This window comes from Hemibagrus wyckioides, linkage group LG07 (genome assembly GCF_019097595.1).
Source record: "Hemibagrus wyckioides isolate EC202008001 linkage group LG07, SWU_Hwy_1.0, whole genome shotgun sequence".
Lineage (NCBI taxonomy): Eukaryota > Metazoa > Chordata > Actinopteri > Siluriformes > Bagridae > Hemibagrus > Hemibagrus wyckioides.
The window spans coordinates 26,030,213-26,318,570 of record NC_080716.1 but is presented as its reverse complement, the minus strand read 5'-3'; the positions used below and the strand labels follow the sequence as shown (position 1 = coordinate 26,318,570).

Sequence of the window (288,358 nt, the reverse complement as noted above, 5' to 3'; positions counted from 1 at the left end):
AAACTTCAAAAAGATGCAACGCATTGCAATACTTTTCTAAGTAGACATGTTTAGTTTTCAAACGATTTACGAGTCAGGTAAACAAATCAGTATCAATCACTGTGTTATGTGTCATTACTTTTGTTCAGTTTCTTCAAATTAGCTTTCAAACTGAACCAGAAGTATGGAGCATATTCCAGAGCTGGAGTTTTTCAGTGTTTCAGTGCACACATTAAGAGTCTGTATTCATCTCTAGCATCTTTAAAATGATGTACTGTTTCTCTGAAGGTGGTTGGATGTGTCAAAGTTTTTCTGCATGTCTTAAGGCTCAGGTTGTGTGGTTATGTTGTGTGCAAACAGATGTATATTAATATAAGAGCATGTCATGTAAAGGTGTGTGTTTTTAACCGTCTCACTACATTGCAGGTCCTGGAGCGACTACAACAGCGCGGCTTCGAGATCGTGGGCTCCTGCGGCGGTGGCGTCGACTCGTCTCAGTTCAGCGAGTACGTCCTGCGGCGAGAGCTGCGGCGATCTCAGCGAGGACTCCAGACTAACCGGATAAAACAAGAACAGCTGGACTAGAACCCAACCCTAGAAACTGCCTCACAGACTTCCAAATAAAAATGGGCCATGAAGAGAAAAGACATTTCAGCAGTTGCCAAGCTGGTATCACTTGCGACACTTGAAATTTTTTTTTTTTTTTAAGGGAACTTGAGGAGGAAAGGTTTTTTTTGTTTGTTTTTGAAGATTTGACACATGACCTGTGATGACCTTTGGAAAGATCAGGACTGAATGAGGACCTTGTTGAAAACAGTGTCTCTTTCCATGCATTAAATTTCAAAGCAAACCTTCAGACATCCTGTTCTGTTTGCAGTGCTATATACAGTATATATATAAAAATATGCATATATTTTGCTATTTCATATAATTGACCCATGGATGTTGTTTCTTAATAATGTCATGCATAGGTTTATTCCAGATCTCAACACATAGTGTTTTTTCTTTTCCTTTTTTTCATATTATAACATACAAGCAAAGATTGTGTACTTTTGTTCACCTAAACACATCCTGATCATTTTCTGAAGTTGTTCATTGAAGACTGTTGTGTGATACATTTTACGTATGTATTTACTTTTTACTCAGTATGATTATAAGATTAATATGAAATGTATCAAAAAATTGCCAATTTTAAATGAGATAAAAAACGCCACTTATTTACTCTTAATTTATGATCGGATATGATGTTTATCTGCTATTTTCATTTGTAAGTATTTTTTTTTTCTCTCCCTGTCTCTTTGCCCTCAAACGTTTTTTGACTGAATTTGTAATTACATTAAATACAGGTTCCTTCTGAAGGCTGTCAAAACTGAGCAAGTCATTTCGGCGTCACGCCACATCACGTCCTGAATCACGAAGAATGTAGCAAGCAATTTAAATTAAATCCTCCAAAATTGTACCGTGCACCAGTCTTGTACTTATTGTACTTTGTCCAGGGAGAAAAATCTTTAATATTTGGTCAATATTGAAGCTTGAAAACTGCACATGTAGTTAGAAGAGAGACTTTGACATGTTTTCTGATTCCTACCTTCTTAAAGATGTCCCCTGTATAATAGAGAAAGACTATGCTATAGTTTTCTCCAAATGGACACACACATAACTACCTAAGTGTTTCCTTGACTGAGCCTTTTTTTCGCAGAAAACAGTTTATTATACTTAGCACCAACATTTTCATTTGACTGACACATTTGTCCAAAGGTATTAGCTTGTCCACAACCTCTGTCTGTTCAATCATTCATTCATTGCTACAGGGTCTCTGATTTGAGTCTGATGTCCTCAAATCCCTATTGGGAAGTTCTGCAAGACTTGTTCTGCTGCTCTTCCTCCACTGGCTTCCATCAGATTTACAATGCTGATGTTTGCCTACAAAGCTAAAAACATACCAGCATCCTCTTACCTCAAAGCACTTCTCACACTCCGCATTGCACCACCCTCCATCAGATCCTCCAGCATCATCTGCTCGACTGGTCCCACCGTCTCTCAGGGTACGGGGAAGGTACAGTACGCATCAAGACTCTTCTCTGTTCTGGCTTCGAGGTGGTGGAACAAACTTCCCCTAGATGTCTGAACAGCTGAGTCTTCAAACAACATCTAAAAACCTACAAGCTTTTTGCTATATTATCTTCCCACACCAGAATCAGGATGGATTAACTGATAGAGACTTTAAGGCAGTCAGGATAATGATGTCTCCAAAACGCCATTTTTGGGGCTCAAATGTTTAAGGCTCTGGGTTACTGATCAGAATGTTGGAGGTTCAAGCCCCAGCACCACCAACCTGCCACTGCTGGACCCTTGAGCAAAGCCCTTAACCCTCACTGCTCCAGGGTGCTGTATCATACATGACTTCCTAAGCTGGGATTTCACTGTGCTGTAATGTATATGTGGCAAATGAAGGGTTCTTCTTCTAAATGTATGATGTTGGCCATATGAGGTCAAATCCCAATCCCAGCACTGCCAAGCTGCAACTGCTTTTACATTACATGTATGGCATTTAACAGACACCCTTATCCAGAGTGACTTACATCTCATTTTATACAACTGAGCAATTGAGGTTTAAGGGCCTTGCTCAGGGGCCCAGAAGCGCAGTTTGGTGGACTTGGGATTCTTGGGACTCACAACCTTCTGATCAGTAGTCCAACACCTTAACCAATCAACACTTTAAGTAATCAATGCTTCTGGGTTATTGATCAGAAGATTGCGGTTCAAGCCCCAGCATTGCCAAGCCGACCACCAGTAGGCCCTTGAGCAAGGCCCTCAACACCTCCTGCTCCTGCAGTAATTTATATATGACAAATACAGGCTAGTTAACCTAACCACCAAGCTACCACATCTCCTTTTTTTCAATTGCTCAGTTGTCTGAATGAGGTAAACGTAAGGCACGTTGGGTGAGGACATGTGCCAAATGCTGTAAAACTCAACACAATGTTTCCTCAACCCAAGAACACTCCAGGAAACTGACTGCTTATGTTAAATTGTTGAAAGGTGTAAATGTTTGTGCATGATGTACAATCATGTCAACGATGCCATAAGGCATCGATAGGCTCCAGATACAATAAGAATATTTTGAATTTGACAAAAGCACATTACTCTTGACACAACATAGTTATGAACTGTTCCTTTACCTTCAGACTTTTTTTTACCAGTGTCTCCTGGTGTGCCAGTGAGGTATTAAGCTCTATTTCAAAGTGCCCTTGCCCCAAGCACTGATCCCTCACAGCAGCCACCATTTCTGCCCAAGCTTCAGGCTCAGCCCACGGAGTCTCACCGGTCCATTAGCACAACTTTTATTTCTGGAGCTCGTCTGTAGACAGAGAGAGAGGTGAAACCACCGTGTCCCACCAGGATGTAGGACACGTGGGGTAAGAGATTATTCTGGTTCATTTCACATAAACAAGCCATGGACAGAGATCTTTATGTATATTATATTTATTAGGCGGTGATAAAAAAATGGTCGTGTTCCAAAAAAGGGACTTTGTAAAAACCTGGATAATGCTGCAGAACAGTGATGTGGTCTAATCGACTTCCCCTGCAACATTTTCCCTCAGGGGAATACCTGTCTTCATTTCAGGAGCCATTTCAATAGTTTATTAGCTCAAGTGAAATTTCTTATCCTTGGAAAGTCTGGGGGATCAAGTCGATATGACTGTAGACTGTTGCAGAACTTACCCGGAAGGCATAGAGATTTGATCCTGATCCTTTAAAATAAAAAAAAACCAAGGCTAGATATAACAGGAAATGTCAGGAGTCGCAGTACAATATGAAATCTACATTTCTGTACCATCCAGGCTTGATGTAGCTACATCTGACTGCTCCTGTAGTTTCATTATGTTACTATACTAGGTAACAAGCTAGTTATTGCTAGCATTGCTGTATAGTTTGGCAGAACTTACCCAGAAGCCATTGTGGTTTAAACCATTTCTAAAACATATACATGTACAAATTTTACCTTAAAATGATTAAGTGTAAAAATTTATTTCTGAGTAATGACTGATTAAATTTGACATGCAAATATCCGTTAAATATTCTATTTTTGATTTTTATTAATTTCTTTTTAGTTTGTTTATTTGCTTGCTTGTTTTGTTTTGTTTGTTTGTTAGATAAATATATTTACTTATTATTGTTTATTATTTCTTTAAATATTTATTTAAAAATATTATTAAATTTGTATTATTTATTTACTTATTTATCTATTTATCTATTCATTTGTTTATTTATTTATTTATTATATTGCAATTTCAGAATCACCAAAATTTATTTCTTTGCTGCATTTTGCAAGTGTCACCAGAATGGGTTGTTAATGTGTAGTCAATATTTTATTACATATATATATATATATATATATATATATATATATATATATATATATATATATATATATATATATATGTAATAATGTAATATATGTGTATATATATATATATATATATATATATATATATATATTTTTTTTTTTTTTTTTTTTTTTTTAATCAGTGAAATCAAGTGTCAAGCTGAAATTATGAGCAAATGGTGAGAAATTGTCTTGAGGAACAAATTTTGAAAATTTATTTTATATAGTCTATAGTCTTCCAATATAAATGACTTTTGTTTTTTTTGTAGTTATAAATAACTGAATTGCCGCAACAGCTGAGTTTTTATAAAACTTGTCCTTACTGGCCTACTGAATCTACTCGTCCACCATGCAATTACTAAAAGACAAATATCATGAACGTATTATAATCTTCTCTCCAGGGTCATTGTTATTATTTCTGAAAGATAATGTAGTCAGGTATAACCCTTTTTATCAGTACACTGGCTTTTAAAATAGACTTATGGGACATTTGTAACCAGTGTAAAGAAATGAATGATGTTCTGGCTGTGAGTCTGATATAAAATGAGTCTGTTGGCTTTCAGTGTGTTTTTCTCTCTGTTGGATAACCTTACAATGAATTTTACTGGTTGAAGATCAAATTTTAGACACTTATAAACAAGCACCTGGAGCATATTAGAGAGCAGAAATGGGATTGATATCAACATTTACTCTGAAGATACAAACATCTGTGTGAAGTAAAACGTACCGTTTTTGTTTTTTAGGAACTTTTCTATGAAAATATTGCCCCTAGTAGGCTAGATAAAATCAGAAATACTTCTGAAACACTACAAATTCTTAAGGCTCTGAGAGTCAACTTTCATATGAGCTTCATATGAACCTCCACTGTAGAGTGAGACATGACAAAGACATTCAATGCTGAACATGAAGACAACAAAAAAAAATGAAGAAACCTAATTTCATTAATCTAATAAATCTTTAATAATCTATCAAATAAAAGCATTATTTGGGTGTGGAATTTTACTGAACAAACTCTTTATGGCTCTTCTGCGATGGACACATTTATTTTATTTAGAGATTTTTAATGAACAGACTTTCTACACTAGTTCTTTTGTCATTTTTTTTTTTACTCCGTTCTTCTCGTACTTAATAAAACACTGAATGAAGAACACCATGTTCCTGTACACAGTGATGAGCGAGGAGGACTGATACACGCAAGCCCTGTCAGATGCTTTCAGATGTCTAACTCCAGCATGGCCATCCAATGCCCGGAGGCTCCACGTCTGGCAGAATCGCCTCCATCTCACACCTACTTGACATTAGTTCCAATTTGTCTCCATTTCAAATTTCAAGCTCGACACTTGACTTCGCTGAGAAGGAAATAGGAGCTGCTGCAGATGGATGGACCAAACTGGGACACACTTCAAACAAAGAAATTGTTTTTTAAATGACGATGTTTAGATTTAGCATTATGTGATGAGTTTTATTGCAGGACTTGATATTGGATAAAGGACAAGGGAAGAGCTTTCAACTTGAGCAACTTCAGCTGAAGAAGATGGATCATGTTTTCTGGACTTAAATGCTACAGTTTATTGACACTATATTTGATATGTTAATAACTAACATGCTTTTTATGTTAGCTAGTAGATGAAACTAGATGTCTGTACTTTTAAGAGTACCAAATTCCTTGTGTGTGTAAAAAACATATTTGGCTAAGGAACCTGATTCTGATTCCAATTACAATTTGAACATTTTTTTCCCTTTTTGTTGTTGTTGTTGTTGCAAGTATTTGTGTGTATTTTTTTTGTCCAAATTGCATCCCAGTTGAAAAATATTTTTGTTGTTGCTGTTGTTTTTTCCATTTTATTAATGACTGATTAAATTTGACATGAAAAAATCCAGTAAATATTCTATTTATTTATTTGTTTGTTTGTGTGTTGTTTGTTTGGCAGTGGTGGCTCAAGTGGTTAAGGCTCCGGGACATTGACTGGAAGATCTGTGTTCAAGCCCCAGCGCTGCCTCTGTTGGGCACTTGAGCAAGGCCCCCAACCCACACTGCATTATGGCTGACCCTGTGCTCTGAAATTTTTGCTTTTTCTTGCAACAATCAACCAGTTGGTGTTAACACTCACATACTCGCTCACTAATCTGCTTATTAAAACCAAGCCATAGCCAGTGAAATTTTTTTAAATAAGTGTGTGTGTGTGTGTGTGTGTGTGTGAACTTGTAGAAGATGGCTAATTGGACATTTTTGCTAAACGCTCTCATTTGGTAAAATGTGAAACCCCCAGGATGTGGTTTCTGCCAACAGATAATTAGCAAACAACTTTCCTTAATTTCTCTCTAATATCTGTTCCATTATGCTCCGATCATCATGCCATGATTTCAGGATAATTTTCCTCACACATCCTCAAACTGTATCTTTGCAATTATTTATCTATTTTTTTGCTCATGTTTTATTTGAAAATCCATTGACTAAATTCATTTGTTTTACGTTTGTCTTTTCTGTTGTTTCCTTCATAAAAGTTTAAACACAGCCTCATGTAGAGGAAGAGGAAGTAGGAAGTAGGAAGTAGGAAGTGAAGTTTCATAAATACTTTGTTTTTAAACACATTGCTGTTAAATTCTGAATTCTGATTGGTCAGGAGCTATGGATTTATTTTCCTTAACAGCTGTCAAGCAGTCAAGATGGCAAGGTAATAATAATAATAATAATAATAATAATAATAATAATAATAATAATAATAATAATAATTGTTAACATTTATGGAAGGAGTCTCCAGTCTCAGCTCTTGGGAACAGTCAAGAGGTAAAAGCTGTAAAAGGGAAGATTTTAGGATGGTTTGTAACATGACAAGTTGTTTTTCTTAAACTAAAAAACTAAAATTTCATTTTTGAACTAATAATAAATAGTAATTAGGAAATTACTGGGGTATAAAAGGAATAAAACACTCTGGAATCTGTCCTGATTACTTATCAATATAATTTTTTTATTCTTCACATTCTTCACTAAAAACGTCTGGTTCGCGTATCCTCTCATTAGTGTTGGGTCGTCAGGGACAAGGACGTCCCGTTCATTTGCTTGACGAATACATCACCGGATCATCGAATGCCCTGGAGTCAGACAATGATTTGTTAAACTATTTAACCAAATCCGGCTGTTATCTGGACAATAAGTCATTTTTAACCCTGCAAATTAGATTAACGGATCACGTCTCACACATTAATTGCGGTGATGATGAATATAGTGCTGGACAGCGTTGGAAAGTCCCAGCTGATGCATTAAGATCCTGCTGTTTTTCCTTTAGATGAGTACAAAGTCAGAATCAATCCTGCTGGAGTGGCAGTCGTGTGTCTATTTCTTGAGCTTCTCGAGGGGACACTAAAAGACAAGATGTCCTTCTGAATTCCAGATTCACTAAATACTCAGCACGTGGGGTGTGATGTAAGATCTACAAATATAGAGTTACGTTTTTGGGTAAAATTGGGAAGAGTATTGTAACATGACTGCACCATGATTTCAGGACAATCCTGATTAACGATTAATGTCTGGACCACCGATGATGTGAAATCTACAAACACAGCACACTGTTAAACAATTCAGCAGTTTCAAAAGATCATAAAGATAAATCATGACACTGGAATTATTATTCCATAATATTTTACAATCCAGCAATCCTGTGGGTTTCCTGCAGGATCTCTGGTTTCCTTCTGTGTCCCAAAATACAAGCTAAAACAGATTTGCTATGCTGAATTTTTCCTAAAGTGTGTGTGTGTGTGTGTGTTGGTGGTGGTTTTATCCATGTTGCAGATGTTCTATAAATTATAGAACATCTGCATCCATTAAGACCATGACCAGGATAAACCTGCCACTGAAGATCAAATAATTAATTAATTAAAAAAATTAAAAATGTACACAGATAACATACATGTATTGCACAAATAAATGTAATTATTTAAATTTAGCCAATATACTTAAAAATAGTCCCAAAATACTCGAAACTAGCACAGAACAACTTGAAAGTAGTTCGCAATTACCTGAATCTATCACAGAAAGATTTGAAACTAGCTGGAAATTACAGGAAGCTAAAATTACTTAAAGCCCCAAAAGAAATGAAACCATCCCCCAAAGACTTGAAATCTGAAACTAGCACAGAAACTAGTCCCAAAAGACTTGAAACTAGTCCAAGGTTTCTTGAATTTAGCTCCAGGAATACTTAGAACTAGTCCACAGTTACCTAAAACTAGCACAGAATAGCTTGAATCTAATCCAAAAAGCCTTGAAACTAGACCCAAGTTACTTGAGCGCCAATCCGAAACTAGTCCACAAGTTCTCGAAACACTTAGAACTACCCCAGAAAAATTGTAAATGCTCCAAAATTACTTGAAACTAGCCTGCAAAGACCTCGTAACTAGTCCAAAATGACTTGTCTCTGCCCCAAAAAGACTTTGAACTAGCCTCAAATTAGTTGAAAGTGTCCTACAAAGACTTAAAACTAGTCTAAAAACTTTAAACCTAAAACTTAAAACTAATCCACAGTGATTTGAAACTAGTTCTAAAAGTGTGGGTGTTGAAAAAGATGCACTGTTTGCTTAATCACATCTGATAGAAGATAGAAAGCTTGCCGGAAAGTTCTACAGGGTGTCTGGCTCAGGAATAAAATAAATCAGGTTCTGCAAATGACTTATGACACAATAACTTCTGTCCATTTTCTTCAGCGTTGTCCAACATTTTCAAGAGGCCACATTACCTCAGGTACAGTCCACACCTACACCTGTTTACAACCTGAACACGAGTACACAAATGCAGTCTGAACAAACACAGATACACATGTTGCCTTTGTGTAACATTATTTGACACCAGCGATGGTTGAATCATTAAGGTTTAATTTCTTAAAATTGGAGAAAAATATCTTTAATTTCTTAAAATCGGACATATGTGTGAATATTCGAAGGGTTGTTGAGGCAACCTTCGGTCACACAGAAAGCTAGACTAGGATCTTTTTCAACACATGCAGCTTCCAACGTTGGGGCCAATAGTTACCCAGGGGCACAAACAATACATGAAGGTTTGCGCCAATCAGCTGGTGAGGCTCAGAAACCCAGGACTTGCTGTACACCATTTGGTTGTGGCATGACAGGACCCGGGGCGAAGCCACCCCCGAGGTGACCCGTAACTCTAACATGCATGGCTGTGTTCCAAATGCAGGATGGGGGTAGAGATGGAGAAATGGCTGACTTTGCAGGGGTTTTGCATTGTTTATGTATCAGCGCTGCCTCGGGTTATGTTGCCATCTCACTGAGCCGTTTTTTTGCGGCTGGAGCGCGTTGGCTGCGGGCTCTTTGGCATGCACTTTTTTTTCCACAGAATCATTTATATTCCACTCTTGAGGTTAGAGAGGAACATGAGATTGTGGAGACAGCCGAAGCTGCACTTCGAGGCGGCCGCGGGCTCTGCAGAGTCGGTACGTTATGGAGAATTTTAAAATAGTTATTTATTACAGATTCCAAAGCCCGGCACATCCTCGTACCAGGAAGCGCAAGTCTTCATCGCAACCTGAAGATCAGAGCAGTCCTCATGCTCTGAAACAGTTACTCATTCACTTGGATGTTCGTTTTTATGGGATCTTACCTTGTTTGCATTGTAGCCTGCAGCAAAGACTTGCAAGAACACCAGAACACACCCATATGCACACATCTACACACGTCTAAATTCTCACACACACACACCCTTTGCACCGTAACCACACCTCCATCTTCATTCCTCCATGCTTTAAAAAGTGGAAGTGGGCTGGATCACCTGGTCAGATCCCACCTAAACCTACGTGTGGGTGATTTTTTTTTTTTTCAGATGTGCTTGGATGATTCTTTCGCTTGGACATGGGAGGGACGAGCCATCCATCACAGTACAGCTCTGCCCCTGAGGCTTTCCTCCAACACAGAGGACAGACATGGTCCGCGGCTATGTGGGACACAATGGAGGTCTTTCAACACACCTATAAATACATGATCTGTCAGCGCCGAGCAGCCACAGGCCGCGCTCAGCTCGCATTCACACCTCAGGCCACCCATCACTTATGTTAAGATATTCACGCGCTCGGGGGCACGGCTAAGGCTGAGTTCATTTCAAACTCTCATCGAACCGCATCTAGGTCTCTCTCTCTCTCTCTCTTTCATTTCTCTGTCATGTGAATAACTAAAAATTACAAGGAAAAAAGAACACACACAGAGAGACAGAGAGAGAGAGAGAGAGAGAGAGAGAGAGAGAAAGGAGAAGGTTATTCATTATGAGTGAAAGCAAAACCATAAGCAAGCAACCCAATTACAGGCGAACGCCGGTGACCGACAGAACACCCCGTGGGCATGCAGCAGCGCGGTGATGATGACACGATGAGGAGAATTTCATAAATAATCTCTGACAGCCATGAAACAATAAGTGCATTACATCAATCTGGATTATTACAGAATCAGCCAGAAAGCTGAAGTGGCTCAGAAATGTGAATAAATGAGAGTTAAATATGATCCATAATCACAATCTAGATTTGTTATTCGATATCAGCATCATGAAACTTTCCTTCGGTATTTTCAACTCCAGTCCTCTACTGAAGCTAGAAGCTAGTGAGTCTCCTTCGTTTTGTAAATGAATCCGTCTCTAAACAACACATGACAACGAAAATCCCTCCAACACGGAGTAAGATTACATTTTATTCATTAAACAACTGACAAATCATGAACACCAGGAGTTGGAGGTGATTTGCATATTAACAGTAACACAGTGATGCAGTAATGCAGTCACATGCCTCAAATCTCATCAGGATACAGTCCACATACAAGACATGTGAAATGACCGGACATATAACACGTAGAGAAAGTAAAAAAAGAAATCTAAAAATAAATCAATTTTTAATTGAAATAATTGGATATTATTGTGATGGCAACCAAATAATAATTAAAATAAAAAACAAATAACCTGCAGAAAATGGTGCTAAAATAAATAAATAAATAAATACATATAATAATAATAATAATAATAATAATAATAATAATAATAATAATAATAATTATTATTATTATTATTATTTTTATTTATTTATTTATTTATTTATTTATTTATTTATTTATTTATTTATTTATTATTACGTTTACTCAACTTGATGATAAGCTTTGTTTCACACCACACGTAGTCCAGACAGTGGATTAGTTTTCATTTTTGAAAAAACATAAACTTGAGTTCAGTATCCAAAACTTGTCATGACCATTAGAGTTAAAAAAAAGAAATTTCACAAAATTTTACAAAAAGTTCAACAGCATATCTTCTCTCTCTCTCTCTCTCTCTCTCTTAGAGAATATAAAAAACATCTTTTCCTGTCTGGATTATGCCGAAAGACTACGTTTCCCATCAACCACTGCACATAACTGGACCACGTCACATGACCAAGTGCACCTGTATCATGTTTTTGGTTAATGAGCACAAGTCATTTCTTACCTCAGATATTGTCTAGCTTTTGTTTCTGGTTGTTGGTTGTCCATGTCCATCTTTTTGCCTTAAAACCATACTTCATGTGTTTTTTTTTTATGCGTCTAAAGCTGCTTCTCAAAAAGCTTCCAAGTTCAGATGTATTTCAGGTTGCTGATCAGGAAGTCAGAAAATCCCACAATGCACTGCAAATAATTCAAAGACCATCAATGCTGACTATGTTCTCTTACCGGACCCAGGGGATTGCTGTTGGTAGAACCACTCAGAGATTAAAACACCATCTTTGAACTGCTGTAGCATCAGTCAAGGAATTAGTGCTAAGTCTATCATAAACTCAGAAACTACACTGACCTATTAGTTCCTCAAGAGCTCTTGTTTACACAATTCTTCGTGACTATAAACTATTAAACAAAGGACATTATTTAAATTTGCACTATTTACTGTCCAGTGTCATCCAAATGAGGATGAGGTTCCTTTCTGAGTCTGGTTCCTCTGTGTGTGTCCTGGAGCTCTCAGCCAACTTTATCTACTATTGAAGTCAGGAGCTTAACTTAATATATAATATTTGATATTTTTAGGTTTTTATATTAACAGAAATTGAGTCATCAGTGTCCTACCTCAAATACACCATAATCATGATTCATCACCTAGGAAGCTAGGGAACTTGGGAGCTGATTGAGACACACGCTAAGTTTGTGCTCTATGAATAATCATTAAAATTGAAATCTGCACTTGTGTCCACTTCCTCAACATATTCCAGACAATACCAAGAAAGCCAAAAGCCATTTGGATGATTTTTTTTAGCCATTCATTTCTAGAAAGAAGTCAATTATCTGACAAAATAATCAGTATAATATAATAATAAGATAATATAGGTATAATATAATAATAATATAATATATTGCGTTATAAGTATGATATAATAATAATATTTAAAGCCTAGAAATAGAAAAATATGCCTAGAAATAGTCATTTTAAAATACTAAAAATCTAATCTAATATAATATAATAATATCTTATACACATGTACAAATAATTTTTTACAAATATATTACAGATTTTTTTCAATGGATCTCGTTGTTTTAATTATTATTATTATTATTTTATTTATTTATTTATCTTTTAAATGAAGGAAAGCCTAAAGTTTCCCTTGTCGGAAAATGATACTGTGTCTCCTACTGGGACGTTCATATTTACGAGATGGGAAGTCGAAATTACGACATCAGGGGCATTTAAAGATACATTATATTCAGATTAAGATGGAGGTGTAGCTTCTGTTAACTAACCGCAAAAAATACAGCAATTTTAAAAAAATATATATATATTTTTTTTTTAAATTTTTAAAAAAAAAAAAAAAAAAGTAAAATTTTTTTACTTTTTTCCAGAAAATGAAAAACAAAGAATGTGTTTTGAATCAATGTATGAAGTAAACTTAAACTTATCCTTACGTATTATATCGTAATTGTACAAATCTATTGTATTATTATTGTTTTATTGTAAATATAAACATTAGCACAGACACCTTGATGCTCAATACACATAAATAGTGTAGACTTTTACTTTTTCATTCATTTCTTTGAATTGTTTATCCATGTGCTTGTATTTCAGTAACCTGCCTCTAAACGAAATATGTAATAACTGAAAATCAGCTTCTGAGACGAGGAAACGTTCAATTTCAATTAATTTACCGTCAAACAGAGACATTGCATCCACTGATTCCACCATGTTCTCTTACTAACATTAACAAGACGTTTGATCCAAGATGGCGGCTTGATCCAAAATGGCGGCATGCAATTTACGTAGTACTGTGCAGTGTACTTAATTCTGTCTCGTCTCTGTGGTTTATATAGCTCCACCATCCTGGAGGAACCTTGATTCATTTTGCTGTGTACTGCACAGCTGTATTTGGTAGAGATAACAATAAAAAGCTTCTTGATTGAACTTCTCTGTTAAATCTCTCCAAGTTTCTCGCTCGCAATCACGACCTTGTGGTGGTTTTCATGCGCGTTCTCCTATATATCCAACAGTTATGATGAACGCACCCTTACAAAGTGCTGATGCTGGAGATTCCTCTCGGAAGAGCTAAATAAGCATCTTCTCACACAAAAAAACGTCAACAACTACAGATTCTTTTTAAATTAGGTCACTGTACAAATCCCTGTGTTCGTTGTTATTCCAGAAAGGATAATGTATTAGAACCAGTAAATTAATGTGAACCTGTGATTTGCCCCGTAGCTGGATATCGTCTGAGTTGCATGTTATTGAAAAGGAATCAATCAGGATGAAGAATTCAAGAGCTGAGAGACGGATTTGATGACCCAGAGATGATGTTGGCGGTTCCTGGTTCCTGGCTTTTGGTGTTGGAAATGAAAAAGCTCTGACATATAAATCCTAACCTTAGACGTTTTCCCTGGAGAATCGTGGTGTACACACGGATACGCTCATTTTACATGAAATCAGTAAGATTTTCACGCCATGCGTATTAATATTTTCTTCATGAGAGTAAAGGTCTATATTCATTCCCTGGACCATGCGAAGTAGTTTATTAGGTATTAAAACACACTAAGGCATAAAAAGCATCTTTTCCTTGTTGGTATGAGCGATTAGCAAATCAAACGGAGCTCATGTTAAATATTCGCTATTGGTTTAATGTAATTCTTTTCTAATTCTTGGTTTATTCAATTTCAGCTCCTCAAGGCTGCTGAATATGGTAATAAGACCTTCATGCTGTTTTTTTTTCTTTCCCCTCTTCCTTGTGTAAATTGCAGCGATCACCTGGAGCCTTTTGAACAAGATTACCCAGATGGCCTAGCGTTATGTGCCTGAAGTTTTATTTTCCTGTCTTCTCTACTTCTCCCTCCTTCCTTTCGTTCTCTTCTTCTTTTCCTGAATGGCCGGAGGCGAGAGCGAGCAGGCACGAGGCCTCCTGAAGGTTCAGGGCGAGACTGCAAGGGGACAGCTGTGCTGAACGCCAGATCTGGACAGAAAAAAAAAGAAAGAGAGAGAGAGAGAGAGAGAGAGAGAGAGAGATGGAGAGTGTGGTATTTAGGTTTAAACCACACACACTCACACACACACACATACAAAAATTTTCCTTTAGCACCAAAGTGACTGTCTTGATCATCCAATAAGTGTCTATCACTTGTGGTGTGTTAAATAGAATTTATTTGTTTATTTGTTTGTTTGTTTGTTTGTTTGTTTGTTTGCATAAATTTATATCTGTGTCAAATTCTCGACTCTGATTGGTCAGTCATTGGTGTGTTGATTAACTGTTAGCGCTGAAAGTAGTTCCAGCTGTGATTCAAATCACAGGATCATATTTTAATGCCTTCACTCGAATATGATGTTGTTTCTATGGCAACAGGGGCTTTCTATAGTAGCAGGCACTTCACATCAGTGGATAAACAATAAACGTGTTATATTATCAGCGTTAATATTATCGTCGATGTTGACATTTCCTCTGAGGAGAGGTTCGTCTAACATTTTGGAAGGAGTCTCTACTGTAATGCTGTGTTCACACTTACATTCGAGTCGCAGCAACAAAGCGATCAGAAAGCGTTCATTTTCAGTAGTGATAGTAACTGTTGGCAACTAGATGTGGGCGTGTCCTAATCTGTGATACGATAACTTTACACAAATATTTAAGTGAAGAGAGTAGAGTGCATGTGAGCCTTGGTAAAGAGCTCACACCGGTTCTCCTTCATGATGATGCGGATAAACACTGGTGGATTTTATTACATATAAAATCCCAAATCTCAGTCTAAAATGTTTTTTTTAGCAACAAGAAAAAAACAAAACAAGTGAACTGATGTCCAGTGGAATGCTAGTTGAGTCACTTACTGACAAACATTATCACTATGGCAACCAGAAGTAAGAATGCCATACAAGAAAGTATGTTTACATAGCAGAGCGCCTGGAGACTTAGATATAAAATACCTGGACATGTGAACGCAGCTTTAGCACTTTGTGACAGTCTGAGGTAAAGCTAGAACCCGAGACATGAGCTTTGTTGTTTCTCGCTGTTTCACGGTATTTAATGTAACAGTAAACAGATAAAAGGAACAAAGTGCTGTTCTTTAATAACTAAAAAGCTGAAATTGTTGTTAAATTGCTGTGCTGTGTCTGGAATAAGCTAACACTGCTAACATGCAGGCTTCACCTGCACTAATTCATGTGCAATGATTTTTCTCTGCAGCAACATATCATTTTTTTTGTTCAAAAATACACTATAAGGCAAGGTAACGTATCACTTTATGCTATATTTTGTTTATTTTTAAGCTAAATATTTATTGGGACTGAAGCTTGGCATCACTAATGCATTATAAGATCATTTCTGACATGAAGCGAACATGGACACATAAACACTTAATGTTCCAATTATGCAGCAGCCTGAGGGGAGGAGTGAGCGCTTCCTGCTGAGCCCCTGCAGCCGTGTGTGTGTGTGTGTGTGTGAGAGAGAGAGAGAGAGAGAGAGAGTCCTACATCTTTTTTTCCACATGAGCACATGAGCATGTGTGCCATGTTTATAACATGTGAATATGTTGGAGCATTGGTGTGTAGGTGTGTATGTGTGTGTGTGTCCTAATTCATCTTTTCACAGAAGCATGTGTTGGATTTGTACTGTGAATATGTTGGGGCATCGCTGTGTGTGTGTGTGTGTGCGAAAGTCCTATATCTTTTTACTTATGAGCACTTGAGCATGTGTGCCCTGTTTGTAACGTTAATATATTGTGTGTGTGTGTGTGTACATCATGGGGAGGATGAGATACTGAATAAAAATAAAAATATATATAAATAAATAAATAGATCCCATCTGTCTGTTTGTAATTTTTGGCACCCCTCTTCTGCTTGTGAGGTGAATGTTAATTGCCAAGCCGCTTATATATATAGATGTAGATGTACATAAAGTAAGAAGGAAAAAGGGGTGGATACTAACTTCCAGGTAGTATATATATATGTGTATATATATAAAGATATATATATATATATATATATATATATATATATATATATATATATATATATATATTTATTTATTTATTTATTTATTTATTTATTTATTTATTTATTTATTTATTTATTTATTTTTACTTTTTTCCATCTTTTTTTTGGTCACAATTCATCAACATTTCCCTAGTAGCATTTGATTTAACCTTTTATATTCATGAATATTTTTTAAAGGGAAATAAAAATACACTTTAAACATGAATCCGTTCTGAACAAAAAGCAAAGGTTGAAAATTTCCTGTCTTGAGACGTGAGATGTTTGTGTGGGAGTGTCTTATCATGTTGCTGCTGTGTTTGAAGTGTGTGTGTGTGTGTGTGTGTGTTGGGGATGCTGTCACTAGGTTGTCTTACACGCCTCAGGACTTTCCTCCATCAGGGCACGTGAGCTCCAATGTGTCCTGACAGAACTGATGTGAAGGCGCTCACAGGTCAGACTCTGCTGCCTGCTGTCTTTTCTCCTGTGGTTAACACTCACACACACATATACACTCACACACACACACACACACACACACACACACACACTCACACACACACACACATATGCATATACACATCTGCAGTCATACACAGAAACATCGTCTATGTATCTCAAAATAAAAAAAAAAAACATATACAGAATCTAGCATCATTCCGATTCCAATAGACATAAATCTAGAGGCGTCGATTAAAAGCAGATGTCCGAACCCCTTTCACACACACGTAAAGCGTAGCCACCAATCAGAATGGAGAGCGATCGCTGGGGCCATTATGAATGTTAGCCACGAGTCATGTTTGATGTGTTCATTAAGATTTATCGATTTTAATTTCATATTTCAAACCACCTCAGGCGCAAGACACCTTAAGCAAACACCCATGTATGTGAGATTAATGGCTGCTTCACATAATCAACCGCAGCGAGTAGATCACTCCGTTACCGTACCTCAAGGCAACTAAAAATAAACCATTTAGAGACTATTTATAACAGGGGCCGAGCCAGGAAACGTGGCCTTCGTCATGAATAAATCATTCAGAAATGTTTACCCATGTTGATAATGCATGATGGAAGGGTGTTTATGGATGGAGCGATGATGAAATGCGAGGCAGATAATGGACCGCGGCTATTTTAAATATATGTTTAGTTGCAGCTTTTTATTTAACATTCTGGAAAATTCTTTAAAAGAAAGAAATATTATAATGCTGCAACTGCATCAGTGCATCCTTTTAAATCTGGAATTTTCATCATTTAAATGCTTTCTTTCTCTCTGTCTCTCTCTCTCACACACATACACACACACACTATATACCTCTGTGTGGTTTATATCTATTATGTTGGCTAAGGACAGAAAATTAGGTCAGACCTATAGGAAGTTCTGGCAAAAAAAGGAGCCCTAAATAAGAGTGTAAGCCTTCAGGGGGATTAGTCACTGATATCCATGGCAACCCACATTTTTCCCCTCAGCAAATAAGTCTCGGCTGGTCATTTGGGAGCAGGTCATTAGCATGTGTGGAAATGGATAAGTAATGACTAAACCTGAGCAGGGAGTAGAATTATGGCCTTTGGGACGGAGCAGGGATCAGTTAGGGATCAATACAGGAAGTTGTAATGTGAATTATTGCAGTGTGCATGTGGAGAAGAGTAATAACCGGGCAGTACTGAGAGTGTTGAAAGGATATGAAATGTCAGTATTTATGCGGAGGAGGTTATGCATATTCAGAGTTGGGTTACATGCAGGATCAAGCCGGTTTTCTGGGTGAATCGTTATTATTTTGTTCACAACTCTTATTTTTAACCTTGTCGATAGTCTCTGGAATATTATCATAATAAACACAAGCGCTTGCTAGCCAAGAAAAAAGTTGCGGGATAGAAAATACAGACTGAAGATTTTTTTTTCTTTCAATTGTCAAATGTGAAAGCATAATGAATAAATAAATAAATAAATAAATAAATAAATAAATAAATATTATTATTATCATTATTATTATTATTATAAATACATAAATATAATAAAAAACAGTAATAATATATTTGATATTTGATGGCAAGCATTAAAATAAACATCTTATAGGAGTCTAGAATATTGCCAATATATTGTTACATGAATAATCCAAGTTCTAATGTGTTAATGTTCAAAGCTTTTCAAATAGCACTTGATCCAGTACATCTTACTATTTAGGTGTTGTTGTTTTTTTTTATATTATGGGCTTACAAATCTATCTTGATTGTCCACTGAAGCAAGGGTGGGATTTGGGAATAAAGTGTTTTAGGGAATCTTTAGGGTATCCACGAAAAACCCTCCACAGCAGCAGTACCTGAGACACAACTGCACATATCTCCGAGCAGAAAACTTCAAATATGTTACGTTTTTAAAGTGTGCTGTTGATTTAAGTCCTTTTTGGTAGACCCTGGGATGTCACAGTATAGGGATAAGTGGAATGGCTGTTCCAATTCCTTTTTTCATATACACTGATCAGGCATAACATTATGACCACCTGCCTAATATTGTGTTGGTTCCCCTTTTGCTGCCAAAACAGCCCTGACCCATCATGCACTGTGTATTCTGTCACCTTTCTATTAGAACCAGCATTAACTTCTTCAGCAATTTGAGCAACAGTAGCTCACCTGTTGGATCGGATCACACGGGCCAGCCTTCGCTCCCCACGTACATCAGTGAGCCTTGGCCATCCATGACCACCCCACAAGAACTGCAGTTTTGGAGATGCTCTGATCCAGTGGTCTAGCCATCACAATTTGGTCCTTCATCAAATTTGCTCAAATCCTTACGCTTGTCCATTTTTCCTGCTTCTAACATCAACTTTGAGGACAAAATGTTCACTTGCTGCCTAATATATCCCACCCACTAACAGGTGCCATGATGAGGAGATCATCAGTCTTATTCACGGCACCTCTTAGTGGTCATAATGTTATGCCTGATCTATAATGTAAGATATTTGCAACACAATCAGGGTAACAATAGAAACCTTCAAAAACATCTGTCATTTGGGACTTCCTCTTGAGTTTTACTTTTAAAGCAAAGCAAGGTTTTGGCTCAGGCAGAGCTAATTTCAAGGCCAGAAAAAATGTAAAGAAAAGTCTGAAGTAAAAAAAAAATTTAGCAAGATTCATAACATCTTATTTTTCCTATAACATTTTAGGTAACTATTCCTTATATTGCATGAGTATTGCCTTTATATTTCTACCTATTACAAGCTACACCTTTAAATAGATAAACATCTACATAATAACATTTACATTTCAGTAGACACCCTTATCTTAATCGACAATCTCTGAGCAATTGAGAGGTTAAGGGCCTTGCTCAAGGGCCCAGCAGCTTTATCTTGGTGGACCTGGGATATGCGAACTCACAACCTTCTGATCAGTAGTCCAACACCTTCACTACCAATATCATACAACATCATGTTTATTTAAGGCGATAATCATACAGCATCAATCATATTGCGACCTGGAATAAATAAGCAAACTAACCAAGGTTTAAAACACAGAACAGGTGAACACAGTAGAGGAATCAACCAATGACAGGGACAGTGAAGGGCATGGAGAGACAAGACCGAATCCAAAAAAACTGAACATATCAGAACAGCACATGGAGACAAATACTGACAAATAGACTTTCCTTTTTATAATCAGTCATACATAGACTGTTTTATTCACATTTATTAAGACATGATCAGATTTTGTAGAGTACAATCTGCAGTATATTTTGGTCTTCATTTGGTTGTGATATTAGACATGAGTCAGAGGTCAAGCTTTAAGAGATGTGAGAGAAAACCAGGAAATATCACAAGACCTGCTGCCCTCTGTTATTATTTCTGAGATGCCAAAGTTAGATATTAACCTAAATTTAAAAAAAAAAAAGAAAAATCCATATAGTTTGTGTTCTTAAAGTAGAGGTCTTGAAGTATATTATAGACCAAAAAATAAATAAATAATCAGGATTATTTTCAAAATTCAATGATGGGTTTCCCAGACAGCCACACAATTTCTGATGCTTTAAAGGAAAAGACTGAATTCATAATGACTTAATGGCAGTAAGCATCATGTCCTGCAGGCCTGTGTCCTAAGCAGTGTGTGTGTGTGTGTGTGTGTACACATTGGAAATGTTTATCTATGTTTGCATTCTTAGTTAAAGTCTGGAATGCAGTATTCAGGTCTCTGGGTGGTCTTGTTGTTTATTGTATGAGAGACTGTTTCTGCTCTTAACTATAGTGTGTGTGTGTGTGTGTGTAATCTTTAGTCAGTATCTATGCTTCTATCTCCTTAGCCGACTCTGTACGATGAGACTTGTTGAGCAACACTGTTTATATGCTACTGGTTTCTATCAGATTTCTAATATCTAAAACGATCCATCATCCATCCTGTCATGAAGCGCAGGACAGAACAGCTACACGCCTGCACCTTGTTTAAACCTTTATTCAATCAGATTCAATAAAAAAGAGGAAAAAAAAAAAAAAACTAGTATAAAAGGCTGGGTTTTAAAAACAGAGACTGTGGATGGTTGGAAGTGGTAGATGAAGACAGATGGAGAGCTCATTGAGCGGATGAAATAAGCAGATAAAGATAAATGAAACAGGTACGCACGCCTTCCCCATCACCCCTGGAGAGAAAGCAATCTCAGAACCCGGCTCTTCTCTTCATTAAAGTGCAGAGAGATGCACTACCCCCTCAGTTTTTACGACCTTGGCTGCAGGGCCGATAACAGTCATCGGCGCTGAGGCCTGAGGCGAGCCGGTGCTGCCGCGTTCCCATGCCTTTGTTTGTTTCACAGCCGTTCGAACATTACCATCTGTTTGCCATTCGATTTTATTTCTCTTTCTCTCTCGTTCTCTTGTTTTTTTGTCCCTCGCTTTGCGATGCAAAAAGAAACATATCACATTTTGGAACCCATCTGTTTCTGACTTGCCTCTCGGCCTGTTAATGTTTTGCAGGTTGCGGTTTCTGTGTACTTGGGGCGATGCCTAGTGCCCGAGGCGAGAGATTAAGAGAAGTTTAGCAATGCAGCACTGAAAGAGGGGTTGCTGTGGTACTCAGTGTGATATTAACCACTCATAAACTTTACTTGCTTTATAGCAATCTAAGGAATGGAGTTGGTGAAATGTGAAGATCTGTGAACACGCCTGAGGACTGTTGGTCTACTTTCTGGGTTTTTTTTTTTTCTCCGGAGAACTGATCTGAATTGCTGCTGAGAGGCCATGAAGCTCTTGCACCAACCTGATCTCATAAACCACTTTATCCTGATCAGGGTCACACAGGAGCCCGGCATCTATCCCGGGAATGTTACGAGGCAGGTATACACTCTTTTAGAAAGATTACTTCTTTAGCAAGTTATTCAAAGTGTGTGATTAGCCCATTCACCGGCATGTCAGTGTACAACTGTTGTTATGGTTACATCATAGAGGGTGCTTTTATTTTTGCTCTGTTTATTTATTTATTCACCTTCAGTAACTGCTTTGTCCTGAGTTAGGGTTAGTTTTCTGTTACAAAAAATATTAACTTATTAACCTTCCTATGTACATGTATAGAGAGCAGATGTTCATTTTCCTCAGTAAACAAAAGAAAATGTCACTGGATGAAATTCTGAAGCACTGATGATCACATGTTGCTGCTTGATAGATTCTGGACCTTTTCCTTTTTCTCTCCTGTGTTAATGTATGTGAACGCTTCGAAGTTGGAGAAACATCTCTTCCTACATGAATGGGACACTGTGATGAAATATTTAATCCCTTTAGAAAACACAACACCATTCAATTTTATTTGTTTCACTCTTTCAACAATGGACCTTGTCACAAAGCAGCTTTACAGAAATCTGGATATAAATGATCATGTTTAATTAAAATTGATCCCTAATGAGCAAGCCAGATGCTACGATGTTGAGGAAAAACTCCCTGAGATGAGACTAGCTTGTTAGAACTAGCATAAAACTTTGATGAACAAGTATATATTTGTTGACTAAGACTAAAACTAAATCCAAAAATAGCTGCTAAGATGGAAACTTATTTTAAGTGAAGATTTCTACAAATGTGAGGGAACATTGCTCTTATAAGCGCTTACTAGCTAGAAAAACTAGCTATATGACATTAGCTGCATCTCAGGTGGCAAATTCTGTATATGTTTAATGTGAGTAGTGTGTTGTGGGAGACTTCGTGCACTATTAAAACCCTGATAATTTCTTAAAGACACGTAAAATACCAACATGAGACGTTGGAAGCTGTTGACATTTCCCTGAGTATGAACATCACTACATTGGAGAGTCCGGGTTTAAAAAAAACGTTCACTTTTTTTCATTGTTTCAGTTTAATGCTTGATTTGGATGTTACTACTTTACAAAAATTATATTCTCCTACCTAAAGAACATTTGAGCAAAGTTCTAAAACTTCAGTATTTACAGTTCATAAACTAATAACCTAATAACACAGTTTGGATGAACAGAACTCTACATTTTGAGCAAAAATGATATTTATTGTTATTGGAAAACTTCGTGTAGCTTAGAATGACGCTATTCATTTACTGCATATGTGTCTAAATGGAAAGAGAGAGAGAGAGAGAGAGAGAGAGAGAGAGAGAGAGAGAGAGAACTAAGCTCCCTCTTACATGCCAACTTTTTTGCAATACTTAAGTTTGCTTCTACTCAATCTCTCGCCTCGGGGCTTGACTCTGTCTCACTCCAGTATTAGACTCCAATTAGAACAGGCTCCAATTAGAGGTCTCTCATTCCCCTGGGCAAGGAGAGAGCGAGAAATAGAGAAGGGGAGAGAGAGAGAGAGAGAGAGAGAGAGATGGAGGGAGGGAGGGGAAGGAAGGGAAACCTACGGCTGTGAGACAGAGCAGTTGACGACATCGACATACAGGCACGGCCAACTCAAACAAACTTATTCTGTTGATCTCGCCGGTTGCTATGCAAGCGTCCCCCGGGAGTCCGCCGGCCGACTCGACTAAGCCATGAGATAAAACAAAATAACGCAGCACAGCTCGCCCGGGGCTGAAACATGAACTCTGAGAACACGAGGGCTCCGACAGCACCAAGTAAACGACGGGGCCCTGAAAATGAAAAGGCCCTCTGGCCCTTTCCATTTAGCCGAGCAAAAAGCCAGCCCACTCCTCAGGACCGGGGCGAGGATCAAGCTCGCAGATTCTGCCTCAGAGACAGAGAGAGAGAGAGAGAGAGAGAGAGAGAGTGAGTCCAGGAGTCTACAGCATGCCCTTAGGCAGATCTACACCATGGAACAATGCTAAATGCAGCGGGTTCATTCAAGGGTGGAAATGAAACATACCAAAAGCATTATATTTCATGCATCGATTTCAAATATTTCATAACCTGATGAGATTCTGAGAGATATGAAAATCTGGATGTTGTGTATTTCCAGTGTGTAGTTGTAGTGTGAAGCCTCCTGAAATAAAATTTCGACACAAATCATTTCTACCACATGCTGTCACTTGTCCATCCATTTCCTCAGCTGTAATGCGTCACAGGCTTGGAATAAATCACTGAAGGGTGTGGCGTTACAGCAAAATAATCAATAGCAGGGTGGTGTAATGCATCCCAACCCTAAATAGACTTATTCTTACTATGCCAGTGTTCATTATTTTCTTATTACAGCGCATGTGGAAGTGGGTTCTTCCTTTTCTGACATAGCAGTTTGCCAAGAGTTACAATCATTTGCTAATTAAAGGATGACACATTATACTTTTCAGCTCTGGGACTGGTGACTCCTTCCAAAAACATCTCCGTATTTTCCAAAACACAACCATATCAACTATTGTACTCTTCTGTTTATCTGCAACAACACCACATCTAAGTAACAATAATGTATTAGCACATATTCGGATTCCGGCCAATCAGAATCGAGCGCATGATTTTAGTAATGTAACCTTTAATCACAGACTCAAGCACCGAAATCCTGCCATACTGACTAATCTCCACATTTTAATCTTGCCTTCCTATCTGCTCATGTAGCAGGATAAGACAATGGCAGCCATTTTGTATAAGAGTGTGTGTGTGTGTGTGTGTGTGTGTTGTTTGGACTTGCCCTTGCCTCCAGCACTCATGGCACTCCCTTGGGCTCTGAGAGCTGGGATTGGTGTGTGAGTGCAGGCAAACCTTGACGCGTTCTGCCCGAGGGGTTTGCTCACTGATCAAAACATGCGCGCACACACACACACACACACACAGCAGAGATGTAGTGAGGACAGGAGGAGGTGTGGCTTCTTTGTTTGCTCCAATGCTTGAGTCAGCCAGAGTGTGGAGGAATGTTAAAGAAGCTGAAACTCCATCACCATCCTGTTATTCAGTGTGTTATTGAAGCAAAAACCTTTTTTCTCACTCAGTTCAGGTTTGAATAAAAACCTGCATCATAAACGTGTCATAAATGTGTTATAGAGCAAAAGCAGAAAACAGAAATTGTCGCCAACTAAAGCTGTTTTGTTCCTGATTTTGATCCAGATTTCTGATTAGTCATCTTCTTACAGATTTGATAGATAAAATGTCCATGAGCATAACCATGAGCATAACCATGAGCATAACCATGAGCATAACCATGAGCGTAACCATGAGCATAACCATGGTGACCAGTATAAACAAATAAAACAAAAACAAAAAAAATGGCATGATTTCATGCAGAAATAAATATTTTAATTAAACAATAAAATAAAGCCCTGTAGATGTAGCCATATGTTTTTTGGGGGGTCTTTATGAGATTGGTGGAAAATTAAGGGTTCTTAGCTTGGAACCCTTTCTATAAATGGAGGGTAAAGAGAGAAACACAAACGCAACAATTATGTAAGAAGGAATCGAAACGTGTAAAGTTTCTGTTATTTTTATGTTGCTAAGCAACATGGTACACTGTATAAGGTTCATCAAGGTTAGTCAAAAGGTTTATTGGACCATTTCAACCCTTAATAAAAGAGAAAACCTTTCATTTTAGGTTCTGAACAGAACAACTAATAGGGAGAGGTTTTCCTGGATTTTTCCTCCTTTATAAAAAAATAAAAACAATTTAAGTCTCACTATTCTGAAAAGAACATGGCACTTCCATGCCTCTGCTTAGTTTCTTTGTAATTTGCATCAGTTTTTTTCTAAGCATTATCTTTATCGAGTCGGTAATGTTTCTTCAGTTATCATACATGTAATGACACAGGTCATAACAAGCCCTTTATAATGCATCTATTACACTAGTAGTAGCAAAAAATGGCATGTTTAGTCATGTTGATAACAGGAAAAGCTTAAAAAGGTTAAAGTTCATAATGCCTGACAGTGTAGCTTGACAAACATTTATATATATATATAACAGGAGTTTTAAGGGTTTTAAGGTCAGGCTGACAAAATAGCTTCATACAACTTTATGAAGGTTTCATAGGGGAAATAATTTGTCAGCAATCACTTCATCCAACAAGAAAAATATTAAACTTGAAAAAAAAAAGGTTAGAGTTCATAAGGCCTACATAAGCACTTTAAGACAATGCACACATTGGTACTTTGACAAAAAAGTCTATACTTTTCCTTTAAACGGAGTTGGCTATTATAGGAACTGCTTTCATCAGTTTTAAGGGCAGGTTTACATAACAGCTTCATAAGCCTTTATGAAGGCTTCGTACAGTTTTCATTCATCAGCAATCACTTCATCCAACATGAAAACCATTAGAAAAGATTAGGGTTCATAATGCCTACATAAGCATTTTAAGACAGCTGACATATTGTAGCTTGACAAGCGTTTAAATATTTTTCCTGTGGCAGGAGTTAGCAGTCATAAGCACTGCTTTGTGAAGGCTACGAAAATTATCAATTGATTCATATGCGGAGGCATAATCAATATTTAGGTCATGTTGACATGGCATGAAAATATTTTTAAGTTGAGAATAGGTTGGAAATACTTTCTGCAAGAATTAGTGTCATGACAATCTTATGGACACAATCTGTCATACTTAGGCTATAAACCGAGCACAGAATTAGCATGTCATGACAGCAATTTCCAAATGCTAATAACATGCTTATGCTAGCAGGTATTAAAATGACAGGTCATCATGACAGTCATATACCCGGACATAAACTGGCATGATACTTTATGCTTTTGACTTTACGCACTAACATAATGACTTAATGATGCTGTTATGTCACTAGACATAAACTCGCATAACCACAACAATCCATGACACTTAATAAAGTAATAACATGACAAATTTTAACAGAACACATTTAGCAAGAGTAGATGTAATGCCATAGTGACACTCATATCCCTGGCTATAACACTGTCATGACACTGTATGATGTCTTAACATTTACAACATGGTTAAGTCAGACTTATGACACTGGGTTCAAGTAAATAGAGAAATGTATTTGTTTCTTACATGTTAAACTAAACTGAACGCATTTAGCAAGAATTAGTGCCATGTCATCATGCCACTGGTTATAAACTGTCATGACATTGTATGACACCTTGATATTTATAACATGGTTATGTCAGTCTTTTTACACTGGTCTCAAAAAAATGGAGATATTTACTTGTTTATGACATGTTTATACCAAAGCTAAACTGAACACATTCAGCAAGAACTAGTGCCATGGCATCATGACACTTTGCTGGTTATAAGCTGTCATAACAACATTCTATGGCACATTTATAACATAATTAAGCTAAACTGAACACATTTGCATGATTTATAGTGCCATAATGACACTCATATACCTGATTATAAACTGTCATGTCACTGTATGGCATTTTGATGTTTATAACATGGTTATGTCAGTTTTATGACCCTGAGTTCAAGTAAAAGGAGAATGTTATCCAGTCATCCATATATTCTTGGGGAAATGGCTCTAATTGGGCTTTCTTTGGTTGGATAGGAGTTCTGTGCTTCCTAAATCCAGGAATCGTTCTAGGGTTCTAGATTTAACCATTTCTTCTCAAAATCTTTAGAATTGTTCATTTCTGGTTAAACGGTATTACACGATTATTATTTAATAGATGCTAGGTTAAGTGTTTTCCACCTTGCCGTTGTGTGAGTGTGTTGTTTTGTTCAGAGGGGCAGCTGTTTGTACCATGTGCTGAAAGCTCCACAGCTGTGTCCTGATTCCCGCAGGCTCGTGGTCTTCTCACACTTCCACCCAACTGCACTGTTACACATACAGAGGTGCAGCTTCAGGCCACACACAGACTTTTCACTCAGACTTTAAAGGAATAATGTGAGCAAGATCTATCTATCTATAACACATTCCTAACTGCACTGTAACACACTTATAGCAATGTTATAACACAGTATAACACAGTAATGACAGTTATACAGTAATGACAGTAATGATTTCTTAAATTAGAACAAGTTTACTTTGGTTATAAATCACCATTATAACCATTCACAAAGGTTTCTGTAGCTGTTATGTCAGTAATGTAATGAATGAATGAACACAGTGTTCAAGACAGCCGATGCCTGTAGAAAGAAACCTTTTGCCAAACTATGTCAGTTGATGTGATGTGCTTATGTCGAGTTACACTCTCCAGTTTTTAAGTTATGACAACATGACCTAGCAAAAATGATTCAATCAATGCTTATGGATCAAATATGAATCTTCTGAAACCTTCATAACCTTCATAGCTTTAAATAAACAAGATATCAAAATAGATTTTAAGTTTAATTTTTTATTCATAATCGACGCCTTCACAAATGTTTCTGTAGCTGTTATGTCATCTTGACATTAGACCTAATGAATGCAGTGTTCATGATCGACAGTGACTGCCGAATGAAGCCTTTATAAATCTTCTATACAATATCCAGTATATTTCTATTGCAAACATATCAGTTGTAATGAAGTGCTCATGTAGAGGTTATAAGCTTTTTTAAAGTTTAAAAATCTTCCACCTGAATCGAACATTAATCTTATCAAGCTATGTTTAGCTGATAAAAAGTGATGAAAGCAGTGTTTATGACAGCCTACTCCTGTTCAAAAGGAGGCTTTATAAAGGAGGTCTCTTAGGTAGGTCATATGAACTACAGTCTTTTATAAATTCTAAACATATCAGTATATGATATAATATAAGTGCTTATGCTGTATTTTGTTCAACAATTGTTTACCAGACGTCCTTGGATTGCGGTTATAAATCTTAATGCATGTTCATGAGGTTACTAAGAACAATCAAGGGCATGGCAGTGCAAATGCTCAGAGTTTAATGTACGTCCTGAAATAAAAGATGGAGATCTGCGTTCGGTTCCGCTTACTTAGACGTCGAAAATGTGAACCATGACGTTCCTGCTTGCTCCATGATGCCTTTCTGACAAATTGTGCATGTCCTTTCCAGCAGATCTACCTCCCAAGTAAAAGCTTTTCAATGAACTTGTGTGTTCCACATTAAGATTTGGACTCGGATACACGTCGGAATTGCCGAGATGTTTCAACTTTTAATAGCCTCCCTGTTTTTAATCAGGATTTTTTGCCTATGACTGTGCTTCTTTTCTTTTGCCTAATTTGGATTAGGAAGCTCTCGGCCTAAAGTGCAGTCTTTTGTAGTTCTCTTTTTCCTTTCTGCTTTTCTTCACATCCCATCATCTTTGAGCGCAGAAACAGAATCGGGTGAAGGGGATGGATGGGGGGGGGGGTATTTGAGAAGGGGGGGGGGGGTTAGCTCTCGTCTGAGGCTGTAATGCCCTGCAGCTGCTTAGCATCTCTTTTATTTTGATCATCGCAGCACAATGGATTCATGCCATTCTGGCAGCACTTTTTCTTTTTCTTTTTCTTTCCTTTTTTTTTTCGACCCGAAACATAAAGATAACACGCTTACTTGCGCAGACTGTCGACGCAAGTGCATACACTGCCTTTTTCTCTGCTTATGAGTACAGAAAAGAGGAGTAATGGGAGTCTTCATGTGCCATCACTGGCTGTGGAAGTGTGTATGCGTGTCTGTGTCTGTGTGTGTGTGTGTGTGTTGATACGGTGATATGCAGCACAAGATGCCCAAAGGCCTTTAATAACCTTTAGGCGTTGAAAAAACTGTGATTCCTTGTTTACACCTGGTATTAAAAAAGGTGAAGCGAGGCTGCATTCAGGATTTCCATACCAAACAGTGCATAATACTGCTATCACACCTGGCTGAATTTTGTGTGTGTGTGTGTGTCTGTGTGTGTCTGTGTGTCTGTGTGTGTGTGTGTGTGTGTGTGTGTGTGGCAGAAGAGTGTTGATCAGATTTTCTCACTTTAAGCAGACACTCGACAGTCGTGTCAGGTTTTAGATAAGTAAAGCCGGTCAGCACACTTTATTTATTAAAGCTAAACTCTTAAGAAAAAAAAAAAAAGTTAAATCTTAAATATTCTTGATTTTTATTTATGTGCAGAATCGTCCAACACCTGACTGGTTCCCTTTGAGAGATCATTTCAAGTTTTAAAGAACCGCTAAATTTGCTGAAGAATTTTTCTTTTTAAATGGACACAGTGGGACAAATATTTATCTCTGATGTTCTTATGGCTTTGGAAATAACAACAACAAAAAAAAAAACACACAGTTTTTACCAGAGGCCAAAAAATTGGAATTTGCGTCTGTTTTGTTGCGTTCATGTTCAGCAGAATTTCTTTGTCATGTCACACTCCACAGTGATGTTTAATAGCTGCTATGAAAGTAGACACTTGAGGCTTTAAGAATCTGTAGTTTTTCATGAGTACTTCTGGTTAGTTTTTTCCACACAAATGTTTCTATCTTCAAAGTAAATGTTGATATCAAACCCATTCCCATTTCTACATAAGCAGCTCAAATTTATCTTCAACCACTAAAATTCAGTGTAAGGTTATCCGACAGACGGAAAAACACACTGAAAGCCAACAGACTCAATTTATATCAGACTCACAGCCAGAACATCATTCATTTCTTTACACTGATCAAAATAGTCCAATAAGATCATTTCCATTCCATTGGCTGAATGAAAAGCTAATATACTGGTAAAAAAAAAAAAGGTTAAGGTTCTTCAGTGGCCTAATTTTTGTGAACAAGTCAAGGGTCTAAGGAAACTTTTCATTCATTCATTTTAGCAAAGCTAAGCTTTGGTTACAAAACCCATGTCGTCCTTTAAAAATGAACTAGAACTTTGCTTAGATCCCATACAGTCTGATCCTGTTAAAATGTCATAGAACTTCGAGTAGATCCTCTACCGTGTTTTATGACAAGCAACTCCTGCTGAAAGAAGCCTTTATAAATCTTTAACTCATGTTATGTCAGTAGTCATGAAGAACTTGGGCAGGCGTTATTAAGTTTTCTCAATAGTTGTCGAGATAAAAACTCAATTAAAATTAAATCAACATTGTATGAAGACTTGTGTAGAAGTTAGATCAACAAAAATAACTTGTAAAACCAGCGTTTAGGATAGTCAGCACCAGCAGAAAAAGTGCTTATGTAAGGTTAATTAATGCCACATATTTAAGCTTAACATGTATTGTTATAATAAAAAGTCTAATAAAATTTTTATTGTTGTTATTATTATTATTATTATTATTATTATTATTATTATTATTATTATTATTATTATTATTTGACCTATTACCTCATCAAACTGGTATTGCTAAGATATATTTTGCAATAACAAATTAGTTAAATATATTAAATAATGAGATTCTGGGTCAAAATAATAGCTTTCTACATCACAAGATACAGAGTAAAAATGAGATAATATCTTCAAATAATGAAAAAGTCAAAATATTGACTCCATTACAACCCCAGTTGCTTTTTTAGCTTAAACATCCCTTACATAAAAAGTCTAAACAAAATCTATTTTAATGAATCAAACCATAATGTAATGACTGATGTGATGATGTGATCTCTATTCACTTTCTATGTAGATTTAATGTAGCCTCATGAGCATGACGTGAAGCATGAAAGAATCCAAAACTGTATGTTTTTTTTTTTTGTTTTTGGGTAGAAGTGCAGGTGCTCAGTTTAGTCCTTGGTTGGTTGGTTGAGGTGATAAGACTTGGTTGGTTGAGGTGATAAGACTTTTCTAAAATTCTTAGGAAGCACTTCTCTGAGATGAAAACAATAGCAGTTGGTTTATTCTATCCTAATAAAATTCTGTCTTTGAGATAGAATTTTCATTCACTTCTGTTTATTTATATACCTGATCAGAAGATATCAAATTATTTTCGGTAGGACCAATGACTAATAAACATTATTTTGATGTCGTAACTCATTATTTTGACTTTATATACATTATTTTGACTTATGTTGTTATGTAGTCTTACTAAGTCATTATATTGACTTGTTTTGTTATTATTTTGTCTTACTAAATCATTATTTTGACTTGTTTTGTTATTGTTTAGTCTTAATAAGTCATTATATTGACTTGTTTTGTTATTATTATGTCTTACCAAGTCATTATATTGACTTGTTTTGTTATTATTATGTCTTACCAAGTCATTATTATGACTTGTTTTGTTATTATTTTGTCTTACTAAGTCATTATTATGACTTGTTTTGTTATTATTTTGTCTTACTAAGTCATTATTTTGACTTGTTTTGTTGTTATTTTGTCTAAGTCATCATTTTGACATGTTTTGTTATTATTTTGTCTTACTTAATCATTAATTTGACTTGTTATTATTTACTTACTAAGTACTTTTGTTTACTAGTTAGTATTTATAGTTAGTATATTATTGATTTCTTATCCTTCCTGATTTAATTTTAAATAAATAATAATATTTTTTTAAAAGTCACACACAAAAAAACAATAGCAAATGCTGCTTTAAAAGTAAAAGAGCTCTGTTTAGGATTCAACATGCACTGACAGTTTAGGAAAAAAAATCTCCTAGTGAGAAAACAACTTTAACTGACTGAGCTTTCATCACAATTAATTTTAATGAGGCATAGTCTATCCAAATAAAATTCCATCCTTGAGATTTACTTTTCATGGCATCTCCAGGTACAACACTTCTCATTCGTTTATGTTTATTTATACTCCTGATGGATCAGAAGCTATTGATTCATTCTGTATAAAAGCAGCTTTTTTTGTTAGAAAATGACTCAAGTAAAAGTTAAAGTCAACCATTGCAATTCTACTTGAGTGAAAGTCTTAATGTATCTGAAAGAAACTGTACTTAAGTATTAAAGTAGTATTTTCATGAATGTATTCAAGTATGGAAAGTAAAAGTAGATGTAAATTAATAAAAAAAAAAGCAAGACTGTAATAATTTGGTGTATTGCTTTCTTTTTTAAACTTCTCAATAAGAGCACCACCAAAAAAATAAGACTTGCATGAAAGAAAGAAGAGGCCTTTAGAACTGTATTGTAATGAAGTGTACAGTATCAGTGTTTCCATACATGTGCGCTTGTAACTAAGGCCATGTCCACACGTAGCCAGGGATTTTTAAGAAGAGAGATTTTTCTCTGCGTTTTGACATTTCGTCCACATGCTAATGCAGTTTGAGGTCGTTGAAAACGGAGCTTTTGGAAAACTCCTGCCAAAGTGAAAATTTTCCAAAACTCCGCTTTGTTTATGAAGATATTTTGTGCAATAGCAGACTTACGTAAACTACTGACTGTGTTAACGTTGTTTACAGGACTTTTTACATGCGTGCACATACACGCGCAGTTACTCACACATTACATTCATGAGCAGAGGGCCGGAATGTAATAGGAAGCTCACTACTGCTGCATACAGAACTCCCACAACACACACAACGATGGCGGTTTTGGACAAGACCCGGTCGGTCTTCAACATTCTACAATAAAATTTTCGCATGTCAAGGGCATCGCTTTCACGCGACGCGCCATTGTTGTTAAACTACTGGAACCGGTAATAAAGTTTTGTCCAGGCTTCTGATTGGCTAGGCTCCTGACAGCACTTAACAGGGTGTTTTGCGTTTTCATGTGGACAAAGATATTTTCAACACGTAGGTGGTGTGGACAGAATTTTAAAAATACCCAGCTACGTGTGCCTAAAGTCATCACTAACCACAAACTTCCTTTACCGCAAATTTGGACGCAGGTTTTTGTTTTTTTTTTGTAGTAAGTAATGAAAATACCGAACAGAAAATGTATCGGAGTAAAAGTATAGAATTTGTTTAAAAAAAGTAGTGACGTAAAAGTAAAAGTTGACAAAAATATAAAAACTCAAGTAAAGTACATAAACTCTCAAAAAATACTTAAGTACTGCAATGAAGTAATTTTACTTCGTTACATTACACCACTGTGTTTTATTTGTTACATGACCTTTAACTTTAACATTGTTTTCAAATGCTATTTCATTGTGTTTTGAATGTAAACTGCAACTGGAGAACTTTCTTCCTATGCTATGTTTATTCAAGCTATTAGCTCAAGATATTATCTTGTTGTTTTGACTTAGTGACTTATTATTTCGAGATATCATCTCTCCTTCTTTTGTTGTAGTAAGTTGTTGTTTTGAATTACTATGGCACACTTTAACCTATTATCTCATTATTCTTACCCAGTATCACATTATTCTCACTTACTATACCCTTACTTTGACCTGCTATCTCATTATTGTAACCCATTATCTCATTATTTTAATTTACTATACATTATTTTGTCCTAGTATCTCATTGTTTTGATTATGTTGTTATTTTGACTCACTATCTTGTTATTTTGAAATATTATCTTGTTGTACCTAACTATTTTGACTATGTTGACAGAGTACCCTGTTAATTTGACTAAGTAAGTTGTTATTTTGACTTGATTATCTCATTATTTTTTAATTACTAAGTCATAATGTAACCTAGTATCTCATTATTTTGACTTACTATATCCTTACTTTAAACTAGTATCTCATCGTTTTGACTACTTTGTTATTTTGAATTACTATCTTGTTATTTTGATATATTATCTTGTTGTTTTGACTTAGTATCTAATTATTTTGACTGACATACAGACTACTTGTTAATTTGACTTACTAAGTTAATATTTTGACATTAGATAGATAGATAGATAGATAGATAGATAGATAGATAGATAGATAGATAGATAGATAGATAGATAGATAGATAGATAGATAGATAGATAGATAGATAGATACTTTGTTCATCCCAAAGGGAAATTTACAGTTATCTTGACATCTGGTAATTTTATATTAGTATCTCGTTATTTTAAGACACACTAAGTCGTTATTTTGACTTATTACTTAGTGACTAAGTAGTTTTATTGACTAAAATACTATTTAATACTTCATTACTACTATTTGTTTGACTTAGTAGGTAGTTATGTTGATTAATAACTCATTAAACCACCATTACTAGATAAATTTGAAATACCTAATTAGTATGCCAAAATAAAGAGATACTAATGGCAATAATAACGTAATAATAACGTAAGAAGTCAAAATAATGAGACTGTGAATCAAATGAATAACTTAGTAAGTCATAATAACAAGAAAAAAATGAGATAATGAGTTGTTAAGTTGAAATAATGACCGCACTTCACAGTTCAGGGTTTGACTGTCAGTCTTATAGCCCTTGCATCCCTGTCCGCTCTTTAAACAGCACACTGAGAGGCCTGCAACCTGCCTTACTAAATAAAAAAATGTAGCACCTTTACTAGGAAGTAATCGTGAATAGATTCAAGCCTCTTAATATGCACCTACTGTACATGTCTGAGCTGATACGTTTACTCTGAGAAGGAAACCGAGGCAAGGTCATATGATATGTTCCTGGAGGGGTTGAGGAGTAAGATATCTGAGATACGCCTCTGGATGAGGTAGGCCTGTGGGTTCCCTGCATTTTCCTGGTTCCTTGTCTACTTCTCCACATTACACAGGGTGGAGTTGCAGAGAATGGCAGACGTACGAGGAAGAAGCAGCGGCCCGTAGGATAATTCGCTCAGCCGGAGGCAGCACTTTCCCACGATTCCTCTCTTTCCACCCACTCTCTTCCATTGTGCTCGCTTGCTATTATTGAAGGGTTTCGATGGTGGGTGTGCTCTAAGGCACACACTTGGGCAGGAATGTAAGCTTTGGAATAAGATCACATCCTTTGTCATCATGCAGCTTGATGTATACCTTAAAGTTCGTGCCACTCATTAGCTTTAGAGATGTAAGACACAAACACACACACTGACCAGACTCGCCCAGAAATGAGAAGACACACGAGCGGACGTCTGACGGGTTGCAAAGGGACGCTGTCGTCCGAGTGTGCGGCCCTTGGTGACTCGACGCACCCTGACAGCTTGCTTTATGCTCCAGGGACAGTGTCACACTTTTTGCCCCTCCTTTTGGCCTCACACATTCTCTCTCTCTCTCTCTCTCTCTTGCTGTCTTTCTTTTCCATGACAATCAAAAACAATTCAGCTCATGAGGCGGATTCAGCGGTTCTAATGCAAGGTCCCGGAGGCAAAATGTTCAAACGGATCGAAAGAAAAACGCGTCAAGGCTCAGGGTTTACTGCTTTTTTTTTTTCTTTTTTTTTTTTACAATCTTTATCATTCTTTTAGGGCAGCTGGATGAAAGAAGAGAGAAGGAGAGAGCAAGAGATAGGAATGCACTGACAGTACCTGGGTCAATACTGCCATCTGCTAGTGGTTTCTGGTAACAACAAGTTCATAATCAATTTTTTTTTACATTTTTAAGACACTTTTCCCAATTTAACTGTATTTTACTGACACACTATGGAGAATACCTTGTATTATATTGCTATTCAATTCGCTCACCATCCACTTTATTATTATATCGAAGATAAAAAAGATAAAAGACGAAGGATGTCTGAGCTTCACCTGATCCTGTGTCCTACTCCAGTCTCAGATTTCTTCTTGTCTGACTGGAATATTTTCTTTTTCTGATCTACAGTGTTGTGAGTTCTGATATGCTTTTCTGCTCACCATGGTTGTACAGAGCGTTACCTTCAACTCCAACCAGTCCGGCCTTTCTTTTTAACATCTCCCATCCTCAAGGCACTGCTGCTCATGCACTCTTAGAAGAAATGGTTCTATCTAGAAACTTAAAGGGTTATATATTCGGAGAACCCTTTCATATTCGGAACTGCTAAAAGGTTCTATACAGAAACCTTTCTAAAGGTTAAATCAACCACTAAAAGCTTAAAAAAATCTGAAGAAACCTACAGGGTTCTTTGTAGTCTGTGATGAGGTTTATAGGTTATATGGAAGGTTCATTAAAATCTCTCAAGTTGTTTACTGTATTATGTCAAAGATTAAATTAAATGATAATTAATATAATAGAAAATTATTAAACACAGATTAAACAGAGAAATAAATTAGAATAACTTATTTAGTATTTTACCATATTAATTTAGGGTAAAATCATTGTCAATAAATGACAAAGGATTAAATGATATTATAATATTAAGAAGAGTTAGAAGCAGACACGGCTGTGATTTTACTCACCATGGCCTATACCTGGCTTCTTGCAGGTAAAGAACAGTAAGAGCCTGGAAGAAGTATAACCCATATGTTCCACTTGCTTAATCCCAGTCAGGTACAACTGGATAATCGCTTTGTTTGTAATAATTTGTCAAAAACTTTCTTTTATAATAATATTAATGATATTCATGCAAAAAAATATTAAATGCAATACATTTAATGCAAAATTATTATAAAAGTCAATTATAAAGTATAGCAGCGTAATGTAAATATATGCATAAAGCTTAGATTAGCCCAAAATAATATGTGACAAAGGAGTTTTTTGTTGTAACTATAGAATATTTTTGTCATAAAGGGTTATAAAGGCAGAGAACGCTAAGTGTCTAAATAGAACCCCAGTGAGAGCTCTGTGGCTTTTATTTTTCTAAAAGCGTAAACCCTAGAGTCTGTTTTGCATGAAAATGACCAGATTATCCACAGTTTCTGAAAAACTGAATAACCAGCTGGTCTGATGATTACCAACAATGATGCCAGGATCAAAGTCAGTGACAATACTGAAGCACTTGATGTGCATCTGCATGATATTATGAAATGCGATGTTGCCACTTAAATGTTTGATTGGATAATTGAATGTATGTTTTTTTGACCTAAAGCTTGAGGTTACTGTTTTTCACATTCTCTCAAGTCTCCGAAAATCTGTCACACTCTGGACGGAAGATGTCCCGATAACTTCTGGAACATTCTTCTTAATGTTTTCTCCTTCCATCAATAACCCAAGACTGGTATGGGGTTGTTTTTCAGGGATTGGGCTTGACCCACTAGTTCCAGTGAAAGGAACACTTAATGCTTCAGCATACCAAGACATTTTGGTCAATTTCATGCTCTTAACTTTGTGGGAACAGTTTGGGGATGACCCCTTCCTGTTCCAACATGACTGCACACCAGTGAACAAAACAAGGTCCATAAAGAGCAAGTTTGGTGTAGAGGAACTTGACTGGCCTGCACAGAGTCCTGACCTCAATCTGATAGAACACCTTTGAGATGAATTAGGGTGGAGTGGAGTAGAGTGGAGACTGTGAGCCAGGCCTTCTCGTCCAACATCAGCGCCTGACCTCACAAATGCGCTTCTAGAGGACTGCTCAAAAATTCCCATAAACACACTCCAAACCTTGTGGAAAGCCTTCCCAGAAGAGTTGAAGCTTCTATAGCTGCAAAGGGCGGGACAACTCCATATTAAACCCTACAGATTAAGAATGGGATGTCATTAAAGTTCATGTGCACGTAAAGGCAGATGTTCCAAAACTTTTGGCAATATAGTGTATGTCTTTTCTCCTATTCTGCATCTACGCTGATCACTCGTTTGCTTGACCACTGCATCTGTGCCGTCACTGACCCCATCCTCCACATTAACGATGACGCCTCACTGCAACAGGAGATGAGCTTTGTTTCTTGCGGCATATCAGTACCAATTATGAGCGATGTTGAAGTCTGCCCATCGGCACGTGAAAGAAAACCCAGCAGGCTTCTCAGATCATAAAACTCTCTCCATCTGTTGATGAGATCGAGGCTGAGCTCTGTTTTGAAAGGATTAGGTTACTCACCGTGAAATCAAAAGTTACCCCGATGCCTTGTTTTTGTTTATTTCAGGCTGAGTTTGGGATTAAACTGGTTAAAGGATGAAAATGTAGGCATTTTTCTAGCTAGGATGTTTATAATGGGATGAAAAACAACCTGCTTCGAGTTGGTTCAAAGCTAAAATGCTTAAATTTCTTTGGGATTCTTTTAAAATTAAACTAATGTAAAATCGCTATTGACCGAGATTTCATATTGTAAACAAAATGTACTACAGGTTTACCATATCTCCGAAATAAATTGATGAATAAATGAAGTGTCTGTCAGGTTAAATGCCTTATTTCAACGATCCATGGCGTTGTTTGAAAGCTTCTAAGAAGTCCTTTTTTTTTTTTTTTTTTACAAGGGAGTGTAACTGTATAATGTACTTAAGTGTGTTGCATGTTGCAAGTACACATGATCTCAGTGAAAGAACAGGATCATGTGACCTGCGCGCTGTTTATATATTGCAACGCTATTGGATGTGTTAATTATGACCTCTGGTGTTCATGCAGTGCAATTGCAACATGAATAATTAAACACATTCCTGTTGCGCACAATTGCACATTTTCACTTTGTGATGCATCGCGTCACGACGTATTGACACACCTCTTGTAAAGACGTGTAACAATACATTGTCTGCTAATATGTATATTTTTACAAAACATATACGTTATAAGGAAGTTTACAGTTCTAGTTTGCACATTTTTTCGGCGCTTTGTGTCTTGTGTTGTTTTTTGTATGTTGTCTTGCACACGTTGCACTTTATATAGCTAGAACAACTACTTTCTGTCCTTAGCTGTGTGTTGTTGTTTTTGGTTTTCATTCTGTAGCTCTATTGTTGTTATGTTGTTTTATGTAGCACCTGGGTCCTGGAGAAACGTTGTCTTAATTTCACTATGTACCGCGTCTGCTACATGTGGTTGAAATGGAAACAAAAGCTTCTTGACTTGACTTGAAGAGTGCTACTAGAGAAGTAACGTTTGCAGTATTTCGATTAAACAATAGAGCATGAGGAAGAATGCTGTTATAATGAACATCACTCTAACATATCTAATCAGAGTCATACAGACATCCAGTATATCCTCATGGATGCGAGAGTGATTATTGCTTTTTTATACAATAGTTCTATAAACACAAAATTAACATCAAGCAATGGACACAATAATTCGGACACGACAATGCCAAACGTTCAGAGCCACACTCACTTCATAGCACATCAGACTAGCTAGCTCACATCGTCTCACTTCAGTAAAACCGGCTTCCTTTATTCCTTCTCATCTCCTTCTGACCCGCTTTCATATTTCAAGCAAAAATCTACATTCCTGAAACGTATCATCTGCCACGTCTGCCGTTTACGTCTCTAACACGGGTGAAGTTTTACACACAATGAAAATGTCCCAGTGCGGTTATAGGAAATATAGAACAATGATCGACCCCGAAGAACCTCATAGCACCAAGTGCAAGTAGGCTAACAGGACCGAACAACACGTAAACACATTTCAAATGTTTTCTATGTTTAATGTATATTACATTTCACGTTTTCCTTAGACAAAATAACGTCTGAAAAGTGTAAGAAAACGTGTATTTGGAACAGCTCTGTGAGGAAAAGTTAAGAGCAATCGTGTTATTGTGGAAGAGTAATTCAATTCGATTTATTTCCTTGTTTCAAATAAATCACATAGATTAAACTTTATTAATGTATGACTTTATTTATTTAAAAAAAAAAAAAAAAAAAAAAGGCTGTTTAGTGGTGTGTGATGGAGGCTGGAGTCCCACACAGACTGCTGTGTTCTTAACTAGCAGCACTTTTCCACATTCAGACCACATGATTAAATTCCCGCCATCTTCAAAATGCCATTCACACCGAACACATCTAATCCAGCGGGGGCATGACTTCATAACGATTAGAGCAAAAAACCCAAGCTATACGGCGCTCACGGTCATCCCTCATCCCACCCCAGCCTTTCTGCGTTGCATTACACCTTCTAAACATATTCGTGAATGAGCTTTTAATCCATATTTTAGGGTTAAAATGCACAAAGCACGCTATATTTCTGTGTGTTTGTGTGCCACTGAACGTTCTGTGAAATTCCTTGCGGCCTGCCCGAGATTGCCTTAGAGGAATAAACCATTTGCTTACGGGGTGGAACTGACCTGGCAATACAGCAGCACGTGTACTTTAAACAAAAGATGTGCTTTCTTTGAAAGAAATATATTCATAAACGGTTTCTTACATCCATCTAAATCGTGTTACCGACCAAAAATGGACATGTTTAAGCAATTACAAACAAACCAACTCGTCGTACCCTCCCTAAAACAGCGCGCTTAGAGGAACAGTCCACCACCAGTCTGCGCTGTATGTGTGCAGATTTCCTTGAGCGCGAGCTGTATGTGATTGTATGCTGTGGCAAGTGTTTTATTTTTTTTTTTAAATCGACGCTTTATAAATTCCGTGGAAAACTTCAGTATGTCGGTGGCTTTCGCGCCTCACAGACAACGCGGGAAAGGTGATATTACACCCGCGGGGATACAGAAGGTAATTGTGTGTCGGAAAGCGCAGCAATAATACAACGATGCTAGTCTGTTAGCCAGCTTAGCTAACTAGCTTGTTATCGTTGCTGCATTTAAAAAAAAAAACCCAAAAAGCTCCATGTCTTAATTTTGATCATAAAACGAAGCTGTAAATTCCTAAAAAGCGTTTCTAATAACCATGCTCGTGTGTGTAACATTTGAACTGTTTTGAATAAACAGCATTCGTCTCTTTTTTTTTTTTTTTTCCTCCTCACCGCCATGTTTAACCACCTCCGTTGAAGGCCTAGGTTCAATTCCAAATGGCACACTAATGGCTTTCTAGTGCACTACGTAGGGCGTGGAAACCGCTATATTGTGCCCTAGGTAGTGCGGCCGTGTGGCAAATAGAACGCGGTTTGGGATACAGCCTGTCTTTTCCGTAGCTACATAACTGAGTGCAATTAACGTTAGCTGTTGCCTTTGTTAGCTAGCTGGTAAGGTTAACGGCTTAGAAATAGCTAGAAATGTGTTATTTATTTATTAAATTGATTTTCTTTCCGTTAAACGTTATATTTGTATTAAGAAATATTTTTTATATGTAAAAAGAAAGCCGCTATAGAGTAAGGATGTATTTATGGTCAGTCTACTTGTTGCCCTGTGTCTCTACATTAGTAGTGTTTTAATTAAATTTATTTAATTAGTAAATTAATTTAGTTTCTTTAAAATGTTGGTTTGTTATTTATTCTTCCCCAGCACCGTCAGATTGTGGTCTAATACTTTAAATCACAGTAGTATTAGGGTTAAGTCCATTTCAGTCCTGAATTTATTACATCTAAGCGCATCACATACGAGAGCAATTCAAATAACCAAAAATCAGAGCAACACTATATTGCTATAGTGTTTTGGGACACCCCTCCAAATCATTGAATTCAGGCGTAGTTTTTCAGGGGTTTGGGCTCGGCACCTTAGTTCCAGTGAAAGGAACTCTTAATGCTTCAGCATACCAAGACATTTTGAACAATTTCATGCTCCTAACTTTGTGGGAACAGTTTGGGGATGACCCCTTCCTGTTCCAATATGACTGTACACCAGTGCACAAAGCAAGGTCCATAAAGATACGGATGACTGAGTTTGGTGTGGACGAACTTCAGAGTCCTGACCTCAACCTGATGGAACACCTTTGGGATGAATTAGAGCAGAGACTGTGAGCCAGACCTTCTCGTCCAACATCAGTGCCTGACCTCACAAATGCGCTTCTAGAGGAATGGTCAAAAAAATCCCATAAACACACTCCTAAACCTAGAGCTGAAAGTGTTATCCCAAAGGTGTTCTATCAGGTTATAACACTTTCAGCTCTTCTGGGAAGGCTTTCCACAAGGTTTAGGAGTGTGTTTATGGGATTTGTTCTATCAGGTTATGAATTAGAGTGGAGACTGTGAGCCAGGCCAAAACTGAGACGTCTGCCTTTACATGCACATGAATGTAATATGGAGTTGACCCGCCCCTTTACAGCTATAACAGCTTCAACTCTTCTGGGAAGGCTTTCCACAAGGCTTATGAGAGTGTTTATGGGAATTTTTGACCATTCCTCTAGAAGTGCATTTGTGAGGTCAGGTGCTGATGTTGGATGAGAAGGTCTGGCTCGTAGTCTCCACTCTAATTCATCCCAAAGGTGTTCTATCAGGTTGAGGTCAGGACTCTGTGAAGTTCCTCCACACCAATCTCACTCATCCATGTCTTCATGGACCTTGCTTTGTGCACTGGTGTGCAGTCATGTTGGAACAGGAAGGGGTCATCCCCAAACTGTTCCCACAAAGTTGGGAGCATGAAATTGTCCAAAATGTCTAGGTATGCTGGAGCATTAAGTGTTCCTTTCACTGGAACTAAGGGGCCGAGCCCAACCCCTGAATTCAATTATTTGGAGGGGTGTCCCAGAACGTTTGGCAATATAGTGTACATCAACTAAGAAGTTCCACATCTTGCCAATAAGCATCAATCCGACATCAGGGGAGAACACAGAAACTTGCACAATGTTCACAGTGACACTGCCGCAAACTAAAATCTTGAGGAAGTGATTTTTCTCCACTTATTTTCTTTGTACATGCGCATTTCACTATAGATTTACTAAAACACCCTGTAGTTTAATACCACACTAATTTGTTATCCATTACACTTTTTTCATTCATTACACACCACCACATCAAGCTTTTTGACCCATGTAGAATTCTGGGAAATGTGCAACACAAGCCATTTCTGAATGTAGAGTTTGAAGCATTGGGTTAGGAAGGATTCAGACATGTTTGACACGAAAATGATCAACGCCAGGTTGGTGTCATGCACCTCAACACAATCGCTGAAGTTTTATTCCTCTCATCCCACTGAAGTTTGCCTTCTGTTTTCTTAATGAATGTCATCTCGTACTTTTTAACGATTTATTGTGAAATGTTGCAGCAAAACAAGCAAGTTCCTCCTGTTATCACTTGTGTTATAGCAGCTATTAGCAGTCATTCCCTCACCAGCTTCTCTCTTGCTCTCATGCTCACACACACACACACACACATCTCGAAAAATCTAAAGCTGCAGTTGTTACTGTGTGGATGCTAGAGATTACTTGCTCATTAACATTTTTTTTTGTATCATCTCAGAGAAATGAATTCGTACACCTTACAAGTCCCTGAAACAAATAATGTATTAGAATGAGAGCATTAATATAAGCCTATGATTTGCATTACATGTAGAGCAGCTTCTATAGAAATAAATTAACACCTTCTGACCAACCAGATCTGAGAACTGAGCAGCACTGTGCTATAAAATCTGGATTTAAAGCTGTGTTTAGTGTGGGAGAGACTAATGTGTGTGTGTGTGTGTGTGTCTCCTCTTTTACCAGTTACTGGATGAAAACAATCAGCTGATTCAGTGCATCATGGACTTCCAGAGCAAAGGGAAAACGGCAGAATGTTCACAGTAAGTTCCTTCCTTGTATGTGAACAGGTGTGTGTGTGTGTGTGTGTGTGTGTGTCTGTGTCCACATTAAATAACAGGACACCACATGTCTGTCAGGGTGTCGTGCTTTTAGGCGTCCGCTTTTAAAAATTTGATTCAGAGATTTTAGCTGTCGATTTAAGTCAAGGTGATGATTGCTTCAGAGGGAGGAAAGAAAATCCACACTCTTTGAGAGATTGTATTGGGTATAATGAGTAACACGCTCTGTGTTGTGCTGTTACAGGAAATGAATCAGTGAAGTTACTGCGGTAGTACTGATGGAAAATTAAAATTTTCCCCCAATAATGGCATGTTTTGAAATGTTTTATTTCTCTTATGTGACAACAATTAGCCAAATATTATTATATTACACGGATCAGGCATAACATTATGAGCACTGAGAGGTGAAGTGAATAAGACCGATGATCTCCTCATCATGGCACTTGTTAGTGGGTGGGATATATTAGACAGCAAGTGAACATTTTGTCCTCAAAGTTGATGTGTTAGAAGCAGGAAAAATGGACAAGCGTAAGGATTTGAGCGAGTTTGATGAAGGGCCAAATTGTGATGGCTAGACCACTGGATCAGAGCATCTCCAAAACTGCAGCTCTTGTGGGGTGTTCCTGGTCTGTAGTGGTCAGTATCTATCAAAAGTGGTCCAAGGAAGGAACAGTGGTGAACCGGTGACAGGGTCATGGACGGCCAAGGCTACTGTTGCTCAAATTGCTGAAGAAGTTAATGTTGGTTCTGATAGAAAGGTGCCAGAATACACAGTGCATGATGGTTCAGGGGAGTTTTGGCAGCAAAATGGGGATCAACACAATATTAAGCAGGTGGTTATAATGTTATGCCTGATCTGTGTGTGTAGACAGTAACAAACGATTTCCTCCCTAGCCTCTCTTTTTCTCTCGCCTCTCTACCTTATGTTACTGAGATACCAAGCAAGTGATGGAAAAGCATGGACACTCAACAAGGCAACAATTGTTATTCTTTTTTAAATAGCACATTATCAAGCCATTTGCTATTAGGATTAATCCAAACCCGTGAAATACCGTCAAAGCTGCCGTTTATAGAAAAAGAATCAACAGTGAACTAATCTGACTAGTCAGAATCAGGAACTGTGAGTGTGTGTCTCCATATCTGGAATTGTCCTGTGTTGTTGAATAACATCACACCCACCCTGTTCTGTTCTTCTCTAGTTACCAGCAGATGCTTCACAGAAATTTAGTCTACTTGGCCACAATAGCAGACTCCAATCAAAACATGCAGTCTCTTCTCCCGGCTGTGAGTATGGCTTGTCTTCCTTCTACAGAAATCACACCAGTTTGCATCTCCGACATCGCCTGCGTGACCTGAAGGAGTGTTATGATCTTATGATCTTCACAATGCTAGTCTTTACAGGCTGTGCTTATTTTTTTTGTTAGTTTGTTTTTCTCACAAGCTTCGTGTTCAAGTGCACAACTACACAGAGCCGATTTTAAATATTGCCCCTTTCTGTTGAGATCGATCACGCGATCCTCAGCCACAGTCACTAGCTGCGTACCAAATGATGTGCTACACACTTACACGATGCACTGCGGACACTAGTGTATGAAGTTTAGAAGTGTAGTATTGTCTCAACCTGAACACTATTTTAATTAAATAATTTATTTTTTAATTAAACTAACCAAAATTATACACAGTTTGCCGGTCGATGGCAAACACCACAAATCAAATGCGTGTGATTTGACACCGCTAACTTTAGCTGAATGCGGTAAATCTATATATCACACAATGGTGTCGTAGAACAGAGGTTTCTAACCACCGGGTCTCAGACTTTCTTTATCCAGGTTGTTTGTTACTGACCTAATGCAGTCTTCTCCCTCGCCTTCACCAGTCATAGATTTAGGCATGGAATTAGAGCACCATATAATATGACACAGTGTAGTATAACTGCAAGCTTTCTGCACAACTCTTCATATCTCCTCGCTCTTGCTCATGTCCTACACAGATTAACTGCTGATTGCTTCTCCCAGCATGTTTTTAGAGTGAGGTCATGCATGTTTGAGCTGAGAGCAGAGGCAAGGCAGGCAAACTCCAACAGTATTTTTAACACATAGTAAGGGCTGAAATAATGTGTGGTGATGAATGAGTAGCTAATGAATTTTACAAGCAAAATTTGTAACAGTTGCCAAGGTGTTTTTAAACATGCACTATTTGCCAAAAGTATTCGCTCACCCATCCAAATAATCAGAATCAGGTGTTCCAATCACTTCCATGGCCACAGGTGTATAAAATCAAGCACCTAGGCATGCAGACTGTTTTTACAAACATTTGTGAAAGAATGGGTCGCTCTCAGGAGCTCAGTGAATTCCAGCGTGGAACTGTGATAGGATGCCACCTGTGCAACAAATCCAGTCGTGAAATTTCCTCGCTCCTAAATATTCCACAGTCAACTGTCAGCTGTATTATAAGAACGTGGAAGTGTTTGGGAACGACAGCAACTCAGCCACGAAGTGGTAGGCCACGTAAACTGACGGAGCGGGGTCAGCGGATGCTGAGGCGCATAGTGTGAAGAGGTCACCAACTTTCTGCAGAGTCGATCGCTACAGACCTCCAAACTTCATGTGGCCTTCAGATTAGCTCAAGAACAGTGCGCAGAGAGCTTCATGGAATGGGTTTCCATGGCCGAGCAGCTGCATCCAAGCCATACATCACCAAGTGCAATGCAAATCGTCGGATGCAGTGGAGTAAAGCACGCCGCCACTGGACTCTAGAGCAGTGGAGACGCGTTCTCTGGAGTGACGAATCGCGCTTCTCCATCTGACAATCTGATGGACAAGTCTGGGTTTGGTGGTTGCCAGGAGAATGGTACTTGTCTGACTGCATTGTGCCAAGTGTAAAGTTTGGTGGAGGGGGGATTATGGTGTGGGGTTGTTTTTCAGGAGCTGGGCTTGGCCCCTTAGTTCCAGTGAAAGGAACTCTGAATGCTTCAGCATACCAAGACATTTTGGACAATTCCATGCTCCCAACTTTGTGGGAACAGTTTGGAGCTGGCCCCTTCCTCTTCCAACATGACTGTGCACCAGTGCACAAAGCAAGGTCCATAAAGACATGGATGACAGAGTCTGGTGTGGATGAACTTGACTGGCCTGCACAGAGTCCTGACCTCAACCCGATAGAACACCTTTGGGATGAATTAGAGCGGAGACTGAGAGCCAGGCCTTCTCGTCCAACATCAGTGTGTGACCTCACAAATGCGCTTCTGGAAGAATGGTCAAACATTCCCATAAACACACTCCTAAACCTTGTGGACAGCCTTCCCAGAAGAGTTGAAGCTGTTATAGCTGCAAAGGGTGGACTGACGTCATATTGAACCCTATGGATTAGGAATGGGATGTCACTTAAGTTCATATGCGAGTCAAGGCAGGTGAGCGAATACTTTTAGCAATATAGTGTATATTGTTGGGTGTCTGCATTTTTACTGTCTTCCAGTAGAAAAAGATGTCTGTTTTACATCAGGATCATTCTTGTTTTTAAGACATGCTGAAAATGTTATGCTGTGTGTGAGCAGAATGCTGCTGAGTAAAAGCCCAGTATGAGTTTATGTTTAACATGGCGCTGCTATATTTGCAGCCCCCTACACAGAACATGGGCATGTCAGGAGGCATGAATCAGAGTGGCGCACCCCCACAGCCCCCCCACGGCCACAGCATGCCCTCAGATGGCCCGCCCTCTGGCCCACACATGCAAACCCAGATGAACGGCCAGATGCCTGGTAAGAGAGCGAAAAAATCATGATCGTTTCGGTATATCACGCTGACAGTATGCAATGTGAAAGAGCAAGGCTTTTAATCAGTCCTTACTCAACAGTGACAAGTTGTTAACAAGGTGTTTTCTGTCCAGGACCAAATCACATGCCCATGCAGGGCCCAGGGCCCAACCAGCCTCCCAACATGCCAAGCGGCTCTATGAACATGCCTCCCAGCAGCCACGGCTCCATGGGTGCCTACAACCATGCCGTTCCCTCCTCCCAGGGCATGAGCAGCCAGGGCCAGATGAACATGAGCCAGGGCCAGCCAATGGGCAACTACGGTCCCAGACCCAGCATGAACATGCAGCCCAACCAAGGTACTGCTCTGCAGCATAACACAGACTGTGTGACTAATCATTTCATGATTATAGTAATGCATACCAGGGGTGGACATATCATCAATTCATTAGCTAGCACATCAGGCAGCAGTCTGCCTAGTCCAGTGTTTGCCCAGAAGTCCAGACTGACATGCTGCATGCAATTTAACACGCAAGAGTGATTATTAAAGAACTTTTTAAAGCGATTTCACATGGCTTTCACAAGTCTTGCTCCTCTCCTGATGATGTTTCCTGATATAAAAGGAATCTCTATTGTAAGCTCTCCCTCTCTTGGTTATGCTTTCTGTTTTCTTTGTAAACTGAGAGGAGAGAGAGAAAGAAAGAGGTGTGGATGAGGGAGGAATAATTGTTTATCTCTGCTTTAACATGGATGAGAACAAGAACTAACTTTTGTCTAAGATGCTACTCAGCTTGTCATTAATTAAATTGATCACTAATCTTTTTACACCACTGTGGTTTAAGAGGAATAAGACGCTCAGAGCATGTGTTATTTTCTCCTATTTAAACAATTTTAGCAGCAGTTTAAAAGTCAGTTTTTCTTAAAACTATTATAGTGGGGTTTTTTTCTTTTTTCTTTTCACTGATTAAGGAATAATAAAACGCCCTTCTGACTGTTAAGTTAGCGCATTCTGCTCCTGTTGATTAAAAACTGATAGTCCAGATAAGTAATATGGCTGTTCTGGGCTCCCTGACTCTTCTTCTTTTTAAGGAAGATGATCGATTAAGATAACGATCACCGGTGATGTATCTGAACGTTAAACAGTGTTCTAAAATATTTCTTTACTCATTTTAAGAGCCTGAATATTTGTTTGTATTTGTGTCTGATTTGGCTGTAACTGAGAAAAAGGGAATTGTATTTTTCATCTATTTTAATAACCTGGACATTGTTACTGATTTGATAATGGACCTCTGATGGGTTTTTTTCATTTGCTCAGTGATTTTGTTACACTGTGTGTGACTCCTAATGTGTTTCTTTTTACGTATGTGACCTCCGAATTGATTATGATGGAATTTTTATGGATGTATTGTTTTTCTTGGATCTTTTGTGTAGCTTGAACAATAGTGCCTGAATATTTCGTTTGTCTTTAGGTCCCATGATGCACCAGCAGCCTCCCTCGCAGCAGTACAACATGCCCCCTGGTGGTGGTGGGCAGCATTACCAGGGACAGCAGAACCCCATGGGCATGATGGGCCAGGGCAACCATGTGATGGGACAGAGGCCCATGCCTCCTTACAGACCACCTCAACAAGGTTCAGCTTCTTTACTCACTCGCTGTCTTGACTACTGTTGTTAATAATAATAATAATAATAATAATAATAATAATAATAATAATAATAATCTTTCTCTGGTTTCTGTTCATATTTTAACTAAACTATGAAGAAAAAAAATCAATTTTTACTAGCACTATTACGCATTATAGCCTGCACAGTTGCTACGGCTTTTATTTCTCTCTCCTTTAACTCTTGAGCTGCTATAAAAATCGTCTACTGCTTTCCAAAAAAAAAGTATAAATTATTTACTTGGTAACAGCCTTGGGCCCTGACTTTAAATTTCATTCAGCTGGTTAATAATAAAGACTGTGTTGAGGAAATTGCGTTACGCTAGGAAGAGTGCAGAAAGATAAAATATACATATATATATATATATATATATATATATATATATATATATATATATATATATATATATATATATATATATATATATATATATATATATACATATATATATATATATATATATATATACACTTTGTTTACTATGATGAGACATGGACATTTTTCCCATGTCTGCCTGTAGGCGCCTAAGGTAAAGAGGTGTGTTTGTGTGTGTGTGGTTTGTTTTTGTTGTTTTCAGGGCCTCCGCAGCAGTACCCAGGTCAGGAGGACTACTATGGAGAACAGTACAGCCACGGAGGCCAGGGGGCACCTGAGGGTAAGGACATCTTACTTTCTTTTCTATCTTACTGCAGCACTCCCTTCTTCCTAGAGCACCTCATAACTGCACAGTCTGAAATGTTTCTCATAAATACCTCCTGCACTTTCTTTTGCTTTTGTATATGTGATCTGCCATAGAACACGGTTCTCTTTACACTACACAGTGTCATTTTTTTTTTTGCTGCATTAGAGGCACACTACCAACCTGTAAACCTTAGCTAAGATATCACTTTTCCCCCTTTTTTAATGTGAAGCGCATTATAAACCAGACTCTCTAACCGCTCTAGTATTATAGCATGGCGCACATACCGCACACTGATGTTAATCAGTGTAGCACTGTACACCAAATGTGCTGCTTAACACAGTGGCTTGTGGAGCTGTAGGTGTGTTTATGCTGTTTTAGACTGAGAAATTAAATGTGTGATGTGAGAGTGCCATCTAGTGGCCATTCAGCTAACAGCAACGAGCAAGAGAGAGGGGGCAAAATAAACACTGAGTCTTGCTGTGTGCTAGGCTGTTAGAAAACTATTTACCCCTGTGATTTTTACATATGCATTTTTATTATTATTCAATTGAGAGTGGAGAGAAATTACATTGAAGGCAAGTAATGAATTAGAATGAAAGTAATCTGACTTTTTTTTTTTTTTTTGATAGTTTCCCTGAAATGAAATGGTTTCATTACCTATTTACTAGTGAGATTTTTATGGTATTGTGTAGAGCAGTCTGAGATGGATATTTTTTTACCTGAAGATGCATGGATTTTTGCAAACATTCCTCAATTTATTTTGTATTAAAGTTTATTTATTAAGATGAACATTTTGAATATGCTCTGTTGTAGTAATATATTCTCTCTCTCTCTCTCTCTCTCTCTCTCTCTCTCATGTTTGTGTAGGAAACTCACAGTATGGTCAGCAGCAGGAAGCCTATCAGCAAGGCCCCCCTCAGCCACAGGGCTACCCAGCACAGCAGCAGTATCCAGCACAGCAGGGCTACCCAGGCCAGCAGCAAGGCTACGGTGAGTTCCACACTAGCACTGCGCTTCTGCACAAAACTGAACGGCTTCGGGATTTGTTCACACCAAAAAATGTCAGGAGAACACAGAAAGGTGGAGGTGGTTAGCTGAATTGTTTTGCTGTTCGTCCTAAGAACTAGGCAGGGGCTTGAGCAGAAAGATGTACACAGAATAATCCTATATTTTCTTTTTCCTAAGCCACTTTAACATGAGATTTGATTATTTACATAATCAGCTTCAAAATCATGGATTAATGCACCAGCTCCACCTACAGTCTCAGATATGGCATGTTATGTGCAGTATAAATGGCCAGTTAAGTGAATTGGTTGTGGTCAAGATCCAAGAATAAATAAGCCTTGGCTTGTAGTGATTTACTGTACATCCCTATAAATACTCGTCGTCACGAGATACGTCTAGTCTAATTGACTAACTTTACATCCTACTATCATGATAGGTGTCACTTTTTATACTGTATGAATAAATGAATGAGTATTCGGGGTGAAATTGTTTTTCATAAGGGAACCTCCAGTTTCACACATTTCTAATCTGATCTGTCATATTTATAATGTTTGACCCCTTTCTACAGCAGTATAGGAGACACCTAAAAAACCCACTTAGCTTTCATGGCTTTTCATTTAGAGCAGCATTCATGTTCAACAGAGAAGGGGAACGGACAAAGAATGTGAAACGCTCACAGTTGATTCTGTTGGCAGTTAATTTGCTGGTTTTACATTGGTTAAATTAAACTTGTGAACCAATAGAAAAAACTGTGGGTGGGACTGTGGTCTCTCTTAAAACAAATGAAGGTGCTTTTGATTGAGCAGTGATCACAGCAGACTCTTCTGAAAATAGCTGTCTCATCTGCTGATATTTGCCAGGGGGGGGGGGTTGTGATAAATCTCTGTTTTGCTTTTTGTGCCTCTCCTGGCTAGGTTTATCTTTTTAGGAACATTGGCACCTCTGGATATAGCAGTATTAATAGTTTGTGTGCAACTTCATGTGTTTTACCGTGTGTAGACAAAAGAGAAAGGTGGCCAGGTTATGGCTTAAAGCAAGTGTGACTGGGAACACTTTTTCCTCCTCGCATCCTGTCAGCTCATCTCTCCTGCTCGCTCTGACTGGGCTGGAGGCTTCTTACATCTTAATAATGAGCTGGTGGAGAATCTCACACACACACACACACACACACACACACACACACACACACACACACACACACACACACACACACACACACACAGCAAAGCTGCGGGCACCATCTGGAAGACGCTCTTCCAAGCGCCCACAAGGTTAAGATGGGCCAGTGCACCTAATGATCCTGCGTGGGCTCGTTTCGAGCGAGCAGAATCAGAGCGAGCCCAGCACGCTGCATAATGGCCAAGCGCTCGGCCGGCCCACGTCACTCTTAATGAGCCTGGGCTTTTTTAAATCGAGCTTTATGGACTCCTTGATGTTGGGCCACATTAGCAGGGCAGCGCGCTTCTCGTGGGTCCGCCGCCATCATTATACGCAGTCGAGTCCTGAGCCGGCCTTCATCCTACTCCTACTCCTCTTCTTCTGAGCCTGTGTGCTGATTGATTTGCTCTGCTGCAGTGTTGCATTTGATTCACGCTCACCAGTACTCAAATCTCGGTTTTCATAGGAACTTTGGCAAACAATTATGAGGAGGCATAAAATGTATATGAAGAAGGTTGACTATTTGATACCCAAAAGCGGAGCTGATTTCTGTACTATTTAATTAGCAGATGCAGTCAGATGTGGGTTTGGGGTCTTGCATTACACTGACTTTGCTTGTCTTGTAGGACCTTCTCAAGGCGGTCCTGGACAGTACCCCAATTACCCGCAAGGCCAAGGGCAGCAGTATGGCGCATATAGACCACCTCAGCCTGGACCTCCACAAGGCCAACCACAGCGTCCATACGGTTATGACCAGGTACGTCAACAAGAGAGAGAAAGAAGTTAAAGTATTTAGAATAAGGGAACTGGGAAGTCTGCACTTGTGTTTGTGATTTGGAGCACTTTATCCTAGTCTTTAATGATGCCCAGGAAGTCCGCATTTTCCTTCAGTTCAGCTTGAGTGCACAATTATGAAGCAAAAATTATTATTATTATTGTTAGTTATTATTATGATGTTATCCTCAGTCCATTTTTTTTTTTTTTTTTAAAAAAAAGTCATTAAACCCAAAGCCTTCCTTTTTAAAAACCTTCTTTTTTTAACATGGGACAAAATAAGAGTGGACTTCTGACGGTGATCTAGACTGGGCTGAAGTGTGTAGTTCTGTTCTAGTAGCTCCTGCTTTACAAAAATGAACAAAAAAAAGGAATTAAATAAAAAAAAAAAGGGTGCATGTGCTTCACGAAGCCAGTGACGTGTTTTAAAGAAGTCACTGCTATCAGCTCATAAGCTGGTCCTCTTGTCGCCTCTGTTATTCCTGTGTTTCTCTGTGGCCCTTGGCGAGGGGGCCACTCTGTTCCTTTCACATCTCTATGTTTGAACATTCAGGGGCACATGAGGAAATAACGGACCGAGTATTTCAACCCCTGACTAGATGTTTAAGAAGCAAAGGTAATTGCTGCCGTGAAGCGTTGTCAGATCCAGACAGTTGGACTCCTAGCCTTTTTTCCCCCCCCCTCTCCCCATTTACCTTCGCTTTTTTCCGTTACTCTTATCTTCATTTTCTTTATTTTTGGTCTTGTATTTTACATTGCTTTGTAATCAGGGGTCGAAATAATCATCAGGTCCTTGAAAAGTCGCTGGGGGGGAAAACAAAAACAGTAAAGATATTTACAATTTATAACCACTAAGTGTAACACTTGCATCCAACTTGCTTTTGCGTAAACGAATTTGTATATCGTATTCAAAACCCAAGTAGTGTGACATTTCATGTTTTTCAAGATGTTAAACCCCTTTTTAGAAATATACATGTAAAATACTGAAAAATACAAAAAAAGAAATGGCCAAAAGGTAACCTTCATAACATGTCTGTCTTTCAGCCACTTTTATTCTTTTTCTCTCAAACTGTGAATGGAAATCTCTCTCTCTCTCTCTCTCTCTCTCTCTCACAATATATTTTCACTCATAATGCATCATCATTGTAACATCTTCTGCATTATTTGCTGTATAAGCTGTGACTATGAAAGCGGATATATCAGAACTGTGAGAAGTTGAAGCATCTCTTGCTTTTCGGTTAGCTGCAGTCTTAACGTTTCCTCATGCTGAAGCTCTTTTCATTACGCAAGCTGTAAAGGAATATATGGCTTGTCGAGCCTTCACAGTTTAACAGTTACTCAGGGTGTAGAATATGGCAGTTATTACACCGTTGACCTTTTCACAATACAGATTACACACATTTCTGTCTCTTACTGTCTTATGCTTTCTGCAATTTCTGGAAATTTGTTGCCTGCATTTTTCTCTCTCTCTCTCTCTTTAAAAAAAAAAAAAAAAAAAAAGTGAAGTAACCAATGGCTGCGACTAATTCTGCATTCGATGTTGAATAGATTAATTAATTACTATTCATCAGTTAATGAATGATTTAAAAAATAAATAAATAAAAAAGCCAGTGTGGCCAGTATGGTCGCTCAGTTTTTTTTCTGTCTGTGGAGTAAATTTCCCATTTAAAGCATGTAGTGTCTAAATGAATTGCTTCTCACACTGTGTGTCCTAACATGGCCCAGATAATCACCAGAGAAGTTTGTTTCCAACTGTTTTTATTATTGACTTATAAAGATTTTTGCCAATTAGTTGTTGCATGGAAATAAATGCACAGCGACTCAATTTTCTTAAGCTTTTTCCCCCCTTTATTATTGAATTGTTACATATCACTCTGGGACACATTATATCCTATAGTACAGGTAGCCGAAACCATATGCATGAGCTGTTTTGTCATGAATTAATACAGATAAAATGTTTTCGTTAATCCTGTGTTCATGTTAGTAAGTAACAATTCGCTCTTGTAGGTTGCTGTTGATGGCATCGTAGCAAGCACTTCTCTTAGACATTATTGGTACATGCTATAACACTTTCACACCACACTTAACACCAGGTTATTGTCCTTCTAAACTAAAGGTACTTGTTAACTTCAATATTATGGCAATGAACATATACCATGTGAAACGTTATTATGATTATGAAGAGCCAGGATTAATTTAGTCTGAGCAGTGTGAACCCTCACCTAAAGAGAACTATTACAAGTATGAAAAGCTTGAAAATGTGTTTTCTGAGGTCCCTGTCTGTGTAGCTGTGTACAAGATGTCAACAATCTCTGCTCTAGTCTTCAAGCTTTCTCTATACTTGTTTACTGAGAGGTCATATATGACAGGGTGAGGGGGAAAAACACCCTAAATATTAGACTTCACACACCACAGGTTTGGACTAAGGAATCATTCCAGCCAATCAGATGCGTCTCTGTGGTCTGTTGGTCCTAATTTACTTAGAGAACTTCTTGGTTCAGAAAACACTGTGCTCCGTCACACACACACACAGAAAATGACTGATTATTAGTCACTTGTTAGTGCAAGTTTGTTTGTTTGTTTGTTTGTGTAGAAGTAAGCATTTGAAAGCACAAATATGAAACGGTGTGGAGAAATGATTCAAATCTGTCGCTAAAGAATAACGCCACTTTCAGGAGTGTTTCATTATATATGTTCCTTTAGGTGTCACTGTGTACCATTTGTCATACTGTGAAACTGGCACCTATTTCGAAAAGATTGTCTTTCCATGACACAGCAGCATCTCTAGCCCTAAACTGGAGAATCACAAGACTTGCACCACGCAAGAGCAATCTGTCAGTCGTGTAATGTTGCATGTGTAATGAACGTAGCTAACAATGTAAACCTAAAGTGATGAACAGCCAGCATGAAGCCTCTTGGTGACATCGGTGAAGCAGTCAGAAACTTATGTTCTTGTTTGGTTTTTTTGTTTTTTTCTTCTTCCATCATCCTCAGGGTCAATATGGCAACTACCAGCAGTAAACGAGAGACGCTCTTCTTCCTGTTGGAGCGTCTGTGACGGCGCTTTACGTCTTTCTGGACCTGCAGAAGGGCTACGGCTCTCTGAGACTTCCACTCCCCTTTTCTATATCATGAAGAGATGGATCCCTTCTCTCTCTCTCTCTCTCTCTCTCTCTCTCTCTCTCTCTCTCTCTCTCTCTCTCCTTTTGTGCGTCATTTTTTTTCAAGCACACCCCGACACCGGATGAACCCTGGACAGTTTTCCATGATAAGTCTTTTGCGTCGACGAGAAGATAAGGCTGCGATCAGAACACGCTGTTTTCTTTCCGCCTCTTCCTGTTTCAGCAGATCACACGGCCTCACTACTACTTCCTGTAGCGCCACTTTTCTTCAGTCTTTTCACGACCCCTCCGTTTTATCCAAAGCCATCTTAAAAGCAGCAATGCCTTAAAAGAAAAAAAAGAGCAAATCGGAGCGGCCTTATTTAATTTCCACAAGAAAAGCAGAGAGGGGGGATTTCGACATCCTGCAGCACAGAGTTGTCTTCACCGCTGCAGCATGTTAGCAACCATCTCTTCACTCGATCGCGTGAAAGTTTATCTAGCCGAAGCAATAACAGTAGGGGAGGGGAGGGGAGTGGCCCAGAGAGATGATCTTGCACAGGGAATATTCTTCTTACACGTCAAGGTCAAACTTGTATAATGTACAAATGTATTTTATGCTTTCTAGATAGAGCTTACTTTGTACTGAGGATTTGGAAACGTTTAGCTCTAAATATTGTACTTCTCTTGTTTCGCTGAATGTCTTTTTATTAGCTTCTTTTCTTTCTTTCTTTCTTTCATTTATTTTTATTTTTTTTTTTTAAATAATTGTTGTTCCTTCCTTCTCTAGTGTAATGTCTTTGGTTTCCTCCCAGCCATGCTGAACCTTGATTAAACCCATCTGCTACTCTGGTGGTTCACGTGTTAATTGTCCACAAGGGAGCACTTGGTTTTTAAGTGCAGTGACTCGGCTGTACACCGAAAGGACTGTCGTGGACAGTCAGGAGTCGCATCCAAATTAAATTGGAATCGTACAAACACGACGACGAGTTAAAAGCAGCGTGGAATCCTTTCCTACAGGTCCAGAAGGATCAGATTGTTTTCTTCTCGATCACAAAAGGATCCAGACAGGTTTAAACTGAACTTTGCAGCCTTTTTTCTTTTCTCTTTTCCAAACTGCTCTTAACATCGATCCTGTGGTCAGTAGGAAGATTAGAGAATGCATGTTGCAGATTTTGTTCAGTAATCAAGGCGACGCAGATCGTTGTGCCCGCTTAATCTGGTCCTCTGTACGTTTTATTTTCCTGTGAATTTTTTTAATTATTTTTTTGCTTTAGCAGGCTGAAAATGTGAATTTGGCTCCTCCCTCCCCTAAAAGCTACAACCAGATCCTTCTTTCATTAAGCTATGAGAAAACCGTCTGTCACTTTTCATTAAAGATGTTTTATTTTTTTCATTTTTCTTGTGTATAAACCATGGTACTGGTTGTAGCGTTGTCATTTTCCTACTTAACTCCTCTAATTGTGTAATTCTGAGCATGTACTATGATGAAGTATGAAGCCAGCGCAGTTCACATGGGTGCTTGCACCTGTGTATGGGTTTTTTTTTTTATTTGTTTGTTTTTTTTTTTGTAATGATTTTGGGTGGGGTCGGGAGTCGGAGATCAGAATGTACGAGTCTATTTGTGCTGATGAGGAATAATCATTTGGTGCTTGGTATCATGATGCAACTCAAATGTGCCATGACTGTCTTTTTTTTTTTTTTTTTTTTTCTTTTTCTTTTTTTCCATGACAATGTAAAGTTGTACATCATTGTAACTGAACAAAAACGGCTGAAATAAATTATTGTAATACGGGTTTTATTTTCATAGTTCTCTCCTTTTTTTGGTCATGTTTGGTGGGATGGAATGTAGTAAGCAGTAAGTAAGTACAAACTTCAAGAACTGTTCTAGATCTCGTTCTAATAGTATTAATATATTCTCATGTAATGTATTTCGGAAATCTGGACTAGGGATACATTTGTATCAACACTGATGTTGGTCCAATACAATTTTTATTTACCTGTGCTCATAAATGTTCAGTATCAATATCTGATACCATGTAACCTAATGACCTCCCCTTGGTGACCAGGTGACTCAAAGTGTTGGTCATATTTTAATGATTTAATGCTGGAAATTGAAGCAAAGCAAACTGTGAGAAGATCAATTGACCAAACTCTGCCTTCTTCAAACTCTAACTCCTGGCTTTAACTTGAAGAAAAAGCATAATGGGGGCCCAGCCTCCTTCATTGAGAGTGGAATGCTCTGTAAAAAGCACAAGGTTTTGTAAATTGTACACACAATGGTATTTGTGAGCATACGGATAAATTAGCATGCGTGAGCACTTCGTTTAAGCGAGCACTGAGCAATCCAATGTACACGCTTCCTTTATGGCAGAGCTACACAAAGTGTAATTCACATCAACCCCAAGAGCTTAAACATCAAGCCTAGAACAAGGGGATCATTCCTTGTACATTTCTAGACACTAGACAAAAATTCCACATAATCGGGTGTTCTACCGGTGTACAAAATGAGATCGGCTTTTCTGTGGTCACTTCAGAGAAGTTTTCTTACAGATCTTGATGGAGGTGAAACCTCTTGAATCATCAGGCTTATCCAGATGACAAGAAGCCTCGTCTTTAATGGGATGAGTTTGAGACGGTGGTGTTATCCTCCAGGCTGATGTCTGTGAGTCATCCTGAAATCACTGCCAAGATGGCTCAAGGTGTCCTTTACGGTGAAGGGTAGGTACAATTCTGTCTCATCAGAAACTCATAAATGCTTTTGCATGTGTCTGGTGCAACAATTCTTTGAAAACTTCAAACCTGAACTATAATGTGGTTCTCTTGTATGTACCTCAACCAGAGTCCCACAATCATCAATCTGCAAATTTTAACAAGGTTCTGCTTTGACCCTGAGCTTGGGTTATGGTCTGTGGAGTTTTGCATGTTCTCTAGAGTTCTTCTACCTCCCAAAAACATGCATGTAGGCTCAAAATTACCCCTAGGGGTGGGTGTGGTGTTGCCCTGCTCTCCATCCACTATGTATTCCATCCTCAAATCCAGTGATCGTCTCCTTGAGAGTCAGTGTCTGATTACAAAACTGAATGAAGTAGGCTTTATGTTTATCTACAGAGGTTTGCTATCAAACAACTGACCACAGCCAAAGTTATGACAATGATCTATGAAAAAATCCTTTTTTTAATGGCTTGAAAATTCCTCACAGCGACATCTGACGGGTTTTCACAGATCACCACACATTCCTTCTATTACTTTTGAGACATAACCTTTCAGACAGCCGTTTCATTTTTAGCAAAGCTGTACAACGTAAAGATGTGTGTACACACGTGCGGCAGAGGGCAAGCTAGCTGGCCTGGCAGTTTAAATAGAGAAATCAGATGTTTGTGGTATTAGAGAGAGGGAGAGAGAGATGCTGGCTTGGTGCAGCTTCTGTAATGTGTCCAGCTGCATGGCGAGAGCACAGGGACGTGTTCACACCTCTCCGCCTCTCGGCAATGCGATGAAGGGGCTACCTGTCACGTCAGAAGGGGAAAGATACAGATGGCATGCCAGATGTGTGGTCAGTCAGGCTGTGAAAGTGTGTGTGGGTTTGGATTTGGAGAGGGTGGGGATGATTAGGACACTGTGCTGACTGAGTGTGCAAGAAGACAATTCTATTTATATCAGTGTTTAAATGAAAATGGTACCAATCCTTGCTGGATAAGGTGCATAAGCTGTGAATGTGAGAGAGAGACTACAACAACCCCCCCCCCCCACACACACACACCCCCACCGCCACCTTCCCTGCTGCTCCACAGCTGGCCACTCCACCCTTCCCAGCTGCCACTGGGGCTCCCCCTGGCCTGGTGTCTTGGCGGAGGCAGATGATTGGTTGAACCCCTGCTGAATGAGGGCCTTGCCAACCAGTAAGCTCCACCACGAACCTGCTAACGCTCTCGGGGTCAGACAAAGTCACTCCTACATCGCCAGCAGACGAAAATGGCAAAAAAAAAAACAGAGTGTTGACAAGAAGAAGACGGGAGCCCAAACCAAACGAACATGAAGGAGAATTTAAGAGCGAGTATCAGACGCCGTTGGGAAAAGGGAATGAAGCTTGTACCTGAAATATGCATTCAACTTCTGTTTGCACCTTTCAAACAGGCACGACGCAGGGTTTCCTCACAGGCTTCCTAAAAATAAGTCGCCTTTCCCTCCTCCTCCCCCCCGTGTGGTGTCATCTTGGACAAGTGTCATCGCCACGTCGTCTGCCACTGCTGTCGTGGGTGGAGAGCTGTGACAGTCTCATTTCAGACCTTGATTATCTCATTCGATATTCTGATATATTGTTATTATAATCTCGGCCACCTCTCTGAGCCGCGCTGCGAGCACGGAGGGGGAAAATGACATTGCGATCATAGCTGGAAGGCAAGATATTCTCTCTCTCACTCACTCTCTCCGTCTCTGTGACTGGAGGTCTGCAGGGAGGAATAAGGGGTGCTTACGGGGGGGAAATGTAGCAGCCTCCACAGTTTAATTGGAGACATGTCACACTAAATAAATGGTGCAAACACAAGCAGCGGCCGGAGGCTTGAGCCGAGGGCCCAGGGGAAGCGCTTGCCATTATTGGGCTGGAGCTCCGGTGCTTCTGGGCTGTATATGGAGGTGTGCATGTGTGGGTGGAGGGTCTCCAACTACCCATGGATGTAAGCTCCTGGCTGCCAAACAACCATAGCAGCACAGCAGAAAGGAGGCAAGGGTGACACTGTCACGTGGGACGACATCAGTTATTCTCGCAGTTAATGACTGACATCTTCCATAGCTCCAGAAACAGCTTCCTGGGAAAATGAACACTCTTGAAAATGCAAGATCAGTTCGGAATATGACGGGTGAATTCCTAAAGGTTTTTTTCAAATCTGAGTGAAGAAGGCATTCACTCATTCAATCAACGGCCATTTAAAAATGATTACAGACCTTATCATAAGCATATTGTGTTGTCTGTAAGATTTCCCTGTAATCTATTTATGATGCTCTAAACAGCATTGCACAGCAAAATGGCTTGACAGGCCTCATGCAATCAATCTGGCATTAAATTCTTTAAACGTCAGTGTGGCTTGGACTCTGGTCAAGAATGGTCAATGTCACTGTCTTTGACTGCTGATACCGCTGAGGCTCTACGTCATCACGTCCCTGTTTTCAGAACAAAGACGTGATTTAGAAAAAAGGACTTTGTGGGACCAGACCATTCTGAGGAGCGTATTCCTCCTGCCGATACCGTAATGATTCCTGAGCAGACATCCCTGGTCTGACCTCGACTCTGACCTTCTGAAAAGGAAAAACAGAGGAACAAGGACCAAAAGAATGGATGGTGTCTGAACCATACCTTAAGAGAATGAAAGGAGGAACAAGGGAGCATGGATTGTTCATGAGTTATACTTTTTAAGGGAAGGAAAAGAAAGGAGGGATCAGGTTCTGCAGACAGTGATGTCAGGACTTTACTCTTATTTTTTGAAACTGTACAGTCCGCTTCATGACACATGAAATATGTTCATGAGATGAGTGAAAGTAGTAGGTAAAGGAGATGTGGTATTCTGTTGTACAGAAGTGGAATGTGTGTGGCCCAGGCGGCCTGCTGTACTACCCCCTGGTCCACTGGCTACTCTTGCTGAGACAGAACTGGTCATGGAGAGAGGCTTTATTAACTGACATCTTTGTTAATTATCTTATGTTGCCTCAAAGATGATAATTAACTGCGAGTGCAATTACATTAAGGAATATACTTGGTAGTATTATCTACATATAGAATCTGACTGTCCAGATGCTTCACTGCATCGGCTTTCCATATTAAGCCAGAAAGAAAGCACTATAAGCAAGTTTTTTCATTATATTACTCATGCATGAGTAAACTATTGAATGAAATATAAGAATAGGCTTTTGTTGACTTAACTAACACTGTGATAATAGTTTATGTAGACTTTTTTAAATAAATCACATACTCTTTATATTACAAAGGTTTCTCGTTTACTGTCCATAAATGTTACACTTCCAGAAACTGAACAGATCCTGAGCGTGAGTTACAGTAGTAAAATTTTGCTAAATGTACAAAGGCGTCTCTTTATTTGTGAACTGGCAGCTGGTTTGTGTAAAGTTCTGCCGTGTTAGAAAATAATTTCTATACAGTGGATCAGCTCACATAGCAGAAGTCATTTCCTGATTTGTTCTCTCATCAGCTTCTCCATTCTTCCTGCTCTCTTGATGTTAATAAGACAAAAAAAAAAATCCTCTTCTTGTTACTGAGAAACCTCATCTGACTGTTCCACAGCACAGGCACTAGACTTCTTCCATTAATGTTAAACATGTCCGGAACAGAGACATCAACTAAACAGAAAACTTCGTCAGCAATTATACTCTACTTTAAAAAATTGTTCATGTGGAATAAACGTTTGAATATGCGTGATAACATTACAAATGCCTTAAAATAAACCTGCGATTTGACATCTGAAGTAGCATCAGAGCCGCTGTTGCAGAAGATCGATGAAGACCAGCGAAATTCAAAAGACTATACAAAATATTTCATTTGAACAACTCCCAAAGCTAAAATGTCCATATGTAAATAAAAGTAGAAGGGATTTGTTCTGACGGACAGGTGACCAGAGGTTTGCCGAACAAGACGAGGTGTGTGTTTCGAACACACTAATTAATTTGCAGTCACGCTCCTGTCTGCATGCTCTTAATCAATCAGCGATTTTCTCCGCAGGTTTAGTCAAGAAACCGCAGTCTTGAATCCTGCAGGACACGAGGCATGCAGAGAAGCTATCGATGCGACGTACAGAGAGTTCATCACTGATACTCGGCTTGAAAAATCCATAACATGCTCTCAGGCACACGTCAAGCCTCTCTCATCTGCCCTCAAACCATTTCAGTTGATTTATGTATTGCTACAGGGCCTTATACCATTTCCATTAGTAACTCATTCATAACCAGCTGCCAGACTCTTCCAACTTTTAAATGTATGGCTGTTTCACCATTTGTACAAACCTCAGGCATTAGCATCTCAACACATATCTAACACAAAATGAGCTACAAACTGTGAGAATATTGGCAATAACATCTTTTTGACATTTTGAAAATGATAAATTAACAGATATTGAGCTACATATTACAGAATACAAGTCTGCATTTTTTATTGTACTTCTTTCACTGCTATTTTATTTAACAAGTGTATATTTTTTTAATTATATTTTTTGGTTAATTTCTCAAAAAAAGGTTGAGAAGTGCTTGGGACTTGAGGGATGTATGAGGTTTGAGAGGAGAAAGTGAAGTCATTGGTCACTTGCAGTGCTTGGCCTGTAGGGTGCCACACGGATATAGGGCCCCAAAGAAAAAATAAATAAAAGCAGTAAATACCCTATGTGTGTATCAGAGACCTCTTATCTCTGCAAACAGGACTGTCTCTGCTTCAGTCTCTGCTTCATGGACTGTGCATCACTTATTTTTCTCCTAGGTCAGACCACAACATAAATTATTCTGGAAACATCTTGTTCTAAACACTGGCACCAGTTGGACTTCATCAGAAGATCCTGCCACATCAGAAATGTGCTCGTTATATGATTTTACCAGGGTGCAGACTGTGACACTGACCACTCCATAGAATGCTCCGGGGTCAGACTATGGCCAGGAAGGTCCAAATTACTAAAAAAAAAAACTTTGCATAGTGGCAAATAAGACTGAACAACTAGAGCAAAGTCCAGAAAACAGCTCGGGGCTGTGCAAATGGTTACTGCCTTTGGCCATTTAGAGGCATGCAGCTTGAGGCTAATTTCAGCAATAATTGTTGAGTGCAAGATGGGATCAAAAGAGCCACTGAAGTCCTGAAGTCTTCTACCAGGGAAACTACCAACAACTGAGGCAAACAGCTCTAGATATGGGTGGAACACTACACTGAGCTATACTCATTTGAGATCACCATCTCTAAAGCGACCCTTGACCTTGTCAAGTGACTCCCCTCATTATAGAAGAAGCAGAGCATCATCCTCCTGGCAACACGGAAGGCCTTGCTGGTTCCTCTGTATGACCACTGGGTGGGAGGAGCAGTTTTGACAGGAGAGATTACAATATAATCACTCTATAAAAATAAATAAAGGCAACTGCAGTTATCAGGGAATTTTGCTGCTGAGCATGGTCAGCAAGGTTTGCTGATCTGCAGATTGCAGAAACTTGCTAACAGTGTATCCTGAGGTGCAGTGTGGCTTCAGGTCTGGATGATCTTGATCTTTCTACACCAGTTGCAGGAAAAACAGAGAACAGAGGCAGTCGCTTGACATTACCTTTATCAATTCAATAAAAACATTAGACCTTGTGTGCCATTATGGATAGTTCAAGTTCAAGATACTTGCCAATATTACATCCAAACTTCCTGATTTGATACAGACAGGAACAGGAGTGTCCAGTTTCAGGTCACATAACTAGAAGCTTTTTACAAATGCAGTGGTGTGAAGCAGGATTGTGTGCCTGCTCCCACCCTATTTTGCATGATCTTCATCATCTGTCAAGTATATGACAGATGATGAAGTCAAGTATATCATCAAGTATAGCTGAGGGCAAAAGTCTGTGAGGCCTTCATCAGTGTCATGCTGTTTGCAGGTGATGCAGCCTTTGTATCTGACTGAGAAACAGCTACAGAACTTCGTGGACAACTTTTTACTGGCATGTGAAGACTTTAAATTGACCATCAGTCTGAAGAAGACAAAACAGAAGCAAGCCATGCAGCTACACCCTTTGACTGATATTGGAAAACAACCGGCTGTTTGTCCACAACAAAGTAATAGTCTATTGTACATACACCCTTAACACCACTCAGTACAGAGGTGAGTCCTCAACTAGCAAAAAAAGACTTGTTCCAGGTTTAAGGGCTTAGGATGCATTCTTAGTATCAGGTGGTCTTATTGGGAACTTACCCATGTCAGAACGTCCAGCCTCTTCACACTGGTCAAACAACATTGACTTTAATGCTTTGCCCATTTTCTTGTCATGTTGGATGAGAGAATTCCTAAAGACCTGCTGTATGGTGTAACCTGCCTTCAGCAATAGAGTATATGAGCATCCCCACTTAGAGATCTGAAGTTGGATGGATGGACATGGATGTTGAGACCTGGAAGGAGTTAGCTAGCGATCATGATTTATGGAAACATGTAGGTTGTACATGCAGGTTATATGTGAGTCTACAACGAAGAAAGGCTAAACTAAAGCAATCTGCAGATGAAAAGTGCACTCAGTGGAAGAACAACCAGAGGATGACGAAACTAACTTCAAATGCAGCTTGTGCAACAAAGACTGTCATTACCATTTGATTTACAGCCACAGCAGACATTGTTCCAGCATCACCAGAAACAACGACACATTTTCTTTGCGCAAGATCCATGGTCTTTCAAGACTGATGAATGCTGAAGCTGACAGCATCGAGCCCTGTGGTACCCCATTCATTCAAGTCAGGTTTATTTATATAACACAAGGCAGTTCCAGGTGCAGAAACTCTTACCACACAAAGCCACATCACACCCCCTGTCTTTGACTATTTGCCTATAACAGCACACCCTATGAAGAATTAGTTCAAATTAATTGCGCTTTTTTTAAATACATAGTATTAGTGATCGACTTAACAAACTTAACAGAGAAAACTCATACTCGTCTTAAAGTTATTTAATCACGGTTCTTTTTCTACAATAATTCGGCGCGATGTGACGATGATTAAAATTTCATTGAAAGGTAAGTATGCACTGAAAATGAGCTCTGATTGCCAGTGAGGTTTACTGTCAGCAGATTTGCACACACACTTTATTTGATAAATGAGAGCGGTATACAGCCTCACTTTCTGATTTTCACCTGCAGTTCAAGACTGTCTATATCGGTCCTGTCTCGGTGGAGTTCATGTTTATCTGACATTATGATTCATTTTTCTTTTGGCACTGGAGCCTGAGACCATTACGGACTATTCCTTGAAAGTCAATTCTTCATTTATTGTAAACTCCTAATGCTGTTTACGCACTCCTATATTGCAGCGTGTCCATGTATGATCATCTGCTAAATAAACTATAGAAAAGTGTCACTTTGGTTAAAGAGCTTGTTGTCATGCCAAGTGTGATTTCAAAAGAGAAAAAAAACAACACATCCTCAGAATACATTGCCATTTAGAAGTTTTGACTTTTTAGAAACTTTCCTAATTACGCGTAATTATCTCCTGTGAGGTAACGCCTTACTTTCCCTGCAGTGGAGTGTTTAAAATCTTAATGGCGCTGCACATGTAACACCCACGTCCTCAGTGTTTCACTTCTGAACACCTGTAGCCAATTGTCTGATTACCTCCCTCTGTGTGTGTGTGTGTGTGTGTGTGTGTGTGTGTGTGTGTGTGTATGTATATGCACTATATATATAGTTGAACTGAAATGCTTTTGCATGCATTACAGCGACAACTCTGCTTAAAACAAAAGTGAGGAAAGTACATTCCCCTTGTATTTAAATAAATATGTAATAAATAAAGTATAAATAATGACCATTGTGCAGATATACAGACTATATACACCGATCAGGCATAAAATTATGACCACCTGCCTAATATTGTGCTGTTCCCCCTTTTGTTGCCAAAACTGCCCTGACCCATCGAGGCATGGACTCCTCTAGATCCCTGAATGTGTGCTGTGGTATCTGGCACCAAGATGTTAGCAGCAGATCCTTTAAGTCCTCTGAGTTGTGAGGTGGGGCCTCTTAAATGATACTTACAGGACTTAAAGGACTTATAGGACTTAAAGGATACTTTTGATAGATATTGACCACAGCAGACCGGGAACACCCCACAAGATCTGCAGTTTTGGAGATGCTCTGATCCAGTCATCTAGCCATCACAAATGCATGTATGTATATATATACAACTATACCGTATTATACATGTGTATATATATTGCCAAAAGTATTCGCTCACCTGCCTTGACTCGCATATGAACTTAAGTGACATCCCATTCCTAATCCATAGGGTTCAATATGACGTCAGTCCACCCTTTGCAGCTATAACAGCTTCAACTCTTCTGGGAAGGCTGTCCACAAGGTTTAGGAGTGTGTTTATGGGAATTTTTGACCATTCTTCCAGAAGCGCATTTGTGAGGTCACACACTGATGTTGGACGAGAAGGCCTGGCTCTCAGTCTCCGCTCTAATTCATCCCAAAGGTGTTCTATCGGGTTGAGGTCAGGACTCTGTGCAGGCCAGTCAAGTTCATCCACACCAGACTCTGTCATCCATGTCTTTATGGACCTTGCTTTGTGCACTGGTGCACAGTCATGTTGGAAGAGGAAGGGGAGAGCTCCAAACTGTTCCCACAAAGTTGGGAGCATGGAATTGTCCAAAATGTCTTGGTATGCTGAAGCATTCAGAGTTCCTTTCACTGGAACTAAGGGGCCAAGCCCAGCTCCTGAAAAACAACCCCACACCATAATCCCCCCTCCACCAAACTTTACACTTGGCACAATGCAGTCAGACAAGTACCATTCTCCTGGCAACCACCAAACCCAGACTTGTCCATCAGATTGTCAGATGGAGAAGCGCGATTCGTCACTCCAGAGAACGCGTCTCCACTGCTCTAGAGTCCAGTGGCGGCGTGCTTTACTCCACTGCATCCGACGATTTGCATTGCACTTGGTGATGTATGGCTTGGATGCAGCTGCTCGGCCATGGAAACCCATTCCATGAAGCTCTCTGCGCACTGTTCTTGAGCTAATCTGAAGGCCACATGAAGTTTGGAGGTCTGTAGCGATCGACTCTGCAGAAAGTTGGTGACCTCTTCACACTATGCGCCTCAGCATCCGCTGACCCCGCTCCGTCAGTTTACGTGGCCTACCACTTCGTGGCTGAGTTGCTGTCGTTCCCAAACACTTCCACGTTCTTATAATACAGCTGACAGTTGACTGTGGAATATTTAGGAGCGAGGAAATTTCACGACTGGATTTGTTGCACAGGTGGCATCCTATCACAGTTCCACGCTGGAATTCACTGAGCTCCTGAGAGCGACCCATTCTTTCACAAATGTTTGTAAAAACAGTCTGCATGCCTAGGTGCTTGATTTTATACACCTGTGGCCATGGAAGTGATTGGAACACCTGATTCTGATTATTTGGATGGGTGAGCGAATACTTTTGGCAATATAGTGTATATATATATATATACGAATATATATATATGAATTGCGTTACATTCACTAGGTGAGGAAAGCACACTTAAGCCAGGCCAAAAAATTGTGTTTGATAGTTAAAAGAGATGGTCTATGAATGCATAAAGTGACATTCTTATTAGTGGCCAATTTAGTGCCATTGTAACTAATGACAGTGATCAAGCAATCTCACTGTGAGCATTGCTAGACTTGCTGGAAGGCGGCTATATGGAACAGCTACAGTAATGCCTGAGTCATAATATAAACAAAACATGCTAGACAGAAAAATCTCCTTATTACGTCAGCCTCACACTTTAGTTGTTTATTTTGAGGTTGTTTATATGTCTCTGTTTATACGAGCCGGTTTTCCACACGAGCCCAGATCACGGAAGCAGTAATTAAGCAATATCACATGAGTAAGAGTGCTGATGTACTGAATATCAGCACAGCTGTGATTGTAGGCAAGAGTGCTACAGGTTATCACATCCATGATGATGTTTAGTACAAGTAGTAAGATTACAAGTTTAATATTGTTTGACCTCCGTTTCAGACACAACATGTTCAAATGAAAATAGATCCCGCTGAACCCACAACCAGATATTATGTACACTGCCATGAAAGGAACAGTAACCGTTTTTATGTAACAAGCTGTTGTTAGAATTTGGCTGTAGTGAACAAACAGTGACATGTGCCAGTATTGTTATACTAAATGTCATAACACAGCTTGTCCAATCAAAGTAGGGAACCAGAGCTAATTGAATTCAGATTTTATTAAGATAATGTTAAAAGATGGCTTATTTACAAGGTGGCAAAGTACAGTGCCATACTTTATTTATGTATTTAGTCATATGGTTTGGATTACAAGTGATTGTTTCAGACAGATTTATGGACCAAAACCAATAATGTCTTAAAATAAATTCATTCAAGTCATAATCCATTATTTGTCAGCAGATCCTACAAATGGTACATGCATCAGTATTTAACCCCTACAGATTAGTACTTGGTAGAACCACCATTTGCAGCAAAAAGTCTGTTAAGGTATGTCCTTACCACTGGCTTTGCACACTGGGAGTGATTTTCTGCAAGCTTTGCCCCAGGTTCTTCAGGTCGATTGGTCAGAATGCAGGATGTGGCCTGCAAATTTAAAACCACAGATCCTCAGTGGGATTCATTTCTGGACATTGACTTGCTCTTGTAGATTATTCATCATGTTGTTCAACCATTCCTGTGTTTGCTTTGGCCTTGTACTTGTCCTGCTGAAAAGTGAGGTTTATCCCAAGCCATCCACCCTTCTGTCTGTCCATCTGTGCATCCATCCATCCATCCATCCATTAATCCATCAATCCATCCTAGCTGAGAAAAAATCTCTAGACATTTACATTGACATTTCTGGCATTTGGCAGATGCTCTTATCCAGAGCGATGTACAAAAGTGCTTTGTAGTCTCTATTAATGAATACATTAACACTGGCTCAATAGGTCACAGACTTAGGATACCATCAGCCTAAAACTGTGTTGGGAGTTGTTGTTTTTTTATCAACATACAACATACAACAATACATAAAACAAACAAGGAAAAATAAAAGCTAATTTAAGTTCTTCAGGAAGAGGTAGGTCTTCATCTGGTGTTTGAAGACAGTCAGTGACTTGGCTGTATGGACATCTAGGGGAAGTTCATTCCACCACAACAGAGGAGTCTAGACGTAGTACCCTTGTACCCTGAGAGAGGGTGGGAGCAGTCAAGCAGTGCTAGTAGATCAAGGGAGAGAGGTGCAGTGCGAGGAGTAATGGGGATAATATGATGCTGCTGTCCCCATACTTCACTGTAGGGGTGGTCCTTGTTAAGGAATAGACACATAGGATTTGAACCATATAACGTTTTCATTTTTTGCCAGAAAGCTTTCGGGCAAAAGACTGAAAAGTCTTTGCTTTTTATTTTCAGAGCTTTCCTGACCAATGGTACCTACTTAACTAATCCCAGCCTTTTAAAATAAAATATGATGGTATTTAATGGTAAATGGATTTTTCCCCCTTACAATATGTTTCTCTGTGTATGTGTTTTGTCTTCACATTCTTCTTGCATTCTTCACATCTTCTTGCATTATATTCTTTTTTTGGGGGGGATCCTGCCATCTTTGGTAAAAGCTTCACTCTGATCAGTGGCACAAACACTTAACGCATTACAACCTCCTCCAAAGATTTGTTCAGGTAGTTCTCAGCTCTCAAACCGAGTGTCTAATTGCTGTAATGTGTTCTCCTTTCATCTAATCTGTAAACATTGCTGTTTTCAATGTCTCAGGCACCTGCCCTGATCTCCAGCCTCCTACTCCGGCGCAGGACTCCCGTCACCATCCTCAAATACACCGCTTTGCCCAAGACTCACGTAGTTCAGCGTGGTCTAAATCAATGTGGCCTGGTCCACACCGGGGCTAAACCCCCCCTGCCTGCCACTTCTCACCATGCTACCGTATTAGGAAAATAATGCCATTGATCCAGCAGGATGTCAGGCTGAGCATTAAATTTGAAAAGCGGCGACTTGGGCCGCCAGGTTTCCCCCTGCTTGGCTCGGTTTAGGAGATGCGGTGATGAAGGGAGGCTTTCCCGCTGCCGTAGATGATAACAGGAAGAGCACATGACGTCCCGGTGGATGATGGAGACGGGGTCCTGCTCGGCCTGCGTCCATTACAGGAGCGGGATAGGGGAACGGGTCGATCAGAGGCAGAGCAGCAGGGAGATGATGTTGTGTGTCCCAAAAAACGGCATGATCCCACTATAGCCATGCCATGGGGAGGAAGATACAGAGCGTGACTCTGAGGACACGGACAGATGAAGAGCTGGGAGATGAGATGCTCTGTGAATCATTTTTAGTGCTTACTCTATTGGAAAATATATAGGAAAAAATGTTATGATTTATTAAATTTAAGATTTTTAAGATGAGATATTTTTTAAAACAGTGTCTTTACTGAAAAAATATAGAAGGATTGCAATACTAGATAGACTGAACACTGACTGTTTTATATATTTGATATAAATTTTGTTGTTGTTGTTGTTGTTTAGAGCGCTTATCCTATCCTGTATTAAAACCGAGGAGGAGAGATGCATGATGGCCCACTTCTCCACGTCCTTGAGAGGCGTATGTCAGCGCCAGGGGCTGGTAACTTGTGTATGTGTGTGTGAGGGTCCTGTGGTGCTCAGCATGTGCTCTGTGCCCGAGTTCGCTCCACCCAGACGCCCGTCCCCTGCCCGCTTCTGGAGAAGTGCCAGGATCTGAAGGGACTGCCGTCACAAGAGGGAGGGAGAGACAGTGTGTTAAGGTTGAAGAGGACTTCCGAGAGTCTCCAGAAAGCCATGTTAAATGCATACCTACATATGCAATACACACATATGCCATACCCTGTGATATTTACCAGAGTTATAAACAATTGCTTCGAATCTTAAAGCCAAGCAGCGTTCTTGCCACCTGAACGCTCTCTTGAGAAACAAATTCCTGTCATTAACACATCACAGGAAGCATTGTTTCTGGTACGTGCATGTTGTCCGTAATCTCCGCCGTGCCCTGCACGGTTCTGACTCACTCTCAGTGTGCCGTTTGTGTGTTTGCTATAATTGGTATGGATATTCGCCAAGAGCGAAGATAAAGATCCATCTGAGATCCTTTTGTCCTTGAATGGCGCAATGTGGGAATTCGCTAGCCCTTTTCCCTCCTTTATTCCGTAGCTTGGCGTGGGGAATTGGTGGGATGAGACGCTATTCCCTAAATAGCCCGTGGCAAAAGGTAGCCTGATTAGCATGCTGTCTGCTAGGCATTCCTCCAGGCCATGAGTGCTAGCTATCACTTACTAACTATTTGTATTTATAGTTTTGTGTGTGTGTATGTGTGTGTGTGTGTGTGTGTGTGGTTATAATTAGAATGAGCACAGGAAGCGTGTTTGCTTTTGATCAGCTGCCAGCCTCGCGCAGTACCGCCGTGCCACAGCCCTCACTGCTCCCAGTGGATCATGGGAAACAGCAAGGACTGTTCTAGAAAGAGCCTGAGAGCATCGCACTTGCTCAAGGTCGAACAACAGAACGGAAAGGGATGATATCACGGACTGAAACTATAGAAATATAAAAATGGACATATAATTAATAATTTTTTAATAGGTCTATTATCAATAAGAATTCACCAGGTTTTAGAGTACACTGGGATTCGTATGTAAGAGGCATCACAACAACGTGCTGTTTCACAAAGATATATAGCCATGAGTTAGTGAAGCTTTCTTTCTTTTATTTTGTTTCCTGAGATTTACACATATAAGGACGTTCCATCAAGGAAGACCAAAAAGAGGATTGTGAGGAAACGACTGGTTATATAAGTGGATAAAACGGATTGTGTTGTTTCCTTACCCAAAATGTGATTGGGTTACAATTGTGGTTTCTTAGAAGTATTAGCTGAAATATTGTACAAATATCTATACAGTTCATGAAGTGGTTTGCGTAAGTATTCACCCCTCACCCCAAGAACATTTCAAATTTGTGTACTGTTACAACCTGGAATTGAAGTGGACTTAACCAGGATTATATGTCATGAATCTGCACAACATAGCCCTTAATATTGACATGAGGGGGTGGATTAGTGGTTAGCATGGCTGTCTCACACCTCCGGGGTTGGGGGTTTTCTGATTCCTGCCTCCACCCTGTGTGTGGGGTTTGCATGTTCTCTTATTGCTTTGGGGTTTCCTCTGGGTATCCTGCCCCCTACCCCCACCCCACTTCCCAGTCCAGAGACATGTATTATGGGATCTCTAAAATTGTCTCTACTGGCATCTCTAAAATTGTCTGTAATGGGTGAATGTGTATAATTGTGTCCTGCGACAGTTGGCACCCCATCCAAGGTGTCCCCTGCCTCGTGCCCCGTGTCCCCTGGAATAGACTCCAGGTTCCCTGTGACCTTGTGTAGTATAAGGATGGATTTATGGAAAATTATTTACAAAGAATAAACGTAGAAGTTGTATTTGAGCAAGAAACTGTATACATTAGGATGCAACCTCATGCCTGAAGCATTACAGTGTAATATATAGCAATACCTGGGTTCTGTACTGTATTAAATTTTCAGCTTCCGAGCCCGGAGTCTTCTCACATTTAAGCACATATCCGCTTCCTGTCCATCAAACTCCACATCTCGTATATCTCCTATCTACCATAGCGATGTGCTGAATAGTTCATGCTGCTGTAGGATGTAATATTTATCCAAGTGCAACCAGCAGAATCCACCAGCTCCTTCACTGTTTCTGTTTCCTGCTAGCAAAGGTAAGATTTTTAGCCATGTCATTTTTCATGTGCCTAAACATCAGTGACGAGCACTGAGTAGGGATTTAACCTGAACGCCAAGCAGCCAGACTTGGTTCCTTTCCCCCACTAGACATCTGTGTACATTCCTACACGTGGAAATGAGAGATGTGCTCTAATGATGTCTTGCTGGCTGTGTGCTTTCCATTTCTCTTCATCAAGTGCTTGGCATTCTGCTTGCTCAGCACTTTATCGGGAATAAGGAGGAGGGGGTGTAAGCTCTTAGGGGAATCATAAGAGTTTGATGCGGTTTCACTGCCAAAATGTCAACGATGCTGGGGAAGAAGAAGAAAAAAAAAAACTTCAGCCAAAAAAACTCCTTGGCTCAATATTTAAGTAAGCTCTCCAGGGTTGCCTTTTTTTTTTAAAGCTACATCAGCCCAAGAATTTATATTTTAATGTGTAAGTCCTCGATGTGACAGTTTGGAGATGTGTTGCAAACAATCCTCAGGAAAAATGAGTCAGCAGTGAATTAGCAATTTTGACATTCATCTTTATAGAAATCATTGTTGAACCATTTAATGAAGCCGTGACACATTTTGAGAATATTTCCACTGAAAGAACTTTTTTTAAGAACTGAAGAAGTTTCCAGGGCAAGCCAAATACTTCAGGAACAATTCCTCTGGAGGAATCACTTTCAATTATAGATCCTGGCCTGTGGTTCCAGAAACTCTTCCAGAGACTGGTTATAATATTAGATGGATGCTCAAATTATTTACTAGATACAATCCTGTCAAAAAATATTGGAACAGCAAGACTGATTATTTTGTTTTTTTTCGTTAGTCTGAAGACATTTGGGTTTGAGATCAAAAGATAGGAGACAATAGATCAGAATTTAGTCATTCATTTCCTTTACATCTCAGATATGGTAAACAACTTAGAATATGGTTTCTTTGGTGGCAGACCACACAGTTTTTAGGTAAGCAAATGTATAGGAACAGATAGTCTTATGAGAAATAAGTCTCAATATTTGGTTGCATTTTCCTTGCTTGCAATAACAGCATCAATTCAGTGACCCACTGAAATCACCAAACCCCAAACCAGTTTTCTTGGGTGATCCTTTTCTGGCTTGTTTCAGGAGGTGAAATGTTGCTCAGTTTGGTTAAGGTCTGCTGATTGTCAAGGCCAGTCGAAAATCTTCTACTTTTTTTTTAGTCCTCAGTTGTGTTGGCAGTGTGGTTTGGGTCATTGTCTATCTTCCCCCACATGAACCAACCTATTTATTCATCCATACATATATACATGCACCCACAACCTTCCTTATCTATCTATCCATCCATCCATCCATCCATCCATCCATCCCATAAATGGCTGACAGACAGACAGACATTTACATTTACATTTCTGGCATTTGGTAGACACTCTTATCCAAAGTGATATAAAAAAGTGATTTGAAGTCTTTTTTTACTACATACATCTATATACAACCATCCATCTGGCATTTGAAGACAGCCAGTGAATTGGACTATACGGACATCTAGGAGAAATTTATTCCACCACCTCAGTGCCAGAACAGAGAATAGTCTAGATGTATACCTACCTTGTATTGAGAGATGGTGGGACCAGTCGAGCGGTGCTAGCAGACGTACTGTATACCCACATGAATATCCATTCATTCATACATCCGTACACCCACCCACATACAACATTACCCATGATTCTAAAACCCTACAGCCAAGGTTTTTGCCTTTCAAAAATTGTTTCTAGTGGAACCCATAACCATCAAAGAATCCTTGAGGTCCATTTTTTCAGATAATTGGAAACAATATTAGATTCCCTTTCAATCCATCTTTCATGTCAACACGGTAAACAAATCAGTTTCTATTACATTTTGTTATCACCATAATCAGTTAGCAGTTAAAAGGTTATTTAGAAAACCAAAAAAATATGCTATTATTTGTAAAAAACAAAAATATCTTAGATCGTAAGACTAAGGAGTAAGAACATTTTTAAACCATCATACAGGGCTGTAAAGATATACATAATATATAAAATAGCCTTGTGCCATAATCTCCTGCCAATTGCAAGCTCCTAATGGGACCTTAGTGTATTTCATAATAGCGAGCAACCCAATGCTATCTAACGGCACCCAGCGGTTGATTTCCATTGTTAGCTTAATGGCATTAATAACACGGTGCAGACTTAGCGCTCACATTAATGATGATGGAATCCTCGTTAATCTATCATCCCACACTGCAAGCTGCCCCAGACGAGAGAACGCATCACTCGAGGATTACTGTGATGAGCTCTTTCCACCTGGGCACCCCAAACACCTGCCAAAATATTGGCAATTAGAGGCTAATTAGTTGCGAGTGTTTTCTGAGTAAAAAGCAAAGGAGCATTTTTCCCGTGCCTGCATGCTGTCTGCTGCTATTGCGCCCCTCAGGTGCTTCTCATCTTTAGAACAGAACCAGTGCTCCGGATCAACATATGCAAATGATTTATTAATTACTCCTCAACATAATGACCACGTTTCAGACATCGAGGCCCATCCTGCCTCATCACGTACCCTCTTGGAACAAGACCCGAGCTGCAAACGCCTGCGTGTGCACTTTTCTTAGATATTTACGGAAAGAAAAAAAATCATCAAACAATGCCAAACAAAATGGACTTATTCATTAACACATTAATAAGCAAAGCGGTTACAGGTACCACCTCATCCCAAAGCAATTTGTCCATGTGGAAATTTATTGATGAGTACTTTTTATCCGTTAATAGTTGCATTTAATGTTGTGGAACATCCAGGAAACATAGTTCCATATGTTATAGTGGCTATAAACTGTTAGAAAGTTGTCCCCTTGCCAGTCTCTGTTTATTTCTCTCTCTCTCTCAAAGTTAATAACACAAAAAATACAGCTTGTCGTTTTACCAAGAAGATGAATTCTTCTGTCCTGAAAGATGTAGAAAAACATAGTTACAGCTTAACCTCTGACTGTGACAAATCTATGTTAAATAAACCTCTCAGACATAGTTTTTATCAAAGTTTTTGTCTTATCTTTGGTCCCTGTCTTATCATTGGTGTGTTACCTGACTGTGTTCACCTGTTCAGTGTTCTAAAGCTTGTCTATATATACCCTTCTGAAACCATAAATCCATACCTTGTTGCCTCAGTGCCTTTTTTCTAGTTCTGTATTACATTGTTTTGATCTGTTTTGATCTTTTGGTTTATTGTGGTTTACCTGTAGGGGGATGTGGTAACTTAGTGGTTAAGGTGTTGGACAAATGACTAGAAGCAGTGAGTTCGAATCCCAGGTCCACCAAAGCCCTTGCTCTCATTTGTTTAGTTGTATAAAATGAAGTCGCTCTGAATAAAGGTATCTACCAAATCCCAAAAATGTAAGATGTCTGAATTAAATGCACTACAATAAGGATTGGCGGCGGCACGGTGGCCTGGTCGTTAGCATGTTTGCCTCACACCTCCGCGTCCTGGGTTCGAGTCTTGCTCACTGTGTGTGTGGAGTTTGCATGTTCTCCCTGTGCTTGGTGGGTTTTCTCCAGGTGCTCCAGTTTCCTCCCACAGTCCAAAGACATGCTTCTATGCTGATTGGAGTCTCTAAATTGCCTGTAGTGTGTGAGTGAATGAGTGTGTGTGCCCTGCGATGGGTTGGCACTCCATCCAGGGTGTATCCTGCCTTGATGCCCAATGACGCCTGGGATAGGTACAGGCTCCCCGTGACCCGAGTATAGATCGGTTAAGCGGTACAGACAATAAGGATTGGTCAGAACTCCGACAAGAGAAGAAGAAGAAGTATCGTGTATTCAGTAAAAAAAAAAAAAAAAAAAGAAGTTCTTAGCTGGAAAACTTTATCATACTTCATTATAATTGGCATGCTCCCTTTTAGTGAATGCAGAGCTAATTATTGGACAGCAATGACACTGTTTCCTCAATCTGTTAACTGTCATATTTCAGATGCGACAACCAACCTCAAAATGCTGAAGTGCAACCTGAGTTTGTGAGCTGTGAATCCCAATCAGAATACATTTAAAAGATAAACTTCATGTATATTTACATTTGTATGTGCACATAGAAATGACAACACGCTTCATATGTAAATAAAGCAGGAAATAAATGAAAAAGATGAACACTTTTCTGACGTTTTTTTTTTTTGGCATGCAGTCTCTGTTGCACAAGTCACACTTAGCTGACACGGAAAATGAGATGACACCTTGGTTTAACGGGGTGGAAATAAAATGAGGGAAAACATTGTGCAAGACTATGGTTTATAAAAAAACTTTCGTACCGTATGTTCTTACTATATTCATGTAAAAAAAACTCGATATTCTCATTATATCTCCAGCCTTCGATGAGCTTTCCTGGCGCAGACAGATTTCACTAATATTACTCCACTAATCTGAATTAGTGAAAAAGGTTAAAGCTGAGTGTTTGTGTGTGTCACAAAAATAATTATACTGTATGTGAAATGAACATCTTTTTGTTCACGTTAATTTACCTCATGCGTCTGTTTGAAGGGACTCCCCCAACGTGTGTGTGTTGGAGGCGCTTTTTCTCCCAGATGGGACTCATACCAGCGCTGTACCACTCCATCATCAACTGCTACACTGACCTGTGCCCTGAGTTAATTATAGGTTTGTTTCCGAACATGTAGAACCCATTATGCAACACTAAATTAATCTAATGATGCAGTAATAAAATGAACACACACACACACACACAACCATTCGCCACATATAACAGATTCACTCATTACATGTTTGTGATGCCATGTCCCATTTGCATGGGTTATTAAAGTGGACTAATGGCACTGTGCCCCGGTGCTTCCAAGTTTAATGGTCAATCATTAATGCTCATCACCAAGCGTTGCAGGAACAGTTCAGGTCAGTTGGATTGCTTACTTATGAGAGATTGTATATAGCAGGGACTTAAACAAAAGAAAAATCACTAATAGATTTAAATACAACCAATTTAAATGCTTACTTGGACCTTAGACCAGCTCTCTAATACTTATCACTTTTCCTTCAGGATTACTAAAATCTTATCTTATCTTATCTTATCTTATCTTATCTTATCTTATCTTATCTTATCTTATCTTATCTTATCTTATCTTATCTTATCTTATCTTATCTTATCTTATCTTATCTTATCTTATCTATCTTATCTGTTTTATAACAGTTGTTATAGAAGAGCAGTGCAATGATGGCCTATGTAAAACCACACTAACTTTTTCTTATAACAGTACATTTATTCTTCTTATAACACAGCAATTTTCCAAATTGCTAACAAATTTATATTTTATTAACTCTTTTTTTTTTTACCATGCCACACACTATTTCACATTTTTATTGAAAAAAAAAAAAATAAATAAAAAAGTTTGTTATTTTTCATACACATCTTCAAAGTAAATGTTGATATCAAACCCATTTCTGCTCTCTAAGATGCCCGAAGTGCTTGTTTATAAGGAACTCAAATTTGAGGGAGTTATCTTGAACCACTAAAAACTCCCAACATTTATCCCAAGTTATCCCAACAAAGGGAAAAACACACATCTCACACTGAAAACCAATAGAGTCCTGATTCATTTTATATTATACTTGCATCAATAAAATTAATTAATTTGCTTATAATGATCAAAAAAATGTCTGAAAAGTCACTTTCCATTCTACTAGCATACTGGAACACTATGACTATGACTAAACAGATAAATGTTTTATCTGTTTATAGTTAAATATAATGTTGTGGAACATCTACGAAACAAGCTCATATTATCAATTATATTATAGCAGCTTTAATCAGTCTTTCCCTCACTAGTCTTTCTTTTCTCTCTCTCTTTTAAGACAAAAAAACATGACTTGTCAGGTTACTGGAAAGTTCTCAGTTCAAAAGATTTTTTCTTGTCAGAAAATGTAAAGAAACAGCTTTATTACAGCTATTTTTTACAGCTCTGTGGTGTACATGCCATATATGTGTATTGGTTATGCGGCACATTGTTGCAAGCATACTGCATAATCTGCAGGAACTGAAGTGCCAAGTGTGAGTCTATGTACAGTACGTGTTTAATTTCCTCACATCTGTCGTATAGGTCCAATGGCATGTTTAAAACCACACATCACATATTCAGACATAACAGTCAACATGCCAGCATCTCTTCTTTTTCTATTGCCACATGTCACCTTCATAGACGTTTGGGTGTCTGTGGGAAACTGAGAACTGGGAGGGGGGTTTGGTTCTATCAAGCCATGTTGTCTCATGGGACTACCTTGGCTATGCAGCAGTGACTGCATGTGTTACATAGTACAGTTGGTGTGAAAAACACATGCAGATCCCATTTTTAGATACACACATAGAAGCCAAATTCTACAAAACTACTGCCTATGCTAGTGTATACATAAGTAAATAGTGTTCATGTGCTTGCTGATATACTGATCCCACCAGAAAACATTAAAAAGAATTGTTCTTATCCTAGAAAAGTCATCCAGTTTGTGTGCAAGGCCCATTATCAGGTAGAGCAGAGGGTTGTAATCAAAATTGGTTTGAGTTGTGGATACGGTGGAAGGGGACAAATAGGTGAAGAGTATTCAAGCCCTGTTTAAATGCTGTAAGTCATGATAAAGTTTCTGAATGTACATTATGGGAGATAATACCCAAAATTAGCTGAATTTGTGTAGCCATGTTGTGCAGCCAGGAAAGTAACTGGCCAATTGGGCAAATTGTTCCAGAGTTCTAAGAAAAACTGCTAGTACTCTAAATAGTACTCTAAATCAGACCAACCATCAGCAGTTGTTGATAGCACCAGGGCCTCACTATCTATCCATCACCCATGATGATCACCCATAAATGTAAGCAGCCATAGAAGAGAAAGGTGGCCCTCCTGGTCTATATCCACCTACTCAAAACAATGCCCTTGATCAACACTAATGGCACCTTGACATGGCAACAGATCATTGCTCATTTTCTTGAAGGCATTGCAAATAAGGCATGGCTCATGAGTTAAACTTTGTCAACACAGTTCAGAAGTAAGCACTGGTTTGACTAAAGATGGCCCTTGAATAATATCTGGTAAACCTATGTCAGTTAACTGGTCAGTAGACATCTCGACCTAATTCAGATTTAGATGTTGTGGGCAGACTAGAGTGCTGAATCTTTGGAAATCACCAAGACCTGAAGCATAGACTCACCAGATGCTAAGAATGGTAGACCCTTTTAGTAGCAATTGAAGGGCAGACGTTTAAAGGTTGAGCAGCTCCTGGTCAAAGAGTTGCACTGTCCTTCTCCTGGCCAGGGTGGAACTGCTGGCTAAAGACGTCTATAACACAGTCAGAGGCAACAGTCCTGAGGGCAGTAGATGAGTTAATTGATCATGTCCTTTGGTTGATCCAGTAGATGTTCTCTCAAGAAAGGGCTTAAGAAAGAAGCTAGGGCTAAGGTATTGCGAAATGGAGACAAATATAATTAGGGTCATTGTTTAAGTGGTACCCAAGGATGAGGTCTATCCTTAACAAAATATTTTTGCCCAGTTTGACTTAAAAAGTTTTGCATGACATCAATGAGAGGGGCGGATGGGAAGGGATGGGTCATATAGGGCCGTTTGATCAAATCTTTATGTCAAACTTTATGTCATGTTGGACAACTCAGTTCTTATGTGACAACCTTCTCTAAGACTCATGGACCATTCTCTAAGTCTAGTGAACTCACAAGCAGCAGTAGATTTGATAGAAAGTAGTGCAGAGGCAGTGGTGGCTCAGTGGCTACAATGTGGGTCTATTGATCAGACCAGATATGTCCAATCTTATCCAAAAAGGGCCCTGTGGGTGCAGGTTTTTATTCCAACCAAACAGAAGCCAGTCCTGAGTCTAAGATCAACTAATTAAACAGATGGAATCAGGTGTGGCTTCAATTTAATTGGTATGAAAATCTACACCCACACCAGCCCTTTTCGGATATGATTGGACACCCCTGGATCAGACAGTCATGAGCTCAAATCCACCACTGCTAAGCTGTTACTGTTGAAACCTTGACCAAGGCACCTAATCCTCAGCTGTGTAGTTGTATGAACAGGGAAGTGGTTGCTAAGGTGTTTGTCTACTGATCAATAGGTCATGAGTTCAAATCCCAGGACCACCAAGCTGCAGCTTCTGGACCCCTGAGTAAGGCCATTAACCCTTAATTGCTCAGTTGTATAAATAAGATAAATGTAAGGTGCTCTGAATAAGGGTGTCTGCCATATCTCATAAATGTAGCATAAATGTTTCCATTACAAAGCCACTGAATGTACAGGAAAAAGAACTATAATTTACAATAATTCTGAATGTAGTCCATGCAAACATGGTGCCACCCACTGCTTTCTGTGCATCTCTGTCTTGCTGCCATTGATGAGGGCTGTTGCACTCATCCTGGACATGCATTGATGATGCAGACAATACACTCACCTACTTCCTACATGTGCTGCAAAAGAATGTCACCTTTAGTGAAAGGTTTTTTGAGCAGATGTACCGCACCAGCTGCTGTGGAACCGCTGAGTGATGTGACCATTTAGTCATGTCATTAGTGTTGATTTCTCACAGTTTGAACCATGCTACTTGTTTCTCTCAAAGCTCTGGTCATTTCAAAGCTGCTATGATGGTCAACATGTCAGAGCAAAAAACTCTGGACTCATAGAGTGGTGGAGAGTGGAGTATTTGTGGAAGCAAGTTGGATCTATGCAGCAATATAATTGAAAATCTGCAAAACCTGAATATTATTAAAGCACAATGTTACTTATCTTTAAAGAAACACAACCTGTAACTATGAGCTGTGCCAGGGTACGAATTATGCAACCCATGTTAGTACCAATATATTTGCCACAACTGCCTCACACTCAGCCTTTTCCTTTTTCTACATGCTTCCTGTAGCCTTTCACTCCATGTCACACCACTGTTTCTTTCCCTCTGCTTTTTTTCTGTCTTTTTAATTTCTGTGATATAGCTGGTGTGTATTTCCTCCATATTTCCTATGGGAAATTAAAACAGGGATTATGGATCTCTGGAGGATTTGACTAGAGATGAGATTCGGAGAGGACGAGGAGCACTGGAGCAGTAGGTGGGAGCATCGGAGGTGTGTGTGAAGTTATGCATTTGCCTAGTTGACTTTAAAGAGATCTACTGAAACATAACCTTTAATTACTGTGGTAAAAACCTTGACAAGCTTGTACGGCTTTATGGCTACAGCTGCTTCTCAAGAGCGATGATGGATAAAGCTCAGTTGCTGCTGCATGTGGCGACGTCTGGACTACTTGAATGCCTCGACAAACATTTTCTACTCTATTCAATCAATAGAGACGTTTTGTCCAGGTTTTGCTGCTTTAGATTTGTGTAGGAGCTACAATGTTGTATAATACTTGAGATCATGTTATAACAGTTTGTAGAAGTGTAATAGTTGAATATAGCTAGCAGTTGATTCTATGGTATGTAAAAAAAGAAATGAAAAGGAGGAAAGCTCCTCGTAAAATGTTCTTAAGATTTTGACTTAAAAAGGAGAAAATACTGTTTTGTCACATACAAAAATTTGAATCTAGTTACTTATATATGTATTTGCTTAAGTACATTATATTATATTTATTTTTTGTAATTTTACACAATTTTCTGAGATATCTACATGCATGTGGCAGAAGTTTGTTCACATTTTTCTCTTGCCATGTTTCTGACCAAGAAGCCTTAGTGGTTTGTATCGTACTTCCAAGGTTGGGTGTTTGATTCCAGTCATCAATTAATTGGGTTTGTTTGTTCCCCCTGTGCTTTAAAGGTTTCTTCTGGGTACTCTGATTTCCTCCACCAGTCCACAGACATGCATTGTAGAGGGATTGGATTTTCTAAATTGGTTGTAGTGTGTGAATGGGTTTTTTGGTGTGTGTGTGTGATTGTGCCCTACATTGGATTGGCAACCAGTTCAGGGTGTCCCCTGGTATGTGCCCTGGGATAGACTCCAGGTTCACCACAACATTGTGTAGGATAAGAGATACGGATGGGCGGGCGGACGGACGGACAGACGGATGGACGGATGGACAGACAGATGGAGAGATGAACAGACAATGGATGGATGGATGGATGGACGGACGGATGGATAGATGGGCGGATAAACGGATGGACGGATGGATGAACAAATGGATGGATGGAGGGATGAACAGACAGATGGACAGTCAGACGGACGGATGGATGGACTGACAGATGAATGGATGGTTGAATGGATGGATGGATGGACGGACAGATGGTTGGATGGATGGATGGATGGATGGATGGATGGATGGACGGATGGACGGATGGATAGATGGATGATGGATGGACAGATGGATGGATGGATGGATGGATGGATGGATAAATGGATCCCTACATGGCCCTTAACCAAGTGTTTTAATTATGTATAAAATCAAAATAGCCAGAATGTCACTTTGCTTCGGACTCAGCAAACAGACTAATAGCTATGAAATCATCCTCAGTGAGTTTCTCAGCTAGAGTTACTTGTACTGTTGCCATATATGAGCATGTTTAAAAGCCAAACTGTAGCATACTATATTTGTCAAATCAGTATGCAACATCTGTGCACTGAAACTGAATAAACAGAGAAAGTAGAGAAATGACTTCAAGTAAACCTTTTATACATCCAGTGTGTGTTGAGGTGCCACCGTTTTGATCTCTGAGTCCAGCAGTGGAGATGAATCACCTCCAGACATGACTACAGTACTGGAGACGCCTGTAATCCAGGCTAAGTGCAGCATAATGTCATTTCATTAGCTTAATGAAATCAAGGGTCACTGCAGATTTCCGTCAGCACTTTTCTGCTTTTACTTCCTGCAATCTCTGCTGGATAGATCACACTTAGCTGGCACCGAATGGAGTTACAACACTGCTATTAAATGAGACACGCTCTTTGCTGTTTTTAAATACGAAGATGGGGAAATATAACAAGAGAAACACCGAATTCTTCTGGGGAAAAATGGGGTAAAAGTGCTTTATATGAAAACAAAAAAGTTAAATAATTAATTAATAAATAAATAAATAAATAAATAAATAAATAAATAAATAAATAAATAAATAAATAAATAAATAAATAAATTTAAATTTAAAGTACGACATTCAAGCAAAATTAATAAAATAGTAATTCTTTAAAGAAATAAAAAACACAAAATGGTAGTAAACATTAATGTAATAATGAATGAAAACACAAATAAAGAAATAAAATATGAATTGAAATCAAATAAAACTAATTATTATTTAAAAATGTAATAAATAATAAATATATATATATATATATATATATATATATATATATATATATACATATAAAGAATGTGTGATTAAAACTATAAATAATAAAGAAAATAATATGAAGTGTAAAATCTAATGAAAAAATAAAAATGTTGCAAAAATTTGCATGGTGTTAATAGAGGATAGAGTGTTCCTAAAAGAATTGCTTAAAACAGTCTCATAAACACTTTTTATGTTAACAATTGTCGCCAACCAGATGGTGTAGATGTGATAAAGACTCCAGATGTCAAGAACTTCAAACAACATCGATTGAGGTGTGTGTGTGTGTGTGTGAGATAGTGAGTGAGATAGGCTGAACTGAGGTGATGCCGGATGTCGTCTGGCGAGCCGAGCTCCTTTTGGAAATTGGGAATTGGAGAGAGAAGTAGGTCAGTGTCCAGAGCTGCACAGCCTTTGGTCCCTGAGTCTCTCATGTCAGCTGTCTTGACAGCAGGGATGGGATCAGGATAGGGAACACTCCTCTCCTCCTCTCCTCCTTTCTTCCTCTCTTCCTCTCTTCACCTCCCTGTCCCACCCTCCCCTCTGAAGAATACTCGGCCCTTGACAGGAGTTTTGTGAAAGAGGTCATGTGACTAGGGAAAAGCTCATTTTACTGCCTCTGTGAACCGAGGACCTTCATAACCACAGCTCTTTTATAGGTTTATGCCTAAACTAAACATCTAGGCCTGTCTGATGCAGAATATTAAACAGGATTAATATCAAGATGATACTTTATTATACTGTATTATACTGAGGATTGTCTTTCGTATAAGGAAAGACTTCATTATCGTAAGCATTAAGCGCAAAAAGAAAAATCTGATTTGTCATGGCAAATGGTTTAATCCCGTATCTCATCAAAAAGCACAGCGAGGCAGAAAACACGTTTTAATGATGTGCTGATAAATAAATAAGCTTTAGGTGGAACCAGAAAATTCAAATGGAATTTAAGATCAAAGGCGTAAATAGAAAAATCTCACATGTTTCATTTCCTTCCTGCTGAAATTGAAGCCCAAGAAGTTCGCTGTAATTATGAAGGAAATTAGTATGATAACTTCTTTAACAACTTCTTCTTTTGAAAACTTCGGCTTGTGGTGTAACGTGACACGGTTAACTGTGAACATTTAACTATCGTTATCATAGATTGTTTAAACATACGGTGTAGTCTGTGGGGTCGGATAGTTTATATAACTAAAATTAAGTGCAAATAAAATTCAGTCAAGAAGGCAATCAGTGAGTTGTGTAGCAGCAGCTCAATATAAAATCATGCAGATAGACGTCAAGGGCTTCAGATCATCTTCATATGAAACATGGGGAAACAAAATGGGGGGAAAATATGATCTCTGTGACTTTGACTGTGGCATTAATGCTGGTGCCAGACAGGCTGAAATGGCTGATGTCCTGGGTTTTATTTATTTATTTGTTTGTTTGTTTATGTGTTTGATGACATTCTTTGCTATCTATCTATCTATCTATCTATCTATCTATCTATCTATCTATCTATCTATCTATCTATCTATCTATCTATCTATCTATCTATCTAACAATTTTATTTATTTATTTATTTATTTGTTTGTTTGTTTGTTTGTTTGTTTGTGTTTGATGACATTCTTTGCTATCTATCTATCTATCTATCTATCTATCTATCTATCTATCTATCTATCTATCTATCTATCTATCTAACAATTTTATTTATTTATTTATTTATTTATTTATTTATTTGTTTGTTTGTTTGTTTGTTTGTTTTGTCTGCTTGTTTGTTTACATCTAGGCATTCACTGCTACTTAATTTTAACCTTTTTATTCTATATTATACTTCTGTAAAGTTGCTCTGAGACAATGACTATTGTTTAAAGCGCAATACAAATAAATTGAATTGAATGAAACAGTTTAATGAAGATAAAAATGCTGTAACTCATTTATTACAGCCTTCATACTCAGCAGCTCTCAACAGCTGGAGGAGATTTTGGAGTGAAGAGCGATGTTCATTATCTATCCAGTACACGTGTATCAGGTTCACGTTGTACTTTCACATCGCTTTGTCGTCACACTGCTATAAAACCAGTATAACACTTCAAGTAACGTGTTTAGGTGCACGGTTAATTAACACCGTATGAATCACCAGGCACACGTTTAACCTCCACTCGTTTCTTACAGAACAGAAACAGTGCTAATTAATGACTATTTGCTGTCCTCTTTTCTGCTTAGCACATTAGTACAGGCTCAGGATTAATGTCTCTGTGTGTTTTTTACATTCAAACCTGAACTAACTGACTGCAGTTTAAGTGCCTGGATGAATGCAGTAAAATAATACAACTACAAACAATATTCCACATTTTTTTTATTTCACTTTATATATCTTATCAGACATAATTTAAGCAGCATTATTTAAGACATTCTCACATATGTAGATGAGTTTTTATTTGTAACTATTTTGTCATCCGTTAAAATGTAAACGTGAAAAATATGGTCTTTTTTGTTTTATTTTATTTTATTGTTCTATTCTATTTTATTTTATATTTCTTGTACTGTGTTGATTAAGCAGTATAAGCAGCATAAGGTACCATGATTTTTGCTCATCTATTAAATATTTTACTGCACTGACTGATTCAGCATTTTTCAGTCAATCAGTCAATCAATCAGTGGGGGACAATATCAAGTAATAAGCAATCAAACAAATAAATAATAATCAATTAAATAATTCAATAATTCAATAAAAATAAGTACAATAGATAGATAGATAGCAATGAATTGCTAGATGTAAAGAAACAAGCAGACAACTAAGCAAACAAAAATTTAACTAAAAACTTTACAAACTAAACTAACTAACTAAATAAATAACAGGACATCAGCCATTTCAACCAGTCTGGGAAAATATTAATAATAATAAACATTATAGATAGATAGATCTGAATAAAACAAACAAACAATAAATAAATAGTTTGATAGAGGGATGGATAGATAGACAGACAGACTCTCAGACAGACAGACAGACAGACAGACAGACAGACAGATAGATAGATAGATAGATAGATAGATAGATAGATAGATAGATAGATAGATAGATAGATAGATAGATAGATAGATAGATAGATAGATAGATAGATAGAATTTTATACTACACCCATAGTGAGATTTAATAAATAAATTGCCTTGATTGAAGATATATTGAACCAATTTGTCATGAATTTGTCTTTGGATTCTACAAACACACTGACAGTACTGAAGTAATGAAGGTTTATATCAACATAACTATTATCTGTTCATTGTCCCAGATTATCACAAACCTCTTAATAATCCATACATAAAGACTCCAAGCGTAAAAGCCCAGCTGTTTTTAGCTGTTTCTGATTACAGGTTTTGTGTGTTCAGTGTCTGAGACGTCAGCGCTGACCTGACACCTTCAACACCTCCTACTTTAACCCCCTTATGTTCTGTTTTTCATCTCTCTCTCTGTGTCTGGCAGCATTGTTGTAACCCTGCACATCTCCGCTCTATCCTGAGTGGCTGCTCGTGGCCGGAGCTCTGTCGGTAAACTGTGCTGATGTGAACAAGCTGCTTTTCTAATGAGGGTCTCGTCATGGCTAAGAGCAAGCACAGGAGAGAGACTGCACTTTCATCCAGATCTCCACATGCTGCAGCACAGCTGTGGTACGAGCTTCACTTTAATCTTTATACTTCACTTCATTTAAGTGTTCAGTTCCATTTCACTCACTTTCTATATGTTAAATAGGGTAAAACCGAATTTAAGAAAATATATAATGACCTTATCTTTCTAATGATAAACAATAAATAAATAAATAAATAAATAAATAAATAAATAGGGAAAACCTTTAAAGCAAGTAATTTTTAAAAATGCTTTCAAATATTACAAAAATACCAAATACATAAAACATCTATATGTTTAATATTTAAATATTAAAATAATAAACTTATAAATAAATAATAAAATAATATTTATTTTCACCAAGTCAAAAAAGAATTTAATTAATCTAATCATTTTTCTTAAACATAATGGACAAATAGTTATTAAAATGAAAATTAAAAATACACCATCATTATCAAAATACCTTCAATTTCATTCTTTAAAAAACAGAGAAAATGTAGGATGAAAGGTCAGGTAAGTTCATATAACAGTCATGTTTCATAAAGAAAGTAAAAATGTAAAAAAAAAAAAAAAAGAAAAAAAGAAAAAAAACTATTTATATATCATGAACTTTTTAGGCATACTGTATATAAAATGGTTATTTTTATATTGAATAAAATAATGAAGAAAGAAAGAAAGAAAGAAAGAAAGAAAGAAAGAAAGAAAGAAAGAAAGAAATATATTTATATTATATATATATATATATATATATATATATAAATAAATATATATATATATATATATATATATATATATATATATATATATATATATATATTTATTTTATATATATTTATTTGGGCTATTTTAGAATAAACAGATTTAGATTTATTTTATATTTTTTAAATATTAATATTATGATGATTTATTTATTTATTTTTATTTATTTTATTTTTTTTGCCACCGAGACGACCCTCAACATTAATGTTAGAAGTTAATGTGAATCAGGAATAAACAGTGTGTGTGTGTGTGAGTGTGTGTGTGTGTCACAGTGAGCCGTGATCAGAAGTGTTAGACAGTAAATGTAGAGGCTTTCAGATTCTCTCCCAGCAGTGGGTTTATCTCATTCCTCTGAGTAAAGCCAACTTCTCATGTTTAATTAAGTGGAATAAGTTCGGTGCTGTAAGTGCGGGAGAGGCGTGATGGAACACAGGCTTTGGTCCTGAACGCAGCAGGAAGTCTGCAGAGAGCGAACGCCAGGCAGCTGCAACATGCTAGGGGTTCACCCTGAATACAGGATCTCCGGACCCCCAGAGCATTAACCTTTTCCTTTAATTAACACAGTCTCTGTGGTCCAGAGAGAGTGAGAGAACAAGGGAGGGAGGGAGAGAGGGAGAGAGGGATGAAGGCAGTGAGGTGAGGAGGGGTTCGTGCTGTTGTCAGGGAAGCCAGAGAGAGAGAGAGAGGGAGGGAGGAAGGGAGGGAGGAGAGGATGAGTAATGTGCATGGGGCCAGACACTGGACCAAGGCCTTCTTACGATCTGGCATAATGCCCCTTAAACACACATTAAAACACACACACACACTTTACATTGCTGTATCCATAATCAACATGCATTTATTTTAACATTTTATCCATTCTATTATTTTTTTTTTAAAGGTCCACCCTGATTTTCATTGGCTGATGAAGAAGAAATGTCAATTAATAAAAAAAATGTAATGCGCTGTTATGGGAAAATAATCACAGGAATTATATCACAGGGATTTGCATGATACTTATTCTTAACTAACATTGCATTGTTTTAGACATTTATTGTTACGTTCAGTGTGGTGGAATGTATGGAAAGCATGTTAGTTCCTGTTATTGCTAAACTGTCATTCTGTCAAAGCTTCACTTTTTTGCTGTTGCTTTAACACGACAAAAGAAAAAAATAAATAACACCACCATGTAAGCATAAATGTTTCTGTCAAGAAGACTTTCCTGCAATTACTTCAGTTTCAGCTATGTAGGTTAAGGTTGTTTATGGTGCATTAACACTGACGACTGTATTATTTAACCTCGGTTAAAGCAAAAAGCATTAATGCAAAACATTACCAATGGATGCATTAAAAAAAATTATTTATACTACTTAAAAAAATATATATTGCTATCTTAATTTATTTAAAAATATTGATGAAATCATGATAAAGTTTAGATTAATTTTTAATTAGCAAATAATTTTTTAAAATCTTTTTTAAGCATAACTTACCATTGGACAAATAAATATCAAATAACATTGTTAAAATAAAATAAAATAAAATAAAATAAAATAATGAAAAAAGTTAAAGTTCAGGTAACAGGTACAAATTTTAAATGAAAAAAATAAAATAAAAATAAAATAAAATTTATATATTTTTTTAAGATTTAATTTTTTATATTTGTTTATATTATATTGTCTTTTTTTATTAATATGTCTTTCCTACATATTAAATGACAATGATAAAGGATGACAATTCTGGTCATTCAAAAAGGTGATAAAGTATTAAAACAAAAGAAAGAAAGAAAGAAAGAAAGAAAGAAAGAAAGAAAGAAAGAGAGAGAAAATTATTCAAATTACTTTGGAATAAACAATAGATTTATTATAATGACACTTTAAACAGTAATAAAAAAGCAATGAGAAGCAGACAAGAGATAAGATTTCAGTTGAGATGGAGATGGAGATGGAGAGCATTTACAAAAATTCTTGAAGTTATTCTGAGTGCAGATAAACTTATCACCTCGTGTTTGCCAACCTCATTGAGCACTATATCAGAATTGAGACTGGGAGATAATGTGGCTGTAGATGGACTATCCGTGACTGTACAATGATAGAATGAAGTGACAAGCAGAGTGGGAGGAGACGACGCTGCCAGAAGCCCCGTTTGTCCTGTTCTGTCGAGGACCCAGAGCAAGGACACACTCTCCCCGGCCCCATAGATCAGCCAGCCCTGAATGTCAACCCACGCAGCAGCCAGTGTTGTGCCAGGAGTCCTCTGTCTCTCTCTCTCTGTCTCTCTCTCTCTCTCTGAGCACTCTGGCCCTGGCTCCTTCGTCTGGTGACACCGCTGCGCTAACGACCCAGCGTGGGACCAGAGCAGGAGGAGAAAAAGATGGAAGAAACGAAGATCCAGCTGGAAGGTCATGTCTGATGAAGGCCATAGCGACCCCCTGCATGATAGAGACATTGATTTTCTTCAGCGTATTTAAGTCAGAGGGTTTTAGTAGATATTTTTAGGATTAAATTTTAGGAGCTACCTTAAGTAAAGGTTTTTTTTATTTCTATCTAGTTGTACAACATGGTGTGGGATGGAGGTCAAGGTGCAAGAGGCAAGTAGGTAAGAGCTTTATGTATGTGCTTTATTTAGGGCAAAACAAGAACTCTAGCCAGAGGCTAAGCTCAAAACTAGGTAATCACAGGTATATCCATTGTCAAGGGTAAAACAGACAGCAAGCATATTGATAGAACAAGGAATAAATAAACAGATGAATCAGAACTAAACATAAGACAGGTGAACGCATATAACAGGTCTGGAACAGGAAACAAACCCAAGCACATGGAACTGTTCCTCAAATAGAAAGATCATAAGTACCTCTAGCATGTAGCATGCCACACAGAAAGGGATTATGGGTAAGCATAGCTTGCAAAGGTATGCAGCTAGGGTAGGTTGAGATACAGATTTCCAATATCTCAACAATGCATCACTGTCGCGAATGCTGATTGGTTGAGCAGAGAAGTGTATCCATTGGCATTAGGGTTTCCTCCAGCATAGCCATGCTTGACTATCCCGGGGGTTATTTCTCTTTCAGTGACTTCAGTGATTAATGGGAGTCTGTCGAGTATATCTCGGTGAACATTAACACACACTCAGAAACGTGAGCTAATCGAAAACAATAGGGCCATCTGTGCTAGCGCTAATCGTTAAGTAGCGATCATGTGCTCTCTGTTTCTGTGCGGAACGCTCAAGCATCCAGCTCTTTAAAAGCTTTAATGTATCCGAGAGACATCATTTGTAAAGTAGATTGTAAAATAATCTGGGGCTTAGTTAACATTTTTAAAGTATCATTACGATTGTATTCTGCTGTGTAAGCTAAAGGATATTGTTACACTGGAGAATATCAGTCTGAAATAAGATGCCAACAAAAGAAATCTTCTTCTGCTTCTGCACTGATTAAAAACAAGCAAATGTTTAATACTTCAACTCCTTTTTGGATGGAAGACTTCAAACAGAGTAGAACTATTACTATTGACCAAGCATAAATTAGTATCAATTGTATTTTTTCAGGATAAAAAGGTATTTTGGGAGGCTAACGAGTTCACTGAGAAAATAGAAGTAAAGAAAAACATGTTGATCACTGGGCTCAGGTGTTTGGTGCAAAAGAAAATGGACCAACAATTAACCCTTGTGGAATTCCTTAAGTAGATGTTCTATCCAAGACGGGCTATGTACCTGCTGAAGTTGAATTTTGCAGTGTGTCCTTCATATTATGCAAATGACTTGACTTCTTGAACACCAGCCTTGTCTTCACAGAGCCCGGCTTCACGGGTTTGGCCTTCCTCGTTCCAGTGAAATGAAATTGCAGACATTCTAGACAATTGTGTGTTTCCAAGTTTGTGGAAATAGTTTGGGGAATAAACGCATTCAGATGTAGTGGTCAGAATGCTAATTGTAATGATTTAAGGTAACAATATGGTTTCCATCCATGTTATTTGGCAGATTATAGAATAGCACTTGATCCAGCGCATCTGAGAATGTTGTATTTCTTGCTCTAACACTTACTCATGCGTAATAACTTAACAAAGCCACAAGATCATGCATCATGCATTTCCTTTCACTATTTGTTTGTTATTATGATGTAATCTTCTGAAATGAAATCCTGCCCATGGTTTGAAGGACAAGCTGACCAAACACTCCGGGCTTTATCCATAAAAATGAGTCAATATCACAGAAGAAACAAATCCAAGGTCAGGATCTCACATACCCGAGACATAAACTCAATGTATATGGCTAATCTAACTTCTGAATAGTGCTTACATTTCTAGTTACTTCTGCATAATGATGTGCATGATTTTGGGATTAGATCCTACCTCAGCTCTGAATGCAGCCATCTGATGTTCTTGGAGATATGAAGAAAAGCTTGGCAGGTTTTGTTTTTGCACTGGATCTGAACTGAAGGTTCTGAATGTAAGTCGGAGTCCACTTGTATCATTTTTAGCACAATACCTTGCAGCTAGTGCACGTGTTACAGCAGAGCTCACATGTGCGATACAGTTCCACAAAGTCAAACGGTTTGTTCTTTATTCCTAAAAAAAAAAACAAAACCCAAAAGAAACAACTCTGCTTATTCGTACCGCTTGCTGTACGTGACTGTACGCTTCAGTACACTTTCCTCAAACCCTCAGTGACTTTATAGTTTGTTTTTTTCCCATTTTTCTTCCCCACTGTTGCTTTTGTATCTGTGAAGCATCAGGAGTTTGGCTGGCGCGAGCCGAAGCGCGGTGGTGATGGGGGCACGGCGTCGACCCCTCGGTGCCCGCTGTGGGTGGCATCGGAGCGGAGAGAGGTCCAGACAGATAGGCTGATGTTGCCATGGGACTCCCCTCAGGAGGAGGCCTTATTCTCAGGGTCGCACTTCCATGCAGGCTCCATAATTATGAGCGCAAGAGAGGAAGGGAGAGAAAAAAAAAAGTGTTCAGCAATTCCCGCAGATGTACGCAGAAGCCCTTCTCCTCTGAGACGTATCCATCTCAAAAGTTCTAGCAGATGAGTATGAGTTTTAATGAGCCAAGTGTGTGTGTATTTCTGTGTCGGTGTCTGTGCGTTTGCATCGCAGATCGAATGTGTGTAATTGGCAGGCAGGAGGAAATGTGCTGTTTTTTTTTTTTCCTTCGTAGTTGTCGGGGCAAGTCAGGGTTAGGTCTGAGAGCCCCAGTAGTAGGCCTTCAGCTATCATTATTCTGGAGAGAAACAAGTTTATTTTGGTTGGACATGAGAACTTGGCTTGGAGACGAAAAACACATCTGTCAAGCAAAGTGAGACTGACTTTCTGATATCTCAGTGGCATTTGAACCAAGGAATATTTTATATTGATGAGAGACATTTTTCAATGCAAATTAAGCGTATATTTATACAATTTTCCAAGTGAACATGTTGCTCAATTTCTGAGTGGTGTTTCTGTAGAGGAATTTTTTAACAAGATTATACAGTCAATTTAAAGACACACTCTGAAGGCCAACCTTACAGTTTATACATATTATACAACAGTGCTGTTAAAATCTCTATTCTGATTGGTCGAAAGTAAAGATCTTGATTTCTATCCCACATGGATTAATGCGCTTGTTCTGCTATACCATCATGTCTATGGTAACAACATACACACAAACTTGTATGGAACATGCGCCAGGTTTCAAAACATGTACAATCGTCGATTGTTTTCTTCATCCGAAGCATGGAGTTGTGTAATTTGAACTTATACCTTTCTGACCACTAATACTTTCTCACATCCAGTATTTATGAAGGAGAATAACATGAAGTTGGAGAAATGTGAGTCAAAAAGATTTTGTAGACATTATGGGATGGAAGTTAGAGATCTCCTGTCTCTAAGCAGTCAATATAGGCACTGTGTGAGTAGAGAAACCTTTGTATTTGGATAAGAACTCTTACTGACATATACAGTGTAAATGAACAAGTGTAAAGCTTTAGCTCTTATTCTGCATTATTAAGGCTTTGGGCAGAAGATAAGAGAATTGCAATAATCTAAATTCTTTGTAGAGACATGCGCTAGGATTTCACCATCTTCGGGCAGTTCGTATCAATGTGCTAGGATTTGAGAAAGATTTCCTGCTATCCAGATCTGATTATTTGTGACAAAGAGGGAAAATTCTGGATTTTAAGTGTTAACAGCATCAGCGATGGTCATAAGAAGAAGGAGAAAAAGAAGAGAGGAGTGAAGCTGGGGCTTATTTCTTTCTAACCTAGTATGTAGATTGGATTCTTGTGGCTCATAACTGGCAATCACTAAATAGATTTGATCTCTGTTAGAGATATTTTGATCATGAAGGTGTATGTTTACTACATCCCCCCCCTCCTAAAAATTTCCTCTCCTTTGGAGAAGTCCAAACAAAGTATAAATTACATACCAGGATAGATGACTTTATTTATTTATTTATTTATTTATTTATTTTATTTTATTTGTATGTTTATTTATTTGTTTGTTTGTTTATTTATTTGTTTGTTTGTTTATTTAATTTATTTTTTTATTTGTCTATTTATCTATTTATTCATTTGTCCATTTATTTATTTATTTTTAAATTAAAGGAGTAAAACATTACGGCATGAACTCAAAATTACATGAACTGAAAATTGATTTGAAAAGAAAGAAAGAATGCAAATCATAAAATATGTTTATCTCTTTTTAATTGTTTGTGTAAAAGTTTTCCTCGCATCGTCCTTCTTATATCAAGGAGGTATAATGACTAATCGTTTTTTGTTGTTTTTTTTGACAGAGTTATTGATAGATTTTTTTGCTTTTTGACCTAAATGCTCAAAAAGTACCTAACCTACCTAAGTGACACTTCCGTTTGATGAGAAATCCGAGTTTCTTTGCGCACCTCCTTGAGGACATGAGTATACTGTATCTTCACACGCACTAAACAAAGGGCAACACATCAAGTAATTACATCACTTCAGGGCTCGTTTGAAAGATTTGCATGGAGGAAAGCTCTCCTCGCTTTGTAAAATTCATCCACAGATTCTTCATTCTGTAGCTAATGAAAGATACAAAAAGCCCATAAGGACTCAGGGAGCGCCGTTTGTTTGTTTGTGTGCTGTGTTGTTGCAGGCTGCCACCGAGGCCCGGGGCACACGGGCACATAGGCGTATAACTGAGGTGCCTCGGATTTTAGGGGAAAAATCGCTTGACAGCATGCTGGGAGCAGAGGCTCAGCTCACAGTGAAGTAGAAGACAAGCGAGACCTCCCGACAGAGCGCGGCAGACCTACAAATAGATGTTTACATCTCACGAACACTTTGAATGCTGCAATAAACCAAATCATGTCAATCTTTACTGTTTTTTTTTTTGTTTTTTTTTGATATTCCTCCCTTCTCTTTTCTTTTGTCACCCGGTGGGTGGGGAATTCATTCTGAGGTGCGAGAGCGCCTGTCAAGTTTTAAGGGTCTTATGAAAATAGGTGCGAAATGATATTCAATAAAGTGAAAAACCCTGACAACAATGTAGGTCATAACTTCCCAGATAAGCTGTCTTTTAAAAGGAAATGCCCTGAAGGCAATATGAAGTGGTAATTTTCAACATATTAAAAAAAAAAGAAAAGTATTGAAATAAACTAAGCTGACACTTGACAAAATAGAATGGAATGATATATCATTTATTTAAAAAAAAAAAAGCAAGCAAGGACGCTATTAGTGTAAGAAATGTTACAGAAATGTGCAAATCTTCAAGATTTCAGCAGACTTATCTACAGCTTTTAAATAAATATGTACAATGCACAAACTCTAACCAGTAAATGTGCTAGGAACATCCTGTCACGGTTCATATCCTTCGTGCCTGTGTAACTGATCCTGTGTAACTTCACTCTGTGTTTCTACTGATGCTTTAACTTCTCTTTTTACGCAGATTTCTGCTCACTTGGTTCTAACTACCTCCTTGGATGGTTTTAGTTTAGTTTAGCATGTTCATGTTGAGTGTGTGAGGTGATGGTGATGCTAATGTAAGGTTGTGTAGAGTTCAAAGTAAAATAGATGTAATATCCATCCATTTCTGTACAGCTTTTTCTGCTCAAGACCTCAGAGAACCTGGAGTGTATACTCGGATACTCAGGGCACAAAGCAAGGGACAACCTGGTTGGGGTGCCATCCATCGCACACACACACACACACACACACTCGCACAATTTAGAGACACCAATCAACCTATAACACATGGGGGAGGAAAATGGATTATTCAGAGGAAACCCCTGAAGTAAGGGGAGAACATGCAAACTCCACACACACACCCACATTGAACCACCAACCAACCCCAGAGGTGTTAGGCAAACATGCTAACCACTAAGCCACCACGCCTCCTGGGCTTCATATACTTCTTTATATATATAAAATATACAACCATTATAGAAAATATGGCATAAAACACACACACACACACACACAATAGTGCTTTTACAGGAAAATAGATAACGTCACAGTTGTGTGATGTGGCGCAATTTTGTTTCCATCCAGCCATTGATTGTTTTTCCCTAACAGCACATCCTCATGTGTTTTATTCCTCTTATACACCAACAATTTCATCATGACTGTTTATTAAGGAAGTCAAATTTTATCCATCTATTCCGTTCCTTACATTTATCATTGTGGAACGTCAAGGGAACAGGTTCTCCTTGTCAAGATCTCCTGTTACTGTCACTTACGTTATAGTAAAAACACTCCATCCTTCACTGGATTCTTTTATTTTTTCTCTTGAAGTTAATAAGACAAAAAAAGGAATGCCGCTTGTCAAAACACATAGTGTGAATTCATCTGTCCTGAAGACTTTTTCCTGCGCTGAAAAACTTACTCAAGATTCTTTTATTGTCACTATACAGAGTACAGCGAAGTTAGAGCAGACCTTACAGTGCAAAACATATAGAATTTAGTGCAAACTATACATCCATTTTAACAAAAACATAAAAAACACACACACAACTGCAGTCAAGGCTATAGTAATAAATAAGTCAATTATTGTGAGTGATGTATAAGGTATAAATAAGTGTGTAAATATTTTATATATACAGAAATTTATGGATATAAATAATTATTGCATTGCACCATAGTGGAACACAGGGATTTGCATATGATGAGAGGGTTTTAAAATGTCACGGGATGTAAACATGTCAAATAAAGTGCAGCAGAATGTAACCATACTGAGTAATACATGTATACACACATACTGAGGTATACAGAGAATATAAAGCTGCTAGAACTCCAGCTTTACCTTTACAAAACGCTCCTTCCCAAAATGTTGCATAAACATCTCCTTACTGAAAACTTCCTGCTATTATAGAAACAAAAACATGTTCATATAAACCTTTGATTTGTCTTGAAGCTTGATGTTATGGGACATGACTCAACACCTTCTGACCAATCACAATGAAGAATCCAGCATCAGAATCCTGTTTGCTTGTCTGGAAGCATTCACTATATTTCAATGCCCAATATTTATCAATAAGACCGGAGACAAGAGGAAACTCAGTGACTCTCTGTATCCGAAGTTGACTTGCAGTCGTATTGTAATAAGCTCTAAAGTAAGGCTGAGGACTGACTGATTTAACGGTCCTCAGGGGTGAGAGCTAAGAGTGTGACCCCTCTCTGCAGGAGGTCGTTTCTGGGCCTCATTTTCACATAGGTGAGGTGTAAAGACTGGACAGGTGAGATGAGCTCCTGTTCTGCTAACAAAAGACCGAAACCTGATGGGATAAGACCTCCACAGGCCTTCACATCACCATCGCTCTTCATTAGTTTCTGAAACCACTGCTTGACGAGTGATAAGCTTGAATTTCACACGTGAAAAAGAGTTCTGAGTGAGCGTGTGCTAATGTAGAGTAAGTTAAGTGCTAAAATAAGGCTAGAACAGACTTCACATAATTTAATGTGATTTAATGCCATTGCGAACAAAGACTATGTCTAAAATCCACCAATAGGAGGACGGTATAGCCATGATGCATAATTTAGTTATATATTTTTTTAATCCCAGGCTTATCTTTAGAGGATTGTATAATCTAACAGAGGGAAGATGCTAGGCATGTAATTCCACTCCTGTCAGACGGCAGACTAAAAATGTATAACTCCTCTGAAATTAAATGAAATTTAAAACACTTGATGATTTAGGAGTGAAATCTCTTGCATGTGTGCAATTGTTTAGCTCATAAACAAAATCTGAACAATTTGTTGAACAAGGATCAGCAGATAGAATCTACACATGACTAAATTTCAAATAAAATAAAATAAAAATAGAATAAGAATAAATTTGCATTTTAAATTTAAATAAAAAATTGAAAGCTTGCTTTCGGTGTAAACTGTGTCTAAGCAGTACCTTTCTTGCCAGAAGGGGGACCAATCCATCTGCTGAAAGCTACAGGCTGATAGGAAAGAGCATGGCAGAGGGTTGCCAGATATGTATCCTATTTTAACCCATTTTGCCGTTATTTTTTTTTTTTTAAATCACACGTGTACATGTACGTGTAAGAATATGCATTCAGGATTCAGAGGTTTATTTTATATTTTCTATGGCACTTTGTAGAGGTATAAAATGAAAGCTTTAGAAAATTGACCAGCTATTATTTTGATTATTCAGTCTCGCAGCTCCAAGTTTTGGCTTCCTGTCTGTCTGGAGTTTCACGTTCTACCCAAATCCATAACGGTTCTCAAGTTTCCTCCAACCTCCCAAAAACTTGCCATTAGTTTACATTTTCCTTACGTGTGAATGTGTGTGTTCAATAGACTGTCATCCCATCCAAGGTGTATTTCCTTCTCATTCAGAGTAATACTGAGAAACGCTCTAGATCCACCATGACCCTGCCCAGGATAAAGTGCTTACTGAAGACGAATGAATGAATATTACAGTGGTTATTAATTTTACCAGAGCAAAAGTGTCCCAAAAGGGGATTATCTATTTTAAAATCCATCCCACAAATAACATTAATGTTATGTAAAACCTATTTAAATAAAAGTATTGAATAGTTTCCTCCCATCCAGACCCAATGAAAGAGTGAGACTGTCTTGCGCTAGAGATGTGTGTGTGTGTGTGTGCACTTAAAAAGCACATTAGCAAAGCATAATTAAAGCAATTAAATAAATAATAATGAATATAATTGAAATTGAAATGATTCTTTATTCTTAATTTACTCTTAATATATAATCATATTTAATCATGCTTAGTTATAACACTATAACTCATTAATTCTTTACTATTTATCTCCACTCTAACACCCCGTGTTTTGCTTTTCATTTTTCTTTTCAACTCAATTTTTATTTTCAGATTAAAGTTTTTTTAATCCTTATATTGACCATTTATTCTTTGACCGTTATATTGAACATTTATTCTTTTTCAATTTTTGAAAACTTTTATCTAAGACATTTTGAGATTTTACTCTGAAAAATAATAATAATAATAATAATAATAATAATAATAATAATAATAATAATAATAATAACAATAATAATAATAATAATATGATGGAAATTAAGAACATGTTTGATAGTGACGGAAAATACAGTTGCAGGGATTGAAAATCGTGCTGTGATGTTGAACTGTGCAATGTCAATCTGGCAACCCATGGGAGTCACTGAGACGACTCCTGATCCGGATCGGAATCTCCGCGTTTTGCCGCCGCCCCTTGGATTTTAATCATGCCCTCTCTATGAGTGTGTGTGTGTGTGTGTGTGTGTGTATGTGTGTGTGTGTGTGTGTGTGTGTGTACGTGTGTGTGTGTGTGTGTGTGTGTGTGCGCGAGCGCAGGCAGGCAGGCAGGCCGACAATGATTTCCTCCGTGATTACGCAGCGCGCGCGTCCCTGTGGGCTCGGGCCCCCTCTGGAGCCGTCCTCATGGCTTTGGGGGCCTCGCTTCCATTTTCCATTATGATGTACCGGACTACCGGAGCGGCGGCGCAGTCCGACACCTCGCAGGTTGGTGACGAGCGAGCGCGCAGTCTTCTTCCTCTCCTCTCTCTCTCTGTCTGCCTCTTCCTCCTCTGCTTTTTTAAAGGCAGAAAAAGCAATTAAGACGTAGACTTTTAAAAAAGCCGATTCGTAGCAATAGATTATGATAGATTATTAATAGATTATTAGGAAACGGGAGTGAGAAAATAAATAGTTTTAGTACTTCGAGGAATGTTAGGAAAAGAGGAAAAAAAAGTGTTTATGTCATTTTTACGTTTTTTTATTATTTTGAATTTTTAATACATATTTTTTTCTTTTCAGCACGCGTTTTGACAGTGTCTTTTTTTGCGCGCCGTGCCAAGAATCCACGCGTAAAGCTACAACTCCTTGCGTCAATCAGATCATTATTGTCGGGAATCAACGCGTTTCGCAAAGGACATGGACGCGCACGACGGATTCTCCGCGACTTCCGTGCCCGCACTTTTCCCGACACTGAAATAGGCTGCACAAAATTGGATTTTCGAACCAAATAACCAAACAAGCGAGCAAGCAAACAAGCAAACAAACAAGGTCGCCAAGTGTAGAAACCCCCCCAAAGCGCGTTTGCGAGCCGATTCTCTGCGATGTTCTTGCGCTAAAATTCTCCACCGATCAGCCTCTTCTGCCCGAGCCGCTTCTCTGTAGGATGTCGCGCCGCAAGCAAGCCAAGCCAAGATCGCTCAGAGGTAAGTGCCGCTGTTTCGCCGCGGACACCGGGCGGATTTTAGCAGGCAGTAGCAGCCCTGTCTTGCCTCGCCTCGCCTCGCCTTGCCTCGCATCGCATCGCCTCGCCTGCTCCTCTCTCCTGCACCTGAATGCATGCGGTGTAACGTTTTAACGGGCGCCGTTTGAGAGCACAAACGCGCTTTTGGTTTCAGGTCTGAGGCGACGCGCGGACGCGCGTTGCGTAAAGGCTGTGCGTCTTGCATCATTTTACACCAATAATACTCCAAAGTGCCTGTAGGACTTTGTAACTTTAGTGGTGTTTACAATTTTCCTGCTAAGAGGACGTTTAAAAAAAAATTGAATTGCTCTCTCTCTCTCTCTCTCTCTCTCTCTCTCTCTCTCTCTCTCTCTGTAGAGGAATTCAGGATTTCAGAATTCAGAGGCATCGCATTTTAGAATTGTGTATCTCTGTACATATTTCCCTAGACCACTGAGCGCGTGCATGTTGTACATATTCAGGAGCTGCATTAGACAGGGTGGGAGTTGTACAATGTTTTTTTGCAAACATTCTGGAGCAGGGAAAACTTTGTTCAGAGAGGTCAGTTGCAAAGTCGTGACATTTCATTGCACAGACAAATGCAAAGTTGCAAAGGTTGAGGTTAAGGTCGGTGGTTCAGCTTAAATCCCCCTTGAATCTGGATTATAAGATCAGCCTGGTCATGTCACATGACGTTTGGAAGAGCAGGAGCACACTTTTTTTTTTTTTTTTGGTGATAGACAAAGCAGAACCTGGGCTTGAATCACTAAGCGGTTATCCGGTTTCCAGCACAGTTTGGTGATTTCCTGCTCTGACTCACTTAATAGTGAGGTGATGAGCTGAATCAGGTGTGTGAGAAGACGGAAAGTCAGGAAAGCTCTGCCGGATTCTGACAAATGGTCCGGTTTGTGAGTTTTGTGAGGCTTATTTTCAGGGGATGCGTCACTCGCGTGCAAAAAATGGAAATGTGTGTGTGTGTGAGTGTAGCTCTGGGTCACGAGTGATTGATCACTAGTTAGTCTGGATATAGGAGGTCCTCTGAAGGTTTACACATGTTGAGAGATTGATGTGTGTTTGTGATGTTTACTAGGCTGCATGTTGGAAAAGTGTTGCATGCAGACAGATACATGGCTGTCGATTGTGTGTGTGTATGTTTTTTTTTAACTTATCTAGATGCAAACACAGACTTTAAGGACATGGACTTAATCACACATAATCACACGTTTGCTAACAAGACTAGAAAGACTTCTCTTTAATCTAACACACACACACACACACACACACACATACACACTCACACAGGCGGTAAAGTAAATCGAATGCAGACTTTTTCCCCCTGTAGCCTTTGAGGGTAGCCACTGGTATTCATGGCTAAGCTCCAGTTCATCTGGCAGGCTTTGTATTTCGCTCAGCAAATAATTGTCCGCGATTTCACATTCCCAGCTTGTGGTCTGCCTGCTCCCCCCTCCCCCCAGCTTATTTATTTATTTATTTATTTATTTATTTATTTATTTATTTATTTATTTACCTACCCCCCTGCACACACACTGTTCATTCTCGGAAGTCATCATCTGAAAGGAAGATTACATGGTCTGCGGTGTGTTCTTCAAGCCACCATTTTAAATCAATGCCTCAGGGGAGAAAAGAATACACCCACCATCGCATCTCTCCGTTCTTACACGAACGTGTTGACGGACAGCAAGCACACGCCGGAGCGAAAGCGGGGCTCTCATCAGCTTTTTACATCCGTGGAGGCATTTAGAGATTAATCCGAGGCACAAGAGGAAGTAACGTCGAATGGTGTTATCGCGGTGTACGTGTGAATGTGTTTTTATTTCCAGTGGCACTTTTTTTTGTTTAATCACATGACCTAGGAGCTTTTTGACATGTGTGTGTGTGTGTGTGTGCCTGGGATTGCTTTCGAAAGTCATTGTCAATATGTTTTTTGACTTTTTACTAGTTTTCGTAACTTTCGTTGGCTGATTTTGGATTCTGGACGTACTCAAATGCGCTTCCTTCAGATTCAAGCCAGGTTAAAACTCATATGTTCTAGACAATTGGTTCAGAAAAAAAAAGGTGGTTAAGGTAAAGGTTTATTTAAAAGGACGGGCCACCAGGGGTCCAGATCACAACACGTCATCATCATGTTGCGGTTTTATTAATTTTACTGGACTCTTCTACTCATTAAGCTGCTTGATTAATCCTTTGCCATTTGATTCGACTGGGTTTCATCCAGCTGTTGAGAAGTTCAAGAATAAAAAGCACCAAAAGTAATAAATTGATAAAATAGTATTTTGGATCCATTTCAAAAATGTGAAACTTGAACAAAAAAGTTAAAGAATTCCTGAACCAGACGCTACAGAACAGAGCAGGAGGAAGGGAAAGTTCTACGTGAAACGTGACCCGAGTGTCCCGAGCTGCACATGTGGATCCCAGTGAAAATTCCAAAAGCCGTTTTTTTTTTCCTCACCCGTTTCAATACAGTGTGTGAGAGACACGACGGCGTTATTGCTTGAGGGAATAGATGGCACAGACGGAGGCCATACATCATCCGCTTGTATGCAAACACTTCAAACTCGGCGTCTGACATTTACCCAGGCCTGCCTTTCTGCGTCGCTCATACATACATACTTCCTGTCATTCCGTTTTCCGGTGCTTTGTCGCCAAGTTGGATCTTCTGTGTCGCTTTGGAATGCGTGACGCCTGCCACGTTGCGCTTTCTTTTTCTCCACTATCCCCTCTCTCTGTCTTTCTCTCTCTTGCTCTTCTGTTTCTTACTGAAACGCAGCTGTGGCATGTGATCACCGGACACCAGCGTGCACTCGTCCACCAACATCTCTGACTGACCACTTGGGTTTTATTGGCAGGGAATCCTGCATACATAAATATATTTTCTGCACCATTTATCTGTAGTTTCTCGGGTGCCATGAAACCCTCCGGTGTCATATGCACCTGAAAAATATGCCGCTTTTATACACCAGCATGCACCGTGGCTGTTAAAGACGTTAGTTAAACAGGAAAGGTCAGGATTCAGGAACGTCACATTGTGGCAGGGATTATGAGTTACAGAATATTGTGCATGTGTGGTGTGTCATGCGTGTCGTTGAAGATAACTGTTCTTTAACATCACAAAGCACTCACGTCATGTACGTTACACGTGATTAGGTGAGAAATGTGTGTGGGTGGATGTGGAACACGTGACATTGCGTGGATGATATGTGATGGTGCGAAGAATAAAAGACATTCTCTGTATTGGGTTTGTTATTCAATTCAGGGACAAAAGTCACGTAAGGAAATAAACGAGTCGCACGTGAACATATGAAGTCACATGAGAATCACACATGAAACTAGAATGATGTGAGAATCACGTTTGAAAACAAATGATTCGTGTTAGAATCACATGTGAAAATAAATGAATCACACGAGAATCAAATGTGAAAAATGAGTCACGTGCGAAAATCAGTGAATCACGTGAGAATCAGTCATGTGAATAAAATGTGAAAATAAACAAATCACCCCAGAATCACATGCAAAAATGAGTGAATCATAAAGAATCATATGCGAATATAAATGAATCATGCGAAAATTTGGATTGGAAAATAAATTAATTGAGTCTCACGTCTAACAATAAATGAATCACCTGAGAGAATCGTGAGAAAAAGTACGCGTGAAAAATAAATCATGTGAAAAAGAAAATATATGATAGTCACCTGTGAAAATAAACGAATCAAGTGAGAAAATCATACGTGAGCTTTCTTTAAGGACATTAATGTAGTCAATAACCTGAGGGTTTTATTTGGAAGCCAGTGAATAGATTCATACAGATTTTAAGCTTTATGTGTTTACAGTGTAGGATTTTTTAAGTTGTACTTTTATGGCAAAATATTGACAGTAGTGACAGCTGAAGATTTTTGATCAGAGATATTTTTTCCCCCCAGAGTTTTGGATTAACCCCAGGACATGTTGGCTACTCCAGATTTCTTTCCTTAAAGTTTCACTATAATTACAGAATAATAACAGAGTAATTACAGAGTAATTAAAATCACAGGTTGATATTAATGTGTAACTAATAACAATGTAATCGATTTGTTTTGAATAAGGAACATTACCTAAAGGAGTGTCCAGTGTGAGAGTATTATAACATTTAATAAGTTTTTTCAGTACAGAAGACTTTACAACTTTAGATAGATAGATAGATAGATAGATAGATAGATACTTTATTCATCCCAATGGGAAATTTACATATATAACAACTTAGTGCTGTTTATGGAAAATAATCTCATGATCAAGTTTCCTCACTCAACCCCGTGATTGAGTTTCATACCGACGAAATTGACGAATTGATCAGAATAACAAGCAGAGACTTTAAGGGGTCAATATTTCACTTCTGGGTTTGATGCGTTATTGTATTTGCATGCTTTACAGGGCCTGTGTATGTGTTCATGGTTATAAGCACGTAATAACACCATCCATCACCATTCTTTAATATTACAGGAAAAAAATGTCATTGTCATTAAGAAAACTGTCAGAGAACCATAAAAAATCCCATTAGCAGAGCTGTCACTTCTCATGACACTCGCCTCTGTAAGTTGTTCACGGTGTCTCGGGAGCTGGCCGATTTTTCTGTTTTTTTTTTTTTTCTTAGTTTCTTTCTTTTTTGTCATTGTAGGTGGCTGTCTTTTTTTTTCTTTCTTATCTCTCTCTGGTCCAGCTGGGAGTGTGTGTGCGTGTAACGCGTAGTAATTAAGAATGATCATCTTAACAAATATGGAAAAATATCTTGTTGTCGGTTTTATTATGGCTGCTAATGAGATTGGTATGAATTAATAATGAAAGCGCTCATTTGGCATGGCTTTATTTGCATTTGATTAAATAATAACCTTTAATATTGCTTACCATGAAGGTCATGCTTCTTTCGAACGCATATTATTACAGTACCACACAATGTCCTAATGATCACCACATATTTATTTATTTAAAAAAAAAAAAAACGTATTTTACAGGAACAGAAAGACATAAATACTAACACCGCTAATGAGGACAAAAAGCTATTGTACTAGTCACCAATTAGAATGATATATAATGTGCATAATTGCAGGCTAGTTTCTTTCTTTCATTTATTTTTTTTTTTTATCATCAGCATGTGAAATCAGTAGCTACTTGTGAGGATGTCCTGTTTTTGGCGTCTTAGCTCCGAGTCTTAATTGAGGCAGCGTGACCCGTCGTGCCCTGCTCTAAATCGAGTGGTGATTCGCCTCATGAGGGTTTCTCTCGTGGTCAGTCCTCTGGTTCTACAGCGCCATTTTCCCGCCGTTCAGCTCGGCTAACGTCCCCTATTATTTAAAAACAGCTGTACGAGCGTCTCTCTGGTGTAAAAGGACGGCTCGATGTCTTTCTGACGAGGACGTTCTGTAAGATGGCTAAAAAGATGGGCAGTTATCTTTAAAGATGACCTGAACGCAAAAATAGACCCTTTTTTAAACTTACTAAAGCACATCAGACAAAAAAAAAATAAAGGGAAAGTTAACTAGCAATATCTTGTGATGTTTCTCTTCCCTTCCCCCACCTTTACACTCTCACTAAATAAAACCATTTACCTCAGAAGGTAGTGCATTGCTTTGCTTGAGGTTTTCTTTTGTTAGCATGTTAACTTGGTTCAACAAAACAACAACGCTCTCCCTCACAGAATGATTCAGTTCCATCATCATTTCTTGGTTATGTCCATTACCTTTAAAAAATCTATACTTTCTCCTCAGTTCACCCTCAAACATCACTATTTCTCTGTTTTATATTTGTAAAATTCTAAGGTAATGTTTTTAGCATGTAAAAACCTTCAAGGAAAAATCAGGCTTCGAGCCCCATGATAAATCTAAATGATAACAGATGGGACAGCGAGTATGAGAGCTAATACACGTCGATGCAGTTTTATCTGCTGCTACGGGACACCCAGTCGGTGTTAACAAACTGCACTCAGCTAACTAGCTACCATGCTAGCTAACTTTTGAGAGATCAAAAAAAGCTAATGTTTTCCAACATTCCTTCATTCCTTGGTGAAAGAGGCACTAATTTACCACCAGGAACTAAAATCAGTCTGTAATTTGAGGGTTTTTTTTTTTCATTTTCTTTTGTGAGTCTTTCTTCTCCTTTCTTACTGTAAGATTTTTCTGTTTCAGCTTGAGTGAGTAATTTGAAGCTGTCCAATTTTCTTATATATATATATATATATATATATATATATATATATATATATATATATATATATATATATATATATATATATATATATATGAGCAAAGATTTTAGATACCTTAACCAGCTCAGCGTATCAAAAATCATAGAAATTTATAAAATGGATATGATTAAACTCCCAGGTTGTATTTTTTCAGCACAAATCATAACCTGTTATTCTTCTTATACCTCTTTAAACTCAAACCAGGGAAGTGACATGTGAGAAGAAACAAGACATGAAGACTCTAAATCCCAGGCTTTCCTTTTTTTTTTTTTTTTTTTAGCCTGAGACATAAATGATTTAAAGGTAGAGTCAGTGATTTTTTTATGGTTAAACGTCAAAAATTTAAAACGTTTCTCACATTCAGGTAAAATATCAATAAGGAGGAGAAACATTAGTCTATCTATAAAACAAAACAAATACGCAAACAATATTGTGGCTTATCAATATTTAACCAATCACCTTTCAGTCATGTTGGTGTTCTAGCCCGAGAGTGAGGTGGTCATTTAGGGGTGTGGCTTTGGAAAGAAAATAGTTTTAAAATCACTGACTGCACCTTTAAATACTGAAACCTTACAGGTGCCAAAATAAGAGTAAAAAATAAACGATGCAGTTTTCAGCTTCAACAGGCTGTAAATCTCGAGTTGATGTGTTTTCCTTTTCCTTTTTTTTTGCTGTGATATCAACGACAAAGGTGAGGCGGCATTTTGATCATCAAAAGAAATGTAAAGCAAAGCATTCGGGTCAAAAATCAGTGGTGTCATGCTGTAGAGTAGAAAAGAATTCCTGAAGTGAATACATCTAGGAAAAAATTTCCAGTCACTGAAGGAATGGATAGGACTGTGTGTGTGTGTGTGTGTGTGTGTGTGAGTCACAGGGTATGACCTCATGACCCAGCTTGTAGAGGTTTGCACAGATTTTTGTTTTATCCATACACCATGTCACTAAACATCACGCAAATGAGATGAGAATGCGATGTTAAGAACAGATGCAAACTTTTCTGTCCAGTCATCTTTAATCGTTCTGGTTTTATCTGGTTCTGTAAACTTTTTTTTGGTTTTGTTTCGTAATAGCCATGTGTCAGTTCGCTGAGAGGGCGAATTAAATGAAAAATGTTATGATAATCGGTGAAAATTCTTCCATTCAGCTGAACTTCAGTCATTTCCGACCTTAATTCGATATATTCACTGTATTTTTTTAATAGCATTCGTCCAAATATTTACAGTTTTATGAAGCTAAGATCCATAACACGAATCCTTTCCATTTATTTTACTTCAACATTTTGTAGGGGCAACAAACGAAGCGTGAAGCAAACTGCTTCCTCAGCTTATTGTATCGTAGCGTAGATCGTTTTCCAGCATATCAGCACATTTTCCATCGAGACATTTTGCAGTTTGTTTGTATTTAGTCCCTCAAATCCCTAAGTTACTTCACTTTCTAATTCTCGAATGCACCGTTCGCTGCTTAGTGCTGTGCCTCTGCCTCAGGTTTCATATTCATAACTCCACGTGTGCCCATCGATGGCGTGAGACAGTATGGCAGGTTGTGCAGTAGTCTTTATCTTCACTACTGTTAATGGCTAATCACTTCCTCAGCAGGATAAACCATCACGACATCCAACCGAGATGGAATTTATGTGCTGTATATAAAAAATGCGGCCCTAAAACACCGAATATGCGCAGTTCAGTCGAAGCGGCAGAAACTTTTTTAATGAGAGCGCCGTGGTGACAAATGACTGTTCTGCCGCCGTAATGCAAAAGTTCTGATCGTGTCATTAAAAGGAATTTTCTGCCTGAACTCCCCGGTTCTCACCAACAGGGATGGTAATCAAAACAAAACTATGAACTCCCTGTACTCCCATCTCCCATTTGGCTGTGGGGGATTTATTAAGAACCCCCCTCCTGTCCGGATTGAAAATGCTCCTGCGTGTGCCGATCTCCGGCGCGCCGCACAAATTCATTTAGCTCACGTGAACGTGCGCAAGCTGTGCGTCTGTTTTCGGGGAGGAATATTTGGACATCAAGCCGGTCTCAATTTGTGTCATAACTTTGGCTCGTGACTGCTTTCCTGCTTTTCTATAGAAATGATGACCAATTACAAGATATCACACACTGCGTCGCAAAGGGGTTCTCAAACTTTTTGCCGACAGGGACCCCTTTTATCTGTAAACTAAATCTCACAGACCTCCTCCGGATATAATCCATGTATGCAAATATTAGGCTCATTAGTTAAATGTGTACAGTCATATTTTAGTGATTTATTGGAGCTGTGCTGTGTTTTATTCTGGAAATTTCCACCGACAGAACGCAGTACAGTGGGGCTACTTATAGGCTGCTTGTTTTTTTTTTTACTGAGATTTGGGATGAAACCCAATCAAATCACACGAGTAGTTAAACAGGCTAATGTCTTCTTGAAACCTTATGAATTTGTTTTCTTTCCTTTCTTTTCTTTTTCTTTTTTTTTTTTAAATATACCCTGTTGTCGCTTCATCGGACCAGAGAGAGTAAATGAATTGTAAAAATATACTTCCTTTCCTGAGGTAACGTCTTGAGCTAGACTCATGTCCAATGAGTTGCCTTCAGGTAAATAATTTACATAAACGCACTGGCTAAATAAACGGTTAGTTTTTGTTCACTGAATGCTCTACTTGTATTGTAGAGATTCTCAATATTAACAAAATTGAACCTATTGAAATATTTGACTCATTATTTAAATGTGTACAATCATTTCCTGACTACCCATCGCAGCCGTACTGCTCTTTAAACTATAAAATCTCGGCAATACATGAAAAAGCTCTGACCACGGTGGGTTGTACTTTCCATCACAGTAACAAGGTAAAAGTAAATGACATACCCCCTTGACTACCCGTCACAGCCCTCTGAGTTTGCCTGAACCCCACTTTGAGACTCAGCGGTGCGTTGAACACGCTATTGTGACATGGCTTTAAAGAGCTCGCTAACTTTTCCTGTCTGAAAGTTGGCTCCACTTAAATGCGACTTCTTATAGTTTTTGAATGGCTGCAGTCAGCCTGGCACTAACATGGCAGAAAAAACACTGTAATGATCCAACCAGTCAGAATTTTGATTGCTCTCCTCAGCAAGCTTTGACTCAAGATCCCGCCGAGCTTTTCGGAGGAAAAGCGAGTTTGACGCAGCTTGCCTGCTGCTGCCCTGTCGTTTTTCCCCGCACAGCCCACCTACTCCAGCGCCACTAGCCTCTGACTTAATTATGTCAAATGGAGGACTTTTTAAAAAGGCTCTGTTCAAGACGGCCTCCTGCGCGGCCGGTGGCCCCCAGCAGGGCCCTCTTGTCACGACTCCCACTCGCCTCGCTCGGGAAATGAAAGGGTAGATGAGGAACGAGGCATAATGGAGGCCGGCTTTCCGACGGCAGGAGAGGAGTGGCGAGGAGTGCAGGCCTCCTCCCAGAGACCCTCATTTTCCATGGAGCAGGTGGGAGTCTTTTGTTCTCATCCTGCTGCTAAAATCCATTTAGCTCGCCGCACCTGACATACAGACAAGGAGCGCTTCCAGTTTTAGCCGGTGAGGCAAGGAGCCTCTAATGAAACAGTTTTACAGCGAGAAACCACAACCGGTGCCCCGTACACTCGTCAAAGAGCGCTCGATTGCCGTGTAATGAATTTGTCTAAATAGCCGACAAGCGGGGGTGGGGGTGGTAGGGGGGTTCATTTGCGGACCGGCGTAGCTTCTCGAGCAGTTCACGGAGAATCATTAGGATGCACAGACATGGCTCGGCTAATGGAAAGACAGGAGGCAGAAGTGTTGCAGGTGACGAGGCTCCAAACAGACAGGATGCGCAGTGTTACCTCTGACAAATTCACACTTGTTGTGTCTCTCTTTTTTTCTTCTTGTAGGTCTTTGCAGCGTCGTGGTTCATGATTAGAATGTTAGTGCATTGTTGCGAGACAAACCCGATGAGTTATTCATGTTTTGGACAGCAGGCCACACCGTGCGGCCAGATCTTTGTTTGGGGGGATTTTTTTATAATTCATCGCGTTATTACTCAACTCAATAAGTGATTTATGTGGGTGGCTGTGGGCCTCGCTGCAAAACCTGCTGCATATGAACGAGCCGAAGCAAGCTGACGGAAAAAAAATAGAAAGTCACGTTAACAAAAAAAAAAAAGCTCCTGCTGCATATCAATGCAAAAACCACAACAACACGATGCTGAAGCTGTGCTTAAGAGATTCCAGAAGATTAGGATGAGATTGTTTAGCCAAGGATTTCTGGGCTTGCGTGTTTGGTGACTAATTTATTCTGTGTTTTTTTTCTCTCTCCCCCCCCCCCCCCCCCCTCTCTCTCTCTTTCCTCCATGGCAGTAGAAGACAATGTGACGGAGGAACAGCACACTCCTGGGCAGGCTGCCATTCAAAGCGGTAATATTTCATTTGTGTTTGGAGTTTGTCACGTCTTCCTATAGTTTTTTTCTCTTTTTTTTCCTTTTGGCTTTCTCAAACTGTTGCCATCAGTTTGTCCATCTGCTGTAAAACACTTCATCAAAACAGCTACGTAAGGAATAAAACACTCAGGCATGCATCGCCAGAGGAAAATAATCGACCACGGGTCTCAGAGACGCTCAGAGTTCCTGTTATGAGCGTTTTTAATTCCTCTTACTAGAGGTTATTTTCTAAAGAGCAACATGTGACACATTCTTAAGGCATTAAAATGATCAGAATTGAGATTCACTATTGTTGTGGTGTAACTTATAGAATGTGTTCCATCTCTGTGTGCTAACACAACCCCACACTAGCGTTCGTGTGTACGTTGTATGCTTTACGTCGTCAATGAGATGATGGTGTGTAACTTGTGGTGTGTGTCAGCCTCTGGGTCTCTCTCTCTCTCTCTCTCTCTCTCTCTCTCTCTCTCTGCTCCTCTTGATGTTGCAGTGTCAGCATTTTAGCAGATGAATGCTTCCTGTCACCTCATGTGACATTCACCGTTGGCCTCCAGGCAGCGAGCTTTAATCCAGGTCACGCGTTCGGGCCGGCCCGCCTACGATCGAGGCCCGCTCCTGACGTGCGCCGAGCACCGGCTCTTCTTTCATTTGTCTCGTGTAAAGGTTAGGTCTCATGTGTGGTTATTTTAAACCTGATATGGATGACTTCGCCCAGCAGGCACGAGGGACCACCGGCCCCATCTCAAAGCCTGGCATCGGCGTCGAGCGCAAACCGGCGGCGCTTTGTTTTCTGCTGGCCCATCGCTGAAAAATGGCCACTGTAGGGTTGCGCTCAAGTCTTTGACACAGAAACACAGCGGCGGCAAAAACAAAGACAATACTGAGCCTCGGATGTTTTTTCTGTTTTTTGTTTTTTTTTACGATTTGAATATTTAGCGCTGAAATCCTGGAAACATAGCATGCAAGCCGTTGTACTTGTTTCTCATCAAGGGTTTTTTTTAAATCTCATACGGTAAGGAAAAAGGGAACAAGAAGAGGAAAGAGCGCTAGAATTAATTGAGTCAGATGAGAGAAGTGATATTAAGCTAAGTGCTGTATAGTTTAGCAGTTGCTAACAATGAATAGATGTTAAATATAATTAGACTAGCTAGCATGAGGTAATGTAGATGGATTAAACTGGCTAAATTGTATGTGTTGTTAGCAGACGTAGAAGAAAAATACTAAGATAATTTATCTTTAAACCAGTCAAAACAAATAAAAGGTCAAATTCAGGATAAACTCTGCTTCAGGAAATTGTTGTATGTACGAGCAGTTATGTTGCTAATCTTTTAATATCGCTACTTCTTCCTGGTTTTATTTTTCCAGGAAGTGATTCTAGGTTCTACAGGCAACACATCACGGCTGTATCATATTATTTTGCATGTCAAGGAGGCTGGATTGTTTAGAGGTTAGCATGTTTGTCTCACTCCTCTGGGGCTGATTTGAGACTCTGTGTGTGTGAAGTTCTCCCAGTGATTGAGAGGTTTTCTCTGGGTTCTCCGGTTTCCTCCCCCAGTCCAATGGAGGCTGGTTAGATTCTGTAAATTGTCCATAGTGTGTAATTGTGAGTTAGATGTCCTGGTTTGTTCCCAACCTGCAGGATAGACCCTGTGACCCTATGTAGGATAAACGCTGCAGTAAATAGAAGGATGGATGTATTTAGGGTTTTAACGTGTCAGAAACCACCGTGTGCTTGAGCTCACTTGTCAACTCTGCGCAGTTTGAAGCGTGCGATGATGAACGAGGTACTGTAAGTGATAATTATAACACAGTAATTGCTAATCGTTTGATACGAGAGCCTCAGAGTTGCATCGCTATGCCAGTTTACAAGTGTTTTAATAAATGCGTATTCTCCAGAGAGAACAGGAAGCGGTCTTTAAGCAGTGCTCTGGTGAGATGGTTGTGTAATTATCGAAGAGATTTTAGGGTGTGATTTCAGATTATTTTTTTTATTTATTTATTTTTTTCAGGATGCTTTCGGGGAACTTTTTGAAAATCCAAACATCTTTTGAGTCGGAAGTTAATTTGATCAAATCTGGTTCCTCTAAACGCCCCAAACCCCTATTTTCCCTTTTGAATTTCTTTATCCTGATTACTATTATTATTATTATTATTATTATTATTATTATTATTATTATTATGACCACTCAGTAATGACCCCATATAACAGCAGTCTTAAGGAGGAAACTTTTACTGGTGTAGAAGCCACATAAAAAGACAAAAAAGAAATAGAAGAACAAGCACAGTTTCAATTTTCTAATGAAAACAACCACAAAAGTTTTAGCACTTACAGATATCAATTTTAGCAAGTTTTAGCAGTTTTGTTCAGTGGAAAAAAAAACAAAACAGAACTTCCTTCAGCCCAGTCTCCTGGTGGAAAGGAGAAGTTCATAAATTGGCCTCCAGGTACGTCCGTGGCCTTTGTGCGAGTTTGAGAGAAAAGCAAGAGAAAAAGCGAAAGAGCCTAAAGCTCACAACGTTGCTTGACACGTGCCCAGAAGAAAAGCAAAATTAGTCACAAAAGAAACCGTTCTGGAAAAGTCGGCACGCTCGCTAGCATGAGGCTCAGGAACAGTATAGCGTCAGGGATTTAATGAGACTTTCTCTTTTTCTGTTTTTTTTTTTCTTCTTCTTTCTCTTTCCAAACTCAGGCGTGTTTAAGATCCCGAGCTTGGCTGGAGAGCTGTACTGTGCTGTCTGGCTGTAATTATAACCACATGCGTCTTCTGCACCCCTACGACCCCCTCCACCACCCTTTTTTCTTTTCTTTTCTTTCCTCTCTTTTCTTCTCCTTGGATTTTTTCTCCACTCTACACCAGGTTTGAGATATTCTGTAAAATAGGATGTCAGTTTTAGCTAAACCAGAGTGGATCGACTTGTATTTGTGTTAGATAGCAGAATACAAGGTGCCGAGAGAAGAGAGAGAGAGAGAGAGCACGAGAGAGAGAGGGATATGGTGTAAGAATGAGAGCTGGAAAAGCGAGAGATCAATGCTCCTGCTGCCAGAGGAAAGAAAGAGAGAGCGGCGAGGGAGGGAATAGAGAAGGAAGCTCGCTCTCCTCTGGCTCTGCTGAAATCAGCCTCTCTATTATTCATTTCCTTTGTTGTGCGACTGCGCCACGGCAAGACTTCTTCGTCCCGTAGTATATCTCCTTCCTGCAAGAGTCAGGACGTGAACCAGAGAAAGTGGGGGTCCTGCTCTCCTTCTGATAGCTTTTTTCTTCTCCCTTTGCCTTTTGCTTTGCTATTGGAGGAAAAGCTTTAACTGTATCCATATGTACTATGTCACAGAGCAATCTGGTTTAAATACAGAAGATTTTTTGTCTCGTTGAGGTTAAGGTTGTCTTTTCCAGGCCTTTGTTTTTATTTGTAAAGGATTTACTCGATACAGTTAGCGCTTTAAGGGTGAGGCTGCAGACTGTATGCACCTGGTATGCACTCAAATCTCGAAACTTCACGGAAATCCCTGCTGTACTCGCTGTTTTTTCCATCCTTTTGTGCGATTTCTCACTCGTCTTTAGCCGGACCTGTATCGTTCAGTTGCCAGGCTACAGTTCCTCTGTGCTACTCTAACACTGTGGACTCAAATCATCAGCCAATAAATACACACTGAGGAAACTGAATCAGGTGCGCTGATTCTGACTCAGATTCGGAATCTGACTTTGTCTCTGATTCAGAATCTGACTCTGGCTTTGACTGATTCGTAATCTGACTCTGATTCAGAATCTGACTCTTCCTTTGTCTTTGATTCAGAATCTGACTCGGACTCTGATTTGGAATCTGACTCTGATTCAGACTCTTACTCTGACTTTGATTCAGAATCTGACTCTGACTCTAATTTTGGAAACTGGCTGTGTCTCTGATTTGGAATCTGACGCTGACTCTGATTTGGAATCTGACTCTGGCTTTGACTCTGATTCGAAATGTGACTTTGACTCTGATTCAGAATCTGACTCTGGCTCTGATTTGGAATCTGTCTCTGACTCTTAAACTGAATCAGAAAACATGTACATTCCTGCATGAAGAAATCCCTGAATGTAAAAAATCATATATACATACATATATATATATATTTATAAACCAAGGAAAAAATCAGTGAGATCACTTATTCACACTTACGGAATATACGCACGTACCGAACCAAATACGAGGTGCGGGGAGATGAACCGCAACATCACGCATTCAAAGCATCGTAGCTACCAGCCAATCAGCAGCTAGGTAAAACTCTTAATGCTCTGTGATTGGCTACTTCCAACCCTTCCTGTCGTAATGGCTGTACTGTATGTACGTGATATCGGCGACGTTCTATATCATTAAAATAACATTTATATTTTATTTATATTGATATTTTGTTGATTTTACTTTTATATTTATATTACTAAATTAATAAACTAATTTTTTCTTAATAATTGAGCATTAGAAAGCATGAAAATGTATAAATGGCCATGAAATTGGCCGTAAACACTTTTGCAGGATTTTCCGAGGATTTTGCGGGTCTGCGAAAAATTCACAGATGCAAATTAGTTAGGTTCCAAAGAAAATTTCACAGACCAGTGAAGTTGCGAATCATGAGACACGGATCTGCGAGGTCTTACTGTATATACATGTGCATGTTTTACTGATTTGTTGTGCAAGTGACTCACTAGAAATGAATCAGTTTAAACAGTCTTAGCTGGTCAGCCTTGTTGAATGGAAAAAAACACCTTAATATATAATGTGTTATGGAGTTCAGGGTTTATGGGTTGTTTTTATATGACTGTAAAAGAAATGTTTTCTTTTTTACTTACAGTCAAAAATTTGCCCTAATGAATCTACATCAGTGGCGGACAAATAATATATTTATTAGTTAGCTCAAAGTCCACTGTGCTGCTCAGTCTCTTGTTTTGTTACCTGAAATGTAGTAACTACTGTAATAATAAAATAAATACATTTTATTTAATTATAAATGGATAGGAAACTATACATTTATTTTTAACACTTAATTTAATTCCTTTAAATATTATCAAATATTTATTTATTTATTCATGGAAGGCTGGTTGGCTGAAGTACATTAATACAGTCGAAATGAAATATATGATCATGTAGCCGGTTAGGTTTCCCCCAAAAAATAAAATGTCCCCATGTTGAGATGTCTTGTTCTGTCCTTGGCTCACATGTAGAAAGTGAACTCATGTCTGAGTTGCATCTTTATTTTCTCTCTATGTGTAGCCGTGAGGTGACTGCAGGCTGTACTAGCGGGTCATTATATATTACTCGAGGTACGTCACATGACCATGTGTTTAAACCCACACAGAAATGAAAGACTTTTCTGCAGGAGTCAGTAAGGAGTAGTTCCTTTTCTTTTTCTACAGGCAAAAATGTAATAAAAGCTCTCTGCCCCGACATGAAGTCTGCTTGTCTCAGGTACCCAGTGTACAGAGGTGTCCATCACATCACTGTACATTTCTGATTTAAGTAGCCGTTAGTAATTTTAGAGATCTTTTTCTGCACTACATATTGACTCGAATTTGCAAAGAGTATTATTTCCCATAACATGTAAAGTTATGCTCTGCCTGTGGGCGGAGCTCGTTTCCGGGCCAGAAAAATACACAGTAAACAGAAACCACTAGTGACAAGTTTTTAAGTTCATGTTTAGAAATGACAAACTGCATTTGAAATCCAAAGTAACAGCAGTAAGAGAAACTGTGTTGCATAATTTTTATTATTATTATTATTGTTATTATTATAATTATTATTATTATAATTTTTTAAAATATTATATATATAATGATTTTACAACACATACTTTTTCTCTTTTTTGTCAATAAAAAAAAAAATCTATTATTATTATTATTATTATTATTATTATTATTATTATTAATTTTTAAATATTTTTACAAATATATTTATAAGGTGTATCAGTACTAAACTGATTTCACAACACATATTTCTTCTCCCGTCAATTAATATATTATTATTATTATTATTTAAAAAATATCTAAAGCCATACCCTCCATCAATTATGTATGTTTACCTGAATGGGTTTTAAAATGAATTTGACATTCAGCAGTCAGAAAGTCAGTGCCTGCGTCTCGCTCTCTGTAGTGCTACACAGTGACCCACATGGGTGAACGGCGCTTAAAAGTTTTACGACTTTTCTCTCCGTCTGTCTTTTTTTTTTTAAAAATTCTTTTTTTCCTCCTCCTGTAATGAGAAGTGGTGTTGGTGTGAAGGTTATTCAATCTTAATGTCCTCTTGTGTGTGTCAGCTCTCCCTGACTGCAATAAAAGGAACGCGCACACCTTTGATCAGGAGACGCCAACACGTGTCGAGTAGAGCTGCATGCCGGTCAAAATAAATTCTTAATTTGAGCTGGGGCGGGGAGTTGGGGTTGGGGGTTTGGGGTGTGGGGGCTTGGGGGGTGGAGGCAACGCTGCCATAGAGAGTTCACTGCTTGTGAAATATTTGCGAAAAATGAGAGAGGAAATAGTTACAGGAAAAAGTGAAAACGTGAGAAAAAGTTCGTCCCGGTTGTTGGGAGTGTTAGAATAAGTTCAGGTTTAAATGCATTAACACTGAAATAAAGTTCAAAATTTTCACACTTCCTGTTTACTGTTTTAGTGATGTGTGCCCTATAGCTTTTGATTTTTTTAACAAAAAACACGAAATAATACATTACAAAATTAAATAATTAGGAATCAGTCAGTCGATCAATAAATAAATAAATAAATAAGCATGTAAGCAGAGAGCAGCTTCGTATGTAATAAAAAATGAAAACAAACAGACAAACAAATAAATAAATAGATATATAAATAAATAGGTATGCAAAAAAATAAATAAATAAATATTGAATTATTTAATTGTGTGCATAGATGTTAGAAGCTCATGGGAACACCTTTATGTTTAACAGAATTTAAAACTTCTAAAATTATTATTATTATTAATTATTCCTGCTTAATAATTTTATGATGTCATTTTAGTATGTTTCACACACACACAGAGAAAAAAATAGATTTTCTGTATATTCTGACCAGAACAGAGCATACAGGTTAAATAAACCGTGTGTGTGTGTGTGTGTGTGTGTGTGGTGGATGGGCTGGGCTGCGGCTCATGATCTGGTCTGTATTCATACTGAATGTTTGAATCTGGCTCTGGCGGTTATTGATCAGCTGCAGTGCTAGCTAGATGGAGTAGTGCACACCAGATACAATGGCGGATTCCCCGGGGCTTTCTCAGGAACTGCAGCTCAAGGGCTGTTAATGCTGGACTCCAGCTCATGGCACAGACGGGTCAAATTTCTGGAACTAATGGCTGCTGCTAGATATACTGGAGTGGCATGATATAGTAGAGCCCAGAAGTCTGAGAGCACTGCCAAGAACTGGGTTTACTTCAGCGTTAATCAAAAGCACAAATGTGTAAGAAAAAAGAAAAGTAATAAAATAAAATCAAAATTTTATTACCTAAATAAATAAGAATGAAAAGGCAAAAGATGGCAGAGAAATAGGTTCTAAAAATTAAATAAATAAATATGTTTTTATTTCTTTTATAGAGAAATATTTATTTATTTATTTATTTACTCACTTTATCAGCCTACCTATTGGCAACTTATTTGGAATATTAAATGAGACAACATTTTTAAAGATACAACATACAGCACAATGCATGGAATATTTCCATTTCAGCAGTATTTCATATAGCATAACAATTAAATAAATAACAATAAACCACATGGTATTGCAATTTTTTTCGTTTATTTCCTTAGTCATGCTATATACAGCCTCTCTTTCTGCCTTGATATCCAGATTGAAATGTCTGTTCATCAGCTAGTAAGTCAAAACCCTTCAAAGACTTATATCCTCCTTCTAGTCTGTCCATTCGTCTCTCTTTTTCTCTTGTGCTTTACTCTGTCTCTCTCCCTCGTCCCTGCTCTCCGGTGGTTTGACAGATTGGCGGTACAGTCTAGGCCAAAGACAGCCCCCTCCTTCTCCTCAACATTCGGTCCCAGCGGGAGGCTACGCAGACGGAAATCAGCGAGCGAGCTCAGTTGGGGGTCTGGGGCCCCACAGCAGGAGCTCTCCATAGCTGAGAAGAGAACATCAATTAAACCACTATAAATATTTAAGTGCAGAAACGATTCAATAATATTAGGTCAGGGAGGTGTCAGAGCCTGACCCCCATATGAAAGTCCTGGAGTGATAAATGTCACCAGAATGCCTCTGCAGCAAGCAGTCTTGCTAGACATTGACGAATGACCAAAAGCATGCACATGATATTGCAGGGCTTACTTTAAATGGCATCATTCAGCGTCTTTGGAGGACAGAATTAAATCAGAAAACAATGATCGAGTCCCATGGTGAATAGGTGAACATCTGCTCATAGAGTCTACAAGGGTATGACCAGTACTTACAAAAGATTGTCTTCTGCTGTTTTGTAAGCTTTTTTAAAGTGATACATGAGTTTATTTGCCTTTTTTTTCACTTATTACCCTTGCATACCAATGACTTGGACATCTTCTGATATATAGACTTTGAAAAACAATTACATCCAGTCTGTTTTCTCTGAGCTTAGCAAACTGCTCTTTGTATTTCATTATTCGTTTTAGCCTGTGCTAAAAAAGCTGATAGAGAGAAGCATGACTCCTGGCTGTCAGTTAGCTTAAGCAGAGTGCCATTGATCCCCTGTCCACTCTTTGGGGGATTTAGGTAGGAGAATGTCTAGATCTAATGGATTAATGGGTCTAAACCTGGGCGGAGAGCAACCTGGTATTGACTTTGAGCTCTAATCCCTTGGATCTCCATGACCTTGCTTCTTGCTGAGCACCCGCACCGTTCGTCCTGACAGCGCCAAAAGCCAGCTTGTGTGAGGAAGCAAGCCCATGAGGGTAGTACATGATCTCAGCGGGTCTTGCTAGGCTGCTAAAAGAGCCAAGAAGAACTTTTAGGGCGGTGACTAGGTTTTTGTCTTTGATTAAGGTTACTTACACACTTATGATCACTTTCTGTCCTGAGAGTTGGTACATTTGGTGAAACCTTCATGTTTGAGCCACAGAACAGCCAGACAGAGAACTGACCCTTTCTTGAAAATGCTGGCCTAGGACTACCTTCAACCAAACTATGGTGTGGTCTACAGCAGGTGTGGAAGCTATCTACATTTGGTACAATGTGCTGTGTGACATGATTGGTTTAACTTGCCACATTACTTCCTATTTCAAATTTCCTGTTTCAACCAGACCTTCATAGGACTGGATCAATGTAATCAGCTTACCTTGGTGGTGTTAGTGCTTGAATCAAAAACATCATAAATAATGCATGTCTAGAATGGCTCGAAATGGCTCAAAGCCCTTTTTTTTAGTTCTTGTTTTTGCAGATATTCCTTTATGACAGTATGCTGTGCATCCAAAACCACTGTTCTTCATTGCCTGAATGAGGGCACCAAAGGAAATAACAAACAGACGAACTTCTGCCATTTTGCAAACCTGCATTCACAAAAGTGATGTACAAAATTCTGTAATTTATCCACAGTTCAGAAAGAATTCTTAATTATGAGCTTTCAAGCATAAGGCGAAGAATCAGACCTGGACTTAATTATTCGGGCCAAAAGTGGAAACACCCTAGATATCAGTCAAACGTTTTGGTTGTTTCAAGGGCAATTCTTATTGTCAGAATTTTTGATTTGACATTTAATATATATTCTATATATCTACATGCTAACCCAAGAATAGTACTTTATGCAAATTGCAATACAAAGATTTACATAAATTACTGTAAGTTACATAACTGACCACAAATAAAGACTAGCAGTTATTGTAATGCCAAATAAACTGAAATGAACAAGAGCAAACTACATGAACCAAGTGAAGATTTGGACGTTGAGCGAGCCACAAACTCTCGCATTACACGCCTGACGTTCTAGAAAAAGACATGAAGTGCTGTGGTCGTGCCCTTTGAGGTTTGCTGGTGTTCGGGTGACCATGCTTGGCATGACTGGCCCCTGTCCCAAGCTTCCTTCAGCGCTGTTGGCCAGGCATCTGCCTGGAGCAGGCTGGGTTTTTCATCTTCTCCCACCACCTCCTGCTTGCTTCTGCTGAATCCCCACAGGGACGGGTACGCTGATATTTTTAGAGGGTACATTCCACAATCTTCCATCGCCATGAGAGAATGACAATGGAGGGTGTTGGGTTACATCAGTACTTGGCGTTTAGGCTCAGGGAGTTAGAAGAGGAAAGATTCCTGGGTGGCCTTGATGAGTTCTGAAATTGTGCTCCTTAAGGAATTTCACACCCATGTGATACACCCCCTCTGCAGAATAAATGGAAGGTTTTGTACATCTAGATCTTTCTGAGATCCTAATGTGGGTGTAGAACGTTATGCACCATGGGATGTTTATTTGAATCCATCCCTAAAGTAGATGCAATTTGGACTTAATACTGTGCAAGAAATATTATGTAATCTGGACTATGGACTATAATCTTAAAAAATCAAGCAAGTCCCGAAAGCATGAACACCTGGAGAAAGTTCCGGGTAGAAGGCAATACCTGAACCATCAAGGCATCAATGTAGCTTGCTATCAAAAGTCACAGAGGATTATATAAGGAAAGTTATATAAGGAAAGTTATTATTTTTTTTATTATTCCAAGATGGCAGCCTTTCCTCCCTCAGTGTGTAGATGATGGTAGTAGTGACTTATCTTGGTAGGCAAAAAGTAAACAGTCCTTAGGTCATGGTAGCTCAAGTGGTTAAGGCTTTGGGTGTTAATCAGGGCTCAAGCCCGAGCACCACCAATCTGCCACCACTGGGTCCTTGAGCAAGGCTTTTAAGACTCTCTGCTCCAAGGGTGCTGCCTCATTTCTGACCCTGCACTCTGACCCCTACTCTCCAAGGATGGGATATGTGAAGAAAGAATTTCACTGTGCAGTAATGTATACGTGACAGATAAAGGCTTCTTATCTTAACTATTTATATATCTTAAATGAACACATGGACTTCTAAGCTTAAAATAACAAACTTAAGGATATCTTGTGGGATCAACAGCAAAATGAAAACTGTTCAACTATTTAGCTGTAGCATGACTTAGGCCTTCTATCCAAGATTTATGCCCACCTCAGCCCAGTGTCCACTGGATACACTAGGATCCTCCAACCCTGACCAGGAAATAGCAGTTATCATACATAAACATAAATCCATTGGGTGGTCCAGAACCTCCGGAACCCTCTTGCCAAATAGCCAACAAGCGAGGTGGTGTAGTTAATGTCTCAGATCTTTATTCTTGTGCAATCTTCAGACTTGTTTTGGTTCTTCAATGAAGAATGGGATGAATTCCCATACAAGACATTGAATAACATAACCCTAGTTCTGAGAATATTAAGTTAGTTGTTGATGCTGGTCCTGTTTTATGAGGATCCTTATGGGGTCTTTGGATTGGCTAAGGTTCTGCCTGGAACCTCTCCTGAAAAGGAAACTTTTTGATTTAAGGTGCATTTTTGAGCTACATAAACAATCTTTTAAGGATCCAAACCAAAATCTTCCTTTCTTTGGATGGCTAGCTTTTCTAGATTTGTAATAACGTTCTACTTCTTTTTTGAAAGGCCACATTTTACAACTCCACAAAGAATATTTAGTGGTTTCTCAGAAGCTGATTTTTTTTGAAACTTACAAATTTTTGTCTCACTTCTTTCGATAAAACATGATACCTTGTGGTTATTGGACAGGATATAACCTTCTAGAGATGGCTATTTATTAATGAATAAAATCCTTCACCATGGGCAACAATGCATTAATTTGATTCATTACACAGTGTGTTGCATCTTTGTTGCCAAGATGGGTCTAGGGTAAGGTTCTCCCAAATATAAAAAAAAATGTAGTCATTATATTTTAATGAAGACGGACGTTTAGGAAACGTTTGTTTGTGGTGATCGCCATTGATTATTCATCACAGTGACATTATGAGGAAGGTGTTTGACAGATGAGGCTTTGGATGTGCATACAGTGCCTTCCATTTGTTTTCTGACTGTCAGCTCCATTTCGAGACAAGGTTGATGTAAGAATTGGCCTAGAAGGCTTGTTCCATTTTATGAATTAGATGGCCACTGCAGAGCCGCAAGATTGATAGCCAGCGCCATTGCAGACCTGGTTCGCCTTTGAAAGACAACACTGCAGATACGAGAATATTGATGTGTGCGACCCGTGGCTGCCTGCGAGCGAGGCTGAATTATTCAGGGAAGTGTGTCACATTGAGAGCGTAACACACACCAATCTCAGCTTTGCATGCTTTGTCTCGCTTTGTCTTCTGATCCGTTGAATTGGCAGACATCATGTTCAGTGCAGGGGTTCTGAGCTCATCTCAGACATATTTTATAGGTTTTTTTTTTTTCCAGTCATGTTTTAAAACACATTTTTGAGGAAAGTGTGATGCCTTCTAATGTGATGTAACTTACAAAAGTGCAAGAATTTCAGTAAATCTCTTAAAGAGGCAGACTCTAAATTTGGCAGTTCACATTGAGTGTATTTTAAGGAAGTGTATCGGCAGTTTAGTGATGAAGTCAATACAGTTAAATATTATCCTATGATTTAAGGTGGAATCTTTTGATCTACATATATAACTGGTTTTGTAAGGACCATCACTACTTGCTACAACGAGCATGTACCGCACAAAATCACACATTAGGTCTAATGCTTAACACCATTCTTTGGTTGTTCTTGCTGTTCTAGCTTGCTAAAAAGGTTCTGAATGAGACGCTGTTATAGTCTTCCACAGCAAACACTAAAAGGACAATTAGAAGAACCTTTAATGTGATAAATTGAGCCTTGCTTTTTTAATCTAAAAAAAGGGCACATTTCTGACTAATTAAAAACATGGAAAGAAATATGATACGTAGAGATATAATCTTCTAAGGATCGATAGTTCTTACTTAAGGTGGAATATTTAAGGTGGAATCATGGCTCTTTACTACAAGTATCACACAGTTGGTCATTTTTTGCTTTCATTTCTCAGCTAAAAGCCATGGAGACATATAGAGATAATGAATACAATAACAATTCAGTTTTAATGTTAAACCGATTAATATTTTCATTACCCTAATTTTATCCAATTTTCATACTTCCATGACTCTCAGCTAATAGCATAGCTCTTGCAGCAGCTATCCCAGTGGACGCAGCACCCAGCAGTGACCATGGCACGCTGTTTTTCCGTTGTTTTCCACCACAGATCGCGAGTGTGCCCCCGACACGGTGTGTGAGGATGCCGAGGACGGGCGCTTGACGAGGAGGAGGTGCTCTCCTGGGGAAGGGGACGAGGGGGAGGAGGAGGACGAGGAGCACAGCTGCCGTTCCTGCCACCAGGTTTTCGACTCAGCGAGCGATCTTAGCCAACACAAGATTAATCAATGCCAGCTGACAGGTAAACAATGCTCACTTCATTCCTCTTAGCTTATTGCTTAGCTTAACACATAGCACCACCAAAACCTGCCTCTTGGGCCTTGTATGTCCTCTGTCCTTTGTCTTTCTTGGTTTTCTGACTAAAGATACTCCCTCAGTAATCATAGCAGTTCTGACAGTTCTGTCATAATTCATAATTAGGATTAAAATGACAAACCGAAATGCGTAAAACACAGTTTGGTTAATGACTTGCTCTTGCAATATTCTGGAGCTTGACGAATATCCAATAAGTGTCTAAGGGTCACTGGAAGATGAGTGTCATTTCTTGTCTGATGTATTAACACGGCTAAAAATACTCTGACAGCGAGGGCTGGGAGAGCTAATGATATCAGCTAAAGGCTTTTGCTGGACTGGGCGTCCTCTTTATGTTATACTAGCTTTCAGACTTTGTAACTGAGCTAGGTTACTGAAGTTCACTGTGTTGATGCGCATATTAGTCCTGTTATTTACGTCATATCTTATTATTTACATTTTGCAAACTTGCGGTGCAGAAAACTTTTTGTCCATCCGTGTATTTGTGAATGAAGTGAATCTTGGATAATTAAGCTAGTTTGATGATGATTAGTGTTCATTTGAGTGTTTTCCGTTTGTTGAGGCTTGAAATCTGTGACCTGAGGCCTCTTTTTGCTTTTTTGATGCATTACAGCCTTCCCAGAGTTTTAGCACAAAACTTAAGAGAGATTAAGAGAGAAAGAAGCATCCAGAAAAAATCATGAGAATCTGTATCTAAGAAACAAGACAAACTTTACTTTGAACTATGTAGTGCAGCGCTACACCCCAGTATGCATATGGGTTATTAAAAAGCATGCTGTTGGGAACATGCTGTTGCTGGAAAATTATTAACAACAATGTGAAATGATTCATCCCAGAATTACTGTTACGTTCCCAAGTTGCACAAGGAAGCACAAGGAAAATTGAGAACTAGTGCCGTGTGTCATGCTGGGAACTGGAGACTCATTCCATAAGTGTTAAATAAAAGTTTCACCAAAAACTTCACCACATCAATGTTTATTTGATAAAGAAGAACACATTATTAAATCTGTTATTATTAGTCTTCTTTTTTTTTTTTTTTTGCCTCACGACTCCACATAAGCCCTTATTACAAAAACAGTAGCTGCGTCCCAAATGACATGCGACACACTATGCACTTTATACTCTAGGGTCTAGTGTAGGAAATTTATGGAAAACTAACAGGAAGTGTTAGCCGATTCTCATTCGATGGCAAATAACCCAAATCAATATGCTGAATTTTTTAAATGGTGACAAATGAATCACACAGTGCACATGGATTCATTTAAAAGACGTTTGTAAGACGTGTTGTCCAGCCGAATGTAGTCAGACGTCATGGAAATTTTTTCATCCATTGTCAGCACCTGGTAGCTCCGCCCCTCTTGTGCTACGTAAGCAAAGCAAAAGGTTGTTTGAAGTGTCCAACGTTCCACACTTCATAGTTCCGCTTGAATAAGTGCATCATCTTGTAGTTGAAGTGCACTTCTTCTTATTGTGAACACACTACTAACACTATTTATACTAGACAACGCACCTCACGTCATCATGTCAGAGCTGCAGTTATAGGAAATTAATCCACGCTTTGTGACCAATCAGAACTGAGAATTCAACAGCGCTGTGGTTTACTTTTCTAACAAAAGAATGATTGTGCTTTCAGGATGCAGGATTAATTCAAAATGTATAGAGAAATGAGTGGCCAAAAAGAGATTGTTAAATAAATATTTTCAGTAGGAAGCAGTATAGGTTGTGAGCACGGGTTTAGTCCAGCGAGCCGAGCACCTCCTCTTCCCTGTAGACCAGATTTATTTTAGCAGTGACAGTAAGCCTTTGTGTGTCTTTTCATCTGAAATGTATAAGAGCTCTGTATGAGAGAGAGAGAGAGAGAGAGAGAGAGAGAGAGTGCTTTGCATATGTGCAATGTGCGAGTGATCAAAATTCTCTTGTATCTAACCACAAATTACAGGGCATGAATGACTTGGATCGGTCTCTCGTGTCTAGACAACCAGAAAGATATCCCGTCTGAGTATTACGAAGATTTTCCGTTCACTGGGAGCTCCTTGATTTGTGAGGGAATAGATTTTATGAACACGTTGCACATGTGGTCGTGTGTGTGTGTGTGTGTGTGCAAACAGAAGGAGCAATGTCTGTGATAAGTCATATTGTTTTATTCATTTGTGAAATACAAGCAGTCCACTAACAGGTTGTAACTAATAACACCGTCTAGACTTAAAGAAAAAACCACTGTGAGTGACTTGAATATGAATTTATTTATTATTAATATTATTGTGATTATCATATCTTCAATAACACCCAAGCTTTATTTTGCAAGGACTTTTCAAGATCTTTTTATCAACGTCATTCTTTACCCATGATGGCGTGCGAATATTTGCTAAAAATGGCGCAGTGAGATTTAGCTGTCTGTTCATCTCTAAAGAAAGCGATGCAGCAGGGCTTTAGTCTTTTAGTCTGTCTAGGACTCATGCTAACACCACCATCATCGAGATCATGCTCAGAGAGCGCTATCTAGCATTTGCCGTAACTCAGAGTCGGATAACTGCATTGCATTCTGGGCATTTGAGTCCAAAATTTGCCTCACGTTTCCAATACCACTAGCTAAAAAATAATGAGTGAAAAAAAAAATCTGTCGCTCTTTTGTTTTAAGCTGCCAACTTCTTATAGGAATAATGTAAATAATAAGCAATTCTCTGGCAGAATCACTAAACACATTGCATTTCCGTTAAAACGAGCTCGCTTTCTTGTTCATCGTCTTTCACTAAGTGTTTGATTTAAGTAACTCGGGTTATTTTACCCCGCACACTTGACAGTCTCATTTTTAAATATGGAGTCTAGGGGATGGGGAGGGGTGTCGGGTGGGGGGTGTCAGTGTTTGATTTTTCTTGATTGTGATCCCAGACCTCAAATGTTTCTGCCATCCTTGCCATTAGAGCAAGACCTCATTAACGTCAAGCTCTTAGACAAATAACTTCTAATTGAACAATGCTTGAAAAGCGGTTTGAATTAGACCCTCTGTGGAAGCCAAATAAAAGGACATAATTGCCATTTGGGAACAGAGTAGACAGGTACATTGAAAATGCGTCTTTTTTTCACAAAGAATGGACGCAAATGGATCTTTTATATATTAAAAAAAAAAAACATTTTACGATCTGCATGCTTAATTGATTTTTAATTGCCGAACGTTCAATCTGGTTTTTCGAGTGGTTGAAAAGGAAAGCTGGACGTGCCGTCGTTCCAGAATGTCGAGAGTGAGAGAGAAACACAAAGAGGGAGAAAAAAAGGAAAAAAAGAGAGATGTAACATGTCACCCCAATCAATGGCTGCCTTTGTCTAGCCTAGTCTGAGAGAGGTTTATCACCTATCTGTGCACTTAAGGCGTGACCGCTGGCCTGCGCCGAGGGAACCGGTGGAGTATGGATCGGCCCGTGTCCCTCCTGCGATCGGAGCTATTGATCGCGTTAATGCTGGACTGCAGAAGGAGCCGGAGGAAGAAAGATGAGGCAGAGAGAGAAAGAGAGAGAGTGAAGAGGGAGAGAGGGGAAGGGAAAGAGAGAGAGGTGCACATGCTGCAGGAATGTGTCTCTAGGGAGCAGGCCATCTTCGACTAGGGCAGGGCTGGAGGAATGCTTGCGGCACCCCACCTCCCACTCTCGTCTTCTTCGTATCGACCCCCTCTACGCACAGCACATACACACTCCCTTCAGCAGGGACTCTCCAGATGCTTGGGCAGGGCTGCAGGAATGCCTCCCCAGGGACTCGGCAGAGTCGGGTGGATGGAATTCTCCCCAGGAGAGGTGGAGGAAGCAGAGCGGAGGTATATTTACCCCCTAAAAGCCTCCTGTGCTCTCCGGTTCTGGCTCTGGCTCCGGGACGGCTGCGGATCGGGTTTCCGCTTTTTAAGAGCCCGTCATCCTCATTCATCCATACGTCTGATCAAGGTCAGGGGAATTTGGGTGCAGGTTTCAGGTCAGATTCTCGCCTCCTTTATCTCGATTAAACCCTTGTGAATAGTACCGGGGGAAAAAAAAGAATTATCAAGGAGGACAGGTGTTAAAGAAATCCAGCAGTGAGAAATAGCAGGCAGATTTTGCTTAGGAGGCTTAACACTTGGTGCACACTACGCAACATGCAAGAAGAAAGCAGCACTTTTATTGATATGCTTGGCCATTACCGAGCGCATTCCGGTTCAGAGACTAGAGACTCCCCGAGCACAGTACACCAAGCACCTTTCCTCTACACTGAGAGCCAGCAAGTATGCTTGTTAATTGCTGTCATCTTTTAACACCTGGAAAAACAATGAGATGACTAAACACTCCTCGCTAAGGCTGGTACGCGCTACAAGAACTGATTAGCATTAATGGTGAAGCTTAAGACTGGGAGTCACGTTTCATTCCCAGCTGCACTGTGTTCTGCGTTTGTGGATCCTCAGGAAACAAACGCCAATGAGATCACGGCATGACGAGCTTCTCTCTGGTCACATGGCACGAGGAAAGAGCAAGCATTTTAACAATAAACGGTATAGCGGTAAAGGAAATCTCTATCTATCGCATCTGTAGCATGTATCCGATTAACACGGACATGTTTACGTGTACCGAGAAGAGAACAGAGAACCAGCTTACTCAAATCTCACCTGTAAATGAAAGTCTGAGCAAAATAAAGTGAAAAATAAAAACTAAGACTAAATTTAAAATAGCTGCCTACAGTATTCTAACACAAAATTTCTGCTAAGACCTTTAAAAGAATCATACGTGTTATTTTCTAATTTATTGTTTTAGCAAATGTCAATCATTATAATGATGCTAATTCACAAATCTTGAAAGATTAGACTATGTAAATTTACTGTATATGTAAATAAATATTAAGGCAGCTACTGATTATTACACCCGACCGCAAATTTTCAAAATGTAGTCTTGTCTTTCTGGGGAAAAAATAATAACAGATAACAGATCCAATCGCTATTTTCTTTAAAAATAAATAAATAAATAAATAAATAAACAGCCGGTAGAATTATGCAAGGAAGCTGCGACTGGCAGGTCTGTAGATAAGTTGTGTCTCTATTTCATTTGACTTCAAGTTGAATTAAACAAATGAACCTGTATGAATCACCATGAACACTATATATATTTTGGATTTCAAATAATAAGCCTATGTTGGAATTTGCCCATTTCTGAACGTATGAAATATAAAAATTCTTAATTTTTTTTACAAATTCTCTTCCATCGACACATGCACATACTGTATGAGGTCTACGAGGTTATGAGTGACGTTTAAGTGTTTTCTGGCGACTCGAAATGTCCAAACTGAACTGATTGCCGGATTTTTTGGCCTCAGCCGTGATAAATTATCTTTTTTCAAGACACTGAAGCTTCTGTCCAGTATATATAGTGGAAGAGGATCCTGTTATGGTTCCTCTGTCATCCACTGAAGGATGTTAGCTGTGACTCCTTCACTGTGGGAAAATTATTAAAAAATATTTTTGAGAGACATCATGCCCTCAAGAAGAAGCCCTTCCTTTGACCCCATACTTATACTGAGACACAGCGAGAGAAAAGTACAACTTTAACAATTTCACAGAACTCAATTTTTGGTTTTTATTTATTTTTTTTGTAACAAAGAAAGAAAGAAAGGTGAGAGTGACCACAGCAAGCCTCCAGCTCGCTTACAGAAATACATCCTGTCACTCCCAGAAACGTCCTCTCTCCATGCTCCGGCCGCTCCCCCAGTGGAGATTATTTCCTCTCTCATTTTCCCGAAGCTGCTGCTTTCCTCCTGTCCTTCTGTGGAAAACCTTCCCCTTTGCGAGGGCCCTTGCGAGGTGGCCTTTTTAATAAGTGCCTTTCCCCGTTCTCATCATGGCACACAGAGAATAAGCTAAGCACGCCTCGGCCAGATGGCCAACGCTAATGAAAGCGATTCAGGGTCACAAGTAGAGGGTGGAAGTGGAAAAGTATGCTTTGTGCTAAAAATCCTAACATGTTTTTAATGAACAAAACAAAACCGTGTTAATAAGTCTGGTCTTCATTCGTGGGTAGACGTATTACATGCGCAAGATGACATATTCCTGTAACGTTTGACTGAAAGACTGCGAGAACAGAGCTCTACAGCTCTTAGCTGTTTAGTCTAAAAAGGGCTTTTTTATGTCTAACTGAATGAGTGTGTGTACAGCAGTGGTCAGACTAAACACAAATAAAATCAGTCTGGTGAAAAAAGCTTTCACTTGAAAAGGTGTGCGGAAAAAAAAAATTCCCTTCTGGTCCAGTTAAATTGGGATTGAATTGAGTTTCAGGCTGAAATTTGAGAATTCATAAATCCCGATATGTAGTTTTTATTGTTTCAGAAAAAATAAAACAATTCAAATGAATCACAATAATACAATTGATTAATATTACACCTGGATTGCTTAGTAAACTAGCTAGCTAGCTAAACAAAGCCATTCTGTTACCCTCAAGGACCATTTTTAATTGTCTTAATTTTGTGTTATACACAGTAAATAAATATTAGTGCATCACCTGGTTGAAATTTACTACGAGTCACATAACCATGTCGTAAATGCGTTATGGAAAATGTCATACACTCTCATGAATCTTTCTGTCCAGTGTTAATTTTCTTGTTCTCTGTAAAACCTCCACTACACAACTGGACAGTTGGTTGTAATTGTTATAATAGACATTTTCATGTTTGATGCCATGCCCTCTTACACCACATGCTGATATTTCACCAAGTAATTTATACTTGAACAAATCTGTCAGAATGTAATGTACTTCAATCATTTGTATGTAGGATAATTATCCAATAAAATGCTAAGCTATTGCTGAACTTAACATTAAACACAGCTATGATGGCATGTTTTAGGATCTGAAACGGTTTACTAAAACAGAAATTAAGGATTATTCAGTGTAAAAATTTTTGAGTGGCTATAAAGACACATGCTAGCTACAATTGCTGTCGTCCTTCGGCTGCTCCACGTTCAGGGTCGTATTTTGGTTCGGATTTAGGTTTGGCACAGGTTTTACCCCGGATGCTCTTCCTGACACAACCCTCCCATTTTATCCAGGCTTGAGACTAACACTCAGAGTTAACCCCTCAGTAGCTGGGTTGGTTCTCTGTCTGAGAACCGAAACCTGGCCATGGCAGTGAGAGCACAAGATCCTGCCACTGGACCACCAGGGATCACACATGCTAACTATGGTACACTAAGCATAGTTAGCATGCGTTAAAGCAAAATTAAAGCAAATTGTGCTAAATAGTAAATATTGTTGAGGTAACATGTTTATACCAGTCTCATGTTGAGGTGACGATTCTGATTGGTTGATTAAGGTTAGATTAGTAGTTATGGCTGGTGTTCTGTTCAGAGGTTTATGTTACTGCGGTCGTTCTATGTGAATGTTTCCATAGTAACAGCATCCGGACTAACTGTATTTGAATAATGGAAGGAGTCTCCAGTGTCAGTGTTTCATAACAGTCTGATTTCCAACTTGAGAAACTTGTCGAAATGGAGAAATCACTCAAATCACAATGTCTAAAATATATATCTCCAGATGTTTATTATGTTACAGATGCAGATTCAGTGAGACTAGCATCAACTTCACATTTGAGGCTAGGTATCCTGAAGCTTTGATGCGATGTGATGAGATTGGCAGAAGATAAAGGAGGATCAGGCGAGAATATCACTTTCCGAGTTGTCGCCCTGCTTGAAAAGAGACCTCATGGTAGACTGAGCTCACTGAATCGATCCCAAACCCACCCTGAGTGCGCAGCGTGAGCCGATACGCAGGCTAGCACATTTACGCTACTGAGACGGTGTGTTTCTGTGTTTCTGTGTCGGCGTAGGCAGTGATGTATGACGTTATTTGCACATTTGGACGTTGTAATCATCGAGGAAGGTGCCATTGTGCTCTTCCTCGTGTGTGTGTGTGTGTGTGTGTCTCCTCACCGCCTGTGTGCGGAGTCTCCTGCGTCTCCTCTCCAGTGCCTGAAACATTAGCGGGAGTGTCATTAGGCATTCAAAGCAGCTGCAGTCTCGTGAGATGTGCCTCTTTGCTTCTCCCCCAAGCTTCACGCTGCACATTATGCACTGGATCAACTATTTATTGGGCTTTTGTCAGAAGCTCGCCGTGCTGCTCGGCTCAGCCACAATGAGAGGAAGTGAGAGGAGATGCCTCGCTGTGTGAGCTCCTGGATGCCTGCGTTTCCTCCGTGTCCTCTTAATTCCTGCCTGTAAGGAATTTTGGGTTTTTTTTGTGCTTAACACACACACACACACACACACACACATCCTTATACAGTTTAGAAAAAAACAACCGTAAGAAGTCCTCGACAAACATCCCAACAATTTCAGAACTAATACATATTCCTATCCCTATAGTATTTGGTTCTCAGTCCCAATCAAGATATAAAAACATAGACACACACACACAACACATAGAAACACACACATGAAGGCATATAACTGATGCCAGCACATTTATTTCCTGACCTTAGTTAACACATTTAGTCTTTTCCATTTCTCACGTGTTTTCTCTCTCTCTCTCTCTCTCTCTCTCTCTCCCTCTCTCTCTCTCTCTCCTTCTCACACACACACACAGATGAGAACAGTACAAAGTGCAGAAAATGGTGTTCAATTCTCTTCACATTTATCCGAGCAGCTGTTAATGTTTCCTCTGAGAAACATGGGGTGATGAAGGGGAAAGGCGTGGTTTAACCTTTCCTCCACTTATTAACATCCTCCTGCTGTCATTATTCTCCCTGACCTTACATGCGAAGTGAACATGAAGGAAAACATGCTTGCAGGACACTCTCGCTTTCGGCCCTACCACCTCGTCATGTAAACACGGGTGACAGCTACTTTTTGGCACCTCAGCATTACTGTTAAGCTTTTTGACATAAGCTGAAATCTATGACTCATACACACACACACACACACACACACACATATACACACACAGACACAAACACACACACACACACTATTAATGAAAACCACATCAGTGTCTTCTCTGTAAACATGCTGTGTCATTTCTGAAGCATCGTAAACAGAAAAGCTGCACTTTTTCCATCTCCTTCAAACCAAACGTCATGATCAAGTAAAAAAAAAAAAAAAGAATCACAAAAATAATCCAATTCATTTTTCCGATTCTGTTTCCTTGTTTTCTCCTCATTTCTCACCCCCATCACATGCCCGATACCCAGCAGGGAGAGTGGGATAAACACATGCTTTCTCTGAGACACATGACACCAACCTCTGTATGTCTTCAACCCTGCTGTATACATGCAGCATCACAGGGTGCTATTACACACTCAGAGAAAGCTCTATCTGCCTTTTACACACACACACACACACACACACATACACTCACACACACACACACACCAGCTTCAACTGGCTAGTGTCACGGCAGGTTCCCTGAAATCATGGCCAGTCTTGACTCTGGGTCACTTTGGGATTCAAACACATGATCTCTCAACAATTGTGAGCTTTTCTGTTCTGTCAGGTTTATTTTTTCCACATGCACCAGTTCCAGCACCAGTGATGTGCTTTCAGTGGATCAGCAAAGCAGATTTTAGGAAAAAAAGGTGTGCATTTTTACTGCTCATTGTTGGTGTGGCGTTTTTTTTTTTGGTTGTTGTTTATGGTTCTTTTATAGAAGAAAAGTAATAAAGGCAAAAGGTCTTATTTTTCTTTTTCTTAAAAGACAGGTTGGGTTTAGCTCCTCTAGCCAATTTATAGCAAGCACACACACACACACACACACACATTAGTCCTGAATCAGTCCTCCTCATCTGTTCGTTTTGGAGCTCTTCGTCGCCGCTGTCTGAGCTGAGAAGAAGAATGGAGCATTAAATGTTAATAGGTCTGCGCTCGGCTGGAGCAGAATCACAAACCCACTAAAGTTCGTCTTCCTCTTCTGGCTGTGGTCTGAAGTGCGTCTGAGTAAAAGTGCTGCCTTTTGTCAGTGTCAGTGTGTAATGAAGAGCAGTCCACCTTCGAATGGCTAGCACACACAATACTCTCTCTCTCTCATACACACACACACACACACATACACATACACAAACACACACACAATTTTTTCTCTAACAAGAGATCCTCTGACACTAATAGCGCCTATAGGAGATGGTGTAAATGTAGTAAAATGACCCCACATTCCTCAGCAGCACACACAGACGAGATGAAGCCACAGAGACGATACAATCTGCAATCTGGAGTTTCAGCGACACATATTTCTGAATCGTATCCCATCATGTTTTGTAATCTAGTGAATTCCAGGTGCAGAAATTCTTATCATTAATTGATCATCAATGCCCCTGATACTATATAAGCCGTGACAGAGGGAGTGTAACCATGACAACGAGCTGAAAGAACAGTTTGCGCCATCGTTATTTAAACACCGCACATTACATTTTCTTTCGTGATCATGCTGCTAAAGGAAATTAGATTAATGATATTTAATTTGTTTCGGGATGACAAAACCTGGGAGAAATGCGAGACGGCAGACATCCAGCTACAAAACATCATTCTTGATCAGGCTGTGGTACAAAAGACTTGATCTTGATGCTTGATGAATGAATCGCTTGGCAAAGACAACTAAAACATATCGAACTGGATGCTTAGCCTGTTTCACTTCAGCATTAAATGATGAAATCTGAAGTGTGGAAATTGAACTGAGAAATTGAGCCACACTTTAAGAAGTTTTTTTATCTTTTTAGCTAACAGCTACAGAATAAGACCAAGAGACGTAACATCTCCAGAGACTGAAACATAAAACAAATCATAATAGAGCAGTAGTGAGCTAGCTACATAAATAAAAAATTATAAAGTCGTTTGTCCATCATTTTCATACCATATTTTAGATATTATTTGTAATAGAGGATTACTTCCTGCTTCCTGAATTCACTGCCATGATCGGTTTGATTTAGTCTACTAAAACAAATAAAAAATAAAAATAAATAAATAAATAAATAAAAGCTTTGAATTTTTTTTGAAGTTTTGAAAAATTCTCATATATATATATATATATATATATAATTTTTTCACAAATCACAGAATAACACTAATATTGAAGGTAATTTTAAAAATCTCCAGTAGTTTATTACCTATTAAAAATCTAAAAATAAAATAAAAACAAGCAAAAGATTGAATTTAAAGTTAAAGGTCATTCTAAATGATGCATTATTTAAGACTAAGATACATTTTTTATGAACTGAGAAATATATTACTATATCACCTACTATATATTACTGATCTTTCAGACATCTAAAATATATTTAAAATCAACTGTAAAATAAAACAAACAAAAACATTTGCTTTAAAACATAAAAAAGTAAATAAAGATATATTTATTTAACAGATAAAATGTGTCTTTGATAGCATAAGTATTTCTATATGTTTTAAAGCAAATATGATATTATTAATCATATTTCTCTCTATAAGTTTTTACTTTTTTATTTATATTTCTGTATATTATTTTTTTAACATTCAAAAAACAAAATCTGCCAATCAAATAAGAACATTTCATGTTGATTTGATGTCTAATCATTTTTAACAAAAAGAATTCTAGACAGATTTGTCCAGATTTAAAATATTTTCCTGTGATCTGATTTATTGAAACAGTTACCTGATGTCTAATAAATAAATTCAACACAGTTTTCATCCTTTTCATATAATGATGATGTAAAAGCTTGATTTGTTTGAGTGGTGAACTTTTGCTCCTGCTTAAAATTTCCCTGAAAGCAGAAACATTTCACTCACCGAGCTGAACAGTGAAACTCTCGGTGACTGATGGGGTGACTGACAGATGCGTTCAGTATTGAGACACGCCCCCTGCTGGGAATTACTGAATAATGGGGCGAATCTTCCCAGGGGAGCGGATATACGTGAGCCGATAAGGGCGGCTGTAGTTTTGTACACACAACAGGCACCGGGGCAACAGTGTACCCACTTACATGCCCCTGGTTCCTCTTAAAGCCTCTGCTTTTAATAATGCCGTTAATGCCAGACAATGAGACAAGAGGCAGAAGGAGGACAGAGATGTCTTAATTCTGAGTCAAGTTTTTTGACGATGGTTGCATGTGGGAGTGCTGTGTGTGTGTGTGTGTGTACACTCCCTCTTCTTCTCACACATTTTTTCTTGCAGTCAAATGATTTTTTTTCTAGTGGTGTGTGTGTGTGTGACGTCTATCGAATGATGAGGCTGTTGTCGAGAGCGAGGGCAGGATTAGGGCTGGATCATTCGCGATTGATTTAACATCTCAGAAACTTCAGTGTGTGAGGTTTTTGATACCTCCAAGTGGATTTCTTACAACTGTTTCCACCTAGAGGCAGAATTTAGACATTAGAGTTTTGAACGTAAACTTTTATTGCGTATTTATTTATTTCTTTGCTTGTTTGGTTGTTTAGCTGGTTATATTCTTCTGTAACAATGAAGACGTATCTGCTTTTAATTCCTGTTCAACCGCTAAAAGCAAACCCTCCATGTCATCTGTATAGGTAAGCCTAAAAAAAAAGAAAAAGAAAAAGAAAAGAAAACATGTTTAATTTAATATCATATTCAGTAATCATGTTTGCTTTCTTTTGATAGCAACAAGCTCTAACAGGTGTGTCACACGCTCGCTACAACCGACTGCCTTGCTTTGTTGCCCCGGCTTGAATTAATAAATAATCACACAAAGTGTGAAACATAATCAAACACATGCCACGTAATTGCGAATCGCTATTAGCATATCAAATGCCAAAGAGCTTTTCAGGGGTGTGCTGCTCTCTCAAGATAATGTGTGTGTGTGTGTGTGTGTATGTGTGTGTGTGTGTGTGTGAGGAGACTGCTCGAGTCCTGAGTGCACTCTCCAGCACAACACACGCCGTCTCGTGGATTTAAATACTCGCTCCTTGATGCAGAGATCTCTATTAATTCATGTAGCTTTTAGCGCAGAGCAACAGAGCAGGTTTTTTTTTTTTCAGATGAAAGAATGAGCTGAGGGATTTTAGGATGCAATAATTGAAAACAAAGATGAAATAATGAAACACAACCGTTGTTTTGGTTTGATTGGTGTATTGTTTTGGTTTTCGAGACTGATGAAAAATGGAGATTTGTTCTAATGTTATGTGACGATCAAAGAAATCCATCGTAAGTCTTTACTATGACATGTTAGGTCGTCTGAATCGTAGGGGTTGGAGACAAAATATATCATGATACTTGAAAACATTATTATGATACACAGTGCTTATGTTATGACTGCTTAAGTTTGCTAATGAAGCCCAGACAAAATAATGTTTTTTTTTTTTTTTTTGTATAAGTAAATATACATTCAGGGACATTTTTGCTACCAGTCATCTATAGATAATTAAAACATTTAATAAAATATAAGAGCTTAGTTGGCATGTGAATAGATTCTAACATCCCACTATTAACCTGTTAAAGTAAGCAATACCATAATGATGTTAATATATCTCAATAAAATATTGATTTATTTCACAACACCATTGAATTCTTAATTCTGATTGGCCAGAAGAACTTGTATAATGGAAGCTCTACACAATTAAAAAGCAATAACAAGTAGATTTTTAAAAATGCGCTATCATTTAATGAATGGAAATGTTATGAGATGATAATATACATTTTCTTTGGAAGGAGTCTCCAGTGTCAGCACTTTGTAAGTATTCTTGTATTCTGTGAAGTACTGTTTTTTCACGGTTCTCAGTTATATCACAATATGTGGGTTTCTGCACTATTAACTAATTAAATAACTAGGATCGAATCTTTAGTGGACTTGCCACAACATTAAATGGACAAAAATTGAAAGGTGTCATGTTACAATTAAATAAATTAAATTGTTGGCGAATTGCTGTGGACTGAGGATTAAAATATTCCTGAACTCTCTGCACCCTGCTGTTGAACATTTTTCTATAGCAAAAATTATGATTTGTTGACTGACCCCAGAGACCCACAAAGGTCTTTTCCAGTTTGGTAGTGTCATATCACATATCACATAGCAAGCCCTCTGAACTGGTTTTTTTTACATTTTACTTTCCTTCCTCAAACAAGCTCTTTTCTGAACAAAGGCCTGCCTCAGTTATCGTGGCCTACAGCGCCAGCCATCTTACGTCAGTGTGTGGAAATATACCGCACATTTCTTCCTCCCCAGTGTCTCTGAGCTCCTGGCTGCCAAACTGGCCACTGGTGAGGAGCCACAGGGAGTTTAGAGGGCGAGAGCAGTGGAAAGAGTGAACGGTGCGACAGCTTTATGCTTCTCCCGCGGCCTCTTTCCTCCCAGTCTAAGCTCTCAGGAAGGAGTCTTGGCCAGCAAGGGAGGAGGGTGGATGGAAGGCAGGATAGAGGGAGGTTCACATCCCAGCAGTGGAAGGACTTCAGAGTGCTCTGGGGGGCTTAACACTCAGGGTGGTGGAGAAACCAGGTGGTGATACTAACATCAAGGGTTTTGTGTCTCAATATGTTAGCAATTTTGTGGAGTGAAAGCGAAATTGGGATGTTTTTGGGTATTTGGTTTCAAGTCCCTGCTTGTTTGCGTGATGTCATTGGCCCATGCTCTTGTACGTGACTTGTTTCATACACCACCCTCAAACTCATTAATCTTCATAAGCAAATCTATTGACATGGATTCAGGCTTTCAGTTTTGGAGGGAGTGCAAGCAGAACAAATAGCATTCTGTGCAAAATGCATGCGCAAATGTCAAACCCAGTCCACTTCGGCTGCTAACTCTTTACGATGAATGATATATCTCATCTTCTGTTTCTTTTGTTCTTTGGGGATCAGGACTGCTTGCTTATGAGTCTTGTTCCCAAATGCAGCTTAGCAAAGATCATGGAGATGGTAGAGAAAGCAGTACTCAAAACATTCCCTTACCCACTTAAGATGATCTCAACACTACAAGGCTTCTGAGAGAGAAGACCCTGGTCTTAGCAGGCTTAGGGGGCTAGCTTAATGACTCAGCACTTTGCAGATCAATTAAAGCCCCTGATTAAGCTGTAATTCAACTCTTCCAATTGGCTGTGTCTAGACAGCTTAAAGCTTTAAGGTTATCGATAAAGGTTGTCACCTTCAATTGGATGAGTGTCAATCTATGGTATGGAAAAATAGACTCCATATAGCATTTTAGCATTCCTACACTTAGAGGAAAGGTAAAATCTAGAATACAAAAGAGTTATTTGGACTGAACATTTGAGGGGAACCCCTAAGGATTCTGTCTAGAATCATATAACAGATGGCTTCCCTATCACAGAGGATCCAAAATAAAATACCTTTAGGTAGCAAAAGACAAAGAACCCTTGATGAACCATATTTTTAGATTTTGGACTGTGCTCAGAAAGGCACCTTACTTTACTCGAGAATCAGACAGTTTAAAGTCCAGTTTAATTAATTTTTTTGTATAGTTACTTTGACAGTTAACATAACAAAGCAGCTTTACAGAAATCTGGATGTAAGATTAGGTCCCTACTAAGGAAGCGAATGGCAAGGAAAACTCCCTGAAATAACAGGAAGAGGAAGAGACCTTGAAAGAAACCAGGCTCCAAAGGGAACCCATCCTCTTCTGGGTGACACCAGATAGTGAGATTATAAACCAGTACTCTTCTACAAGCATATACTATAAAGGCAAAGAGTCCAAAGTGTATTGAAAAGATCTTCAGATGTGCAGTAGCTTGTGACAAATTCTGGGATGAGCACAAGATATCTTTTATGATTACAGCTTCAGTATCCAGACCAAATTATCCGCTGAATCAAGGGGGATTAGTCTTGGTCATAAACTTTATGTGGCATCCCCAATGACCTCTCATATACACTAATATAGAGTTTATTGTTTAAGAGATGATTTTGAAGAATCTTCCAATTTGGCTTTTGTTGATTTTCTTCAAATGCTGCATTGCTTATGGGCGTTATCGGTATTACATATCTTCTAGGGTGAAGAATTTGGATGCGATCCATTAGGATGGACTGTACAATTTCACTGCATAGTGTCAGTATCTACAAACTTTTACAAAATGGTGGCTAGCCAAAAGTGGTGTCCTAATTACTGAGTAGGGTCTGATTTTATACATTTTTTCCAAGATACCTTTCAGCCCTAAATCTCCACCCACCAACACTTGCCCGGTCTGTGAAGAGAATATATAATTTGATAGTCATCTTGATTACATAAGTCACACAGCAATGATATAATCTAAATTCTTACTTGCTGTTTAGAATGTGACTAAGGTGAGTGCGGAATCTTATTCCTGCTTGACTTATTGGAGTAGAAAATGGGAGAGCAAGAGAAATTGAGAGAGAGGAAGAGAGAGATAGAGAGAGAGAGCGACTGTGGAGTCTTTGTGGGATTTGTGAGGTAATGCAATTTGTTTCTTACCTTCAGGCACTGCTCTTTCAATCCTGTAAATATGCAGGCGGATGGAGGTCGACCATCAGTGTGTAAAACGGTCATGTTTGCTTCTGAACGTTCTGGCCATGCCTCTTTTTTTAATCTGCGATGCAGACTTTAGGCCTGTTAAAGATGCAAGAGGTGTAGGAAGAAGCTATAGTAAAGCACTTACGTAAGCACTGAGATTTTATTGTGGCCATTGTTGTACAAATAGTTGATATGTGTATATATTTTCATTCATTCATTTATATTCAATAACAGTATCATGGTAATGGTTCTGGTAGACCTGGCCTGTCCCAGGAGCATTGGGTGCGAGGTGGAAATACACCCTGAATAAGATGCCAGTAGGTATTTGTACAGATTTACTTATTAATGGGAAGATTATTGTATACAATACACACATGTAACATAGTAGTCTTTTTTATAACTGTCGGTCATGGCCTAAGAAGTTTGTGTATGCTACATAGCCGTTTGAAAGCAGATTGTCATTCATCCTCTGTAATGGAGGATAAAGAAACCTGAGGGAATGTAGGCCTGAGTCGTTCCGAGCCAGAGCAGCTTACTCAGTCTGCCGGATAAAGCTCACGCCTCAGGATGGCCAGGGGTCATCTGCACTCAAGAACACACTGTTGATGCCCTCGGCTCTCTCACGCTCCCGCCCTCTCTTTTCTTCTCTTTTTCTTTCCTTCCTTTACACTCTTGCTGTGTCACAACACAATTTGTTTAAACCATAGTCTTATATCTTCTACTGGGCTCTGGAGAATGGCTTAATGCTACAGATGTCCAGTCCACTGAATAGAGAAATCACGCTGGCCTTGATTTTCTGCCTCAGGCTGTTGAGCGTACGCAGGGTAGCTTGTTGAACAGGTAAAGCACAGTTTGAGACTTCTGAGAGGACGAAGTTTGAGGTTGCTTTATCATGCAGACTCCATCGTAAGGCAGTATCTCTAGCACCACATCTGGGGTTCAGGGGTGAGAGTTATTTTCACTAACTTCCTCCCCATTCTGGAGTCTCTATCTCTTGCACTGTGTTCATATCGACTGTCTTCTGGAATAAAAGGAGATGAGGGCACCGGAGCGCTTGAGGACATTTCTCTGGCAAGCTGCCTGGCATTGTGCTTTGTTTTGTATAGCACTAGAAGGTCTGCAAGTGAAGGAGATCATTAGGAAGAACTGCTTGATACATCTCCCTACCTGTTTGACCTTTCTTTTTATATTGAAACCACTCTGATCTCACCAAGTGAAGAATCTTGGTTAGATTTCTGGTTTTGTAATCAAATAAGAAGCACTTCCTCAAAGTGTAGTGAGAAGATCTTAACTACAAGTAAAACTGGTATTTGGTTTTTCTTCAAAGGGTTTGTGATTCATATAATGGTTACACTGGATCTCAATCAAAGTCCTCACCTTCTGTTGCCTTAAAGGCAATATTTGCTGCTCTGCCTCCCTTCATAACATCTTATCCTCTCTTCAAATGTCTTCTTACCACTCTTTTCTTTTACTGTATCTATCGTCTCTCTGCTTCCTTTTCCCCTCACTCTCTTTCTTGTAAGTATTCAGCGCTTGTCTTGTGTGGAGATTTTGCCCAGACACGTCTGGCTTTAGGTAAAGTGCTGTCCCCAGAGAGCACGCTCTGCAGCCCCCGGGTCGCCACCACCATGAATACATTATCATCCCCCCATTTCCATTTGGTTGCCACGGCAGCAATTTCCCAGCCGCCAGACGATTAAGACGTCACTCTCTGGCTCGCAAAGAGATCGAAATGTCCAGATTCCATGCTCTCCTCCCTTTTTGTGTAAGTGCTTACAGAAGCGCTTTTACAACTACCTTTAATGCTAATCTAGAAGACCGGAGTGCACATAAATGTAGGCATTCGCACCTTTAGGTATTCCTCCTTCACTGCACATCTAACTGTCAGTCTATTTAAACAAGACCCAGACAGCGTTCCACCTTTGATACGTTCTGCTCACTTTACAAAAAAACCTAGCTTGTTTACCTTTTCTTTTTTTTAGTTTCCTTTTTTTCTTTTGTTTGAACTGAGAGGTGATGTATAAAACATGGTGCCTCAGGTAGAGGATGTTGGCTAGGATGCCATGTCCCCTTAAATGGACAGCCGTGTGCATGCGCCTAACACTTCACTGAGCAATCTGTCAACATGTCAGCAACACATGTTTTGTAAAAAGTCTCCAGTGGGAGCCAGGGGAAAAAAAAGGCTGCTCCTGCCAGACCAGAGAGAGGAAATGCTTTTTTCCTTTTCTCCCTCTCTTTCTCTCTACCTCTCTCTTTCTCTGATGCAGTGGATTTTCTATTGCTAGTGTGTGTTCCCTGGAGGCCTCCTCCCTCCTTCCTTGCACTTCAGAAATTTGAACTGGGGGACCCTCAGGGAGGGTCTCCTACTTTCTCTCTTTCTCTCTCTGCCTCTCCCTCTATCGTCTGCACCGAGTGCCTGAAATTGTGGAGGTATATTGTAGCTGGGTCCCCGAGCGGTCTTTTCTAATACCTGAGTTTCTGGAGAAGCTGGAAATTACCGGCAGGCACCTCTAGGGACTCCTTTATCCACACCAGGAAGGGAGCCCAACTCTGCAGGGAAGTTGCTTAATGCATGGCTGAAATAAAAGAATGTCTGACTGACGGGGGCCATGGTGCTAGTTTTTCACCCCCCAACCACCACCACCCCCCACCCTCCACCTCTACCAATTCCCTTCCATCTTCAACCTTTCCTCACTTCTTTTTTTCCCCAGTCCCTGGTAGCTTAGCTTTCTCTAGTATGTGAGCAGGGCTTGTCTTTAATAAACTTTCGGTGCAGCGGGTGCCGGCAGACAGCTCTACAAATACCCTTGGGTGTTCCCTTTTGTCTGAGCAACAGCTTTTTGTTATGTTCTTGCAAATTTGATTTCTCCTACAGTCTCGCTCTGGCTTGGCCCCTACCCTGCATGTCTCACTTCTAGTTTTGCAGCATTGTCTTACTTTTGCTCAACCTGTTTGTCTTTTCCTTCTTAACCTTATATATATATATATATATATATATATATATATATATATATATCTTACTTGCCAGTGGAATTTGTGTGCTGTGTCTTTCTGTTGTTTTTCCATTGTCCTCCTCCATCTTGCTCATAGCAAAAGGAAGCTCATTTATTTAGCGAGACTATTGTGTGCCACAGACTTAACTGGTGTGACTCCCCATAGTGATCCAGCGTGCCAGTAGACCTTGGCGTGTACAACAGCAGGTGTTTCAGGCACACATGCCATTATGTCACCATTTGCTGCGCTGATTCATTGCGATTCCCCTGTTAACTTGGGTTCAGATTTCTGTTAATGCATTATGGATGGATTTCTATCTCTTTTTTAAGAGCCTTGGTGAGGTCTTAGTGTTACACAGCATAGTCTTTTCTACCTCTGGTTTTACCATTAAGTTCTAGATGGCATTGGGCTGAAGTCATTTTCAGTACCTAAATATATTACATAGTCTTAATTGTAATGCTCATAAGGTCTACATTTTCACTGTATAATTAAGCAAGAAAACTAATATTGAATCCGATTGGTCGGAAGGAGTCGATTTATTTGTCTTCAACAGCACAGCTAAGATGTAATGCAAGTTTAAACCTATGATTTGATGTGTGCTTCTTTAATCAATAAGAATACTGTTGTGGTATACAAGGAAAAATACATAAGGACATGCTGTTATTAGAAAAGAATCATCTTTAGTATGGTAAAGCGTCAGTAAGGCTCCATCACACCACCATACCATCATTTATTTTCATCTTAAAGCCTGCTTTGTTGTCTTTTAAGTTGTAGTCTACACTATTAGGTTGTTAATATTCACCATGGACATAATCATGGTTGTCTGCAACTATCTCACCTACGCAAACCTCACAGACGATCACAGTCTGCATATTTTTAATGACCCAAATCCAAAGACACAATTAAACCCAGACAAAGCAAGCAGCACAAACCTTGCTCAGCGCGCTGGCCTGCCTCGGCTCCTGTCTCCACTCCGGTGCTGGTGAATAATTCAGCCTTTTCATGTACAGAGTCCTTTTCCCCTTAATAGGGATGCTGCATCTGTTGTAAGGCGAAAACAAACCAAGCACACTGGGGGAAAAGGGGAAGGGATTCGGGATTGGAGAGGGTCAAGAAACAAGTCGTTTTCTGCTGTAAGAAAAGCTGCTGACTGGCTGGCATTAATTAAACCCCTAAGAATAGAGGTTATCTGAGGCCTAGAGAAAGCATGTGTCGTGAGTGTTAAGATGCTATCCACTGCATCCTAATAAACAGCCCCTGGAACTGATCTGGTGATTCCTGAGGGTGCCGCCAGCTTCTGTTCATTCCACTCCAGTTTAGACACAGACAAAAAACAAACTTGGCTCTGAGTCCACCTCTTGATTTGGGAAAGAAAAGTGGATGGAAAACAGGAATATGCTCTTAAAGGAATACATCGTTTTAACCTAATCTCTATACATTGCATCTGAAGCATATGGACATTCACTTTGGCTAGGAGTTTCATGTTGAGTCTAATATAATCAAAACACACTTATAATTGAAATCTACGGGTACTTGTTGGGGTAGTCACTAAACATTAGCATGGTTATAGTATATTCATGTTTTAAGAGGTGTTTTCACCTTACCCGCATAGATGTGTATGTCCAGTGGTGTCCATGGATCAGCCTTTGGGAGTGTGTTCCCAACCAGAGCACTTTTTACTATAATGCTCCAGTTTTGGAAAGTTGGATAAAACTACTAAATCTCATTCATCTACTGTTCTTCTAGAGTGTCTATTGTTTTGATTTATGACAATATAAATAAATGCACTGCATAATAGTGAAGAGTGTGGCAAGTTTCTAGCAAGTTTTTATAAACTCAGATCAGCATGTGTGTCCATAATTCAGCATGAGACAGCGTATACCCAAAGTTTGTGATCAATGTAAATTTCAACACCACCAAAAATAGTTGGCTTGTATTGAAGCTGCTGGGATATTACCATAACTGAAGGATAGTTTGTGTCTGCTGGGTTTTTTTTTTATCCCATATGTTTTCTAGTGGAGTGCATATATTAGAGTCATCTAGCCATTGCTAAATGAGTCCATGGGATTATTCATCTTGACGATGCTACTGCCTTCTGACTGAGACTGATTTAGGGACCTTGGTGGTTGTTTGTATCCTTATATCTACGAATTCAGTCTATGTTCCAGTATATTCAGGACATTTTGAAGACAGCCAGGAGAAATGTGTGCCATTAGCAAGGGGCAAGGGGTGAAATAGGTCAGATGAGGTAAAAACCCCATAATCCAAGCCAACACCCTTCTATCAATTGCACCTATCCATCTGTCCGTCTTCTTTTTCACACATGCTCTCTTTGGGACTGAGGGACAGCAAAAGTGTGGAGTTTAGATATAGAAGATGAATTTGTTTATTCATCTGGAGTGTATTAGTGTAAAGAGAGCATTGAGGAGCAGGAAGTAAGGAGGACAGCTGCAGCTCGAGCTTTGTAGAGTTGAGAGAAAAGGTTTGGAATCATTTGCATGTATTTCAAACTTTGTTTAAGTCATTAAGTCAGACTTATTCAGAAACACTAGTCTAAAAGTTCTTCAGCTAAATCGTTTTCCAATGTAGAACCATGAAACTTCAAAATATTAATGTTATTGATGGTTCAATTGCCAATATTTTCAAGACATATTTTATGGATTTAATACAGAATTTGGTCACACAGTGGGTGGAAACCTTACAGCTCCCTGGTTTCATCCCGAGGTCAGGTTACTGTCCTGTTTTCTCCCATTGTTCTCGCTGTGTTTCCTCTGGGTTTTTCAGTTTGCTCTCATGTCCCAAAAACATGTCGGTAGGTCAATTGGTGACTCTAAATAGGTGTGAATCAGTGTGAGAATGTGTGTGCATCATGCCATGTGAACTGGCCTTTCCACCCAGTGTGTATTTCTGCTTTACCCCCAGAGTTCTTTATGAATGATTAAATAAGTAAAATTTTAACTTTAAAGTTAAATTATTGCTTGATTAATAGATGATTCAGAGAACCTCAAGAAAAGTTTGCAAAGATTTCTACAGACTATGAAGTGAGGAAGCTCAAGATCACATCTGAAGGCATCTGTTATACCTGACAACCGTAAAAAAAAAAAAGACATTCATTGATGTATTCACATCAATCTACACAACACCATTTTAGGAGAAACCCAACAAACGCACAGCAATGCCAATTCCTCACCCAGACTGGTGGAAGGTAAATAATTGTTCTAGGGCAAAATAAGATCTATAACCTAAAAAAGCTCAGGTCAATCATTATGGATGAAATAATTCAAAACCCATGGGCCCAAACAAAGGAAATTTTGTATAAAAGCCTAAGTCAGAGGTTTAACCCCTTGGGAGTGGGGTGTGGCTACATCTTCATTGCAACTTCCTCCAGATGCAGTATCCTTTTCATTGCGCTCTGCCTTCACTTTCAGACTTTTTACACTGCTTATAATGTGAATAATGAATGAGGCATTGTGCTAAGCTGATTAGCCTACAACATGGTTTTGGATCTCACCTGTTGTCTTCAAAAAGCCATTGCTGTGTAATTAAACCTTGCTGTGCAATCTTAAAAGGAATGGTTCTGTGTAGAAGCTAAAATCACTTGCTTCATATATGGAACCTCAAAATGGTTTATATAGAACAATTTTGAAGGGTTCTTTAAAGAGAACGCAGTGGGGTTCTTTGAATTCTCTCACAAATTGAACAACCTATTTGACTGTAAAATATCTCATTCATAAACACGTCATTTCAAATCATCAACATAGAGATAAATAATGATAAGATTAATTAATGATAAGATAAATAAGATAAGTAATGGCACCCATTTCATCTTATGCATGACATCTTCTGTATTCTATATAGAACCCCAAACAGCTGCTTTTTTAAGAGTGTAGGATGTGATTTTGAATATGTTTAAGTTGCAAACCTGGGTTTTCTTCACCAAGGCTTTTTTTTGGAAGCATTATGGTGGCTACAATGCAAGCAGAGCGATGATGGTGTTTCACTACACATAATAATCTTTCAGTGGTGGTGTAATGCAGAGGCACAGGTTTAAATGTGTCATTAAATGTGAACCCTACCATTATGCCATAGGAAATGTTGACTTCTGGAAAAAAAAAAAAAAAAAAAAATGTATATATATATATATAACAACAAATATAACAACAAATACCATTAATTTTTTTTCAGACTCATGAACAGGAACAGTTCCTCCACCTCTGCTACATTGCTACATCACTCGAATTAATAATTGGTTTGAACCGGAAACCCTGTGGAACTACCTGGAAAGCTTTCAGAAAACCTTTTCCAAACATTTCCCAAATCAGCAAACTGTTATTTATAGCTGACAGAAATAGCCACCCAATAATATTTGCACAGACTTTCCAAAAGATTTGCTGGAGACGTGGTCAGAATCTACTACGAAGCTGGGTTGCAGTGCGGTTGTGAGTCAAAGTCGGGTTCCTTAAGCAGCATTTCAGTATAATGACGGTGTGATTTTCTGGAAACTTGCAAGGGACCTACAGGGTAATATTTTTAAATTAATTAAAGCAGAGGTGTACAGTGCATAGTCTGAGTGGAGCTTTATAAGGTGAGTTTCCATAGAAATACACTCGAAATAATGACCTAAGAAATGGCCTGATTTTGGAGTTTAGTAAGGGAGTGATTAGGTCCAGACCACAGATGATAGAAATAAAAATTAAGAATAGTACACATTTTATTCAAATCTGTATTTGTTTCTGTTTAGAGCTCATTATTTGTTATACAAATAACATATTCATATCCCAAACTCAAGGACACTAAACAACACAGCTTCGAATCACACAAAAATCATCTGGTATGAAAGATGATGACGCGATCATAACTCTTATGTTAATGCAGTTATTGCTAAATGATTCCTGATGGTTACACGCGTAGATCCGGATCTAGTCCAGATTGAAAGCTGTTTAAGTGTTCGTGGGTGGGGGTAAGTATAAGAAGAGAGAAAAGAGGTGGTGTGGAGAATGGACAGTATGTAGTTTATTCTTTATTGAGGAAGAAAAAAAGGGAGGTGTTGTGCTGTTGTCAAGGAGAACTTGAGTTTACTTTGCTCCTGGTCAAGGCTAATTATTAATGAATGCAGTTTTTGTTCAACCTTGGCAAAGTGTCAGCGCTTCCTCTCGCTCGGGGGTGGAAATCTTGACATTTAAGACAGGAATGCGTGAAAAGACATGGTCTTGCTTGGGCTGACAAATGTGGGTTTTTTTTAAGCTTTTCTTTCTTTTTTTTTATTCTGCTTCTCTTCCCCGGCTCTTCCCTTGATGATGCTTGTTTTGCTCTTGCCCTCGCATTCGGACTGTCTGCCGCAGTTCTCACGGTGACAAGCCGGGATGCGATTGACGAGAAATCAAACCCGGGGCGAGAGAGTTTTAATCAGCTGTGGGGTGAGGGGTCACCCTCCTTCAGTGAATTCTAATTCCTTCTGTCTGTTGCCTATGCCCGACTGCTGCACTCCGTATAGCCATATTGCTTCATCCCTCCTGGTGCTACACATCTACAGCATGTCTGCAGTTTGGTGAAGTCTTAAGTCAGCCTATAAATATTTAATCCTGCCAAAGGCAGAGATCCCAGTTTTCCTGAAACGTCTAATCAGGTGCTGTTACGCTCTGTTCAACATTTTAATCTGCGGTTTGACCTTGTGTTAGAGAAGAACGAAGGCTTCTTTCACCTTTTTAAATTGGAATGTTGACTGATGTTGCAAACCAGGAACAACGTGAGAGTTATTTTAGGTGCAGAAACTCAAAAAAATAACAAAATTTCATTCAGTAATTGCTTTATTCTGATCAGGATGATTGTGTGTATCACAATCATTACATTACCCAGAATCACTTGGTGTTAGGCAGGGATATGCTCCAGATGGGGTGCATGTCCATTGCAGAATTGTTTTATCTTTTTTTAATTTTTATTTTTAATTAACTGCAATACACTGCTGTTGGAACTGTCAATCAGTTCAAATTGCTATTGAATGTAAAAGAAATGAAGTGAGCAGTAGTTCTGTGTGTGGACACTTCTTGTTAATGAGAGAGGTCAAAGGAGAATAAACAGTTATGTATCTCTGAATGCACAGTGGTAGCCAGTGTAGATCACTGCATGCTATTACATGTATTATGAAATACAAATATTTATCCATGTATTCACATTCATGAGCAGATTCAAGAAAAATGAATTAAGCATCACTTCAGTGACAGGTATCGCTCAATGAGCTGTGTTTCAATAAGTGCAGTTACTAGATGAAATTTAGGTCTATGGGAAATATGGCAGGAAAGTTGGAAATGAAAATAGAAGCATTTCTTCAGGAGGCTAAGAATGACAATATGGTCATGCGATCAGGCGACATGTCGAGTTTTCCTTTCATTTATCACCTGTCTGTGTTTTGTAACTGTGTGAGTTAAGGAGATAAAGTATTACTACTGTTCACTGAGCCACCGTTGGTGTGTCCATCTGTTTTTTGTTGTTTTCTTTTCGAGTTTTTGTTGTTTTGGTCCGGGTTCCCTTGCCTCAGTTGTAGATGAGCCAAGGCTGTCCTCAGGTCCCAACTGTCCGTCCTCACGTTGGTCCCGCTGGGCAAGCAAACGCTGGCGGGCCGTACCACACTGGGGGACAGAGGGGGACAGATTGTCCTCCCCCCCGGCCAGCCACAGGAGACAGAGGCCCAGCCAAGGTCTCAGGCGGAGCTCACTTCCTGTTTGCTTGCTCTTACCTGACCCTAGTCAACTGCTTTTCCTCTGCCTCAGTTTCCTTAGGAGAGATCTGCCCAAGGACAAGAGGCTCCAGGGACTTTTTTTTCATTGTTATTTCTTTGTACGGTACCTCAAATAATGTGTGTATTGCTGTAGATTCTGTAAATCTGTGTCAAACTCTACAGTTTAAACTTAATGAAATTTGTGATTTGTTCCTATTATGTGATGCGATGTGTTAGTGATCACACTGGCCAGGTTGGTCTATACATGTTAACCCTCATTTTCTGTTTCCTCTGTTCGGCCCAAAATGACCCACTTATACTTATGACTAAAAGTGGAACACTAAAAATATATTTTTTTTTCCAGCATGAAACTTTATATGCTTGGTTTGGGTTTTTCTGAAGAACATGAATCACAATTTTTTTTTTAAATAAACAAAGTCACAATTACAGAGATTGAATTAAGACCATCTGGACATGAAAGTAAAAAAAAAAATACTGTTCTTTGTGAATATGAAGCAGAAATTGAATCAAAGGGGGATTTTAGTCACTGTACACACACCTGGAGGAAATTACAGATGTGCATGCTTGCATGAGGATATTTCTATAAATAAGACTAATGATTGAGGTTTATTGGGTATTTTTGGTAAGGAATACAACATTTGTGGGCGTCCTAGTGTAGAAAAATAATCAGGGACAGTGGTGTGGTGTCAAATGAGTGAAATGAGTCACACAATAAGTGATGATGAGACCAGCGTCTCTCTTTTTCTGTTTCTGAAGTACCAAGAAACCATAAAATGCAAAGGCTTCTGTCTCAAACGTTACAGCTTTATCTCTGACTCTTACAAAGTTCTGGCACCGGAGACTCCTTCCATTAATGTTAAGGTTTGGGACATCAACAATTACACACGATTTTAAAAAGTTGATGTGGAGCATGTGCCATACAAGTGTCTGTGGAAGTGTGGAAGCTGGTAGACATGCATGAGAGAGTACATAAATGTGATCAAGTGCAGCTGGAACCATCGCCGTTATAGAAAATGAACAAAAACCCCTTCAGAATTGAGAGCCAACAGTGAAGTAATGAAAAACATGTTACAAACGATATCCTATGAATTATATGGTTCTATTTATTTATTTATTTTGGAAAATTATTATTGTTGTAAATGTCATTTATTTGCCCATGATTATACAGACAATTTATAATATTTCACCAAGATTTTGTTTACTTGTATAGAACAAATGAAAAAAAATGAAAAAGCTAGTTTTACTTTTTGGGTGGTCAAAACATTTTAGCTGAACATCTAAAAAACAGACTTACACTTAAGTTAGTATTAAAATCTGATTAAAAAGAGATCTAAGTAATAAGTACAATTGTCTTTTATATTCTGGATAAATTCTGAATACTGGTACTCATTTTTATTAGAAAAGGACCTTATGAATCATAGAGCAGTGCTGACGTTTCGAAAAGAAGGCAATATTCACCTCTCACAGTTAAACCAGGACTTGTTTTATGATCTGTATTGCTGCTCCAGAATTCACATCTCCTTCATGATATTGTCTTGGGCCGAAGCTGGACAAGAGCAGGAATTCTTCATCCTGCCCAGGTGGATGTTCCCCAGGTCTGCCTCTGCTGGAAAAAAGCCGGGTTGGGGTTAGAGGATGAGTGACTGCCCTAGTTTTTCCACACTGTTCTGTCATTTTTCTTCACTTTCCCGGGCAGCCAGCGGCGCTTTGCACAAGACATTGACCAAGTGCCTGTGTCCAGACTGGGACACTATTAAATGTGGACAAAAGTAGTTGATGAGACAGAAATTGAGCAAACGGCCATAAAGAGAGTGCTCCTTCAAAAAAAGCCTGTGTGTGTGTGTGTTTGGACATGTGCCATCAGAGGTTGTTTACTGTTGCCATGGCGCTCCTGAAGCCTGTCATGGTGGCATGCATACACAAAGACACGGTTACACACTCTTTCCCCTTCCTGAGTGATAAGGCAGATTAAACTGATCGATTGCTGGGACTGACATTTCTCAGTAATGTGTAAAGAACCATATTGTGTTTACCTAGAGCCAGAAATAGATAGATGGATAGATGGAAATAGAGGAGTAGGAAGAGGAAGATAAGAAAATGTGCTTGCTGTGTTTTGATAAAGAAAAAAAAATCGTTCGTTTTTTCCTGGCAATTGCATTTCCAAAAAAAAAGAATAAGAAAAAAAAGCAGAACTAGAATTAATATAATTCAATAATAAAACGAAAGATAAACAGACAAAAAAAAAAAAACCCTTCTAGAGTGAAACCCCCATTTTGTCTTTCATTGCTTTTCCATTACGCTTTCTTCTCCATTTCTTGTACAATTAATTCTTCGATTTTTTCTCTTTTTTTTTTTTACAATTAATCTTTCGAAAAGCGATGTGTGCTTACCATGCAGTTTGGACAGAAATCATATTAAACTATCAATCTTGAAGAAAAAACATTAAGAGATGATAAAATTATCACAGCATTTTTCTTCACAGCCTTTTGGCCACTTCTGATGTCCTAGCTTCAAAAATCCTGGCACTCTATACACTCCACTGATCTGACATCACAATGCATTAAAAAAGGTGATGCATTCTACTCTCTCTGTTTGTCCAGTTAGTGATAAGAGATTGTGTCAAGTACAGCATTGCATGTAATACTGCTGCTCAGACTCTTCAATTCTCTGTGTTGGATCTGGGCTTTGGAATAGGAGTAGCTTTGTGGTGACACATCAGCAGCCTCCAGGGGGATATTCAACATTTTATTTCTGCTTCTGTGAAGACGTTTTCCTTCTTCCTTTCCTTCTCACAGTATGAAGCAAGGTCAAAGTCAGACAAGTTGACAGTGTTTTTGAAGTTAATGAATAAACAGAAAAGCACACAATCATATACGAATACCCGGAAACTCTCTTTCTGTGACATTACAGTGAATAATGTCAAATACAGTTTTCAGATCATTTTAGAACAAAAAAAACACATGCCTAAATTGTACTGTTTCTCATTTATCCAGTACATTTGCACTTCCTAACATTTTTACTATTATAAAATGTACATAATGGAATAAAAAGAAATGTACATTATGTCTGCAAACTAATTAGTTGCCACTATGTAGTATGTAAAATAATAATAATAATAATAATAATAATAATAATAATAATAATAATAATAATAATGATAATAATAATAATAATGATAAGACCAATTTAATGAGAAACTAAAGCTTGTTGATTAAGTAAGCAAGAAAACTCAAGTGGTGGCTCAAGTGATTAAGGCTCTGGGTTGTTGCCCGGAAGATCGGGGATTCAAGCCCCAGCACTGCCAAGTTGCCACTGTTGGGCCCTTGAGCAAGGCCCTTAACCCTCTCTGCTCCAGGGGCACTGTATCATGGCTGACCTTGAGTTATGACCCCAACCTCCGAGGAGTGTTTCACTGTGCTGTAATGTATATGTGACAAATAAAGGCTATTTATTTTATTTTTATTTTGTTAAATGATTGTAAAAGCACAAATTTGTATGTTAGCACAAATATCTGATTAGTCCTAATTGAAATATGACCCATTACTACAAACTTTCCTAGATTCTAACAGAATCCCGCATTGTAAAAGTTTGTACTTGTAAAATATAAATAGACTTACAGCATTCTTGTAGTGAAAATATACAACATTATCTGTCAACAAATTCTACTTGACCATGTTTGCTTTATTGGCTGCAGAATTATGTTCTGTACACATTACTAGTGACTGAGCTGTGTAGATAAGCTTATTGACTTTTCCATAGGGCTTTCCAGTCTCAGGGGGTAGCCTGTGCACTTTTTTTTATAGGATTTAGGTGGTGCTCCATGGTCCACCCTTCTCTAGAGCTTTCTATCCTTATGTGGTGGCATTTGGACTATTATTTTATAAGGCTTTCCAACCTTAGGTAGCCCCTATGGAACTCCATTCTGTTGAGTTTTCCAGACTTGTAGCCAGTGGTCCCCTTTTTGTAGTGCTTTTTAACCTTTACTGGTGGTCCATGGATATCTCTTCCATCCTTATAGAGCAGCCTGTGGGCTCTATAAGGGTGGTGGTAGCTCAAATGTTTAAGGCTCTGGGTTCTGGATTGGAAGAGTGCCAAGCTGCTACCATTGGGCCCTTGAGCAAGGCCCCCCACCCCCTACTCCTGGGGTGCTGACCCTGAGCTCTGACCCCAACCTCCAAGAATGGGATATGCGAAGAAAGAATTTTGCTATATGTGACAAACAAATACTTAACTTTTCATGAGGCTATCCACTCTTAGTAGCAGCCTGTGGACTTGGTGTTCCCAACCTTAGGTGATGGCTTGTGGACTTGGCTTCTGTAGGGATTCCCCAACCTTAGGTGGTTCCCTGTAGGTCTTCTCCAACCTTAGGTACTTGTTGTGGATTCCTGTTCCATAAGGCTTTTTAGCCTTTTTGTATCAACCCTTGGACTCCCATTTAAAAGGGTTTTCAGCCATTGGTGGCAGCTCAGCTCCAACTTTCTTGGCAGATAATGAGATTCCCATCCATGGGGGTTTCCAATCTTAGCTGGCAACCCAAGGACTCTCCTTCAATAAGGATTTCTAATCTTATACTAAAGACTAACCAGTCTTTAATCACGTGAAGACCTGCAGTATCTGTTGCACATCTGCACTCCATTTCAGAGTGATCTGCTATAGTACACAAACAGGGTGTTACCATTTAAAACAGAAAATCTTGTAGTTGAAACATTCTGTGGATCAGTTCAGGTTGTCATACACCTCTTGGTGAGAAGCATTAGAATCATGATTTTATGTCTGCTGATAAAATGATTTAGTTCAAGCCTTTGAAGCCTAGCTAACTACTTTCAGGGTGTCAGAACATCACCTAGTGTCACCTTGTTAAACCAGTTGTGAGCCTGTTGGCAACACTTCAGAAACTGTTAGTGCTTAATGCCGCAGACTTACACTTTTATAGTAAACTGCAGTAATGAGAGAAGTAATGAATCTCCTCAACCCCCCATACACACCACATACACACACACACACACACACACAAAACTACACACTGCCAGTTAAGGTGCCATTTTTCACAGCAGACAGGTGCACTGAATGTGATTCTCTCACCTGTTCTTTCACATTCCTCCAGTTGCAATCACAGAGCAGGAGTTAGAGGAGTTTTTAGCTGAAGAGTGCAGCAATTAGCAAACAGCAACGCTCATTAGCTCCCTCACAGCCCACAGCAACACCCTGTTCTCCTGGTGCTTTTTTTTTCCATTTCTCTATCATTTCTTTTTTGCTTGAATCTTTACCACAATAACAATCTTTCCCCTAGATTTTGAACAAAACTGGCTTTAGTGTTTATCCAAATAATTATGGTATCAATCATTATGGCACTCATTGTATTTACTGGTAATTCTAACATGACTGTATTCTAGAACAGGACATAAATTGGCACGACAAATCAACAACCTTTTATATGACATGTTTATGACATAGTTATGTCAGTCTAATGTGACAGGGTTCAAGTATAAAGCTGTCAAGACACCAACCATTGCAACGATCATGGCCCTGGTATCCAACTAGACATAAATTTTCATGGCAAATCAAGACCTCATGCTTCAAACATGGATATGACATGGCCAGTCTTATGATGCAGACTTAAGTGATACTCAAGTTTCAACTCATTGTAAACCAGAAAACAGTTAACAATGGGAACAACGTCTTGGTAATATGGCTTTAATCAAAACAGATTTCTCAGTCAGAGCAGCCACATGAACAGTTCTTTGTTATTTTTCCATCACTTAAATGATGATCATAGTTATAGTTTGCAATATCCAAGAAGGATCCGATTCTATCTTCAGACCAAAACAGTAATTAATTGTATACTATATTCTAATGGGAAAGCCATTATTGATCAAGCACAAATGCAGTATATACATGAATCCAGACTGAAATATAGAAAATGTTTGCTTGTGTATGTGTGTTTGTTTGATAGAGTGTGCCGAAGTGTTTGAAGTTGGTGATGTGTTAAAAGGCTGAGATTCTCAGCATACTAAGCAGCCAACCTGTGATCCGATTCTCTTTGTTATCTTGTAATCTGACCAAACCAGGAGAAATGACATGGTTGTTGTTACCAGCTGAGCATGTGAGATTGTTATACACCTATTTGGTCTCCTCCCAAACGCTCTCCTACCAATAAATATGCTGAAACAGATGTCAAACGGGTATCCAGCTGTCCTTGTGCTGAACATTACAAATGTGTTGTTTTGCTCAGAGAGCTAGACTGCACCGAGTGCCAAAAAAAAAAAAAATTAAAATGCAAAGGAGGGAAAAGGGAAGAAGGAGGGGGAAACTTGCATCATGAAGCAGCATCAGGCCCTAAGATGGAGGTCTTCCTCTAAGGCTGAGACAGGCTGCTAGCCAGGGGATGTTCAGGAAGGCTTTGGCAGTCCAACAAAGCCAGACCTTCAGCTGCGGGGTGGAGGTTTGCAGTGTGCAGCATCCCCTTTGGCTGGCTCACACAGACCACTGTCGTGAGCTGGGATATGTGTGTACTGGTGTGCATTGGTGTGTGTGTGTGTGTGTCTGTGTTTGTATGTGGAAAAGAGAGCCCTCTCTTATATTTACTCAGGCTGTCCTGGGTCTGGATATTTCTCGTCATGGTGAAGGGAGGGGAAAAACACCAAGACAGCGAGGGAGAGAGCAGAGAGAGAGGAAAACAAGCTTCGCTCTTATCCTTTTGGCTCTCTAGAGGCTCTCTGTACTCTCCGGTTGGTGTTCACACACTAGTCTGGGGGCGGGTGCACTTTCTGACTGGCCAGCAGGATAGCCAAAGGGAGAAGAACAGAATTAACATGGCTTCCTTTTCACAAGTGCCCTCCAGTGCCTCTCGTTAAACAATATATTTATATAAAGCTAATTATATAGTAGAACATTATAATTATACTGTATATGATACAGAAACAGCTGGAAGGTTTCAACAGCTGATGAACATTTAAACAGAAAACATAGACGTAATGAATACGTTGTTCTTATGTACACGGGTGAAGTATGTGGTTAAATTATGTCGGCTGTAATTTAGTTATTAATAGCGAAGACGATATGGAGGTGATAATTAAACTGCCTTTCAGAATTAGTCAACTCTATAAACTGAGGCATAGTAGAAAAAGTAGATGTAGTATTTTTTTTTTTTTTAAGTTGGCATGTTGCCCAGGGTGGGAGATTTCCAGCAAGAGGACACTGCAAGGCTAGCCCATCAATGTGCCTCTTTCAGCAGTTTGAGGAACAGGAGGTCAATATGTGACCTCATCTGTTTCCTGAAGATTTGGGTACAGTGGGTTAAGCGATCAACAAGGGCATGTTATCGTGACAGAAGGCAGAGGGCTGTGTTCAAAAGAAAAACAATCGAAGTAGCTGGAGAAGCCAGTCCAAGGATGGAGAGCAGGCTACATCCAAAGAGGTGTTTTACACTTTCCTGCAGATGTCTCATAAATCTTGTCCATTTCCCTTTGTTTTTCCCAGATCAGCTCTTGGCTTTTTTTTTTTTTATAACTAGTCACAAGGACTACACTTCTAGATAAGCACATCGCCTTTCAAACAAAGTATAGTGGGTGTGCACATAATTAATCAGAAACTAAAAAAAAATATTGTGAATAGTTATGCACTGTTATATGAAATAAAATAGCAGTCATTTTGGTACCAGTGTAGGTCAGACCTCATTATCTGCTGTCATAAGCAGTCACAGGATCTGCCAGATCACCAACAGGTTTCTTTCATTTTTTTTTTTTTACCCCTAAATCATTTAGCTATCATGCTGTTCATGCTATTCTTGGTAAATGGTAATATAAATGAGACACAAATGAAGGTTTTGAAATGGACTGAGGGTCCTTGTGGTCATTTTTTGTAACAGTGTAGGCTATTGTTAAGTATTAATTCATCTAATGTCTGGTGTCCCTCTAAACAAACACATGCCCCACAGATAGCTGCTGGATTCAAATGTCAAAAATGGCTTTTTCTGTCTCAGTGGGTATTGCCATTAGGTGGCCACATACAAGGTTAATTTCTCCCTTTTTCTTTTATGGAAATCTTTTTTGTCATTATAATTGAATAGCACACCACATCTCTCTCTCTCTCTCTCTCTCTCTCTCTCTCTCTCTCTAATGCTGTACATATGTGTTTGGTGTATGTGTCATTATGATCAAAGCATAAAGAATGCAAAATGATACTTTATATGTAATGAATAACCTTGTATTTTCTGTATATTTGTATGCAGTTGCAAAGTATTTATTTATTTATTTTTATTTATTTGCAGATGGGGCTGATTTAGAAGATGACCCATCCTGTTCCTGGCCTGCTTCTTCACCATCTAGTAAAGACCAAACGTCTCCAGTCCACGATTACGATTTTGGTGAAGATGAAGGGGGCCCTGGCTTGCCCTACCCATGCCAGTTTTGTGACAAATCATTCAGTCGTCTGAGCTTCCTTAAGCGCCACGAGCAGAGCCATAGTGACAAGCTCCCTTTTAGCTGTACCTTCTGCAGTCGCCTATTCAAGCACAAGCGTAGCCGTGACCGGCATATCAAGCTCCACACTGGTGACAAGAAGTACCACTGCAGCGAGTGCAACTCTGCTTTCTCACGCAGTGACCACCTTAAGATCCACATGAAGACGCACGCCACAAACAAGCCTCATAAATGCCCTGTGTGTCGCAGAGGGTTCCTGTCCTCCAGCTCCCTCCTTGGACACATGCAGGTGCATGAACGAGGGAAGGAAGGTCAGAGTACAGCGATCTCTGGAGCAGATGAGTGGAAGTTAAAGGAAGCACGCAAGTGTAGCCGCTGTGAAGAGGGCTTTGACATGCCCGAGGAGCTCCAGAAGCACATTGCAGAGTGCCACCCTGAGTGTTCACCCCCAGAAGAAGGGAGTGTAGGGCCTGGTCTGCAGTGCATCTACTGCCATGAGCCATTTAGTGATGAGGGTACTTTACTTAGCCATATTGACCAGGCGCATAGTCGAGACCAAAAGGGCCATATATGCACTGTATGCTCTGAGCACTTTCCCACTGTGGAGGAGTTGTATGCACACATGGACATTCACCAACTCCCAGAGTCCAGCAACCACAGCAACAGTCCTTCTTTGTTGACTGTAGGATACACATCCGTTTCAAGCACCACTCCAGACTCAAACCTTTCTGTCGATAGTTCAACCATGGTAGACACTGCTCCTACTGTGCCCAAGACTCGTGGAAGAAGAAAGCGTGCTGCTCAGCACACAAATGATATTTGTGGACGACCTGCTAAACAGCCTAAAGTAGCCTACAGTTGCATTTACTGCAACAAACAAGTATTCTCCAGTCTTGCTGTCCTTCAGATTCACCTAAAGACAATGCATGTAGATAAACCTGAGCAGGCCCATACTTGCCAGTTCTGTTTAGAGATCCTTCCATCTCTGGTCAACCTAAACGAACATCTGAAACAAGTCCACAATGCTGAAGATCCATCCACCATACTTGCTAGCTTGTCTGATGCCTTGTTACAGTGTAACTTTTGTCCAGAGATGCTTGGAGATCTCAATGCCTTGCAGGAACACATCCGTTGCTCGCATGGATTTCCTAGCCCAGTAGCCAAGGAGAGCAATGCCTTTTTTTGCCCCCAGTGCTTCATGGGATTTCTGACTGAGGCTACACTAGAAGAACATGTTCGACAGACCCACTGTGATTCAGGAAGCTTGCGATTTGACTCTCCACTTGCAGTCACTCCTAAAGATCCCATTGTGGAGGTGTATTCCTGCTCTTATTGTACCAACTCTCCCATCTTTAACAGTGTCTTGAAGCTGAACAAGCACATCAAAGAAAACCACAAGAACATCCCCCTGGCATTGAATTATATCAATAATGGAAGAAGAACCCATAGAGCCCTTAGTCCTTCATCTTCCATATCTGTAGATCAAGCTACACTTCTTAAACATGGCAGCACTTCATCCCGCTCAGCAAGTGAATTCATCTGTAACCAGTGTGGTGCAAAGTACACAAGTCTTGATCTTTTCCAGACACACCTGAAGACTCACCTTGATGGTATGCTACCGCAGCTCACCTGTCCACAATGCAACAAAGACTTTCCCAGCCAGGAAGCACTGTTGAAGCATGTGACTGTCCACTTTACTGTCACGTCCACATACTACATATGTGAAAGTTGTGACAAGCAGTTCACCTCAGTAGATGATCTGCAGAAGCACCTTCTTGATATGCACACCTTTGTGTTTTTTCGCTGCACTCTTTGCCAAGAGGTATTTGACTCTAAAGTCTCAACTCAGCTTCATCTAGCAGTTAAACACAGCAATGAAAAGAAAGTCTACCGCTGTACATCTTGCAACTGGGATTTCCGTCATGAGACTGACCTTCAACTGCATGTCAAGCACAGTCATTTGGAGAACCAGGGCCGGGTTCACCGCTGCATCTTTTGCGGTGAGTCATTTGGCACAGAAGTTGAGCTGCAGTGCCACATTACCACACATAGCAAGAAATATAACTGCCGCTTCTGCAACAAGGCATTCCATGCTATCATCTTGCTGGAACGTCATTTACGTGAGAAGCATTGTGTGTTTGAGGGAAAGGCCCAAAACTGTGGCACAAATGGCTCTACAAGTGCTGGTGGTGACTCAGTTGCTAAAGATGATACAGAACTGCAGGGCATCCTCACCAACAGCCATGGAGCACCTGGTACAGGAGAGTCTCACAACAGTCATGATGGAAGTGAAGAGGATGTTGAGTCTTCAGAGGTCATGTATACATGTGACATCTGTGGGGCATCTTATACTATGGAGTCTCTCCTGACCAATCACCAGCTCCGGGATCACAATATTCGACCGGGAGAGACTGCGATGCACAAGAAGAAGGCAGAAATAATCAAGGGGAGCCACAAATGCAATGTTTGCTCTAGAACATTCTTCTCTGAAGCAGGGCTCCGGGAACATATGCAAACTCACCTGGGACCTGTAAAGCATTATATGTGTCCCATTTGTGGAGAACGCTTCCCCTCTCTGCTTACTTTGACAGAGCATAAGGTTACCCACAGTAAGAGCTTGGACACAGGCAGCTGTCGAATTTGCAAGTTACCATTACACAGTGAGGAAGACTTCCTGGAGCACTGTCAAATGCATCCAGATTTGCGCAACTCTCTGACTGGTTTTCGCTGTGTGGTCTGCATGCAGACCGTTACTTCAACCTTGGAGCTGAAGATCCATGGCACCTTCCACATGCAGAAGACAGGAGCCATGTCTGCCAATCACCCTAGTGGACGAGCCACTATTCCCCACCACCAGCATCACCAGAGTCAGAAGCTTTTCAAGTGTGCTTCATGTCTTAAAGAGTTCCGTTCCAAGCAGGACATGGTAAAGCTTGATATTAATGGACTACCATATGGTCTCTGTGCCACATGTGTAAGTGTGAGCAAAAGCTCCAGTCCAACCATAAATGGTGGAAAGCAGCAGCAACCAGGGGGGCAAACACCAGCACCCTCTAATGCTGGGTGGAACCACGGGGAAAGTCTGAGCCCCTGTGGTGTAAAAAGAAAGGGGACCACCTATTCTACATCATCCTCTTCATCAATATCATCCACTGTTGCCAAGACCAGATGCTCCAGCTGCAATGTGAAGTTTGAATCAGAGGTCGAGCTGCAGACACATCTTCAAACAGTACACAGAGAGCAGTCAGGAGAGGGAAGTGGCAGTCAAGTGAGGACCCCTCAAGGATCCCCAATGCCAAGAGTGAGTCCTTCCCAAAATGAAGAGGTAAGGCATATTTACATACACATGTTTTTCTCTCAGTGCCATTTAGTGCAATCAGTTGGTATATTAGTTAGTACATTATTATTATTTCTTTGTGTCACATGGTCCATGGACCAATAGCTAAAACTGTGTATGGTTTTGAGATGAATCCTTGGTTTAACATCATATCATTTAAGTTTCAACTCTAGTTCCACTGTACATTCTACTCTATTACTACACTACATTCTACTCTGCCTTTGTCTTTTTTGTTTGTTTGTTTGTTATAGAAGAAGACATACCAGTGCATTAAGTGTCAGATGGTCTTCCATAGTGAATGGGACATTCAGGTTCATGTGGCAAATCACATGCTTGGTAAGTTTGATACCATCATCTTAGAATTGTACATTTTACGCACATTTATTTCAAATGCACATTTTTCACCTCAGATTTCTAACAGCAGTTTGGTGATTTGTTGGAAAAAAAATGCACATTGTATAACTGCAAATCTGGCGTATAGTCAGCATCCTTACTGAAGATATCAAGAGCTAAAAACTGCACATCTGCATCTACACCATATTATCTTACATGTTGATGTAATGGAACATCTTTATTTATTCATCTTCAGTAACCACTTCAGGGTCATGGATAAAGTAGACTAGGTGCAGTCGCAGGGCAGCATAAATTTTACATATGCTTTTATGAATTAACTCTTTAAACAACACTGGAAGTTAGTTTTTAAAAATTGTTAGGATAAAAACTTGTTTCTGGGTGAGATGAGACTATGAGACATTTGTTAACATATGGAAATCATCGTCATTAGTTTAACTGGAGGATTAGAGTATAGGCATAGTAGAAGACACTCTACTGTAATTTTTTACAATATTTGGAAAACATTTACAATTTTTATGGTCTAGAAACTTTACATTGGCTTTGTTCAAGGTTGTTTAGTGGTAACTGAGTTACTGGCTTTTGGTTTTACTGGAAAACAAAAAGATTTTGTTATGGTAGTCTGTTTTCTTGGCTCAGAAAGTTGTTTGTAAAACTATATCAAGGAGATCAGGTTGAGGTGAAAAATGGTCAAGGGAAGGTGGACACACCACCTGAGTGAAAATCAGGTTTGTGTAAAGTGTGTTGCATTATGAGCTACATGTTTACTTTTTTATAAATCTATTGCTATAATCCTGTACCACAGTGTTCACAAACTGAACAAACACTGCTATATTGTGTGTTGAGCATTAGCAACATGAATATATTTTAAACCTGAAAACAGAGACTTATTGACCGGCATGCCTTTTTCCCAGGCAGTACACAGTCATTTTCAAACACATTACTGCTTCATGGTGCTGATTTATTTATTTACATTATTAATATTGCATAAGTCTGTGAATGATATAGTACATGTATTAATGAGTTTCTCGGCTCTAAATATTCACACTCACCCACACCGACAGCGTGCTTTATTAGTATTCAGTTTGAATATCTGAGACATTTTTCTATGCTGACATTCTATTCCTTAAGTCCTCTGGTTACAGATGAGCAAATTTCTATTCTTCATGAATTTATTTTTTGGCTTCTTTGTTGGATCTTTCATTACACTGCAATGCCTAAGGTAGATTTTGGGAATGTTTAAGGATATGGAGAATAATTTAGTTTCTAAGGCATTCAAACCTGTGAAATGTATTGTTTGATTCAGTGTGAATGGCAGAGTTACATGGTAAGTAAAGAACACTAAATCTATGTGTGTCCATTTAATAACTATTTGGATTTGGAAAGAGCTGCAGAGGTGACATGGTGGTTTAATAAGGTCCAATAAGCCATTGTCTGTTTGAAACAAGTCGTATTTCATGGCCATGGACTGTGTAACTTTTTAATTTTACATTGAAATAAGAGAGAAACAAAGAAAAAATCCAAATTAAAGCTAGAGAAACTAAAGAGCAGAGAGAATCAATGAAATGATACTTCAGTGTTGAAATGATTCATAGGGACTCTCTGGTGGTGTCACCTTAAGGATATTCTCCAAGCACGTAGACTTTTATGCATGTTCCTGCTAAATAATTTCCTGGATATTCATTTTTAAGTGCTATTATTATTAAGTATGATATTCCACAACATATTAAGTTCAAGGTATATAATTTGTAACCACAACTTCACATTAGGGCCACAACATGTTGTTGTCACAAGATACTCTGTATATCAAATGTGGAGATGCAAACATCTTAAAACTGCAGCCTTAATGACCATCATACATTATCATACAATGAATATTAATAAAAGAAAATCAGTCAAATCATACTGTAAACATTTCAACTGGCATGGACCTGAAGCACAGTCCATACTCAGGTGTCCACTACAGACTTCCTTTGACAGTTCTGGTGGGTGATGGTAGAAGGTTGGTTGAGCTTTTTGAGGGTGGTGCGGGGGGTGTGAGGGTGGTAGATGGGGCAGATCTGGACTGGATCGTAATTACCTTACAGACAGCATGTGCCAGAAAAGCAAAACTGGAAGGGAGAAGCAGAGGCCTCATTTGGAAAAGGGTCCAAATGCCTTTTCCCTTGAAAAAAGGGGACACTTTCTCCTTTTAATGGCCATCTGCACAGGAGAGGCGAAACGAGAGGCCGGGGGTCATCTCCGCTCAGCTGTCACTGTTATTAGCGTAGGTAATGGAGCAGGCGCTCCTCTCTTAGGGGTGCTGTTCCTGGCCCTACGCTTCTTGCTTTATGGCTGTTGATTCACCCCGATAGCTCTATATATATAGATGACACGATGGCACAAAATAGAATAAAGTAAATTAGCATGTCCTCTGAGTCTAATCTGAGATATAGCCACTAAGAAAGCGGCTCCAAAAAAGCACAGAGCAATTTTGATGTGTTGCTCTGTTCCACCTTTGCACCCATCGTCCCTGTGACCCCCAAAATCAAATTGAATAAAGTATCCCTTAGAATTTAGAGAATTCATAACTACAGTGATGTGGTGATGAGGCCAGCTTTTGCCTAATTGACCCAAGTGGACATGTGTGGCTTTGTGTGGAAAAAGGGAAACATATAACATCCTAATCGTGTTTCTGGTGAGGAAAGTGGTGTGTATTGGCCTGGACCAGTAGCCGCATGCCCTTGGGAGTGAAGAGATTGCTCTCAAGGTCCAGATGGATCCATCCACATTCGCCATACAGCTGGCCGTTCAGATCATGGGACTCAATGTTATATTCCTGTCCATCTGTAGGAAAAAAACAAATTGAAAAAAATTCGATTGCTGGTGACCGTGGAGCAATTTCGAAGCAGGCCAGAAGACAGCTGGCCTCTCTTTAGTTTGGAGTTTGCTGGCATGGCTAATTCACCCAACTAAAGGCATGCGATGTGTCACCAGAGAGGGTGAGAGGAAGACAGGAAGAGTGGATGCCAGGGTTTATGCCTCTCTGAGCTTCTGTGGTCACTATCAAAACTGTCGTTAACTTCCTAGCTTTTGAAGGATGTTTATTATGGCCTACATGTGCCCAGTGCACACACTTCAGATGTGTTTCCTCTACAGACAGAAGCTTGGCTTTCAAGGTTCTGAGAAGTACACTTCAACATACACACGAATGTACATTTTTGGAAATTCTTTCGAAGAGTGCTATTTTTTCGTTCATGTTGTATAGTAGAATAGTTGTCAAGAAATCTGCTTGCCAAATTCCAATTATGACATTTAAAATTGTACTGTTTGAACAATTAAATGTTTTTCAAGGTCTTGGCAAATCAAAACATAACAATGTAGGTCTTGCAATATGTTAACAGAGCAGAAGAATCACTAGAGTGTCAAAAAGTTTCCCTCACTGTTCAGAGATACATGTGAAGGTCTTTCACTGACAGATAAGCCGAAAAGAATCACAGCAGCACTTCAGAATCCCCCTGTTTCTCGACAACAGTGTGAACTTTGACCCTTAAAGCTCCATAGGAGCCTATTTTTCCTCCAAGTTCTCCTGCTGAGCCAAAACCTCTTGCTTACTTCTCAGTACCCTGATGCGAGGTTGTCAGGCACAAGGAAAAAGGTCTAAATCTGCCCTCCATCTCAGATATCCAGCAATCTTGCAAAGCTCCTTGGCTTTTTAGGGGTCCAAGGGTCATTAGGATTCTTCTTTCTCTTTTGCCCAAAATTTCAAGGTCTGCAGAAAAAAATTCTTGTATTTTTCTTTTTTATGAAACAAGCAAACAAAAAACTCCACCCACTTACTTTAGAATCTTCATAAAATTGGTATAGTCTGAACCTCAATAATGATCAAAAACTTTTTAATGGTTGGAGACCTGTATTGATTGCCTGACCTTAGCCAATCAAATTTCAGCAGGCACTTCACATGGTTAGAATTGAACTACTGTAATGAAACTTAAAAATTGTATTCATCTCTGCAATCTTTACTGAAGAACTAGGCACCAGGGTTGCTATTAGTGAAGGGTGCTTGGACCCCGCAGATCACTGCTTTCGGGCATTATGTTGTTTATTTATTTTTTGTTTTTTTTCCACCACTTGCCTTTTTCCCCTTTTTCTAAATAACTCGTGCCAAGCTGGGGGATGACGTTTTGAAGGACAGTCAGGAACTTTACAAGCAGACGGACCGAATGTTCTGGAAAAGCTGATTTAAAGGGTCACCTTTTGGTGTGTTTTCTTTATATTTTTTTTTCAAGGTGGGAGGGGGTGAAAGCTGAGTGCATGCCCAGGCTTCCATCCGCAACACGGAAACAGGGAGAGAGAAAGAGAGAGAGAGAGAGAGAGAGAGAGAGAGAGAAAGAGAGAGGGAGGCCTGGATCGATGGGTAGGAGGTGGGAAGGTGGTGAGGGTGGAGGGGGCTAGGGGGCAGAGTAGGGCGCACATTTACTGTACAGCTGGCCTCTCTGTGTGAGGCAGAACCGTGGGCTGCTACCAAGCGCGAGGAGATGAGAAGCAGAGAGATGAGAACAGGAGAGACAAGAGATTCCATCCTGCTTCCTCGTTCCTGCCTTCTGTTTTTAATCAAATTCGTTTCGATTTCCAGCCTGACACCCATCCCGGCTCCTCCTCTGATGTACGTCTGTGTCGCATGCATGCTTTGTCTTGGGAAAAAAAAAATAGAAGAGAAAAAGAGATTTCATTTGCTGTCCTAGAATTGAGAACACAAATTATCCATGACACTGTCGTCTGAGGAACCCATGGGAATAGTTTGAGTGATGACGTGTTTGCTGAATGTTAACTGACTATATAACAAATAAACCCCATCAAGATGGTGCCAAGGGGATTGGCTGATCTGTGATATTACGATGGTTTCATAGAGATTTATTTATTTATTTATTTATTTAGTTTGGATCTTTGGGTTTATATCAATCTTTGGGTTTATCTCAATTTTCACAATAAATCCAAAGAGTAAAGCGGAAATAAAATTCTTAGTGTTAGTACTAATATTCCTCTTCAGTGTGCACCAAAGTACAGAGAGAGAGAGAGAGAGAGAGAGATAAGTCATTGATCAGCAAGGTGTGTGTAATTGCTTATTAACACAGCCACACTTCACTGCACAGAGGTGACTGCACTAATGAATGGAGAAGCGTTATTAATCACCAATTAATAAAAATGGGGCGGCTGCTCAATCTATGCTACACATGACCTGCTCAGCATGCTCAGAGTCACTCGGTCCAATTCCTCATTTTTTTCCTGAAAATCAATGTGCATGACTAGACTCTCATCGCGTGTACCTTGCTCTGTCTGTCTGTCTGTCTGTCTGTCTGTCTACCTGAACAGAGGATTTTGATTCCTTATAGCTTAGCAGCTAAGACTGTGAATGCTGGCTGCTTCCTGTTCCTTCTCAGAGGAAGTGGACTTTCAGCTCAGGTTTATCAGTATTGCTGAGTAGATATTACTTGCAACGTTTATGTGTGTTTTTTTATTTCTCACATAAAATTTATTTTATTTTTGGTTTGAAAATTCAAAAAATATTTTGGAAATAATGTGCATATTTTTGCTCACTGAACATGGAAAAATGTGAAAACCTTTTTCTGGAAGTCCTCATATTTTTAGATTTAATGTTAGTTTTCATATATTTTGTAAATATTTTATAATCAATTTAATCTCTTATTTTAGTTTGTAATTATATATATATATATATATACTTTTATCCTTTTTATTTATTTATTTACTTACTTACTTATATTTAAGTCAATTTAATCTCTTATTAATCCCTGTGAAAGAGTTTTACCTTTTAATGTTCCACTTAAATCCGTTTAAAACAAGTCTTCACTCCAATTTTGATAGTCACCGTTCATCACCTCTGTGACTTTACTTGCTCCTTTCTCAAGCCACCAGAGGTGAAAGACCCCTCTGTGCTTTCACCCCGAGTTCCTGCGCATGTTTTATTGATGGTGAGCGTTGAAGGGGCCGCATTACATTAGCAGTCTTAATGCCATCCCTCCTTCTGAAGCTGAATGTTTAGGATCAAGAGCTCATAGCGTTCCACCTTCCAAACGTCCGGACACGGTGGAAGACATTGAGGGGTCATACCAACATTTCGGAATGGACAGCCGCCCAAGACCAAGGTTAGAGAGGAAGTTGGACTTGGAAAACTGGCCTCGTCCCAAAAACCCCTTAACTCTGAATGGAATCTCGCTCCCTATGTGGCGTCTTTGATGGGTTTGGCACTTATCAGGTTTTTTTTTTCCCTCTGTCTCCTGTTCCCATATGTACAAAGAAAGAGAAAAGGTCAAGGCCGAGACATCATTCACACTTAGATCGCTTGGCTTCAGTCAGTTGGCTTTGAAAGGGCAGATCCGACAGCGGGTATTCTGTCTCTGACTGATTTATGTGGTGATGTAGAGTAACACTTTTCAAGCTCTGTTTCACAAAATCGATCTTGAAGTACTTTCGTGAGTTTACGTTTTCAGACTTGTCCTACTAACGATGTTTTGTTTCTTGGGATGGTGCCTAATATGCTACTAAATGCATTAGTTATGCATAAGGAAGACATAAGTACCATATTATTATATTTATTCTGCATATATTTTATACACCTGTCTATATAGAGAGAAACTTGATATATGTTTACATTTCAGGGGTATATGGTATACGCTGTGTGTGCATGTGGTTTAACATGTGTGTGTGTGTGTGGGTGTGTGTGGTTTAATAATAAGGAGAGAGTGGATTGGGTGGTGCGGCTGAGTGCCAGGCACATGGATGGCCATGGCAAGGTCAACAGCGCAGAAGAGGCGCAGTTACTGCACCCTCCACTCCTGCAGCTGAGAGAGGAGAGGGCCAGCCATCTGTCCACTCCTGCCTGCCATACCCGCAGAGCACACACACACACACACAACACACATACACAACACACTCACTCACAAATGACACACACAAATATTCACTCACAAATGACACACACACACCAACACAAACAGTCTGGCACACAGTCACACTGTAATACACAAACACAGATGTACGCATGCAACACACATGACACAAACACAGACACAACGCATCCAATACAAATACGGATGAGCAAATACGGCCATATGCACAAATCACACATTCGGCTAGGATGTTTTAGACGCTAGACTGCTAGTCTAATAGACGCCACGGTGACTTTGAAGGCCAGGATGGCTTGTGATCACATTCTAATACGTTCTCTTTCTCACTGAGGTTACATGAAATATTAAAGGTAACAATTAATGAACAAAAAGTATTTAATGTTTGCAAAATGATGTGTTATTAAAGGAGTAAAACACTACAGGACGTGCTGTTAGGGGAAAATAATCAACTTCTAGGTAACACGGTTGCTTTGCCTCATTACACCAGCCTGATGTTGATTATTTTCCCATAACAGCATACCCCCAAGTGTTGTATTCCTCACATACAGTAGATATTTGTATTGAAACCTTAGTGTACTTATGAATAACTGTGATTTCATACAAGTTCTATCTTAGTAAGAGTAAAGTATAAACTTTTCAGTGTTTCAGAAGACTTCTGAAGTCCTTTGAGTTAGCTTTTATAATGTCATGCATGACTCTAGGTTAATTAAATACTCTAGATATGACTAAACAGTTATAATCAGCGGGTGCTAAAGGCCAGAGTCCTCGTCTTTTCCCAAAGCCAAGTGTTTTTTTTTTTTTTCTTTTCTCGTCAACAGTGAGACATTTTCATCCGGAGATTTTTTTTTTTGCCTTTAATGCGACCAAATTCTTCTTGTTTTTCACCTTGCCGAGGCCCCCCGGGGTCAACCGGAGAACGGGCTGCTGATTAGCGCAGCTCTCTCTTGCGAAGACCTTTACGATGCCCTCTGGCCGCAGCGGTGGAACCCTGTGGAATGTTCCAAAGCTCTCTAATAGGTTTCAGGTGCTTCGGGCCAACGGCCAGCCGCCAAGTCTCCCCCCAGTCCCCAGCCAGTGCGCCACTATTTATTTATATCCTCCTGAACTACCTGATAGCCATAATGCAAAGGGTTAGCTGGTCAGGTTAGACCTTGACGGGATGCAAATAATAGCGAGGTTGGATGAGTCGATGATTATGTTAAAGCTGGTTGCATGTATAAGCAAAGGATTTTGGTTTGTGTACTGAGAAAGTAATACGGAGCGTAAGGAAAATAACTGAGGTGGAATGAATATTAGCACATTTATTAATATGTATAGTTTGTCATTTTTTTTCACAATTCTTAATATTGAGATCAAATTTACACCTATGACCTTATGTCAACTTGCAAAGTTATTAACTGGCAGTTTCTCTAGAACATTCTGTAGAAGGCTACGCTTCACCCCGGATTTTTTTTCTCTCTCAACATTAGCAATTTTAAGTCAACCAATTACATGTGGCCACTGGCTATTATTACCACTATCCTTATTTCTAGCAGCATATCATTGCCCAACTTTTTGCCTGTACTTGATTAACACCCACAACTTTTGAATTTTATTTCTTGAACTTACAGTTCCTCCATTCCAATACATCATGAACAGCAAATCCTAAATCTCACTCACATGTTTTTCTGAGTTAATAAACAAACTCACATATTAAGCATTAGAGTATTAAAGCGTCAGTGTGTCATTTGGTTTTCCCTACATGTTAGTATCAAACACAGTGCCATAGTTTAGCATTAATCAGCTCACGGTGACTGATAACTCCTTAAAAAAGAGACTTAATATCATATAATGTATGAGGGGGAAAAAAATCCTGCAGTCATATGAAAATAATCAATAAAGCAGGGTGTTAATGTGATGCCCCATGCTGTAAACTATATGACTTGGTTTCAGTAGCAGGAGAATTAACAGCATTCATAGCTGCAAAGTTTTCTAGAAGAATCATCTAGATTATATAAGGAAGAAAAGACTTAGGGTTGTGCTGTTATAGGAAAATAATAATCGATGCTGTTTACTCTGAAGCACAGTTACTGTTACCATCCTGTAATGGATTATTTTCCAATACTGAAGTGTTTATTTCTTCTAATACCAGAGAAATTTTGCTGCTACTCGCATTGTTTTGTATGTATAAAAGAACAGCATGTACGGATTATCAGTGAAGAAGACTTTAATTGTCATATATATACGTTACAGCCCAGTGAAATTATTTCTTTGCATATCCCAACTGTGGAGGTTGGGGTTAGAGCACAGGGTCAGTCATGATACAGCACCCTTGGAGCAGTGAGGGTTTAGAGCCTTGCTTAAGGACCCAGCAGTGGCAACGCTGGGGCTTGAACCCTGATCCTCTGATCAACAAAGCAGAGCTTTAATCACTTGAGCTACCACTGCTTAAAAAGTTAAAATTAACATTAGTCTTGTTTGCTTCTCTGCTGAAGGTATTTAGACCCAAAAAAACTGACCAGAAAGTCATATGTCAGTTGTAAGGAGTGTCAGAAATCCTGCAGTTCCAGTTCCAGCTTCGGGGTGCTGTGGATGATACCATTTATAAAACCTGATGGTGCAGCTGATAGGACCAGATCATCATCTCCATCAGTGAACAGTTAATAACTTCAGTAAGATTTAAGTCTAGATAAAACTAGAATGAATTTTCTGCTTTTCCAGTTGCACTTTCTGACCATTTAAGTACACAGTTATAGAAGGGAAATGATTTATAATCACACTATCTGGGGTTTCTGCCTCATATTCCATCTCAGGGAATTTTTCTGTACCACCGTCACCTCTGGCTGGCTTGTTAGTGATAAATTATAGCGATAATATGTATAGATAAATATATAAATTTATATATATTAATGAGACTAAGGACTTGTAACAAGGTGAGCCTGAGTGAATGCTTAAATATCTTTCTTAATATTAGCTATCTTTTTAGAATAAAACTTTTTTTTTTTATCTTTAAATAAAATATTTAAAAATTTCCATTTTAATCTTTGAAATTTTTAAATATCTCAATATTTTTAAATATTTGAAAACATTTTGAAATATCAAAATTTTTATCTTATAAATGTATCATTTATTTATTTATTTTTTTAATATTAAAACTTTAAACAGTATAAAAAATAGTATGGCCTGGACCAAATCTTCAAGTTTTTGTTTTGGTTTTCTTCTTTCAGAGCCTAAAGTTATATGGCTTCATCTTTATATATTTTTTTCTGTAAAGCTGTTTTGTGACAAAATCCATTTATAGAAATAAAATTGAATTGGATTTATTTAACCTTACTCCAAAGAGCTGACACTGGAGACTCCTTCCAAAAATCTCCTGACAGAACAGTTCCTGAAAAACAGCTGCACATTTATCTAATAAATCTGTTTAAGACCCAGTAAATGAGCTGAACTGTTACTCTACAAGCAATAGCATTAATATAAACCCTTATAGACAGATTTAATGTCAGTACTCCTGTTATAGAAAACGAATCAACACCTTCTGACCAATCAGACTCACAAATTCAGCAGCGCTGATGTATAAGTGATTTCAGCACATGGCCTGGCTGTAAGGCAGAAACAGAGTTTGCATCACGTTATTAATTCCAGTGCAGGCAGATGAGGAAGGTTTGTCCTTATGTGTGTGCAGTTGCATCAGTCATGGATGCCTTCGTGTCACCATGTGTTTCTATCAATATTACTTTATCCAATTGGCTTGAATATGGAAATCATAATTGTGTAGATGAACAGTGGTGCTTGTGAGCCATTTCCTTTCTTCAGAGTCAAATTTAGGCTGGAGGAGTATCATCACTTACCTTACACTACCTTTTTACACTAATTACACATCTATTTGAAAATGTTAAGGCCTACATTATTATTTTCACCCCCAAAAACGCTGTGCAAACTCAATGCCCATTCTTTGTCTTGTACTGTCTTTCGGCTCCCTTCCCCCGACATCTCCGGTTTGGAGACGCAAACCTTAAGCCGCTCTCGCTCTGATTAATCCTTAAGGTTTATAATTACTAATTAACTTACTGAGCGACTTCTAATGTAGTCCCCCTTCAATGAGGTGCATGGAGGACAACAGATCATTAGCTTCAATAATGAATGTGGACAGGACAGATAATGGACTGTGATATGCCAGCTCTGACAGTTGTATTAAATGAGGCGAGGGTTCGCTGCGAATACTGTGAACGCTCGGAGATCCGTCTTCGCCGGCTTGGATGGATGGGCGGAGGTTTGTCTAGTAAAATAAATGAAAAGGAAGGCTACAGAATTATAATTGAGATTGAGTTTGATGTGAAAATGTATGAGGTACGGAGTAGGTGTACGTTTAAAACTCAAGTTGAAAGCCGAACTGATCGAAGTACAACTCTATACAGTAACTCGTAACACACTTCTGACTTTGTCAAACATAATTCGCAAAGGGGATTCCTTCAAATTTATGATTGCGTATAATTCCCAAGGATCCAAACAGCATCTGCGTGAGGGAAATCATCTAAATGTTACTACCACGTTTGAGGCTAAAGGGCAAACGCATGCTCAGCATTTTCATTTTTTAACAACTAAGAGGTGTTAATTGCTGTTTGATCCCATTAATGATGATAGCTATTGTCTCACACACACACACACACTATCTGCTGTTATCCGCCTCCCTGGCACTTTTTTTTTTGCCAGCATCCCCCACCATCCCCCCTGAAAACACAATCTCACACACACACACACACACACTCACACACACAAATTCACATTGAGAAAAGATGCGTCTGGCGTAATGATTATTATCATTAAGAAATATTAATGTGCAAAGCAGTGGTGACCCAGAAGCTCATTACTGTCAGAAAGCTCGCAAGAGTCGGAGCCAAAGCGGCTGCATACGAGCGCCTCTCCACCTGCGCAAGGGCCACACACCCCCACCCGGGATCACGTCTTCTCCCGTGACCTCCTCACAACAGCTAACAGCTCCCTTACAATCTGTGTGTGAGAAATAGAGAGACACAGAGAGAGAAAGAGAGAGAGAGACAGAGAGAGCGAGAGAGAGAGAGAGAGCAAGAGAGCTGTAGGCGAAATGGCTTTTGACCTTGTTTGCTTCTCCATCATGAATTTACAGTTTATTCCTGCAAGAAAAAAAAAAGAAAAAGAAATGCCTGTGCATGATTGAATACAATGCATCACTTTTGTAGGTGTATGATGATCATCTGCAGCATTTTATTAACCCCCTACTACCCCATCCATCACTTTATACATATACAACGGCTACATGTTGTTAGGTATTAGCATGATTAGCATGATTGTGTGTACAACCGACACTGTTTATCTACTCGTGTGTCCTCTCTTACCTCTTGAGCAACTTCATCTAGTTTCCACTCAGAGGTTTGATGTTTATAATTGCTTCTGTGTGTGTGTGTGTGTGTTCATGTGACTGAGTGAATGCGTGTGATTATTAATTTCAACCCAGTTTTTTTTTTCTACCTTTTCAATCCCTCCTCTCTCATACAGTATTGGCATACATTAATTATGGCGGTGTTATTCTGATATCCGCCTGCTCTCCCAGTAGAGACGGTGCTCCACATAATTACACAGTCAATACTCATGTTACTATTAGCACAAATGTTGGGACTCGGGGACGAAAACGAAAACATCGGCGCTTTTTTTTCCTTTCTTTTTTTTTTTTTTTTGGAACCTTTTCTGTCCTCGCAGGCCTTTTAAGGAGACAAATTGAAGCGGATTAGACGATGTGGTTCACACGCAAGCGAATCTATCAGGAGTTAGGACACGTTTTTGTGAGAACAAACAGAAAAACATACGTGTGATATTTTATAGCTATCTGCTTCCGTATGGGTGTACTGAACACGTTTGAGCTGATCGACAGGTGACGTGAATTCTCACTTCTGATTGGTCTAGATTAATTTTCTAATCCAGCAGCTCAGACTATAGTTCCCAGTCTCATGGTTTATATTAATAAACTTGCATTATTTTCATTTCAATAATAACACAGGGGCTTATTTTTGAGGCGCATGCTCAACACCTTCACGTAATTCTTGATATGGTGAAGTTTTTCCATGAAGAGACGCTTATGTCGCGTAACTGTCCTGACTTGAAAAGTCTTCCAGAGGGAGGATTTGGCACTTTGGCACTTTATTTTCCTCAGTAATAGTTTCCGTGGTCATTAACTAGAAACAGATAAAAAACCTACAACTTATCGTTCTTATTTAAACATGTGGCATTCGTCTGTGGTATTAGAGAAATAAAACACTTCAGGATGTTTCCTTATTGGAACATAACAACTTGTTATAGTATCGGGTTGCGTCACAGCGATCTGTCACTTATTATCTTTTTAAGAACGGCTCTGTTTTACTTCTAAGATCGCCTTGATTCTGCTTCATCTGCTTTGTAGAAGCAGCATAGTTGAGTTTCATGCTCTGTTTTTTTTTTTTTTTACATCACATGTTTCTAATCATATGTGGAAAACTGAGGCTATTATCACTGGAGCCTTTCTTCTGCTATAGTCCTGAATTAAGTTGCATAAGTTCACGTCGCTGTGGATGAAATTATCTACCAGACGTATGAGCAGTGACAGAAAGGGTGATATAACTGTCAGAGTTTTTTAGGTTTTAATATTAAGAATGTTCAAGAAAGAAGAAAAGAGATCCCAAGTAAATAGTATGAGGTATGAGGGAAGTTTTACTGCTAGTAAATCTATAAGATCTAATCCTGCGCTGGGTCATTTAGCACTTTCCTCGTGCTCAAGCGCATTCGTAGCCACTTTAAATCACTCTTAATAATGACCTCTCGCTCTTTGGCAATTACAGCGCATTCCGCTGCAGATCGCGTGCCTGGACAGTGAAGCAGGGCCGATCGTGGCCGCTCTTCAGCGTCCTGCGTGACGCCGTCCTGCAGTCGAGAGGCGCTCGCAACTCATTTCCCATTCCGACTCGAGCAGTAGGCTTCCTGGCTCCTCTCCTGACTTTTTTTCCGCCAGCTTTTCGATGGCTGCTTCATTAAGACTTGGACGGGAGTCCCGTGGTTCCATTTAATCAAACGAATCGCTATGGCAGACTCGGCCAATCAATCACAATCCTTAGCCAATATGCTGCATTCCATAAGCGTGGCAGAGGCTTTCGAAAAGGCCGAGTGCTGCTTTTTCCTGCTGCTCTGCTCCTTCTCACAGCCGTACAGTACACTATAACTATTACCTCCTCCAACACTCACTCTACACACGACTACATAACAGCTCTGGGGGTTATAGTGATACGATACCAATATTCTGATGAATTATGTCATAATACACTTTTCTAGTTTTTTCTCTTACCAGCAAAATATTACAATCATTTTTTATTTTTATTTTTAAAAATAGACTTTTGTTGATATTTTTTGTTAAAATCTTTATGGATTTTTTTTAAATAAATAAAAAAATAATAGATTTTTTTTTAGATGTTTTTGTAGTTTTAAAGAAAGTTTTAAAGAGTTGTCGACATTTACAGCGTCATAAATAAATAAACAAAATATACTTTTGTAGGGGTTTTCATTAAAATTTTTATTTGTAAATAAATAAAAAATAAACTTAAAACTTTTTACTTTTTTTAAATTAAATAAAACAAATTGTAGTTATTTGAATGAAAACCTTTATAGACGTTTTTAATAGAAAGTTGGAGATGTTTCTCATTAGACCTTTTATTCATTTCTTTTAACAAAATCAAGATTTTTGCGGTAATTTTGTGTTTTGTTTAAATATATTGCAATATATAAGAACTGACAGATATTTGTAAATATTTTAGTTTTAAAACTTTTACAGAATAATTTGACAAAAAATTATTTTTAGATACTTTGTGTTAAAACATTTACAGAATTTTCAATAAATACTAAATAATTTTTTATATATTTTTTCAAAATAAATTTTTATAGAGATTTGTGCTCTTTTGGGTCTGTTCTCTCTGTCTCCCTCTACCTCCCTGTCATTTCATAGCTGTGTCTTTCTTTATCTTTTCTCTTCCATATATAATTCTTCGCTCTTTTCATGTTCATCATTCTGCAAAATTTTTCCTTCTCTCTGTCTCTCTTTCTGCCTGTCTCTCTGCCTGTCTCTTTGTCTCTCTCCATCTATTTCTGCCTGCCTCTCTGTCTCTCTCCATCTATTTCTGCCTGTCTCTCTGTCTCTCTCCATCTATTTCTGCCTGTCTCTCTGTCTCTTTTTCTCTCTCCATCTATTTCTGCCTGTCTCTCTGTCTCTTTTTCTCTCTCCATCTATTTCTGCCTGTCTCTCTGTCTCTTTTTCTCTCTCCATCTATTTCTGTCTGTCTCTCTGTCTCTGTCTCTCTCCATCTATTTCTGTCAGCCTCTCTGTCTCTCTCCATCTATTTCTGCCTGTCTCTCTGTCTCTTTTTCTCTCTCCATCTATTTCTGCCTGTCTCTCTGCCTCTTTTTCTCTCTCCATCTATTTCTGCCTGCCTCTCTGTCTCTCTCCATCTATTTCTGCCTGTCTCTCTGTCTCTTTTTCTCTCTCCATCTATTTCTGCCTGCCTCTCTGTCTCTCTCCATCTATTTCTGCCTATCTCTCTGTCTCTCTCCATCTATTTCTGCCTGTCTCTCTGTCTCTTTTTCTCTCTCCATCTATTTCTGCCTGTCTCTCTGTCTCTTTTTCTCTCTCCATCTATTTCTGCCTGTCTCTCTGTCTCTTTTTCTCTCTCCATCTATTTCTGTCTGTCTCTCTGTCTCTGTCTCTCTCCATCTATTTCTATCAGCCTCTCTGTCTCTGTCTCTCTCCATCTATTTCTGCCTGTCTCTCTGCCTCTTTTTCTCTCTCCATCTATTTCTGCCTGCCTCTCTGTCTCTCTCCATCTATTTCTGCCTGTCTCTCTGTCTCTTTTTCTCTCTCCATCTATTTCTGCCTGTCTCTCTGTCTCTTTTTCTCTCTCCATCTATTTCTGCCTGCCTCTCTGTCTCTCTCCATCTATTTCTGCCTGTCTCTCTGTCTCTTTTTCTCTCTCCATCTATTTCTGCCTGTCTCTCTGTCTCTGTCTCTCTCCATCTATTTCTGCCTGCCTCTCTGTCTCTCTCCATCTATTTCTGCCTGTCTCTCTGTCTCTTTTTCTCTCTCCATCTATTTCTGCCTGTCTCTCTGTCTCTGTCTCTCTCCATTTATTTATGCCTGTCTCTCTGCCTGTCATTTTCTCTTTCTCTGTCTTTCTCACGCCATCTGTTTCAGCCTGTCGTTTTCTCTCTCTCTCTCTCTCTCTCTCTCTCTCTCTCTCTCTTTCTCTCTCTCTCGTTCTCCCCATCTAATTCTGCCTGTCTCTTACTCTGTCTCTGTCTGATTCAGTCACTCACTCACTCACTCACTCACTCACTCACTCACTCACTCACTCACTCACTCACTCACTCTCTCTCCATCTATTTCTGCCTGTCTCTCTGCCTCTCTCTCTCTCTCTCTCTCTCCCCATCCCCCCGTCTCTGCGGCAGTGGGTCCCGGTGTGGCGCTCCTGGCTGGCCTGCCGGTTGTTTGCCAGCGTCTGGGTCCTGCTGGAATTGAGTCCTGAATGAAGGCGGTGGAATGAGCGGCGTCCCAGGCTGCTTCCTCTCCCTCCCTCATCAGCATTCCACCGATGAGAGTAATTAAAGCCCAAATTAATTCTGCTGTAAGCAGAGGAGCCACTGAATAACTGATATTAGAGGCTAGATGATGAATGCTTGGCATCAAGGGAAGTCTCCTGGGGGAGCAGAGGAATGGAAGAAGGAGGGGGAAAAAGAGAGAGAGAGAGAGAGAGAGAGAGAGAGAGAGAGAGAGGTGGAGGGAGGAAGGGACGGAGGGAGTTTCTCCATCTCTTTCTCTTTTCCTCTTTTTCTCTCTTAACTTTTAACTTTTCCTTTTCTTTTGTGTCTCTTTTGGTCCATTAGACAGACACAATCATCTCTACATCCTCAGAATGTCATTTTTTCCCCCACACACATTTTTCTTACCTGTATTTCACCCAAACGTGTCGTTTCCTCAGGTCTGTGTCAAGAGATATTAAAGTCAAATATTTGTTAAGGGTTATTTAAATCAGCCGCTTTGCTATTTTCAGCGTATCCTTTATTTGAGAGCGAACGATGTATGAGCGCCTTTTTTATTTATTTTTTTTATTTCTTTATCGACGACCATGTGATCCATGCTTGTATGATTCAATGATCCCTCCCGTCCCTGGTCGCTTTATTTTTGGAGCAGCACATCTTTAGCGGGAGCAGTCACAAGGCACAAAGACAAACAACCGAACTCATTTAGAGGAAGGAGTGCTCCGAGTCCTCCGAGAGACAGAATATTGTGTCATTATTTGCAGTTGCCGTAGGATTCGCTGATATTGTGATAGCATCATGTATTAGATTATTGCGCGTCATTGGGTACAGCTTGGCCAGCAGCAAAGGCAATTGAATTTGACCTTTTATTTTGTCTCCTTCTTACCGAAATCTGCTCCTCAACCAAATGAGTTTTTGATACGACACGATGACAAATTCATCACAAGCCTCCGTTCTCTTTAAGAAAGCATGAAGCATGCGCTAGGATGTTTGCCACGCTAGTGAAGAAATGGACGAGTGATTAGTGGAGGCAGAGAACGCTTGGTGAAAAAGAAAAAATAATGAAAACAGCATATTTTAACAGCTATATTTGAGATCTGCGGACACAGACGACTTGCTAGAATTTGAACAAGAAACGGAACTATCTGTAAAATTACACAATCCAACAGGAACACACCCTATCAAACACAACCTTCTATTATTTTCCTCGTTTATTTCTAGGTTCTCAGCCTTTTTTATTTATTCATATGATTTTATTTCTCACTCATTGCTGATGATGTGTTATGGATCTGCTGGTGAAGCAGATTTAAATAAAATGGCCACAATGCGCACAGAATCTAGAGGACATTTAATTTAGTGTAATAATTGGACATAATGATCAACAATTACGTTAATCTACTATCTGGGCTAGAAAGAAATTAGTCACAGCCTTGTGTCTTCATTCAACTCTGTATGTCTCTGCTCGGTGCTATTGTTTTTGATTCCACAAATAATACACACTTGAATTAACAGCAAATGAAGAGAATGTGTATGTCCAAAAAAAGAAAAAAAAAAAGAAAAGAAAAAGTGAGCCATGTTTATTCCAGATATCTAAAAATTCTAATCTTACACAAGAATCTAGCATAGGTAGATTTTTATTTATTTATTTTTTAAAAAGCCATTTGCTTTTCTTATGAAGCAGAAGATGCGACTAAGAAATCCAGCCATCGGAGAGTGAAGTATTTAAACCCCAGAGAGAGAGAGAGAGAGAGAGAGAAGAGGAAGGAGTGCTGCGGAGAATAAAAGGGTTGGCTTGGCGACACAGAGGGAAAGATTGGAGCCCATAAGGGGGCCAAATGCAGAAGAGATGCATCTTTGTTGCCTTGGGACTCGTGCACACACTCACACACTTACACACAGCATGTGTGAGTGGTGTGCATGTGTGTGTGTGTGTGTGTGTGTGCGCATGTATGTGTGTGTTTGGACCCTGTGTGAATTCTGCTCGCTATTTATTTCTCCTACCGCCTGCATCTCCTTTACCTCTCTCTGAAGTCACCGAAGCACATGATACGGACACGGCCGAAGGAAACGATAACAAAAGCAACTTAGTTCAATTATTTAAAAGATGCTCGTAACTGCGCTCTCTCTTTTTGGCACGGTCTGCGTCGGGGGCATTTCTTAAGGCCAAACGGTAACACTACTTATTGCAAATCTGCTCGCATTTATGGATAATATGGATACAGAGTAGGACATTAGCTAAGTAGTTATGTAAGAGTTACATTTTAAGTTCAGAGAAAGAGGGAGCGATTGATTGTCTCTCGTTTTGCTGTCTGGATCCTGGCGGAATTACTGAAACCAGAAGCTTCTTAGGGGCTCTTTAAAAGGAGAATGGGAGGGGGAGAATAAAGCTTTAAGAGGACATGGGTGCCATTAAGGCTAGGCCGCAGTGCCACTAAAAGCAGAGAGTGATCTGCTGTATGTCTCTGTCTGGACGACTGGGAGCTCTGTGGTTAGAGCAGCAATGGGGAAATGGACCTCCACTGATCCGGGATCTGCTGTTGTGTTTTGAATTTGGGCTGCCGAGACTCATCACTGGCCGAGCTTCCTGTACACTAATGAAAGAAGTTGTTCCACTAAGAATGCTTCTGATTGTAACTTTTTTGTGCTTCATCCTGAGTAAGATGATCTAGCACTTTTATTTTACTAAGAATGTTCTTGTTATGGGCTTTATTTGAATCCTGAAGTCTCATTCTAGTCACTGAACTGGGGCAAGTTTGACTTTCAGTGAGTGTAGCAGTGATATTGGCATAGGTCAGCATCCAGCCATCTCCACCTGGACCTAGCAGGATACTGCTGCAGGATATCGATAAGTAGAAGGTGAAGTGATCCAACTTCCCAGGGCCATGAAAGATGGTGCAGTTGCCCTGTAGTCTTAGATGCAGACAAAGACTCATTAGACTCATTTGTTGTGCTTAAATTCAACTAGAGCATAGAATTTCCTTCAGGCCTTGCCATCTATGTAAGGAATAAAACATGATAGGGTTGTTTAATGCTGATGTTACCAACCAGAAGGTGATTATTTAACCATAACTGCACATCCTGATGTGTTTTATACCTCCTATACCAAAAAAAAAAATTATCAGTGGACACAAGCATCTTACAGAAACCTTATTATATCAAAAAGAATGATTCTTATTTGTTCTGTAACAAACAGTCGGCCTATAGTCTTTCCATAGGATACTCTCTCACCAATCAAAAGTACTTATATAATTAGCTGGGTACAGACTACAATATGAATCCACTCATTAGGGGAGTGTTAAAAAAAAAAGATCAGAAACAGATAAAACATGTCAGCTGTATTGATTCATCAATACGAATATGTTTATGTGCCTGTGAGTTTTTCTTTGTTGTCTTGATTTGATGTACAATCTGCATTGCGCCCAGTCACATCGGCTAGCCATTATCAGAATCCAGCGAAATGGATATTGTTTAACGTGCTTGCTCAATTTTATTGTCAGGACCATAAAGAGGAAAATGAATCCTCATTTCAGAGCCGAAATGGCCAACTTCAGGGACCCAATACCTGTAAGTGCCATTAAGTGGAAATTGCTGCTCACATATTCCAGTGGTTTGATTAATTACTCTCTCACATGTGCTTCTGCTACGGGCCAATGAAAGATAAGAAACAAATTGCATTGCATTTGTTGTCCTGTTCTGTAAAACCAGTTTAATTATTTGACACATGTTTTGCCACCTGGCAATGGAGAGGATAGCTGTTCTACAACAACAAAATGTCTGATGCCGTGCGCCACAATGGTGATGTGAGAATAGGCTTAGTCATCATGCTGTGCTTTTTGCTGAGAAATGATTGATGATTGATGTAGCAGGCAGGAAGCAAATCCTGGGCTTTCGCAGGTGTTCTGATCAAGGCGCTCAGACATTTCAATTTAGGGTGACGTGTTTTTTTTTCCCTTCTCAATTTCCTACCTCTGCGAGAGTAGCAGATGAATCTTATAGCACCCAGCACTTTTTTTTTCTCGTCTGTACCTGTGGCAAATGCAGTCTGGTGCACCAGTGAGACTCTAATACATCCATTCATTAATAACTAAATAATTACACTATGCTACATTGCTTATGGCTGGTGCAAGGAAGGTTTTAGGAAAGCAGAGTGCCTGGCATGCCACCTGATCTTGTTGACCAGCATGGGTAAGTTAGGTAGGCAGTCCCTGGCCCTCTTCTCTTTTCCTCCCTCCTTCCCAATATGCACTTGGACCAGGGATCCGGCTGCACCTTCCCCTGTTCCGCAGGGATAGGGGGGCCAGATGGAGGAATTTGATTAAGCAGCAGTGGAAGACCAAATGTTCAATTGGATCCAGAACCTGTGGAAGTACAGGGAAAGGGGAAGGGATGGCAAAATGGGGGTCCAAAGAGGGGGGGTAGGAATCTAAAATGGCTGGCAAGAGTCGGCCAACGGCAGCTCCAAACGGGAGGTGAGGCAGGCGCTGAGGTGTAGTAATGCAGAAGGCCTTTTTCCAAGTACCAGCTGGGCCTTTTAGGAGCTGCTCTCCCTGCAGCAGACGCTCAGTATCCTCCAAGCAGCTTGACTTAACCATATGTGGAAACTTTCCCCCCTCCTCACGCTCTGACTGCTTCCCCCTCCTTCCCTGGAGGATAGCTTACCACTGAGATATTGGAGGCAGGTGAATTGCTCTTAACATGAAGCACTGAATCACAAGTCCAGCATCCCCTGGAGAGAGGAAACAGATCCAGAGGAAAGTCTGGCTTGGACTAGTGCGACCTTGGAGCCTTGGCTAGCGAGGATAGCTAAAATGGGGGGCAGAGGGGTAGTTTGGTTTGTCCTTGTTGTGTTGTCTTGGATATTCTGATACTTATTCCGCTTTCCCTTCAATATCATTTTACAAAGTGCTTTTTGTAAACCAACACAATCCATTTAGTAAACTGGCCAGAGTTTTTCATTTGCTTCGTTTACCGCATCCTTCGCCAGCCCCAGGCTATCAGGCTCCCCCTCTCTTCCTCCACCTGTCCATTTTAATTCACTATGCTAGGCTTCCAGGTGACTAGAAGGCTGTGGACTGGTTCCTCTTCCTTGAAAAAGATATATATTTCTAAATATATATTTTTAATTTTGGGTCAGATTCACCACAGCAATCCTTCAAAAGGATGGATGCCGAGATGCAAAGCTGCAAAAGCTCCATGAGATGATTCACTTGAAATGGAAGTAATATCTGGTCATGCAAGTCCAAGGTTTTTGGTCCAGTAGTGAGACAGACTTAGGAAGATTGGCCAATGGCCATCAAGGACAATGGTATAATGCACTCTAAAGGTTCCAGTAACCATTACTCAGACATCATATAATCATCAAGAATCGAAGAGTTTTCCTTTTTTCTTTTTTTTTTCCACACTTCTACTCTCTCATCTTTGTTCTAATCCTTCCAAATGGCTCGAGTGAATCTCTGCCAGTTGGAAAAAAGAGAGAGAAAAAAAAGATGTGAGCAGAGGATTGAGTGTACATGTCACTATAAAAGCTGCTCTTTCCCCGCTGAGGGAAGTCCATCCTCCAGTCACATGGGTTCAACATGTCATAACCTCTTCATTCTTCGAATTTCTATTGTTGCATGTTGTGTTTTGTTTGCTTCTTGCAAGCTTTTGAATTGAATAAGTTTGTCAGTAGGTCAGAGTTTTTTTCCCTAGCAGCAGGAGCTTTTCCACACAAAGAGAGATGAGTAAAAGAATAACTTTGGCTAAGCGGGGCTCTTTAGTTCTACACACTTTGTTTATAGTGGTGGTGTGAGGTGGTAAAAAAAAAAAAGATGGCCAGCGGCTCCGATAGTTCATTGGGACATATGGAAAATGGCCTGTCCCAGTGTGGAAAATGGAGCTATTCATGCACGGTCAATTTTACCAGCAGACAGAAATTCCACGATACCCCTGTTTGTGCAGCTGCGCACCCCGATTAAATTAGCCGTTGCGCACACCCCTCATGTTCACCCCCCTTTTAGCTTTCCTGGCTGATTTTTTCCCCTCTCGTTCACCCTTAGCCAATGAGCGTTCCCGCCAGATTCAGCAGGTGAGAGGGTGAAGGGAGAAACTTGCACCCTTTAAATCCACTTTAACAGGCGTGGTAATGGGACGAGACCCAAGACCGTAACACCCCCAAGGAGGAGGACTATGATTTGGTGTGATGGTGGGTAGCGAGTTTTTTTCTCCAGGGACGAGGCAGTAGCAGCAGTGACGGCAGTGTGACAGGCCTTCGGGGAGGAAATCTGCAGGATTGGGGCTGTCAGCTGTTCCTGCAGAGCCAAACGTACAGGCTAAGATGTCTACTGGGAGGGAATTACTGAAGGCTTTTCTTCTGTACCTGGATTTAACTCCTTCTCGTTTCTTTTTTCTTCTTCTTCTTATTTCTATCTCTTCTTTAAAGGGGGTGTCGATGTAAGTGCATTTGATTGGGAGCACATTTGTGTACAGAGCACAGAGGGAACTTGATCTGTTCGTCTTCTGATTCAGAGGTGAAGACAAGCACCCGCAGGGGCCCCCTGTCAGTGCGTTCAGGTCTCTGACTTCTATAAAAACACATGAAACGAACTTCCCCCACAAGAGCTCCCGGTCCCAAACACCTCCATCAAAAACAGGAGATTGCGTCCACAACGTGTTTCGTCCACAACCTTGTCTTAGCGACGATGCGCCTCTACCTGGAAGAAGAAGCAAAAAAAAGGATCTCAAAGACGATGTGACTAATATTAAATTGCCTTTCTCACACCTACCATTTCACACATCGATTCCCTTTCCGCTAGCTGTTGACAAATGTCGAGAGTGTGCAGAGATAAGTGTGCTGTTCTGTGAGTAACCCTACCTGTCCAACACTCCGCGCAAGACTCCACTCCTGAGAGAGACAGGAAGTGAATAAACCCGCACTGTTAGCATCAAACACTTCAGAACCTGGTGCAGCAAAATGAGAATCTTGTTCTCTACACATACCCATGGGAACGACTCCTCCCCTACCTTTATGTACTTTTTATTGTTGAATTTTTCCGCCTTTGGCAGGCATCTTAGGATTTCATGGGATTTTCTTTATGCCTGGTGAGTTGTGTTGAGGGAAGTTTGTTTAGTCTGATTGCGATTGTGAAGTTCGATGTAGATGAAGCAGCACTCTCCCGATACTGCCGCGACTGTCATCTCTGCAAGCTCTCGAAGAAGCCGTCAGTCATGTTGACACCGTGTTTTAATCATGGCTGTCCCACTTGCTGCGATGATGGAGAGCGCCAGGGTTCCCTTCCCTGGACGATTCAATTGCTCTAGCACTCATGTCACATAGTGCCACTGTTTGAAAAAAAAAACCCTTAATGTTTCCACTTTCTTATTTCCGAAACATGTTTAAGGGAATAAAGTGATTGCGGGAGATGTTTATTGCTGAACTGTTGACAGGTTTTACATCACTGAAGAGAGTACAAGATGAAGAAAACCGCAAAAAAAACCCCAACTATTCTTGTGAATGGTTATAATTGAACTTAATTAAATGAATGTTAAATCACAGCTCACAATGTGGAGCCAAGTTAGACAGAAAGTCTAATTAATGATTTCATCTTCGTTTAATTCCGAAACAGCAAGATGGTCTTCTTTTATTTTTATTTTTTTTGTATAAATGCCAAGGATATTAAATTTTCTTAAGAGAAATTGCTCAAATTCTAAGGGCTGCAAATAGTTAAATCATTTTGTATATTTTTACTGTTTAGGGGTAAAAATATCATATTTCATCTCATGGTACTTAAAGACATTTCCACAATACACGAAATACATCACAATAGATAGGTTTGCTAACAACCTGTTAGCAAAGCAATCGTAGGACCTTTGTAAAAAGGTTGTTTTTTTTTACAATATTTATCTAATGTAGGCAAAAATATAATAATAAATTCAAAAAAAATATTTTTTAAAAATTTGCAAAAATTCGGTAAGTCATTTCAGTTCAATGTATAATCCTTAAAGATAAAATATATAAAACTATTATTAAATATATCACGATACCTACGATATATAATATATATAAAATATATTCATGGCATTATAGACATGATATTTATATATCATCATGTTGCCCAGCCCTATATTCATGTCTTTTTATTTAAATTTTTATTAAATTAAAATTTTATTTTAATGTATTTTTGTGGTGTTGTTTTTTTTTTTTTGAGTATATCTATTAAATTTGACCTTTTACTGTACTTTAGAAGCTGAATTTCTTAACACTCTCTTGTTACAGTTTCAAATTGAATAGCCATTTTTTTTCTCTCCACATCGTCCTCTTACAGTAAGATTTGTGTGAATACTTCAGCATCGGGTTAATCAGTGTGTAAGCACAGTGGCGATAACTCTGATTAACCTTCGCCACTGAGCTTCATCTGTACATGCAGCTGTGAGAGTGTCACATATCCATTTTTATTTTAGCTCTCTGTTATTTTCACTGTGTTCCTCACTCCCTACTGCACACTTCAGTCAACTCATCAGTTAATCATCACACCTTGGATGTGCTGAAGTAGGTCAAGCTCTAAATTCTCCCTTTCTATAAATCTTCCCTGATACAGATATTAAATAAAATGCTAGAAGTACACTTTTCTCATTTTTCTTATTACAATAATAAATTTATTTAATAATAGTTCCCATAGTTCTCGAAACTATCTAAAAGGTTTATATATGTATTTTATTTTGTTATTTCTTTATTTTTATTAAATAATTATGTTGGTATATATATTTAGCTTTTTTGTTTTGTTTTTAAATTCTACAATTTTTTTTTAATATATTTAAATTCATAATTCATTCAAAAATGATTCCATGCCATGTTTTTAGCAACATATTATCTGGGCAGAAGGTCTTTGTGCTCGATCCTCTGGCAAAAGAGGAGCATGTTCAGCTGTTTGATGCTCTGGGTGCAATCTCAAAGGCCCTGATCCTCCTTGCCTTTTAATTCATTTGTCGTGCTCCACAACAATCTGATTTCTCCCCTGATTGTGTCCTGTTCCTCGTTTGATTGGTCGCCCTCGCCTTTTCAAATCGCGGAAACTATGGCAACGAGCATCCGAGGCGGGCAGCGCCAGCGAATGCCTGTTTGAAACACAGCCCTGCGCTGCATCTTATTCCTCCCTGTTCATTTATTATTATCTTCAATATCCATGTAGATGAGCTGGAATATAAATGGGCTGCAGAAGCTCTGCTGAAGCAGATGTCGGCAGCACGCCGAGCTGCTCTAGGGTAATTGGGGGTCCAGGAGAGAGCTGGCACTGGCCAAAATTAGACTGGTGCTCCTGCCTGGACTCCAGGAGGTGGGAAACAGTGGGCTGCACCAGCAGGGGGCGCCACTACACATTTCCATTTAGCCTTACTGCTGGTGAAGAAAAGGTAATAGTGCTGTTAGAGGAAAGACATGAAGATGGTTCCAGATGGGTGCCAGCATTGAGCTAGCAAGGCCAGGTGGTTAATCATGTATTCCAGGGGTATTTGGCGAAAATCTGTAAAGATTCAGCTACATAAAACTCCTTGTTTATGAAGCTGCAGATCAGCAACTAGAATAATTGAATCTTAACCATTTTAATTAGTTTAAGGCTATAAATAACACAAGTTTTGTTTCGTGCTTCTTGTTACCTCATTTGACTAAAGCCACTGAATGTAAAAAACACATACTTCCCTGTCTAATCATCACATTTCTTTGCTGTGGTAAAATCCCCAGTCCTGTAGCTAGTCTCTGGTCTGATGAACTGCCTTTAGCTAAATAATTTACATAAACGCATGTGATTTGATAAACCACAACAGAGCTACAGAAGCCATAATGGTTCATGTTTAAAAAGCTAGACGATGACTACAGCCATTTTTTCTGCTCTACGGTCATTTTTTAAGTGCTTTTTCGATCTGCAGACATAATTTGCTGACTCCACATCCGCACCACAGTCCACCAGTTGATGTATTTCATTCCAGAGGCTTGGCTTTCTTCACTTCCATTCCCTGATTTGTGGTCTGCAAGGATACCAATAACATGCTAGTTTTCACTAATGCTAATAACACTTCGCTACTTTACTTCATTTGGATTGAGATCTCTTATTACTTGTCTGATTGCTCACTTTTGAGCAACATTAGACTTTTTCCATCGTTTTTTGGGGGGGGATTTTTGAAGGGATACGCCAACCTCCGTTCTTTATTCCTTCGTCCTTTCTTGCGCTCTGTGCCATTAGCTAATTGCGTACAGGTGTTTTCCTTTCTCCGAGCACACAGTTCTTCTCAGTCTAATAGAAGACACAAAAGAAAACGCATAAAGAAAGTGCAAAGGGAGAAGACGAAGGGAAAAAAAAGAAGTGTAGAAGTGAAGTAAAAAAAAAAAAAATGGATGAAGCGGCTGAATGTGCTGTGTGAAGCAAATTATCGCCCCACGTAGATTCATCACTTCTCCCCGCTGGATTATGGAAGGGCCTTTCTAATGAAGTTCGCCCCGTCAAAATGAAGGGACTAATTCTGATTTAGCTGAGGTAATGAACTTCCCCTCTCCTGGTGCGAGGGGCACCGTGGGGCGGGCGAGGAAGACGAGCCTCAGCAGCATCAGGAGGGAGAGAGAGCGAGAGAGAGAGAGAGAGAGAGAGAGAGAAGCAGCATGACATGGAGAGGTAGAGCGATAGAGAAAGAACGTCTCAGTGAACGTCTCAGAAAGATGAAGTAAAGGGAAAAAAAAAAACATTATGCAAAATGGCGGTCTGCTATCTGCTGAAATGTATTAAATTTCCAGAGCGGAGGCCTGTGTTATATAAAATTATGCTAATGCCTGGCGGCCCACTGTGACTGGTGGCTTGCTGCTCGCGGGCATGCGTGCCTGGCCGCAACATGGTGCGCGCTCAGTGGGACTTGCCTTTTCTATTAAAGCCCTACCTCCAGACACCTGATGATGAATTTGCTTCTGCCAAATGTTCCTTGCTTCCTTTTTTTTTTTTTTTTCACGGCTGGGGTAGGGAGGGTAAAAGAAACCAGACTCTGTTTAAACGACTAGGGATGTAATGTGCAGTTCTGCTCTGTCTATAGTGTGTAGTGTTTTATTACAGAGGGTGCGTCCCTCTGCAAGCAGGATCTGAGAGTCAATTAAGGTGAGTGCTGATAATTATGAGAGGCTGGCTAATTTTTGAGCGTTCAATGCCGCAAGCCAAGCCAAGAGGCTCTTCTTAGTCTCTTTTGCGCACTGACTTTTTTTTCTATGATTGAGACCAGGGACTCGTGGATTTGAGCTGTTGCTGTGTTGCATGTACGTATAATTAACTCGAAGCGTCACCCAGATACAGAGATCTCCCTCCATCCCCTCTTCTTTTCCCTTCCCTCCCCTTTCCTTTTTTATTAGCCTACCCGGCTTTGCGTCTATCTTCACAATAGACGGAGTGCATGTACTTGACATTTCTTACAAGAGCGAGCAGTTTGCTTCAGAAATGGCCACCAAAACAGCCATCAAGTGCAGCGTGTATGTCTGTGTGTGTTTGTGTTGTGCCTTTGCACAATCCATCAGGGCAGTTTTCACTGTTTACCTCCCAGTGGACGTATGTTGGTGTGTTCACTGTCGGCTCCCACCTATCATTAGATAACCAGTCTGCTGCTTTTTGTCCCTGTGTGTGCTCCTCTCGCCAACACAAGTAATTTTCCCTCCATTAATTGGACAGACAAGCCCCAGAGTGTTCACTATTTTTTTTTTTTTCATTTGAAATTGTGGTAAATCAACACTAGAGAAATAAAGATGGCTTTGCCCCCTTCCTCTGGAGCTCCTCAGTGTGTCTCTATAGGTCGGCCGTGTACCCGTGATTTCCCTCATGAACCATCTCCACATTTAGCAGCATGCTAATCGGGGTGCAGCATGCTGCGTGTTCCCATTGATGCCCCATTATTTGGCTGACAAGACCTCTCTTGATAGACACAAAATGTACACATTTGCCCCCTCATTGTTTCTTGTCTTCCTCCTATTTTTTCAAGTGTTTTTCCCTCAGTGGCTCACAGTGATTTAATAAACTGTACCATATGTTCTTTTCCAGCATTAAGTCCCTTGTAGTTGTATTTATTGTTTTTATTGTCGGTCATTCGGAATACTCTTTATAAATTTCCGCTTGTCGGAACGCGGCCTTTCGAAGGGAATCCGATGCACCTTATAGTACACACCGCATCAGGGGTTATTAAATGAATTAAATTATTAAATTAAATATGGTTGATGCTTACAAATGTAAAGCTGTAGGATAGAAAGAGTATTTTCTGGTTCGAATATTTTGCTAGAAAGTGAGAAATACTGCATTCACACATACAACAGTTTTATCTGTAAATCGTGAGTTGCCATATTATGAATACTGCCATAGTGATAACGTTTATCTGTGGGTGGAGCAACTAGTATTCCACTTCACAGCAAATCAGCTTCCTGGAAAATTCTAGACTGAGATTTGATGTTGGTATATAATGATGTTCAGCAGTGTTTCTCTGCATTATATCATACGAGATGAAGGAGAAGCAGTGTGTGCTCTCTAGCACCGATCACATCGCTCTACTGTCTTCACTCACACTGGTAGTAGCTGCACCTACATATTCGTGTCACTACATATTTGCATACATTTTTGAAAAGTTTGTAGCATCACTGGACACGCCCACATCTAGTCACCAGTGGTAGCTGACAGTGCTGACATCATGAATGCTATAACAGAAATGACATCAAGAGTGTTATAACAGCACTGACATCATGAGTGTTATAACAGCACTGACATCATGAGTGTTATAACAGCACTGACATCAAGAGTGTTATAACAGCACTGACATCATGAGTGTTATAACAGCACTGACATCATGAGTGTTATAACAGCACTGACATCATGGGTGTTATAACAGCACTGACATCATGAGTGTTATAACAGCACTGACATCATGAGTGTTATAAAAGCAATGACATCATGGGTGTTATAACAGCAATGATATCATGAGTGTTATAACAGTAATGACATCATGGGTGTTATAACAGCACTGACATAATAAGTGTTATAACAGAAATGACATCATGAGTGTTATAAAAACAATGACATCATGGGTGTTATAACAGCACTGACATCATGAGTGTTATAACAGCAGTGACATCATGAGTGTTATAACAGCTCTGACATCATGATATGATGTTATAACAGTAATGAGTTCATGAGTGTTATAACAGCACTGACATCATGAGTGTTATAACAGAAATGACATCATGAGTGTTATAAAAGCAATGACATCATGGGTGTTATAACAGCACTGACATCATGAGTGTTATAACAGCACTGACATCATGGGTGTTATAACAGCACTGACATCATGAGTGTTATAACAGCACTGACATCATGAGTGCTATAAAAGCAATGATATCATGGGTGTTATAACAGCAATGATATCATGAGTGTTATAACAGAAATGACATCATGAGTGTTATAAAAGCAATGACATCATGGGTGTTATAACAGCACTGACATCATGAGTGTTATAACAGCACTGACATCATGGGTGTTATAACAGCACTGACATCATGAGTGTTATAACAGCACTGACATCATGAGTGCTATAAAAGCAATGATATCATGGGTGTTATAACAGCAATGATATCATGAGTGTTATAACAGTAATGACATCATGGGTGTTATAACAGCACTGACATCACGGGTGTTATAACAGCACTGACATCATGAGTGCTATAAAAGCAATGATATCATGGGTGTTATAACAGCACTGACATCACGGGTGTTATAACAGCACTGACATCATGAGTGCTATAAAAGCAATGATATCATGGGTGTTATAACAGCAATGATATCATGAGTGTTATAACAGTAATGACATCATGAGTGCTATAAAAGCAATGATATCATGGGTGTTATAACAGCAATGATATCATGAGTGTTATAACAGTAATGACATCATGGGTGTTATAACAGCACTGACATAATAAGTGTTATAACAGAAATGACATCATGAGTGTTATAACAGCACTGACATCATGGGTGTTATAACAGCACTGACATCATGAGTGTTATAACAGCAGTGACATCATGAGTGTTATAACAGCTCTGACATCATGATATGATGTTATAACAGTAATGAGTTCATGAGTGTTATAATAGCACTGACATCATGAGTGTTATAACAGAAATGACATCATGAGTGTTATAAAAGCAATGACATCATGGGTGTTATAACAGCACTGACATCATGAGTGTTATAACAGCACTGACATCATGGGTGTTATAACAGCACTGACATCATGAGTGTTATAACAGCACTGACATCATGAGTGCTATAAAAGCAATGATATCATGGGTGTTATAACAGCAATGATATCATGAGTGTTATAACAGTAATGACATCATGGGTGTTATAACAGCACTGACATCACGGGTGTTATAACAGCACTGACATCATGAGTGCTATAAAAGCAATGATATCATGGGTGTTATAACAGCAATGATATCATGAGTGTTATAACAGTAATGACATCATGAGTGCTATAAAAGCAATGATATCATGGGTGTTATAACAGCAATGATATCATGAGTGTTATAACAGTAATGACATCATGGGTGTTATAACAGTACTGACATCATGGGTGTTATAACAGCAATGATATCATGAGTGTTATAACAGCACTGACATCATGAGTGCTATAAAAGCAATGATATCATGAGTGTTATAACAGCAATGATATCATGAGTGTTATAACAGTAATGACATCATGGGTGTTATAACAGTACTGACATCACGGGTGTTATAACAGCACTGACATCATGAGTGTTATAACAGCACTGACATCATGAGTGCTATAAAAGCAATGATATCATGGGTGTTATAACAGCAATGATATCATGAGTGTTATAACAGTAATGACATCATGGGTGTTATAACAGTACTGACATCACGGGTGTTATAACAGCACTGACATCATGAGTGTTATAACAGCACTGACATCATGAGTGCTATAAAAGCAATGATATCATGGGTGTTATAACAGCAATGATATCATGAGTGTTATAACAGCACTGACATCATGGGTGTTATAACAGCACTGACATCATGGGTGTTATAACAGCACTGACATCATGAGTGTTATAACAGCAGTGACATCATGAGTTATATAAGAACACTTCATGACCTCCGTAATTAATTACAATGTTTAGCATCATAAAAGGACTATGACTAGTAAGGACTAACAATGGCATATGCCACTATGACATCACACATTACCGGCTTACGAAGATTAAATAATATCAATGTCAAGTCGTTATGCCATTATGACAATTATGTTTGCGTCATGATGTCATAACCTGCATAAAACATGCTGGCTTTTAAGCTTATCATGTCATTGTGATAGTATCAAGATGTAGCTCAAGGTGTTAACAACAGGGATATGTCAGTCTTTTGATCCTAACAGCTACCCAAGCTGAAACTGCTGAAATTCACAAACTATGACGTCAGAGCTAAGCAGCTCTGCACATGGATCTCCAGGAGACACAACATTACTAATCAGCTTTGGCGTCCCAGTCTGTGCACTTGCTGGCAAAATATCACACAGTGCCCACCATTTCCTAGTGATCCAGAACTCCAGACAGAGCGTCTAATGAAATGACTCCAGAGCCCGGGTTTTTATACGACCTTATATGGTAGTGGAAGCTAATGAAGAAAACGACGGCCAGTCAAGCAGCAATTAGTCTTTGGGGAGAAGCTCGTCTGAAGATCCTCCTGTTTCGTCGAATCGATAAATTTTGGAAAGATGCAGCGTGTTCCCATGTGAGCGACTACACACCCTAGAGATTATCCTCTTTTTCCTTTTCTATATACAAACACGCAGAAACACACAGCCTCTCCTAGGGAGGAGGAGTCGATTTGTTTGCATCCCTTATTCCCTGAGCTTTAATCACGCAGATTTCGGGCCCATTATGCTTTAATAGATAGCTCTCACCACGAGAGGCGAGAAACAGACCCACCTACTGCTTCCAGGTCTGCGTCTAACTATAAAGGCCTTCTGAGACTGTTTTTAATCAGCGCAAACGTAGAGGGAGTTTCACATATAAAAGTTAAACAGCAGTGGTGTGGCTTCATGCACAGGCCCACAGCACACCAACCACGTGACCCAAGCGGAATTGCAGCATTTTTATTTATTTATTATTTTTTTTTAGGCTTTGTACATTACCAACGGGATTGCCCATCGATAATTATGTGTATTATTGTAGGGTACATACTGTTCCTGCAATTTATAGGTTTCTTATCCCTTTGGCAAAACAAGAACAGGGCCAAATGGGAACTAAGGAAAGCTTGGGATTTACTTCTGAAGTTAATATTTATATTTACTGTATACAGATTTTCAGACTTCCTAGTGACTTTATTATTGGGATTCACTAGTAGACGCATGTAAAAATATGTCCTCTTGTTTTCGTTTTGTTTTTGTTTTTCCACTGTATGTTCAAAATAATGTTTACATTTACGTTTATGTTTTTTGGCAGACGCTCTTATCCAGACTGATGTTCAAAAGTCTCTATCAATGAATACATTGATACTGGTTCACTAGGACACATACGTATGATACCATCAGCCTAAAACTCTGTTGTGAGGAAATATAGCACATTTTTTCAAAATAAATAAATACATAAAGCTAGTTGAAGTGTTTCAGGTAGGTCTTCACCCATCGTTTGAAGACAATCAGTGACTCGGCTGTACGGACATCTAGGGGAAGTTCATTCCACCACCTCAGTGCTAGAAGAGAGAAGAAAAAACAATACAAACAGGAACCAACCAGAAGCCAGCAAACTTGACACATGACACATGAAAGGAAAAATAAAAGGATGGAAGATTGTAAGCAATTTACTTGCTTTCAAAACAATTCTGTAAAAAAAAAAAAAATATATATATATATATATATATATATATATATATATATATATATATATATATATATATATATATGTAAATGTAAATATAAATATATTTACTGTAAATTGCTGTAATATTTTACATATTGACTCATTTGACTGAAGTTTTTAGGGTTATTGTTTTTATTTTGCTGAGATATGTTTTTCATTGTGCAATGCAACTTGAGCTATTTATTTATTTATTTATTTATTTATTTATTTATTTATTGGCAAACTGGCCAAATTGCAAGCACAGGATTGCGGTTGTGGAAATGAAACTCTGATATTTAGAGGAGCATCCATTTTATTTATTTATCTATCTATATTATCTATCTATCTATCTATCTATCTATCTATCTATCTATCTATCTATCTATCTATCTATCTATCTATCTATCTATCTATCTATCTATCTAATTTTATTGTTTTCAGTGAAATTTTAGTTCTCACATCACTGGGATATAATCACCATCGATAATCAGCCATATATATATCTAAAAAAAAAAAAGATATGAATTCGGTTTCTTTCTCATTGGTATTTTTCCACTGCATGTTCAAAACATAATCAAACCTGACCAAACAGAAAGCAGCTTAGTTTCATTATTGATTTTTTTTTTTCCCTCTTTATTGGTAAAAGTACCAGTGCATTGCACAAAAGCCTTTTTCCAGAGCAGGTTTTTTGCAGAAATGTGTTGCTAACCTCAGTAGGTCCCTTTAAGAGCAAGACGTTCCCCAGCCCCTTGTGGCAGCTGTAAATCTATGTATCAGATTCTTCTGCATCAATGCCAAGCACTAACACTGAGCTGAATCTCAGCAGAATTGATAGCAGCCTGTTTTGGAACCAGAGAGCAGAGCAAACGAGGGCATTTTGCTAAACCTGGACTTTAAATAAGCTCCGTCTTTGTCTTAAAAGTGCGTTATAAAATGAACTTTCCCCCCACTTTACAGCTTCCTGTTAGCAACTGCGTGCACCCGTTCAACGATTCAGCCCGCAAAATAAACGCAGATCGACCCGATCCTTCGTCTCCGTGTGTGTCCTTTTCAACTCGGAGATTAAGAGGAAAAGGTGCATCCTGTATATTTAATATTGGCAGGATTCTTTTATTTCTTTACTTCCCACTCCCTCCACATGGGAGAGAGATTAAGCGCCAGCGCCGGAGCGAGCTGCTGAATGCATAAAGCATGAGGGCGCGAGCGGCAGACCCTGTGGATATGCAGATGAGTTTTCAGCTTTCTCTGGTGTCAGCGGTGCTAGGCTGCAGACGCACTGGCACTGTCTCCTTCTTAAAACTGCGTTAACACAGAACAGGCGGCGTGTCAGGAAGTACGGACGAGGCGAGCGCGCAAAGAAAGCCTGCATGGAAAAGAAGGAATTAAAGTTTGACCCAAAGAAACAGAAACGATTCTCTGGAACGTACGGACGGTTTCATAGACACAAAAAAAAGAGAAGAGCTGCGCTTGCCAGGAAGCAGAAAGTTATTAGATTGGAATGGATCTAAAGAGACTACATGATGATATGATCAGTTGAGTTGTAGGCCTTTAGAGAGACAGCCCCTTGTTGCTTTAGCTCTGAGTAAACCACTCTGACATTTAGGAGTAGAAATTAGGGTTTGGAAAATAAAATAAAAATAAAATTTGAATAAATGTCCACGAGACCTACCTCTTAATAACATAAGCTAATAATCAAAGGAAGCTGTTTTCTTGGAAAATGCAAGAAGCAATAAAGCAGAAGAGAAATCTCATCTCTCCGTCTTCTGTCTCTCAATAGAGCGTGAAATATATACGCATTTGGGTTGTGTCTCACTCTCTGGCTCTCTCCAAGCCACAGAGAATCTCTTTTTATTTGGGGGGTGGGGGGGGGTGGGGGTTGGGGTGAAGCAAGTTCTCTGAGTTTACAAGATTTCACTTTTCTTTCGTACTTAATTGTGTGGAACCGCTTCGTGAGAGAAGCATTGACTGTATCTCTGACCACAAATTGGGTTCTCATGTAGCAGAAAAATACGCCGAGGCAAAGAAATCTAGAGCAAGATGGCGTCATGAAGAAAAAAATGAATGTAAAAAAGAAAATGTCTGTAGTAATTAAACAATTAAATAATTTCATGTCAAATATATTCACTAAATGTAACAAAAGTTAAATAAGTAGAAAGATCAGATGATTTGGATCAATTCATTAATGATTGAAATTATTCGGGTTACTGATTATAGATTAGGTCTATTATTATATTAATTATATTAAATTAACCACCGATAAACACTGTTTTTAGCTTGTGCGTAAATAATTTAATAAGACTAGCACAGTGATATGCTGTAACTTCTAAACCAGTCCTTAACTACATTCCTAGTCCTAACGTTCATCACATATATAAATATATATATGGAAGGTTAGTAAATCACATCATCATAATAAACATCGTAGCAGATTCAAACATACGGACAAATCATCTAGAATCACAGCCTTAAATCAGAGTTAGGAAAGATTAGTTTACAATTTAATTATTGTTTTTCTCACTGACTACCGTTCGCATTTGCGTTCATGAAGCTCCGCCTCCAGGATCTACAAGCGTTTATAGTCGTGTTTATAGTAAAGTGACGAACAGGAGGCTTGTCCAATCACAAACAAGCATATTGGGTTTCCTCAGCCACTTGGATTAAAGCCATGTTCTGCATATTTTCCAGGATATACAACTTTTTTCCGATTGTTGAAGCAAAAAATGTTGCATTTCCTGCATCTGTTTTGCTTTTTGTGCTTTATTTCGCAGAAAATTCAATTATCGGATCGTCTAAATCGCAAGCACACGATTCTTCTTCTAGCATATGTAATGAGTGCTGTACTCACGTTCCACATAGATAGATAGATAGATAGATAGATAGATAGATAGATAGATAGATAGATAGATAGATAGATAGATAGATAGATACTTTATTCATCTCAAAGGGAAATTCACAGCTTCCAGCAGTATCCACAAACACAGGAAATAGATAAAATAGGAATACGTGAATGAAAGAGAGTTTCGGCTGAATGTGTGTTGAGATGACGTCATCCGTCCACCCATCTCTAACGTCTCGGCCCAAAACTGCCTAGAATCTGCGGTCATTTTGAAAAATCACAGGCTTCCACCAAATATCGCTGAGTATATTGATTTTCGAGCTGAGTTTATTGGCTATTGATTCTTTTACTTTTAGACACAAAATCTTATATAATATCATGGAAAAGTCTGAGGTTTAAACTGAGTGCACTGTGTATTCATCTAGGGTTCTAATAATAATAATAATAATAATAATAATAATAATAATAATAATAATAATAATAATAATAATAAACATATTAGTGCTTATCATAAACTACATGCTGTGATTTTTTCCCCCCTCATTTGTTAAAGTGTATCTCTGTGAATGATGGACATACAGAATGTCTCACACACATTTTTTTAATTCTCAGAGTTTTGGCTCATAATTATTTAACATAATCTCTCCAACGAACACCGAACAATCATCCATAGCCGCTCCTCCAACAAAACTCTTCCTGAAAGTTACATCCCACTGAGTACAAAATGGCTGAACAGAAAGTTTTTTTTTTTTTTTTTTTGAAAGGAACGGCTGCTGGTGGTTTGGCTGTGTCGGTTTGAAGTTTCTACTCTGGGATGGAAGTGAGCTCAGAGCTCTAGCGGAGATGACAGTATCTCTCTCTCATAAGCGTCTCGGGCAGTCTGCTTTTAATACTCTTGTGTTCGAGACACAGCAAGACATGCTGCCAGATGATTTTTTTTTTTTTTTTTTTTTTTTTTTCTTCAATTTTCCATTGTGTGACCCACTGGTGCTTTGTTACTTGTGGACTTTTTGAAAGAAAATGAAGTTTTTTTTTGTTTTTTTTTACTGAGTTTGTTGAAGAAATTTGACTAGTTAGAATGCAAATTTTCAAAGGATCCTAATTTTATAATGATATCATTGCTGAGGTCAGAATGGACTTTCTCGCTTTTTAGGGGTCTCTATGGTAATTGGTTTGGGATGTTTGGTGTGTCTGTGTGTGTCCTTGAGAGCATGTGTGTGTGTGTATAGAGTCTGGTTCAGGTGTCTCTGGTAACAGAATCATTCATGCTAAACACCCATCTGTCCCCGGCACTTCTTTGGGTGTCGGGCTGCTCAGGTCGCTTGTCTTGCCAGCGCTGTATCACGGTCCGTCCTGCTAAACGGTCCTCTGGGTGCTATGGTGGGCCGCAGCTGGTTCCTGAGGGTGTCCGGGCTTGATTCGGCCCCATATGGCAAGCGCCGGACCGTGGAGAGCGAGAGAGTGGATGAGTCATGGATGGTTTCACTTACCTTATCATTTTGATTGTAAAGGCAACTCAGAATTCTTTCCTTTTCTCCACCTTTTTATGTTTTCAAACGCAGGGAGAAAGTCAGCGATCGAAACTTTAGCGCTAGAAAAGGGTTAACAGAAAGCACTTTGAAGCAAATTGAAGTAGAATGCATTGCAGTGAGAATTAATGGCATTTAAACACGAGCAGTCTCCATGTTCACTTTACCACAGGGACTCTTCTATTTTTACAACATACAAAATTACAAAATTAGTGAATGTCAAAGGATTTCGTGTTAATCTGATGAATGGTAGCGCTCATAGATATCAGTATTTTAACTTAAAGTCGCTCAGAAGCTATTAATAAAAGATAAAGTGAAGAATGTCAGATTTTGAAGAGCATCGATTTTTAAAAATGTATTAGTTTATTTATTTATTTATTTATTTTTGTTTTATCATTAATTAAAACTAGACGGCAGCTCAAGCTCAGATTATCTCGTTCTTGTTTTTATTTTCTCGTTGTCTTAGATTATAACACTTAGAAATTGCATTACAATTTGTATTTTTTTTGTTTTTAATCTATCTTAAATCTACAGCATCTCAAACCATAAACTCTACCAAGTCTTGATGAACGCCCTAGATTATAGATCTCCACGATATTATTCATTTCATTTATTTGAATTGTTGTTTTTCATTTATTAAATGGGAATTAATTAATTAATAATCGCAAAAAAGTGTATAGAGTAACAAAGTTTGAGCTCAGAATGCTCATTTTCATGAAGGATGCCAATACTTTTGCAGCTGACTGGCACTGTCATGAAGGCAGCATGAAATCTATAATGAACAGACATTTGCATAAATCACACAGCTTTTTGTCTCATGATCTGAAAATTAGACTAAGAAATATATATATATATATAAAATATAAATATTTCTTCGTCTAATTTTCAGATCATGAGACAAAAAGCTATGTATATATATATATATATATATATATATATATATATATATATATATATATATATATATATATATATATATATATGAAGATTGATTTGTGTAGCTGTGGATGCTGTTACTCATTTCATTTTACTCAGCATCTAAATAACATCAGGGATGATGTAAAAGCTGCTTTTTTTCCCCCATACTCTATTTTTTTGTATGCTAGTGAGAGGGAAAAAAAAAGTTTCTAAAGCAGACAGGACCCCTGCCGGCTGTCCAATTTGTGCTTAATGGGAACTGATGGCGCATTGTATTACATCTTCTTAAACTCGGGAAATCAAAAGCATGTGCTCATATCACTACTTTAATCAATGCTAAACACAAGAAGGGCAAATTGGAAGCAATCGGAGTTTCTCATTCGGCAAAACACAGTAGAATTAAGTTGATCAGTAGTTAAATATACTTGGAACACTTTCCAGGATAAGACATATACATAAATCTTTAGAACTGTGCTAATAAGTGTTTATGACTTGTGTTTGTTTTAAAGCTAATATTGCCTCATAAAAATTTTATAAATAATTTTTTTAATATAAATAATCCTCTCCTAATCCCGGTTTAGATCCCAGGTGTCACTGTAATGCTTTGTGCATCACTACTCATCCTTTATAACAATCAGATGTGAATAACTGTAAAGCAACTGTATTTATTAACAATTATTTAAACAAAAAAAGTTTAGAGGTTAGAATGTTTGACTCACACTGGGGTTAGAGGTTTGAATCCTGCCTCTTTCCTGTGTGTGGAGATTGCATGTTCTCCCTGTGCTTCAGGGGTTTCCTCTGAGTTCACTGGTTTCCTCCTTCAATCTAAAGACATACAGGCTGAATGGTGTCTCTAGATTGTGTGTGTTTGTGTGTGTGTGTGTGTCTGTTTGTGTGTGTGTGTCCTGTGATAAGGTGACACACCATCTAGGGTGTCCTCCACCTTGTGCCCTGAGTCCCCTGGAATAGACTCCAGGTTCCTTGTTACTCTGTAAATGCTACAGAAATGGATGGATGGATGGATGATAGAATGGATGGACAGATGGGTGGACAGATGGATAGGTGATTAGATGGATGGATGGATGGATGGATGAAGGGAGGGACGATTGGATGGATGGACAGATGGATGGACAGATGGGTGGATGGATGGATGGATGAATAGATGGATGGATGGACAGATGGGTGGACAGATGGATGGGTGGTTAGATGGATGGATGGACATGTGGATAAATGGGTGGTTATATGGATAAATGGATGGATGGATGGTTGAATGGACGGATGGTCTGCCAGATGGATGGACAGACGGATGGATGGATGCACAGATGGATAATAAACATTTGCTGAAACTATTGATGCATTTTGCTTGAATTCACGCAGTGTAGACTTTCTACATCTACATCAGTACACTAAATCTCTCATACTGTTCTTATCAAATTATCAAGTAAGAAAAATCTGCATTGTGCTGCTCAGGGTCATGCTTTAGAGGTTAAAAGTGATAGGTAATGTAAGCTAACATTTTTGTGACATGCTAGTTTGTTAGTAGTGCTTCTTTATTTGTTGTACTCGCTTTTGTACAGCACTTTTACCTTAAAAAATAAATCGATTAATTAAGTTCACAATCATGTCCAATCAAGTGAGCTGTAGTGTCTCGTGCACAAAGAGTTCCATATGTGGCTAGCATCTTTGTTTTAGCTCGAAATAGGTAAAATCCTGAGGTGATTGTGTGCTATGCTAGTAGGAAGATTGACACCATGATGGCTTTCCTTACAGTTTAAACATCGCACTATATAAAACATCGCATTGCAATACCCAAGTAATACATTTGTTTGTTTAGTCACCCAGAATCTCATGCCATACAGCATACATCATTAAACTTGTCCTGATGAGGTTTGTTCTTTTCTTGTGTCATCTCTTTTCACATTTCTCTCAGAAGAGGGGCTGAACCATGAATGTAAGCTGTGTAGTCAGACATTTGACTCGCCCGCTAAGCTGCAGTGTCACCTGATCGAGCACAGCTTCGAAGGCATGGGAGGAACCTTCAAGTGTCCTGTCTGTTTCACAGGTAAGCATGTGTATATGTGGAAAATTTGTCATAAATTCAAATATAAACTTCACATTTGATCGGTCACACACACAACTACTGTATACACAGTCATTTGGATGTGCTTGGATTTGTATGAAATGTTTTTTTTTTTCGTCAGTCTGTGTCATAAAAATAGAATCAATATAGAATAAAATAGACTAAAAATAGATACAAATGTAAAAAAAATATATTTTTTTAAATAAATAAAAAATTGAGTTTAATGATGCAGGAAAAGGAAAGGGAAAATATATAGAAAATATATAAATAGAAAATATATAAATATATACAGTATATATGAACCCAGATTGGTGACTATTATGAATAAAGTACAGATGTGTGTCACTGTTGTAATGATGTCATAGTGATACTAAACACTAGCACTTTGATACACATCTGTTTTGCAGTCTATCATTTTTATTTCTTGTGGAGAAATGATACGTTTAATGACCAAGTTCATCACTTTGTCGTATCAAGTTTTTTTTTTTTTTTTGCTTGGAAAACCATGTTGTGTGCTCAGGTGGGATGAATTTAGAGACACTTTTCCCTTTTTTTTTTTTTTTTTTTTTTTTTTTTGAGGCTTGTGGCTTACTTTGTGTAAGTAAAAAAAAACATGTCCTGGAATGTTTGTCAGACATCCCTGTCACATGGAAAACCTTTTACGAAACACTGACACTGAAGACTCCTTCCATAAACATTAAACATCTCTGTTCAGAAATCTTCATCATATGAATCATTATACTTTTACATTTATACTTAAATATATGTGATTAGCCGTATATACTACAGAGAGAATCCGTTCAAGAAGTGTAGGGGCTGTTACTATGGAAACGCTAATGTATTAATGTATTAGAATGTGTTAATATTAATAGCCACTTGCTTTGCAGTCGAATGAATGAATGAATGAATGAATGAATGAATTAATGAATGAATGAATGAATGAATGAAAATCAACCGATCAGTCAGTAGGAATAGAGGATTCTTCGACACTAGTAGATAAGAACGAAGAACTTTTTAAAAAACGGTAAATCATTGAAACAACAGTGGAGAGAGAGAGAGAGAGAGAGAGAGACTGAGGAGACAAAGAGATGGTTTTGTGTGTGTAGAGAGATAGAGAGAGAGAGAGAGAGAAAGAGAAAGAGAGAGAGAGATGAAGGGGGGGAACATGCTAATTGTGGATGTTGGTGGTAATGATCTCATCAGTCTCGGAGCGTGGCGCACTCCATCCTGTGAGGATCGCTCCCCGCTCCGGTGTCAGCAGGGTTAACTGTCTGGATAATGAAATCTGCAAAGCTCTTAGCTGCCGTTCTCCACTCGGCTCCCGCTAAGCCTCATCACTCTTCTCGGTGGACAAAGCTGCTTTCGCGTCGCCCCACTTCCCGTTCCACACGTGTTTAGCAGTCATATATTTAGGACTCGCATTTACACACTGCTTACAGCGCATCCCTCATGGAGGTGTAACACATGCTGACAGACTCCATCCTACTGCATACGATACAGGAGCGAGGTTTTCTTTCTGACAGGTCTTTGGGTCTCTGCAAAAAAAAAGAAGAAAAAGCATTAAAATTTGATGTTAATAATTAATAATGGCCCTTTTTATGAATTTCAAATGTATCTCAGAGGTTTGTGCAAAACGGTGGGGTAAAATTCCATCACGTCACTCGCAAGCCCTCAATTCATTACATTCAGTACTTTTTTTTAAAATTATTTATTTATTTACCTTTTTTCCACTTAATTTCTCATGATCTTTCTATAAGAGTAAATGTATAAACTTTAGTAAATCTACTCTATGACCTGTCATGATATTTCATAAACCCTACTATATTTAAATATTTATATATTTAAATAAGCATTTTTATACACATGGAAATATTTTATATAAATGCCTAAATATCTTTCTGTAAAAAATGGTTTCTCAGAGCAGAAATCTTTGACAAATCTGCCAAGAATTTAGATTTAATTATTTAATTTAATGCTTGAATTGCCTATATTTTTACAGATACTCAGATATAGCACATTGCATGATGCTTTGTATTTAAATGTATTAATAAATAAGTAAATCTACATACTGACTCACATTCCATCTTTCTGCACAGCAGAGGTCTTTATATCAAGACTTAAAATGCAAAGTAGTGTGTCTAACAGTTCCATTGTTCATATGCTAAATAAATGCCAATTGTATCTAGATCGAAATGTTTAAAGGAGCAGTTTGTAATGTTTAGAGCCCCCTGCTGCCTGTGAGGTGAATTGCAGTTAGCAGGTGTGGGGGGGGCTGCATTTTCCTCTGAGCTCAGCCAGTTCTGTTTGGATTTCTTTAAGAGGAAATGGATCTTGCTTTCAACGGTTACTCAATATATACACAAATTTCAGGGCTGTAAATATTACAAACAGAAACCTGAAATGACAGTGCTAGTCAAATCAATATAAATTACACAACAATATCATCAGTCATCATTTTTAGAATGGAGCATTTTGATAAGTGCGGGTTTAGAAACACGTAAAAGTTACAGAGTGCACCTCTAATACCTAGTGTTCTACTTTTAAATCAGTTCAGATTTCTTGGCTAAATTACTTTTATCATTTGATATAGGAACAGTCAAATATTAGAGGTCAGTAAATCACCAGACATTGAGACCGCTATGACATTAAACTGTCATATATTTACTCTTTTTTGTCTGTTTTGTTTCCACTGTCTCCTTATTTTATATATATTTATATATTTTTATATTATATGTAATATATTTTAAAAAATCTTGCAAATCTATCAGCTTATGACAATTCCACCTTCTGTTTATATATATATATATATATATATATATATATATATATATATATATATATATATAGCATTACTTCAGAGCATTACTCCATATCTGTGAAATATAAAACCTTCAGGATCATGCTGATATTCCATTATCTGATAATGCAGGTATTTCAGTAAGAATGAATGAATGAATGAATGAATGAATGGATGAATTATTGTTTCTCTGGGCTTTGTCTCAATTATACGCTTTTTTTGGATATTACCTAAATTAATAGTAATATCAATGATTATCACCTGATTACATGGAATATCAGGCGATTGCTGTTATTTACATTTACAGCATTCGGCTTACAGTAGTACTTCAAAGTCTCTGTCAGCGATGTAACATAGTAAGAAAAGCACACAGACAACACAAGCTAATTTAAGTAAGACGTAGGAAGGAAGACGTAGGTTTATTAAGTCGTCATTTGAAGACCAACAGTGACTCTAGACATCTAGGGGAAGTTCATTGTCTCGATGTATATGTATATGTATATATGTTCATTGTCTCGATGTATAGTCTCGATGTATATATTCCTTTTACCTTGAGAGATGGTGGGACCAGTCAAACAGATGATGCTAGTGGATCAGAGGGAGCGTGGTGTGCTATAGGGATGACGAGGGACGGCCATATTGGTTATCTAGAGAGTTTATATAAAGAGTGTGTTGTGGGTGTCTATGAGAAAGCAAGAGAGGGAGATAGAGAAAGAAAGAGAGAGATAAGACACTATTCTCCAAGAGTTGAACATTTACAATACAGTAGAGATATTAACTTCACCCAACCGAACACTTCCTCTAATGTTCTGTTGAAACACCATTTGTGAACAGTAGGAAAGCCTGGTTTCGTGTGAACACACTGCATCTGTAAGGTGCTATAATGATTTCCAGGGTGGCTGTCGAATTCGAATTTGTGATCTCTTGACGATACAGTTAGACACCTTAAACACGGGCGACAAGATAATGTGCTTCCAGTTACTTACTTTTCCATTTGTTTTTAGGCACTTTAAAATCTGCTTTGGTTTCAAAGCTTTAATCAGATATGACTGATTCTGTTGCTTACTTTAAAATGATAGGAGTCGTGATCAGTGCGAAAAACATCTGTGGCAAAATCTTATCTCTATCAGAGGAGGTGACTTTTTGGGCCAAAATCAGAGACATGAGTAGTGAAGAACGTCAATGTCAGGTCAAGATCAAGTCCAACTTGAGATAATACTACATAAGATAACCTCAAGACATCGTGAAACCAAATGAAAGGCATGGTATGCCTTATTTCTTAAATAAGAGCAAGACTTATTATCTAGTAGGCTTCATTTGTGCGTGGAGTTTGTACAGAAACAATATTTTTATGAAGACCAAAATCATATTCATCAAGACTAATCCCAAGACTAAGATAAGCCCACGTACAAATGCTAGTAAGTCAGAGATCAAGTCAATACAACAAAATGTTGACTTGAGTCAGACCTCAGTCCTACAGCCCAATACGTAAGAAATACAAGCACTAGAAACTTCACTGTTTTACCCCGAACTGAAGGATACGACAGCGGAGGATAGAGAGAGAAAGAGACGGATAATAGTGGACTAAATTACTTGAAGTGTCTGATGAATTATACGAATTTGAGGGGAAGATGAGGGGAACGGGGGAGGGGACTGCAGACAAAGCAAGAATAAGGCGAAGAAAAAAAAAATGGGGGATGAGAGAAAAGAGAGGGGAAGGGAAAGAGGGAAAAGTGGAGTTGAAGAGAGATCCAGAGGCCCTGGGAAGATGACAGAAGCTCGAGTCTCGCAGGGCAAATTTGACAGCTATCAGAAGTAAGGAAGCCCGCAGCGAAAAAGTGTGTGTGCTCACTGCGGAGAAGGAGGGCGCGCAAGGATCGCCTTGTGATTTCGACCGCGAGGACTCACACAAACAAACCAGAAGTGGAGGTGAAAGTCGAGAGGGATTGCTGCACTTTTGTCTCACTTCTTACATGCGTAAAGGAAGCACATTCTCAACACTATATCAAGTTACAGCAAGAGCAGGATTTCGATAAAAAATTCGCTAAAAAAAAATAGCAACACTGTGCATCGTTACTCGACGGGAAAAAAAAAAAAAAGTTGGGCCGAATCTTTCTTCTACAATCTCCCACAATGCTCTGTCAACATCCTTGTGCCACATAAAGAAGAAGGAGAAGAAGAAAAAAAGTTGTTTATCAAGTGTAAAATATTCAAATGTAGCCTAGAATGCTAACTTTCCCCACATCCGTGTCCCTCAGAGACCGGACCCCTCCCCCACCCGTCGCCTTTTCTCTCTCATTTCAGAATGGACACATGGGTCTGGCATAACGAAGAGCACGTTTGAAGTACTCCTTTGAGAGTCAGGGCGCACGCACTAACACACACTAACACACACTAACACACACATATTCATCCAGTGGTGCCGACTTAATTAAAAGAACACAGGCGCAGTATGTATTTTTAAGTGCCATCCTGAAGTTAGGGTGACTGTATTCAGGCTACGCATAAATAAATAGTGCGTCTGCATGAATATTTATATTGTCAGTATAATTAAGGACGTAGACTAATAGACATTTTTTGTTGTTGTTGTTGTTGTTGTTGTTTTTTGTTGTTTTTTTTGTACTTTTTTTTCCCCCTCAGTGTCTTAGGATCCGATGAATAAAGTGTTTAGTAAAGCCTCAGCACTGACCAGAACAAACTGCTAGACGTGTTCGGACAGTACATTATCACTTTGCTTTCATTTAATTGTGTAAAGTTTAATCGTGGATTTGTCGTTAGAACATTTCTTAAAAAAAATGAAAAAATCACACAGTTATTATCAGAAATGCCGTACTGCATATACTTAAATGATGAACAAACAAATCTGGGTGAAATTGCATGTAAAGATTTCATTTCTGAAAGCAGAGCAGGAAATTCTGACAGCCGTTAGCTAAATACGAACTGAACTGATTAGGACGGTGTCGGTTTTTGTTAGTCTAAGTCAACCACTTGATGAAAGTGTGGCATTCGTTACAATGGAAATCACACTTTCACAAAATTCTACACAGGTTTATGCAGACTGACTTTCAGCACCGTGTTTAATCAGTTATTTTTTTATCAGGAAGATGTCCTAGGTTAGATTAACAGCTGTACGATTTATTTATTTTCCAGGTTGTTGATTTTACCTTTAAATAATAACCTAGAGCACTAAATTTTTAGCAGTCTGCTGTTTTCCATGTGTTTGGACTCCATCTCCTTTCACTTTTTTTCTACTTATCTCAAATAAGCTAAAGACTGTTGCTACTTTCCTTTGGCGGTTCAGCAATCAAAACAAACCCATCATTTGTTAGCCTTGCCGGTTGTCTTATTTTGTCTGGCCAAAACGAAAACCAGACTAAAGTTCCTAGCAAACCCTTCCGACGGTGTTGCTTTAATCATTGTTGTAAAAAAAAAAAAAAAGTAAACAAGGACATCATTCCTACATCATTCTGGTGAAATATATTTATGGCTACTTAAAGTAGATTAGTCAAAGGACTGTATGTTCTTGGAAAAAAAAAATCTGATGTATTGTCTGTCTTAAAAAAAGGACAGGAAAGTGTCTAGAAATCTAAAAAGGTTTTATAAAAAGAAAAGAGATAGATATTCCGAATATGGATATTCTTTTGGCAAAACACATTGGTTCTAAAAATATTGTCATCATTCATTCATTAAGCTGCAGTACAGTAAACGCTTTATCCTCGTCAGGGTCAGGAACATGTAGGAGCACAGGGGATGGGGTGGGAATACATCCTGTATTAAACCTAAACTATCATAAGATCACATTTCATGTCTTTCTTTCTGATGCTACTGTAAATGTCAAGAAAATTGCATAGTTTTTTTGGGGGGAAAAAGACAAGAAAGGGGAAGAACTCAGGGTTATTCAGCTATACCGGAACCCAAAATGGTGTCTGTGTCTTGCGTCTGCTTTGCTGTGTATTTTTAGTAAACAACAATTTCACTCGGATTACTTATTAATGGGACATGCTTCTGAATACCTGGGATAGAGTACAGCATGCTTTATTTACCGTACAGCAGCTTTGTTTTTTAGTGATGCTCTTGCATACTATGTGGTGTGTGGGTTTTTTTTTGGCCAAATACACAAACTGTGCATATTGTGATTTATCATCGAACTTTATCAGCACACACCTGCTATCATGACTGTGAAAAACAGCACCCAGGATGTCCAAGATCCAAACGTTGGTGCTAAAATGCCAGAATTATTTTAAGCCTCTCTTGCTCACCGGCTCGTCTGAGTGCCGTGACGTTTGCAGTGGCCCAGATCCCGTTCTCCAAGCTTTGGCATTTGCCATGTTTTTTTTTTGTTTTTGTTTGAATGCTGCATTTAGAGGTTTTTTTTTCTCCCACTATACAGACACACGGAGAAGAAATGTGGGTTACACAAAATTGTTTTATTTCATGCAACAGGGATGCAATCAGGACCACATCGCTGCTTCCTAAGTGGCTCTAAATTTAGTTTTCTCTCAGTGATTTCATTTTGATTAGAAGTTGAGATCTTCAGTGTTTCATTTTCTGCTGTTTTTGCCCACCGACATGTCTCCAGTATGTACGTACAGTATGTGATGTTTAACAGAGGCTTCCTAGCTGACACCAGTGGATCTCCTGTCGAAATTATTCTGTGGAAATTGAAGCTGTGGACCTAAGAAGAAGGAAAATAAGTCTTTATAATAGTATGAGGTTGAATCAATACAGTCCAGTACACAAGTATAAAGCTTGAATTATTTAAAAACGTTATATAAATAAATGTGGGTGCTTTGTTGAAGGAGAGATTATTATTATTATTATTATTATTATTATTATTATTATTATTATTATTATTAATAAGCCTAGGTGTTAGCATGCTTGCCTGTTGGTTTAATACCATCCTTGTGCCTTGGGGCTTTCCTCCAGGTTCTCTGGTTTCCTCCCCAGTCCAAAGACATGTGTTGTAGGCTGATTGGCATCTCTAAATTGTCCCTAGTGTGTGAACGGCGTGTTTGAGTGTGTGTGGTTGTGCCCTGTGACATGTTGGCACCTCATCCAGAGTGTCCCCTACCTTATATCTGAAGTCCCCTAGGATAGGCTTCAGGTTCCTTTGACCCTGTGTGGATAAGCACTACGGAAAATGGATGGATGCATAATAATAATAATAATAATAATAATAATAATAATAATAATAATAATAATAATAATAATAATAATAATATCTTAGCACGTGCATTTTTGAGCAATTAAAAAAAACAATATCATTACCTTTGTCTTGTTTTTTGTTTTTTTTTTTGTTCTAAGGGTGCACAATCTTTTGCTCTCCACTGTACAGTTAATTCTCATATACAGCATCATTTGCAAGAATGTCTGAAATGTCATTTGAGAAATATGGAGTAATGAATGATCCAGTTGGCATGACAGAGAGCAGAAACAGGACACAAGATAATCATCCAAGCGGCACAAAATGCAGTCCATGTCCCTCATTATCTCATACATGCCCTTCAAAGCGAGTCCACAGTTTGTTGGAGCTTATTAGCCAACCTTTGGTTATAAGAGGCATCTGATATGAAGTTTTATTTTCATTTTGGATTACTGCTAATGGGGTCATGGTGTGAATCGGATTTAATTGTGAAGTTGATGTTCATTAGGCACAGAAACAGACTTTTCTGCCTGGTAACAATAAGCGTCCGGTTCGGATGACAATTTTGTTGAGACATAAAAGATGTGTCATGTCCATACTGCAGTTCTCCATGATTAAGAGTAAAGAAAAAAACGTAACACCATTTTTGCTTTCTTTCATTTCTTTCATCTTGTGTAGTATTCGTCCAGGCCAGTAAGCTCCAGCAGCATATTTTCTCAGCTCACGGTCAGGAAGATAAGATCTACGACTGCACGCAGTGTCCGCAGAAGTTCTTCTTTCAAACAGAGCTTCAGGTGAGTCTCTATAGCACCACAACAGCTACAAACACACTTTATTCAACTTGACGGTTTGGATGCAGGTGAACTGGAAACATAGGAAACACAATGTGTAGAATCCATCATGATCTCAAAGTTGGAAATTTATAACAAGGAGTTATTAGTGTATGTATTTGTAGCTTTAGGTTTCCTATATGGTCCCTATTAGCTCTTATTGCTAATAAGTCATTTTCTGTGGGTAATGTATATAGTAAAATATAAAGGAATCATGATTCCATAGTAAGTTTTCATTAGTTCCAGTTGTAGTCAGTTAGTCCACTGAGACATACTTTAGTTTCATAGCTATAAGGCTGATGTTGCTAACTAGTAATGAAAGTGTGACTCATCCAAAATCTTCCCCAATCCACATCCAGTTTGTCAGTGATATCTCTTGCTAATGTGCGACTTTCTAAAGTTGACCAAAAACCTTATTATATAAATGATAAATGCTGAAATGTTATAAAGGTCCCAAAGTTTGAATGAATATTTGAACAAAAAACATTTAAACTGATCTGGATGCTGATATAGTTTTAACATAAATTTGCTAATAGTCACAATTCCATTTTTTAATAAGTTTTAATACTGTAACTTAACCACACACTTTAGAGTTATTATGGACAGAAATAGAGCGACTCAGCCAATGTTGCCAGGGGATCTGGTAGCTTAGTGGTTAAGATGTTGATCAGAAGGTTGTGAGTTTGAATCCCAGGTCAATCAAGCTGCCACTGCTGGGCCCCTGAGCAAGACCCTTAACCCTCAATTATTCAGTTGTATAAAAAAAATAAGATAAGTTGAAAGTGGACAAGGGTGTCAAATGCCAGAAATGTAAACGTTTTACTAGTTTAGTACACTTGCTAAGCACTTTATTATGAAAGGTATACTGGGTAGGGTTTCCTTTGCTCTCAAAACAGCCTAAGTTCTTCATGTATGGATTCCAAAAGATATTTAAAGTATTCCTTTGATATTCTGGTCCATGTGAACATGATTGCAGTCAAACAATTTCTGCAGATTTTTTAGGTGCACTTTCATGCTGTAAATCTTAACATCTACTACATCCCAAAAGATTGAGACCCTGAGACTGGGAACGTCACTGAAGAACACCAGACTCATAAAAAATACAGTTTGAGACGACTTTTTCTAGGTGACATGGTGCATTATTATGCTGGACCTAGCCATTAGAAGCCTTAAAAGAAGATTTCATTAAAATAAATGAAAAAAAAACAACCCAAAAAACAATAAATACTACTAATAATTACTGAAATACAGCCTGAAACAAAATAGCAATAAAAACATAAAAATTAAAAAATGAACATATAGTACAAATTAGTGAAAGCAAAAATAAAGAAATAAAAAAAGTGTTAATAATAAATAATACATAATAATAATAATAATAATAATAATAATAATAATAATGATAATAATAATAATAATAATAAAAATAATAATAATAATAATAATAATAATAATAATAATAATAATTATTATTATTATTATTATTATTATTATATTTTTTTTTTTTGGCCTCTGTAGATTAGTAGTACAGTGGGGATTTTTTTTGTTGTTTTTTTGGCATCTAAGTCAGGGATTTTAGAAGACCATGGCCAGGAAGTGAAGCAGATAGTCAGCATCAATACTTTCATTTAAGCAATGATTGGTTAGTAAAAAATGTGTCAAAAAAAAACTTTCTCCACACGATTACACCACCTCCACCAACCTGGACTGTTATAGGCAGGTTGGATCCATAGACTTATGCTGATGGTACCAAATTCTGACCTTAACATCAGTGTTCCTCAGCAGAAATCAAGATTAATCTAATGTGGTATTCAGGCCATCCTCCTCAAGCTTAGACATGTTGTGCATTTTGAGATGCTTTTCAGCTCACCACAACTGTACAGAGTGATTATCCGGGGTACTTTAGACTCTGAGTCTGTCTCTGTTTCAGATTTTCTGTTGATCTTTCTTATCAATAAGGTCTTCATGTCCACAGAATTATTGCTTGCTTGCTGGATTGAGTAAACTCTGGACACTGTTGAATGTGAAAAGTTATAGAAATACTCAAACCAGCCTTTCTGGTACCTACAATCAAGCCATGATACAAATCAAGGTCATATTTTCTCCCTATTCTGATAGTGGATGCCAACATTAAAAGATGCTGTTGGTCCATATCTGCATGATTTTATGAATTGCACTGCTGCCACATGATTGGGTGATTAGATAATTGCATGAATGAGTGCACAGTGAGTGTATATTAGTGCAAAAATTTAAAGAAGTTTAAACAGTTACTGTGTAGATTTTCCTATCTAGTAGCCCATGAATACACAAGATGTGATATGTGACAACTCAGGGAAAACCATTTTCTTGGGAATTAGATGCATGTGTATTATTATAAACAAATTATATTGGATATTTTTTTCAGTATAGAGTATGTACATGTTACTTACAGTATACGTAGTGGTGAGTGGTGAGCTGTAGGATAGTATTGTGTAATTCACCTTTTTTTGTAATTATTTGCAGTTTTGTTTTGATTTAAACAGCAGAGTCTCGACTCTCTGCTGTAGGCCAGAAAAAAAATCGAGCAGGATCATTATGTGCAAACTCACCATAAGTCCACGGTGCTAAAATAAAACAAACCTGACATACTGACATGGCCCACAGTCATGGGGATGGGAAATAAAGAAAGCAGAGTTTGAGTATCGTGTAGCTAATCCTGTTTTTCGTTCTCCATTTTCCACAAGACAAACGTTGCGATTAGCTGTAAACAACCGTTCTTTAACCTGGGGGATGTTTCTCAATACGTTTTTTTCTCCTCCACATTTTGTTTTTTCCGATGTTCAGAATGGGATGGATGCGCGTCTCCCCTTGGTGGAGTTTCACGCATGCTTTAGTTGTTTTACAGGCTTTTTGTCGAGACAAGAGCAGACATGAAAGACCTCTGGATCTTTGTTCTGGATCAGGGAAGGTTATGAAAGAAGCAGCACATTGCGCTCGGGGAAATGCTGCTATTATATTTCACCTGAAAATTGTTCCCAGATTGTGCCCCATGGGTAGATGCATCACACACACACACACTTACACGCACACACACACACACACACACATATACACCCATACGTATGTTTCAGATATGGTCTCTAATCCACAAAAGCATGTGACTTTATATTTACCATGATGCCATTTGTATTTCAAGCATTGCTATAAAGCTTACAGAGGCATCTCAATATTTTATAGAAGAATGATAATTATGTTAACATTTTTAGGAAAATAAAAGTACATATCAAAATGTTAAGCCACATTGGGCTAGAAATCTACCCAAATGTTTAGTCTAGTGTTTGCTTATTATTATTATTATTATTATTATTATTATTATAATATGTGTCTACTATCTAACTTTCTTACTCAATGTCCATAATTGTATTCCTAATATAATATTATCTACAGCCTGAAACAAAATAGCAATAAAAATACAATATATTTTTATATTAAATATAATATATTTAATTGTGTGATTAATTTATCATATATATTATAACAAATTAACGAACCTAAAACAACTAAAACAACTAACAATGATGATGATATTATGATTATCATTATTGATATAATAATAATAATAATAATAATAATAATAATAATAATACATGCATTTATTTATTCATTTATTTTTTACAGGCTCTATATATTAGTAGTATTTTTTTTCTAAAGTATTGAAAAATCAGGGATTTTAGTTTGTGTTTTTTATATACTTTTAGGAATCCATTAATTAGTCAGCAATGTAAATTTCACTATTTTTACTGTGCTGATGTCATGTGATCATATGATTCAGCACATCAGCACAGTAAAAACAGTACAAATTGCATTTGTATATATACACAAATGTATATATTGTGTGTGTGTGTGTGTGTGTGTGGTTTTGTTGTGGTTGTATACAGTGGTCTACTGTGAGCATCAGGCATCGCTTTCCCATCTTGTCAGACGTGCCACGGACATGTCAGTATCTCCAGCTGAATGGCAGATCAGTCTGTCAGAGGCCTGTGCTGCTTTCAGCTAGTTCAAGATTCTCTCTTCTTCCACTGTCTTCCCATGCAACATCTCCTTATCATTGCTTTCTCCAGCCAGCGAGGTCAAGGGTCAGGCTCCCGCTGAGCTCAAGACATAAGGAGGAATAGAGAGAGAGAGGGATGGAAAGAGAGAGAGTGCTGGGGGGAATGATATTTTATTCATTTGCAGGAGAGCTCATTGCAAGAGACGATGAGCTGTGACAGGTAGCTCCCTGCCAGGAGCCGGCCAATTTCCACTGGCCTGTCTAGGAGCATGATCGGAAAGCCGAGGCCTAATCAGGCCTCCCAGGAACACACACACATACACTGTGATTGACTGACTCTCGGGCCTGTGTGAGATCCGGCAGGGGAGATGGTGGTCTCTGACTGGCTGGAACCCCGCTCATTCGCACCACTTCGAACCGCACTCTGCTCATTTAATGGGCCCAAAATGTTGTTATTCTGCAACGAATGTGGGCGATAGTGTTTGTGTGTGTGTGTGTGTGTGTGTTATTATCTGTGTTAACCACACAGTGTTTTTTTTTTTTCATGACGGTTTTAGTCGTCTTTGGTTGTTTCACTGAGAAGCAAAACATCTCCGGAGTAACAATTTTCGCCGGCTCTGTTCTCTTTTTTTTTTTCTTCTAGACTTCTCCCTCTCCCTCACTTTCTTTCTCCCTCCCATTTTCCCCCGTCTGAGCACAGCAGTCAGCTTCATTATACCGTATTCGCAAATCACAGTTATACCAATAAAATCATGCATAACATTATGTTTGAAGATTTATATACATTTCCCACTCCCCTTATCTAAAACCTTATGAGCAAGAACTGTAGCCGGCTTGGCTGTGTCTTTGTATGTTGTTGTTTGTTTTTAGGGTTAGGGTTATCAACGACACTTCAGGTGTGCTTTCTATACAAGCAAAAGAATCTAAATTGCATAGAAAAGGTTCATAAAAATCAGGATTATGTGTGGAATAATAATAATGTAGAAATTTGGGGAATTTTTAGGAATTTTACAGAACTGTGTGCATATGCTGTATTACATTTGGCCAATTAAATAAGAGATTTTATTATTCATAAATTAATTATTAATTAACTATTAAGTATTATTTGTAGTTTAGACTTTATTTTATTTGATTAAATTATGTAGATATTTATGTTAATAGATTTTATTTATTATTTATTAGACTATGCACCTTAAGGACTTAAATGACAATAAACACATTCATTCATTCCTTCGCTTATTGAGGGCGTCGTTTATTGTAGTTACTTCAACCAGGAAGTATGTTAGAAGACCCGCTATAGCTAGAGTTATTCTCCGAGCTACCTAGCTTAGTAGACGACATAGACGCATAATAATGAAGTTAAAAATTCAGGTTAATCTGACATCATTGTATGTTCTGATGTAACATCCCTGTTATATAATATAAGCTTTCAGTAATTAAGTAGCTTGTTTATCGTATAGTTCGATGCAGTTTAATATCATCTCACAGCTTTTTCCTCGAGAGCCAAGCCCATAAAAATGTCACATAAAGGCCCAGCAGCAGAGATGGCAGTATGTGGCGCCAATATTTGCAAGTGGACACATACCCTTATCTTAACAGCCCATTCCCTCTGCTGTAACACACTTCATATTTGTGATTTGTAGCACTCATATAATACTGACGTGAGGGAAATAACCCGGCTCTGCTGGTTCTGCTCTAAAAACATGCCCACTTCTCCGCAAAAACTATCTAAAATTAGATTTTTTATTTATTTTTCTTTTTTTTTTTTGTCAGCCACAAACCGGCACTGAGAGCTGGCCAGGATGCATTATCGAACATCTAACGAGTGACGTTAGTCTTCTCGCCTTCTGTTTTTTAAACACTACTCGTAATACGCTGACTTCACGCCTCATTAGAACATCCACTTGTTGCAGTGAGGGAACGACTGCTCAGATGCCGAGCGAAGGAAAGAGAGAAGAAAGACTTGTTGGCTTTTTGAGTCCCAGCGGCAAGGTGACTGCAGGACCCTCACCTTAATTACAGCTCCTGTTTAAAAGAGACGCCTCGGCCACTTTCACTTCCTCCCTTATTACTCACTTCAGCTCACTGCGATTTGTTCAGCGCTTTTAAACAAAAGACACTGTCACGCTTTACAGAAAAGCTTCACTGTGACATGGCTTTACTTTTTTTTTAAATCCTGATGAAGAGTTAGATCCCTAATGAAGAAGTGAGAGTTGACAGTGACTTTGGCAAGAAAAACTCCCTGAGATTCAAAAGAAAAGCTGCTACTCAAGAGCTTCATGTGGGGCCTGTGAAAGAGACGAGAATCAGTCTCTTGGAGAATCAGTACAAGCAGAATAATAGTACTATTATTTATTGTTATATAAAAGCTTGATTCTGATTGGTCGGAAAGTGTTCCTGACCAGAATCTGAGACAAATCACAGGTTTATATTTAAGAATTTAATGTGTTGCTCTCTTTTCTGGTTTCTGATCTTTAGCATTTTTTGAAGGAGTCTCCAGTGCCGGTGTTTTGTAACAATCAAAAATAACTTTTATTTGCAGACCCTAGCTTGCTAGAATTGGTGAAATCACAAGCAGAGGATTCTGCTTTTAAACTCCAGTGACGTGAAGACACACACATCTTATCTACTTTACTAGTACTAGCTGTACTGGTGCGCATGTTCAAAGAACATGAATTGAAGAGGACCATGCTTGCTGAATGATGATGTCACACGACACGTCTCAGCCCAAATCTGCAGAAAATCTCTGGTAAATAATAATAAAAAATAACAACCTGCAAGCTCCTCATGATTTTGCTTGCTTTAATTTCTGGGATTGGAAAATCCAAAGATCCAAGCAGGTTAGCTGCTTATATAGAACTTGTCTGTAAGTATACCATTGCGAAAAACCCTGAGCTAGACTGTTGTAACGATTCTGGAGCACACTACACAGATATGTAAGGAGTGAGTTTTGAGAGCCAGGTTGAGAGGAGGAGTTTCAGCGTAACACCAGAGTGATGTTCCACTTCCGCAGGTAGACTGGAATGAGACACAAACTCTTTACTCCAGTGAGAATTCTGTGTTTGCATGAGTACACGTGTGTGTGATGCGCGTGCGTCCATGAAGACTCGTGTCTTTGTTCCCGGCGTAATGCCGGGTCTGATGTGTGTATGCAAACACATCGTCTAGAGGGAGACGTGACAAAAACTCCCTGAAGCCTCTGAGCTCTCTCTCTTGTTCTCACGCTTCCTTCTCGTCCTGCGCGCTTAGGGAAGTTCAATCCAAACAAACATCGGCGCTTCCCGCTCAGCCGAGAAATCTATCAACTTTTTTGATCTCTGACACTTCTGCGCTGTTTCCTGTAAACTTTTCCTCAACTTTTTTTTAAAGGAATGGCAAATTAACAGTAAATATTTCAAGTGCCTGAGGCATCGCTGATTTCACAAACATTAGGATTTAGAAAGAACACGCAGCATCGTGATTCGGGAAGAACAGCCCGTGTTAGTAATCAGAATTAGCCTCCGAGGTTTTGTTAAATTCTCTCAGATTTATACGGAAATAATTGTGATTAATTCATACGGTCCATCTGAGCCGTTCTCAATTTTATTCAAATCAGTTTACTGGCGTTATTGGAATGACTGCATTAAGTTGGGATGTTGTTAAAGCATTTAAATCAGTTGATTAATCAATCAAATAAGAACATTTAAAGCCCCAGGGAAGCTCAATGTGTGGTTGCTTGTTGATTAGGTTAATTTTGGTGTTTTGTGCACACAAAATAAATGAACTGAAGCATCAATAATTGTTGCCCTTCTAATGTCTACATGTATTTTTATTATTACATTTTTTTCAGAATGTTGCTGTGGCAAATTTGGACTGACAATAATATACTTTACTTTGACACCTCGACTTAAATCTAACCAAAACAACGTGAAGATGTTTTTATTTAGTCTACTTTCTTAATTTGCTTTGACTGACTTGCTTTCCCGCTCAGCAGTCAGGCTGCTTAAAGATGTTTAAAAGCTCTGATTTCCTCGCAATTTGATTACGGTGATGGATAGTTATGGGGCCTAGCAAAACAGTCTAACCACTTCAGTTTGTGATCAGATTCGGGCTGTCGAGATATCCGCCATTTTGATCACATCTAGGAAAAAACGTAGACGGACACTGACACGCGCCGTACCTGTTTAAAACACGTTAATAAAAACAAGCGAACGATTTCTGATTCATGAAAATAGATCAGTGGTGTGAAGAGACAGTGATTAAGCTCGTGTTTAAACACTGAGAGTGATTTGTTTTTCTCCGGTAATGAGTTTCTGATGAGTGAAAAAACAATGTTTTATTCTTTAATATTAGGAAGTGATGCAGTTTTTCCAGATGTCGGTAATGTTTGTAAATGAAAAAGTACTTTTTTCAGCTTTCAGTTGAAAATCTTTCACTCCATTGTCACAGTTAATTAGGCTTTAAAATGCTGGAAAGTTACTTGTGTTTGAGATTAGGGTTCAGGAAAATGTGTATTTTTGATTGATTCACAAAAGTTATAATATTAAATATTAAATAAATGGAAGGTTGCCAAGATGCCACTGTTTGGCCCTTGAACACAGCCTTTAACCTTTAACTGCTCAGCTGTATAAAAATGAGATGAATATAAGTCACGCTGGATAAAGATGTCTACCAAATGGCATGAATTTAAATGTAAATGGAATGTAATATGGCATTATTAGACTCAAGATAACGTTCTCCATATCAGACTTTATGATGAAGATCCTCTAACTGATCCATCGATCCACTGATCTTCGATTAAAGAAAACAGCTATATTCTCATTTAGGATAAATGCTCGCATAAATACAAATGTTCTTCAGAGTCAGGTTTAGGTAATGAATATATTTTTTGTTCATTATCATGTTGTTTCCATTTGTTGTTACCTTATTTCTTGAGGTTTGCGTAATCTTTTGCCGTCGTCCTATTGGTGGATTGGTGGTTGTAGCAGCTGTGACGTTTCTGATCATCTTTGGTCGCCAGTGAGCGTGTAACAAAAAAACAAAAACAGTCAAACAAACCAACAAACAGAAAGCACAGTGTTTATCTCCTGACCAAAAAAAGTCGTTCACGATGTTCGATTTTTCTGTCAGCAAAAAAAATCAGGCCAAAAATCCTCCTTCTACTGTGAACCCAGCTTTAGTTTCGAGATTCTCTTCATTAGTGGTGTTGGAAACTTCTCAGCAGACATTTTTTGATATAATGTTGCAGTAAAGTAGCTAATGCACATTCTTTTACAGCAGGAGTGTGTTGTGTTGTGGCGGGACGCGAGTGTGTTTCGGAGCCCTGCGGACTTCATCTCCCCTTCCAGTGACAGGCAGAGATCCTCCCTGCCTCTGTCTAATTAGAGGATGTAGCCCAGGGCTCACGGCCCGGGAAGACCACCCTCCCTCCCACCATCACTCCCTAAAGAAAGCATTTAATTGGGCTCTTAAGTCCTAGCCTTCATTTTTTTAGGGTTTGTACACACACACACACACACACACACACACACACACATATATATATATATATATATATATATATATATATATATATATATGTGTGTGTGTATATATATGTGAGTGAGTGAGTGAGTGTATGTGTGTGGGTGAAAGACATGTGCCTTCAGATCACCTTAGGATTTCTCTTCAAAAGTCCTCTCTTTTATTTTTCTCTCATAAATCCAGTGATATCATTAGTCACTTGTTTTTTTTTCAACAACCGCAAAAAAGCTTTTAATCCGAGTTTTAATCATGTCTGATATTTTACAGAAAAAGCGAGTCATCTCTATGTAGCGATTTCTCTCTCGTCTCACCTCGGGGTGTGATAATATCCCGATTCTTCCTCCATGTGTCTCCTTTATGCAGCCTGTCTCTGGGTTTTTGCCCTCCTCCAGCAGTTACACTCTCATTTCTAAAAAAAAAAAAAAAAAAACTAAAAAAAAGCACTTTTTCGATGTCAGCGCTGAACTTTCCGTGGTTTCCTGCCTCCTTCTTTTATAAAAAGTGCTTTAAAGTCTTTTAAAATAGCTTTGGTAAATTCAATTACAATTCCTTTTCCTTTCTTAATCTCATTGGTATTATATCCCGATGAGTCCGGATCATTCGTGCATGAGCCATTTTCATGATTGCGTGCTGAGTTTTTTGATCGCCAGGCCAAGGCTCCGGCTCTTTTGTGTCCCTTGTGGTTGCGTATTCTTTGATTATGTGTGGGGTTTTATTATTTCTTTCTTTAACATGCGTCAGATCCTGATTAAGCCAGTTATATGAGAACTTTATGTCGCCTCGATGTTTCTCTGCGATAGCGTCTTAGTCCTGATCTTTCCTGCTTGCTCTCTCTTTCTCTCTCTCTCTCTCTCTCTCTCTCTCTCTCGCTATACCTCCCCTATCTTTCTCCCTTAATGAGGCCCCATAATAACACAGCAGTTGTGCAGTTGTTTTGCTTCCTCTGTCAAACAGCGGGACGGCTGCACTGCGAGTTTGCTGGAGCGTTTGCTTGCACTCCTTCGACAGGGTAATGAGTGTCATTTGGAGCAACAAAGCTGTTAAACGATGGCTGTTTGCCGCTGCAGTCATACTTCAAACCTCTCCCGGTGTCGTCGCACAGACGTTTCAGCGCTTCGCCGTGCGTATACAGTAGCTCCCTCTATAGGATCATACGCTAAACTGTTCACAGAAGCACGAGGGAGACATTAAGTGAAAAGGAGACGGTCCTTCGAAGTCGGGTGTAAGGATAGATCCAGTGTGGAGGATGTTTACGATCCAACAGGAACTTCGGAACAAAAAAATAACACGATAAAGAAAAATATATAGTCCCAAAACCAGCAACAGCGTTGAATTACAGAAAAAAATTCTTCATTTTTAGTACTTGTTAGTTTGAATTGTATATAAAACCCAGACCCGAATAATTTTTTTTCGTGTGATTTATATAAATATTCATGCAGATCATTAATGCTAACCAAAAGAAAATATTTTGGTTTTTATTTTATGTTACATTTATATTTATTTTATTAAAACATAAGTATTATTCATTGTCCAGATCAGCTAAATGTCCCCAGGAGTTCAAACCTCACAGATATTCCAATCCTTGCAGAGACATTTTGTTCTCACCAAGACAGAAAACATTTACACATGAAATAAAAAAATAAAATAAAATAGCCCACAATAATTTCGATATAATTCCAAATGTAATGTTACACGTTCTCAACATGGTTAGCAAAACCAACCATGTAAAAAGTGCATAGTCATGCTAGCTAGCTAAACATATGCTAGCTAGCGTCGCTTGATGTATAATGTACCCTATTTTCGAACGTGTTCTTCACTATTTTATGTTGATTTAATGTTTAACTGTAAGCTATAGCAAGCGACCATACTGCGCGCTAACTTTAATTTACCTTCTTAATTTGTTAATCTGCTTTATTAGCCAAAGCTGTGCAGCATTATATTATATTATATTATATTACATACAGTCTCTACTTCATATAGTATTTAATATGATATATGGAATACATTCATCTGAGGTGTGATATGGGTTTAAAAAAAAATAAGGAAAAGAAAGAAACTCGTAATGATATTAACTAATAACAGAATTTAACATGATCACATTTTCAGTTATGTTCTTATTCCTAGTCGTGTTCATACACAATTTGCTTGATTTATTTCAATTATTCTAATTTAATTCTTGCGTGTAGTATGCCTCTAAACACACAATTAATTCTTCTCACGTTCTAATGACTTACACTGCCTTCATTTGTACTGCTTTCAGCAAATAAGTCTAACAAAATAGTGTTTGGATAAAAGTAAAGACAGCGCCTGGTTCGGACTTTCTCTCACCCGAAAACTCTCTCTCTCTCACGCATTAAATTCACAAGATAATTGGTTTCCAAGGAGATTGAGCCGGCCACGGTCAGAGGACGAGGTCAAATCCGCATTTGGCCTGAGATGTGTTTATTATTATAGAGAGTGCCCACTTCGAGTTGTTGATATAGATTTATTCATATATTTCTGCTTTTATTGGAACCAAAGCCAGGCATTGGAAAAAAACTGGACTGTGTCCAGAGTGGAGAAGAGATCTGTTTAGTTCAGCTGATTAACACAGTGGAAGCTCAGACACTGAAACTGTTACTCGTGCTCACTGGTTAAAAAAATGCCCTGAAATATTCAACCTATCAGATAAATATTTATCCGTTCTTAAATTATTATTGTTCTTTTTTTATTATTTTTTAATCAAGCAAAGAGTCTTCGAACACCGAGCTTTAGCTTAGAACTGAGTAATGCAACTCTGATCATAAGCTCAGTCTACCATGAAGTAAAAAAAAAAATACATTTCTGTCAACATACTGATTGATGATCATGGGATTTGTTTCAGTTCTGTAATTTTAAGTCTATCAGCATGCTCTTGCTGCATTTCCTGTAGGTTTCCTCTGGGTTCTCCGGTTTCCTCCCAGCTCTCAGAAACATGCAGTGTGATAGGTTTCTAATTCTAAATCACCCCCAAGTGTGAATGTGTATCCTGAAACTGATGCATGTAATCAAACAGAGAAGGTCAGAAAATAATAAATAATTCATAAGATAGATAGATAGATAGATAGATAGATAGATAGATAGATAGATAGATAGATAGATAGATAGATAGATAGATAGATAGATAGATTAAAAAAAACCTGCTACTAATTATGAAATAAATAAATAATATATGCTAAAATAATTATAAGAGTCAAACCAAATATACCTCAGAAAATGTATATTTTACTTTTTCTTAAAAAACAAAAGCCTTGACTCTTTCATTATAAGACACATGACCACATACCATGTTATACATCTCTCTATTTTTATATCGGTTTGGTCCTGATAAAAGCGGTTCCCTTCTGGACAGTTGCTGAGACGTCGTCTGCTTGCCATCGGTTTAAGTCTGGCATCATCACGTCTTAATTAAAAGTACTGAGCCGGAGTAAGTTTGAGAGTTACTTTAACTCCAGCTCTCTTACAGATGGCACTGAGGCTCCAAACTTGTGCACAGACAAGTGAAAGTCCTCCCGGGACTCCCTGACAATAGGAAATTGTGGGCGATGTCATGTTCATGGATTTTAGTCCAGCTCATATTATATTTAACATCAGAAAAATCCGGAAAAACAAAGACTGTGGGCTAGCGGTGTGGCACTCTCTTTGGGATTTTTAGATGTGCTACTTTAGTATACGCATGGTCCTTGTGCTAGCGGTTTTACTTTGCCTGTAGCTAACACAAGCGCTCTGAAAGGTGAGCTGTGTTCTGTACGCCAGTCTCTTTGTCCGAGTGCTGTTCTTCCCGATCTCTCAGCCGTCGCCTCCTGCCTCCGTTTCCTTTTCTCAGAGCCCCATGAGGCAGTGTGCTAAGAGGCCTTTCTCTCTGGCCATTCCTGAGGCTCAGACTACACAAGAAAGCCCTCTAAAAGCCTTAAGGGGAACTGCACATGGATCAGAATGACTGCTTTAGCCCTGAACTTACTGCAGAGTGGAGCTGGACGAGAGAGCACTGGTGAATGTGGTTTGGAGGGTTGATCAGGGAAACATCTTAACGTATATGTTTATATTTTGCATCAAACATTGTCCTGTCTCTCCAGTATGTGATGGATTTAACCATCGGTCTGCAGAGCTTAAAATTCAGAATTATTATAGAGTAGATTACAAAAGAGTTAGGTCCATTAAGTAAGGAAATAAACACTTCAGGGTATGCTGATATGGGAAAATAATCAGCAATAAATAATCAGAAATGGAGTTAAATGAAATTAGATACAGTATTATTTCTATTTATTGCTATTTATCATTGATTTATTTCTTAGCTATTGATTATTATCCATAGCTGCATGTCCTGAAGTATTTAATTCCTCTTAAAGCATACCTCAGAAATTTGACAATTACCATTTTTTTAGCAATTAAAGAATAATGTTTAGTATATAGTAGTGTTTATAGCTACTTTTAATGTTGTGGGACATTTCTCGAAATAAGTTGGTTCCTCTGTTGTCCCACTCTTATAGACGCTATAACTCACCATTCTCTCACCAGACTCTTGTTACTCTCTCTTGAAGATAATTTGACCAAGAAAAAAACCCACAGTTTGTCCGATTACCATACGGGAAACCAGAAAAGCACAAGGAACCGTTAGTGAACACAGTGTCATGTTGATTAGCGAGGCTAATTTTTAGATAAGATCGCTATTGTCTATGCCAAGGTGATTTTTTAAAACTATATTAACGTCAGATTAGTTGTGAAGTTCTGTGAATTTTACTCTGTGTTAGAACAGTTCTCAACAGTTTTTGAAGAACAAAAACCTTAAAGATAGCCTGGAGCTCATTTTAGGCCTCTCCCAGGTGGCTAAGAAGCAAAACATCCACCTCTCGCCGTGTCCTATAAACCCAGCCGGCCGATCCATCGCCCAACCGTATCGATAAGCACCAGAGAAATGGGAGCCGCCAAAACTAACGATCTCTTAATAAATCAACAGCAGCTTCCCAGCCATGTACTCTTTCTCTCTCTCTCTGTCTTTCTCTCTCTCTCTCTCTCTGTGTGTCTCTTTCTCTCTCATCCCTCAGCTGAGTCATAAAACACTTCAGAAAAATTGCACCTGTTTGCATGGACACTAACTGAAGTGCTGATTGACTGTAACATAGTTTGCTTGTTTTGTTTTGTTTTTTTATCTCGACCCAAACCTCCAGCCATGACCCCCAAACACAAAACACATCAACAAACTGAAATAAAATGATGTAATGGTGTGAAAGGAAATCAGTGACTGAGAAAGACTGGAGGAAAAGAGAAGGATGAGTAAAGTATTGGAGCATTTGTGAAGATTTGACTGCTGGAGTTTTTTAAAAATAATAATTTGAGAAGGGGATGAGGGAAGAACAGGAAATGAGCTTTAGAGAACCTGTATCGTTGGAGAAGACACTGAAACCCAGAAATCATCTCCAAATCATAACAGTGATGGAGAACATGGTGAAGGAGATTGTGGTGAGGGAGAACATGGTGGAGAAGACCATGGTGAGGGAGAACACAACAAGGAGGGAAAACTTGGTGAAGGAGAACATGGTGTGGGTGAATGTGGTAAGAGGGAACATAAGAACATGGTGAGGAAGAACATGGTCAAGACGAACAGGGTGAAGAAGAACATGGTGAGGGATAACGTGATGAAGAAGAACATAGTGTTAAAGAACACATTGAGGGAGAATGTGTTAGAGAACGCAGCGATAGAGAACACAGTGATGGAGAACGCAGTGATGGAGAACACAGTGATGGAGAATGCAGTGATGGAGAACGCAGTATTAGAGAATGCAGTGATGAATAACGCAGCGATAGAGAACGCAGTGAGCGAGAACGCAGTATTAGAGAACGCAGTATTAGAGAATGCAGTGATGGAGAACGCAGTGATGGAGAATGCAGTGAGCGAGAACGCAGTATTAGAGAATGCAGTGATGGAGAACGCAGTGATGGAGAATGCAGTGATGGAGAACGCAGTATTAGAGAATGCAGTGATGGAGAACGCAGTGATGGAGAATGCAGTGAGCGAGAACGCAGTATTAGAGAATGCAGTGATGGAGAACGCAGTGATGGAGAATGCAATGAGCGAGAACGCAGTATTAGAGAATGCAGTGATGGAGAACGCAGTGATGGAGAATGCAATGAGCGAGAACGCAGTATTAGAGAATGCAGTGATGGAGAACGCAGTGATGGAGAATGCAATGAGCGAGAACGCAGTATTAGAGAATGCAGTGATGGAGAACGCAGTGATGGAGAATGCAATGAGCGAGAACGCAGTATTAGAGAATGCAGTGATGGAGAACGCAGTGATGGAGAATGCAATGAGCGAGAACGCAGTATTAGAGAATGCAGTGATGGAGAACGCAGTGATGGAGAATGCAGTGAGCGAGAACGCAGTATTAGAGAATGCAGTGATGGAGAACGTAGTGATGGAGAATGCAGTGATAGAGAACAGTGATGGAGAACGCAGTAATGGAGAATGCAGTATTAGAGAATGTAGTGATGGAGAGCGTAGTGATGGAGAATGCAGTGATAGAGAACAGTGATGGAGAACGCAGTAATGGAGAATGCAGTATTAGAGAACGTAGTGATGGAGAGCGTAGTGATGGAAAACGCAGTGATGGAGAACACAGTGATGGAGACCGCAGTGATGGAGAATGCAGTATTAGAGAGCGCAGTGATGGAGAACACAGTGTTAGAGAACACAGTAATGAAGAACACAGTGATAGAGGAACACAGTGAAATGCAGTGTTTTGTTTGTAGATGTTATATCCTGCCAGAATTCAGTCATTGTGTGATTGTTTTGAAAAGGTCACAGTGACACAGATTTCATAATTTGTTTTTGAAAAAGCACTTTCTGTAAAAAGCTCACATTTCACACACACACACACACACACACACACACACACAGCTTTGGAACAAATCCACGTAAGTACATATGAAATTGTGGGTCTTTTAATATAACATGTAAATATGAGATTATTGTTTAATATAAAATGAGTTGCCTTTGGAAACTGCATTGTGAGTTATCAGAGATTGTGTAGATGCGAATGCATATGCAAGAACCGCGCTGCTTTCATTGTGTTAGGTTTCTCGCTGCGGTATTGATTTGTTTCTGTCTCTAGGCCGTGCCGTGTCTCTGTAGATAGTAATTTAGAGTGGGTGTAATAATACGCTCTTCTGAATTGAATCCGCCATGTTTACACACTCGCCATATATTCATTATGAGAACAGCTGACGGAATGAGCGCAACACACACTCCGGTATTTAGATTTTTAATACAGATAATAATTGAGATGCTCGGAGCGAGACCGGTGCTGTCGTTCGATCTCGCCAAAACACACTGGGTAGCTTCAGACGCAGAGGCAGGCTTTGTCTTTTCCCTTTTGTCTTTCTTCCTCTGTTTTCTTTTTTTTCCCCTTCTCTCCAGCCTGCATGGCTGCCACTGAAGTCGTTTAACACTGTCCTTGAGAATGCCTGAAGAGTGAGAGAGAGAGAGAGTGAGAGAGAGAGAGAGAGAGAGAGAGAGAGAGAGAGGAGAGCTCGTCACATGTTTAAAGGAAGAGGTAGACCACTGCTCCCCCATGAGGCTTTATTTTCCCCTTTAATAGCTGTTGCGAGCCCTACATTATATCCAAGGAGCCGCATCCCTTTGGGGTCTTGGCATGCACTTCATACACACACACACACACACAGCAACAAATGCCTGTACACAATAATGCAGGCAGACACTCACACACCTACACACACTCTTCTTCTCTCTTTGTCCCTCCCCTTTCGATCTCTCTCTCTTTCTCTCTCTCTCTCTCTCTCTCTCTCTCTCTCACACACACACACACACACACACACACACGTTCTTTCCCTCAACCCCCAAACCCCCCACCGCCCCCACACGCCACAAACACCTCGGCACACACTCGCTCAGTCACTTTGCGGTGCCGCGTGTCAATATCCTGCCATTTGAAGCCCCAGGCCGCTGAGGCTGGGGAGCTGCCGACAAGCGGGGCTGATGGGTAATGGACCGCATTCATTAAGGAAGCTGCAGCTCCGCTCCTTCCTTTTTTCCACCAGGGGAGGAGGTGAAGGAGGAGGATAAGGTTTGGGGTGGGGGGTGGTGGTGGGGGGTCTCAGGAGAAAGCCTCTTCCTCCCCCCCTCGGTTTCTCGCTGCCTCTGTCGGTAAATGTCTGCCTCAGTCACTCAGAGTGGAATGAAAGTGAGAGTTTGAACACAGCCTCGTTCACACACTGACTTTTTTTTTCCCCTTGCCCCTGCCCCTGGCATCAAAACTTCTTATTACCCTGCCTGTCCCGGCATCATTGCGTCCTGAGTAGATGCTTTTTTTTTTTTTTAGATCAGCAGGGGAAAATGGAAGTGTGAGGTGGATTTAGGGATGAAGGTGAATAAACCGGGATTGTGCTTGGCAGCATGAAGCTGGAGAGACCATGAAGGTGAAAGCCACATTAGGTTTTATGTACTTCAATCTAATTCCAGAGTCCACTTATTTCTACTTACACCAACCTTCAGTTTTTTTTTGCATGAATAGACACAGCAATACTTTCAAACCTTGTATTTATACATACATGTACACCTTATTTGTCTTATCCATTCACCAATTTAATAAAATAGAATGATTTCATATGTACTGTGGAGATATAAATCTCATTATAACCCAATAGAAACCATGAATATTCAGTTAGTACTCTGTGTTTTACAAATATAAGTGCAATTACAATCTAATTTAAGCTATACAAGTACTTTATTAGCAATCTTAACGACAAATCTGAGGCAAATTAACATCCTATATTGTTTTTAAATTGTCCATATAAAACACAAAACAGATTTATGCTAGCTAGCTAATTTGTAGCTCTTCTGTGTGGTACATTCAGTGTTCTCGCAAATGTAACTTCATGTATAGTGAACGTATTCGAGTAATTAGCAAGTAGTTAGCGAGCAAGCAAGTGCACTTTCAGTCTCATTTCATAAGTTTGAAGCATTTCCTTTGTAATTTAGCAACAAATCTGAGGAAAATCTTCATGTTCTACATTATATTGTCACTTGCCTCTTTAATTGTCTGAATAAAAGACCTAATGGCTGTATGCCAGCTAGCAAAATTGTAGCTCCCGTCCTCAGCATGTTGTTTCTCAGTTATATCTAGCAACATTGTGCTCTGAAGTTTAACCACTTGAGAAGTTACCATATTATTATATTATAATTTTTTGTGTCATTTTTTTTTTACAGGTATGAAGTATTTTAGTAATGTAAAAACTTCCCTCAAATGTCTGAATGAACAACATATTAGGTGTATGCTAGCTAGCTAAATTGTAGCTTCATTTGCATAACAAGACTCTCACAAGTTTAACCACTTAAATAATGGGTGTGTTATGCATCTTTGTAAACGTATTAAGACTTTTCTTGGTCATTAAACAATGTATCTGAGGTAAATGTTGATATTTAAAATGTTTCTTGTATTCACTGTCACATCACCTGTACTAGATGAAGAACAGTGTTCTAACAATTTTAACCAACAGAAACAATGTTGTATGTCTGCCTTATTACGTGAAAGAAACAAAGTCACATTTTGCACTGATGTTTAGTCCTCAATGTTGTTTTCTTTCTGTATATTATTTGGTACTAATAAGGCAACCTAGTGACAGGTGTACTTAATCCGTGCCAGTTCGAGGCATCCAAGGTCGCGGTTTAGAGCGAGCACAGCAAGTGGGGCATGTAGTTTGCATTAAAGGGATTAGCAGTCACTTCAAAAGATGACCTGGATTCGGCCCACCAGGGACACCAGTTCCACTGCCCCCCCGGTCCACACTTCCCTTCCCTCCGTGTTGCATGGCTCCCCCGCCACTGCCCACCGCTTCTCTGTGCGCCTGTGCTTTTGTTAGTGCACACAGGTGTATCTGGATTTTTTTTTTGTGTGTGTGTCTTTGTGTATACACTTAATCAGCGTTGGTGTGTTATCTCTGAAGATTGTTTCCTTGTGTTTTGCCGCTTTTGATTTTCCCCAACCATTTGATTTCATGCCTCGATAATTCCAACTAGATCGGAGGATAAACAAAACACTTGTAATTTGCATGCAGTTACCTCTGCTGATAAATCTAAAGGTATTTTTGTTTTGTCTTTTTTTTTGTTTTGTTTTGTTTTTCAAATCAAATTGAAATTTTGCTTCGGTTGTGCATATTAATATCTGATACCAAAGAAGAGAAGACTGGAAGGGAAGAAAAATCAATGAAAAATGAACAGTAAGAGCCTAATCATTTGGAGGTAACAAATGACCCAGCCTTTATTGTTCATTTCACATCGATTTTTCATTTTCAGAGCCCACTGTTTTTCACTCTGGACCATTTCGGCTCCATATTATAGTCACTGTTTGGATTAAATACCGTAGTGTCCGTATTTAATACAGTGTTTTCCGACACCGCTGAGCGTCATGGTTCAGTGAAAGCATGCAAGGATTCGAGTCGGATTGGACGTATTAATTAACAGCGATCATCAGCTGGCGTTAAAGTGCCATTGTCAGAAAACAAAACCCAAGAAATTATGATGTTATTCACCTCATTCTGCTTGTATGAGAAAGACACAGCTCCTGGCTGGTTGTCATGGCCACAGCCATCGATCCCTGGGCGTTTGCGTTCGGATTGAGACGTCGGCGTTTGAGGGGGTTTGACAGCTCTAGCACGTCACCTGCTATGTTTCCGTGCTTTCTACCATACCTGCTGCCTCACAGGGCCTAGCTCTATCGATCCCCATGCAAATTCAGCTCCTTTCTCAACTAATTGGATTTAGATAATGGAAACGCCAAACATGTCCGTCAGACACATTTTCTCATTCAGCATTGTTCCTTCGATTAACGAGTCTGGTTGGATGACGTGCACGCAGTTCCTGATTCCTGTTGTCCTGTTTACAGAAAAATAATAAGGCAGCTTTATTCAGGTGAATGGATTACAAAGAGGAAAGGTTTTTGTACAGAACCTGATATTCCTGTGCTAGCATGTTATGATTAAAGAAATATACAGTTCATTTCTGTGAAAGTAAAAGGAAACATAGCATAAAGCTTAAATGAGCAATAATTAAATATCTGTTCTTTTTTTCCTGTCTTGCAGAATCACACTCTGAGCCAGCACAGCAGCAGCTAACAAGGAAGATCAACTCAACAGAAAGAGTCTCATCAACTACATCCAGACTCCGATCTACCAGTCATCGTGCTCTTTTGGTCGATTTTGCACTGAAATTTTTTATTTCAAAAATTTCAGTTAAACAAAAAAATGAGAAGCGGGACATATCCTTGTGAAATTCGATGTTGCTACGTTGTTAATCCGACATGTTTGTAAATACTGTTCTTTCTGTCTTGCTGTCCGTCAGCTCTTCGTTCTTGCGGTCGCCATTGTACATACTGTTTGTCAAGGGGGAAAAAAAGTATTAAACTTTGTTTAAAAAACATTATAAATGGACAAATCGTCAGCCAGAGACATTTGACGTCAGGTGGACGATTTTTAACGGCTGATACACATCCGGTTGTCTGTGATGCACCCTCTCGAGCCGTGGGATGAAATGCCTGATCACCAGCATGGCCTGAGCAAAACTTTTTACAAAAACTACACACCTCAGCTGAAATATGTGGAGTACATTGTGTATCACAAATGTTCTGAAAGAAAAAAAAAATGACAGAAGGGATACTTGATATATGCAAAAACAGTTTTGTGTTAAAAGAAATATTGAAAGACTCTTTGGGTTGGCAGGGATTCACAGATGGGACCCATTCCTCATTCTCCCTCCCTCTGGATGAGAAACTGCTCTCCACACTTGTACATTTCTGTTATTAATGTTTACCCCTGACCTGAAGGCTGGATATGACTGGAGTTGTCCTTTCTTTGTTTTTTTTTCCCCTTTTTGTCAGACATCCAATGGGGAATAAATGTATCCTCTGTTTCGGGTCTGTTCTGGCTGCTATCACTTGATTATATGGTGAGGTTCTGGTCAGAAAAAAAAACGAGAAAAAAAAAAACAGTATTTCTACCCTTTGTCCACGAGTAAGCCGAGCCGAGTCATTTCTGTCGCTATGCTATTGTTCTATTCATGCTGTGAGACATGGTAATCTGTACAGTATTCTCATGGATCTCTGGTATATGCCAGTTTGGAATTAGTCGAACCTGAAATGCACTTTTGTATAACACTCCATACTTTCATGGATGTTCATGTTCGAAAGGCGTTGACAAGTGACTGACATTTCAGCCACAAGACTTTGGGAAATCAAACTTTTAACAAGGGTGACAACTTCTGGTGTTAACGGGGGGGAAAAATGTTATATACAAATATTAACCGGGGTCTGAATTTGCTAGACCTCTTTTTTGTGTTCTCATGTGATGAAAACATTAAAAAAAACATTAAAATTGTATGAAGAAAACTGGAGTGATGTGATGTTCTGTATGTGTGAAATCACATTGCTTTATGTAATTACTGCATTTCCTTATATATATTTGATTTTTGCATATTTTCAATATTAGGTCATGTCCAGATGTTTTCATAATCCTTGAGAAAATAACTCACAATCCAATTCAGTTCAGTTCAATTCTATTCAATTCAATGCCTCCTGCAAGTAAGGCAGTGAAAATATTGGCCTTATGGGAGTCATTGAAAAGCAATGTGTAAAACGTGGGAGGACTCATCGTAGATAGCATGCTTTTCTGAGAGTAGGAGGTGAAGGAGCAAAAATTGTTTCTCAACTATATACTTTTACCCAATATAATGTGAAATGCATAATTTCTCTTCCAGCTCGAAATGTATTTACACAAGGCAGAATTGGTAAGTGTTATGTTAACAAAGTGAAGTGGTATAATGATACGTATTATACCATATTGTACAGAACACCTACTATCTACCACTGACACCGAAAAAGAATAGATTCGACAGACTTGGGATTTTACAGATTTTGTGTTTTGTGTCAGGTAAGGATTGCTGAAATGGATGCCAGTGTAGTTTGAAGTTGTAGTGAAGAACCAGGCAGACAGATCCAAAACAGTGTCCAAATACATAATCCAAAAAACAAGCAAATGTCAGGTGATCAGCAAATATCAACAATATGGTAAATTCCAGAATTACAAAGGATAGGAAAACAATGTCAGAACCAGAATAACAGTGCATGAGAAAATATAGCATGGTTTGATCAAGCAAATACAAATTGATGATTAATTCACAGAGAGTTCTTGTTTGTTCGTCTTTATTTAGGGTGTTGTGATAGTGTCAGGTGTCTGTGATTCTTCTATGGAATTTAGGAAGTTTAGTTTTGGGGGGTTATGTTTGTAGGTCATGGTTTGTTCTGCAAAACATACAGTAGTTGGTCATGGGTGCTGGAGATGTCCTGATAGAAACTTACTGTATAAAGCACAAATAACTAAACCAAGCTGCATCACCCTAATTAATCTGGACAAAATATGGCAAAAGATGCCAATGTCCCATACAAGGAAGCACTCTCAAGAACTGCCTCACTTACTTATTAAACTAAAGCCTCACACAGGCAACTTGCAACTACTGGCCAGGGTCCCTAACAAGTCAAAAAGCATAGCGGTAAAATTTAAAAGCTCCTTCTGATCCTCTTAATTCATACTGTAGATGAATTCCCCTGACTCACTTGTTGGTCCAGTGAACTGCTCCAGCATCACTCCATTTTGAAAACCACCCTCAACATGTGTCCCTGCTCAGCTGCTTTACATACCAGTTAATAGCAAATAGTTAATAACAAATAGTTAGGCAATGTCACTAAGTACTGTGGTGTTCCAGTCAAGAGTGTCAAGTACTTAGGAAAATTTCAGACACCTTACCAGAAACTAAGGCCACAATTCAACTACATGGCAGTAAATCAACAACTCGTCTACAGGGACATTCCTACATTCCTGCCACTCATGTGTAGCAGAAACAGGTCCAAAGGAGTGTCAACCGGTAAGCCTGGGAAGGTTCAGTAGGGCTTGGTGTAGGGCTTGGTCAATAGTCGTTTCCCTGGGATCTGGTGTTTGCAAACTTGAGACTGTAGAATCTCACTAAAGAGCACTTTACTATTATCAGTTGGTTATCAGTTATCAGTTGGTTGAGGTAGTAGAATCTTACTAAAGTGATATTCTGTCAGTGAACTGCCCCAGTACCATTTAATTTTGAACACTACCCTTAACGTGTATCCCTCAGCTGTCTCACATAAACAAATAGTTGGCTAACCTCACTCATCATTAGGGTCCAGAAACACTGTGGTGTTCCAGTCAAGGGTGCCAAGCACTGGGGAAAATTTCTAACACCATGCCAAAAACTAAGTCCCCAACTCAGCTACAGGGAAGTAAGTCCCCAACTCAGCTACAGGGATGTTCCTGTGTCACTCCCGGGTGGCAGAACCAGGTCCAGAGGACGGTCAAATGGCATGCCTGGAAAGGTTCAACAAGGCTATATGGAAAGAGTCGGTCTGTGGGGATCTGGTTTTTGGGAACTTGTGATTGTAGACTCTCACTAAAGAGCACTTTAACATGGTTCAACTTAGTTATCAGTTAGTTGTTGAAGTCCTCAATATGATTTCATGTCAGGGTTTCTCGGTACTGCAGGGTTTCTAGCATTATACCCTTTATACCCGAATCTTGCCATGAAATCTATTTAATTTGGTTTATTTGATTAAAATCAGAATTCCATTAATAGCATAAAATGTTCCAGGTTGCTATAGTATCTTTTATTAATGTTAGCACTGTATTTCTGTTCCACTGCATTATGGTGCATTTTCCTGACAGTCTATCACTTCATTTTGCCCCTCTGTGCTCAATCCCAGTGGTTATGGATGGCACCAACACAGCTAAAACTCAAGACAATCTGGGAATGCCAGCTGTTTCCTCTCTATCTGAGATATGGGATTTGCTTTATTTTCATTCTGCTTAGACACTGGTGTACAGTATAAGCCATGGATTTGGCTACCTTAGGTACAAATTAACATTCAATACATGTAGACTACTGGAAATGTGGTACAGATGATGTTAAATAAAATATATAGGGTGTGTTGGAGGGTTAAACTGAGTTGTGCATCTCATTGTGTTTAGAGAAACTGAGCATCTCAGTTTTCAATCCATGCCTTTGCTGGTAACTACTGATGCACTGATCTATTGATACTGGCCCTGCAGAGATTTCATGTCACTACTCATCACCCAATTGTAGCTAAGTGGAAAGTGTCTCTCTGAAATAAAGAGGTAAAGAGGCATCAGATACCTCACGGAGCTCGCTGCACATCTGTGATGCAGACAGTCTGTTTGAAGTTAGCCGAATGCCTGAGCACGCATCAGAAATGTTACAGTCCATCTCTCCCAGTTTAACCATTAAACTGAATGTGCGTTTGGCAGTGACATAGTTAGCGACTAACGTTGCCAGGCACTTTTAATAAGCTTCAAGGGTATTCAGAGGCATCCAGCTCTTCGTGTTTGCCAACGGCATCCTGGCCCACTTCATCCATTCCATTAAAGCGGGTGGTGGCCTCCTGCTCGTGTTTGTGATTTAATTAAATGCGCTCGCGGAGGCGAGAGCAGGACCGTTGCAATGTCTGTCGCCTGAGCATGTGCATGGGAGACGGTGGCCTGTCTCGTCGCTTCCCAAAAACAAGGGGTTTGTGGGGGATTTTCTGGCACATGCCATCACACAGGGCCATGTCAGCCTGCAGAGAAGCATCTGAACAGATCTACAAATCAAAAGCTGGAGGCAGAAAGCATGGACTGGATACATGGCCTACGCCAATTTTGGGTAGCTGCGATGCCCTACAGATTTACCTGAATGTCACTGAAAATCCTTTTGAAGGCTAATGAGATCTCTATCATGATTAGAGAGACAGACAAGGAGAAAATGTGAGCAGGACTGTCAGTGAAGATTGAATTTATTGACTCATTCATCCATGACATTCGTCCATTCACCAGGGATCCAGTAAAATATGACGGTTATTGAAGGCACTATTCAAAACGCTTCCATAGAGGTTGTATTCTCAGGTATAATCATTATACATTCATAGTAAGAAGGGTTTCTCAGGGGTTCTAAGTAAAACACTCACTGATAGGGAAACACTTTTTTAAGGATCTATAGAGGATTCTTACGGGTTCCCCTAGTGGGCCAAACCAAAGAAAGCTTAAGGGAGGTAGATGGATTCTTTTTATGTTATTGTTACTCAGTTACTGAGAGTGTTATTCAGCTTCAAGACTAAATCACCAAAGGTACTTTTTCCATTGTCCTGGAATCTGTCCTGGTCCAGGTTTTTTTGTGCAGTTTCAATGCTGAATGCTAAAATTTATAATGCAACATTACAGAGTGTTTTAAATCAGCAAAATTTAACTTGCTCCAGCATCAAATTTCTGGTCTTTAAACAAGAATGAGTACCATTAGAGGCATGGGTGTGGTTCATCACTAGCAGGAACTATTTGACTGACAATTGCAAACAAGTTGTTTTTGGCAACTACAAACTATACCAGGAACTATTCTGATGGGCTTATTGAACCTTTATTGGTTGAAGATTTATTGTACCCCTTAAGGATACTTTTGACTTTGTTTATTTGAATGGAAATATTATGTATCTTGTACCTGCTGTGATCATAAATGCTGTCCTATGGTCAGTCCAGTACACATTGTAGGATGGGCTCCATTTAGAATTGTTCCTCTCAAGCGTTTCAAAGTTTTCTTTTTGCACTGTCACATCTGGTTTGCTCATTAGGGATCGAAATCTACATCTGGATTTCTGTAACATTTTACAACAGTCTAGCATTAAAGTTGAATTGAGACAGAGCCCTTTCAGTTTTTTTTTTTTCAACCCAGCACTCATCACCACAGGCACAGATCAGAACCTGGGTCTAAACTCTGCAAGGCCACACAGAAGTTCTGCAGAGGTTTAAGTGTAGTGGAACTTCCTCAGCAGGCACAAAAAAGAAACACAAGAATAAGTTTCAGGTGATAATTGGAGGGAAAAAAGCCCAGAACTGTGAATATCGCCTTCAGGTCCTGGAGGAGTTTCAGAGAAACTTGGCAGTGGTGAGCACATCCACCCCCACGCATTACTACAAATACACCAGATAACAAGTACACTGTGTTTCACATGCAATGTGCAGCAAATGCATTGTACACTGCCAAACTTTGAATGCCTCTGGATCATATTGTTCTCGCACTCTTCCTCTGATGCCGACCACTTTTAAGCCCTCAGGTCCTGCCCGGACAACTAATTATCTTTCCACTAGTGAACTACGACGCCAGAGGGCTGAGTCGCCCTCTAGCACCATCTTCACGGTCTCTTACCGTCACACTATCCAGGAGACTCGAGCTCCTCCAGAACAGGTGTGTTTTTCCACTGCTCCATACCGAATCTAGCAGGAAGTGATGGTATGCGATTCATACTTGTCAGGGTGAAAGCTACTTTAAATCCCATTAGAGTTGGCAGTGTGAGTAGAGTAAGAAACAGAGCGAGGAAATGATCTGCACAGAGGGGAAGTACTGATGAGATGTGAGAGCCAAGTGCACTGAAAAGACAAAGTTTACTCTTTATCTTTGACTCCATGGCCTAAACTTCAAAGAAGTGATAAATGACACACAATTATTAAAATTTCCTGCTCAAACCTTTTGCCAAAAGCTTCAGATAGACAGCAGTGGAAAAAAACCTCAAAAAGATAGTCCCGATCACTGATAGTGCTATATAAATAAATGTTGTTTGACGATTTCCTGTTCTATGTCTTAAACATATGTAATCTATCATCATAGAAACCTCGTTTTCAATACAGACAGATACTGACATACTCAATGTATTCCCTGAGCAGCTAAAATCATAGCACATCATTATATAATTCATTCATTCACTTAAATATGGACCTAGAAGTGGATATTTGCATGTCATGGTTATGTCAAAATCACTGTTTGACTACATTACCCATTTGCCCCTGCATGTCACATGACTCTCTTGTGACGAGCTCTCACAGCTGTGCTGTTTCCCCCTTAATCAGGACCCTTACTTAAGTTCTGGTTTCTGTGTGCCTCATTATCATGCTTCTGTTCGTTGTTTTGCCTGCTAATGATCAATTGTATTTTGCATCTTCACAGCCATCTAACTTATGTGCCAGAGAAATACTAAAAAGACTTATTAATCATTTACAATTTAGGAAAACTGTTAGTAAAATCTAGCTAACCAGTCCTAGTTAACTAATAAGTTAGCATTGCAGCAAGGGTATATATTGGCAATAGCTACAGTAGCTAGGTCAAACTACCTTCCAGCTATTTAGCATTTTGGTTAAACCAAGGGCTTATGAGAGCAGTAACTAAAGACAGGTGGCTAAATCCTGAATTGTAAAATTTACACTTTATATATACTACTAGTATTTACTAATATATATATATATATATATATATATATATATATATATATATATATATATATTACACTGTGCTAAGTACAAATAACTCTTCTTACAGTTAGAGGCTGTCACAACCGTTGCTCACAGCCTGGCTAGCTAGCTAGCTCAATGCTGGAATAAGTACATTGTCCTTGAGAGCCATTTTGTAACAATGACCATATTGGACAGAAAACATAAACCCATCCTGAAATCTCTTTATTTTTGCAGTGGATGGCTGTAATTTGTGCAGTGAACCTGTTAATAGTGAGAAGCTAACAATAGAAATTAATTGACAAAGGCTTTAACTGATGACTCAGCTTTTTTTCTTTTTGTGGTCCATGATGCTAATTGACCACTTTCCCTGTTATTATTACTGATGCTTCATTATGTTCTTCCTTCCATCTCATCCAAAATGTGTAAACTCATCATTGAGGCCTGAAATATTTCCAAACACCCTAGACTTAATGAGGGGGAAAAGAAAAAGGCAGATGACCTCAATCAGACAGGTAATTTAGCCATTTCCCAACACAGTTTCAACTAATTATGAGGCATTGAATTAGTTAGACAATAATGCATTGACTTCTTGGGGTAAAGACAGATCTGTCTGCAGGCACCTGAAACGGGTCAAATTATACACATTATAATAAACAATTGAAAGATTCTGCATCACAGCTAACATGTTACTACTGACCTTACTGTGTATGCTGGTTACACTGTACTGTAATTATTAAAACCTGTCATCTGAAACAGAGTAGTTTCCACTTGCAGTTTCTTCCTTGTGTCATTCTCAGGGAAATTGTCCTTTGGCTCGCTCATTAGCACTCTAGATTTAGACCCAGATTTCAGTAAAGCTGCTTCGTGACAACACCTGAATTCAAAAGCACTTGCACAAATGAAATTTAATTAAACTGAGCTGAAGTGAATTTTAAAAACAGCCTTGTTGTTATCCCATTCTTAAGCCAGCTGGCTTCGTAGCCACATCGTCACTAAGCTGGATTTGAATACAAAAGGAAGCGACGGGAATCTTGTACAGAACAGAGTCATTCTCCTTTATATTTAAAAGACAACCAGACCTGTGTTCACTTCATGACAGTTCGCTGGCTATCTTAAGATAACAATCAGTTAACCATATAAGATTTAGCTTGCTAACACAGTAGCCAGATAGTAGCTAAGTCACACTAGCTAGCAAGCTCACATTATCTAGGCACCTTAGCTAGCTATTTAACTCACTTTAACCATAACTTAAGACAATATAGAAGTACAAATGACTAGCCTATCTATTTAACACCAAAAAGCTTGGCAAAATATTAGTAAACCAAATAAGCTTTAGCTTGTTAACATAGTAGATAGGTAGTAGCTAGGTCACATTAGTTAACTAGCTAGCAAGCTCACATTAGCTAGGCACATTAGCTAGCTAGCTAACTCAGTTTAACCATGACCTAAAATAATATACAAGAACAATTGACTAGCATATCTGTTTAACAGCAAACAAAGGTTAGCTATATACAAAATAATCAATACGCTTATATTTGCTAGCTGCCTGTTACTCCTCACTAGAATTTGTCAAATCATTTAAAGAACTCCAGGCTGGTTAAGAAAATATTGATTAAGACAAATGCAACTCTACCTTCGAACTTTGACCAACAAAAATTACCTCATAGGACAGGCCTTTTCTTCAGAGCATGTTAATGCTAGTTAGCAACCCGCTCCCATTTCTTAAAGTATTACATATAATTTAGAAGTACCATATTCAACATATATAATGTATTTGAGTCCATCGTCTTGAAGTCAGTGGGTTTTTTCAAATGGGTTTTGGGTTAAATTCCTGAAATCTGAAATAAGCTCTGTGATTAACACAAGCTCAAGATATTTTCATGTTTTATTCTACAACATAAAATACATCAGTAATACCACACTGTGATATTTTTTAAAGCTTTTACGTGCTGAAAAAGGCAGTTGGTATCAAGTGCTTAAACAGGACTGCAGAGAACGTCAGGGTCATTAAACATCATCATGCTGGACAGGAAAACTCATCTGCTACTACTTTGCTGTGTTTATACTGATAACATGCTCTTACAAACTTCTAACTTCATTCAGATTCATCCACAGAAAGAAGACAGTGGATCATTATCAAGAAAGATGCTTTTAAATAAAGAGTGAAAGAGCTGAAGCTTAGTGGTGACATTGAAGTCAGTTCATTTATAACATTTTGCTTTTTACCTCTGATTATGTTTAAGCTTAAAAATTCATATACAGTGAAACCTCAGCATACGAATGCTCTCCCTTCTAGGTGATTTTCCGGGTGTTTTTTTGTTGACAGATTTGAGGCATGGGTGGTCTATTTTATTTTTAGCCCAAGTTTAGTGGCACAACTTCCTGTGAGGACCCTTGATATGGAATGCTTGGCTTGGGTCAGTACTTTGTAAGCAGCCATACAATTTACATACGCTTCGTATTGGTCATATTGGTCATATTTTTGGGTGGCTGGAACGGATTATCTGCATTTACATTATTTCTTATGGGAAAATACATAAGAAATTTCGCAATACAAACTTTCACCTTGAAAACTCACCTCCAGAACCAATTAAATTCACATTGTGTTTTTTTTTTTGTGAAGATTATCTTGATCTGTCAAAAAACATGGCAGAATTATAAACTTGAGATTATTTTTTGCAGTAATTCAAAAGCCATGTTGATGGAACCAGAGCAATGATCTTCCGGGGCAGCCTGCAATAATACGTCATAGCTTTATAGCTGAATCATTGGGGTTACTAAGCGTCATGTAAAAAGAAGATAAATGGATCTGCAGTTGATCTTACTTCAGTGAGAGACGAGATCAGGTTCGTCAGGTCAGGTGATCATCAAACAGATCAACTAGAAAAAAGCACAAATCATCCAGTTATAACGGACTAAACAGGCCATCTTACGTCAGGTGACACGTGACAAACTAAGCATATACTTCACAAAGTCCTAGCAAAGGAGAGTCTCTTTATATATTATTAAAAATCCTGCATTCTCACCGGGCATCCCAGTTGAGTATATATGAAATGTGATTTATAATTTATATATTATATACTGCATTGATAATACTAGAGAGATTTGGTTTTAATTCACTCGTACCCGTCGGAAACTGAAAGAGAGCCGTCACCGAGAAAAACAAGGCCTATGTGTCTTTTTTTTTTTTTCTCCTCTAAATCACTAGTAAGGTTCTTTAATTTTCTTGTGGTTTGTCTCAGTCAGAGCAGCCGTGCCATGTTACTTTAACTCTCTCTAATGGTAGTGTGTCATCTCTCGCTCTTTCCCTCCTGCGTAGTGGAGAAGCAGGCAATACTGCAGAAAGCAGTCTCACGGGAACGCCACATGTCTCCCTCTCTTCCGCCGTCTCTCTTTCTCTCCTTCCTTTCCACCTCTTTTCTTTTCTCTTGTGTGCTTATGAGAATACTCTCTTCTCATAAGACTTTATCAGCTCTCTCTCTCTCTCTCTCTCTCTCTCTTTCTCTTATTTCTCTTAATCTTCAGGTCTCTCCATCACTGTCTTTATTTACTGTATTAGTTTTATCATCTACTATGTTCCTACATAGCTTGCTTTGTGAAAGGGTCTCTCTCTCTCTCTTTCTCTCTCTCTCTCTCTCTCTCTCTCTCTCTCTCTCTCATCCTCTTGCTTATTGTGCATTGTAAACAGCTCACAAAAGCATGACAAGGTCTCACCCTGTGGTCCCCCTCGCACCCAACACCCCTCCCCTCCCCTTCCTCCCCCCTGCACTTGTTCTTCCCAGTTATTTGTTATTGTCTCAGTGCTATCGAGTGTTTGTCTCTTTATTCCCCCTTTTTTCCGGCAAAGAAAAGGAGAAGTTAATTAAATATGGAGCGATGCGGAGAGGCATCTCTTTAAACCATCATGTCATTAAAATGGCGTCCCTGGGAGATGGGCTTAAAAGGAGCCGGAGAACAATGTCTTCCCAGTCAGATATTTATGGGATGCGTTATGTAAACACACTCCTTTTATTCTCTATGTATATTTCATGTAATTATCACTTTTTGTCGAGACGCTTCCCGGGGACCCTCTAGGGGAACGTCATTAGAAAAGACCGTTATTACAAGGAAGCAAAGCTTGTGGAATACGCAGCAGCATGGATGGGACAGAGAGGAGGGATTAAACCGCAGGTGAACGTATTGCTATAACAAACACTAAATCAAACCCTGCCAAATTAACCATCGTGGATAAATTTGAACGCTCTGTACCCGCGTGTCATAAAAAGACTAATGAATACACACTCTGTGTAAACAATAATAGGTTTTATTTGTCAGACTTGAAAAGGAAAAAAAAGGCGAGAAGTAGAGAGCAAATCTTTTGTAATGAAGTAACAAGCGAGACTGTGTGAAGAGAAATAAAAAAAACACTAAACACACTGTGTTTTCTGACTGGGATTGATTCCCAGCTGTGCCGTGCGCCGTCCGAGTCGATGGCAAAGCAACTGCCCACTTCACCAGCTGAGAGGCTCTGCACAGCACGGGGTGTTCCTTCTGTCTTCCTCAGGGATTGGTGGACTTTTTCAGCATGGCTTCAGCACTTCTTCCGGCATGCTGGAATCAACCCTTGGCATCGCTGCATCATAAGTAACAAATAAAACACTTGGGGACATGCTGCTAAAGTCTAATAATCAATCACAGGGTGGTGTGAAGCACCTGACTTGAGGCGAGACACTGTTAGTACCCTGATTGTTGATTGTTTTCCTGTTCCTGCGTGTTTTATTCTGCTTTTAACACAGCAGTTTGCCATCACTGAATTTAGTTTTATTTATTTTACTTTTTATCTGTTTATAGTTACGTTTAATGTTCTGTGAAACAAGCTACTTAAGTAATTTAGCTATAAACAGTCATTCTTTAACCAGCTTCTCTTGGAGAAGTCAATACATTTATTTTGTTGCCAAAAAACCACAAAAGAACAGCTTTGTGACACTGGAGACTCCTTCCAAATATATTCATATTCAATTTCAATTAAATTTTACTTTAAAATTTAGCGCTATAGCGCTTTTTTTTTTTTTTTTTTTTTAAAAAACCCTTTTGCTGGCAAAACTGACCTGACCCGTCGAGGCATGGACTCCACTAGATCCCTGAAGGTGTGCTGTGGTATCTGACACCAATGTTAGTAGCAGATCCTTTAAGTCCTGTAAGTTGTGAGGTGAGGCCTCCATGGATCAGACTTGTTTGTCCAGCACATCCCACAGATGCTGGATTGGATTGAGATCTGGGGAAGTCAACACCTCAAACTGGTTGATGTGGTCATCAAACCATTCCTGAACAATTTTTACTTTGTGGCATGGAGCATTATCCTGCTGAAAGAGACCACAGCTCTCAGGGAATATTGTTTCCATGAAAGGGTGTACATGGTCTGCAACAATGCTTAGGTAGGTGGTACTTGTCAAAGTATCCACATGGTTGACAGGACCCCAGGTTTCCCAGCAGAACATTGCCTAAAGCCTGACACTGTATCCACCGGCTTGCCTTCTTCCAATAGTGCATCCTGGTGCCATGTGTTCCCCAGGTAAGCGACACACACACACCCGGCCATCCATGTGATGTAAAAGAAAACGTGATTCATCAGACCAGGACACCTTCTTCCATTGCTCCGTGGTCCAGTTCTAATGCTCATGTGCCCATTGTTGGTGCTTTCATTGGTGCACAGGGGTCAGCATGGGCACCCTGACTGGTCTGCAGCAACGCAGCCCCGTACGCAACAAACTGCGATGTACTGTGTATTCTGACACCTTTCTATCAGAACCAGCATTAACTTCTTCAGCAATTTGTTGGATTGGATCACACGGGTCAGCCTTTGCTCCCCATGTGCATCAATGATCCTTGACCACCCATGACCATGTCTCTGGTTCACCACTGTTCCTTCCTTGGTCTGCTTTTGATAGATACTGACCACTGCAGACCGGGAACATCCCACAAGAGCTGCAGTTTTGGAGATGCTCTGATCCAGTGGTCTAGCCATCACAATTTGTCCCTTGTCAAACTCGCTCAAATCCTTACGCTTGTCCATTTTTCCTGCTTCTAACACATCAACTTTGAGGACAAAATGTTTACTTGCTGCCTAATATATCCCACCCACTAACAGGTGCCATGATGAGATCATCAGTGTTATTCACTTCACCTGTCAGTGCTCATAATGTTTTGCCTGATCGGTGAATAAAAAAAGGTCTTCTCAGAGAAAGCGGCATTATATCAATAACAAGCGTCCACCATAGTTAATGATCTGTTACTATAGAAATGATAACATATCAGAATAAGTGTCTCGCAGACCCTATAGTCAGAGCTTCAATTATAGAAAATTAATCCAGCACCAGTAAGGATTTTATCAGTGATTTGAAAGTATTTAGTATTTGTAACTGTGCCTGATTTTCAACACTCAAAAGCTACAGCCGCACTGAGAAACGCTGTAATCTTACTGGCCTCTATTTTAGATTCATGACAAGCGCATGCTTGAATAACAGAGTTGTGTTAAGATGACTAACCTTCACCTACCTGGAGCCTTTGTTTCCTCAATCCCTTCTCCTCCTCCTCCTCCTCCTCCTTCATACTAACGCTTTAACTTCATCCGACTGAGATGCTGAACTTTGCCTTCCTGAGCATATTATCACTTTCCAATTGTTTTTGCATTCTCGTTTGCATCTCATTACTCCTCATAGTGAAGCGGACACTCTGCACTATTCGCTCGGCGTGAACTCTCAGGCTCCTAAAAGCTCAAACTCTAATTTGCGCCGATGAAATGAGGGTGACTCTCAGCACTGGACCCCTTGATGAGAAAACATAATTGTTTAAGTGAAAAGTGCTGGAACTTGTCCCGAGAGGATTCCTCTGGAGGTGTTTAAGTTTAGAAGCACAATATATACAGGGAAGAGCAGAGCGATAAAGAAGGAGAGAAATAAATACAGTATTTTTATCTAGGAGCAGTATGGAAGCCGAAGAGGGTCAGTAGGGTCCCAGATTTTCCTTTTGATTAGTTTTGCTGTTTTAGATTCTCTGTTCCAATATGTTCAAATCCAATTTAGCATTTTTAATTTCACAATGGCAAAAAGACACAAAAATTCAGCTAATGAGGCACGGCCACAAAGCTACAGTGTTATATAACATTAAGATCATAAGATGGAAGATCTGTTACGGGTTCTGTGGTGTGATTTCTTTCTGGGTTCTTCATGTCATCTCAGGGAATTTGAAACAAGCTACATATAACAGATGATGGTGATGATGATTGATTGAACATCTTACTTCATCTATCTATCTATCTATCTATCTATCTATCTATCTATCTATCTATCTATCTATCTATCTATCTATCTATCTATCTATCTGTCTGTCTATCTATCTATCTATCTATCTATCTATCTATCTATCTATCTATCTATCTATCTATCTATCTATCTATCTATCAATTTTATTTATTTATTTATTTATTGTTTGTTTGTTTGTCTGCTTGTTTGTTTACATCTAGGCATTCACTGCAGCCTATCTATCTATCTATCTATCTATCTATCTATCTATCTATCTATCTATCTATCTATCTATCTATCTATCTATCTATCTATCTATCTGTTTGTCCCCTGGCTCCTGCAGTTTAAGTAAATAAGCAAGTAAACAAGTAAACACATAAATACCTAATGGAGTTATTGAGTTATTGAATCATTTATATTCACATGAAATTAAGAAATTTCATATTCATGTGAAATGTTATAAGTTACAAATGAATTCAAAATGATCAAATATTAATTTCATCTAGACATTGAATTCATCAATTAATTTAAATTAATAATAAATAATAACAATTTAAATACTTAATTAAATACTTAATTAATTTTATGTGACTGTTGTGAAGTTGAGAGACATGATGACATTATCAACAAATAAACAAACAGAGAGAGAGAGAGAGAGAGAGAGAGAGAGACTGGACGTAATATTTACTTCAACTTTTAACCCTCCAAAGGCTTTTGTTTTTCCTAATCCTGTATATTTCCATTCTGCTTTCTTTATACACAAATTCGCAATCCCACAGGACGAGGTGAAAGAAAAGCTCACGCACGTGTTCGACTGCTGCCGGTGTTTGCTCAGGGTCATACATGCCTACGTGAAGCGTGTGGGTTTGTACTGAAGCTATCGATTTTGGTTTCAGCTTGCTGATGGCTGAGGGATTGAGCAGCCCAGCAGTTTTTGCTCACACTAACCGAAACCTCGTCTCAGCTAGCATCCTAGCAGGAGGTCTTCAACTCTGTGCTGTCTCCGAGCTTGATTTCTTATAGACAGAAGAAAAAAAAATACAGAAACAAAATGATGTGTTGGACTGCAGCACTTGAGGGGATGTTTAGACCCAGTTTCTCCTTCGTTACTGCTGTGTTTTACTTCTCGGTTAATGGGTTCCATAAACTTTGAGGGCACAGGTGCGCACCAGAAGGGGTCATGGCTCCAGACAACCCTCATGGGATTACACACACACACACACACATACATGAGAGTCATTTTGTTAAGGCTGTGTGGTGTAGCAGCACTGGCTACATCTGTGGAACATGGAGTGTCAAGTGTAGCTGATATCATCTACAGCAGGGTTCTGCCCATGAGGGTCAAAGATCAAAGTAAATGAGGGGTAAAGAATTTATTAACCTGCTAAAATCCCCCAAAACTTACATTCTTCAATCTTCTAATTATAGATATTTAGCTTTACTCTACTCACTGCTGCAAGAGACATGACATCAAGAGGAAAGTTTCTTGAAGAGAGTCAAATGTAAGATCCTTAAACATGTTAGATTTAATTTCTTTTTTATTTCCATCACATTTACATATTGTATTTGCTTCTAGAAATAAATGCCTGATGTGAGAAATGATCTGCCGACAGAATGAGACTATTTCAAGCTGAAAAAGAGTATGAATATTTACAGACAGGCTTAATAATCTTCTATTTGGTTTACTGTAATGTTAGGATAGTTAAAAACTAGTAGATTTGATTATTATCTGAGATTATCTACTTGCTAAAATGTTCAATTTTGTAGTGTAGTTGAAGGGGTTAAAATAGGGCTTTTAAAACCACACAGAGAGAGAGAGAGAGAGAGAGAGAGAAGCTGATACACCTAGATGAACATTGCACAAATGAAAATAAACGTGCAAAAGCAAAGTGATGAGATAGCTGTGATGTGAAGCTGTGAAGCTTTCCGTACATCTATTTTAAGTCAAATATCGAGCGAGGTTGCCAGATCTCCGTCACAAAACTACTGAATACTTGAAAACTCAATTCCAAAAGAGATTCAGTTTTAACGTCCATATTCACTGGTTTATATCACCCCAATCAACACCATATATTGTAATACAAATACTTTGTGACAAAATAATAAATTTAAAGCACACAGCTGACCTATATGTCCTATTATTATGTTTATTATAAAGATTACAAATAAAGTTGTGTATTAAACTGAGTACAGTGAGGCCAGGGGGGAGTCCAGGCAAGTAGCCTGCTATGTTTATTTCATATGAGTCAAATATACAGTACATACATTCCTTCACTGATTCCTTCTTCCCTTCCTTCCTTGTTTCATTCATTCATTCATTCATTCTTTCATTCCTTCCTTTCTTCACTGATTCCTTCCTTCCTTCCTTCATCCCTTCTTTCCTTCACTCTTTCATTCCTTCCTTTCTTCACTGATTCCATTCTTTCTTTCATTCACTCCTTCATTCTTTCATTCGTTCATTAATTCCTTCCTTTCTTCACTGATTCCTTCCTCCCTTCCTTCCTTGATTCATTCATTCATTCATTCATTCATTCATTCATTCATTCATTCATTCATTCATTTACTCCTTCCTTCCTTCCTTCCTTCCTTCCTTCCTTCATTCCTTCCTTCATTAATCTTCAGTAAGTGTCTTTATGCTGGTCAGGGTAAAGTAGATCTGGACTTTTTATCCCATTAACACTTGATGTATCCGTCATATGGTACCATGCGCGCACACACACACACACACACACACACATTCAGACAGTGGTCATTTACACAGTCAATCCTCACACCTGGAGGTTTCTTGAAGGAAACCAGAGAGAACTCTGAGGAAACCCACAGCATCTAAACCAGAAGTACTGGAGGCGTGAGACAGCGATGCTGACACACTACTTCATTTAACAGTGCTTTAACTGTTCATTTGGCTGATGGTTTAATCAAAAGACAGTTAAAAAAAGGAGAACACAATTATACAGGTGAGGGTTAAAGGTCAAACAGTGGCAGTTTCAGTGCTGGGATTTGAGCTCAAAGCCCAAAACAAAAACTTTAAGCAGTGATCCAGCGCAGCCACTACTGACACATTTTAATTCAGAAATGTTCAAAAAATGAAGCAAAAAAATAAAATAATAATCAGTTAACACTTGCGAGTCAGAAGTTCAGGAATCCAGGATAAAACTCGGCATAACCTCGAACAAAAAGAAAAGAAAAACAGCAGGAATAAAAAGAATACTTGAAGACAGGACGAGATTAGGTAATTAATAAATCATCACAGATAGTAATTAATAAATCCATCACTCTGTGTGTGTGTGTTTGCCTGGAGCACTTTTGCTCCTAATGTCTTGCTTCTTTTTCTTCTTCTTCTTCTTCTTCTTCTTCTTCTTCTTCTTCTTCTTCTTCTTTTCTTTTTTTCTCCAGAACACACCTCATTTTAGAAATCCGCTTAGAAAGCATCAGTTTGATAGAACTATACTAAAAGAGAAAGACTATGTAGTAAATTGTCACAATGCACTAGGGCTGTTCAACTTAGCAGCGTGGACGGTTTGAGGATTCAGCATTATCTAAGGATTGTCTGGCCAAATATGTTAGCGGGATTGATCACCAGGACGTAGCCACTTCTATCCACTAACGACTGTTTGAGGTCAGCAATTTTGCAGTGAATGCAGCTAGCACAGCTATAATCACAGCTATAATGAAAACAAAACAAAAACAAACTAATCAGAGCATCAGACGTTGTTTTTACGAGGTGTCTGATCTACACTTATTGCTTGGTTCATGGAGATTCATGTCAGAGTCATGAGTGATAAAAAAGAATCTGTGTGTGATGTTGAAATGTCATTTAGTTTGCTTGTGCTGATTAGGGCCAATTTCAGGGTAAACATATACACATTTCACGTGATCATGAAAAATTCTCCTGATCAAAAAAAAAAAAGTCGTGTGGCAATAAATGAATTAAAAAAATCACATCTGAAAATTGAAAGATTTTCTACAAGTGAAAACTTGTAAAAAGTACTTAAAAAGAAATAAATCATGTAGAAAATGGTGTAAAAAAATTTATATGGAAATAAATGAATCTTATGAAAAAAATTACATGGGAAAATAATGATGTGAAAGATATAAAAAAATATATAATTTCAAATGCATCCCGAGGGAAAAATAAATTACACCACACACAGCATTTAAAAGAAACATATTTTAAAATAAATGAATCTGGTGAAAAGAAACAAATATGATTTTGGAATAAATAAATAAATAAATAAATAAATAAATAAATAAATAAATAAATAAATAAATAAATATGTCCGGATAATGAAGGAATCCTGTAAAACAATTTTGTGTAAAAAGAAATTAATCTGAAAAAAAAATTATCATGAGAAAAAAAATCATGAATGAAAATAATCAATGTGAAAAAAATCACAGAAAAAAACAAACAAACAAATGTGATACATGTGAAATACATCAAAATAGATTTAAAATTTTTTTTTTTTTTTTAAAATAGCCAAAAAATTACTACATGTGAAAAACTAATCATGTGGGGAAAAAAATCACATGAAAATAAAATAATAAATCATGTGAGGGGGGAAAAAGAAAAAGAAAAAAAAAATCAAACACCTTATTTGTAAGTATACATATATATATATATATACATATATATATAAATCACATCAGGACATAAAATAGACATGATCTACTTGATAAAAACAAATATATTCAATAAAAAATAATTGCCCCATATGGAAATACAGCCAAGCCTTCCATGTGGAAAGTGTGTGAGAAAAATGTTTCTACAATCACATGTTTATATTATATGACTTTTCTGTAACATTTTCTGATTGAAAAATATTAAAAGGAATAAAATCTTCTCATTAAACTTGTTTAATTAAAACAACCTTTTCACACTGAAACTTATCAAAGTCCACAAAAAGCTACACAAATATTCCATTTCCACATTTTGAGGGAAGAATTCAGAGAAAATCTGTTAATGTGATAATGAGAAGAAGAATTTATGTGGAATTTAAAGTCAAATTATGCACAGGATTCAATCCTCCACATTTATTGGTGGAAATAATATCTCATTCTTTCTCACTCTCTCTAAAAAAAAAAAAGTTTACAAACAAAACGGTCTGAGATCTCGCTGTTGTCTTTGCAAAGTTGTCGATAATATCTGTGAAACAGCTCAAGGTCATGCTGAAGACATGCTCAAGGCTGATAACAGTTATAAAGATTACAGAAATGAAACACCACACAACGTAGATGAGAGACTGGGCTTACAGTAAACAATTCCAACACGAAGATGAACAGTGACTTCTAGTGGCCAAAAGCTGGTAGTGCAGTAAAACAAATAGGAGGGAAAGTCCAGGTCAGGTCAGGGGGTTACATGAGGCTCTAGCTCGGGCCTTGAGAGCCATGAAACCACAAAGGGTTGAGTTTTTAACATGCAAATCAATATAGAAGACAACTGCTGAGGATGATTTTGATTTTGGAAAAGGATAAAATCTTAGAAATAGAGCCTGAGAACCCTAAGATCTAATTCTCAGAAAGTAAGGAATCTTATAATATCTGGTTAAGCTAAAGACAAAAATAAAATAAACATACGAATCTCAGATATATGTTATAGTATAGATATGTTATGGTATAGATTCATCACAATATTATACTCCACTTTTAATCCTAAACGTTATACTTAAGGGTGGTGTAGTCTGAGCATGTTAGTGAAAAAGCTTGTCTAATTTACTATGAACACTTTCTATATAATATAATTGACAAAAGTCTAATGAGAAGTGTAGGGTCAGTGAAATATTGGCATAAATTTCAGTTTTATTATGATTGTTGTTGTTGTTGTTGTTTTGCTTTAATGCCACTTGAGCTGGCACAGACTCCACAAGTTTGTGTGAAACTTTTATAAATCCAGTTTAGATCAGTTCATCTAAACACATGCTTCAATAGAAGAGATTAGACATGAGGAAAGTCTGACCTTTTGTACCAAGTAGGTAACATGATCAGTATCAGACATTTTCTTGCATTTAAATAGGGACCTAGAAATCCTGAATATTAAATATTTAACGTAGTCTTTGTTAGAAATATTTATAATTGTCTCACAGCAAGAAGGTCCTGGGTTTGAATCCCGGGTTCGAACAGCCAGGGGCCTTTCTGTGTGGAGTTTGCATGTTCTCCTCGTGCCTGCATGGGTTTACTCAGGTTTCCTCCCACAGTCCAAAAACATGTACATTAGGTTGATTAGTAATTCTAAATTGTCCATAGGAGTGAGAGTGAGTGTGTGTGGTTGTCTGTCTATATGTGTGGCCCTGTGATGGACTGGTGACCTGTCCAGGGTGTACCCCTGCCTTTCGCCTAATGTGCGCTGGGATAATGTGCAGGGGGACTCCAGCAGGTCCCCCTGACCCTAATTAGGAATAAAGCGGGTATAGAAAATGGATGATTATGTCCAATTATTAATGGACAAAATAGATTTTCTATGTGGTCTCACACTTTTGGAGCTTAATGTATATAAGCCCTTCCCGACAACTGACAGGAAACTCCATAAGGTTTATTCTGAACTTGTAAGATGCTATCTGTAATAAAGTCTGCTTTCATATCCTGTTGATATTGTTACAGCAAGGGAATTAAGTGAGATCATTTTCTGTTGGCGTGTCCGACCTTTCCTTGATGGTCATCATGAATCATCACTTCCCTGTAGCCACAGAAACTGTCCATAATGTTACATTTCAGGTTCATTATACTGACATTAAAGTTGAAGATATGAAGAAAACACTAACTACCACCATCAACACCACCACCAACAACAACAACAACATCAGAAATCCATCCTAAACAGTCAAATTTTGTATATACTTGAGTCAGATCTGAGTCAAATTTGTCATGCAATTGTGAATTTCCATAAATATTCACACAAGTGTTCTAATCAGGAATGCTCCATTTACTCACTGTTACAAAAATATACATCACGGAAGTTCTAAGTTCAGCATCTTTTGCAAGTTCTCATCTTCTAACTTCTTTTATGTCACACTATTACCACCGAGGTGCAACATACTAGAGGTACAACATCAGTTATCTTGACATTTTTAAATGTCAAAAAGCTGCTGTAACAAGCCTGTATAAATCATCATAAGTCTTATGCACAGTAGATGTCATGTAGTCATCAAACATGACCTGTCAGGGCTTCACCATTATTATAATAATATCAGAAAAGAATAAAATACAACCAGGTGGAATGATGTGGCTTTAACATCAGGTAGAGTTTTTTTTTTTTTTTCCAATACCAGCATGCTAAACACTTTTCTTCATCTTATACCATAGAGAATGTGTCAACACTAACAATTATTTATTAGCGACAATAATATATTAGCTTGGATTACTGTCTCTTCTGAGTTTCCGCTTCATATCCAGTCTTCCTGGGATATGCTCCAGCTCCACAGCAACGCTGATCAGACTTACTGAAGATTAAATGCGTTAAAAAATTTTAAATAAAAAATTGTGACAATTTCCTGAGGTGACAAATCGTTCAGGATTAAATCGATCTGATGATGTATATGCCTCAGGCGCTGGATGTTTAGTAGAAATTTTGCCAAAAACTTCATCCAGATTACTAACCAAAAGCTGTTCAAAACAGATATACCCAGTGCACATGGTTACTTTCACCTCTCGTGGTAACTTCTCGAGGTACATGCTCAAAGTACCTCTCAGGAGTCCCTAAATCAGTGCGCCGATACAAGCACCCTCATCCTCTGCAAATCCTAATAGCTTGCTCTGAATCATATGCACAAGTATGAGCAAATTTGCATCACTCTCCAAATCCTCCAGCAGTTAAGGCTGATTTTGCCACTCCCTGATCCTCTTTAAGCCGTGACCTGGCAAGAAATCGATTGCTACTCCAGGCCCTCAAATAAATATGGGCAATTTAGCTCGTACTGAATCATCCGTGAAAACTCTGGTGGTTATTTTAAGACTGTGGATAATATTCAAGGTAATTTGGAAGCATTTTTTAAAGTTTACGTCACATTTTCAGCATTTTAATGAGATATCAGTTTCTCTTTAGACGTTATAGATCATAGATGCCTGTAGATTGACTGTATATCTAAAATCTAGAAATTGATAAGTTGAAAAAAAAGAAAAGAAACACAAATATAAATAACGTGAACTTCAATAAAACTGCAATTGAGAAAAAAATAATGTGGAAGTGTTGTTAATATGAGATTCCAGGGAAAAAAAAAAACAGCTCAAATAAAAGACGGTACATTACATTTGCCTTTTTTTTTTCCCTTATAGCTGTTGCTATAGAAACAGTGAATATATTACGTCATTATAAAGTGCATTAGTATAATGCATTAAGTGCATTAATATAAAACTGCCAATTGAAGCCGCTGCTGAGGAAAAGAAACCAACATGATCAGATCCGAGAAATCAACAGCGCTGCCACGTAACACTGCCATGTCCATCACACAAACCTTACAAATCTCTAAAGATTCCATAAAGACACATTTACTTCACTATGATCCTGCACACTGCGTTTTACCGCTGCCTCATGTAACTCAGCTGCACTTAAGCTTGGATACATCACTTTCCATTCTGTCAGTGTTTGATCAGATTCCATCACCTCTTCGTAATTCTTCTTATTTCTGTTTGAAAATATTTCTTAAATTTAGTTTATTTATATGTAGAGTCTGAAGAGAAATGGTCAGGTTTTCATTGCACTTTAAGGTATATACTGTATTGTACTGTGTATGTGAAAAATAAAATCCTTAAAATATATAAAATACAATATTTAATAATAAAATAATTGTTATTATTCGAATCAATCAAGGTCCAGTCTGGAATAATAGCGTAACAAATACAAATATTATGAACCCAGGGGTCCAGAGAAAGTAACACTTATGGTCATGCTAAGGTACTGCTACTGATTTGTACATTTTTTTCAAGACTTTTCCTTGCTATTATATTTGTTTTCCTGCCTTGTGTCCTGTATTTCCTGTAATTTTAGGTTTCTGTGTCTTCCGTATGTCCTGTCGAAATTCCACAGAGGTTGCTGGAGGAGTCACGGAGTAAGAATTTCATATTATTGTGTATACACTGACTGTTTCTTGTACAAATCTTGAATCCTAACGCTTGGATCCTGTTGTCTGTTTGGACTCACACACAGTAAAGAAAGTAGCTGATACAATACATACATGTGATAGGAAACAATAAATAAGTAAATACATAAAGTAGCACTATGGCAGAAAAATCTTCCTCACACACGGTGTATTACACACTATATTCCTACACCGTGTTTATACCACGTCCTGGGATTTGAACCAGAATTTTTTGAGATGGTATTTCAAATTGAACTTAACATTAAGCGGATATTATGCATGTGGCAACCTGCAAAATGTACAAAAACTTTTCTTTTATTTCTTAGTAGCTGAATATCAGAGAAAAAGAAAACCCACTATATTCTTTACAAATATGCAAATTCTGTCACTCAGGAAGATGCATCTATGTCGCAAATTGCATACTAATGTACCAAACAGCATGCCAGAATAATTATCATTATTAGATATACATATAGAAGAATAGCAATAACGACGGATTCTTCTCCTGCCGCTGTCCTCTCATCCCAGTACAAAACAATAAAAATTGATTAACACTGACATTCAGCTTGGAAAAGGGTTAAATATGGAGCATCAAACTCCATGAACAACGGTGAGTCTGAAATAATAGATAAGATAAGCTCACATAACCATGTAAAAAAAAAAAAAACCTCAATACCAAATTCACTTAAAATATTCAACCTTTAATATTCATCATAGTCTTCCAAATTGATCTTTATTCAACTAAAAGCGCTGAAGAAGTTCAGAAGTCTGGTGAAATGTACTGCACAAGACTTTATAGCACAAATAATTCAGTAAATACACTGATTCCACGATAATACTGTGTATATACAGAGTTTACATAGCAAAGCATCATTCAGGCGAATGTACAGCATGAACAGAGTCAGTACAGTACACGAACATCACAACGCCACAAGGTGGAGATATAAACACAGAGCGAGGTTTAACACATTCAGGACTCTTCTTCCTAAAACACTTCACAGAGAGTGAATATACTGTACATCTGGGTCAGTTATGCATTATTTTACACTAGGCCTGCCTTATGCTTTACATAGTGTTCTGTAAGTGCAAAAAACATTAACAAACCAAACTAAATGCATGAGCAAGAAAACTAAAAAGAGAACAGGCAAATTAGGAGACATAACGACAACACAAAAACACAAGGTCAAATCAGAAGACAGAAGAAACAAAACAAAACAAAAAACACAACAAATCAGAAGACATAACAACAACAAAAAACACAAAATCAGATTAGAAAACATAACTAAAAAAAAAAGAAAGAAAAGCAAATCAAGACATAACAACAAAACTGATCAAACTCAGAAACACAGCAAAAAAAGGCAAATCGGGAGACAAAACATTTTATTAACACATTAGCAAACTCAGAAACACAGCAGTTAATCAAAACAAAACAGCAAATCAAAGAGAAAACATAACAAAACTAAACATACAGCAGTAAATGACAAAATGCAACAATAACCACAAAAAACAACAACAAATCTTAAAACACAACAAACATACACAGTCACAACTCAGAAAACATAAACACACACAGTCACAACTCAGAAAACATAAACACACACAGTCACAACTCAGAAAACATAAACACACACACAGTCACAACTCAGAAAACATAAACACACACAGTCACAACTCAGAAAACATAAACACACACACAGTCACAACTCAGAAAACATAAACACACACAGTCACAACTCAGAAAACATAAACACACACAGTCACAACTCAGAAAACATAAACACACACAGTCACAACTCAGAAGAGACAAACAAAAACACAACTAAGCTGACACCACAACAACAAGCCACAAAAATGGCATTAAATTCAGGAACACTTCAAAAATAACTGTAAACAGAAAGGAGAGGTCCTCACTGAACATCACAGCCTTGTTGCTGATTGGCTACGGCATGTGTCAATCTGAGAAACGGTAGAAAACTAAAAGCGGGATGACGTTTACAGCCTAAATAAATCGACTGCTGCTTTTATTCATGTTTATTTTTTTTTACTCCAGAGTTTTCATATGATATTAATGAAAGATCAAACTTCACATTTCGTATTTTTTTAGCTAGTAAACAAATTGTAAATTCGTTTTCTTTGTGATAATCATACGCCACATCCAATCAGGAAAGGATCTGTGCATTGCATTAAGGACCTAGACTTTCTGTTCTGGTGTAATGTTGTTGTGTTTCTAAATTTGCTCTAGCGTTTTGAGTTTCTTAATGTGTTTTGCACTTCTGGGCCACCAAATTTATTAATTATTCCCAAAAAGAAAACAATACTAATAATATAATAATTGCTTTTTTTCCTATTCTTTTTTTTGTGTTGTTTTTTTGGAGAAGACCATGTGTCCAAAAAACTGAAAAGAGAATGAGTGTCATGTGTTTTTAATCAGCAACAGTTTATACCTGAATAAAGTGCAGTTGCAGTAAGTCTTCAGGGATTTGTTTTTATGAGAGCCAGAGAAATCCACAGTGTAGAATTTAATTCTGGGAATTTGACATCACATGACCTGGTGAGATCAGAATAATTCAATTTGTGTTACAAATTAACCTCAGTCACTGATCTGAAGCAAAAAGCAAGGCTGCACATTTGGTCATCCCATGTTGTAATGTCATATCCTGTAAGAAATGTAGTTTGAAATGCCTTAGAACTGTAAGATGATTGAGATTCATGTAAAAGTCATGCAAAAGTTTAGCTGATTATCATTGTCAGCTGTTTAAAAGTAGAAACTCTCCATGGTTTAAAATCTGGTAAAATGTACCGGATGTCTGTGATTTTATATTGTATAATTGAATCTGGTTACTGTTGCAGTGTTTCTGTGTTTAATGAATGGGTTTTTAGGTTTGCTGTAGAAGAAACGGGTAGAGTTGGTCCTTTCAAGGTTCCGAGGTTTGGGTTCTCTGTGGGTTCCTTCTGAGTTGTCCAGTTTCCTCTCCGAGCAAAAACATGCCAGAAAGTGGATTAAAAGAAGAAGAAGCCTTTATTTGTCACATATACATCACATTACAGCTCAGGGAAATTCTTTTCTTCACATATCTCAGCTTAGGAAGCTGGGGTCTGAGCACAGGGTCAGCCTTGATACGATGCCCCTGGGGCAGAGAGGGTTAAGGGCTTTGCTCAAGTGACAACAGGGGCAGCTTGGCAGTGCTGGGGCTTGAAATCCTGACCTTCTGATCAGTAACCCAGAGTAACCCTTTATCGTTGACCATTCACTACTGCCCTAGGTGTAAGAGAGTGGATAAGGTCCACCCAAACCCTAATAAGTTACCAAATATGAATAGTCTGTCACAAAACTATTGGAGCAAACTAGACTATCTCTGGTTGTTGGACGCATTATCTGATGGTGCTTCAGTGGTCCGTTGCTTGGGGCACAGGATCTTTGCAAAAGCTCTGCGGAAGCTGCTGTGGCACAGAGGATACAGGAAAGGGTTGATGGCAGAGTTGAGCCACAGCAGCCAAAATGTCACTTCGTACCAGTGGTGCGAAACACAGTGTCCCCTGCAGGCAGCGCGTATGATCATCAGCAGTGTGTACGGCGCCCAGCACACAGCAAACACACACACAATCACTGCTAAAGACTTTGCGATCTTCTTGTCCTGAATCAGGCGTGTACATTGAGTGCTTCGTATACTCCGTGTGTCAGGGCGTCCTGCAGGAGACGAACAGTTATCACTTTCTGTTTCCGCCTTCGTCTTCTTCGTCACGAGAGAGCCGCGGCAGATGTAGGAGACCAAGCGAAGCCTCTCTCGCTTGGGGGATGTCATGCCACGGATCTTGGGCAAGCACGAGTCTTGCTGGTAGCGGAGTCTCCTCTCACGGATGCTGAGGTATATGCTGAGGTTGAAGAAAGCCACAGAGAGGAAGGGGAAAAAGAACTCGAGTGTGGAGGCAGACAGCAGGAAGTACCAAGTGTGGAAGAACTCAGCAAAGCACTCATCTTCAGGGACATGGCTCTCTCCCGTTACCGCTTCCCACAGTAAGATGGCCGGGCCATACAAGAGGAAAGCCAGAACCCACACGGCAGCCATTTTGGCTAAGGCACTGCGGGTCATCCCTTGCCTCGCCCGATACGACACCTAAAATCATGAACGAGAGCAGAAACACGTACGAGTTAATAAATAATGCAATATATAAACAGCATAAAAAACAATACCTCCGGCATGATAGGTCTAGCTTTTAAGTATTTAAAGTCATGGTCACTGTTAAGAAAATGAAGAAGGCATTATTTGTCAAATTATACATTACAGCAGTGTGAAATTCTTTTCTTCACATTTCCCAGCTTGTTAGGGGAAGCTGGGGTCAGATGCGTCAATGAGTCAATGAGTGCATCCATTTCCAGGTAGTGGAACAGTTCATGAGGGTTAAAGCTAAACAAAACAACCCAAATTTAGTGTCAACCCACATCCAAAGCAGCTGATTCAGCTAATAACTGTCTGATGAATTTAGAATTAGATCAGAAGTGAACATGTAAATGTTAGTGAATAACAGTGAATAACGTCATGAAATGAATAACAGGCTTAACACATGGACACAAAATGTAGCACACCAATGGCAGGAAAGGGGAGGAGTGTTTATGAGCTCTTTAGTGATTATTACAGGACGACTGTATAAATAAGATAATAAAGGACATATTTGTTGTATTGATACATGTATTGTATAGAGCTAAATAACACTGTATTGTTTTATGAATATTTCCAAAAGCCATGTCCTAGGAATAGGCAACAAAATCTGAGAAAATGCCTTGGTCACATATTGGTTACTGCCAACTAAAGCACCCTCCATGCCCCACCCCTTAATGGGGTATTTTCTGACAGTATATGGTGTAAAAAACACAGCAAAGTCTGAAGGTAATGAAACGTTCTCCCCACTCGCAGATGACTTTAAATTGCCTGTGATTTCAAATTCAAAATTTATTTGTCAGATGCATAACCAAATACAGCATTACATGCAGTGACAGAAGAAGAATTAAATAGGAAAAGAAAAATAGAAATACAATAGAATAGAATAGAATAGAATAGAATAGAATAGAATAGAATAGAATAGAATAGAATAGAATAGAACAATTACAATAAAAATTGAAAAGGTATTATATCTGGTCAAGCATGGGGAAAAAAAAAAAATATATATATATATATATATATATATATATATATATACACATATATATGAATATAGATATAGATGAGTGGCAGAACAGTAAGAGTACTGTGAATGTGCAGATGTGAAGTGCAGATGTGTGCAAGAGTAAGAAATTAGTGCAGGATATGCCATATTTTCTAAAGAAAAAAATCTGGCTGAGGTATCAGTGTTGTGTATAAAATTCCATAGAAGTCCAAGTTTTAGTCATAAATTGTTCTAGTTGAGGGCTTGACTGGCCTGTGGGAAGCACTTCTCTTCATTCTCTCTGTGTTGGCCTTCAGAAAGCAGAAGCACTTCCCTGACAATGCAAATTATACCCTATAGGCTCTTACAGATCTATAGTGTGAGTAAGTGGACTGTTCTGTAACACTCTCGGATTGAATACACAGTGCATGTGTTTTTACTCAGGGCAGTGGTGTTTATAAGGACAAATCGAATCATCATACTGTCCAAACCAGGAGTCAAAACACAAAATATTCATAATCTAAAATGTAGAAAACAGGAAACAAAAAGGAGGGAATTGTGATGATAAATATTAAAGGAAGAAGTTCTGAAGTTCTTTGAATGTGACTAGAAGTTGTTTGTGACCAGAAATTTTTTGTTAGAGGTCATCTGTGTCATGCTTATAAAAACTTCTTCTTTGAGATTTTCTTGGACAGCGTTGCGTGTACCTTTTTACTCTTGCCTGTCCCTACCAGTGTGCTATTTTCTGAAAATTTCCACAGCAGGGTCAATAACATAGAACACAATAACATGGGGCACTTGAGGACAGTGAGGTAAAACACCAGTGACAGGACAGGAGGGCGGAGACATGACAGAAACCTAAACAAATGCAATTAGCCGTAACAGGCAAAAGCACAGAACATGAAGTCAAAACAAAACAAAAGGAAAAGCAGCTTTTGTCACGCTAAGAAACGTGGGTTAAATTATGAGAAATGCTCTACTGTCAATAAACGGGAGGCAAAGCAATATTTAATTTATATTCATTTTGGTTTCTAATTGGTTTCATTCTCAAACACTATCTGTGGAAGTATTTTCCAAACAATAGGTTTTGTAATGAAAATGCATATCACATGGTATATTTTAATACGCGATTTGCATTTTCATTTAAACTGTCACAATCTATACATCCACAATTAGGAGATTTTTTTTTTTTTTTTTTTTACAAATATTAGAAAATATCATTTGCAATTTACAAATTGCAAATTAACTGATGTATTGTTTTCTATTAGGATATGTTTATTATTTATGTATGGTTTTTTAAAGGAGTGTCCACTTTGTACCAGTAGGACTTAAAACTGTAACTTTTCTTCAATTTGCTAAAATGGAACAGAAGATTTCATGCTTTCTGATTTCTCAGTTATGACAAGATTTTAGTTCATTCTTATTATCTTCAAGTAAAGCTGGTGAGGGAACGTACACTGCCCGTCCAAAAAAAAAGTCACCGCCTGGATTTATCTGAGCAAATAGGTAAGAGCGTCCCATTGGATAATTACTGCATGGATGATTATGTTTCAGCTAGCAACAAGTTATTTAACCCTAACTGATGCAAAGAGTAGTTTCTCATTTCTTAAACAACCATGACACACCCTGTGGTCGTGGAAAGAGATGTTAATCTGTTTCAGAAGGGTCAAATTATTGGCATGCATCAAGAAAAGAAAACATCTAAGGAGATTGCTGAAACTACTAAAAGTTGGGTTAAGAACTGTCCAACACATTATTAAAAAGTGGAAGGATTGTGGGGAACCATCATCTTCAAGAAAGAAATGTGGTCGGAAAAAAATCTTGAATGATTTTTTCATTCACTTAACATTCACGGCGATCACTTAAACGTTTGGTGAAATCAAATCGTAAAAAAAAACAAAAAAAAAACACTAGAACTCACAGCTTTGTTTAATAGTGAAAGTAAGAGCATTTCCACACACACACACATTGCAAAGGGAATTGGGACTAAACAATTTTAGTTTAGTCCCAAGGGATTGGGACTAAACAGCTGTATAGCCTTAAGAAAACCACTTATCACTGCTAATCGGAAATAAAGGCTTCAATTTGCTAGGGATCATAAAGATTGGACTCTGGAGCAATGAAAGGTCATGTGGACTGATGAGTCCAGATCTACCCTGTTCCAGAGTGATGGGTGCATCAGGTTAAGAAGAGAGGTGGATGAAGTGATGCACCCATCACGCCCAGTGCCTACCGTACAAGCCTGTGGGGACAGTGCTATGATCTGGGGTTGCTGCAGTTGGTCAGGTCTAGGTTCAGCAACATTATGTGCCCAAAGAATGAGGTCAGCTGACTACCTGAATATACTGAATGGCCAGGTTATTCCATCAATGGATTTTTTCTTCCCTAATGGTACAGGCATATTCCAAGATGACAATGCCAGGATTCATCGGGCTCAAACTGTGAAAGAGTGGTTCAGGGAGCATGAGACATCATTTTCACACATGGATTGGCCACCACAGAGTCCAGACTTTCAACAGCCATTGAGAATCTTTGGGATGTGCCTGAGAAGACTTTCCCCTCCGACTCTCCCATCATCAATACAAGATGTTGGCGAAATGTTAATGTAACTCTGGACGGGAATAAATGTTGTGACATTGCAGAAGCTTATCGAAACAATGCCATGGCAAATGCGTCCCGTAATCAAGCTAAAGGCGGTCCGATGAAATATTAGAGTGTGTGACTTTTTTTTTTTGGATGGGCAGTGTATGTTTATAGTTGCTATAACCTAAGAGTTAAAAAGAAATTTATTTTGCGAGTGTTCGACTGTAACATGTGATACTTGATAATGCATAAAGTGCATCGAGAAAAATCATTGTTATAACACACGTCACAGTTCAACGCACAGCCCAAAAAAAGATACGTTACCATAAGATGAGTGCATGAATTGAACTGGAAAAATCCCTGTGTGATTCCTGAGTGAATTCATGGCACTGACGATATTCGATGTAATTATAAGCAGATAAAAATTATTCCATTTTATTCTTTGATAAAGACAACACTGCCGTTTTTGTCAGCATGCTGTAGAGAAGAAGGTTAAAACACTAATGTGCTTCTACAAGACAATAAGCAACCTGCTTTCTAACCCTTATCACGATATCCTTTACAGGATGAGCCGAAAAGCTATTAAAATTTTGATCCAAATGTGATTAATACTGAATCTGCATGACTGAGCACTAATCCAGTAAACAGGATAAAATGCATCATAGATAAAAAGATCTGTCATGTATTTATGGTGAACGTGCCATAAATATATATGTAAAAGTAACACACCCACATATACGCCCACACAAGGAAAGTAAAATCTCAAGCTGTTGATTGGAGAGCTCTTGAATTCGAGCACTCACGCACAAGAGCTCCTCCTAATGACCGTATTAAAGAGCGGCAGCTGCTTCGTGCACTGCGGGTCTGAGTGTTACCTGATGATGCTACCTCTGCAGATGTGTCTGACTGATCATTCTTATTGGTCATGCTTACCTGACCTTTTATAGCTGAGGAAGTGGAATGGCATCGGAATTTATTATGTTGTCACCACAAAGGGCTACAATGCCATCTGCACCAGTTTAGAACATGGTGCTCATGTACTAGGTGGAAATCGGACACTTCAGTAATGATGAACCAGGAGTCCCAGGAATACTAGGCATGATGTGGGAATACACCTTGAATGGGATGCTGAGGAGACATTTAACTATGACCTCCATGTAGCTATCTCGGGTAGCTAGTCTACAAACTAGCATGTTTTTGAGGTGGTAGAAAGCCAGAAAACATATAAGAAACCTAATTAATAACTCAGTTATAGGATCAAACCAAGGCCCCTGCTGCTTTTCTGCTTTGAGGCAGCAACAATACCAGTACTGATGTCATGCTACACCAATATAGTCTATCAAGTGAGCTGTGAGTTCATTTGCTCAACTTTACTCATTTTATCAACTTATGACATTTTCTGAATGTAGTCCATCTGTATCCATATAACTCCCTCTATATAATGAATGGAAAAACCACTGGAGAACTACCACCTATAAATAGCCTCCAAGTACAGACATACTATGTGAAAACTGCGGCTATTTTTATACTGTTTCCATGTGGTGTTACATGACATTAAATGTCATACTTAATTCTTTTTCCAGGAGGCCAAAAAATAAAAAGAATTTGCTCCTGTTTTGTTGTGTCCGTGTTCAGCATTGCATGTCTTTGTCATATTCCACTCCACAGTGGTGATTAATATGAAGCTCATATGAAAGTAGACATTCAGAGCTTTAAGTATTTATAGGTTTTCATAAATATTTCAGTTTTTCCCTAGCCTACTAAGAGTAATATTTTCATAGAAAAGATCCACACAAAAAAAAAAACAAATGGTTCACACATGTTTCAATGTAAATGTTGATATCAAACCCATTTCTGCTCTCTGAGATGCTGCAAGTGCTTGTTCACAGGCAGCTCAAATTTTATCTTCAACCACTAAAATTCTGTGTAAGGTTTCTCACATCTCACACTGAAAGCCAACAGAGTCCTGAGACTCATTTTATATCAGACTCACAGCTCATTTTTTTGTGTATACTGATTGAATAATGTCACATAAGTCCATTTCCAATAAGTGGAACGGCAGTGTACTGGTAAAAAAAGAGTTTTAAAAACAATTATTTAACCAATTGACCCCAGTAAACAGTAATTAACCCCTTTTCTCTGTTCTGGCACCAAGATGGTGGAATAAACTTCCTCCAGATGTCCGATCACTGACCATCTTCAAACAACAGGTGAAGACCTACCTCTTCCTGTAACACTTAAACTAGCACTTATTTTCCCTGTTTATTTTATGTATTTATTCTAAAAAAAGTGCTAGAATTCCTCACTACAGTAGAGAGTTTTTGGCTGATGGTATCCTAAGTCTGTAACCTAGCGAACCACTGTTAATGTATTCATTGATAGAGACTTCAAAGCACTTTTGTACGTCGCTCTGGAAAAGGCCGTCTGCCAAATGCCAGAAATGTAAATGTAATCATACTGTAATCATATCTCTCCATCTACTGTAGTACGTATTTGGTTTGTCCCTCTAGAAGAACCCTTAAAGGTCCTAAGCAGATCCTATTAAAAAAAAGAGTTTCCCTTTTGTTAGTAAAGAAAAAGTAGAAAGAAAGTCAAAATCTACACATTCTATAAAAGTACCCAAGAGAACAAGGTTCTGAGGATGAGATTCAGTCTACTGATCATATGATGGTAAGATTAAATCAATCAAGAATGAAAAAGGAACAAAAAGTAACAATATGAATGACATATCCACGTTGAAAAAAAAAATAAGTAAAGTGGAACTATATAGAACCTTTAACTGAAGAAGGCTTTCTAATACATTTATATATCAAAGTCAGTCAGTTAAAGTGTGCTGTACTGTACATATTAATCCAATATTTCAGTCTCCACCTCTAGTTATGGCAAAAGTAATTTCACAATTCTGTCATCCTCTGGGACTATTTCATCATAAACACTGTTACACATGTTTGGCATTCATCGATTCATCACTTCCAAAGGTTTCACAAGACACTTCATGTCAATAAAACATTCCACAGATGTGAGATGATGGGCAACATCTGTGTTTGCATAAAAACCTGTGACTTTAACATCATAAGGTTTTTTCTGTGTGAAGAGTCGAGCTAGCAAAACTCAAATATGAAAATCTATGTTTACAGCTATACGAAGCAAGTAGTCATGAGGCTTTTTGGAGGTGAGTGGACAGATGGGGGGTGTGGATACTTTTGTGGCAAGGAGATATGTGCTTGTGAGATCACCAGAATACATGTAACCCAGTTCTCCGTGCATGTGAAGTCACGTAAGGTGAATAGAATACACATCACGCAGTTCTCCACACTGTGCTGAAATGTCACATGTCCATGTTTTGGGAATTTTGACTTTCCACTTGTTTTGAGGGTTGGTCAATGGGTGCATAGATAGATATATAGCTATTATGAAATGTAATTGTTAATCAACATCAGCTCGAATATGCTGTGGTTGTAATTCTTCTTTAAAATAATGATAGATAGATAGATAGATAGATAGATAGATAGATAGATAGATAGATAGATAGATAGATAGATAGATAGATAGATAGATAGATAGATAGATAGAATGTCAAAAATGTGTATATTATAGTAATTTTGGAATTCCACTTGGCTTTTCCAAGCCAACCTAATAATAATAATACCATAGTACACTCCAATTATTATTTTTGACCCAAATACACAGATGGAATCTTACTGAAATCACAAAATGTTTGTGATATTTAGACTCTTTATACTATTATGAAACACATTAAACACAACTATGTGCTTCTGCATATTACAGTTTATGGATATACTAAGAATTCTCTTAAATTGCCGAACCTCTGATGTAATAAACCAGTTGCTGATCTGTAGAGTTTTGAATTTGAGCCTCGATAACAACACGATTTATCACCCAACTGGGAATACTGCTCCCCAAACCCAGTGTTTTGATAGACTGAGGCGACTGAGACGTCCTGGGAAATAATATGGTATTTCAGCTGTTTGACACGCAGTAAATGTGTTAGGACCTCATTTATCAAGGTGTGTGTAAATCTTTTCCTAGGTCAAGCTAACGAAAAAATTCCCCAAAGTTTCGCTGATATTTGAGTGTAGATGATGATTTAAGTGTTTTTAGGCACATTTGCATTTCTCTCTTGCACAAAACTCCATAAAAGGGAACGCTCCCAGAGAACACAGCAAAAACACACTGAACAAACAACAAAATGAAATGAAGACGTTTACAAAATCTAGTAATGCAGCTCAGACACTGCAGAGTATCAGTTCACACACACACACACACACAAACTCTTCAATTTATTTTGTCACCATTGAATGGCTAAAGCAGTTTTAACTTATGGATTTAATCTCAATCTCTTTCTTTTGGGTCAATTATATGAAACAACTGATTTGCACTAAATTTGTTGAATTTATAATTGAAATTAAAAGTTGATTTAGAATTGACAGAAATCAATTTCATCATGAATACAATTTAATAATAATTATAATATATATATATATATATATATATATATATATATATATTAAAATTCAATCCAATATTTACATTAGTCAGCATCTAAGTATGTAAAGTGACTCAAACTCAGGAGCATTTCTACAATATGAATTTTTTTTTTTTTTGAAAACTAACAGGATTTCCATGAATAAAACATTTCTTCTTTAAATTTGCTTCATTGTTTTATTCAGCTTCATAAAAGATGCATGTGAAGAATGTTCCCCCGCTTCACCAAAGGCTCCATATTTGGCAGGAATATGAACATTAGTAATTTTATCAACACAAGATGTCTTTCATGTCTGTTTCCTGTTTGCTTTACTGCCTGGGTGTCTGGTGGATGCACATTGCTCCTGCACCACAGACACGCTCTGATTTTTGTTGGAAATAAAAAGTTGGAGAAAGCTGGAGAAATGCATGCATGCTAGTACTCAGTCTTTCACATATTAGGAAACCACTGATTACATGTATTTCAGAACTTGATTTTTTCCCCCCCTGAGTGCCCTTTTCATTATAGCCTGCTTCATGATCCACTTCACTAACTTCTTTCCCAGAAACTCAGTACAAGTTCCTTGCATGAAATTTAAAAAAAAAAAAAAAAAAAAAAAATCTGGCACGAATAACGTTCCTTTAAATAGCGGACAGACGGACCGTTTCCCACTTACGATCAGCGAGCTGTTCTTTTATGTTCCTCATTTACACACATTAACCAGGTTTTCTGTCTCAGCACTAACATTACAAAATACAAAACAGCGTGCCGCATGCTGTCATGCAGCGTGTTTCTTTTCTGTGTTGTTGAGTGCTCTCGGATGCTCTTTGCCCGCTTTGATTGAAGCTACAATTGGAAGTAGAGTGGAACGCATAAAGGCAGAGTGTGTGAGATCAAACAGTGAGCACTTCCAGATTAAAGGCTGAAGATTACGCTTGTGTGGCTCAAATCTACTGTTCTGATGTTAAGTGTGTATGTGTGTGTGTGTGTGAGAGAGAGAGAGAGAGAAAGAAAGAGAGAGAGAGAGAGAGAGAGAGAGAGAGAGAGAGAAAACAAAAGCAGACTTTGTCTGGGTCACGGGCTCAGACGAAGCTCCTACGACAGCTTTGAACCTTTTGTCACATTTCAGCGCTGTATTTAGATTCTTCCCACACCAGTCCATTAGATCAGTAGGTGGTCACTTACATTAACATAACATTAACATGACACACTTATAAACACACACAGCTCACGGATACACACATTCCAAATTAGTGAGCACTTAATGGAAAGGTTTTTTATTTTTCTATTAATAACCAACATGGACTCAGGGTCAGAAATCCCTCCTCTCAGTACGTGTGAGAGAGCTGTGTAGGCTTGTTCTTTTGTCTTGTGCTTTTGTTTTTAGGTGGTAGTCCTGTCTCTGCCCCCTACCCCCCCGTCTTGTAACTGGTTTGCTCTTCTATTGTCTGCCTGTACTGTAATCAAGAGTTATCAAGAGTTCCATCAGGTCTTCTATCTTTAACCTTAACCTCGAGCATCACATAAAGTTTGTAATCTGTCCACACCGGATCTGGTTCATCTGCATTTCTATACTGATATATTGTGAATTTCCCTTTGAGATGAATAAAGTATCTATCTATCTATCTATCTATCTATCTATCTATCTATCTATCTATCTATCTATCTATCTATTTGATAGTAGAAATGCTTACATTTTTAATCTTTATTAGCAACTCCGTCAGTCATGAGTAGGGGGATTTACATTTCTGTCCATTTCCATTTATTTTGAGAAACATTTTTATCCATTTAATATCTAACAATCAAAGAAATACATCTACTTAGAGAGCTACCAGAATCCACATCTGAGTCACACCCCCTTTTAGCCACCCCCTTTACTGGCCACGCCCCCTCTCAAGCAAGCTAATCAAACTCTCGGATCACTACTTACACTCACTGATACACATAATTATATGAACAAATGTACAAAGAGAATGAGGAACTCTGCTTCTGTCCCCACCATAGCAGGTGAACAACTAAACAACTAAACTAAACTAAAGAAGCCTGAAACTGAAGAAGTTCTTCTACATATTTTTTTCATAGCAATTTGGAAGCTAAACATTTCACCTAAAAACATGATATGAGACTGTGGGGCAGTGGACTACTAATTACTAATGAATTTCTTTTCTCATATTGGAGTATCATAGCTCACAAACAGTTGGGTATACAGCTACAGGTTTGTGTCTTTGTCTCGTGTCAACCCGAATTTGGTGTCACCATGTCTGAGATTGCACCTACAGTATGCCTCCAAACATGGCCACCATGGACTCCAACTCCCATGCTCAAGTTTCACAAACCCACCACACGCTATATAAGCAGCTTTGTTTATCAAGTCTTTATACATGCTAGTTTGCTACTTCTTTGCTAGGATTTTGCTAGTTTTTTTTATCAATGTTAGCCTCCTTGTTTGATGATCATAGTCTTGTTCTTTGAATGTTTGTTAGTTTGTTAGTGTTTGTCTTACCCTTTGACTGTTTTTTTGACCTGGATATTGTGATTTGTTTGTGCTTTTATAATTTTAATAAACACAGCTGTCTCTGCCGCCTGACTCTTTAGAGATTATCATTTGAAATCAAGCACTTCAGAGGATTTCAGTGGTTTTCTTTGTAGCTGCATGCACGAGTGAAAAAACAGAGCCTAAAAAACAGGGCTAGTGTTTTTATTTCATTTTTCAGAAACAAACCGCTAACACAGCTGGTGAGTATTAACAAGCTACAGGAAGTTGCATTTGGTGACTTTTTTAAAAAATTGTGTGTTTGTACAAATAACCTTGTCAAGGTGGCCATAACAAAACGTCGGTAAAAAAAACCGGTTTGGAAAGCTGTCTTCCTATCTGGAGTGCTTGTTAGTGATTGGATGAACCTCCTGTTAGTCATTTTGTATGCACTCTGCTTTACAGACCAGTTAACATCCTGGGGGCGGAGCGTCGTGATTATGGGCAATGATAATGGAGTAGGCTCAAGGAGAAAAAAAATCTTTAAATTAATCTTTAAAATTATTATCATATTATTAATAATAAATTAATAATTATAGTAATTAAATGGCATTATAAGCCACTGTGCCTTGTTTTATATTTCTATATTTGTTATGGTTATGATTATGGATAATCCCGGTTTGTTGCTTTTCAGTTTGTGGACAGACCCATGATTCCATTAAAAAATATCAAGTTTTTAATAACGAAAACATTTAAAACTCAGCTTTATTCAGTTATTCGTCTTAAAGCAAGTTATAAGTAACTACAGTAAGTAAATAAAAAATATATGTAAGGATAAAGTAGGAACGTCTGGGTCCAATGTTGTGCAAATCAACAACAGACAAAGCAGTGCGAGGAGGAAAAATCCTGAAAGTGCTTGATTTGCTTTTGCAACAGCCGTAACATTTAGTCACGTAATTAAGTAATTTCAGTAGAAAATCACTTGACATATTTTCCAGTGCCTTCTTCAGACATTCTTGTAGGTCTAGAGCACTTGACAGTTGCTTAGCATTGTCGCTTCTGTCTAACACGTCCCATAGAAATTCTGTCAGTGGGATGACTCGGCTGCCCATTTTGACCCTCAGGGGTAAATTGTTTTTCAGCTTCTTTGCTTCTTTGAGGTGTGTTATGCCATATTGCCTGGGATTGCCACAGACTTGGTAAATATCTGCAGGAGAAGGTAGGACAGTCACTGCATATCTGTGACTGACAGCACGCTCAAGAAGCCTGCTTCTAACAAATGCTAATTTCAAGCAGACTCATTTGCACCAGGATCCTAAATTCTCTTATCTTGCTGAATGTAGACTTACAGATTTGGTTTCTTTTTCTGCGATTCTCAAAACACTTTGGCCTTTCTGCACTTGTTTAACCCTTATAATGTGTCAAAATTATGAATTAAATCAGTTTGCTAATACCAAACAATACATTCTATATATTTTGAGCTGACATGGCTAAAGTGTTTCTATGCTAAAAGTAGAAATGTTACATATGTTTTGGTTGAATTGATATTTATACATCAAGAAACAATAAATGTCAGTATTATACATTATAAAAAGACAGCAAAGCAAATGTTTAGTGTGAATGCAGCTTAGTAATTAGGAGCCTTACAGTCCTGCCTTCTAGTTTCATTTAACCAAAGTTTGGGAATTCTCAAGTCAAAGTTCATCTGAGGAAAATCAGTCCTAAACTGAAGCAAACAGTACAAGAATGTTCAATGTACAAGTTTGTACCATTAATTCTGGCATCCTTTACCCTGATGGAAAACTGACCGTAAATTGTAATTTTTGTCATGTAAAAATTTCATTATAGCTTAAACATTAAGCACTGTCTTGTCTTGTCATCCTGTGCACGTCTGTTGTATGTCTAGTTTTACTAAAGATTGCACCTTACCCAATTAACTGAAATTCAAAGAATTAACCACAAAATTGAGTGAATTAACAGAAATTCAGAGAATTAACCAAAAATCTGAGTGAATTAACTGAAAATCTGAGAGAATTAACTAAGAATCTAAATAAATTAACTGAAATTCTGAGAGAATTAACTGACATTTAGGGAATTGACTGAAAATCTGAGAGAATTAACTGAAAACCTAAATAAATTCACTGTCATTCTGAGAGAATTAACTAAAATTCTGAGTAAGAATTATTTCTAAACACACTATAACTAAACTGCACTATAAGTTGAACTTGCTGTATGTTGAAGCTAAAGATATCATTTGTTATATATTTTTTTTTTACCCAATCCTTTTGTAAACCAATGACAGTTGCTGTCAGTAATAATCTGAAAAAAATAAGGTATGTTCTTGATGTTGATGTTCTTGACAGACACTTGGTATTTTATATCTAAGAATATTCATGTCTTGTCAGATTTCTCAAAGACACGTGTGAAAGCAGGTCATGATGTTTTGTACCTCTTATGACATTGTCAAAACATTTCTCTTGCTGTTTTTTCTGCCTCACACACACTCCTTCAGTGTTTTGTAAACTGAAAATGCTCCCTTGTACGCTTGAAGATGAAGGCGTTTACCTGGAATTTCGATAATAGGAATTATGGATTACTGGGTAATTATTTCCAGAACTAACAGTCCCATGTCTGGATCTCATGTGTTTATAAAATCATGTAGAAAAGCTGATCTGGGAGATATAGTATATTAAGCTAGTAGCTACTTTTAAAACAGTAAAAACAGCAAACATTTAGATAACAGAAAAAATATCCAGCTCGACTGAAAAACATTTGTCTTATCATCATGAGTCACAAATTATATTTTTGTTGGCTCAAAATTGGTCATGCTCTCTGGGTGGGAGGGGCATGCTCTCATTCACATGTCAATCACAGCAACACTAGCTAATCATGTGCATATGTGAGCTTGTGTATGCAGAAGAGGGCAGATAGAGCTTTTCTCCTAGTGTATTACAGCTGGATGGCTTCACACTGCAGTTGTAGTATAATAAGGAAGAGCTGATTTGGTCATGTGGGAAATGGCTAATGACTCATTTTCATAACTATGCACTTGATTAGCCATCTATGCATCCTTTAGGGTTGGGGTTGATGTATGTTAGCAAACACTTTTTGATCTATTCCTTTCCAAATCCAGGCAACCAGACCCTTAAAAAATAGCATTTCATTGCAGTCCGCTATGAGGACATTTTTTTGAATGGTATTATAAATATTTTTTTTTCTGTCTGGATTCAGCTTGCATAATTTATGAAGTCATTCTCGATACAAGAACTATCTGACACTCCTAATATTAAACAGGCACTTCTGCTTATGTGAGCCCCATCTCGTTCAGCGTGTGGCAGAAAAAAGAAATATGAAGTGTTAAGTAGCTCACCGCTCTGGTGACAGAGAGGAAACGGTCGTAGCTGATGAGGACGATGTTGAAGACGGAAGCGGTGCAGAGGAGATAGTCCATCACCAGCCAGAGCTTACACAGCCCTCGGCCCAGCATCCATTTGCCTGTCAGGATGTAGGGCAAATAAACTGGAATACAAAAGGCCCCTGTGGAGAACAGCAAACAAATCAAACTTTAGCAACATTTTTCAAGACTGGGGGACATCAGTTTCCATCCAGAACTGATTTTCCTGCATATGTATCTGCAACTGTTTTAATTAAGCAGAGTTGTCTTTAGTCAATCAGGAAATACTTCACAAACCAATGGTCTCTGAAATTTATTTTTATCCATAATGAGGCAACAGTGGAGAGGAAAAACTCCCTAAGACGATATGAGAAGGAAACCTTGAGAGGAACCAGACTCGTCTGGGTGACACCGGAGAGTGTGATTATAAATGATGTCTTTTCTACATGTAGTCAAGGGGGGTTGTGTAACCAGGAGCTTCGAGAAACTTATAAATAAATCAGTATAAGTTCACTATAGATTAATTTCAACACCAACAGATTTAAGAAATGATTCCTGAAACCTTTTTTGTTAGTTTTAGCATTACCTCACTTCATCTCTGAATATTTCTGCTTTAATACACATATCTGAAACACATTACTAATAATCATTCAATAGACTCCAATGAGTTTTATTAAAATCCATGAAAACAGCTTTGTTTCGTTTGAACGTCAAACTAATTGGTCATTTGCCTTCGTTTTGCTAACACGTCACTTTTACAACATGGGTATATCTACAAGCTGCGATCTGCGGGGTCCAAGCACTTTTTCACTCAACACTGCCCTCGGTGGTCAGTTCTTGCCATGTTACATAGAACGATAAAAAGTATTTTTTAAATGATTTTGTAGAGGTTATGTGATGGTAGCTCAAGAAGAGTCCTGTTAAAATATCGTCTGAAAGCTCCTTGGCTTGGTTGCTTGGACCCCACAGAGCTGCACTTGTTAATTTAACCCTTTTACCAGTACACTGTCCTTCCAGTCTGCTGCCAGAATGGAAATCCTGATCATTTTTGTTTTTTTGGAACTTTTCTATGAAAATATTTCCCCTAGTAGGCTAGATACAAACAAAAATACTTATGAAACACTACAAATTCTTAAACCTCTGAGTGTCTACTTTCATATGAGCTTCATATTAAGCACCACTGTGGAGTGAGACATGACAAAGACATTCATTCTTTGGGCTCTGGTAAAAAAAAAAGAGTTGAAAATTGACACTGTTCTATATTTTTATATATTTTCTGCTACTTTCTTTATTATTTTACAGAATGCCATATGTCTGTTTAAGCCCTGTTGTGTTATAGGTTTGAACCTTGGAGTCTTGTTCCTGTGTTTTTTTGTTGTTGTTGTTTGCCCAGTCCACAGCTGGACACACCTAGATGCTTGTTATTCTTGAATAAATACCAGCAATGCACCAAATCAAACCTTAGGACAGTACCAGCAGTGAAAACTGGATGAGTATTGCATTGGCTTTGACATTTCTGACACAATATTTCATGCCATGAACACAAGCAGAAAAAAGCCTGTGGAGAGTGGGCACAGTAACTGGGAGATCAGTATTAATATCATAAGAAAATGAGGAAAAACTGGGATAGGATCATACATATCTATATTTTTTTTAATATTGTTAAAGCAAACAGTCAGTGTGCATTTTATCAGGCGCATCAATCTCATGCATGATAAACCCCTCAGCGTGACAGTAATGTAGAGAAGGTAGACTTACAGCAGGTATAGTGTTGTGATTAAGCCCTGAGGTGTCTGCATGCATATAAATGCTAAATTAGTCTTTAAAGGCAATGCTTGAAATCCTAATTGCTTTGAGCACACAATCCAGACATGCAGTTTAGTCACATAGCTTCACATGCTTTAGCTTTTATTTCTACAACTGTTTTTAGATCCCAATTAATGACGGATTCATCAAAATAGACCGAGGCTAATCCAGATTATAAGTGAATCATCATTTTAATAGACAGATATAAATAGAAGAATGATTGTCATGTAATCCTTTGAACTGGATCACCTGCCTTTGAGCAGTTTCAAAGATGAAAAAAAATATGTAGTATATATGCTAGAATTTTTCTTGGGTCACAGACACCAATTCATTTTACCGGGCAAATGAATATAATTCCAGCTTTATGATTATTAATACTGCTGCTCTGAGACAACTCTGACATCCTGGGCTATACAAGCATGTCACCATCATTCCAAAGTGGTGCTTTTCTGCACAGAATTGTTGTAAAGTGTGATTATATGAGTTACTAGGAGTAACTACGAGGGTGAATTTCTTATTATCAACAATGGGTTTCCACCCACAGAACTGTTGCACGCTCAATGTTTTTTGTTTTTCACACCATTCTATAAAAACTATATGAAAGATTGATCACAAATAAGCAGTTTCTAGCTCATCTGGAACCAAAAAATCCAGTCACAAAAAGGTCACAGAGACTGCACCTTTTCTTTCTTCTGCTTGATGTGAAGATTAACTGAAGCGCTTGACTTGTATCTGCATGATTTACCGCGCAGATGATTGGCTGATTGGATAACTGCGTAAATAAGCGAGTGTGGAGGTGTTCCTATTAAAGTGGACATATAGGTGCACAATATGTGGAGTCCAGTACAAAGCAAGACACAAAACCAAAATTTCTTCTAGTCTTATTTGTAACTGAAGACATTGCAAAAGGTTTTAAGCATATTTTATATTAATGTGTATCAAATGTTGTCCCTTGTATAGTTATTCATTTGGTTAAGATGACATGAAACCTGCATGGAGATTTATGGTAAATATTAATAATATTAACAATAGGCTTCTGAAAGAAATTCATTTGATTTGCCTAAAATATCTGCGTATAAACACAGACTGTGTTTTTTACTGTAAAGATGTAAATACATTTATATCAACTTGACCTCATCATGAATACATCTAAAAGTTAATATTAAAAGCAATTTCATTTCATTCACATTAATAACTCTAACCCTAACCCTAATTTTAGCCCCACCCATCTGTCTAAAACCTGTACTAATCTGTCATGGCTATGCCATGTCCCAATAATCACCTGTTCTCTGATCACTCTAATCAGCACTCCTACGTAAGTCTGGATTTCAGTATGTTTCCTTGTCATTGTGTTTAACGTTACTGTACATATGTGTTGGTGTGAGTTCCAGAGCTGGTAGTCGGCCTATTTTCGCTTTATATTCAACTGAATTCAATTCAATTTATTTGTATAGTGCTTTAAACAATGAACATTGTTAAAGCAGCTTTACAGAAGTATAGAAACAGAACAAATCATAAAGCTTCAATTTAAGCTAGTTAATGTTTATCTCTAACATTCATCCCTAATGAGAAGCCTGAGGTGATGGTGGTGAGGATAAACTCCCTGAGATGATATGAGGAAGAAACCTTGAGAGGAACCAGGCCCAGAGAGGAACCTCATCCTCATTTGGGAGACACTAGACAGTAAATAATGTAAACGTAAATAATGTCCTTTCTTCAACTGTTTATAGTCTTGTAGAATTGTGCAACCAAAAGCTCCTGAGCAACAAATAGGTCAGTGTGATTTCTGTTTTCTGTTTGTGACATAATCAAAACCACCTTTTTGTTCGTTTCAAAGCTTTATACAAACTGCGAAATAAAATATTTTCCACTAAAGGACAGTTTTAAGTCAGGACTGCAGTTTCTCAGTAACCTGACAAGCATTGTTTTTTGTCTTATTAACTGAAAGAGAAGGAGGCCTGAGAGGAAACAACTGGTTGTAGTTACTATAGTTGACCATTGTTCATGTTCCACACGAGTAAATGGATAAAAATCATGACATGATGCTCTTTAATTAATATTTTATTCCTTTCAATAATACAAACACGATTAGGCCTAGTAAACATATTTACTAATTTCATCCATGTTCTGTAAGAAGATCCTCTTGCTAATATCAAGTATTTATTTTTAGAAAGATCGCCTATACTCATAATTTTTCCAAGGCATCTTGAGGACAAAGCTTCCTGTCAGAAAATGTGTTTATTACAACAGACAAGTGGCTGTAAATGATACAGTGAAGGTATGCGGTAAGACTCGCCAGTTCTGCTTGTGCAACTGAACCAGGCTGTTTTTCATTTTACATAACCCCCCCCCCGTGAAGACAAACATTTATCACTGTGCTTTTAGGAAACATAGATATTTTATGTGAGCCTGTTCAGAAAGTTTGACCTTTAGCAGTTAAAGGCCAAATGGTCTGAAGTTACATGGCCTATCAGTCCTCATCTGCCTAAAGGAAACAGCAGATTGTTCTAGTTAGACTCACTGAGGACTTCATTGGGAACACCTACTTACATTAAAATGAAGTTTCTTGATGCTTACAACTCATTTGTTTATGGGTACACTCAATAGAAAATGTTTCACGATTACTTGTAGATAGCTGAGATGTTGTATAATTAAAAGCAACTCAGTCTGAACTGAACAAAGTTTGCTAATGTCCATTAAAACGATCTCCTAGCTAAGAAGATGACCTAGGCATCTAGAGTTAGCTAGCTAGTTTCTTGATGCAAAATTTAGCCGAGCTACGTGAGTTTGTTAAGCCAATATAAATTAAGATTTTTAGCTAGCTAGCATGTAGCAAGCAATTCAACTTAACTGAAAGGATCATTAGCTTCTCTGCTTGGATGAAAGATGGTGCTTCTTAGACCAGTTACCAATCCTAGCTGCTTGTAACTACTACTACTTCTTCTTCTGTCGACTTGGAAAGGCTTCGATAGTATCCGGCAAAAAATTTTATGAACACGTTCAATTCTCAAAATATATTCTGGCTTGCTGTTAAAAATCACTAGGTAGAAGATAAATAATGCACTTCCTGATATGGAATCAAAACACACCTGAATGCTTTATTCCTCACTAGTTGGACATGTTATGGCAAGACATTAGGTGTAGAAAAGAAACGAAAAAAAACCTCCCCAGACCTGTTCACTCTCCCTGTGCATCTGTTTATCTCACTCTACACCCCATGATGCAGCGTATGATATGATATTTAGTGCAGTGCTGCTGAAGGTGATAACACATGTCCTTTAGCTGTTACAGCTGTCGGAATTCACAAATCCGTCCATACGCTGTCAAACTTCCGGCCTACTCCAAGCATCATCCTTCACCGAGCTGCCATCACATCCTTCATGCAGTTTTATATAAGAGCTAGCAATGTCAATTTAGTGCCTTCTTCCTCAAGGGGTTCAACTCAACATCCAATCCTTCAGTGTCAACTGAACTCCATTAATTGACCCCAATCCTGGAATCGAAATTGGAAAATGTCAAAGCTAGTCACCGTAAAAAATGAAACCATTTCCAGGTGAATGAGGGATTGGAATCCGTCCTCGTGGCAAGGACGTTTTTAATTACAATAAAATTACAAATTCCTACTGCAGCATCCTTGTTACTCAAACACAATTCCCAATTACACTTTCCATTAAGGTGTTATATGTAATCAGCTATATGAAAACTTCTCAAAATACTTGCCAGTGTGTCCCATTTGAGTCTGGTCCCTCTCAAGGTTTCTTTTTTCTTCACCAACCTCATCTCACTGCTGCTCATTAGGAATAAATATAAAAATCAATGAATTGAATGGAATTGAATTGTCTACTAAGCACAATGCTGATAAGTAAAATAAAATAAATTGATGCGTAGGAAAATAATCAACAACAGGGTGGTGTGTTGAAGCAAAGTTAGTGGTATCACTCCAAAACTGATCGCTTTGTTCTGACCTATCAGAATCCAGAACTCAACAGTGCTTCGGTTCTGTAAAAAACACTGCTATGAACTGCACGATTATAATGACATTATGTACATACATTATGAATGTTATAACATGCATTCATAGACAACTGAATGTCATCCAGAATTCAGAAAGCTGATGCTGTTGACTATTAGGAACCCTTATATATGGAAAAGTTGTGTTTTTGCCCTCATCTGCTCCTGCTATATTCTCGTTGATGAGGAGCCGGAAATTTCACAATCTAGAAAATACGAGCATGATAACTGGGGTGAATGACACGGTGACACAGCACGACAGATCACAGCCGAACCTTCAGCGCTTTCCAGGCATTTAATGAGCCTGTCTAGGCACAACATGCACTCATGCATACATTTGCAAACATGTTTTTCCTTCTTTTTTTCTTCTTCTTTTATTTTACTTTGTTCTGCTGCCGTTTCCCCCCAAAAAATGATCCAATGCATTGTAATGTCTCATGTAATAATGATCTTAATCTGATTTCTGATTTATTGGAGGAAGCCTGACAATCCTGATATATGAACTCAAGTTGAGAAGAGACAGCTCCTCTTGGTCCACTAGTGAGAATTCGATAAGATCCAACTGTTACAGAATGTACACATACAGGTCCAAAGAAAACACTATTTGGGTATTTTATTTTTAAACTAGAGCAGCTTTCTCAATCTCAATCCTGGAGACTCCATACTCTACAAACTCTTCTAACATAACAGACTCGTCCAGTAGGTTAATTATTAAGCCCTTTAAACACTGAAATGCATACATCGGCCACTATATGTGACTCGGGTCCTTATTTGCCACATGGCCTCATGTAGGAGTATTCCTGCTTCCTTTCTTGTTCAGTTTCTGTCTCGACAAAACAGGAAGCAACAAGAAGTTGTAAGCATTTGTTCTGTAGTGTTACATACAATTACGTTCCTGACATTAGAATTGATATGAACCTGAAATATGACATTATTATTCAGTTAGAGGTGTTAACGTTAACCACAGTGCTGTCAGTTAGCTGGAAGGTTTCGGGTAATTCTCGATATCGCTGACGCTCGGCTGATTCCGAATGACAAATCACAGGTTTATATTAACGTACTTGTTCTGATGCATTCCTGTTTCTATAGCAACAAGCAAAAATTATAGGCTTTATCCTTATGAATAGTTCTGTATTTGGCATTTATATGAAGGAAAACTTTTTCCACAGGACTTCCCAGTTATGTGACAAGCTGCATTTTTTCTATTAATAGCTTTAAGAGATAACCTGGTGTGTTTTCTATAGTTGTAATATGGTGAACAATTCGATAAAAAGACAATTAGTTAAAAAAGTACAATGTACAAAAGGACAAAGTAACAACACTTATCCATCCATCCTTTTAAGTAATTTTCTGAACCATTTATCCTACACAGGAACCTGAAGCCTATCCCAGGGGACCTGGGGAACAATGGAGGAGACACCATGGACTGTCTGCCTGTCTATCACAGGACACACACACACACATTGTAGACACTCTTAAGAAGCCAGTCAGCCTACAACACATGTCTCTGGACTGGGGGAGAAAACCGGAGGAATCCCCTGAAGGACAGGAATCAAATCCCGAACAGGGCAAATGCGTTAACAACGATGTCAACATTGGTAAATTTCCGTAGCATAAGAGCAAAAAACACCAAAGGATTTCCAATAGCATCACAGAAGTGTTTTATTCCTTATTTACCCTATATGGCCAAAACTATGTAGACACCTGACCATTACAGTGATATGTGCCTGATGATCATCTCATTCCAATTTATTCCTCTTTGCTGTTATGATAAGCTCCACTCTTCTGCCAAAGGCTTTCTAGTAGATTTTTGTGCATGGATGTGGGGATTTGTGATCATTCATCTGTTACAGCTTTAATGAGATCAGACTCTGATGTCTGGTGAGGAGGTCTGGTTTTCAGTTCATCAGTGTTTCAGTTCATCCCAAAGGTGTTGAGTGGGATTGAGTCAGAATCAGGGCTCTGTGCAGGATACTCCAGTTCTTCCACTCCAACCATAACACACCATGCCTCTGAGCTCTGGAGCTCTGAGCTTTGTGCACATGGGCATTGTCATGCTGGAACAGGTTTAAGTCTCTTAGTTCCAGTAAAGGGAAATTGTAAGGCTACAGCGTACAGATACAATATTGTGCTCCAGAATTTGTGGCAACAGTTTGGGGAAGAACAACATGGTCAGGGGTGCACATATTTTTATATTATTAAAATGGCTGAGAAATTGAGCATTTATAGCACTGAGTGTCAGGAAACAATAAAAAGTAGACAATGATCAGGTCTAGGGGCAGTGGTGGCTCATGTGGTTAAGGCTGTGGGTTGTTGATTGGAGGATCAGGGTTCAAGCTCCATTGTTGGGCAATTGAGCAAGGCCCTTAACCCTCTCTGCTCCAGGGGTGCTGTATCATAGCTGCCCCTGTGCTCTGACCCTCAGCTTCCTCAGCTGGGATATGAACAGAAAACATTTCCACTGTAATGTGGCGATAATAAAGGCTTAATGCATTCAGTTCTATTACCCACATACATTGTTTTATTTTCTTGAAAATGAATCTCTACCTTTTGGTTCAGATAAGTAGCTCAACACAAAGCACACCGGACGAGATCAAAATTCAACACTTTGAGACAATACTGCTCTGTATTTGTCCATTTCTCAGTGTCAAAATATGAATCCAGTGCTGTAGGTGTTAGTTGTTACATCAATATCCTCGGTATGAGATTCTTTACATCTTGGCAGGACGTAAATAAATCCTATATGCATTCATACAATCATCCAGAGCTAGACTTTAGCATCACAGAAGTAAGAACATTTCTTAATGCATAGATATTTCATTTTATTTTTTTTTACCATGCTTTCTGTGACAAGTGGAGGCCATGTGCAATCACGTTTATTCACATGCCTCTTTGTGGTTTGTACAGTAATGGCAGAATTGCTTTTAATCTGTCACATTCATTGACGCTCCAAAACTGTAATTAACAAAACCGTGGAATTACAGAATGACGCACGTTGTTCAGTTCCACACATGCTGAATTGCTCATTTGTCCTGCTTGTGATGACGCATTGTGCTCGTTTTGCGTTTCTACTACAACTACTTCATTTGTACGTTTCTACATTTCTGCCTCCACATAATGTAATATACTACACTCTTCAAAAAAGAGGTTCCTTGGGGTTCTATATAGAATGATAGGGTTCTTTAGCTGGGTAATAGAAGCTATACCCCAAAGAATTGGCTCTATGTAGAACCCATGGAGAGCAACGAAGCTTTTATATTAAAACAGATCTCGAACTAAAAGAATGTGTAAGTGCCTTTTCTCTACCGGAGTATTATCTCTATATGTAGACGATGCCGTGAGATGTTTTTAAATGAAGTGACATGGTTATGAATGAAAGATCAATTAGCTGATTCAATTTGTGAAATAAATGATACTGAAATGATGAAACACAAATTTATATTCTCTTTGAATTTGCTGTATTTCCTTGTCACATTTCGTATATAATACTACTACTATAGTTATCATAATAATAAAAATGACTACAATTTTTTTAATTCATGTAAAAAATTCTCCTGCTACTTTGAGACAATGTCCAATAATAATAATAATGATAATAATAATAATAATAAATAAATAAATAAATAAATAAATAAATAAATAATAATAATAATAATAATAATAATAATAATAATAATAATAATAATAATAATAATAATAATAATAAAGTAGCTCTAAATTATTCTAAAATGAACTGTCTAACTCAGATTTAAAGTTACCCATTGGTTTCTCTTCAAAAAACCCTTCATGAATGTTATAATATAAAGAAACATTCTGCGGCTCCGTATATGAAGCAAGTGACAGGACCATTTTACGTTCCACATACCAATCCTTTTAAGAGTGTACAGTGTTAATGCATCACTGTGAGAATTCCTTCAGCTTACCTGCTACAAAAACAAAACATTCAGGTTAATAGTAACTCATCAGACCCTGTTTTATTATTAACTACTTTTTTAAAAGCTTATTATTCAGTAACTGCTATGAATTATTCAGTAACTACATCTAAAAGGAAAGGTGTGTAATCAGTTGTGGAGCCAAGAACTGATTTGTAAAATCAGTGCATGATTTGATAAAAAGCGTGACACAAAAACTGCTATTTTTGACATAAAATACAGTTACGATCATTTCAATGAACATTACGCAAGTAGTAAAGTTTTTTTTGTTTTTGTTTTCATCAACACATCGGCTCACACCTTGATATCCCTGAGCTTAAAGTTTAGCCATGTGGACAGACCTGAGGAAAAACGCTTGATCCTGATTGGTTAATCCTGTTTCTCGTCATAGAACCTAAGGGATCTGTTCAGTTCATTTTATTCTTAGGGAATTGTAATGATGATTTCAGCGCACCCATGACACATATACAATCAGCTGTACCGTTTGGGTCTTATGATAACCAGCTATTATTTGGAACATTCTCAACTTTGGGTTCAAATCTGAATCTGTTCATTCATAGCTCCGCCTCTTTTTGTCACTCCCAGAGTTTGGGCTCAGTGACAGATTTAGGGATTTTTTTTTAGCGTTAATGCATCAGTCCATATAATATAATATAAATATTAATCAGTACTGTCCAATGGGTGTATATGTTAACTGAACACTTTAATACACACTAGGAGAGTTAATTCAACATTATGGGGCTTAAGTAAACATGCAACAGTGTGTGTGTGTGTGTGTGTGTGTTAAAACAGACTAAGGTCATTCAAAATCGTAATTTAAAATCATGGAGATTCAGCAATGTGTGTGTGTGTGTGTGAATACAAAACGGAATTTATGAAGCTTAAGTGAACATTGTTAGAGTTATTGCAACTGTGTGTGTGTGTGTGTGTGTGTGTGTGTGTGTGTGTGTGTGTGATATATACTAAGGTAATTCAGTATGATGGAGATTAACTGAACATTATCTGATTTAGTCCAGCAGTGTGAAGATAACTTCATCATTTTTTAAACACTGCGCACCGGGTAACCTGGCACAACATAACCATCATTCTTACCGACTAGGAAGTCTGAGATGGCCAGATTTAGGAGGAAGTAGTTGCTCTGCCTCCTCAGGCTCCGGTCGGTTTTGAAGGCGAGGATAACGAGCGCGTTTCCCAGCACGATCACGCCGATGAGCAGCAGCATGACGGCGGCCAGCAGCACCAGCACCGGCGCGCCGAATGCCTGCTCCATGCCCATGTGAGCCGAGGTGTTGGAGCTGAAGTCCATCCGCTCCCGAGACGCGTTGCGCTCCAGCATTTCGGCGCCCATCCGCGCGTGCATACGGCACCGGCGCGCGCGACAACGCCAAACAACCGCTTTTAACTGCGCTCACGGAAGAGCCACGGTGCGAACCGCTTCTGGAGCATCACTTCCAGCCGAGAACCGAGTCAAAGACGTTTTGAATTGGACATTACATTGTACTATATTCCAGCAGATCACGGTGAAGCTTCGGAGCTCGCGCGGACCGGCTTGTGCGCACCAGTTGCACGTGAACTTCGCATTTGCGTCAAGTTCACGCCCCTTCAGCTTGTCACTTATCTGCGGATTCCCCGTCACTCCCCTTCATTATCCACGTCAATAAGTGGATCATTTAAATGAGAACTTTCCTGTTGTGTAGAGTTCTCTCTCACACACACACACACACACAATCTATAGACTAGATCGTTATAGAATCTATAAATACTTCAAGGTGTCTATAATGCATTACAAGTGGCTTTATTGGTGCACTCATTCACTCACTGTCCACTGTATTAGGAACACCAGTACCTCTCTGCACAATTCCTGCAATTATCTAATCAGCCAATCATGTAGCAGCAGTGCAAAGCTTAGAATCACACAGATACAGGAAAATGCTTCAATTAATGTTCACATCAAATATGAGAATAAAACTGGGATTGAAGTGACTCAGTTGTTGGTGCGAGATGAGCTGGTGTGAGTGTTTAAGAAACTGGCTCATGTCCTGGGATGCGACAGTGTCTAGAGTTTATACAGAATGGTGCAAAACAAAAAAAACCACCAGTGTGTGGTAGCTGTGAGAGCAGAAACACCTTGGTTATGAGAAAGGTCAACAAAGATGACCAAACTGCATGGTTTGACTCCAAGATCTATGGTCTAGTGCCTCTTGATTGGTTCTTGGTTTTGGTTAAAGCTTTCAGGTACAATAGCCGCCTTGGAGCAAACTTGGTGGTACAAACTTTATTAGAAATCAGGTATCAAAGACATATTACAAATGCACTCATAAATCATGAAGTATTCATAATCATTTACACAGTAGGGCTTG

The 288,358-nt window shown here is 38.7% G+C and overlaps 4 protein-coding genes across 15 annotated transcripts in view; 3 read left to right on the top strand and 1 right to left on the bottom strand.

Moving 5' to 3' along the window:
• The window catches only part of LOC131356422 (BTB/POZ domain-containing protein KCTD1), an 18,708-nt gene extending 17,283 nt beyond the window's left edge, over window positions 1-1,425 (top strand). Inside the window, exon 6 of one of the 2 annotated variants that reach the window (XM_058395447.1) lies at window positions 406-1,425. In XM_058395447.1, the coding sequence (XP_058251430.1) occupies window positions 406-564 (159 nt within the window). In that variant the 3' untranslated portion in view covers window positions 565-1,425. The remainder of the gene's footprint in view (window positions 1-405) is intronic. The other variant, XM_058395446.1, reaches the window with a different exon arrangement.
• Window positions 1,426-41,072: 39,647 nt separating this feature from the next.
• ss18 (SS18 subunit of BAF chromatin remodeling complex) lies at window positions 41,073-58,145 on the top strand. 5 transcript variants are annotated; one of them, XM_058395111.1, is made up of 11 exons: window positions 41,073-41,260; window positions 44,123-44,199; window positions 45,417-45,501; window positions 47,833-47,974; window positions 48,103-48,327; window positions 49,438-49,599; window positions 50,208-50,285; window positions 51,180-51,302; window positions 53,102-53,232; window positions 53,803-53,865; window positions 56,244-58,145. In XM_058395111.1, the coding sequence occupies exons 1-10, from the start codon at window positions 41,192-41,194 to the stop codon at window positions 53,818-53,820; spliced, it is 1,110 nt and encodes a 369-aa protein (XP_058251094.1). In that variant the 5' UTR covers window positions 41,073-41,191; the 3' UTR covers window positions 53,821-53,865; window positions 56,244-58,145. The 5 variants fall into 5 exon arrangements, 4 of the variants coding, with proteins under 4 accessions (XP_058251094.1, XP_058251093.1, XP_058251096.1 ...); XR_009204997.1 differs by having other exon boundaries at window positions 53,102-53,865; XM_058395110.1 differs by lacking the exon at window positions 53,803-53,865.
• Window positions 58,146-101,158: 43,013 nt separating this feature from the next.
• LOC131356028 (zinc finger protein 521) lies at window positions 101,159-235,844 on the top strand. 7 transcript variants are annotated; one of them, XM_058394760.1, is made up of 9 exons: window positions 101,159-101,357; window positions 101,652-102,055; window positions 112,641-112,697; window positions 125,939-126,130; window positions 160,581-164,056; window positions 164,323-164,404; window positions 205,000-205,131; window positions 213,768-213,883; window positions 234,564-235,844. In XM_058394760.1, exons 2-9 carry the CDS (start codon window positions 102,016-102,018, stop codon window positions 234,594-234,596), a joined length of 4,128 nt encoding a protein of 1,375 aa, XP_058250743.1. In that variant the 5' UTR covers window positions 101,159-101,357; window positions 101,652-102,015; the 3' UTR covers window positions 234,597-235,844. The 7 variants fall into 7 exon arrangements, with proteins under 7 accessions (XP_058250743.1, XP_058250744.1, XP_058250742.1 ...); XM_058394761.1 differs by having other exon boundaries at window positions 205,003-205,131; window positions 234,564-235,843; XM_058394759.1 differs by having other exon boundaries at window positions 101,160-101,357; window positions 112,644-112,697; window positions 164,320-164,404; window positions 234,564-235,843.
• Window positions 235,845-259,504: 23,660 nt separating this feature from the next.
• LOC131355575 (histamine H3 receptor) lies at window positions 259,505-287,596 on the bottom strand. Its single transcript, XM_058393940.1, has 3 exons — window positions 287,091-287,596; window positions 276,226-276,392; window positions 259,505-262,286 (listed from the first exon to the last, which is right to left on the bottom strand). The coding sequence occupies exons 1-3, from the start codon at window positions 287,356-287,358 to the stop codon at window positions 261,522-261,524; spliced, it is 1,200 nt and encodes a 399-aa protein (XP_058249923.1). The 5' UTR covers window positions 287,359-287,596; the 3' UTR covers window positions 259,505-261,521.
• Between the last annotated feature and the right edge of the window lie 762 nt (window positions 287,597-288,358).

Excerpts from the sequence above, each read along its gene's own strand:
- LOC131356028 (XM_058394757.1), top strand. The coding sequence starts at position 102,016 with ATGTCGCGCCGCAAGCAAGCCAAGCCAAGATCGCTCAGAG. Across the intron at positions 112,698-125,938 it reads GCAGGCTGCCATTCAAAGCG|ATCGCGAGTGTGCCCCCGAC; the intron begins GTAATATTTCAT and ends TTTCCACCACAG. Across the intron at positions 126,131-160,580 it reads TAATCAATGCCAGCTGACAG|ATGGGGCTGATTTAGAAGAT; the intron begins GTAAACAATGCT and ends ATTTATTTGCAG.
- LOC131355575 (XM_058393940.1), bottom strand. The coding sequence starts at position 287,358 with ATGCACGCGCGGATGGGCGCCGAAATGCTGGAGCGCAACGCGTCTCGG. Across the intron at positions 276,393-287,090 it reads CATCTCAGACTTCCTAGTCG|GGGCCTTTTGTATTCCAGTT; the intron begins GTAAGAATGATG and ends TGTTCTCCACAG. Across the intron at positions 262,287-276,225 it reads TCCTCTCTGTCACCAGAGCG|GTGTCGTATCGGGCGAGGCA; the intron begins GTGAGCTACTTA and ends TCATGATTTTAG.
- ss18 (XM_058395109.1), top strand. The coding sequence starts at position 41,192 with ATGTCGGTGGCTTTCGCGCCTCACAGACAACGCGGGAAAGGTGATATT. Across the intron at positions 41,261-44,122 it reads CACCCGCGGGGATACAGAAG|TTACTGGATGAAAACAATCA; the intron begins GTAATTGTGTGT and ends CTCTTTTACCAG. Across the intron at positions 45,502-47,832 it reads TGCAGTCTCTTCTCCCGGCT|CCCCCTACACAGAACATGGG; the intron begins GTGAGTATGGCT and ends CTATATTTGCAG.